Source organism: Pleurodeles waltl, chromosome 1_2, assembly GCF_031143425.1.
Source record: "Pleurodeles waltl isolate 20211129_DDA chromosome 1_2, aPleWal1.hap1.20221129, whole genome shotgun sequence".
NCBI classification, from domain to species: Eukaryota; Metazoa; Chordata; class Amphibia; order Caudata; family Salamandridae; genus Pleurodeles; species Pleurodeles waltl.
In genome coordinates, this window is record NC_090437.1 from 1,299,280,950 (window position 1) to 1,299,569,307 (window position 288,358).

Genomic DNA, 288,358 nt, shown 5'->3' on the forward strand with positions numbered 1-288,358 from the left:
TGCCTATTGTCTTTGACATATTAGACATTACATTTTGTATTCAGCTTAGCTGCCTATTGGCTTTGACATGATATTAGACATTACATTCTGTATTCAGCTTAGCTGTCTATTGGCTTTGACATGATATTAGACATTACATTCTGTATTCAGCTTAGCTGCCTATTGGCTTTGACATGACATTAGACATTACATTTGATATTTAGGTTAGCTGCCTATTGGCTTTAACGTGGAGTTAGACATTGCAGTTGAAACATCGCAGATGTCTGTATTCTTCCAAGCTATGTTTTCCCACAAGATGAACCAAGCTGTTTTCTTCACACCAGACTAGACCTGATAAGAGAGAATACATTTGGTGTTTTCCTTTCTGCTCAGGCTTGGGAAGAGGAGAAGTCTAGGAGATCTGGCCAGTCTCCAAAGGCTTGCGTAGTTTTCCCGAGTCTGAGAGGAGGGGGCACGCTTTTGTAAGGATGACTCTGGGCTTCAGAGATTTAGATTCGAATCTGCTTGACTTCAGGCTGGAACTAGGCGCCAGTTGCCAGTCTCCCGTGTGGGTAAATAATCTCTTTCTCGCAGTTGACCGGAGTCATCAACTTGCAGACCCCAGAAAGATGAAGCTGAAGATAGGTCTCATACAGTGATGAATTTAATTTGTATGCTTTGCCAATATAATATGCTGTGTACATTGCAACTGAGAAGTACTGTGATATATTTTGTTTTCATTGCTGTGACTACTTTTACTCTTTTGAACGTGTGCTTGAAATCTATTAGTTCGTCTCTCCAGAACTTGTGGGTGGGGAAGAATTAACAACAATAAAGGTCTTCTTTGAACTCAGAAGTGCCTTCCAGAGAGGTTCTGTAAGCTCTGATACGAGATAAGTAGGAAGGCAGAACACTATTTCAAACCGATTTCAGAGGCCTCTGGTGGTAAATAACTTTGAACATGCATAATCCTCGCCTCTGGTCCTGCCATAGGATAAAAAACTTCCAAGTTAATGAGAAGGAAAGTTTAAATTCTATTAAGGACAAGGAGGCGAGGACTATCACACCCAGGGACATCAAAACATGCTCTCCTGACCCTCCTTATGAAACTTTGTTTTCAGTAAGTAAAGTCAATAATTTATATCAATATTTAAATAGCTATCTGGTGAATAGAATTGTAATGTTCTCTTGTCTTGATGTAAAGAATCATGTTATGGATTAATTGGCATGACAAAGATTATCAATCAATCAGGGGATTTGTAAAGCGCACTACTCACCCGTGAGAGTCTCAATGTGCTGAGGAGGGAGAAGGTGTTTTGGTGGGGGTGCTGCTACTGCTCGAACAGCCAGGTCTTGAGAAGTTTCCTGAAGGTAAGGAGGTCTTTGGTCTGGCGCAGGTGGGTGGGAAGAGTGTACCACGTTTTGGCGGCGAGGTGCGAGAATGATCTACCGCTGGTTGTAGCTCTGCGGATGCGTTGCGAGGGTGAGGTCGGCGGAGCGGTGATGCCGGGTCGGAGTGTAGATGGAGAGTCATCTGTTGAGGTATTCTGGTCCGGTGTTGTGCGGTGCTTTGTGAGCGTGGGTGAGGAGTTTGAAGGTGATTCTCTTGTTGACTGAGAGCCAGTGCAGGTTTTTCAGGTGGTCTGATGTGGCAGTGGCGGGGATGTCCAGCATGAGGCGTGCGGAGGCGTTCTAGATGCGTTGCTTCTGGAGTTTGGCCGTGGTTCCTGCATAGAGGGCATTGCCATAGTCCACCTTGCTGCTTACGTGGGCTTGGGTGACTGTTGTTCTGGTTTCGCTGGGTATCCATTTGTAGATCTTTCGGATCATGTGGAGGGTGTTGAAGCAGGAGGAGGAGATGGCGTTGACTTGCTGTGTCATGGATAGTGAGGGGTCAAAGATGAATCCTAGGTTGCGTGCGTGCGTGGTCGGTGGGAGTCGGAACGGTTCTGAGAGTGGCAGGCCACCAGGAGTCATCCCATGCAGAGGGGGTGGAGCCGAAGATGAGGACTTCCGTCTTGTCGGAATTGAGTTTGAGGCAGCTGCTCTTCATCCATTTGGCGATGGCCTTCATTCCTTCATGGAGGTAGGTCTTGGTGGAGTACTTGGTGAGAGAGAGGATCATCTGGGTGTCATCGGCATATGAGATGATGTTGAGGTTGTTGGATCTGGCGATGTTAGCAAGGGGGGCCATGTCGACGCTGAAGAGGGTCTGGCTGGGAGACGAACCCTGGGGTATGTCGCAGTGGATTTTGGTGGCCTCCCAGCGGAATGGGGGGGGGGGCGGACTCTCTGGGTTCTGCCGGTGAGGAAGGAGGTGACCAAGTCCAGGGCTCTGTAAATTATCATAAATTGGTTACAAAGTTTTTTATAAACATGCATTACTTCTCTGTTTTGGTAGGTAATGATCAAAGGTTTGAATGGGATAATCATGCAAAACTAGCTTCCTCCTGTGAAGAAGAACAGGAAGGAACGTCATACACTTATATACCACTGACAGTTATGATTGTACTGTAGTTACTATGCACACTTATTCACAATGTTTCATGGGATACGTATTTTTTCATTTCTTCTTTGAAAAATGCTATTTTAGTAAAGTGAAGAAAGAACTGCTTAATCCTCGTGAAGAAAAAAATTCATAATCCTCACTTCCTTGTCCTTAATTAAACTGAAACTTTACTTCTCGTTGGCTAGGACATTTTTCATTTTGCTGTTTCAGGTAGGTAAATATCAAGAATCCGAAATACCAAAAATCTTTGTTTCAATCCGAGAGCGAGACAGAGGGAAAACTGTCACTAACACAGAAAAGGGACTTGGAAAAGCGCTAATGCGGCAGACATCTTCAAATGACGCACTCGTTGGTAAATAACGGTGTCACCGACCAAACACATCTGCCTCATTAGATCAGGTCGCACAAGATTCGTTTTGCGCAAAGCCTGTCGGTTATTTCATACAGCGTGCTCATACGCCGCATTAAATACTCATCACCCTAATTTCCACGGAGTGACCTCATTTACAGATCTAATATGTTGGAAGGGATGTGTTACATTGAATTGGTTAAATGGCATTATAGTATCCTTGACGATTACCTTGCTTTATGTTTGATTTTGTGTTGCTCGGTACTGCTTCTTACAACATTCTACGGACTGAACGGGGAGGACTTCCGGTGGTTAAGAGCTATTTGTCAGTTTACTGCTTAGCTTCCAGAACCTGTCGCTTTGTTTCTGGTCGTGGCATGTCTTTCAGAATAAAACCCTGAAAATGATTTACTCTGCACCCTGTCTCGGTTGCTGCATAGGCACCCCGTTTTTGGTTTAGAATTTATATTTCTAAAAATTTTCAAAACGTTTACTCTCTCTGTGAATGTGATTTTAATGTGTAACCTACTTGTGTCGTTGCGTGGGCTATACTAGTTTTCGGCGTCTTTTCCCCCCCAATAGTCGTGCATGTTTTGGGCCTCTTTTGAAGGGGCATCGTGCGTGTTTTAGCGTACGCTTGCACGGTGGACGGCTCGGCGCTGGACGTTGTAGCGGTCGCGCGAGGGGAGTTAACCGCCATTGTACACGCAGGTAAAGAATAGGAGATCGGCGGTGGCGCGTGACGCCCCGCGCGCTTTCTGCTCGCTCTCTTCATGTTTCTAAAACCGACTGCCAGATTCAACCTCCGGTCCGCGACTAGAAGTGGCCGCTGGTGCCTCCACATGCTTTACCACACAGCAAACCAAACGCTTCTCTTTTCATTTTTTTTTTTTTTTATCGGCCGTGACCTACAACCTTTAGTTCATGACCGGTAAAAAAGGAAAATGAGGAAAAGCTCTATTTGGTAACTATATTTTGTGACATTTTGGTATGATCCTCTAATTTTTTTTCTTTAAAATATACATTAAATTGGAGATTACGACGTGGTTCAGTATGCGGTTTGTTTTGGGTATTTCTGAATGTTTATTGAAGCACACAGAGTTAGGATTGCATAAAGCACAGGACGTTACATTGCTTTTTTGGTCCTGACCTTAACGTAATTTTTATATGTTTCAAGATAATCTGCTTGCACATTTATCATAAAAATATGTAGGCTTACAAGTTACTGGGTGTTCGGGGAAGTATTGACTACTGTCCCCCCAGCCCCTAGAGAACCCACATTTGCGCCCCTAATCCTAAATTTGTTGAATTAATTCCTGAAACAACATTCTGGAACAGTAGATTTTATTTTTGCATTTATATTAGCACAAAGTTGACCCATAGGTATTGGAGCGCCTTACATGAGCACCAGTTATGTTAAACGAGGACATGTTCCTATTTTCTTTTGGCACAGAAAGATTGTGATTTGTCCAGAATCACAGGATGTCTATCTGACATGTGACTCAAACTCTGTTTCCCAGTTCCTAAGTATGCAGTTTTGGCTTTTATGCCACAACCAAAGGAAAGTACTGTTTCTAATGGAAACAACTAACACTGGCAATAAAGTTAAGCTCTATCCCACACCAGGAGACTCCTTCTAGTGGGGCCCTCACACACCCCATAGGGATGTCATGCTTCTTCATTGTGCTGCTCCTTGTAGGGTTGTGCTGCTATGTCCTACGGGCACTTTGACAGGTCCCTTTACCTGAGATATTTTATTTTTATGCTGTATGATGGTCAGTGTGAGGGTGTCCTAACAGTGTGGGATTCAGTGTATTAGATGTGTGAAAGATAGCGAGATAAGTTAAAACTGTCTGAGAGTCCACCCTTGACGTTTAATGATGTGGCACTCTTGGCGGGGTTAAAAATACTATAATCAGGATGGGGCTATGGATTCAATATACCCAGGTAGCTAAAGTAAGCCAGGTCAACATGTTTTGCACCTAGAGACCCAACAACACAGGGTCCGTGGTGCTTCTTCATGCCCAAAAAAAGTGAGATAAAGTGATCCCCATGTAGTAAAGCTTATCTAAGTAATAATGTTTGTGAGGCTACTCCCTCTGGTATGTAAGTATGCTAAAAATGTCCTGATTTGAGGTACTCCTCAGATAGTGGTTCAGGGTGGGGTTTCTTTCCAACCTGTAAGAAAGGAGAGATAGAGAAGATTAAACTCCTGTCGCAGTAAATACCATTTTACTGCAACATTACTTTTTCTTGAATGATAGACATTTATCCAATAGACACTGGATTAAAATTCTGCTGAGGGCACCCAGTCATGGTCGCCAGGATGAATCTTAAGTGAACTCTTCACAAAAATGCATGCATATCCCAAAGACACACATATAGGCATACATGTCTATCTTTGCAAAATGGTCTGATGTGCAAAACTGCACATAAACAAATACACACACGTTATACCATACAGGAAGATAATATTGTCAAAAGCAGGTATTCTCACCCTAAGCAAAGTTTGTGTGGTGCCACATAGGTCGACATCAGAGGTTTGCGTACAGCTGCTCACAAAAAATAAAACAAAAACAAAAAATACCCAGTAAATTGTGAACTGAGGCTTTAACTCACAGATGCCTCTAAATATAGTTAGCTAATGGCATGTAAATCTACTCACAGGTCTGAAGCACAATGAGCGCGGACAACCTACCCTCCTTTGTTTGCCTGTACTGTAACTGAGCAGGAGGAGGCAGTCCCTTTTGTAAAGCCGGCCTGATTGGGGATCGTACTCTGGTGTCGCTCGTATAATGTGAGTAATGCGGTCCCACTCGTTAAAATGGAGCACCCTCCTCAACATAGAAGAGGGGTTGTGTGCATGTCAACGTTGGTGGCCATCTTGAGATGGTGAGGAGGTGTATGCTGAAAGGGAATTACAGCCTTAGAAAAATGGGATGGTTATGTCAGGACGCCTACACTTCTCCTTTCTCTGTTAAACAGCCAAAGGTCTCATGTCCACTTGTTACAAAGACAGGCTACATGACAAACACCATTCTTTTGTTAGTAGAGCACATAATAAACATCAACCCCTGCGGCGTGGGGTCTGGGTAGCCAAGATGGCGGAAGTGGTCTTTTGAGCTCTCGTTGGGCTCCTACGGAGTAGTGATCTCCTGTTTGCTGGTGTGCCCCGCAAGCGGTTTGAGCGGGGATCTAGATGAACCAGTGCCCAGGAGGGACGTAGATTCACCCCTTACAGTGCAGCAGAGGTGGAGATCCCGGGACAACCGAGTTGAAGGGGTGAGTTGGGATCAAGGTGGTGGAGGCTGAGGACTGTGCCCGGAGTGAAGCTTGCATTCTTAGTGGTGTCTGCTGTGTCCCCGGTGGCAGGGTGAGGATCTGTTGGCCAGGGGTTGCTGGAACCAGATTTGGTGACGGTGATCGTTGGCCCTTAGAGTGCATACTTGTTGCATGGCTCTGACAGGGTGGGCCCCCTCATGAGCATGAGGTGTGGGCGGAACTTGAACCCAGCCCTTGACTGGAGACTGGCAGGAGGGAAAGAGGATGGTACGGACCTAGGATCTGCTTTGTGGCTTTCCTCACGGGATGGTGAACAGCCCATTGCCCCTCTGCTGGGTTACTTAGGAAGCTCCTCCCCTGCCAATTAAAAGAAGATCTGGGACAAATGTTGCCAAAGCCAAGCGGGATCTTGTTGTGAACTTCACAAGAAGGTGTGGAGTGCTCCAGGACCTCCCCCGGCCTAGTGGGGGGGGGGAGGGGAGGACCTTGTGTGAACATAATGAGTCCCTTGGCCCCAGGTGCACCTCCTATGTATTTTATATCTGCCCCCTTGGGGGGCACCATCTTGTTTCACCACAGAGGTCTAGGTGGCAATAACAGGACTTTGGAGGACCCAGATGATGCGGGAAGGGCAGAGCGCCGGTGACTCCCCTCCGTCCACTGGATTCTGACTGTTCGTGCTGCCCTTGACCATGGTTCTACGGGGAAGGCTAGTTAGACCCCCCACCCATCAACTGTCTTGTGGGCCGGGTGAGGAGGACTGAGCCCTCTAGGACCACCAGGGCAAGAGCTTGCTAGGATCATGACTTCTCGATTGACACAACCGCAGGCACTATAGGTTGTGACAAGGGTCACAGACAAACCAAAATGGACAAATATGCTTCCTCGTGGTGGGAGCGAGGGGTTACCCGGGAAGAGACTCATACGAATCAAACCCACAGGGCCGAGACAACACCTCAGTAATATTGCAGGCCATTCAGGACTCCAAATCTGCTCTGGAGAGGGAGATTGGAGTAGTCTGGGTCAATGTGGCCCTATTGAGACAACACCTCAGAGTAGCCGTAGACCGAGTGATCGAAGTGGAGGGTAGAATTTCCGAGCCGGAAGACATGGTGCAGGGACTCTCGTCCGTAATAGCTTGCTTATCTCTGTCCACCAAAACTCTTCACAACTGAACAGAGGATGCTGAAAACATACTTGTCGCAACAATCTCTTCCAAAGCGAGGGAGAGGGAAAAATTTAAAGAGCAGCGGATCCAGTCCTGGCTTGCTAATGCTCACCTGCCCTCCTACTTTTTAATCAAAAGATCCAACAGGTCACTGGCTCTGAAACCTCTTTTGGAAGCTTCACCTCGTCATATAATAGCCGGGTTTTTGAACTATAGAGACAGATATGCCATACTCAAAGGGGCGAGGTTTCACTTAATGCATCTATCTGGCTGCATTCTGATCTTGCTGGATTACACCTGTCCTGTTCAGTCGCAGTGAAAATCATATGATCAGATTAAGCGGAAACTACAGAACACAAACCTCTCATATATGCTCCTCTATCCCTCACGGTTTTGAGTGCTTCTTGATTTTAAGTTGAACTTCTTGAGTGGATTTCTAGTTCCGCAAATATCATTGTAAAGACCAAGACGATGGTTAAAAACAGGGGTCACAAAAAGCCACTTTGGTTCTCCTCACAATTGCGTCTTTTAAAAAAGGAGTGTAAAAGACTTGAAAGGAAATGGAGGAAACCCCACAATGATGTTTCCAAATTGGAATACTTAAAATCTGTCAGATTATATCATATGTAAATCAAATCTGTGCAGGCAGCTTATTATGCTTTTAGAATAGAACAATCCTCTAATTCTCTTAAGGAGATCTTCTCTATATTTAAGGAAATGACTCAGGAACCTGTTACCTCCAGTCTTATAGAAGCTTCCAAAGAACACAGCAATAATTTAGCTTGTACCTTTTCTAATGACTCATCTAAAGAGCCTAAAATTTTCTCAGACTGAACACCATCACTCCAGACCCTTTCTCCCTCAGTCATCCAACCGATGACAGGAGATCTACTTGGAAATTATTTGTTAAGAATAAAATCAGGATCTCCTTTGGATCCTGCTCCTCTAGCCCTTTTAGTTCAAGGTTTGAATGTTATATCGCTGATTTTAACTAATATTTTCAACAATTCTTTTATAGTTGGGAGTCTACCCCAAATTTGGAAACACACGATTATTAAACCTCTACTGAAAAAACCCAAAGATGGATGCATCCCTACAAAGCAATTGTAGACCTATTGCTCTCCTTCCTTTAGCATCCAAAATAGCGGAAAAGCATGTTTAAACAAATTTCTGGCTTAGAAGAACATAAGCTTCTACACCCCATTCATATGGGTTTTAGAACTCAACATAGTATGGAAACCGCCCTTGTGGCAGTGACCGAAGAAATTCGACAACGACTAGAAACTGGCGGCTATGCAGCAATTATTTTATTAGACTTAAGTGCAGCATTTGACACAGTCAATCATAAAATCCTTCTTCAAAGAATTACTCAAGTGGGATTTGAAGGTACTATTTTTAACTGGCTTTCTTCCTTCTTAGAATGTAGGTCGTTTCAGGTTTTGGATAGGTCTTTTGTTTTTCTGATATCCATTCCTTTAGCTGTGGGGTTTCTCAGGGCTCCTCTAAAACCACTCTTTGTAACATCCATATGTCTCCCATGGCTAAAATTGTGGAACCCTATGGTCTCTCTCTGATATCTTATGCTGATCATACCCAGCTGGTCTATTTTTTAGCACCAATGTAAACTCTGATCAAGAAGCGCTATCCTCCTGCCTTACAGGCAATGTTAACTGGATGTCATATAGTAAGCTCAAGCTAAATGATGAAAAAACTGAAGTAATGTTGGTTGGCAATTTTTCCCTACGTAAATCTCCCATCTCAATTCCAGAAGAATTGAAAAGACTTCTTCCCCCGCCCTAAAGGAAACCATTAAAAAGCCTAGGAGTATGGCAGGACTCCTGTCTGTCGATGACACAGCATGCAAAAGAATTAGCAGCTTCTTGCTTCAATCTTCTGAGAATGCTTAAAAAAAATTCAAATCTCTCCCCTTTCTTGCAAAAAGACTTATTATTCAAGCCCTCATATTATCCCGCCTAGACTATGGGAACGTGCTGTTCCTGAGTTCTCCCATCTCTGGCAGCCCGCTTTTCATGGCCATCCCCAGAACTGCATCGGCCAAACCAGACTTAGCCTCCCTCCATTGGCTTCTTATCCAGCAAAGGATTAATTTTAAAGCTTTGTGTATGGTACATCAAGCTCTTCATGATAGGGGACCTTCTTTTATCAAGCGCATGATCACACCCTACACCCCCCGGAGATCTCTTAGATCCCCATCTGCTGCTCTAATTAACACCTGCTGTGTTAAAAAAACAAGATGGGGAGGTAGGTTCTTCACATTCAAAGCAGCAAACTTATGGAATTCCCTCCCCCTGTCACTTCGAATGGACAATTCCGAACTATCCTTTCAAGGTAAATTGAAGACTACTCTTTCCAGCATAAATTCTCACTGTGATGCCTTCGTCCTCTTTCAGCGCTGGGAGGTGTTCAGGTAGCCATGCGCTTTATAAATCTATTAAACTTAAACATCTTTGATACTCTAGAGGAGGTATGGGCCTGGCTTACAGAGCATCGACCTATTGCACCAAACCAGCCTCAGCGATGGCAGATGATCATTCCGGGACCGGGTGAAAACCTAATGAGGAGGGTCATAGGAAACAATCTAGATGGGGAATACAGGGCACCTTGGATACTGAGGCCTGCACAGAGTCTGAAGGGGAACATCACAACAGATCCCAGCTGCTGAACCACAGACCCAGGAGACGTCCTACGATTGCGGACCAGGCTGAGGTTCTAATATAGTGGAGGGCTCTGTTGCTGGTCGCTCTGCATAATTAAATATTGTACGCCAGCACCATTGTATCCTATTGATATACATTCGACATCTCACACAGAGACGGAGATGGGGTAATTGTCTTTACCACCTTATTACACTTAACCCAAGTTTGGTCTGCTTTTAGTTCGGGAGTCCTCTTCGGGAAGGGAAGTATAAGATGTGCGGGTTGTTTTGTTAGTCTGGTTATTTTGCCTGTTCTTGCCGTTCAGCTGCTCTCTATACCAAGCTCACACTTCACAGCCACATAACACCCTGTTAGCCTCACTTAGGACTTTGAGATGTAGATCACTGTGGGACTGCCTGCGTCTCCTGAAGAATACACAAATGAAGCACAGTTTTTGTTAATTAATAATTGTGTTGGAAGCAAATACTATAGTGATCAAAACAGTGGTGACGCCGTTTCCACAGATAGTGCTCTGTAAACCTTTAATAGTAAAACTGTATGTCTGTGCAAATGGAACGGTCATTTCAATTGAACAGGTTATGCTGCTCCACTCTGCACCACTCCAATCTACTCTGCACAATTTCACTCTGCAACACTGTACTATACGCCACTGCACTTTATGCCAATACACTCTACACCAATTTATTGTAGTCTGTAACACTCAACTCTATGCCCCTGCACTCTTAAGTCAATCCACTGCATGCCACTCCTATTTACTCTGCTCCATTGCACTCTGCTACCACTTTATTTTATGCAATTTCACACTATGCCACTGCACTCTACCCTGCACTGTTCCACTCTGCGGCACTACATATCACCACTGTGGCCCACACCAACCGACTCTATGCCACTGCACTTGACAACAGTGCCTTTTACGCCACTCAACTCTGCACTTTTGCCACTGAACTCTATGCCACTTTACTCTGCACTATTGCACTCTATGCTAGTGTACTCTTCTATGCATAACTGCACTCTATGCTACTGCACTCTACTATGCAACATTCTAATCTATGCCAATGCATTGTAAGCATCTGAATTATATACTGCTGCCCTCTATGCCACTGCACTTTAAACCAATGCATTTTACGCCAGTCTATTCAGGGATGTGGAATTCCTATCGCCCGACGCCCGGGACATCTGGTTTGGGGTCAAGGGCAACAAGTTTTTATGTTTACTTTGTCCTTGGGGCAAGTAGGCCCAACCCTCTGCAGCACAAACCTTTTGGCTACCTGTTTACAGAGAGTGGAACTCTCTGCAGTTGAGGTAATGTGTTTCCAAAAGATAATGCTGTTGGAACTTGTATTTATGGTTCATTATTTGAAATCCTTCATTATTAGGGTGAGTGCTGTAAATAAATGTTTTAAGGTCACACTTCACTAATGATGTTGGTTCCAGTACAAAAAAGAAAAACGTGTATACACGTTTGAAAAGTTTAGGCTATGAGGCTAAGTATAATGCTCCCAGAATGCTCTCTGATTAGATGCAAATGAAGTGTCATTTAGTAAAATGTGTTGGTGCATGCTAGTATTTCCCAAAAATATTTCTAATGGAAAATCAGTGTAACCATTTTCAACACGATTACGGCAAGCATGAAAATAAACAAACACTGACAAAGCCAACTGATCTGACATATTTTTATAAGTCTTTTGGTTTCATCAATGCGTGTCTTGTTTTGACATGGCTTTTGTAACACTTTATTGTTGTGGGAGCTATCAGGCCCTCAACACTGTAACAAACACTGGCAAAAAAAAAAAAAAAAACGTTTTTGAACTCTAAAAGCACACATTGCCACCAGTGGCATAACAAAGGCCTCGCAGCCGCCCTCCTGGGGGGCCCTTCAGCACAGCACCTGGCCTGAGTGAGTCTGGAGACGGGGCTCCTCCTCCATGTTCTTTGCAAAGGGGCACCCTCCAGTTTCGTTACGTCAATGATTGCCACTGTAGTTCCTGACACTGAACAAAACTACTTTGTGTGCCAATTTGCTCCTTGTGGAAGAGCAGAATACGATCGCTCACAGTAAAGCCAGCCGAAAGAGAGAGAAATAGAAGTTTAATAAAAACAAAATGTTTTGTTAACACCAGACCTAATTAGGGACCAAGACCCACATGTAGGTAGCTTTTTGCATGTCGCAAACAGCGACTTTCGCTGTTTGCGGCGTGCAAAAAGCACATTGCGATGCACAAACCCAGTTTTGCCATTCGGTAACCTGGTTACCGAATCGCAAAACGGGTTTGCGACTCGCAATTAGGAAGGGGTGTTCCCTTCCTAATTGCGACTCGCAGTGCAATGTAGGATTGTTTTGTGACCGCGAACACGGGCGCAAACCAATCGCAGTTTTCACCCATTTCAAATGGGTGCTAACACTTTCGCTAAAGGGAAGGGTTCCCCATGGGACCCCTTCCCCATTGTGAATGTCACTGTAAACATTTTTTCAGAGCAGGCAGTGGTCCTGCGGAACACTGCCTGCTCTGAAAAAATGAAACGAAAACGTTTCATTTTTCGTTTTTGTAATGCATCTCGTTTTCCTTTAAGGAAAACGGACTGCATTACAAAAAAAACAGCTTTATTAAAAAGCAGTCACAGACATGGTGGTCTGCTGTCTCCAGCAGGCCACCATCCCTGTGAGGGCCGCCATTCGCAAGGGGGTCGCAAATTGCGACCCACCTCATGATTATTCATGAGGTGGGCATTTGCGAAGCCCTTGCGAATCACAGATGGTGCCATCCTACATTCGGATTTGCGACTCGCAAATTGCGAGTCTCTCTGACTCGTAATTTGCGGGTCGCAAATCTGAACCTACTGACATGTGGCCCCAAATTCTTAAAGAAAGTCACAAAAGTGCACCCATGGTATATGTCGTACCCCTATAAAATATTTGTGAACTGTATTTTAGCATGGGTAAATACGATGTGTAGATTTGCTTATGTGAAAATCTATTGAGCATTTGCAAGGTCATTTTCCCTCCAGCCATTTTCTTCCCAACCCTGGAAGAAGTTCTAATTCTGCCATTGTCAGGAGTAAATGTCCAACCTTTCTTATTATGGGAAAATATTAGAGAGAAGCTGGTGAAAATCTTTAAAACATGCAGGTTAGTAGGTTTGCAGACTCAAAGGCATTTCAGCCCTGGAACTATTGCTTACTGCTTCCTCCAGCCCCAGTATGCAGATCTGCAGAAAGGTGGAAAAATAAGGAAATTGCTACAGTAGGGATTGAAACTGCAAGTATTCAAGCCCTACTAAGGTAGTAGCCCTGGCATAATCAGAGAGGCTATTATCAGAGCTCTTACATAATGAGATTGCTGCCATAATTTGTCGCCACACTACATGGCACCAAAGGGACAAGTAGATCTTTTTACAGGACAAGTAGATTTGAGAAGCAACCTGTCCCCTGGACAAGTAGATATTTTAATAAATTCCACACCCCTGCTATTCTACTCTGTGCTTCTGCACTCTATTCTGCACCAGTGTACTCAAATCGCCATTGCACAGTACAACACTCTACTCTGCATCACTCCACTCTGTGCTACTGAACTCTATGCCAATGCATTCTGTGCAAGTGCACTCTACAGCATTATATTGTACTCTCTCACTCTACTCTGTGCGTCACTCCACTCTGCACTGTACATCATTGGACTCTTAAGCAGGACTGTACCACTGCATTCTATGATGCTGCATTTTAAGCCACTGTACTCTAAACCAATGCACTTTACACCAGTCCATTCTACTCTGTGCTTCTGCGCTCCACTCTGCGCTGCTGAACTCTACGCCACTGCATTTCATGCAACTGCACTCTACACAGCTATATTCTACTCTGCGCCACTCTGCTCTACGCCACTCTGCTTTGCACCACTCCATCCTACACTACACCATCTAACTCTACTATGCAGGACTATACCACTACATTCTACGATGCTGCATTGTAAGCCACTGAATTCTGTGCCACTGCCCTCTACACCAGTGCACTCTACGCCACTGTAGTCTGCACCCCTCTACGCCAGAACACTTTCCACCAGTCAGCTCTAATCTTAACCACTCCACTGTACGTGACTCCACTAGGTGCTACTACAATATACGATACTCATTAACACAACACTGCAATCCACCCAGTGACGCTCTACGCCACTCTCCTCTACACCACTTACTTTTAGTCAATTCTATGCCACTGCCCTCTACACCAGTGCACTCTACGTCACTGTACTCTGCACCACCATACGCAAGTACACTATACAGGGAGTGCAGAATTATTAGGCAGATGAGTATTTTGACCACATCATCCTCTTTATGCATGTTGTCTTACTCCAAGCTGTATAGGCTCGAAAGCCTACTACCAATTAAGCATATTAGGTGATGTGCATCTCTGTAATGAGAAGGGGTGTGGTCTAATGACATCAACACCCTATATCAGGTGTGCATAATTATTAGGCAACTTCCTTTCCTTTGGCAAAATGGGTCAAAAGAAGGACTTGACAGGCTCCGAAAAGTCAAAAATAGTGAGATATCTTGCAGAGGGATGCAGCACTCTTAAAATTGCAAAGCTTCTGAAGCGTGATCATCGAACAATCAAGCGTTTCATTCAAAATAGTCAACAGGGTCGCAAGAAGCGTGTGGAAAAACCAAGGCGCAAAATAACTGCCCATGAACTGAGAAAAGTCAAGCGTGCAGCTGCCACGATGCCACTTGCCACCAGTTTGGCCATATTTCAGAGCTGCAACATCACTGGAGTGCCCAAAAGCACAAGGTGTGCAATACTCAGAGACATGGCCAAGGTAAGAAAGGCTGAAAGACGACCACCACTGAACAAGACACACAAGCTGAAACGTCAAGACTGGGCCAAGAAATATCTCAAGACTGATTTTTCTAAGGTTTTATGGACTGATGAAATGAGAGTGAGTCTTGATGGGCCAGATGGATGGGCCCGTGGCTGGATTGGTAAAGGGCAGAGAGCTCCAGTCCGACTCAGACGCCAGCAAGGTGGAGGTGGAGTACTGGTTTGGGCTGGTATCATCAAAGATGAGCTTGTGGGGCCTTTTCGGGTTGAGGATGGAGTCAAGCTCAACTCCCAGTCCTACTGCCAGTTCCTGGAAGACACCTTCTTCAAGCAGTGGTACAGGAAGAAGTCTGTATCCTTCAAGAAAAACATGATTTTCATGCAGGACAATGCTCCATCACACGCGTCCAAGTACTCCACAGCGTGGCTGGCAAGAAAGGGTATAAAAGAAGGAAATCTAATGACATGGCCTCCTTGTTCAACTGATCTGAACCCCATTGAGAACCTGTGGTCCATCATCAAATGTGAGATTTACAAGGAGGGAAAACAGTACACCTCTCTGAACAGTGTCTGGGAGGCTGTGGTTGCTGCTGCACGCAATGTTGATGGTGAACAGATCAAAACACTGACAGAATCCATGGATGGCAGGCTTTTGAGTGTCCTTGCAAAGAAAGGTGGCTATATTGGTCACTGATTTGTTTTTGTTTTGTTTTTGAATGTCAGAAATGTATATTTGTGAATGTTGAGATGTTATATTGGTTTCACTGGTAATAATAAATAATTGAAATGGGTATATATTTTTTTTTTTTGTTAAGTTGCCTAATAATTATGCACAGTAATAGTCGCCTGCACACACAGATATCCCCCTAACATAGCTAAAACTAAAAACAAACTAAAAACTACTTCCAAAAATATTCAGCTTTGATATTAATGAGTTTTTTGGGTTCATTGAGAACATGGTTGTTGTTCAATAATAATAAAATTAATCCTCAAAAATACAACTTGCCTAATAATTCTGCACTCCCTGTACACCAGTCAACTCTATTCTTTGCCACTCCACTGTACGTGACTCCACCCTGTGCTACTCTAATATACAGTACTCATTGACAGAACACTGTAATCCACCCTATGACTCTCCACGCCACTCTCTTCTACACCACTAACTTTTAGTCATACTTAACAGCAGCATGCTGGTGTGCGATGTGGCTAAAACACAAAGGCAAAGCCAATAGCTCATTTATATACACTTTCCACACTAAAATCCTCTTGTCTTTGTAAAAGCTGTTAAATTCTGCCCAGTTTGATCTGCTGGAATTTACTGCATGCGATAATTCTTGGGTGTAATAAAGTGTGCTCCACTTATAATTAGTTTCTGAGTAGAACAGATGTTTGCACAGTGATTACAGAATGAGGGGCCACTTGTTATCACACCCTTTAAAAACTGTTCTTAATTTTTCAGAGGACCTTAGTTACCCTATTGGCAAGAGGCTCTGAGTAAAACAGATGTTTGCACAGTGATTACAGCATGCAGGGCCACTTGTTATCACACCCTTTAAAAACTTTTCTTAATTCTTCAGAGGACCTTAGTTATCCTGTTGGCAAGAGGCTATCTTTTCTGCATTTTCTGGAGCTCTAAGCACTCTTGCTTTTTATTACATTGATAGAATAGTAATGAGTTTAGAACATCTTCTTCATATTCGCCTGTCCTGGGTATTTATTGTCCCACCTTCAAACAACCACTTTTCTGAACATAACACTTTATTTGAATCTTTCTTGCCTCGTATTGTGAAAGCTGGTATTTCCAGTTAATGTAGCATTAACTCTGGTTCAGCATTCAATCTTTGTCTAGTTGCACAGTTTAAAAAATCCTCTCTTCTATTGTGGTTCCCCATGTATCTTTATAAACCGAACTATGACCCAGTTGTTATGCCTAGCTATTGCTTCCACAAACTGCAGCTAAAAAACTGGAAACGTGGTAAACGTAGAACCTAGTTTTTCATAAATATTTACTTGTTGGATCAGCCTAAAATAGGTTTTATCGAGCTAATGGTGTGGTGACTGCCTTGCTGGCAGCACAAATTGCTATTTGGATGGTGGCAGTGTCAAGGTTCTGATGGCTTTAAATCTGCTCAGGGCACCTCAAAGAGCAATGTGCCTCAGGGAGCAGCCACCAGTCTTGTGTTTTATACATTTTTTTTTTCTTTTAACCCTTTAACTGCTAAGCCCTTTCCCCTGCGTTTCCTAAGCCCTTTTTTAAGGCCAAAGTCTACCAGAAAGCACAGCTGTCTGGTTGCCAATACCTATTGGGACATGCTGAAAGCTGACATAGGAATGCATTCTTCCCATTGCCTACCATAGGCTTTGTGTTTTGTTACTCACAGCTGCTTGCTGTCTGTTTGTTGGCTTTATTTGTTTGACTGTCCAGCAGGTTTTTGCCCCTTCTGTGGAGCATAGTTTCTCCCACGTCTCTAATAGGCTTCTTCTATTCCTCCACAAGTGCTCTCTTTTCGGGAACTCATTAGGTTGAGCGTGCAAGTATTTTTTGACCTGTTGTAAGTATTGTGGACTTTCAACAATGCCCACCTCATGCCCATCACTTCAACTTGTTTGTGGGCTTGACTTTAAAAAATCCCTTGATGTCATTGGTAATTGCCATACCTTTGTTCCGCCTTGAGGTTGTTTTTGTCACGCCTTGCAGACTGCCCCTGTTATAAGGATTATTGCACGATTGCTGAGAAACTTCAGCGTGGGAGAACTATTTATTTTGTCCCTCCCCTTCGTGCTGCATGGCGGCCATGGTGCTTACAGCACAAAAAGGAACAAAAGCGTGAACTCAGTCAGCGCTATTGGAATGCTGGTTACATTGTTCGGTTACCTAGTCAGTCATATCTTGTGGCTCTCCATTTAAAACACTTGAAATTGGTGAATGCTTTATGTAAAACAGAAATCCTCAAAGTGAAAGCGGCTCTCCTGGAACACCGGGAGAGCCGATATTACAATATTCACTGTACTCGGGAAAACTCTACCTGTAATGCTTTGCAGGGCATTACTTTTACAAAACATTTTTGCTCATAACTCAGCCTGTGGTGGTCCTAGGACAATGGGACCACCACCACCAAAACGTTGACAACAGCATGCTCTTTCTGTCTACATCATCTTTGGGTCCCCACACTGTTAGCAGGGACCCCAAAATAATAACCCCTACCACCATTCAGTGTCTGTTTAAGCTCTGTCATGGCTGAAACGTTTGTTTTTACAGCTGAGAGTGGTTTGTATTTTAAGAGCCTTTGTGATATCAATGCTATAGGGCTGGTATCTATGTATATATGTAATGCAAAATAATACGCTCTCTGGGCTAAATATGTGGTTACACTGCATTTATTGCCATTTTCTTTTTGTGTGTTGTTATGCCCTCTAGGGGCTGACTATATAGTTACATGACCATGTGTGTTTTTTTTAGTTTTTTTTACACGAATGCTTTTCATTGTGGTGTTGTCTAGGGGCTGTTCTACGCATTAGTCATATTAAAATATTCATGGCATGGAAACTTGTCCCATAACATTTTTGCTCATAACTCAGCCTGTGGTGGTCCTGGGACAATGGGGTTATCTTCAAAACATGGGCCACAATGTGGTCTTTCTGTCTACATCATGTTTCTTCCAAATGCTATTTTTATTTTGGTGTCCTCTAGGAGCTGTTCTGAGCATCGGGGTCAACCTACTATAGTATTCATAACTCAGCCTATGGCGGTCCTAGGACAATGGGATCACCTTCAAAATGCTTTTTCTGTCTACATTCTCTCTGGGTCCCCACACTAGGTTAGTGGGGACGCTAAAATAATAACCCTTCCCAACATTCAATGTCTTTTAAGCTTTCTCATGGCTACAACTTTTGTTTTACAGCTGAGAGAAGTTTTGTTTTGAAGGCCTTGTTTGTAATATCCTAAAAACAACCTTTAGGGGCTAAGTATATGGTTACACTGCATTACTTTGTTTTTTTTCATGAGGTCATGCCCTCTAGGGACCAACAATATGGTTAAATGACCATGTCTTTTACTGATTATATTTTTGTTATGGTGCCCTCTAGGGACTAATGCTAAAAGTTTGTTTCTGATAAAGGTTTATATGATTATATATGTTTTAATAATCGCTCCTTATTACAATTATGACCATACTTTAGGCCAACTTAACATTATTATTTCACTATGACTTTAAAGCCTCTTGATATGTTTGGGTGATCCTTCTAGTTTACTTCTCCTCTGTGGCTGGCTTGTGTCTTTTTTTTGAGGAATTATGTTGGCCAGCAACTTTGATGGTGGGGTTGTGAAAGTGGTATTCCATTGGAATTAGCATGGCAGATTTATATCAGGATGCTAAATGGCAACATTTTCATTTTTTGCGGCAGATACAGGAAGAAGATAAATGGAAGTGCTTTAGTTATATGCAGGGCCACTGGAATTATATGGCAGGAAAAGACGAAATTATGTGGCAAGAAAAGGGTTGACCAATTTATGTGGCAAGAAAAGTCCAGTTATGAATTAACAATGCCAATAGCTTGAATGCTAGCCAGTGCTTGCCCTAATGCAGTGCAAGTGCTTTTTTTTTCTTTCTTGTGAAGCGCTCCATGAAAGTGTCGAGCAGTTGCATTTGTATGATAGCATGTGTTTGTCTCCCATTTCTCTTGTTGGTGCTTCTGTTTTTTTTCTCGCCTTCATTCTAATCGGGGAAACAGAGGTTGATACTCATCCTATCCAGATGAGCACTTGAAAGAGCCCCCAGGTCAGTTAACCTGTATCACCTCTTGGTTTACAGCAATTGAGTCATTGCAGGGAATTCTCCTCTTGCTTTTTGTTCAGCTTCTAGTTTCCTTGTCCGCCCTGATTGGTGTCTGTGTGCATTTGCATGTGTATTTGGCAGATCAACGGGTGACTGGCTGACAGTGTGCTTCACAATTAAGTAAATGAATATTAACACAACGTGATTGGGTTCTCCTTTGAGATTTTCTCGACTTCAGTTTCTGGGTCTTATTGATGAAATAAAGTGATTCATGTTGACCTTCCCTTTAGCAAAGAACTGTAGAGAAGTTCACGCTCACTAGTAAACCTCCACCGTACCAGCAAAGTGACCTAAAATGACCCGGGCCGCAAGGAAAGGCAGAGCGTTGTGAGTATTAACGTGTAGATAAAAAAAAAAATATTTCGCAACATATGTGCTTCTTTAACAACACCCATAACTATTGTGCTCTCCCAGCACAGCGCAACCGTTTCCTAGAAGAAAATGATGCCTGTTCTCAATATGCTATTGGCAATAATTAATCAACCTACTCTTCAAAAAATGTAATCAGACTCAAAGTTGGGAGTCATTCTTTGGGAGTTCTGGGTTCAGACCTCTAGAACTCAGTATCTCAGGTTCAAGGGCTGACAGCAGACCTCAGACTGCTTAAGTCCCGGGAGCTTTCAAGAAACGTTCTGCCTGCTGATGTACCACTGCTTTGAGATGCTGTCTCGATGTTTGGCTTTTGCTTCCATTGCCTTCATTCTTTTACTAAACGTTCCCTTCATATCCCTTTCCTGTTGTCAGCAGTTCTTCCTGAAGGTCCGTTTTTAATGTTATTTATATTGAGTTTAGAAATAGGCAGGGCACAACTCGGGGCTGGACAGAGTACCCCTGCTTATTTATAGCGCGGGTGCCCTACTGCTTAGCCACAAGCTGAGGAAGGCACGGGGCAGGGTGTCCCTTTTATTTGGAAACTGCTGAATGGCGGGAACACTTTGATACAAGCATGTGACTTTTCTCATATCTGCCTTTTCAGACACGCTGCTAACAAAGCCAGAAGGGATTGTGATTACTGGCAGTGCTTTGTTCACAACAAGAACCCCTGCAAACCGCCATGGTCCACGAAAAAGGCTTTGTTAAAAAAAAATGATGTTCAAGGAAAGTATTAAGGTGCACCATTATCAGTGAAAAGCCAAGATCTGCCCGTAAAGTGGCATCTCTGCCCTCATCCTTCTTTCTTTAAGCTTATTCTCCTATGGCCACATCCCCACCTAAATCATCTCCATCGTTTTGCTGTCCTCTAATTTAAACTCTTTGGGCTTCACTACGATAAATGTACCTGATTTGGAAAGGCAGAACTAGGCAGAATGACCTACCCGGTGCCAATACCCACATATGTGAAATGCATGCAGCCAGACATGCAGTACTTTGCCAAATACACCCATGTGTAGGTGGGCAGACTTTTCGTGTGCGTACATAATTCACAATTCCAACAGCACAAAGGGCTTCCCTATGCATCAGTTTGTTAAATTTAGTTTGGATATACATGAAATAATTGATTTTATAGGAAGGCTTCATCACTAAATATGCAGTCAAGAGAATTCATCACACTTTGCTTAATCTAATTAGTACCCTACTATGTTGTTTTTGTTTATGCACCTGTTCCCTCCAATTAGCTGTACGTCGACATTTTCGAAACAAATTAGCAACCATAGTGAGAAGAAAATGTGAACAAAGAACTAACCCAGAGGCATGCATTCACATGCAGCACTAAATATGTCTGAAATCCTGTTAATCTTTTAGAGAATAAAAAGTGTAAGCAGGATGCTGCAACGTAAGACACCGCCACAAAGCCGTGCTCTTGTGGTAAGGGCTGCTAGCTCTGTCACTGTTTGCAGGGTTGATAGAAACACCTTCAGACAATATATGCCTATTGGTGACTCTTAACTCTGTGTGGAATGCCACATATCTTTTATGCAAACTGAATAAAAGATCAATGTAGTGTACTTGGGAACGTATGGAAGGTTGTAAATCCATTGTGCTTTGAGAGGCACTTAAAATCGTAACGTTGCTATTGAATGCTGTCAAGTACTCACCCCAGGCTTGTAAATTATCTCGGACCAGTGACAAAATAAATCATGAAAGATACATTTCGTGCCTGGCTAGTGGCTGCTTTTTCTGCTGAATGTTTTTTGTTTTTCTTCAATAGCGCGGTAATTAAAGGGATTTGTCTAATGTGTTTTTTCTGAAGTTACATAGAGACAAATCTCTCCAAAAAGTGGTTCATTTTGAGGGAATTACTGCAAGTGTGCCTATGGGAACGGGAGCTATTAACGAGATTACGTTTTTAAATGTGCTCTGATACTCATGGGGGTGTTGGCATTCAGGAAGTCGAGGGTACAAAATATTGGTTTTATAAAGTTGAAGGAAGTTCAGTAAATTGTGAGCAGAAAAATGTAAAGTGGAATTTGGTTTCTTGAAGTAACAGCTTTGCTCAAGAAAGCTCACTCTTATGCGTGCAGGCCTCTGTTTAGAAACATCAGACCACAAGAACCATGATCAATCTCCATGGTGGGGAGCTAGAGACTTAGGGCCTCCGGGATGAGCTGTCTACCAGTACCATCATATTTCCCACAAAATGCCATCGAGTGTGACTTGATTATTTCACAACAAAATGTTGTAAACATGGAAGAAAATAAAATGGCACCTGAGTGGCTTTTTATGGGGCATACTCTGTTTAGGAACAACCACAATGGACGTGGTGGAAGAACAAAGAGCACGTGTACTTGCATACAGTTTATATCTGGCCCCCACACAAAGATTACCAAGGTGATGTTCCTCTCAGATGGTACAGGTGAATTGAAAATATCCTTTTTTTACTGGACTTTTATAGATATTTGCTAGTTACGAACTTGGGGAAACACAGCAAGGCCATCCTAGTTAATAAGCATCAGAAGTTTGCATGCCCTGCAAAAAGATTGACTTTTCAGCAGAGCTAGAGTTTACAGACTCCGTGATCTTCCTGTTCTCCCTAGATTAAGGAAACATAAGCCTTTTTAAAATGTCTCTAGTAGGAGAAAGCAGTACAGGATGTCTTGTCAACTATTGGGTTAAAAGATAGATGACCGTGGTAGGTAGACAATGAAGTAGGTTTAAGATTGAAATTAAGAGTCCTATGACGACATACACGGATTCCCAATAACAAGAACCCATGTTTTTGTCAGCGTTGAGTACAAGGCTTTTTTGATATCCAGAATGGCACCTCCATCATACAACTGTGAAAAGTCCTGATGCTATGTTCTGATACATTCTATTTATACTAGACAATGCATCACAAGCACAGGCAGCATTGGAAACCAAAGGCCTAATGAAGGCAGTAATAAAACCACATACGTGTTAACCACTCTTTTACTTACTCTGTAATAAAATTGCTGTTCTTCCTTGAAAATGTAGCAGTGGCATATAACAGTGGTGACATTGTTTATTAAATATTTATTTTCCATTTTCTATGTCATGTGGTATGAGATTTTAAACCTGCTACTTCCTGAAGTAATCCTTTCACAATTCAGCTTGGGACATTTTTTTTTTTTTTTAAACCTGCCTAAGAATCAGGTTCTGGCTTTGCCTTAATGTGATTAACTTTAAACTAAACATAATGTTGTCACAGTGCAAAGAAACAAGAACTACAAAACCATGCAAAATAGAAGAACATTTCTAACAGTTCCATAATCAAGGTAACTGACCTCAGTTAATGGAACATTCCCTCCAAGACCTAGACTGAAACTATAACAAGGCGGTCTGTTTAGGGCTTAATGGGGCCTCCATGAAGTTAGAGGTAAAGGGCAGATGACGTTGATGTAGACTCGTTACATTCACAGTGCTGAAATGCTTTCTGTAGGTAATGTTAGGGGTTTGTAAGTTATGTACCTTTTGGCTACATGGGCTGTAAGGGTCTCCAGAGTGATACTTTCATTGAGGTACCCTTCTTACTAGTTAAGTACTATGTGCTTGTTATTTTGTGTTTGTTCTTTTATGGAGGAGCCTGCCTTTCTCCACTACAGGCAGTACAGTTTCTCTTCTTCCTAGGCAAGTGTCAGCAGCAGAGCGTCACCAGTTTATATGTTTTATCTTTTGCAAAGTCTGTCTGTGCTGGTGCACCGTCTCCATCCAAGTTTAGATAAAGTACAACTAAAAGCTCGATGGAAAGGTCCATTACTGCTTGGCAGGCATTAAGGAAAAGCCAGTTCATCCAAAGCCCAAGCTACCTTTTTAGTACTTAAATTTGCCCCAACTTCTTCCCAGTTTTCGAGAGATCACGTTTTTCCAGGCTTTCGTCTTGACCTTTTTAAAAGCATAGTGGAGAGGCTGATATTAGCTCAGTAGGCTATGTGTATAGAGTTATTTGAGTCAATGTATACACTCAGCATGGATCTTGGCTATTGCAACCCCTGGGGTGGGGGAAAAAAAAAAGTCTGGTGTATCTCACTCTAGTCTATGACGAGTTGGACTCCTTTAGAGCCAGAGTGGTACAAGTAGGACAACCCTGCCAGCAGTAATCTTATTCACTACACATAGCTCTCAGGATAGCAGAGTGGAAGTTTCCTGTCTGTTGCATTTCTGTTACTTTTATTAGTGCACCAGATACAAACCTGCTTCTAAAATAATATGGTGCACTTGCTCATTCTGTTGGTTATGATCACCTAAAATTTTTTTCCTGGGCACTGAACCCTGCAAATACACATTTTAACATGTTGGTGCATTCATGTTTGCCGTACATATAGGCCTGTTTCGTATGTAACATGCATGTGTTACCAGAATGTTTTCTTTACTATCGTTTTCAAACCATCTGTACCTTAAATGCTGCTCGGCTGTTAACTGCATTTCTTTTCTCATCTTCTTTGAAGAGCTTCAAGTTATTAATGCAATTTAATCACCTTCCATTTTCTCTGTCTCTTTGGACGTTTACAGAAATGTAAACATTTCGTAAGACCTGTCAGCTTTTGGCATGGTTTCCTTGTCTTTTTGCTTCTGACCTCCTGTTTTTGATCCTGTGCTAATGTTAGTTTTTGCTGGCTTTAAGACTCTGGGCTCTTTACCCCAGCTGACCAGTGCTCAAGTACAAGTGCTCTCTGTCTAAATTGTATTGGTGATTGGCGACATCCTCACCCCAAAGTGTACATCAGCACAAAGCTTCTGCAGCTGGAAAAACACTATCGGACGCTGGAAAAAGAGTGTTTAGCCATTAAATGGGCTATTGAGGCTCTGCAGTGTTATCTACTGGGACGACCCTTTATGTTGATCACGGATAATGCCATGTTAACCTGGTTTGCACGCCATAAGGACACCAACCAACTGGTTTTTAAATGGCTCTTACACCTTCAACCCTTATAGATCCATCATGCCCGAGCGCCACACAGAAAAACATGGATCTCCTTTCAAGATTTCCCACGTCCAATGGTTATTTCAGCCGTTTCCGAGAGGGAGTGACTGTAGCAGGGAGGCCGTACCTGGCACAAGCGATGTAAACTGGGAAGACCCGCGGCCGCCGGATCCATACCCCAGGGGCACAATGAAATGTGTTACGTCGGTGTGCATGGAGGAGCGTGCCGACGTACAGAGGAGCGCAGGAGGAGAAGACTGAGACTGGAGGAGCACAGAAGAGGGAGACGGAAAGTGGAGGAACAGGGAGGAGGAAGACTGAGACTCGCAGGGCGAATGGAGAGCGAGTACGGAGACCTGGGGAGTGTGGAGAGATGTGACAGAGACTGGAGGAGAAGGGTCGCAGGAAGCATGATCGGAGACGTCGGCCGATACAGAATCCCTGGGAGGAACACTGAGGCTCGCCATGTCCCTGGAGGGGTGTGGCTGTTATAGGTACGCAATTGGTTTCACATTTGGGCACGAGAAAAGGGAGAAGTAGGAAACAGATAGGTACTAGAGACACAAGCAGCACTATTTTAATGCGCCGCAAGGATATAGATATGGTCTTGTAGTTAAGAAGTCGGCACCATGGTGATGCCCGAAGTCCTTTGCATGCATCTGTGATACACGACACTCGTGTTTTCCGGAGTCTATTATCCCTATTCAGGCTAACATAATTCTCCCCCTTTTTTCCTTACTATTCCCGCATGCCCATAAAGAAAATATTTCCATAGAAGAAGTAATCCAGAGAACACTTACCTGAAACTGGACCTTTATTTTCTTTTCTTACCCGTGATCCCGGGTGACGAGGACATTGTTACTTCCAGTAATGAAGGAAAGAAACCGCGTATAAGAAAAGGGAACGGAAAATAGACCATACAATAAATATACCCAGAAGAAATTTGGGTTTTTGTCTTGTTAGTTTATTTTTCGTGACTATTCTCTGTGGAACATTGGTATATGTTCCATTTGTTGACAGCCCCAGTAATAAGCGCTAAGGCTATACCCAAGATAACGACCTCTGATATTCCTTGTACAGGCTGTTTGTGAATTCACTCAAGAAAGGGAGCTGAGGTGTGCCCTGCATTTCCGGATGGGTCTTCCTGAGCTAGAGTAGTGGGAGGAGCTGACACTGGCACCCAAATAGGGCTGTACCTGTCCTCACACAAGGCAGTCTTCAACCCCCTGGAGTGTCTGGGGCCAGGGCAGGTAAAGGCAGGGTCTTCTGCACTACAAAGACTTCTCTTTGAAGTTTGCCTACTTCAAAGACAAATGTCTGTAAGTACTGGACCTCTGACACCACATGGTTAGAACACTTTTGGACTGAAATCTTTCTCCCAGGACAAAGAGCTGGATGCTATACGAGGGATGGCCATTCTGCCTTTTACTTTCTTGTGCTGGCCTGCTGCTTCTGTCCTGGGAGCGAAAGGACTGAACTTTGCATCCTGCTTCCCACGGTTCTCCAAGGGCTTGAACTGAGCTTGCCTCCTGTTGAGAAGTCTCCAGGACATCAAAGACTTAATCTGCCAGTGCCTGGGCTTTTCTGCTGAGAGCCCTGACTTGCCAAGTGGTGCTAACTCCGGTCCCTGGGACCATGGAAGTGTAAGCTGGTGACCTGAAGGAGAAAATCCGCACACTGATGTGATGGGGCTGAAAAATGGACACAACGCCTGTCCCGTGAATGGAGAATTGACGAAGCGTCTGTCTCGCGGCTACAGAATAAGTGCAGCACCTGTTCTCTAGTGTTGGATCTTCGGTTGGTACCTTAAAATAGCAATATAGAGAAACGTTCCATAGAAAACAATGTTAAAGAGCTTATTTGCATTATTAGAAAAGACCCAAGTCCAGCCAATCGGGCGACGGCACCCTCCAGAACCCTCAGCACAGAAGCTCCAGTCTCTCATATTTTCTACTGCGCGTGGTTTGAAGGGAGTATCCCTGAGCTCTGCTCATTTTTCCCCCCTTATTTAGCTTATAAAATCATCAAAATGTTGGATAGTACTAAAGAAGAGCTCTTCAGATCTTGCAAAACCTGTGCAAAGAAGAGATTGCATGTGGATGATCCACATAAAAGCTACCTCTACCGCCTCCATTCTGACCACAAGCCTAAGGACTGTAATGTATGCAGAACGTTCTCTACCAGGACCCTTAGAGATATAGAAGTTAGGCTTCTTTTGTGGTTACAGAAATCCAAACCACAGAGTCATCTCTTCAGGTGAAAGTGACACCACCTCTTGAGGTTTTTTTATTTTTATTTAAAGGGGCAAGGTCCTGTTAACAGGGGACCTTAGAAGCAACTAGAAAAGCCCTTAAAACTCACCACCGTGGGCAAGCAGTGTCAAAAAGGAGAAATCTGTTAGTCTCTGCAAAAGTTTCTTCTGAGCCCCCAACTCCATCTGTGAGGCCTCTATCGCATACTTCCATACTGTTGATAAGAATTTCCCTGTTAACTATGCAATCATCGACGAGGCCTTTGACAATGAGTTATGGCGATGACAACTGTGGTCGACACACACTGTCGACAAAGACTCCACTGTTGACAAAGACTTCATTGTTGATGGCACCATTGTCGACGAGACCATCATCACCTTCAATAACATCGGCAGTTGCACCTCCAAAGACCAATTCCATCCCCTCGTCAACTACATTGTCAACAACCCCCATCAGTCTACCTTAAAGTTACCCAAACTTTCCTAAAACCACAGAACACGTCTCTCAGTAAGGTGTCTCCTTATCCCCCCCAAATGATCTGATGGATTTAGACAACTCTGACAATGGTCTGTTTGGTCTATCTCTTAGCCCTTCTCGGCTGCAGGTAAAGTACCAAGATGACGATGAGGAAGGAGATGACTCGTATTATGGGGAATGCTATATGCCTCAACCTACTCATAGTTATCCTCCTTATCACAGATATGAAGAACACCCAAGGGATGATGTGCAGATGCCATTGCAGTTAATCCAAGAATTACAGGTTATGTTGGACTAACGGAGATGTTTTCCTGAAACGACAGACGATGCTCCACCACCACCTCCTTCTCCACAAATTCCGGAAGCACCAAGGCCTATTCCTCCGCCAGACACACCAAGAATGACTCCATCATCTGACTGGGAAGAAGGTGAACTACAGTGATTGGGAAGAAGGTGAACTACATGACACTCATCCGCCTCAAGATGAATGGGATGATTTTCTCCTTCCCTTTCGCCTTCCCCCTCCAGTGCCGCATCCTTTGGACTCTCCGAAGACATTGTGGGTTTCCACAACTTGATAGAGAGAGCAACAGCAAGATTTGACTTGCCTATTACAATAAAGCATTCTGAATGCTTCCTAAAAGACTTAAAAGAGCAAACAAGGAAGTCTATTTGGGCTGTTCCGGTAATAGATTACATCATACTTATGAGAACTCCAGCAACTGTGCCAGCAGTCGTACCATGCGTAGATAAGAAATACAAGACCCCTTGAGAATTCCCCTGCATGCAGTACAGAACACCGTAAGGCTGACTTAGTAGTTTCTCAAGTGGCGCAAAGGCGTTCTAAGAATCCTACACCAGTCACCACTCCACTTGACAAAGAGGGCAGACGCTTGGATAATATCAGTAAGCATTTTTTCCAGTATGTCTGCCATAACAATTTGAGCAGCAAATTCATTAGCCGTCTTGGGCCACTACAACTTACAAATGTGGTCGGATATGGGTGCCCTTCTAGATCTGATTCCTGAAGACAGAAAATCGGAAGCCCGCAAAATATTAAAGGACGGGGAACGCATATCCTAAGAAATAATAGATTGTGCGAAAGATGTCGCCGCCACTGGATTCCGGCAGCTTGCAGGGGCTGCTGTCTTGCGAAGACATGGATGGCTAAAAGCTACATCATTTAGGCAAGAGGTGCAATCCGAAATATTTGACATGCCGTACGAAGGTGAGACGCTTTTTGGAAAGCATACTGATGATGCTTTACTCCATCAAGACTATCATGGACATGGATGAGTCTCTGGGCACGTTACAATTTCGTAGGTTCCCTTGTTTGTGACGCTCGAGGCAGAGGGCTTTCCACATACAGAGGAGGCTATCCGCTCTGTCATCAACCCTTTCAGTCACAATTTAGACCTCCATACCTGCAGCAACAATACAGTGAGCCACCATCAGGGACCTACAACAAGCGGGCAGGAAAAAGAAGACAACCCTCTCAACCTAGGGACACCGTCTGCAAGCAGTGAGTCAAGTCGGGTGCCAGTTACTACCAACTCTGACGCTCGGCGCAAATATTTCCAAACATCTCTCACAATGGCAGTAAATAACAACGGACAAATGGGTAAATGGGTATTAGATCTGATAGCCCATGTTCATACACTGGAATTCATTCACAAACCGTGAAACATTCCACTAAAAGGGGCGCCCTCTCTCCTTTATCTTCACTGTAGGAAGTTGGCTCTGTATGTGCTATTTCAAAGTAAGGAATAGCATGCACAGAGTCCAAGGGTTCCCCTTAGAGGTAAAATAGTGGTAAAAAGAGATAATACTAGTGCTCTATTTTGTGGTAGTGTGGTCGAGCAGTAGGCTTATCCAAGGAGTAGTGTTAAGCATTTGTTGTACATACACATAGGCAATAAATGAGGTACACACACTCAGAGACAAATCCAGCCAATAGGTTTTGTTATAGAAAAATATCTTTTCTTAGTTTATTTTAAGAACCACAGGTTCAAATTTAACATGTAATATCGTGTTTGAAAGGTATTGCAGGTAAGTACATTAGGAACTTTGAATCATTTCAATTGCATGTATACTTTTCAAGTTATTCACAAATAGCTATTTCAAAAGTGGACACAGTGCAATTTTCACAGTTCCTGGGGGAGGTAAGTTTTTGTTAGTTTTACCAGGTAAGTAAGACACTTACAGGGTTCAGTTCTTGGTCCAAGGTAGCCCACCGTTGGGGGTTCAGAGCAACCCCAAAGTTACCACACCAGCAGCACCGGGCCGGTCAGGTGCAGAGTTCAAAGTGGTGCCCAAAACGCATAGGCTATAATGGAGAGAAGGGGGTGCCCCGGTTCCGGTCTGCTTGCAGGTAAGTACCCGCGTCTTCGGAGGGCAGACCAGGGGGGTTTTGTAGGGCACCGGGGGGGACACAAGCCCACACAGAAATTTCACCCTCAGCGGCGCGGGGGCGGCCGGGTGCAGTGTTAGAACAAGCGTCGGGTTCGCAATGGAAGTCAATGAGAGATCAAGGGATCTCTTCAGCGCTGCAGGCAGGCAAGGGGGGGCTTCCTCGGGGAAACCTCCACTTGGGCAAGGGAGAGGGACTCCTGGGGGTCACTTCTGCAGTGAAAGTCCGGTCCTTCAGGTCCTGGGGGCTGCGGGTGCAGGGTCTTTTCCAGGCGTCGGGACTTAGGTTTCAGAGAGTCGCGGTCAGGGGAAGCCTCGGGATTCCCTCTGCAGGCGGCGCTGTGGGGGCTCAGGGGGGACAGGTTTTGGTACTCACAGTCGTAGAGTAGTCCGGGGGTCCTCCCTGAGGTGTTGGTTCTCCACCAGCCGAGTCGGGGTCGCCGGGTGCAGTGTTGCAAGTCTCACGCTTCTTGCGGGGAGATTGCAGGGTTCTTTAAAGCTGCTCCTTTGGATAAAGTTGCAGTCTTTTTGGAGCAGGTCCGCTGTCCTCGGGAGTTTCTTGTCGTCGTCGAAGCAGGGCAGTCCTCAGAGGATTCAGAGGTCGCTGGTCCCTTTGGAAGGCGTCGCTGGAGCAGAGTTCTTTGGAAGGCAGGAGACAGGCCGGTGAGTTTCTGGAGCCAAGGCAGTTGTTGTCTTCTGGTCTTCCTCTGCAGGGGTTTTCAGCTAGGCAGTCCTTCTTCTTGTTGTTGCAGGAATCTGATTTTCTAGGGTTCAGGGTAGCCCTTAAATACTAAATTTAAGGGCGTGTTTAGGTCTGGGGGGGTTAGTAGCCAATGGCTACTAGCCCTGAGGGTGGGTACACCCTCTTTGTGCCTCCTCCCAAGGGGAGGGGGTCACAATCCTAACCCTATTGGGGGAATCCTCCATCTGCAAGATGGAGGATTTCTAAAAGTTAGAGTCACCTCAGCTCAGGACACCTTAGGGGCTGTCCTGACTGGCCAGTGACTCCTCCTTGTTGCTTTCTTTGTTCCCTCCAGCCTTGCCGCCAAAAGTGGGGGCCGTGGCCGGAGGGGGCGGGCAACTCCACTAAGCTGGAGTGCCCTGCTGGTCTGTGACAAAGGGGTGAGCCTTTGAGGCTCACCGCCAGGTGTTACAGCTCCTGCCTGGGGGAGGTGTTAGCATCTCCACCCAGTGCAGGCTTTGTTACTGGCCTCAGAGTGACAAAGGCACTCTCCCCATGGGGCCAGCAACATGTCTCTAGTGTGGCAGGCTGCTGGAACTAGTCAGCCTACACAGACAGTCGGTTAAGTTTCAGGGGGCACCTCTAAGGTGCCCTCTGGGGTGTATTTTGCAATAAAATGCACACTGGCATCAGTGTGCATTTATTGTGCTGAGAAGTTTGATACCAAACTTCCCAGTTTTCAGTGTAGCCATTATGGTGCTGTGGAGTTCGTGTTTGACAAACTCCCAGACCATATACTCTTATGGCTACCCTGCACTTACAATGTCTAAGGTTTTGTTTAGACACTGTAGGGGTACCATGCTCATGCACTGGTACCCTCACCTATGGTATAGTGCACCCTGCCTTAGGGCTGTAAGGCCTGCTAGAGGGGTGACTGACCTATACTTGCATAGGCAGTGAGAGGCTGGCATGGCACCCTGAGGGGAGTGCCATGTCGACTTACTCGTTTTGTTCTCACTAGCACACACAAGCTGGCAAGCAGTGTGTCTGTGCTGAGTGAGAGGTCTCCAGGGTGGCATAAGACATGCTGCAGCCCTTAGAGACCTTCCTTGGCATCAGGGCCCTTGGTACTAGAAGTACCAGTTACAAGGGACTTATCTGGATGCCAGGGTGTGCCAATTGTGGATACAAAAGTACAGGTTAGGGAAAGAACACTGGTGCTGGGGCCTGGTTAGCAGGCCTCAGCACACTTTCAATTGTAAACATAGCATCAGCAAAGGCAAAAAGTCAGGGGGCAACCATGCCAAGGAGGCATTTCCTTACATTCACTTATTGCAAAGAGAAGCTCACATCATGATGAAAGTTAAAGGAGCGATCCAGGAAGTACCACCCAACCAGAGAGGCTCAGGTTTATATTCTTGTTTTTTCCTTGTACAAAAGAAATCCGGAGAATGGAGATCCATTTTGGACGTCCGAAAATTCAACAAATTCCTCAGGAAGCAGTTATTCTGCATGGCCACTCTAGCGAACACCCTGTGTCTCCTAAACCATGGGAATTATATGTCCACTTTTGACCTGCAGGATTCATATTTCCACGCTTCCATGCACCTGAAACATCGCACATTTCTCAGTTTCACTATAGGTGGCAACCAAAGTCCTCCCATTCGGCCTCAAATCAGCACCCCACCTTTTTAGACAATACTTAACCCCAGTAGCAGCAGCTCTCAGAACAAGTGGTCATGAAATATTCCCATACCTAGACGATTGGTTGCTAAAGGCTCAACCACCTGCTCAAGCAGCCAACACCACAAATGATTGACTGTGTCACAACTTGGGACTCCCTTTGAACCTTCAAATATCAAATACTGTTCTTCAACAGAAGGTCACCTTTCTAGGATCCATCCTGAATACCAAACAAGATAAAGATTTTCTCACTATAGAAAGGCTAAAAAAAAAAATGTCAGTTTCAGTGCGTTGATTCAAGTCTTTAATAGGAATGATGTCTTCTACAATAAACCTTGTCCCCTTAGCACACCTGAAAATGCGCCCCTTACAGGAAGAAAGTGTGATTTCAGACAGAAGGCTCCTTTTGAAGACCTCATAAAAATAACTCTAAGGACCCACGCCTTAGAATGGTGGACTCGCATCCCTCACATATTCAAGGGCCTTTCCTTCCAACCCTTGATACAAGACTTCATCAAAACAGATGCCTCTCTGAAAGGTTGGAGTGGGCATCTTCAAGACTTACAATTTCAGGACAAATGGTCCATTTCACAAAGGTCCATGCATATAAAACGTTAGGAGCTCGAAGCCATTTTCCTAACTCTCCAGGCCTTTTTACCTTGCATACAGGGATCTGCAGTGCAGGTACTCACAGAAAACATGACCACCATGCATTATATAAACAAACCGGTAAGTACAAGGTTGCAAGCACTCTCCAAAGAAGCGCAGCACCTATGGCACTGGCTGATAGCACACAACATATCTCTGAAGGCCCAACGTGTGTCAGGGGCAAGCAACACCTTGGTAGACACACTCAGCAGATCCGTGGAGAATTGCCACGCATGGAGTTCGGTCAAGTAGAGCTCTACAAAATTTGCCACCTCTGGGGCATACCAAAATTAGACCTCTTTGCTATGAACGAGAACAACAAATGCTGCTTTTATGCCAGTTCGCACCCACTTCTGGGATCACAGGGGAATGCCACTTTAATAAGATGGTTGGGGAAAATTGCATCCGCTTTCCCCCCCCATACCCATGACAATGAGAGTGCTCAGAAAGACGAAAGCAGAGAAGTGCCATTTTAATTCTAATAGCTCTCAGGTGGCTGAGACAACACTGGTTCACAGAGTTTCTTCTCCTGTCCGAGACCTGAACTGATTCACCTCAGCAACAAACAAGCTCTGCTGACACGGAGCCAGGGCCACGTTCGCCCGGATACAGGCTCTCTTCAGTTATATGCATCGCTTCTGAAATCCATGAATTTGAGAGTATAGACATTCCCCAAGACTGCAAAGATATCCTTGCAAGAGCAGATTCAACCAACAAACCTTAGGTTAAAATGGCCGAGATTTTGTTTATAGTGTCCAAAACAAAACTTGCTCCCGCTGAATGCATCATGGAGCACATATTACCTTATCTCCTCTCCCTTGCTCAGGTTTGATGCTTACCTCGGTGAGAGTACATCTTGCAGCTATATCCAGATACAGATGCTCTTCCCAGAATACATTGCTTTCTTTCCTCCAGTCCGTCCACCACCTCCGGAATGGCATCTAAACATATTCCTTGCTCAATTGATTAACCCGCTATTTGAGCCAATTCACAAAGCGGACTTGAATGTCCTTACCTGGAAATTAGCTGCACTGTTGGCCTTAACATCCGCTAGAAGGGTGAGTGAGATTTAGACATTCACAACTGGAGAGTCTTTCCTCAAATTTACAGGTGTAGGAGTAATATTAAGAGCTAATCCAAAGTTTATTCCAAAGGTACCCTCACAATTTTATCTTAGTTAACCTGTTGTTGTACAACATCCTTCCCAAATCCAGCCACCCTAGCAGAGCAATATCTGCATACTTTGACTTACGATGTCTCAGATTTTATTTATACTGTACCAAACCCTTTTGAAAATCAGAACAGCTGTTTATTGCTTATGCACAGTCACGAAAGGGAGCTGCTGTTAAAAAAGCAACCATTGCAAGCTAGATTACAGCACCAATACAATTTTGCCATTCTACAGCGAGCAAACCTCTTCTCCAAAGCACATGCAACAAGAGCTGTTTCCACTTCACCTGGTTTGTTCGCAGGTGTCTCAGTGGAGAGGATTTGTCGTGCTGCAACGTGGTAGACTGTAGATATGTTTCTATTGTTCAGGGGCACTCATGAGACAGCAGCGATACAGCAGTCGGGCAGGCTGTATTGCAACATCTGTTTCCGTAAGGTGAGCCTCTGTTTTCACTAGTATTTCTCAATTATATATTTGCCATCACACATGACAAACATATTTTGGTGGTGGTTGTTATTTATATTGACATTGTTATTATTCTTAATGTTGTTGTTGTTATTATTACTATTACTTTTATATTGCTATCATTTCACTACCCGGCATGTGTGGCAAGCTTAAGTACATAATATTTTGAAACTGCGTGCTATTATGATTCAAACATGTGAATCTATGAAAGATCCAATACTTGAGACGAAAATGAGTTACTTAACCTGTAACTACAGTTCTCCAATGTTATCTTTCATAGATTCACGTGCAACCCACCCTTCTCCCCATAGCGGCTCCCTTTGTGTCCTTAACGTTTCTTTCACTATTGCTGGAAAATCTAAGAGACTGGAGCTTCTTTGCTAAGGGTGCTGTGCCTGTTTGCCTGGACTTGGGTCTTATCTAATGATGCAAATAAGCTGGAAAAGTGAATGCACTTTAACATTGCTTTCTGTGGAACTTTTTCTCTACACTGCCATTTTATTTTAAGATACCGTTGGACTCCCACTTCGGGGATGATTCAAGTATGTGAATCTATGAAGGATACCAATACTGCACAACTGGAGTTACAGGTAAGTAAATCATTTTCTTTCACAGGGGCTCCATCAACCCAGCATGTTTGGATTTTCCATGCATTGCCCCTGGTGTATCAACTTCTTATCGACCACCACAGTAAGGAACCGAGGCTGCATGTCTGAAAATCACAGCATCGCCTTTCCTGCAAGGAAAGAATTGACTCATCACCTTCCCTGCCAGTAAGGAACCAGTGCATCGCCTCTATTGCGAGGCAAGAATCAACACATTATATCCCCAGCACACTAAGGAACTTCCCCTGCGGCCTGCTTCGTCCCTTTTTTATTCTTTTACGCATTTCCAAGTACTTTGTGCTAAAAAAGATACAGCCATTGATTATTGTGGACTAAGACTCATTTAAACCATTAAAAAGTGATATCTTTACTTGTGTTTGTTGGATTCTTGTCATTTTGGTCTTATTTTACTCTGATATATATTGGCTATTTTTATAAACTTATGTGTGGAGTATGTCTGCGGAGTTTTTACTGTGTGTGTGTGTATACAAAGACATTACACATTTCCTCTGAGATAATCCTGACCGCTTGAGCCAAGTGACCCTGACTAGAGTGAGGGGTCCCTACTTGGACAAGGTGCAAACCACGGCCAACTAGAGACCCCATTTCTAACACATTTGAATTCTCCTGCATGAGTTTGTGGTGGGTTATAGCTTCTTGTGAAAAATCATTCACCCACACTTTATAGAACTCCTTTGTGTTTAAACGAATACATTTAAAAAAAAATTAAAGACCCTGTCATATTCTAGGAAGTGCTCTCAGAGACCGAGCTAGCCTTTGTTTTGGCTCTCCTTTTTAATTTGTTTGTTCATCCATCTATACAGAGGAGAAGGTGGATGAGAAGCAGTAAAGTTGGTTTGCGGAGAATGGATAGAAAACAACTCAGTTAAATGAACTTTTAAGGAACCAGTAACGACTACATCAAGTATTTAAGACACAAAAACGGTTGTGCAGCATTGTGTCACTGCAAATAAAGGTCTTACAAAACACAGAATCATTCTTTGTATCCACTTCAGAAGAATTGGTGTCTGAGCAGCCCAACCGTGTTCAGACCTGTGACCTGAAGATTTAAAGTCTGCAGTAACATTGTTTTCAGCTATTCTACTGCATGTGATTTTAGAGTTATAACTAATCTCCTGGGGATGACCATAGTGAGGTAAATGGTTTGAGGACTAAGCCAGTACATAACTTGTTCTGTTATCTCAGTTATTTAAATGATCTCATTTCTGTGCTGTTCCTGGACTCCTGTTTATATCATGCTACTCTTGTACTCCAGGATCTTTACCTGTCTCTCTCATAGGCATGATGTAGGAAGTTGGCTCTGTATGTGCTATTTCAAAGTAAGGAATAGCATGCACAGAGTCCAAGGGTTCCCCTTAGAGGTAAAATAGTGGTAAAAATAGATAATACTAATGCTCTATTTTGTGGTAGTGTGGTCGAGCAGTAGGCTTATCCAAGGAGTAGTGTTAAGCATTTGTTGTACATACACATAGACAATAAATGAGGTACACACACTCAGAGACAAATCCAGCCAATAGGTTTTTGTATAGAAAAAATATCTTTTCTTAGTTTATTTTAAGAACCACAGGTTCAAATTCTACATGTAATATCTCATTCGAAAGGTATTGCAGGTAAGTACTTTAGGAACTTCAAATCATCAAAATTGCATGTATACTTTTCAAGTTATTCACAAATAGCTGTTTTAAAAGTGGACACTTAGTGCAATTTTCACAGTTCCTAGGGGAGGTAAGTATTTGTTAGGTTAACCAGGTAAGTAAGACACTTACAGGGCTTAGTTCTTGGTCCAAGGTAGCCCACCGTTGGGGGTTCAGAGCAACCCCAAAGTCACCACACCAGCAGCTCAGGGCCGGTCAGGTGCAGAGTTCAAAGTGGTGCCCAAAACACATAGGCTAGAATGGAGAGAAGGGGGTGCCCCGGTTCCGGTCTGCTTGCAGGTAAGTACCCGCGTCTTCGGAGGGCAGACCAGGGGGGTTTTGTAGGGCACCGGGGGGGACACAAGTCCACACAGAAATTTCACCCTCAGCAGCGCGGGGGCGGCCGGGTGCAGTGTAGAAACAAGCGTCGGGTTTGTAATGGAAGTCAATGGGAGATCTAGGGATCTCTTCAGCGCTGCAGGCAGGCAAGGGGGGGATTCCTCGGGGAAACCTCCACTTGGGCAAGGGAGAGGGACTCCTGGGGGTCACTTCTCCAGTGAAAGTCCGGTCCTTCAGGTCCTGGGGGCTGCGGGTGCAGGGTCTCTCCCAGGCGTCGGGACTTTAGGTTCAAAGAGTCGCGGTCAGGGGAAGCCTCGGGATTCCCTCTGCAGGCGGCGCTGTGGGGGCTCAGGGGGGACAGGTTTTGGTACTCACAGTATCAGAGTAGTCCTGGGGTCCCTCCTGAGGTGTCGGATCTCCACCAGCCGAGTCGGGGTCGCCGGGTGCAGTGTTGCAAGTCTCACGCCTTTTGCGGGGAGCTTGCAGGGTTCTTTAAAGCTGCTTCTTGAAACAAAGTTGCAGCTTTTCTTTGGAGCAGGTCCGCTGTCCTCGGGAGTTTCTTGTCTTTTCGAAGCAGGGGCAGTCCTCAGAGGATGTCGAGGTCGCTGGTCCCTTTGGAAGGCGTCGCTGGAGCAGGATCTTTGGAAGGCAGGAGACAGGCCGGTGAGTTTCTGGAGCCAAGGCAGTTGTCGTCTTCTGGTCTTCCTCTGCAGGGGTTTTTCAGCTAGGCAGTCCTTCTTCTTGTAGTTGCAGGAATCTAATTTCTAGGTTCAGGGAGAGCCCTTAAATACTAAATTTAAGGGCGTGTTTAGGTCTGGGGGGTTAGTAGCCAATGGCTACTAGCCCTGAGGGTGGGTACACCCTCTTTGTGCCTCCTCCCGAGGGGAGGGGGTCACATCCCTAATCCTATTGGGGGAATCCTCCATCTGCAAGATGGAGGATTTCTAAAAGTCAGAGTCACCTCAGCTCAGGACACCTTAGGGGCTGTCCTGACTGGCCAGTGACTCCTCCTTGTTTTTCTCATTATTTTCTCCGGCCTTGCCGCCAAAAGTGGGGCCTGGCCGGAGGGGGCGGGCAACTCCACTAGCTGGAGTGTCCTGCTGGGTTGGCACAAAGGAGGTGAGCCTTTGAGGCTCACCGCCAGGTGTGACAATTCCTGCCTGGGGGAGGTGTTAGCATCCCCACCCAGTGCAGGCTTTGTTACTGGCCTCAGAGTGACAAAGGCACTCTCCCCATGGGGCCAGCAACATGTCTCGGTTTGTGGCAGGCTGCTAAAACTAGTCAGCCTACACAGATAGTCGGTTAAGTTTCAGGGGGCACCTCTAAGGTGCCCTCTGGGGTGTATTTTACAATAAAATGTACACTGGCATCAGTGTGCATTTATTGTGCTGAGAAGTTTGATACCAAACTTCCCAGTTTTCAGTGTAGCCATTATGGTGCTGTGGAGTTCGTGTAAAACAGACTCCCAGACCATATACTCTTATGGCTACCCTGCACTTACAATGTCTAAGGTTTTGCTTAGACACAGTAGGGGCACAGTGCTCATGCACTGGTACCCTCACCTATGGTATAGTGCACCCTGCCTTAGGGCTGTAAGGCCTGCTAGAGGGGTGTCTTACCTATACTGCATAGGCAGTGAGAGGCTGGCATGGCACCCTGAGGGGAGTGCCATGTTGACTTACTCATTTTGTTCTCACCAGCACACACAGGCTTGTAAGCAGTGTGTCTGTGCTGAGTGAGGGGTCTCTAGGGTGGCATAAGACATGCTGCAGCCCTTAGAGACCTTTCTTGGCATCAGGGCCCTTGGTACTAGAAGTACCAGTTACAAGGGACTTATCTGAATGCCAGGGTGTGCCAATTGTGGATACAATGGTACATTTTAGGTGAAGGAACACTGGTGCTGGGGCCTGGTTAGCAGGGTCCCAGCACACTTCTCAGTCAAGTCAGCATCAGTATCAGGCAAAAAGTGGGGGGTAACTGCAACAGGGAGCCATTTCTTTACACAAGCCCCCCCCAGCCCACAGGCCAGGAGACTCAGCCAACGCTGGAAGAGTCTTCCTAGTCTGCCAGGCGAGGAAGAGTAGAGGAAATGGCTGGTTTGTTGCAGGGCCTACTCTGCCTTACATCCTCCTGTTCAGGTCATTCCCTCTGGGGAACTGACCCACTTCCACAGTGATAGGACCTAGTCTGAACTGCCTCTTGTCTGTGCTTTTTATGTCTTCACCCATTCTCTCTATTTTTAGGTCAGAGGTATCCACCTCTGCTAATCTTATCTTAGCCAAGGTCACCCCTAGCTTACCCAAAGAGGTTACCCAGAGCTGGAGTAACCCCACCATGACCAACAGGGTCAGGGGGCCTAACTTGTTATTTGGCATGGGGTCAGACCACCATGCCAAGGATAGTGCAGCCATAAAGGCTAACACCCAGCAGAGGCCACTGACAGCTGTCAGTGCCCAGAACCACACCTTTAGCTCTTCACCTAAAAGGGAAGGGGCTAAGTTACAGGCTTCTTTGGGTTCAGGTTGCCTGTCTGCTGTATTGGAGTGGGGGGTTACCACATCTTGTAGTGAACACCCTTCTTCCACTCTTTCTTCTGTTAGCTGAGGAGCCACCCACTCAGGTTTAACAGTTGCCTGACTAGCCAGGACTTCTTGTGGGTCAGGTTGGACTTTATCAGGGCCATTTTTGGAGTTCTCCCCTACTGGAGCAGAATCTCCCTGGCTTGCTGTAACCTTGGCTAAAGGTTGTCCACCCTTCCTACTCTGTTTTCTTTTCTTCTTCTTCTGGGGCCTGCTTGCATTTACTGCAGAGGCAGGACTTCCAGAAACCTTGGGAGAGGACTGGCACTGGACCAGTTCCTCTCTTGAGCTCTGACTAACCTCTGGGTAGTCATTTCCAAGGAGACAATCAAGGGGGAGGTCTGTACTGACTACTACCCTTCTCCAGCTAAGAGTGCCACCCACTTCTATGGGCACTAAAGCCACAGGCCTCTTAGTGACCCTGTCTAGGCTAACTCTTACCCTGGCAGTCTCACCTGGGATGTACTGGTTCGAGAGCACCAGCCTGTCATGCACAATAGTGTGACTGGCACAAGTGTCTCTCAGGGCAGTGGTTGGGATTCCATTCACCAGTAGGTAATGGAAGTGTCTACTTCCCTCTGGAATCTCCAACTCACCTGTTGGGCCCTGTTTCCAGTTGAAGGCTATGAAGACCTCCTCATCTGAGGAGTCATCTCCCATGGCTACACTGGTTACCCCTGGAATTTTGTTCTGGGGTTTGTTTTTGGGACAAGAAGTGTCCTTGGTGTGGTGCCCAGACTGTTTACAGTTGTGGCACCATGCCTTAGTGGCATCCCAGTTCTTACCCTGGTACCCACCTTTGTTTTGGGTTGTGTCTTGGGGCCCACCCACCTGTTCTGGTTTTTGGGGGCCTACAGAGGACTCTTTTTCTTTGTTTCTAGTGTCACCCACTTTCTCCTGGGGAGTTTTTGTAACCCCTTTCTTTTGGTCACCCCCAGTGGAAGTTTTGGTTACCCTAGTCTTGACCCAGTGGTCTGCCTTCTTTCCCAATTCTTGGGGAGAAATTGGACCTAGGTCTACCAGATACTGATGCAACTTTTCATTGAAGCAGTTACTTAAAATGTGTTCTTTCACAAACAAATTATAAAGCCCAACATAGTTACACACTTCATTTCCAGTTAACCAACCATCTAGTGTTTTTACTGAGTAGTCTACAAAATCAACCCAGGTCTGACTCGAGGATTTTTGAGCCCCCCTGAATCTAATTCTATACTCCTCAGTGGAGAATCCAAAGCCCTCAATCAGGGTACCCTTCATGAGGTCATAAGATTCTGCATCTTTTCCAGAGAGTGTGAGGAGTCTATCCCTACACTTTCCAGTGAACATTTCCCAAAGGAGAGCACCCCAGTGAGATCTGTTTACTTTTCTGGTTACACAAGCCCTCTCAAAAGCTGTGAACCATTTGGTGATGTCATCACCATCTTCATATTTTGTTACAATCCCTTTGGGGATTTTTAGGATGTCAGGAGAATCTCTGACCCTATTTAAGTTGCTGCCACCATCGATGGGACCTAGGCCCATCTCTTTTCTTTCCCTTTCTATGGCTAGGATCTGTCTTTCCAAAGCCAATCTTTTGGCCATCCTGGCTAACTGGATGTCCTCTTCACTGGGGCTATCCTCAGTGATTTCAGAGGTGTTGGTCTCTCCTGTGAGGGAACCAGCATCTCTGACTATTATTTTAGGAGTCAGGGTTTGAGGGACCCTGTTCTCCCTAGATAGGACTGGTAGGGGGGAATTGTCCTCCAAGTCACTATCCTCTTCCTCTGAGTTGCCACCCTCAGAGGGGTTGGCCTTTTCAAACTCTGCCAAAAGCTCCTGGAGCTGTATTTTGGTAGGTTTGGGGCCCATTGTTATTTTCTTTAGTTTACAGAGTGACCTTAGCTCTCTCATCTGTAGATGGAGGTAAGGTGTGGTGTCGAGTTCCACCACATTCACATCTGTGCTAGACATTATGCTTCTAAAAGTTGGAATACTTTTTAAGAAACTAAAACTGATTCTAGAATCTAATTCAAACTTTTAACAAACTTTTAAACTCTAAAAGAAATGCTAAACAGGATCTAACACAAGGCCCTAGCAGGTCTTTTAAGAATTTTGAAAACTTTTCAAATTGCAAAAATCAATTTCTAATGACAATTTTGGAATTTGTCGTGTGATCAGGTATTGGCTGAGTAGTCCAGCAAATGCAAAGTCTTGTACCCCACCGCTGATCCACCAATGTAGGAAGTTGGCTCTGTATGTGCTATTTCAAAGTAAGGAATAGCATGCACAGAGTCCAAGGGTTCCCCTTAGAGGTAAAATAGTGGTAAAAATAGATAATACTAATGCTCTATTTTGTGGTAGTGTGGTCGAGCAGTAGGCTTATCCAAGGAGTAGTGTTAAGCATTTGTTGTACATACACATAGACAATAAATGAGGTACACACACTCAGAGACAAATCCAGCCAATAGGTTTTTGTATAGAAAAAATATCTTTTCTTAGTTTATTTTAAGAACCACAGGTTCAAATTCTACATGTAATATCTCATTCGAAAGGTATTGCAGGTAAGTACTTTAGGAACTTCAAATCATCAAAATTGCATGTATACTTTTCAAGTTATTCACAAATAGCTGTTTTAAAAGTGGACACTTAGTGCAATTTTCACAGTTCCTAGGGGAGGTAAGTATTTGTTAGGTTAACCAGGTAAGTAAGACACTTACAGGGCTTAGTTCTTGGTCCAAGGTAGCCCACCGTTGGGGGTTCAGAGCAACCCCAAAGTCACCACACCAGCAGCTCAGGGCCGGTCAGGTGCAGAGTTCAAAGTGGTGCCCAAAACACATAGGCTAGAATGGAGAGAAGGGGGTGCCCCGGTTCCGGTCTGCTTGCAGGTAAGTACCCGCGTCTTCGGAGGGCAGACCAGGGGGGTTTTGTAGGGCACCGGGGGGGACACAAGTCCACACAGAAATTTCACCCTCAGCAGCGCGGGGGCGGCCGGGTGCAGTGTAGAAACAAGCGTCGGGTTTGTAATGGAAGTCAATGGGAGATCTAGGGATCTCTTCAGCGCTGCAGGCAGGCAAGGGGGGGATTCCTCGGGGAAACCTCCACTTGGGCAAGGGAGAGGGACTCCTGGGGGTCACTTCTCCAGTGAAAGTCCGGTCCTTCAGGTCCTGGGGGCTGCGGGTGCAGGGTCTCTCCCAGGCGTCGGGACTTTAGGTTCAAAGAGTCGCGGTCAGGGGAAGCCTCGGGATTCCCTCTGCAGGCGGCGCTGTGGGGGCTCAGGGGGGACAGGTTTTGGTACTCACAGTATCAGAGTAGTCCTGGGGTCCCTCCTGAGGTGTCGGATCTCCACCAGCCGAGTCGGGGTCGCCGGGTGCAGTGTTGCAAGTCTCACGCCTTTTGCGGGGAGCTTGCAGGGTTCTTTAAAGCTGCTTCTTGAAACAAAGTTGCAGCTTTTCTTTGGAGCAGGTCCGTTGTCCTCGGGAGTTTCTTGTCTTTTCGAAGCAGGGGCAGTCCTCAGAGGATGTCGAGGTCGCTGGTCCCTTTGGAAGGCGTCGCTGGAGCAGGATCTTTGGAAGGCAGGAGACAGGCCGGTGAGTTTCTGGAGCCAAGGCAGTTGTCGTCTTCTGGTCTTCCTCTGCAGGGGTTTTTCAGCTAGGCAGTCCTTCTTCTTGTAGTTGCAGGAATCTAATTTCTAGGTTCAGGGAGAGCCCTTAAATACTAAATTTAAGGGCGTGTTTAGGTCTGGGGGGTTAGTAGCCAATGGCTACTAGCCCTGAGGGTGGGTACACCCTCTTTGTGCCTCCTCCCGAGGGGAGGGGGTCACATCCCTAATCCTATTGGGGGAATCCTCCATCTGCAAGATGGAGGATTTCTAAAAGTCAGAGTCACCTCAGCTCAGGACACCTTAGGGGCTGTCCTGACTGGCCAGTGACTCCTCCTTGTTTTTCTCATTATTTTCTCCGGCCTTGCCGCCAAAAGTGGGGCCTGGCCGGAGGGGGCGGGCAACTCCACTAGCTGGAGTGTCCTGCTGGGTTGGCACAAAGGAGGTGAGCCTTTGAGGCTCACCGCCAGGTGTGACAATTCCTGCCTGGGGGAGGTGTTAGCATCCCCACCCAGTGCAGGCTTTGTTACTGGCCTCAGAGTGACAAAGGCACTCTCCCCATGGGGCCAGCAACATGTCTCGGTTTGTGGCAGGCTGCTAAAACTAGTCAGCCTACACAGATAGTCGGTTAAGTTTCAGGGGGCACCTCTAAGGTGCCCTCTGGGGTGTATTTTACAATAAAATGTACACTGGCATCAGTGTGCATTTATTGTGCTGAGAAGTTTGATACCAAACTTCCCAGTTTTCAGTGTAGCCATTATGCTGCTGTGGAGTTCGTGTAAAACAGACTCCCAGACCATATACTCTTATGGCTACCCTGCACTTACAATGTCTAAGGTTTTGCTTAGACACTGTAGGGGCACAGTGCTCATGCACTGGTACTCTCACCTATGGTATAGTGCACCCTGCCTTAGGGCTGTAAGGCCTGCTAGAGGGGTGTCTTACCTATACTGCATAGGCAGTGAGAGGCTGGCATGGCACCCTGAGGGGAGTGCCATGTCGACTTACTCATTTTGTTCTCACCAGCACACACAGGCTTGTAAGCAGTGTGTCTGTGCTGAGTGAGGGGTCTCTAGGGTGGCATAAGACATGCTGCAGCCCTTAGAGACCTTTCTTGGCATCAGGGCCCTTGGTACTAGAAGTACCAGTTACAAGGGACTTATCTGAATGCCAGGGTGTGCCAATTGTGGATACAATGGTACATTTTAGGTGAAGGAACACTGGTGCTGGGGCCTGGTTAGCAGGGTCCCAGCACACTTCTCAGTCAAGTCAGCATCAGTATCAGGCAAAAAGTGGGGGGTAACTGCAACAGGGAGCCATTTCTTTACACATGATCATGGGAGGGCGCCATGTTAACTCGCTGCACTTACGATTAATATCCTACTCGTCACAGCTGGACCTTCCTTCACCCTCAACCCCAAAGTACATCATCGACTATGGACTCCATATTGGTGTCTGTGCCCTCAGCAATGGGCAGGAATGTCTGGGTGCTCGGAGCCCTGAGGCCAGCTCATCCTTCTCTGGAGGAGGGCATCTGCTACCTGTGATGGAACAAGTAAACAGATGCACAAGGAAGCACAGCAGTTTCACTTGGCGTTATTTTCTAACTACACAACTTGAATAGTGTAGTTGGCAACGTTCCTCATGTTCCCTAATAGTTTGCCTACTTCGACTCCCTACTTTTCTGGTGGCCTTTCACATGTGTCCCTCCAAGGTAGCTGCATCTGACCTAAGGTCAGACTCCCACTCTCATTAAAGCTGTGATCCCAGGCAAGAATAGCAAGTCAGAACCCGTGCCATTAGCACCTAAGGTGCAGCTCCTGGCAGCAAGCGGTAACCTAGCTTTGATTACAGTTGAAGGCCCACGTGCAAACGTGAAATACAAACTTAAAACGTGATGATCTAGTCAGTGAAAAGTGCTATGAACTCTGTGCTAACATGAAAGGTCAGGCAGCACGAGTCATTTCAATCTGGCCCCCTGGCTATAGCCAGCCCCTTGTTGCGTTGTTATTTGGATGGCCGAGGCAGGAATATTCATTAACTGTCCGTTTTAATAATGCTCAGTGAAGTTATATATTCCGGTGCAGGTTAAATGCTCCCACTTTTTTAAATAAACACACTTGTTTTCAATTCATTACATTCAACAGCAGTGTTTCTCTCTGCCAGTCCCACAGATCAGAGCAGCAGATGCAGGACTCATTCAGCTTCCGTGGCAGCTGATGTGTTAGAATCCTTGGCATGGCTTAAACATGGGTAAAGCACTTGCCTAGACAGATAATGTTCCAAGGGCAGCCCAACACCTCTACTCAATTCTGTACAGAGGACTAAGGCAGCACAGCAGTGGGCTAGCAAAAGTAGTAAACATGTGCCTTGGGCTGAATAACCCTCCTTGTGATCAGCCAGTGAGATACACACTTTGACAGAGTACAAGTACAAGCCGCCATCTGATTGGCTGATTGCATCTCGGGCTCGGCAGTCTCAGCCTGTGCTGTAATCAGCCAGTCAGAGCCACTGTCACTGGAAACATTTTAGGGGGTGTGGGGTGTCCTGCCATCAATGTTCAATCAGTGAAGTCTTAAAGGTTATAAAAAATCCAAGCACCACCGAAAAGAATAAATGTAGCAATTGACAACGCCCATGCAGTAGGAGAGTGGCATGGGTGTGGTATGTAAGCAGTGGTTAATTTTTAAGCACACTGCACAAATATATTACTGAAGCATGGTGTCATTTATAGACCGCACATTGTCAGTTGAAATGGCCACAAGTTTCCCACTGACATGCAGTTTTACTCATAAAACTACATAGTGTACAAATTATACATGTTGAAAATCATGTTTCTGCAAATAGTTATTGTTTGCTTATCACCAAGCAAAGGGTTCCTTATTAATTGTGATCCTATTAAAATCTTTGTTTCTAAATAATTCAGATATTCAAGGCAATATGATTTCCTAACTGCTGATATATTTTGAAATAATTGCACCGTTAATTTACAAGGCATTTAAGTCTTGTGTTAGGAAAAAACTGATATCCTACAACCTTTTCATTTCTCCCTCCCTGTGCCCTGGCATAATTGTCAGACAGCTCACTTTACAAAATTCTCTAACTTTGCTGTTTAAAGAAAAGTAATCCCAAATCCCACGTGGTAAAATAAGCAGCCGTTTGTCAGAACTAATAACCTGATATTTAACCTCTGACTTTGAACACACAGCAAATAATTGTTCAAAAATACAAAGTAGGCTGGAAAATAACATGAGTAGTAAGGTATGTGGCCCCTAAATCTGCCAGTTTTTCGTTCCCAATACTGATTTCACTGTTAAGTTGTATTCCAAGCTGAATAACCTTAGTATGTTCTTCTCTGAATTCAAAATAGTTTATTACCTTGTGCATACATCTGTTCTCACTGTTGGTGTTGATGTAGTGTTCTGGTTGCATTCAATGGATGTAGATACCAGTCAGCATTTGTGCTGCAGAATATCTACTTGTTATTCTCCACAGTGAGAAGAGGATTATTGTTGTACATTGAAGCATGTGTTTGTTGTTCCAAAATCATATTTTTCAGAGTTTATATGTGCTGGCGAAGGGACTTGTCATCTTAATCAAGGCAAAAAGTGTGTTGAACTTCAACAGTCCTTGCTTGCCACAAAAATGATGACCTAACTCCTCCGAATAAACACTATCTTGCAGCAGCTACTAAGCATGTTTGAGGCACTCCTAGTAAACTCTGTGTACTCCACTTTGATTAATTACCTTAAAGCCTTGCACCCAGATTCTGTACTTCTGGAGCATATTATCTGTGTATGATTATCACAAGCAAAACTAAAACCACCATTAGCGCTTGTTTCCGGTCCAGGGAGGACCTGGCCTGGCGGTTCTTGCTGGACTGCTCCCACGTGGAGCAGGGTCAAGACTGATTCGCCTTTTCCTGAGTCCAGACTGGGGTGGCATAGTGGGCAAAAAAACAAAGGATTGGGGTGTGGAGCTCGACCATTGAGATTTATTCAAGCATTCCATCCATCACCTTGTTGTCTTTAACTCGTGCTACGCTCAACACAAACACAGGAGGGAGAAATAAGGATAGCGGGACTGAAATCAAGCGTGTGCTTCTTACCCTCACATGGCTTCAAGCACGTCGGGCAGCAAACCCTTCTGGGATAAACGGGACAAGTTGTGAACAGAAATCTTCAAAGTGCTTAATAAGTTGATTAGCTTTTATTTGTCCAGAGCTTCTCTTTATTTTTTATTTTTTTGCACTGTGCTGCTGGTTTCTCTGGGTGTTGTTTTGATAATCAGACAATTCCATCAGGCAAAGCAGTCAGTGTGAATGTGCGAAAGACACTGGGCTGTTTAAATTACACAAGGCAAGGGGTTGGGGTCTGCCTTTCTCACATGCAACTGCTCGCATTATTGTTTGGAATCCTGTCTTCAAAGGCGGCATGGCTGGATGAATCATTGTCGTGTTTAAATGAAACGTCCTAGCTCAGTCAGCATGTAGAAGCACAAGGAACCCACAATATGCTGTTAGTATTTGCATATAAATAACCTCCACAAGACAATGTATTTATACAGCCCTAAATATTTTTTTTATTTTTTTTTATAAAAGCTGAATATGTTCTTACTATTACTTGTCATATAAAGGTACTCCATTTTTCAACCTCAGGATGGAAGCCCAAGCTTGCGTTTGGTAAATGCCACTGCTGTTCAGCATAGGGTGACCACCTGGCACTGAGCCAAATTCTGGACAGGACTGTAAAAAATTCAGGACAAAGGGTCAAAATTCAGGACAAAGGGTCAAAATTCAGGACAAAATTTCAAGAACAAACGTCCGTTTTACAGACACACGCAAGAGAGGCCATGCCTCACTATGTTGTCAGTGCATTTATTTACTCTTTTTTAACATAGCACTATTTATTCACTGTGGACCTTTTGTGATTGCCTCCTGGTGTGCTACATTCAGGCATCACATTACGTCCTTGTTCAGTAGTAAATGAATGCCCTTCACGGCAAGGCCATCACCCCTACCCAAATCTACCCGATCTTTCCTGAAGAGAAAGTAAGAGCAAAATTTTGATTGTTTCTGAACATTTCAAAACCCCTGGCAAACAGTTTGGGAAACATTAAGGTAATTAACCTTATGCTAGTTTAAACAAATTGAACAAAAACATCTGGCTTACCCCAACCGCCCATGGACATTCTCCGGTCAACTCCTTACTTACAACCACCTTAAATAATCATTAAGTGCCCTATTTCATGTCTGCTACCTAGCACTAACCCTACAAGAGGTGTGCCAGAACCTCTGTACCATAGGAAATGGTGGCAAACTGATGGAATGGGTGTACAGACCTACCCTGCAACATGGAAACCACTCCAGGTCTTCTTGTCATACTGCCTGGGTGATTGATGTACCAAACCTCTGCAAGATATGGACTAAAATACTGGACTTTCCCCACAAAGTATCCCACAGCTGTCACTTTAAGTAAATTCATAGTGCTTCCTTGTGAATGCATTCTGCCCGTTGCTTGCATTGGCCTTGTGGTTTGTAACTCACAATTTGTTGCTTTCAATTTGCTGGCTTTATTTGTTTTAGGCTATGCAGCTTTAATTCCTCCCTTCCCTTGCCAAAACCTTATTTACAGTATCCTGCTGAGTGCTCCCTTTCTGTAAACAGGCCTGTAAATCTTGTTCTTATCTTATCATATTTGCTGTGCATTCAAAGAACAAAGTCAAATGTCAGGCTCTGTCTTCGGTGGGAACTTAGTGTTTACTTTCCTTTCTCTGACTTCAAAGTGAGAAGATTTATGCGACAATCTTGCTGGATACTGGGGTTAGGAAAGAGTTTTTTCTATCACATGACAACATTTAAATAGACTTCAGAAGATATCAGAATTAGAAGTACAAATCAAGCACATTTTTGTTAATTCTGAACTGTGCTGGAAACAAATACCTTTACATGATTAAAACAAATCATTGCATTAGGTGATGCAATTTCCACACATCATGGTCTCTGCACAATATAGTTTGATTTGAAATACTTTATATCTGTGCAAATGTAATGGTCATTTCAATCAAAAATGTGTTGTCTGTAATGGCAGTGTGTTACCACACCATGCATGCTCCACTCCACTCTGCTCTGCACCACTCCACACCACTGCACCCTACTCTGTATCACTCCACTTTACGCCACTCCATGCCACTGCACTCTTCTCCATTTGGAACCACTCCACATTATACCACTGCTCTCTATGCTACTTCACACTATGCCTCTCTACTCTACTCTGTATTACTCTTCTCTAAGCCACTGCACTTTACGCCTCTCTACACCACTGCGCTCTGCTCGTCTGCACGCCATACCACTCCAGTCTAGGCAACACCAATCTAATCCGCACAACTCCACTCTCTGCCACTCTGCAACGCTGCACTGTACTCCACTGCACTCTAAGCTAATACACTCTATGCTAATGCACTTTACTCTGTAACACTCAACTCTATGCCCCTGCACTCTACATTAATACACTGTACATTATTCTAATCTACTCTGCACCTCTGCACTCTATGCCACGGCTCTCTACACTACTTTACTCTATGCCATCACAATCTATGCCACTTTATGCAACTCCACTCTAACCTGCACTTCTCCACTCTAAACCACCTCACTCTACTGTGAAATAATCTACTTAATGCCACTGCATTCTCTGCCACTGCACTCTACCCTGCACCTCTCCACTCTAAGCAACTGCACTCTACTCTGAAACAATCTATTATACGCCACTGTACTCTATAAAACTCTGACCACTGCACTCTAGTTCAATGCACTCTACACCACTGCAAGCTGACACTCTGCAACACTGCTCTGGCCGCCACTATACTCTACACCACTCTGCTCTGTACTACTGCATTTTGCACCAATATACTCTATTCCACTGCATTCTATGCCACTCTACTCTGCCCAATGTCACTCTATGCAACTGCACAGCCCTTTACTCTGCACCACTGTACTCTATGCCACTGTTCTCTGTACCACTCTACACCACTGCACTGGCACTCTACTCTGCAACTCTGCACTCTACACCACTCTACTCTGTCACTGCACTCTAGGCACTATACTCTACTCTACACCACTCTACAATACTCCACTCTAAACCACTACACTCTATGCCACATGAGTCTACTCTGCACTCTGACACTGCACCACTCTGCATTACTGCACTCTCTGCTACTCTATTGTATGCCACTCTACTCCACTGCACTCTATGTAACTCTACCCCATGCCATTCTATGCCACTGCACTCTGCGCCAATGCACTCTAAACAACTGCACGCCACTGCCCTCTACTCTGTACCACTGTACTCTACGCCACTGCTCTGTGCCACTCTACTCCACAAAACATCACTGCACTGACACTCTACTCTGCAGTGTTGCACTCTCCACCACCGTACTATACACCAATGAACTATGTACTACTGCATTCTATGCCACTCTACTCTGCATCACTCCACTCTACAGCACTTCGCCCTACTCTGCACCACTCTACACTACTGCTCTCTCTGCCACTCTATTGTATGCCACTCTACTCCACTGCACTCTACACCACTCTACTCTATCCCATGCCACTCCATGCCACTGCACTCTAAACCACTGCACTCTACGCTAACGCACTCTAAACAACTGCACTGTACCCCACTGCACTGTACTTTGCACCAATGGGCTCTACGCCACTGCTCCTATGCTACTCTACTCCACTCCACACCACTATGCCACTAGCTTTAAGCCATGCTGAACAGCAGCTACTCTGGTGTATAACATGGCTAATGGCTAAAACACATTAGCAAAGCCAATAATAACTCTTTCGTAGATGAGACCAACTGGCTTTGCAAATGTTTGTTAGTACTATGAGGTACCGAGGTACCTGAAAGAACTGTAAAAAATACAATTACATTATAATAAAGGCTGCTACAAAATGCGCAAATACATTTCGGTTAAATAAAAAAAAAAAAGCGCTTCTCAAATACAGATTTGAATAATATACAGTTTATACCTAGTGCTAAAAAAATGTTATAACACTCCATTAAAACCACACACTCCACAGCTCACCTTGAAAAACCATTACAATGCCTCTCTGAAAGAAATATCTTTGCCACCAGAAAACTTCAAGTGGCTCCTTTTAGTAAAGTCAACACAGGTTTTCAAGCCCCTTTGTATTTGCAGATTTACCAGTGGCCCACATTTGCATGTGTTTAGGGAAGGAGACCCCCTGGCAAGAAGGCCTTTTCTTATCTGTCTGCCCCTCCCTCCCTCAGAGCACAGGAGACCCCCGCCTTCCAGCCCAGCTGGGAAAACTCCTCTGCCCGTAATTTCGCCCTGCCTCCGTTGCCCTTTAGCTGAAAGGCTCAAATTACGGACAAATGCCGTCCGTTAAAACTTTCATCACGGACAACGGACGGCAGGGCGGAATTACGGACAGTCCGTGAAATTTACGGACGGGTGGTCACCCTAGTTCAGCATGGCTAAAATAACTAACATATTAGCAGTGCGTATTTCTCTGATTGATGTGACCTATTGGCTTTGCCAATGCTTGTTTATGATTTCTGTCACCAGTGACCATTTTTGAGACATGACTTTGGTTGTCTTGCATGCAGACCTGTACAAAAAAACCTAGAATGAAACTCGTACATATTTTTTCTCTAGGCAACGTTTCTTTTTCTTTTCCTAATCCGGAGTGCCTGGGTTGTCTTTAGAGGCTGTGGATTGTCTGGCATTGAAAGGATGACATATTGCCCTTTACCTGCTATAGCTGAATCCTTACTCTTTACCCACAGTAGCTCACCCACAAATAGTTCTTCGTTTAATGCTCTTGTTGAAAACAACCTTTTTGTTCACTAAGTTTTCTCACTTCGTCTTGTCTTCTGGCTGATAATTCTGTTCAGCTGTTGTATCTCAGGTGCTTTATTCATGTTCACAATAAGCAATATATATATTTTGTATGCTGGTGAAGGGGTCGCTGTCAGCATAACATTATTTCATATTCTAACATGCATATTGGCAATACTTTGTTAGAACTATATTAGTTTTGTCAGGAAGGGAACTTTAATTTTTACATTCTTTATACATGGGAAGATTCGTTTTAATTGTATGTCACTATATACACTTCAGTCCGCTATGTTTTATTCAGTTACAGTTGTCTGGCTTAAAACTATATACTCATTATTAATTTCAGTTAAATGCCATAAAAAGGAATGTGTTTGTTGTTACTACTGAAAATCGCATACCAATGTTCAAGAGTTTTATTATAGGAAGTATTTTTTTGTCCCCTGGCAGGATCATAGGGTGAGGCTGCAGCGTATGGTGGATTGTGCTCCAAGAAACTTGGCTCTAACATCAGATGAAAAACGAAAGGAAACATTGACTTTATTTTGCAAAGAAAGGATTTCACCAGCACTTTGTGGAAGAGCATTGACAATAGTATTGGAAATTGAGTCTGTGGTATAAAAATGGTTTGCAGCGGTTTGTAAAAGAATGGTAGCAGCAAAGCCTGTATCTGACAAACATCTATAGCTGCCTGACACTGGTGCCCGTCACTGAAACCTGGCACTGGCCTCTTTACTGAGCCCTGATGCTACCAACATCCTACTGAAGTCTAGCACGGTCCAATCCTCACTGATACCTGGCGCTGGGCGCTCTTCTACAATGCTTGGGAACGGCAACTCACTAACAAGTGTTGATCTACCCTGTGCTTTGCCAGAGATCTCACAGGCGGTAAAGCAATTTGTAGAAAAGGCTAATGTTGGGTGTGCATCAGATCATGATTCTGACTCTGAATATGCTTGTGAAGCACCGGACTCTTATGAAGAGCCTTCCTCTTGCAGCACACCTCGTGTAAGCTTTGAACAGGGCAGTGATTTGCAGTCTGTGGACTCTGCCCTATCAGCAGATGATTCATCCCTTCCTGAAGTGACTCTTCTACCAGAATCTGTGAAGTGGGTAAGTTGTTTTGGTTCATGAACTTATCATTGAGATGTAAAGACCTCAGTAAACTCTCTCTCTCTCTCTCTCTCTATATATATATATATATATGTTCGATGGCATCTGTCGCTGTAGATACGCATGTTCTGCAATAGCTCGCCATCTGGTGTTGGGCCGGAGTGTTACAAGTTGTTTTTCTTCGAAGAAGTCTTTCGAGTCACGGGACCGAGTGACTCCTCCTTTTGTCTCCATTGCGCATGGGCGTCGACTCCATCTTCGATTGTTTTTTTTCCGCCATCGGGTTCGGACGTGTTCCTGTCGCTCCGAGTTTCGGAACGGAAAAAATAGTTAATTTCGGAAGATTTTCGTCGGTATTGTTGCGTTCGGGATCGGCGTACTTAGATTCAACACCGCATCGAAGATCGAAGAGCTCCGGTGCCCTTCTGGGTAGTTTTTCGATCCTCCGTCGGGGCCTGGTCGGCCCGACCGCGTGCTGAGGAACGCCGATGGAACGGACCCCGTTCCGTTTCTGCCCCAAATGCCACAATAAATACCCCTACACAGACCAACACTTGGTCTGCAACCTGTGCCTGTCACCTGAGCACAGCGAAGACACCTGCGAGGCCTGTCGTGCGTTCCGGTCCCGAAAAACACTCCGAGACCGTCGAGCCAGAAGACTTCAAATGGCGTCCGCACCGACAGCCCAACGGGAGTTCGAGGAACAGGAAGAAGAAGGTACCTTCTCGATCCAAGACTCAGACTCCGAAGGATTCGACGACACACAAACCGTGAGTAAGACGTCGAAAACCACACAAAGAAACATTTACAAGGCCCAGGGGACGCCACTGCCACCAGGCCATGGCTCCACCCATAAATTCGGTGACCGACCGTCGGCACCGAAAAAGGCCCAAACAGTGCCGAGATCGTCCGACTCCGGTCGAGACACCGGCACGCAGCCTTCTCGGGACCGAGAAAGTGCTGGAGACAAGCCTCGACACCGAGATGCCGGTGTGGACACGGCTCGACGCCGAGACAGCGGCACCGAAACAGATCGACGCCGAGAGGTTTCGGCCCCGAAAAGGAAAAAAGTCACCTCGGAGCCGAAAAAACACGCAGACAAAGTTTCGACGCCGAAACAAACTGCAAGCGACCCAGCTTCAGGCTCTTATACAGAAGAGCACTCGCTAACCTCCCAAATGCAAAAGCATAGGTTTGAGGAAGAGCTACAAGCAACTGATGTGGACCATACGCAAAAGCGTATCTTCATTCAGCAGGGGACAGGAAAAATAAGCACCCTTCCCCCCATTAGGAGAAAGAGAAGGTTGGAGTTCCAGACGGAACAAGCACCACAACCAAAAGTGGTTAAAAGAATTACACCACCACCCTCTCCTCCGCCCGTGATTAACGTTTCACCAGCACAAACTCCATCTCACTCCCCAGCTCACACCACCATGAGCCAGGGTGACCAAGATCAGGACGCATGGGACCTATACGACGCCCCAGTGTCAGATAACAGCCCGGAGGCCTACCCTACAAAGCCATCTCCACCAGAAGACAGCACCGCGTACTCTCAGGTGGTGGCTAGAGCAGCACAATTTCATAACGTAAGCCTCCACTCAGAACAGGTCGAGGATGATTTCTTGTTCAACACACTCTCCTCCACCCACAGCTCCTACCAAAGCCTGCCTATGCTCCCTGGTATGCTCCGGCACGCAAAAGACATATTTAAGGAGCCGGTCAAAAGTAGTGCAATCACACCAAGGGTGGAAAAGAAGTATAAGCCGCCTCCTACGGACCCGGTTTTCATCACTACACAGCTGCCACCAGACTCTGTTGTTGTAGGAGCAGCTAGGAAAAGGGCCAACTCTCACACATCTGGAGATGCACCACCCCCAGATAAAGAAAGCCGCAAGTTCGATGCAGCTGGTGAAAGAGTCGCAGCACAAGCTGCAAACCAGTGGCGCATCGCAAACTCCCAGGCACTACTTGCGCGCTATGACAGAGCCCACTGGGACGAGATGCAACATCTCATTGAACATCTGCCCAAGGACTTCCAAAATAGGGCGAAACAAGTGGTTGAGGAGGGACAGACCATCTCCAACAACCAGATACGTTCCTCCATGGACGCTGCAGATACAGCTGCACGGACAATTAATACATCTGTAACTATCAGACGGCATGCATGGCTCCGAACGTCTGGATTTAAACCAGAGATTCAACAAGCAGTTCTCAATATGCCTTTTAATGAAAAAGAACTGTTCGGTCCAGAAGTGGACACAGCGATTGAGAAACTCAAAAAAGATACGGACACTGCCAAAGCCATGGGCGCACTCTACTCCCCGCAGAGCAGAGGGAATTACAGCACATTCCGTAAAACGCCCTTTCGAGGGGGGTTTCGGGGTCAAAGCACACAAGCCAGCACCTCACAAGCAACACCGTCCACTTACCAGGGACAGTATAGAGGAGGTTTTCGGGGACAATATAGAGGAGGGCAATTCCCTAGAAATAGAGGGAGATTTCAAAGCCCCAAAACCCCTACTACTAAACAATGACTCACATGTCACTCACCCCCTCCACACAACACCAGTGGGGGGAAGAATAGGTCATTATTACAAAGCATGGGAGGAAATCACTACAGACACTTTGGTTCTAGCAATTATCCAACATGGTTATTGCATAGAATTTCTACAATTCCCTCCAAACATACCACCAAAAGCACAAAATTTAACAACACACCATTCCAATCTCCTGGAGATAGAAGTGCAGGCACTATTGCAAAAGAATGCAATCGAATTAGTGCCAAACACACAAATAAACACAGGAGTTTACTCACTGTACTTTCTGATACCAAAGAAGGACAAAACGCTGAGACCAATCCTAGACCTCAGAGTAGTGAACACTTTCATCAAATCAGACCACTTCCACATGGTCACACTACAAGAAGTATTGCCATTGCTAAAACTACACGACTACATGGCAACTTTAGACCTCAAGGATGCTTATTTCCATATACCAATACACCCATCGCACAGGAAATACCTAAGGTTTGTATTCAAAGGAATACATTACCAATTCAAGGTACTGCCTTTCGGATTAACAACCGCACCAAGAGTCTTTACCAAATGTCTAGCGGTAGTCGCTGCACACATAAGAAGGCAGCAAATACATGTGTTCCCATATTTGGACGACTGGCTAATCAAGGCCCATTCGTTCATACAGTGCTCAAATCACACAAATCAGATCATACAAACCCTCTTCAAACTCGGGTTCACCGTCAATTTCACAAAATCCAAAATTCTGCCACGCAAGGTACAACAATACCTGGGAGCCATAATAGACACATCAAAGGGAGTAGCCACTCCAAGTCCACAAAGAATTCAAAATTTCAACACCATCATACAACGCATGTATCCAACACAAAAGATACAGGCAAAGATGGTATTACAACTCCTAGGCATGATGTCATCATGCATAGCCATTGTCCCAAACGCAAGACTGCACATGAGGCCCTTACAACAATGCCTAGCATCACAGTGGTCTCAAGCACAGGGTCACCTTCTAGATCTGGTGTTAATAGACCGCCAAACTTACCTCTCGCTTCTGTGGTGGAACAACATAAATTTAAACAAGGGGCGGCCTTTCCAAGACCCAGTGCCACAATACGTAATAACAACAGATGCTTCCATGACAGGGTGGGGAGCACACCTCGATCAACACAGCATACAAGGACAATGGAACGTACATCAAACAAAACTGCATATCAATCACCTAGAACTTCTAGCAGTTTTTCAAGCACTAAAAGCTTTCCAACCAATAATAGTTCACAAATACATTCTCGTCAAAACAGACAACATGACAACAATGTATTATCTAAACAAGCAGGGAGGGACGCACTCCACGCAGTTAAGCCTGCTAGCATAAAAAATTTGGCATTGGGCAATTCACAACCAAATTCGCCTAATTGCACAGTTTATACCAGGGATACAAAATCAACTCGCAGACAATCTCTCTCGAGATCACCAACAAGTCCACGAATGGGAAATTCACCCCCAAATTCTGAACACTTATTTCAAACTCTGGGGAACACCTCAGATAGACTTGTTTGCGACAAGGGAGAACGCAAAATGCCAAAACTTCGCATCCAGGTACCCACACAAACAATCCCAAGGCAATGCCCTATGGATGAACTGGTCAGGGATATTTGCTTACGCTTTTCCTCCTCTCCCTCTCCTTCCTTACCTGGTAAACAAACTCAGTCAAAGCAAACTCAAACTCATATTGATAGCACCAACTTGGGCAAGGCAACCCTGGTACACAACGCTGCTAGACCTATCAGTGGTACCCTGCATCAAATTGCCCAACAGGCCAGATCTGTTGACACAGCACAACCAAAAGATCAGACACCCAGATCCAGCATCGCTGAATCTAGCAATCTGGCTCCTGAAATCCTAGAATTCGGACACTTACAACTTACCCAAGAATGTATGGAAGTCATAAAACAAGCAAGAAGGCCATCCACCAGGCACTGCTATGCAAGTAAATGGAAGAGGTTTGTTTGCTACTGCCATATTAATCAAATACAACCATTACACACAACTCCAGAACATGTAGTGGGTTACTTGCTTCACTTACAAAAATCTAACCTAGCTTTCTCTTCCATTAAGATTCACCTTGCAGCAATATCTGCATACCTGCAGACTACCTATTCAACTTCCCTATATAGAATACCAGTCATTAAAGCATTCATGGAGGGCCTTAGGAGAATTATACCACCAAGAACACTACCTGTTCCTTCATGGAACCTAAATGTTGTCCTAACTAGACTTATGGGTCCACCTTTTGAACCCATGCACTCCTGCGACATACAGTTCCTAACCTGGAAGGTGGCATTTCTCATCGCCATTACTTCCCTGAGAAGAGTAAGCGAGATTCAGGCGTTTACTATACAGGAACCTTTTATACAACTACACAAAAATAAAGTCGTCCTAAGGACCAATCCTAAATTTTTGCCAAAGGTTATTTCACCGTTCCATCTAAATCAAACAGTGGAACTTCCAGTGTTCTTTCCACAGCCAGATACCGTAGCTGAAAGGGCACTACATACATTAGATGTCAAAAGAGCATTGATGTATTACATTGACAGAACAAAGAACATCAGAAAGACTAAACAACTCTTTATTGCATTTCAAAAACCTCATGCAGGAAACCCAATTTCAAAACAAGGTATAGCCAGATGGATAGTTAAATGCATCCAAATCTGCTACCTTAAAGCTAAACAACAGCTGCCCATTACACCAAGGGCACACTCAACCAGAAAGAAAGGTGCTACCATGGCCTTTCTAGGAAACATCCCAATGCAAGAAATATGTAAGGCAGCCACATGGTCTACGCCTCACACATTCACCAAGCACTACTGTGTAGACGTGTTATCCGCACAACAAGCCACAGTAGGTCAAGCCGTATTAAGGACATTATTTCAAACTACTTCCACTCCTACAGGCTGATCCACCGCTTTTGGGGAAATAACTGCTTACTAGTCTATGCAGAACATGCGTATCTACAGCGACAGATGCCATCGAACTGAAAATGTCACTTACCCAGTGTACATCTGTTCGTGGCATCAGTCGCAGTAGATTCGCATGTGCCCACCCGCCTCCCCGGGAGCCCGTAGCAGTTTGGAAGTTACCTTCAATTATTTATATATGTATCATCTCAACCTTAAATAGGTGCATACTTAGTCACTCCATTGCATGGGCACTATTACTACAATTCAACTCCTACCTCACCCTCTGCGGGGAAAAACAATCGAAGATGGAGTCGACGCCCATGCGCAATGGAGACAAAAGGAGGAGTCACTCGGTCCCGTGACTCGAAAGACTTCTTCGAAGAAAAACAACTTGTAACACTCCGGCCCAACACCAGATGGCGAGCTATTGCAGAACATGCGAATCTACTGCGACTGATGCCACGAACAGATGTACACTGGGTAAGTGACATTTTCAATATCTATCTATATATCTATCTATATATCTATCTATATATCTATATCTATATATATATATATATATATATATATATATATATATATATATCTATATATATATATTTTTTTTTCTTTTTCTTTTTGTTTCCACTCCTAAAGGTAAGACTTTAAAACACTTGCAGGCAGCTCTTCGTGGGAGCTTCTAGATTTATATGTACACTGTATCCCTAAGTTTGATTCCTCACATTAGATACCTGAGTGAAATAACATAACCTCCAAAGATTTTGTCTGTTACTTGGTAGTTTACAGCTTGCAAAATAGCAACCTAATGTATTCGGTGCAGGTACTTGCAAATGGCCAGAGTTGTCTAACTCAAATGATCAGATGGGGGAGAAGCATCAGTGTGCATTTATTATTCTGAGAAGTTTGATACCTGTAAAGAAATGGCTCCCTGTTGGAGTTACCCCCCACTTTTTGCCTGATACTGATGCTGACTTGACTGAGAAGAGTGCTGGGACCCTGCTAACCAGGCCCCAGCACCAGTGTTCCTTCACCTAAAATGTACTTTTGTATCCACAATTGGCAGACCCTGGCATCCAGATAAGTCCCTTGTAACTGGTACTTCTAGTACCAAGGGCCCTGATGCCAAGGAAGGTCTCTAAGGGCTGCAGCATGTCTTATGCCACCCTGGAGACCTCTCACTCAGCACAGACACACTGCTTGCCAGCTTGTGTGTGCTAGTGAGGACAAAACAAGTAAGTCGACATGGCACTCCCCTCAGGGTGCCATGCCAGCCTCTCACTGCCTATGCAGTATAGGTAAGACACCCCTCTAGCAGGCCTTACAGCCCTAAGGCAGGGTGCACTATACCATAGGTGAGGGTACCAGTGCATGAGCATGGTACCCCTACAGTGTCTAAACAAAACCTTAGACATTGTAAGTGCAGGGTAGCCATAAGAGTATATGGTCTGGGAGTCTGTCAAACACGAACTCCACAGCACCATAATGGCTACACTGAAAACTGGGAAGTTTGGTATCAAACTTCTCAGCACAATAAATGCACACTGATGCCAGTGTACATTTTATTGCAAAATACACCCCAGAGGGCACCTTAGAGGTGCCCCCTGAAACTTAACCGACTGTCTGTGTAGGCTGACTAGTTCCAGCAGCCTGCCACACCAGAGACATGTTGCTGGCCCCATGGGGAGAGTGCCTTTGTCACTCTGAGGCCAGTAACAAAGCCTGCACTGGGTGGAGATGCTAACACCTCCCCCAGGCAGGAGCTGTAACACCTGGCGGTGAGCCTCAAAGGCTCACCCCTTTGTCACAGCCCAGCAGGGCACTCCAGCTTAGTGGAGTTGCCCGCCCCCTCCGGCCACGGCCCCCACTTTTGGCGGCAAGGCTGGAGGGAACAAAGAAAGCAACAAGGAGGAGTCACTGGCCAGTCAGGACAGCCCCTAAGGTGTCCTGAGCTGAGGTGACTCTGACTTTTAGAAATCCTCCATCTTGCAGATGGAGGATTCCCCCAATAGGGTTAGGATTGTGACCCCCTCCCCTTGGGAGGAGGCACAAAGAGGGTGTACCCACCCTCAGGGCTAGTAGCCATTGGCTACTAACCCCCCAGACCTAAACACGCCCTTAAATTTAGTATTTAAGGGCTACCCTGAACCCTAGAAAATTAGATTCCTGCAACTACAAGAAGAAGGACTGCCTAGCTGAAAACCCCTGCAGCGGAAGACCAGAAGACGACAACTGCCTTGGCTCCAGAAACTCACCGGCCTGTCTCCTGCCTTCCAAAGATCCTGCTCCAGCGACGCCTTCCAAAGGGACCAGCGACCTCGACATCCTCTGAGGACTGCCCCTGCTTCGAAAAGACAAGAAACTCCCGAGGACAGCGGACCTGCTCCAAGAAAGGCTGCAACTTTGTTTCCAGCAGCCTTGAAAGAACCCTGCAAGCTCCCCGCAAGAAGCGTGAGACTTGCAACACTGCACCCGGCGACCCCGACTCGGCTGGTGGAGATCCAACACCTCAGGAGGGACCCCAGGACTACTCTGATACTGTGAGTACCAAAACCTGTCCCCCCTGAGCCCCCACAGCGCCGCCTGCAGAGGGAATCCCGAGGCTTCCCCTGACCGCGACTCTTTGAATCCAAAGTCCCGACGCCTGGGAGAGACCCTGCACCCGCAGCCCCCAGGACCTGAAGGACCGGACTTTCACTGGAGAAGTGACCCCCAGGAGTCCCTCTCCCTTGCCCAAGTGGAGGTTTCCCCGAGGAACCCCCCCCTTGCCTGCCTGCAGCGCTGAAGAGATCCCGAGATCTCTCATAGACTAACATTGCGAACCCGACGCCTGTTTCTACACTGCACCCGGCCGCCCCCGCGCTGCTGAGGGTGAAATTTCTGTGTGGGCTTGTGTCCCCCCCCCGGTGCCCTACAAAACCCCCCTGGTCTGCCCTCCGAAGACGCGGGTACTTACCTGCAAGCAGACCGGAACCGGGGCACCCCCTTCTCTCCATTCTAGCCTATGTGTTTTGGGCACCACTTTGAACTCTGCACCTGACCGGCCCTGAGCTGCTGGTGTGGTAACTTTGGGGTTGCCCTGAACCCCCAACGGTGGGCTACCTTGGACCAAGAACTGAACCCTGTAAGTGTCTTACTTACCTGGTAAAACTAACAAAAACTTACCTCCCCCAGGAACTGTGAAAATTGCACTGTGTCCACTTTTAAAATAGCTATTTGTGAATAACTTGAAAAGTATACATGCAATTGAAATGATTCAGAGTTCCTAATGTACTTACCTGCAATACCTTTCAAACAAGATATTACATGTTAAATTTGAACCTGTGGTTCTTAAAATAAACTAAGAAAAGATATTTTTCTATACAAAACTTATTGGCTGGATTTGTCTCTGAGTGTGTGTACCTCATTTATTGTCTATGTGTATGTACAACAAATGCTTAACACTACTCCTTGGATAAGCCTACTGCTCGACCACACTACCACAAAATAGAGCATTAGTATTATCTCTTTTTACCACTATTTTACCTCTAAGGGGAACCCTTGGACTCTGTGCATGCTATTCCTTACTTTGAAATAGCACATACAGAGCCAACTTCCTACATTGGTGGATCAGCGGTGGGGTACAAGACTTTGCATTTGCTGGACTACTCAGCCAATACCTGATCACACGACAAATTCCAAAATTGTCATTAGAAATTGATTTTTGCAATTTGAAATTTTTCTAAATTCTTAAAAGTCCTGCTAGGGCCTTGTGTGTTAAGTCCCTGTTTAGCATTGTCTTTTAGAGTTTAAAAGTTTGTTAAAAGTTTGAAATTAGATTCTAGAAACAGTTTTAGATTCTTTAAAAAGTCTCCCAACTTTTAGCAAAATAATGTCTGATACAGAGATGAATGTGGTGGAACTCGACACCACACCTTACCTCCATCTTAAGATGAGGGAGCTAAGGTCTCTCTGTAATATCAAAAAAATAACCATTGGCTCCAGACCTACCAAAATTCAACTCCAGGAGCTGTTGGCAGAGTTTGAAAAAGCCAACCCCTCTGATGATGACATCACAGAGGAAGAAATTAGTGACTTGGAGGCCAATGTCCCTCCTCCAGTCCTAAATAGGGAGAACAGGACCCCTCAAGTCCTGTCTCCAACTGTGTTAGTCAGAAATAGTGAGTCCCTCACAGGAGGGTCCCACATTTCTGAAATCACTGAGGATGCTCTCAGTGAAGATGACCTCCTGTTAGCCAGGATGGCCAAAAGATTGGCTTTAGAGAGACAGCTCCTAGCCATAGAAAGGGAAAGACAAGAGATGGGCCTAGGACCCATCAATGGTGGCAGCAATATAAATAGGGTCAGAGATTCTCCTGACATGTTAAAAATCCCCAGAGGGATTGTGACAAAATATGAAGATGGTGATGACATCACCAAATGGTTCACAGCTTTTGAGAGGGCTTGTGTAACCAGAAAAGTGAACAGATCTCACTGGGGTGCTCTCCTTTGGGAAATGTTCACTGGAAAGTGTAGGGATAGACTCCTCACACTCTCTGGAAAAGATGCAGAATCTTATGACCTCATGAAGGGTACCCTGATTGAGGGCTTTGGATTCTCCACTGAGGAGTACAGGATTAGGTTCAGGGGGGCTCAAAAATCCTCGAGCCAGACCTGGGTTGACTTTGTTGACTACTCAGTGAAAACACTAGATGGTTGGATTCAAGGCAGTGGTGTAAGTAATTATGATGGGCTGTACAATTTATTTGTGAAAGAACACCTGTTAAGTAATTGTTTCAATGATAAACTGCATCAGCATCTGGTAGACCTAGGACCAATTTCTCCCCAAGAATTGGGAAAGAAGGCGGACCATTGGGTCAAGACAAGGGTGTCCAAGACTTCAACAGGGGGTGACCAAAAGAAAGGGGTCACAAAGACTCCCCAGGGGAAGGGTGATGAGACAACCAAAACTAAAAATAGTAAAGAGTCTTCTACAGGCCCCCAAAAACCTGCACAGGAGGGTGGGCCCAGAGCCTCTTCACAAAACAATGGGTACAAGGGTAAAAACTTTGATCCCAAAAAGGCCTGGTGTCATAGCTGTAAACAGCATGGACACCAAACTGGAGACAAGGCCTGTCCCAAGAAAGGTTCCACTCCAAACTCCCATCCAGGTAACACTGGTATGGCTAGTCTCCAAGTGGGATCAACAGTGTGCCCAGAGCAAATCAGGGCCCACACTGAAGCTACTCTAGTTTCTGAGGGTGGGGTGGATTTAGCCACACTAGCTGTCTGGCCGCCTAACATGCAAAAATACAGACAGCAACTCTTAATTAATGGGACTAGAATAGAGGGCCTGAGGGATACAGGTGCCAGTGTCACCATGGTGACAGAGAAACTGGTTTCCCCTGGCCAATACCTGACTGGAAAAACTTACACAGTCACCAACGCTGACAATCAGAGAAAAGTACATCCCATGGCAATGGTTACTTTAGAATGGGGAGGGGTCAATGGCCTGAAACAGGTGGTGGTCTCCTCAAATATCCCAGTGGACTGTCTGCTTGGAAATGACCTGGAGTCCTCAGCATGGGCTGAGGTAGAACTAAAAACCCATGCAGCAATGCTGGGTATCCATGAACTGGTGTGTGTGAAAACAAGAGCACAATGCAAGGCACAGGGTGAACAAGTAGAGCTGGAGTCTGTAAGAATGGCCCAGCCTACCAAGAGAACAGGAAAGTCAGTTGGGAAACCAACTGCAACACAGCAAAAGAAAGGGAACCTCTCTTCTCAGGAAGAAGTTCTGCCCTCTGAGGGAACTGAGCCTTTGGAGCTTGAACCTTATCAGGTTGAGCTCTTAGGCCCAGGGGGACCCTCAAGGGAGGAGCTGTGTAAGGGACAAGAAACCTGTCCCTCTCTTGAAGGCCTTAGGCAGCAAGCTGCTGAAGAGTCCAAAGGCAAGAAAAATGGAACACATAGGGTCTATTGGGAAGATGGACTCCTGTACACTGAGGCCAGAGACCCCAAACCTGGTGCCACTAGGAGAGTGGTAGTGCCTCAGCTGTTCAGGAAGTTCATCCTAACATTGGCCCATGACATTTCCCTTGCTGGGCATTTGGGACAAACCAAGACGTGGGAGAGGTTAGTCAACCACTTCTATTGGCCCAATATGTCCAACATGGTTAAGGAGTTTTGCCTCTCCTGCCCCACCTGTCAAGCCAGTGGTAAGACAGGTGGACATCCAAAGGCCCCCCTCATTCCACTTCCAGTGGTGGGGGTTCCCTTTGAAAGAGTGGGTGTGGACATAGTTGGTCCACTAGAACCTCCCACAGCCTCAGGAAATATGTATATCCTGGTAGTAGTGGATCATGCTACCAGGTATCCTGAAGCTATTCCCCTTAGGTCGACTACTGCCCCTGCAGTAGCCAAGGCCCTCATTGGTATCTTTACCAGAGTGGGTTTCCCTAAGGAGGTGGTGTCTGACAGGGGTACCAACTTCATGTCAGCATACCTAAAGCACATGTGGAATGAGTGTGGAGTGACTTATAAATTCACTACACCATACCATCCACAAACTAATGGCTTGGTTGAGAGATTCAACAAGACATTAAAAGGCATGATCATGGGGCTCCCAGAAAAACTCAAAAGGAGATGGGATGTCCTCTTGCCATGTCTGCTTTTCGCTTACAGAGAGGTGCCACAGAAGGGAGTAGGATTCTCACCCTTTGAACTTCTGTTTGGTCATCCTGTAAGGGGACCACTTGCCCTTGTTAAAGAAGGCTGGGAGAGACCTCTCCATGAGCCTAAACAGGACATAGTGGACTATGTACTTGGCCTTCGCTCTAGAATGGCAGAGTACATGGAAAAGGCAACCAAAAACCTTGAGGCCAGCCAACAGCTCAAGAAGTTTTGGTATGACCAAAAGGCTGCACTGGTTGAGTTCCAACCAGGGCAGAAAGTCTGGGTTCTGGAGCCTGTGGCTCCCAGGGCACTCCAGGACAAATGGAGTGGCCCTTACCCAGTACTAGAGAGGAAGAGTCAGGTCACCTACTTGGTGGACCTGGGCACAAGCAGGAGCCCCAAGAGGGTGATCCATGTGAACCGCCTTAAGCTCTTCCATGACAGGGCTGATGTGAATCTGTTGATGGTAACAGATGAGGATCAGGAGGCAGAGAGTGAACCTCTCCCTGATCTTCTGTCATCAGACCCAAAAGATGGCACAGTAGATGGAGTGATCTACTCAGACACCCTCTCTGGCCAACAGCAAGCTGATTGTAGGAGAGTCCTACAACAGTTTCCTGAACTCTTCTCCTTAACCCCTGGTCAGACACACCTGTGTACCCATGATGTGGACACAGGAGACAGCATGCCTGTCAAGAACAAAATCTTTAGACAATCTGACCATGTTAAGGAAAGCATCAAGGTGGAAGTCCACAAGATGCTGGAATTGGGAGTAATTGAGCGCTCTGACAGCCCCTGGGCTAGCCCAGTGGTCTTAGTCCCCAAACCTCACACCAAAGATGGAAAGAAAGAGATGAGGTTCTGTGTGGACTACAGAGGGCTCAATTCTGTCACCAAGACAGATGCTCATCCAATTCCAAGAGCTGATGAGCTCATAGATAAATTAGGTGCTGCCAAATTCTTAAGTACCTTTGACTTGACAGCAGGGTACTGGCAAATAAAAATGGCACCTGGAGCAAAAGAGAAAACAGCATTCTCCACACCTGATGGGCATTATCAGTTTACGGTTATGCCCTTTGGTTTAAAGAATGCCCCTGCCACCTTCCAAAGGTTGGTGAATCAAGTCCTTGCTGGCTTGGAGTCCTTTAGCACAGCTTATCTTGATGATATTGCTGTCTTTAGCTCCACCTGGCAGGATCACCTGGTCCACCTGAAGAAGGTTTTGAAGGCTCTGCAATCTGCAGGCCTCTCTATCAAGGCATCCAAATGCCAGATAGGGCAGGGAACTGTGGTTTACTTGGGCCACCTTGTAGGTGGAGGCCAAGTTCAGCCACTCCAACCCAAGATCCAGACTATTCTGGACTGGGTAGCTCCAAAAACCCAGACTCAAGTCAGGGCATTCCTTGGCTTGACTGGGTATTACAGGAGGTTTGTGAAGGGATATGGATCCATTGTGACAGCCCTCACTGAACTCACCTCCAAGAAAATGCCCAAGAAAGTGAACTGGACTGTGGAATGCCAACAGGCCTTTGACACCCTGAAACAAGCAATGTGCTCAACACCAGTTCTAAAAGCTCCAGATTATTCTAAGCAGTTCATTGTGCAGACTGATGCCTCTGAACATGGGATAGGGGCAGTTTTGTCCCAAACAAATGATGATGGCCTTGACCAGCCTGTTGCTTTCATTAGCAGGAGGTTACTCCCCAGGGAGCAGCGTTGGAGTGCCATTGAGAGGGAGGCCTTTGCTGTGGTTTGGTCCCTGAAGAAGCTGAGACCATACCTCTTTGGGACTCACTTCCTAGTTCAAACTGACCACAGACCTCTCAAATGGCTGATGCAAATGAAAGGTGAAAATCCTAAACTGTTGAGGTGGTCCATCTCCCTACAGGGAATGGACTTTATAGTGGAACACAGACCTGGGACTGCCCATGCCAATGCAGATGGCCTTTCCAGGTTCTTCCACTTAGAAAATGAAGACTCTCTTGGGAAAGGTTAGTCTCATCCTCTTTCGTTTGGGGGGGGGGTTGTGTAAGGAAATGCCTCCTTGGCATGGTTGCCCCCTGACTTTTTGCCTTTGCTGATGCTATGTTTACAATTGAAAGTGTGCTGAGGCCTGCTAACCAGGCCCCAGCACCAGTGTTCTTTCCCTAACCTGTACTTTTGTATCCACAATTGGCAGACCCTGGCATCCAGATAAGTCCCTTGTAACTGGTACTTCTAGTACCAAGGGCCCTGATGCCAAGGAAGGTCTCTAAGGGCTGCAGCATGTCTTATGCCACCCTGGAGACCTCTCACTCAGCACAGACACACTGCTTGCCAGCTTGTGTGTGCTAGTGAGGACAAAACGAGTAAGTCGACATGGCACTCCCCTCAGGGTGCCATGCCAGCCTCTCACTGCCTATGCAGTATAGGTAAGACACCCCTCTAGCAGGCCTTACAGCCCTAAGGCAGGGTGCACTATACCATAGGTGAGGGTACCAGTGCATGAGCATGGTACCCCTACAGTGTCTAAACAAAACCTTAGACATTGTAAGTGCAGGGTAGCCATAAGAGTATATGGTCTGGGAGTCTGTCAAACACGAACTCCACAGCACCATAATGGCTACACTGAAAACTGGGAAGTTTGGTATCAAACTTCTCAGCACAATAAATGCACACTGATGCCAGTGTACATTTTATTGTAAAATACACCACAGAGGGCACCTTAGAGGTGCCCCCTGAAACTTAACCGACTGTCTGTGTAGGCTGACTAGTTCCAGCAGCCTGCCACACCAGAGACATGTTGCTGGCCCCATGGGGAGAGTGCCTTTGTCACTCTGAGGCCAGTAACAAAGCCTGCACTGGGTGGAGATGCTAACACCTCCCCCAGGCAGGAGCTGTGACACCTGGCGGTGAGCCTCAAAGGCTCACCCCTTTGTCACAGCCCAGCAGGGCACTCCAGCTTAGTGGAGTTGCCCGCCCCCTCCGGCCACGGCCCCCACTTTTGGCGGCAAGGCTGGAGGGAACAAAGAAAGCAACAAGGAGGAGTCACTGGCCAGTCAGGACAGCCCCTAAGGTGTCCTGAGCTGAGGTGACTCTGACTTTTAGAAATCCTCCATCTTGCAGATGGAGGATTCCCCCAATAGGGTTAGGATTGTGACCCCCTCCCCTTGGGAGGAGGCACAAAGAGGGTGTACCCACCCTCAGGGCTAGTAGCCATTGGCTACTAACCCCCCAGACCTAAACACGCCCTTAAATTTAGTATTTAAGGGCTACCCTGAACCCTAGAAGATTAGATTCCTGCAACTACAAGAAGAAGGACTGCCTAGCTGAAAACCCCTGCAGAGGAAGACCAGAAGACGACAACTGCCTTGGCTCCAGAAACTCACCGGCCTGTCTCCTGCCTTCCAAAGATCCTGCTCCAGCGACGCCTTCCAAAGGGACCAGCGACCTCGACATCCTCTGAGGACTGCCCCTGCTTCGAAAAGACAAGAAACTCCCGAGGACAGCGGACCTGCTCCAAGGAAAGCTGCCACTTTGTTTCCAGCAGCTTTGAAGAACCCTGCAAGCTCCCCGCAAGAAGCGTGAGACTTGCAACACTGCACCCGGCGACCCCGACTCGGCTGGTGGCGATCCAACACCTCAGGAGGGACCCCAGGACTACTCTAAGACTGTGAGTACAAAAACCTGTCCCCCCTGAGCCCCCACAGCGCCGCCTGCAGAGGGAATCCCGAGGCTTCCCCTGACCGCGACTCTTTGAATCCAAAGTCCCGACGCCTGGGAGAGACCCTGCACCCGCAGCCCCCAGGACCTGAAGGACCGGACTTTCACTGGAGAAGTGACCCCCAGGAGTCCCTCTCCCTTGCCCAAGTGGAGGTTTCCCCGAGGAACCCCCCCCTTGCCTGCCTGCAGCGCTGAAGGGACCCCGAGATCTCTCATAGACTAACATTGCGAACCCGACGCTTGTTTCTACACTGCACCCGGCCGCCTCCGCGCTGCTGAGGGTGAAATTTCTGTGTGGGCTTGTGTCCCCCCCGGTGCCCTACAAAACCCCCCTGGTCTGCCCTCCGAAGACGCGGGTACTTACCTGCAAGCAGACCGGAACCGGGGCACCCCCTTCTCTCCATGCTAGCCTATGTGTTTTGGGCACCACTTTGAACTCTGCACCTGACCGGCCCTGAGCTGCTGGTGTGGTGAATTTGGGGTTGCTCTGAACCCCCAACGGTGGGCTACCTTGGACCAAGAACTGAACCCTGTAAGTGTCTTACTTACCTGGTAAAACTAACAAAAACTTACCTCCCCCAGGAACTGTGAAAATTGCACTGTGTCCACTTTTAAAATAGCTATTTGTGAATAACTTGAAAAGTATACATGCAATTGAAATGATTCAGAGTTCCTAATGTACTTACCTGCAATACCTTTCAAACAAGATATTACATGTTAAATTTGAACCTGTGGTTCTTAAAATAAACTAAGAAAAGATATTTTTCTATACAAAACTTATTGGCTGGATTTGTCTCTGAGTGTGTGTACCTCATTTATTGTCTGTGTATGTACAACAAATGCTTAACACTACTCCTTGGATAAGCCTACTGCTCGACCACACTACCACAAAATAGAGCATTAGTATTATCTCTTTTTACCACTATTTTACCTCTAAGGGGAACCCTTGGACTCTGTGCATGCTATTCCTTACTTTGAAATAGCACATACAGAGCCAACTTCCTACAATCTCACAATGGCATCAGTGTGGGTTTATTCTTCTGAGAAGTTTGATACCAAACTTCCCAGTATTCAGTGTAGCCATTATGGAGCTGTGGAGTTCGTTTTTGACAGACTCCCAGACCATATACTCTTTATGGCTACTCTGCACTTACAATGTCTAAGAATTGACTTAGACACTGTAGGGGCATAGTGTTCATGCAGCCATGCCCTCACCTGTGGTATAGTGCACCCTGCATGAGGACTGTAAGGCCTGCTTGAGGGGTGACTTACCTATGCCACAGGCAGTGAGTTGTGGGCATGGCATTCTGAGGGGCATGCCATGTTGACTTAGTCTTTTTCTCCTGTGAGGCAGTGTGCCTGTGCTGAATGAGGGGTCCCCAGGGTGACCTAAAATATGCAGCCGTTAGAGACCTTCCCTGGCCAGAGGGCCCTTGGTACCAGTGGTTCCTTTTACGAGGGTCTCATCTGTGTGCCAGGGCTGTGCCAATTATGGAGCCAAAGGTACAATTTTAGGGAAAGAACACTGGTGCTGGGGACTGGTTAGCAGGGGCCCAGCACACTTTCAATCAAAGCTGGCATCAACAAAAGGCAAAAAGTCAGGGGTTAACCATGCCAATAGTGGCATTTTCCTACAGAGGCCTTTAAGGAAGTCCTTTGTGGACAGGCTCAGGCACTGATGGGGACTAAGAAAGAGGAGAAAAGGCTACAAATCAAGGCACTAAAGAAGGAAGTAGGAGTGCTAGAGGCTCAACTGTCTCGGAATAGGTTGGAGGAGCTCCGCCGGCAATTACTAGCGAAGCAGGCAGAGCTACGTGATCTGGCTAGAGACGAGGTCAGGAAATATGCCCAGGTGAGACAGAGAAGGCTATACGATATTGGAGATCAAGTGAGCAAACTGCTAGCATGATTAGACAAAACAGACCAAAAACAAAAGGGAGTAAGTGAGATAGTGGACGAGATGGGAAGGTCCAGATGGTCGAGCCCAGAAATAGCGGAGGCCTTTGCCTACTACTGGTAAACGCTATATGCTACGAATACCCTTAACCCCTTCGCTGCCAGGCCTTTTCCCCCTCCTGTGCCAGGCCTTTTTTTGCCTATTTGGGGCAGTTCGTGCTTAGGCCCTCATAACTTTTTGTCCACATAAGCTAACCAAGCCAAATTTGCGTCCTTTTTTTCCAACATCCTAGGGATTCTAGAGGTACCCAGACTTTGTGGGTTCCCTTGAAGGAGGCCAAGAAATTGGCCAAAATACAGTGAAAATTTAGTTTTTTTTTAAAAAAAAAATGGAAAAAGTGGCTGCAGAAGAAGGCTTGTGGATTTCCCCCTGAAAATGGCATCAACAAAGGGTTTGTAGTGCTAAACTCAGCAGCTTCCTAGCTTTCAGGAACAGGCAGACTTGAATCAGAAAACCCAATTTTTCAACACAATTTTGGCATTTTACTGGGGCATACCCCATTTTTGCAATTTTTTGTGCTTTCAGCCTCCTTCCAGTCAGTGACAGGAATGGGCATGAAACCAATGCTGGATCCCAGAAACCTAACCATTTCTGAAAAGTAGAGAAAATTCTGAATTCAGCAAGGGGTCATTTGTGTAGATCCTACAAGGGTTTCCTACAGAAAATAACAGCTGAAAGAGAAAAATATTGAAATTGAGGTGAAAAAAACATCAATTTTTCTCTACGTTTTACTCTGTAACTTTTCCCTGCAATGTCAGATTATGGAAAGCAATATACCGTTACGTCTGGTAGACTCCTCTGGTTGCGGGGATATATAGGGCTTGTAGGTTCATCAAGAACCCGAGGAACCCAGAGCCAATAAATGAGCTGCACCCTGCAGTGCGTTTTCATTCTATACCGGGTATACAGCAATTCATTTGCTGAAATATAAAGAGTAAAAAATTGCTATCAAGAAAACCTTTGCATTTCCAAAAAGGGCACAAGATAAGGTGCTGAGGAGCAGTGGTTATTTGCACATCTCTGAATTCCGGGGTGACCATACAAGCATGTGAATTATAGGGAATTTCTCAAATAGATGTCTTTTTTACACACTCTCCTATATTTGGAAGGAAAAAATGTAGAGAAAGACAAGGGGCAATAGCACTTGTTTTGCTAATCTATGTTCCCCCAAGTCTACTGATAAAAATGATACCTCACTTGTGTGGGTAGGCCTAGCGCCGGTGACAGGAAACACCCCAAAGCGCAACGTGGACACATCCTAAATTTTGGAAAAAAACGGAGGTGTTTTTTGCGAAGAGCCTACCTGTAGATTTTGGCCTCTAGCTCAGCCGGCACCTAGGGAAACCTACCAAACCTGTGCATTTCTGAAAACTAGAGACCTAGGGGAATCCAAGGAGGGGTGACTTGCGGGGCTCGGACCAGGTTCTGTTACCCAGAATCCTTTGCAAACCTCAAAATTTGGCTAAAAAAACACATGTTCCTCACATTTCTGTGGCAGAAAGTTCTGGAATCTGAGAGGAGCTACAAATTTCCTTCCACCCAGCGTTCCCCCAAGTCTCCCGATAAAAATGATACCTCACTTGCGTGGGTAGGCCTAGCGCCGGCGACAGGAAACACCCCAAAGCGCAACGTGGACACATCCTAAATTTTGGAAAAAAACAGAGGTGTTTTTTGCGAAGTGCCTACCTGTAGATTTTGACCTCTAGCTCAGCCGGCACCTAGGGAAACCTACCAAACCTGTGCATTTCTGAAAACTAGAGACCTAGGGGAATCCAAGGAGGGGTGACTTGCGGGGCTCAGACCAGGTTCTGTTACCCAGAATCCTTTGCAAACCTCAAAATTTGGCTAAAAAAACACATGTTCCTCACATTTCTGTGGCAGAAAGTTCTGGAATCTGAGAGGAGCTACAAATTTCCTTCCACCCAGCGTTCCCCCAAGTCTCCCGATTAAAAAGGATACCTCACTTGCGTGGGTAGGCCTAGCGCCGGCGACAGGAAACACCCCAAAGCGCAACGTGGACACATCCTAAATTTTGGAAAAAAACAGAGGTGTTTTTTGCGAAGTGCCTACCTGTAGATTTTGGCCTCTAGCTCAGCCGGCACCTAGGGAAACCTACCAAACCTGTGCATTTCTGAAAACTAGAGACCTAGGGGAATCCAAGGAGGGGTGACTTGCGGGGCTCGGACCAGGTTCTGTTACCCAGAATCCTTTGCAAACCTCAAAATTTGGCTAAAAAAACACATGTTCCTCACATTCCTGTGGCAGAAAGTTCTGGAATCTGAGAGGAGCCACAAATTTCCTTCCACCCAGCGTTCCCCCAAGTCTCCCGATAAAAATGATACCTCACTTGTGTGGGTGGGCCAGGTGCCTGCAACAGAATAAGGCCCAAAACCTGAAGGGATAGAAGGGATAGCACAGCAAGTTTATAAGGGCATATTCTTTTATACATCTTTAGACAGACTCTGCTTTGGGGACCCACATAAGTGAGGTGTCATTTTACTTGGGAGACTGAGGGGAAAACTGGGGAGTAGGAATTTTGTGCTGGAGCGGTGATCCTACTAAGAAAAATCAGGAAAATATGCTTTTTTATGCAAATTTTGAGGTTTACAGAGGAGTCTGGGTAAGAAAATGTTGGGGGAGCCACACAAGCCACACCTCCCTAGACTCCTTCGGGTGCCTAGTTTTAAAAAGTTTCTGGGTTTTGTAGGTTTCCCTACATGACGGCCGCACCCAGGACCAAAAACATAGGTGGGCCCTCCCCCCCCCAAACACAGGTATTTTTGGAATATATCACTTTGATGTGTGCACATACGTCCGTGATGTGCCAAACACTAAAATTGTGAAAAGAAACACACTTAGGTTATGTGAAGAAGACCCCTCACCCACCAACCAAGTTGGTGGCATGCTTCATCATCGGGGTCCCACCCGAGGCACCTAGCGTGTCTCAAGTGTGCTGCGACGCCTGATTACAGCGGAGCAGGTTTTGTCATTTGTACCACACATACTGGTTGGATTTGGCACGAGGGTGAGTGATGGTTCAGTAGATCAAATTTTATTAACAAGAGATTTCACAAAAGTGAAATGCACTGGTAATAACTGAAAGGCCAAAAAACTGAACCAATGACTCACAGCTCGTGAGCTGTAAAGCCACGACAAGGCACCAACCGCTTTACAGTCCATTCACACACCTTTCATACATGACATGCACTAGACCATTCACGCCGCCAGCCACGGGCCCAGCACATTACAAGACTCTCATCCACAGACAGCGCCAGTCAAGGGCCCATCACTTTCATACGCCCACATGCCTGATACAGCAATCACACCAGCTGATGAGTGTGTGGACTGGCGTTTGGCCGGCACTGCCAGCCAAGCGCCACCCCACCAGCCAAGCGCCACCCCACCCACACCACCAGCCAAGCGCCACCCCACACACACCGCCAGCCCAGCGCCACCCCACACACACCGCCAGCCCAGCGCCACCCACACACACCGCCAGCCCAGCGCCACCCCACACACACCGCCAGCCCAGCGCCACCCCACACACACCGCCAGCCCAGCGCCACCCCACACACACCGCCAGCCCAGCGCCACCCCACACACACCGCCAGCCAAGCGCCACCCCCCACACACCGCCAGCCAAGCGCCACCACACCCACGCCGCCAGCCAAGCGCCACTCTACACATGCGATCCCCTTTTTTTTGTTTTTAAACAACAAAGAAACCACTAATCATAAATTAGTACAAAACTACAAACACAAAAGCTCTAACTGAATACATGACTAATGCCAACCGTGAAACCGAACATATAAAAATATAAAACACCAGTTTACGCTCACGGAATTTCCCAATAATTCTTCTGTGTGTGGTAGCTCCTGAAACAGCCACCCACACACAGCCCAGGCTTTGAAGGACAATCAGGGCAGTACATCCTAGTCTCCTTCCTGATACCTCTTCGAGCACAGACTCTACATCTCTTAGCAGGAAAGTTTTTTTTGGCCGTGGGAGGAATGTGCTCAGCAAAGTGACGATCTTTCAATCTAGCCACATCCTCCACCACTGCTTCTCTAGGAACTCTTGCCTGTTCCAGCACAACAAGGCTAGCTATGATAGACTCCTGAAATTTCACAAATGTCATCCTTGACTCTGGAGAACTATCCTTAAACACAACAAAAGCATTAAAAGTTGCCAAGTGGAACAAGTGAAGCGCTAATTTCTTATACCACACATAAGACTTACGAGCAGCAGTGTAAGGTTCTAACCTCTGATCTACTCTATCAACACCACCCATGTGCTTATTATAGTCTAAGATGCACACAGGTTTGCGCACTTCGGCAACCTGACCCCAAACAGCCACAGGTGAAGTACTCTCATCATGGATGGTGCTTAGCATGTATACATCCCTCTTGTCTACAAATTTCAGAGCTAGCAGCTCATCATTCCGCAAGGCACTGCACTGTCCCTTCTCAAGTTTTTTACAGACAAGCTCTTTTGGATAGCCTTTCCGATTAGAGCGGATTGTGCCACAAGCAACAGTGTCCACTCTGAACAACTCCTTGAACAACCGAACTCCAGTGTAGAAGTTATCTACATATAAATGGTGACCTTTGTTAAACAGTCGTCTACCAAGTTCCCACACAATTTTCTCACTAACTCCAAAAGTGGGAGGACAACCAGGGGGGTCAATATTGGAATCCCTACCAGTGTAGACCCGGAAATTATAAACATATCCTGTACTACTTTCTGACAGCATATACAATTTAATTCCATACCGTGCCCTCTTGCTAGGAATGTACTGCCTAAAAACCAAACGACCCTTGAACAGGACCAAAGACTCATCTACAGATATTTCTTTCCCTGGAACATAGATCTCTGAAAACCGATCTACCAAATGATCAAGGACAGGTCTAATCTTAAAAAGACGGTCAGAATCAGGATGATCTCGTGGCAAGGCTAAAGCATTATCTACAAAATGCAACATCCGAAGAAGAAGCTCATACCGGTTACGACTCATGATGGCAGGAAATATAGCAGTTGCCATCAAGGGACTAGTAGACCAATATGAAGACAGCGACGGCTTCCTTATCAGCCCCATCAAAAAAGTTAAACCCAAGAACTTTTTCAACTCTTCCAGATTTGTGGGAATCCACCGGCTAGCTCTAGAGTGTGGCCTAAGTCTGGCAGCGTTGTCCCTCAAAAACTGCTCTGCATACAAATTAGTCTGCTCAACAATCTCTTCCAAAAATATATCGTCCATAAACAACTCAAAAAAGTTGACGGGCAAAAAGTTTTCCGTATTAACTCGACACCCTGGAAAACCAGTAAACGCAGGCAACTGTGGCTGCTCCATGTTTGGTGCAACCCATGCGTCCGGTCTTCCAATGGGAAGCCTTTCAGCCGCTGGCTCCTGCACCATTGGCATCTCACTGTCCTCCTCTAAAACAGGCCCTTCATCAGCACTGAGAGTGGCTTCATCATCAGATGATTCATCTCTGACAGAAAATTCACTTCCAGAATCCTGCACTTCCTCCTCTGCCTCAGATGCAGAGTCAGTCTCATATTCATGGTCAGAAAATGACTCAAAAAGCACACTAACAACCTGCTGAGCGGTCATCCTACGGCTGGCCATGATCCTTCCTACAAAAATTAACTGGACAAATACACCACCAACAACCAGCACTGTGTAAGATAAGTAACAAAGTATAGGTTTATCACTAAGAATTATAAACTCAAAAACTATACTGCTCACTTGCCTGAAAAAGCTTGACTCACCAGTAACTACTCTGCACAGCCACAGCAATCACCAACGATATCCCACTAAAAAGAGAAAAAAAAAAAGCAAATTAGACATAAGACAACACAATAATCATTGTGCATAACTCTAAGGACAATTTCACACACAATCCTGCATTCAGTACACCACCTACAAACATGTCATTCATGCATTGCAACAATACTCACTTGGAGTAAATTTATTTACTTACCTAAAACATGCAACTATGCAAACCGCAGGACAACTACTGCCAAAACTGCAACAAGCCACAGCAAAGTCAGCAAAAGCTTTGAACTAAAACAAAAAGGAGAAAAACTGTTATTATCATAAAAGCAAATACTTCGCCAGTTGACAAACACTCCGCCACTAACCATTTTTTCATTTTCCCTTGTGTCTAGTCTTCTCTGCTTGGGGGAAGATGGGCCTAAAAAAAAATAGGCCAATTTACCCCCAAGGGGAGGGGGCAGAAATCGCCCAGATTACATTGCACCCTTTGGGGGGGGGGTGACCCTTGCCCAAGGGGCCACACCCCCACACAAAGCACACACACACACACATAGTATCCCTGGCGCTATGGGGATTCTGCCCCCCTTGGGGACAGAAAGGCCTAAAAAATAGGCATATCTGCCCCCAAGGGGGGCAGAACTGCCCAAAAATACATGTGGGCCCCTGGGGGCGACCCTTGCCCAAGGGGCCGCCCCCCAACACAAAAAAAAAAAACCAACAATAAAATCCCTGGTGTCTAGTGGCTTTCTGCCCCCCTTGGGGGCAGATCGGTGTAAAAATAGGGCCAATCTGCCCCCAAGGGGGGCAGAAACGACGATAAATACATTGCGCCCCCGGGGGGAGCGACCCTTGCCCAAGGGGCCACCCCCCAACACAAAGCACACATACAAACATATCTTTCTGGCGCTATTGGGATTCTGCCCCCCTTGGGGGCAGAAAGGCCTAAAAAAAATAGGCCTCTCTGCCCCCAAGGGGGGCAGAACTGCCCAAAAATACATGTGGGCCCCTGGGGGCGACCCTTGCCCAAGGGGCCACCCCCCAACACAAAAAATAAAAATCAACAATAAAATCCCTGGTGTCTAGTGGCTTTCTGCCCCCCTTGGGGGCAGATCGGCCTAAAAATAGGGCCAATCTGCCCCCAAGGGGGGCAGAAACGACAATAAATACATTGCGCCCTTGGGGGGAGCGACCCTTGCCCAAGGGGCCACCCCCCAACACAAAGCACACATACATACATACTATTTCTGGCGCTATTGGGATTCTGCCCCCCTTGGGGGCAGAAAGGCCTAAAAAAAATAGGCCTCTCTGCCCCCAAGGGGGGCAGAACTGCCCAAAAATACATGAGGGCCCCTGGGGGCGACCCTTGCCCAAGGGGCCGCCCCCAACACAAAAAATACAAATCAACAATAAAATCCCTGGTGTCTAGTGGCTTTCTGCCCCCCTTGGGGGCAGATCGGCCTAAAAATAGGGCCAATCTGCCCCCAGGGGGGGCAGAAACGACGTAAAATACATGTGCCCCCAAAGGGAAGCGACCCTTGCCCAAGGGGTCGCTCCCCTACACTAGTATGCATTCAAAAGACAAATCCCTGGTGTCTAGTGGGCATTCCTGCTGCCCGATCGCATCGCGATCGGGCAGCAGGAATGCTCAAAGAGACATCGAGGGAAAGGAAAACCCTTTCCTTTCCCTCGATGCCTCTCTCGGAGCACCCCCACACCGCACGAAGGTGAAAAACTCACCTTCTCCCTTAGACGCGCTGGAAGCAAATGGCTTCCAGCGCGTCTTTCCCCCTTTCCATGAAATCAGCGCGCAATCGCGCGCTGACGTCATGGGGGGTGGGCGTGAAAGGGGAAGGGATTCCCCTTTCAGCCCTGGCCTGGGGGTGTTGGGGGGCGGCCCTCGGGGGAAGCGCTAGCGCTTCCCCCGACTGCCAGTCCCAGGACGTAATGGTTACGTCCATGGCGCCACACGGGCGCTGCCATGGACGTAACCATTACGTCCCTGGTGGGGAAGGGGTTAAAGACGAAGACACTGACGATTTGCTTAAAGACGTGACCCTGGTGTTCCTCACTGAAGAAGAAAGGGAGTCACTGGAAGGGGATCTGACTGCAATCGGATCATTACAATCCGGAAAGGTAGCTGGCCCAAACGTGCTCCCAGTCGAGCTGTATAAAGGGCTGAAAAGTAGGGTGGACCCACATTTTACCGAAATGTATCACGAGGCACTTAATACCCAGCAACTGCCGGAAGATCAGAGGACAGCAACTATAGTGGTCATACCTAAGGAAGGGAAGCTGGCCACACAATGATCATTGTATAGGCCTATATCCTTCTTGAACTTGGAGGCAAAGGTACTAGCCAAGGTGTTGTGCCCCTGGTTGCAAACGGTGATCACCGCCATAGTCCATCCTGATCAATCAGGTTTTATGCCCTGTAGAAGCACCTGGCTTAACATTAGTCGACTGTACGGACTGATCCATATGACAGTCGCAGGGGGGCACCCAGGCAACCCTGTTAGCTCTAGATGCCAAAAAGGCATTTGACAGCCTGGAGTTGGGGATACATGTGTGCAACACTTCACAGGCTGGGATTTGGCCTGCAGTTTTTTGCATGGGTCAAGCTGCTCTACCAGAAACCACTGGTGAGGGTGAGAGTAAATAGGGAAATTTCCTGCACCTTTGAACTGCAGAGGGGAACAAGACAAGGATGCCCACTTTCCCCTTTACTATTTGCGCTGGCCCTAGAATCGCTTGCAGCTTGAATCCAACAGCACCCACTGGTTCGGGGAATACCGGGTGGGGGAGGGTGGGAAGAACGTATTTCACTATGTCACGCACACAGTTCTCTCCGTAGACAGGCTACCACAAATCTTCTGTGTCTTCAGAGAACACTCCGGGTATAGTACTAACTGGGATAAGTCCCTGCTATACCTTTTAGTGGGGGGGATACCTACTCTGCTTCCCCACGCCCAAATTCCAGTGGCGCCCAATGGTTTTAAATACCTGGAGATATACATGGCCAGAGACCCGCAAGAATTCTACCGGAAAAACTTGTCCCCGCAGGTGGAAAGATTAGAGAGAGATGTAGAACACTGGCGACAAATACGTTTGACTTTAATGGGCAGGGCAGCTCTATACAAGATGATGACCCTGCCCCGGCTAAACATCCCTGTGGTGATTCCAAAAGGGGTCTTTCAGAAAATCGATCAGACCCGTAGATCTGTTATGTGCGGGCGGGATCCTTCCGAATAGCGCTGAGGATGCTTCAGAGGGAGACTTATGAGGGAGGGCTGACCATTCCAGATGCACAAATGTACTACTGGGCGACCCAGCTAGTGGTGATCAATGAGTGGGCCTTTGTGGAACCCGCGGAGCCAGCCTACAGGGTGGATAGGGAAGCAATGGGTACTTCGGGCTATTAGAAAGCCCTGTACAGCCGGTGGGGGGTCCCTGGACTTACCGACCCATACCATGACTGTAGTGCGAACATGGTGAGAAGCGAATTATTACCTGGGGAGGGGGAGGTGTTGTTTTCACCTGCCCCACTCTGGACCGGAGTCTACTTGAAGGAAGTGAGTGTAATGAAGGGGTTCTCTAGATGGGCCTTGATTGGGATAGAACGCATGGGAGACGTACGGAGGAATAACGTGTTGATAGCCTTTGAGGATCTGCAGACTGAGTTTGCCTTGCAAGACGCGGAAAGATATAGATATTTGTGACTACGTCGTGCTTATTAGCCACATAGACATGGGGGAGCAGATCAGACATGACACTACTGGACGATAGGGTCTTCACAGAATCACTGCCAGAGCAGGCAATCTCGACAATTTATAGGAAACTGACCAACAACTCCCCTAATCCAAATGAGCGGCTGAGGGTGGCATGGGAAGAGGACGTAGGTCCCATGGATAAGAATGAATGGGTTGACGTCTTGAAAAGCGCTAGAGAAATTGCAATTTGGACCTGCTTCTGACTGGTGCAGCTTTGGATACTGCACAGGTCTGATCTTTCCCAGGTGCAATTGCAGCGGATGGGACCCACCCTGTCGGATCTATGCGTGAGAGGGTGCGAGATGCCGGGGACACTTTACCACATACTGTGGTCCTGTCCACAGATACAGTTGTTGTGGAGGGAAGTGGTGGATGAGATGTCAGGTGTGAAAGGAGGCACGGTCCCGATGGACCCCAGATGGCTGATCCTATCGATTCCTGGGGAAAATGTGGGGAAAAAAAACCAACTCATGTGGCAGAGGTTAGCAGCAAGAGTGTCAGAGTTGTGGCTAGGTCATGGGGATCATCCCTTAGACCGAAGGTGGGGGTTTGGGGGGTGGATTGGGACTGGTGCTGTAGGTCCAAAAGTATGGTCTACCAAAGTAGGGGTTGGCCAGCGAAATGTGACAAGATATGGGGACAATGGAACGCTGCCCTGGGCATGTGAGGAGGAGGTGGTCTAAGGAGAAGAGGGAGGCTGCAAGAGATATAGAGACAAGATCTCTTAACCTCGGAGGGAGGGTGGAAAGTGGAATTGTGCTAAGTTGGATCCGTTGGCCAACACTCCTGAAAAGGCTTAATACTCAGTTGCACCCGTTCACCAACTTTAATGTCAAGTCTCTGATGCTTATATGTACTGTATGGGAAGCCCCAAGGCCCCTGCTGTCTTCAAAACCAACACCCACCCTGGGTGTGGTGGGAGCTGGCTCTGTTGCTTTTTTTTTTATCTGCTTCCCGAGTCAGAGTAAAGCTGTGTTACCTGCCCAGAAGTGTGCTGGGAAGGAATTGAATTTGATGGCAGAGAATGCCATCGTGCCCCAGGGAATGGGGTTCGTGGAGCCATACGATGACTTGTGGAGGGGGCTCAACACCCCCTCTAGGCAATACGATATCTTAGGGATGGAGGGTATTGTGGCTTGGGAGAGTGGTTGCATGGTTTCCCCCCTTGAAAAGAAAATCGGACTCAGGTAGTTTCCCTACCCAAAATAAAATGCTTGCCCAGGAACCCTGCAAGAGCCTGCTGTTTGTTATATTTATATATTTTTATATATGTGTGTGTGTGTGTGTGTGTGTGTGTGTGTGTGTGTGTGTGTGTGTGTGTGTGTGTATGTATGTATGTATATATATATATATATATATATATATATATATATGTATATATATATATATAATTTTTTTGGGACCGCACCACGGATCTGTGGTACTGTATAAAAACGAAAGTTTTTTTACATTAGCAATTGGGGGGGGAAGAGGGATGTTCAGGGGGGTTTGGAGTGATACTTTGTAGGAAGTTGGCTCTGTATGCACTATTTCAAAGTAAGGAATAGTATGCACAGAGTCCAAGGGTTCCCCTTAGAGGTAAGATAGTGGCAAAAAGAGATCATACTAATGCTCTATTTTGTGGTAGTGTGGTCGAGCAGTAGGCTTATCAGAGGAGTAGTGTTAAGCATTTGTTGTACACACACAGGCAATAAATGAGGAACACACACACAGACAATTCCAGGCCAATAGGTTTTTGTATAGAAAAATATATTTTCTTAGTTTATTTTAAGAACCACAGGTTAAAAGTTTACATGTAATACTTCAAATGAAAGGTATTGCAGGTAAGTAATTTAGGAACTTTGAATAATCACAATAGCATATATACTTTTCAAATTAATCACATATAGCTATTTTAAAACTAGACATTGCAATTTTCACAGTTCCTAGGGGGAGTAAGAGTTTGTTAGTTCTTGCAGGTAAGCAAACCACCTACGGGGTTCAAGTTTGGGTCCAAAGTAGCCCACCGTTGGGGGTTCAGAGTAACCCCAAAGTTACCACACCAGCAGCTCGGGGCCGGTCAGGTGCAGAGGTCAAAGTGGTGCCCAAACGCATAGGATTCAATGGAGAAGGGGGTACCCGGGTTCCAGTCTGCCAGCAGGTAAGTACCCGCGTCTTCGGAGGGCAGACCATGGGGGTTTTGTAGGGCACAGGGGGGGGGGACACAAGTTAGCACAGAAAGTACACCCTCAGCAGCACGGGGGCGGCCGGGTGCAGTGTGCAAACACACGTCGGGTTTCCAATGTAAATCAATGGGAGACCAAGGGTTCTCTTCAGCGATGCAGGCAAGGGGGGGGCTCCTCGGGGTAGCCAACACCTGGGCAAGGGAGAGGGCCTCCTGGGGGTCACTCCTGCACTGGAGTTCCAATCTTTCAGGCCCTGGGGGCTGCGGGTGCAGAGTCTTTACCAGGCGTCGGGATCTGGGAGTCAGGCAGTCGCGGTCAGGGGGAGCCTCGGGATTCCCTCTGCAGGTGTCGCTGTGGGGGCTCAGGGGGGGCAACTCTGGCTACTCACGGTCTCGCAGTCGCCGGGGAGTCCTCCCTGATGTGTTGTTTCTCCACAAGTCGAGCCGGGGGCGTCGGGTGCAGAGTTCAAAGTCTCACGCTTCCGGCGGGAAACGTGTGTTGTTTCAAAGTTGCCTCTTTGTTGCAAAGTTGCAGTCTTTGGTGAACAAAGCCGCTGTCCTCTGGAGTTCTTGGTCCTTCTAGATGCAGAGTAGTCCTCTGAGGCTTCAGAGGTTGCTGGACCCTGGGAACGCGTCGCTGGAGCAGTGTCTTTAGAAGTGGGGGTGACAGGCCGGTAGAGTTGGGGCCAAAGCAGTTGGTGTCTCCGTCTTCTCTGCAGGTTTTCAGTTCAGCAGTCCTCTTCTTCTTAGGTTGCAGGAATCTGAGTTCCTAGGTTCTGGAGAGCCCCTAAATACAGAATTTAGGGAAGTGTTTAGGTCTGGGGGGTTAGTAGCCAATGGCTACTAGCCCTGAGGGTGGCTACACCCTCTTTGTGCCTCCTCCCTGAGGGGAGGGGGCACATTCCTATCCCTATTGGGGGAATCCTCCATCTGCAAGATGGAGGATTTCTAAAAGTCCGTGTCACCTCAGCTCAGGACACCTTAGGGGCTGTCCTGACTGGCCAGTGACTCCTCCTTGTTTTTCTCATTATCTCCTCCGGCCTTGCTGCCAAAAGTGTGGCCACTGGGGTGCTGTAACAAAGGGGGTGAGCCTTTGAGGCTCACCGCCAGGTGTTAAAGTTCCTGCAGGGGGAGGTGTGAAGCACCTCCACCCAGTACAGGCTTTGTTACTAGCCACAGAGTGACAAAGGCACTCTCCCCATGTGGCCAGCAACATGTCTGATGTGTGGCAGGCTGCTAAAACCAGTCAGCCTACACGGGTAGTCGATTAAGGTTTCAGGGGGCACCTCGAAGGTGCCCTCTGGGGTGTATGTTACAATAAAATGTACACTGGCATCAGTGTGCATTTATTGTGCTGAGAAGTTTGATACCAAACTTCACAGTTTTCAGTGTAGCCATTATGGTGCTGTGGAGTTCGTGTAAAACAGACTCCCAGCCCATATACTCTTATGGCTACCCTGCACTTACAATGTCTAAGGTTTTGCTTAGACACTGTAGGGGCATAGTGCTCATGCACTTATGCCCTCACCTATGGTATAGTGCACCCTGCCTTAGGGCTGTAAGGCCTGCTAGAGGGGTGACTTATCTATACCTGTAGGCAGTGTGAGGTTGACATGGCACCCTGAGGGGGGTGCCATGTCGACTTAGTCTTTTTATCCCCACTAGCACACACAAGCTGGCAAGCTGTTTCTGTGCTGAGTGAGGGGTCCCCAGGGTGGCATAAGCTATGCTGCAGCCCTTAGAGACCTTCCCTGGCATCAGGGCCCTTGGTACCAGGGGTACCAGTTACAAGGGACGTACCTGGATGCCAGGGTGTGCCAATTGTGAGAACAAAGGTACAGGTTAGGGAAAGAACACTGGTGCTGGGGCCTGGTTAGCAGGCCTCAGCACACTTTCAAATCAAAACTTAGCATCAGCAAAGGCAAAAAGTCAGGGGGTAACCATGCCAAGGAGGCATTTCCTTACACACTTCCATCATCACCTGGGGAGACGTCTTGACTTCACAAGCTGCACAGTGTTGACTGTTCATCACGTTTGAAATCACTATTAAAATAATATAAGCAAATAGTACTTATCTTTAATTAAAACATTTTAATGCCTTTTTTGCAGTTAATTAACATTTGTTACAATAATTTTTATATAAATAATACATAATAACTTTTTTAAACTTCGGGACTTCAGAAACCATAAGTTTCATTATTTTTTTTATCGTACATGTAGTTCAAAATTAAGTTAATGGTGCTTTACCATTTTAAAAAAAAAAATGTTTTTTTTATACTCCATTTAAAATAAATATATGAAATTAATTTACACTTTTCTTTTGCATACAAATATATAAAGTTTAAAAAGTTTCTCTATCCTTTACCATAAGGAGATCTCGGGCCCAACTGCACAGTCTCCCACATTCACTACTAAAACATATAGCTACTTTTGCTGAGATGCCACATTCGAGGCAGAGACGTCAATATGCAACTTTAGGAGAGGTGGAGGCGTAAACTCTGCACATAAGCTTGTGACTAGTATTTGTAATACTTTTTGTAGTACTACAAAGCTTACTACAAAATGCAGTTTGTGAATATCCCTCTATGTCAAGGTACTCATGTTGAAAGTACTTGAGAGCTGAAATGTCGTTTGGTGTTGCGCAGAAATGTAAACAAAGCAAAAGGCATTTTCAGGTACTTTTCAATCTTCTGTTGCTTTCCGCATCTTTATTCACATCGTATAGTGTGTTATCTCCTCAGCAGATGCTTGTCTAAAAAGTGAATTGATATATATATATATATATTTTTTTTTCCTATGCTTTTAGAACATAGTGCTGTTTAATCAATATACACTGGATTTAATTATACTGGTTTTACTTTGCCGCATCTAAAAATAATTTTTTTTTTTTTTTTTTAATGGTGGATTCACAAAAAATAACTCAGTTTTCATTCCTTCCTACAGTTAAAAAGCAAAACAAATCTTAAAAAAATCATTCATATGTTTGGATTGCCAAATAGTCGATACTCTGGTCAGGATGTACACGAAGTTTGTGGCCAATTTGGCAGAGTTACTGACATGCTGATTTTGTTCCGTACAAATGAGGTAAGTTGACTTTATTACTAAATATTGGTTTATTTTGCCCTTGAAATTGTGAGCTATGTGCTGTTTTGTTTTCAGATTTTGTCCTGCTCTGTGTAAAACCATGAGGGAAAATTGGGTACCGTAACAGGTGTTCCTTGTTAAACTTTCAACAAGGCTTACACAGGCATACAAATGGAACTAATTTTAACAATTTTTGAATAAAAACAGCAAAATGACTGGTACTTATTCAGGAAAGAGCCAGTATGCTCCAAATATTACAAATTGTGCCAGTATTTTTTGCATATTGAACCACATATGATTTTAGGTAAGAAAAACAAGACGCAGTGAAAGGTGCACATTACCCCAAATGAAATACCATAACCAAAAACTTGAAAACAGTAAGTATGATACAGGAATATTGGTTTAATAGACATCCATTCCATAAATAATATCTTTATCATAGAGTCCAGGACTACCAAGTAAAAATGACAGTGTTTTGACTGTCATAGTGTAAAAGTGTTACCAGCTTTTCGACCCTCGCGAGGATAGGAGGGTCTCTTCAGGATTTATCATGACATGGGGACTAATAGCAAAAATTTTGAAATAATTGAGTCAATTTGAATAATGAAGTATACTTATAATTATGGAATGAAGAATGATGGGGAGCAAATATACTGATTTCTCAGAACAAAACTGGAAAGCCCAAGAGGACAAGGTCCCTATTTGTAATTTCAAAAGTACTACCAAATTGTGCGCCAAGAAATAAGCTTTATACTCATGGGGCAATGCCTGGGTGAACAGATAAGAATACTGATTGGTTGCAGAAGTCTAAACTGTAAATAGTAAATTGAAAAGGGCTCCCACTCGATCGCTTACACATGTATTGTGATGGTGCACTTTAGGTTATGCAGTACTTTGCTATGGGAGCGTGCTCGTCAGGGCAGCAAAGCTCAAAATGGGATTGTTTTAAGCAGAGCGGCCCGATCAGCTGTTACGGTCTTCTTTCTAGAAGTACTCTCTGAGTTAATTGTGGAACTACTAGAGATTGCCCCCGCCCCCACCACCAACTATTTCCTTTATGGGACGGATTGCTGCCAGCCGTGCTCCAGGATATCAGTGGGTGCCATTTTTGCTCACAACCGGTCTTGAGACTCAGTTTGTCTTTACTAAACACAGTCCTTTTTCTGGCAACATACTTTGTTGGAAAATATATATAAATTACATTTTCATGATCTGGTCAGGCTCTGATACTATGCTAGGGCCCTCTGTGCAATATCTGAACACTGTTCAACCAAATCTCAAATTTATTTACACCAGCGACTGCCACAGTATACCATTCTTGGACTTTCTAATCAAACAGGATAGCAAACTGATTGTTACATTGTATAGGAAACTCTCAGAGCATAATAAACTCCTGCTATATAAAAGTTTTCATCTCACAGATGGCCTTCCCTTTGGACAGTTTCTGAGACTCTGTAGAAATTGTGATTATTATTATTATATATTTTTTTTTAAAGGACGCAGCTATTCTAAGTGGGAAATTAAAGAAAGAGAGTACCCTAGATGTCTTGTGCAAAGACCTATGAAACAAGCTTGGTACAGTCCAAGAGATGTAATTCTACAAAGCAAAGAAAATCCATCTTTGGCCGAACTTGTTTGTGTGACCACTTTTGTTCCCTGACACTAACAAAATTGTGAACATCATCAGAAAATACTGTCCTGTTATCAGAAACATAGATGGGTGTTTCTGAACTTCCACTATTTTCATACTGAAAATAAAAGAATATTAAAGCTCATTTAGTACGTTTTGTTTCAAGCATACACAAACCTCAGGGTGACATTCTAGCTGATTGGGGTCTAAATATCATTAAGGGCCTCTTTCAGTGCAGAAACTGTGTAGTTTGTCTATTCACAGTGTTTTCAAACATAGGAACTTACAATTCTCCTTCAACATCACACAAATTGTTTGTCTTGCAATGCGATATATCGTATACGGTGCCCATCCAATCTAATCTATATTGGACAAATGTCTCCGCAAGTGAAGATCAGAATTGGGCAACATAGGAGCCGCATTGGATGCTGCACAGAAACTGCACCGTTTATGTTGCACCGCAGATAACATTAAATGGCAGGTGAATAAGAAGGTCCAGCAGTCAACAAGATGCAGAGACGTCTCCTACACCTCATGGAATGCAAGTGATTGATAAGTGTGACTGTCAAGTTTGAACTCATCTCCATGGAGGAGTGGCATAATTTCACTGCGTTCATGAATTAATGTACTGACTGGCAGTATAACACTGGCATCTGCTAACATATTGCTGTTTTTAGGTTAAGCATTGCAGCGCGCAAGTGCTGCTTTTCCAACGTGTTATCTATTTGGGCTTTTAGCCACGCCCACCTCACACCCATCACTATCGCTCATTCATTGGATTGCCCTTCAGAAATGTCTGTTATTGGTAAACGATTTGTTTGTCCCTCCTTGGGCGGCTTGGTTACCACCTTGGATATCGACCCTATTACATGGCTAATTGTACTTTTGCCGATATGTTTGACTGAGAGCAAACTTATTTTTCCTTTTGTGTGTCTCCTTCACGCTGGTGCTCATGGTGGCTGTGGCGCTTTGAATCGGCTCGCTTATGTAAAACTGTTTAACTTTTCATTTTCAATTTGTGGCAAGAAAAATCCGGTTAGGCGTTTACAACGCTAATAGCTCTAACTTGAGCAAATGCGAGATCCATTGCATTGCAAATGCTTGTTTTTGTGTGTTTCTAAACCGTGATCTGTTGGTTCTTTATTTTTATTTTCTTGCTTTTGGTAAACCTACTGTGGGTGTAGTTCACATCTGCAATACGATCATTTAGCAGACCTTTGAGCCCCTTGGTACCTGTCAGACCAGGCCTCTTTCGCAGTGTCCTGGTTAATTAGACATAATTTTAGTTTGCTTTATTAAGCCATTTTTGCTATGAGCCTTTTACTTTGAGTTTTTTCCTGTGAGACGAGTAATGTATTGTTATAAAGTCCCCTTAGCTGGCTGTTTTCTAATTTCTCTTGTTTTTATTCTTGGAGATTGCTGTTTCTCCATGATCTCTGCCCTCTTGCCGGGCCCCTTAGTGAGGACACTGCACGTTCTGCACTTCTGTCCGTTATAATTGTAGTCCGCGTTGGAGCAGGCCACTTAGTTTAAGCGTTCCTATTCCTCACCTTTTGAATATCCCAGTGCGCAAGCATTCCACAAGACTTTTCTTCGTACCTCTCCATGTTGATGAGGAGGTCATAAAGCCATGGCTCCGCACGCGACTCATTCTGATATCATTGGAGCCATAAGAAGCCCTCATAGGTGTGCTGATGTCGATTCCCTTTTTTCCACGCCTTCGACATGTAATAGTTTTCTGGTAGTTGCAGGTTTACATTGTAGACTTTCTTTCACAGTTTATTCTCCAAAGTAGCTACTCTATTGTAGATAAAATGTCTCCTTCAAGAAAGTCAGACTTTAAGCCGTGCAGGGAAAGCGAAGGTCCGATGGCATTTACTGACCCACTCAACGATTGCCTTTGGTGCTTGAGTTTAGATCATGACGTTGAGACCTATTTGTCATGTCCAAAGATGAACTCAAAGGCGTTAAAGAAGCATGAGGCTAAGCTGTTTATGTCCAAGGCCAAACATGAAGAAAGAAGTAATGGGAAGTCTCAGCCTCTGTTGAAGTCGCCAGCGCCCCACTCTTCGAAGTCATCAAAGAGAAAACACAAGAAGGAGTAACGTGCTCATTGAAGGATGATTCTCCAACATCAGGAATCTCCAAAACGACTAGAAAGATGTGAGGTGTCTCCTCGATCTCAGGAGCCCTCTCCGACATCTCTCTTGAAGTGCGGATTTGGCTCAGACTTCACCACCTGGATCTGGAGCCAGAAGTACCTGTGCCTTCTGTGATGCCTACTCCTCCTTCACAGGTGCAGAGTTATCCAGCATTTTCAGCTCCAGGGATGGATCCCTCAAGTTCCTTACATGTATGTATAGTATCTTTGTAAGGGCATTGACTCCATCTGGTGTGCCTGAGGGCCCCATGGGTCTGCTGTCTTAAATGTTGTGTGGATTCCTGGCATTGTACCAGTAAGGTCCATTCTTGTTGTTGTTTGTACCAATGTCTAGGTGTCCTGGCCTCATTCAGCGCCAAGGCGGTTGATTTCGCTGATTGAACAGTTTCCCAGCACCGGCTAGGCCCTGTTTGGCGTCGGCTTAACTCCATCATGTAATTTAACTCCAACACCATCTGTTTATTCAGCACCATCTGTTCATTTGTTCAAGTCTCCTGTGCTGAAATTGGAGTTTCTGGCACCATTGCCTGTGTTGAAGTCAAAATAGAGATATAGGAAAAAAGTACAGAAACTTTTAGGGGATGATCAGTATGCCTTTGATAGAGGCGATCTGGAAGAGGGGAAGATAATTCAATTGGACCCTGATTTTGAGGGGCTGGACCCATTGCTTTTAACTTCACATCCCATGCCTGAGAGTTTGGTTGTGGAGGCCTTGTGTTCTTCAAGGTTGACTCCTGGGTCGTTTCCTACTTCCACTGCTGATGGTAAAAAAGGATTGAACATTCAGCAAAGAAGGTGTTCTCTTCATGCAGTATGGCCTTAAAATGTACAAATGCAATGTCAGCGAGCTTTGATGGACCCTGCTAAACTGATGGTTCCAAGATTGCCAGATGATTTCCAAGGCCATTTTGCTGTACTTTTGAATGATGGGAATGCTGCTGCGGGTCAGGTCATTCTTCAGGTCTGGATACTGCTGACTCTTTACCTTGAGCAATGGGGTCCTCACTTGTTTACCAGAAGCATGCTTGGTTAAGAGGGTCTTGTTTTTCTCCTGCTGTGCAAACAACCTTGTTGGACCTTCCATTTGATGTGTCAAAATTGTTTGGTGCTAAAGCGGACTCTGCTTTGGGAAGGTGCAAAGAGTAAGGCAACAGCAAGATCTTTGCGCCTGCGATTGCAGCCGAAAGATGATAGACAGTTTTGAAAGTTCAGAGAATTCAGAAGATCCTTTTCCTTTAGAGGAAGGCAACAATATCAGCAACAGCAGCAGTTGAATCCCATCTATAGAAGCTACAGAAGGCGGACAATGTCTCAGGAAAGCAGCCCTAGTTCTGCCATCTTCGAACATGCTATGCCCGTGGGAGGGAGGTTGGTTCATTTTTTGTAAAAGCAAAGGTCCATTACATCACACTATTGGGTATTGTAGAAAATGGATATGCCCTATTCTTTAAAGGGTTCCCCTTCCTTTTCCTCCTCAACGTTTGTTTTGAAGAACATTTTCTGTTAGTCCAACAGAAATTCTAAACCCTGCTTTTAAAAGGCTCAGCGGAGTTGGTTCCGGAGCAGGAACGGGGTGTAGGATGTTACTCACGATATTTCCTGATCCCACAAAAGGATGGTCGTTTACGTCTAATCCTAGACCTCAGAGTTTTGAATTGGTTCCTCAAGCAGGAAAAATTCAGAATGCTTACCGTAGCACAGATGCTTATGCTCTGGACAAAGAAGACTGGATGGTTTCAATCGATTTGCAGGATGCGCATTTTCACATCCCCATTTTGCAGTCGCACAGGAAGTATGCTGTTCTTCTGTTTTGGTCTTACTTCTGCTCCTTGAGTCTTCACGAAGGAGATGGCCGTGGTTGCAGCACATCTCAGACAGTGGGGAATACCAGTATTCCCGTACCTGGATGATTGGCTGCTCAGAGCCAAGTCTCCAGAGTTGGTGTTGCATCACTTGCAATTGACAACTCAGTTGTTGTACAACCTGGGCTTTTCCATAAATGTGCCACGTCTCACCTGGAGCCCCGTCAGCTCACCCTGTTTATAGGGCAGTACTGGACACTGCAGTGAATTGTGCCTATCCTCCTCTGCAGAGGATTCAAGACATTCAAGCTATCATCCTGATGTTTCAGAATGGAGCGATGGTTCCAGCCAAGAAGGTCTTATGTCTCCTTGGTCTGATTGCTTCCTGCATTCTATTGGTCACCCATGCACAATGACACATGAGCACCCTTCAGGGGTGCCTCCACAGGCAGTGGTTTCAGCACAACGGCAATCTTGGAAAATCATTCAGTCTTTAGAAACACTGCATTTGGTTAACCGCATCCTCCTATCTTGTGTCCTACTATTCTACAACAATATTTGGGTAATGGTAATCTATCAGTCGCTGCTGGTATGGGAGCCCTAGGATGGATCCGTGAGGCTCATGAGCCTCCAACATATCTGAGTGTTAAATATAATAGGGTCCTACCCCTGACCTCCTTCGGCGCAAGACTCTGTATGTGTGTCATCAGGGAGGTCAATTGCCTCCAACTCTTCCATGATCTTTGCCCAGAGATGTGCTATGTTTTGGTGTTGAAGCCCCTTTGATTCTCTCCTTAAAGTCCTCTCTTCCATCCCAGCCCAGTGTGTGACTTCGTGTACCCATGTGGTAAGTTGAGGGAGCACCAGCAACCAACCCCGCTCAGAGGGATCGTATTGCTTTGCACAGAGTGCCCTCCCGTAGATTAACTAGGTCGTGGTATATCCAAGATATTTGAATGTGTGAGAAGCCTGGGTGAAAGGCACAACTACTGCGCCCGAATCCGTCGGGTGTGGGGGACTATATAATACTGTGTACAATCTGCGGAGATTTGGGGAGGTGTTTCTGTAAGGTATAAACCTGCATTTATCATCCTGGATCAGGTTCTGCATGTACGACAAGTCTGGTAGCTAGCACCTTACTCAGAATTTGAAAATCTGTATTGAGCATGGAGAGAGGCCAGAAGTCTTTTACCCCCGAATGCGGGTCCTTTAGTCTTAGGGAGGGGTACCACCAACGCCTCCCTCAGTGTCACAGGGAGAAGGCCACGCTCATAGGCTTCCGCATATACCGCTACTAACCTGGGGTAGAAGGTATTTGCTGTCAATTTTTAAAACTCTGGGGAAAGGCCATCTGTCCCAGGGGGCTAGGTCCGAAATAGCCAATTTTACCGTATCTTCCGTCACATCTGTACCCAGCAGTGCAGTGTTTTCCTCACTGAGGGTCATCACCTGCAGGTTAGCCAATAAGTCACCCAGTGTGTCCGGTAGCGGAGTCTCCGTGTGGGCATACAGAGCTAAGTAATAATCACAGAACACTGCATTTATACTGGGGGGGATCATGGATTAAAGAGCCGTCAGACAGTGTAATCCCAGTAATTGGGGTCCCTGCCGTGTGGGGACGAACCAACCAGGCTAGCAGCCGCTGCCGCCCCCCCCCCCTCTCCCCCCTCCTCCATGTACCCTGAGAATATCCCACATGGTCATGGCATCTAAGCTTCTCGAGAGCTACTGGGTCTTCCTCCCTGGCCTCCAGCAGCTGGCAGTGAGCCTCAGGGCGGCGGCCCTGTTCATTATCCCAGGCGTGTAATCGGTCTTCAAGGTGCAAGAGGTCCCTCTCTAATGCTCGCCTAATGCCTGCCGTCTGGTCCATACAGTGGCCCGCACCCCCACCTTGGGGGCCTCCCATTCCACCCCCCTCTGTGTTGCTGTGCCTTTTGCTCCTGCAATGAACTCCACCACCATCGTAGACAGTGCCTCCTTAAAACTGGTATCCTCCAGCGCAGACATCTGTAGGCGCCACATCGGGATAGGGGGTCGTGCCTCTGCCACCTGTATATGTAACAGTAGTGGGCTGTGGTCAGAGAATGTGCGGCCTAAGTACTCTGAATGGCTTATCTGTCCACTAATCGGTCCACTGCATACAAACCTATCAATTCTAGTATGCACCTGATGTATACGGGAATAATACGAATATTCCCGGAGTTCTGGGTGTTGTGTGCACCACACATCTTCCAAGGTCCAATTAGACAACCAAGCGCACAGTCCGCAGCATCCCTAATCAACATGGCCCCTTGCACTGGTGGGGAAGAGTCCCCCCCCCCCCCACCCACCACCAAATGAGGTATGCTCCCCCCTTGAAAATTAGCCATGTATGCGGATAGGGTATGGAGATAGGTCACCTGGTCGGATTTAGGGGCATAGATCGATCCCAACACGAGTGGTCTACCATACAAATGCCCTCCCACCAAAACAAACCGCCCTCCGTCATCTATGACCACCTTTGTTGCTACTAGGGGTACCCCCGCCCTGTTCCAGATCATCGCACCCCAGGGGTAGGACGAATAGATGGTGCTAAATAGCAGCCCCCTCCAACGCCAGCAGAGGCGTTCATCCTCTGTGTGAGATGCGTTTCTTGCAACATAGCAATATGGACTCTGCGACGTTTCAGATATGACAAGATTTTGTGCCGCTCAGGCATTGAACCCAATCCCCGCACGTTCCAGGTAATCACATTAAGTGCATTTAATGGTACCAGTATTGTGTGGTGCTATGCCATCCTCCTCAAGGATTCTGTCCCTCAGCAGCTCCTTTACCCCTACAGTTTTCTGCATATCGATAAAGATAGATTCACTGTAGATCACTAAGGACATAATCATTAAACAAGGTCCCAACTCCCCTCCCAAGGACAGTCCAGAACCGTCTGGCTGCCCAAACAAAACACAATAACCATGATGAGTGTCATACAATACCGCTTCTACCAGAACGAAGAGGCAGGAAGAAGTGTGTGTGTGTGGGGGGGGTGGTAGGGGTGCGGCATCTATTGGGGCATCATTGCTCAGTCCGGCCCATCTTCCTATAACTATACTCTGTGAGATCAGCAGCAGCCCGGTGTAGGTCCATGTAATCAATATAAATGAGATCATCGGATGTCTGTGGTGTCACTCGGGGAAGATCCTCTGGTGCACTTGCTTGGGAATCCATCTGAGTCATGATCTCGTCTGTTCCGGCCCCCTTCCCATCTGAAAGGTCAGGGTCTGTCAAGGAGGCTGCAGCTTGAAGCGCTAGTTTCTTCCCCTCTTCGGATTGGGTGGCTGAGGGTCTGGTGAGCCGGTGCCATGAAGCCTGGCTCCGGGATCTCCTCTGTCGTTTTCGGCACTGGACAGTGTAGGAGGCTGGCCAGGCTTGTAGTGGGTACCAGAGGTACTTACACCTTGTGCCAGGTCCAGTTATCCCTTATTAGTGTAGAAGAGGTGTTTCTAGCAGCTTAGGCTGATAGAAGGTAGCTATAGCAGAGCAGCTTAGGCTGAATTAGGAGACATGCAAAGCTCCTACTATACCACTGGTGTCATATGCACAATATCATAAGAAAACACAATACACAGATATACTAAAAATAAAGGTACTTTATTTTTATGACAATATGCCAAAAGTATCTCAGTGAGTACCCTCAGTATGAGGATGCCAAATATACACAAGATATATGTACACAATACCAAAAATATGCAGTAATAGCAAAAGGAAGTAATGCAAGCAGTGTAAAGTTACAATAGATTGCAATAGGAGCACACAGGTATAGGGGCAACACAAACCATATACTCCAAAAGTGGAATGTGAACCACGAATGGACCCCAAACCTGTGTGAGCTTGTAGAGGGTCGCTGGGACTGTAAGAAAACAGTGAGGGTTAGAAAAATAGCCCACCCCAAGACCCTGTAAGGTAGGTGTAAAGTGCACCTACAACCCCCAGAGAGCACAGAGGTCGTGATAGGGGGATTCTGCAAGGAAAACCAACACCAGCAATGCAACAACAGTGGATTTCCGTACCTGTAAGACAAGGGGACCAAGTCCAAGAGTCGCAACAGTGTCGAGAGTGGGCAGGAGCCCAGGAAATGCCAGCTGAGGGTGTAAAGAAGCTGCCACCGGATGGAAGAAGCTTGGTGTTTTGCAAGAACGAAGAGGTCTAGGAACTTCCCCTTTGGAGGATGGATGTCCCACGTCGTGAAGAAGCTTGCAGAGGTGTTCCCACGCGGAAAGACCGCGAACAAGCCTTGCTAGCTGCAAGGGTCGCAGTTAGGGTTTTTGGATGCTGCTGCTGCCCAGGAGGGACCAGGATGTTGCCACTTGGATGAGGAGAGAGAGGGGGCGCCCAGCAAGTCACGGAGCCCTCAAAGAAGCAGGCAACACCCGCAGAAGTACCGGAACAGGCACTTAGAAGAGGAGTGAACCGAAGTCCACCCGAAAAGGGAGTCCCACGACGCCGGAGGACAACTCAGAAGGTTGTGCACTGCAGGTTAGTGTCAGGGACCCAGGCTTGGCTGTGCACGAAGGAAATCCTGGAAGAGTGCACAGGAGCCGGAGCAGCTGCAAATCACACGGTACCCAGCAATGCAGTCTAGCGTGGGGAGGCAAGGAATTACCTCCACCAAACTTGGACTGAACAGTCACTGGACTGTGGGAGTCACTTGGACAGAGTTACTGAGTTCCAGGGACCACGCTCATCGTGCTGAGAGGGGACCCAGAGGACCGGTGATGCAGTTCTTTTGGTGCCTGCGGTTGCAGGGGGAAGATTCCGTCGACCCACGGGAGATTTCTTCAGAGCTCCTGGTGCAGAAAGGAGGCAGGCTACCCCCAGAGCATGCACCACCAGGAAAGAGTCGAGAAAGCCGGCAGGATGAAGCGATACAAGGTTGCAGTAGTCGTCTTTGCTACTTTGTTGCGGTTTTGCAGGCGTCCTGAGCAGTCAGCGGTCGATTCTTTGGCAGAAGGTGAAGAGGGAGATGCAGAGGAACTCTGGTGAGCTCTTGCATTCGGTATCTGAAGAATTCCCCAAAGCAGAGACCCTAAATAGCCAGAAAAGGAGGTTTGGCTACCTAGGAAGGAGGATAGGCTAGTAAGAAAGGTAAGAGCCTATCAGAAGGAGTGTGGGACGTCACCTGCTGGTCCTGGCCACTCAGAGCAGTCCAGTGTGCCAGCACACCTCTGAATCCAAGATGGCAGAGGTCTGGGACACACTGGAGGAGCTCTGGGCACCTCCCCTGGGAGGTGCAGGTCAGGGTAGTGGTCACTCCCCTTTCCTTTGTCCAGTTTCACGCCAGAGCAGGGCTGGGGGATCCCTGAACCGGTGTAGACTGGCTTATGCAGAGATGGGCACCATCTGTGCCCATCAAAGCATTTCCAGAGGCTGGGGAGGCTACTCCTCCCCAGCCCTGACACCTATTTCCAAAGGGAGAGGGTGTAACACCCTCTCTCAGAGGAAGTCCTTTGTTCTGCCTTCCTGGGCCAGGCCTGGCTGGACCCCAGGAGGGCAGAAACCTGTCTGAGGGGTTGACAGCAGCTGCAGTGGAGACCCCAGAAAGGCAGTTTGGCAGTACCCGGTTCTGTGCTGGAGACCCGGGGGATCATGGAATTGTCTTCCCAATGCCAGAATGGCATTGGGGTGACAATTTCATGATCTTAGACATGTTACATGGCCATGTTCGGAGTTACCATTGTGAGGCTATACATAGGTAGTGACCTATGTATAGTGCACGTGTGTAATGGTGTCCCCGCACTCCAAAAGTCCGGGGAATTTGCCCTGAACGATGTGGGGGCACCTTGGCTAGTGCCAGGGTGCCCTCACACTAAGTAACTTTGCACCCAACCATCACCAGGTGAAGGTTAGACATATAGGTGACTTATAAGTTACTTAAGTGCAGTGGTAAATGGCTGTGAAATAACGTGGCCGTTATTTCACTCAGGCTGCACAGGCAGGCCTGTGTAAGAATAGTCAGATCTCCCTATGGGTGGCAAAAGAAATGCTGCAGCCCATAGGGATCTCCTGGAACCCCAATACCCTGGGTACCTCAGTACGATATACTAGGGAATTATAAGGGTGTTCCAGTATGCCAATGTAAATTGGTAAAATTGCTCACTAGCCTGTTAGTGACTGTAGGAAGTTGGCTCTGTATGCACTATTTCAAAGTAAGGAATAGTATGCACAGAGTCCAAGGGTTCCCCTTAGAGTAAGATAGTGGCAAAAAGAGATAATACTAATGCTCTATTTTGTGGTAGTGTGGTCGAGCAGTAGGCTTATCAAAGGAGTAGTGTTAAGCATTTGTTGTACATACACACAGGCAATAAATGAGGAACACACACTCAGAGACAATTCCAGCCAATAGGTTTTTGTTATAGAAAAATATATTTTCTTATTTTATTTTAAGAACCACAGGTTCAAATTCTACATGTAATATCTCATTTGAAAGGTATTGTAGGTAAGTACTTTAGGAACTTTGAATAATCACAATAGCATATATACTTTTTACATAAAACACATTTAGCTGTTTTAAAAGTGGACACTTAGTGCAATTTTCACAGTTCTTGGGGGAGGTGAAGTAATGTTAGTTCTTGCAGGTAAGTAAACCACCTACGGGGTTCAAATTGGGGTCCAAGGTAGCCCACCGTTGGGGGTTCAGAGCAACCCCAAAGTCACCACACCAGCAGCTCAGGGCCGGTCAGGTGCAGAGTTCAAAGTGGTGCCCAAAACGCATAGCCTTCAATGGAAAGAAGGGGGTGCCCCGGTTCCAGTCTGCCAGCAGGTAAGTACCCGCGTCTTCGGGGGGCAGACCAGGGGGGTTTTGTAGGGCACCGGGGCGGGGGGGGGGGGACACAAGCTCACACAAAAAGTACACCCTCAGCGGCACTGGGGCGGCCGGGTGCAGTGTGCAAACAAGCGTCGGGTTCGCAATTTAAATCAATGGGAGACCAAGGGGTCTCTTCAGCGGTGCCGGCAGGCAAGGGGGGGGGCTCCTTGACGTAGCCACCACCTGGGCAAGGGAGAGGGCCTCCTGGGGGTCACTCCTGCACTGAAGTTCCGATCCTTCAGGTGCTGGGGGCTGCGGGTGCAGGGTCTTTTCGACGTGTCGGGATTTCAGAGTCAGGCAGTCGCCGTCAGGGGGAGCCTCGAGATTCCCTCTGCAGGCGTCGCTGTGGAGGTTCATGGGGGACAACTTTGGTTACTCACGGTCTTGGAGTCGCCGGAGGGTCCTCCCTGAGGTGTTGGTTCTCCACCAGTCGAGTCGGGGTCGCCAGGTGCATTGTTGCAAGTCTCACGCTTCTTGCGGGGATTGCAGGGGTCTTTAAATCTGCTCCTCTGGATACAAAGTTGCAGTCTTTGTTGAACAGGGCCGCTGTTCTCTGGAGTTTCTTGGTCTCTTGGAAGCAGGGCAGTCCTCTGAGGATTCGGAGGTCGCTGGTCTTGGAGAAAGCGTCGCTGGAGCAGGTTTCTTTAGAAGGCAGGAGACAGGCCGGTAGGACTGGGGCCAAAGCAGTTGGTGTCTTCTTTCTTCTTCTGCAGGGGTTTTCAGCTCGGCAGTCTTCTTCTTCGGTAAGTTGCAGGAATCTAAATTCTTAGGTTCAGGGGAGCCCTTAAATACTAAATTTAAGGGCGTGTTTAGGTCTGGGGGGTTAGTAGCCAATGGCTACTAGCCCTGAGGGTGGGTACACCCTCTTTGTGCCTCCTCCCAAGGGGAGGGGGTCACAATCCTATCCCTATTGGGGGAATCCTCCATCTGCAAGATGGAGGATTTCTAAAAGTTAGTCACTTCAGCTCAGGACACCTTAGGGGCTGTCCTGACTGGTCAGTGACTCCTTGTTATTCTCATTATTTCCTCCGGCCTTGCCGCCAAAAGTGGGGCCGTGGCCGGAGGGGGCGGAAAACTCCACTAGCTGGAGTGGCCTGCGGTGCTGGAACAAAGGGGGTGAGCCTTTGAGGCTCACCGCCAGGTGTTACAGCTCCTGCCTGGGGGAGGTGTTAGCATCTCCACCCAGTGCAGGCTTTGTTACTGGCCTCAGTGACAAAGGCACTCTCCCCATGGGGCCAGCAACATGTCTCGAGTGTGGCAGGCTGCTAGAACCAGTCAGCCTACACAGGTAGTTGGTTAAGGTTTCAGGGGGCACCTCTAAGGTGCCCTCTGGGGTGTATTTTACAATAAAATGTACACTGGCATCAGTGTGCATTTATTGTGCTGAGAAGTTTGATACCAAACTTCCCAGTTTTCAGTGTAGCCATTATGGTGCTGTGGAGTTCGTGTTTGACAGACTCCCAGACCATATACTCTTATGGCTACCCTGCACTTACAATGTCGAAGGTTTGGCTTAGACACTGTAGGGGCACAGTGCTCATGCACTGGTGCCCTCACCTATGGTATAGTGCACCCTGCCTTAGGGCTGTAAGGCCTGCTAGAGGGGTGACTTATCTATACTGCATAGGCAGTGTGAGGTTGGCATGGCACCCTGAGGGGAGTGCCATGTCGACTTACTCGTTTTGTTCTCACCAGCACACACAAGCTGGCAAGCAGTGTGTCTGTGCTGAGTGAGGGGTCCCCAGGGTGGCATAAGCTATGCTGCAGCCCTTAGAGACCTCCCCTGGCATCAGGGCCCTTGGTACCAGGGGTACCAGTTACAAGGGACTTACCTGGATGCCAGGGTGTGCCAATTGTGTAAAACAAAAGTACAGGTTAGGGAAAGAACACTGGTGCTGGGGCCTGGTTAGCAGGCCTCAGCACACTTTCAAATCAAAACATAGCATCAGCAAAGGCAAAAAGTCAGGGGGTAACCATGCCAAGGAGGCATTTCCTTACAGTGACCATTTGGAAATCAGAGAGAGCATAACCACTGAGGTTCTGGTTAGCAGAGCCTCAGTGAGACAGTTAGTCATCACACAGGGAACACATACAGGGCACACTTATGAGCACTGGGGCCCTGCCTGGCAGGGTCCCAATGACACATAGACTAAAACAACATATATACAGTGAAATGTGGGGGTAACATGCCAGGCAAGATGGTACTTTCCTACAGACAGTCGCAGCCATATTCTTTTCTTTGTTTTCCGTTTTGGGGACCCAGTCGTGCCTGATGGATAGTGTTTCAGCCAGGCCCATGCTTCTTCAGGATCCTGACAAAAGGGCGTAGTCCCGTCCACCATAAGTTTCAGCCAGTAGGGGAAGAGTAGTGCATATGTTATCCCTTCCTCTCTTAGCGCTCTCTTTACCGCTGCGTAGGTGCCTCTTTTGGCCAGCATAGCTGCTTTAAAGCCTGGGAAGAGACTTGTTTGTCCCTCCCTCCACCATGAAAGGCCAAGCCACACGGGCCCTCTGCAACAGCAGGTCTCTAATAAAGAAGCTTGGCCACAACGGGTCAAGGCGGCCTACCGGGTTGCGTCTTTGCGCCAGTATGTGGTGCACCCTCTCCAGAGCAAAGAAGGGCATAAGGTCATGGCCGTCCATTAGATTACACAGCCATAGTTCAAGGAATTGCACCATATTACTCCCCTGTATTCCCTCTGGCAGTCCAACAATGCGGATGTTGTTGCAGCCTTCCGCATCTTCTGCTTGTCGTTCCAATCCATCCTCTCTGTCTGCTACATGTGACACTTGGAACTGCAGTGCTTAGTGGGGTGGCTGGAAGGTCGTCACTGCACATTCCACTTCCCGGACTTTATCGGTCAATTTCTGGTGGTCCGCACGCAGTAACCCTAACTCGGCTGCTACCTTGCCAATATCTCGCTGCATGGTGAGCTTGGGGTCTTCGATGGCCCCCAGTATTTTGTTTAGGGTGTCACTCATCTCTTCTGTTTCAGCGTGTGCAGTCACCTCTGGTATCTGATCAGGCAAGGTCTGGGACATTTGTCCCACAGGGCCCTGTGATTTAGGCTTCGTTTTCCGCCTGGTGAGCCCTTTCAGAGCTAAGCTAGGATGTGCGACGTGCCTCTGTCACTAGTGCTATAGAAGGGCTGCTCTGGGCCCCGCACTCAAATCCCACGGGTCACCTTTAGTCGGTTCTGCGGCCAGAGTGTCTACACAGTTCTGCTTCTACCCTTTTGCGAAGGCTGGGCCAGTCTCCAGCTTTCTTGTGGTGGGATTCCCACCATGAATCTCCTTGTGCTGTGGGCAGGCAAGGAGCCAGGCCCCTCCGTCTCACCCCCCTCCGCCACTCCAACAACCCCGCTGGGTCAGGCATCGTGCCCCCGCACCCTAGGGGGAAAACCACAATATTCGTGGGAGTCTAGTGCCGGACGGCTCCTAACATCAGGTTCAGCGCCGCATGCCGGACTGCCAGTAACCCATCACTGACTGGGCTGCGCCTCCTTCCTCTAGTTCCTCCTTTTGCCAAAGTCAATATACGATGCTTCTGGTCGGCGACCCCGGGTCTCGCTGTTAGCACCACGCGCCTCTATTGGGTATATACTAATCCCCTCAGTTTAGACTTGGGCATCTAATTGTTTTTTTTTTTTTTTATCCTTTCACCCAGGCATTGCCTCATGATTATAAATTTTGTTTCTTGTCACACAAATTGGTGGCACTTTTGAAATTACAAACAAGGACTTTGTCCCCTTGAGCTTTCCAGTTTTCTTCTGAGAAACCAGTATGTTCCCTCCTTATCTTACTTCATTACTTAAGTCCTGAAGAGACTCTCATATCTTTGAGGTACGAAAAACCATTGACATTTTTACAGAAATACAATTGAATGTTAAAACACTGATTTTAACTTTGTGTTCTTGGACTCTCTGATAAAGATATCATATATGGATGTCTGTTAAACCAATATACATGTATCATGTTCACTGTTATCACGTTTTTTGGTTATGTTGGGTCACTTGGGGTAATGTGCACCTTTCACTGCGCCTTGTTTCTCTTTATTCTTGCATAAATAAATTATATTGGCTCTATGTAATATTTAGAGCAGTGGTTCCCAACCTGTGGGCCGGGGACCCCTGGGGGTCCGCGAAGCCTCCTTAGGGGGTCCGCAACTGCTTTGAAAATTTAATAATATTAGGTTCCAACTATCAGTAATGGCTCAGTGGGGGTCCACGGAGTCCAATAATGAGTCAGTGGGGGTCCCCGGGCTCCAGTATTGATAAAATGGGGGTCCACAGAAGTAAAAAGGTTGGGAACCACTGATTTAGAGCATTATAGCAGTTTATTGAAGAAGTCACAAGCCATTTCGCTATTTTTATTCAAAATTTGATTAAACGAGTTCCATGTCTGCATGCCTGTGTAAACCTTATTCAGATACTCAAGTTCACATGGACATTTGGGTGGCTCTTTTGTTTTAAACAATATACTGCTAAACTTTAAGACATCTGATTGCGGCATAAGGTGTTCCAAAATTGGATGCTTTGCTCTCTTCTGCCATTTACTGTATTGCTTTTGAAATATTAAATATTTCGTTCATAAAGTTGCTTTTGAATATGCTGCAGGAAACCCATGTCACACAGACACCAACGCCACCAAAGATTTATTTGATGTGTTTTCTTAATGTTCGGTTGGAAAAACGTTTAACAAAAGATATTTCTGGAGATTGAAGAATAATTCGACACTGGAGGCACAGACAGCAACCAAAGTAGTCCAGGAATGACTCCAAATGCTTGGTTGAATTTTGGTATTGTTCTTTCTTTGAAGACCCTGGGCCAGGTTGTCGCTGGATGGCTCGCTTGTTGGTGGGTGGGAAACTACCACTGTAAATCATGTCCCATTTACAATGGAACGGTTCCTTAAACATGCTAGCACTCATTGTACAACCCCTGCCTACAGGAGGATCACATCAAGGCTAATTGTGTGTAGAAGGTGTTACACTGCAAAGAGACTGTTATGCACCAAAGGCACATTAACCATAAGATCTTGGAGTCCACACCAAGGAATACAACGAGTGTTAGAAGATATGAGGCACAGGATGCATTTTGCCATTGTTGATGTTGATGCACAGCAGAGCATGTCCCCGCTTTCTCAAAGGCTCCCACACTGTAGAGCAATATTTTCCAGAATCCACAAAGAAATTTACATGCTGTTGCAAAGACTGCGCCTAAGAGAGCCAGGAATCTGCTAAAGACTGTGGGATCAGCCTTGAGAGGACTTACCTCACAACAAAGTCTAGGAGATTGAGCACAGGCAGGATTTTGGCTTCAAGAGTCATGATCTTATTAAAGTTCTATAGAAGAATGCATTGAGGGCTAAGGATACCCGTCCTGAAATGAGGGCAAGGAAGCTGATGCATCAAAGTCTAGGGATTGCGTTGCAGCATTCTGAACAACTTAATATCAAACGTAGTAGTGTATCGACAGAAGGCAGTGATGTCATACAAAGAAGCATACGTATTGGCATGAACATTGATGCCAAATCACCAGACAGACGACCACCACAAGCTAACATGTCAAGGCACATTTTGAAGGCCTAACCATCCTGGATTTAGGACCTTGCCGATACCTAAGGAAACTATGGCAGTGTATGAGATTGCACATTACTTAAATCTCCACATATGCACACCCAGATTCAGAATGGAATGTGGATCCAGATCTCACATACCAGGGGTGTGATGCATTCACAAATACCGCATTGATTCTGCTGAAGCTTCCCTGTCCAATGAGATGTCCTCTTAGTATGTCGTCATTCAAAGATGGGGAACGTCTTCTTTAATCAAAAATGGCGGCACCATGAAGAAATAAAGATGCCAACAGCAAAACTTGTTAGTGCTTTGTAGCATCACCATTCATTCAGTGTAGACACCAAACAGGCAGGCCAAGTTTTAGCGGTAGATAATCGTTGCACAAATGCTGCCAATTGGATTATGCACACAGCCTAACCCACTGAAGATCAATTATTTATGCACTGTAATGAGCAGTCTCTCCTGGTGCTTTGTGATTATTTCTGGGATATTCCAACACCTATGCTTTATGGTAGGATAGTGCACAGCATCTGAAGCTACAGCCCTACACGCTGCAAACTGAGTCTCACAGGTATGTAACTTTTCCTTTCTGCAGCTGTGAAAAAGGTCACAAGATTTTTAAAGAAACCAAGGACATTCATCCCCTTTTTTTTATGCTAATCCTGTGTGTAGTGAGCCCTTAATGATTAACTGAAATCACCTTTTGTTAGTTCAAGACTTTACGTGAAACTGGAGAGAATTCCACGGTTGCCTCCTTAGTATGTTTACCAACGTTTATGAACCAAACTGAGTTTAATCTGCCTGTTCCAAGATCTGGGGTAGGTAAATGGCATTAAAAGTTTTGCAGCATTACGTTGTTGTGGATGGTCATAGGATGTATATCCTGCCACCTAGTGGTTTGTCCGGAATCGTTGAATTTGCTCATTCAGGCCAACCATGGGAGTGTGCTGATCCTTAACACCTCACACATTGGCAACATTTTCACATTTCTTTTCTTCCTCTTGTCTGCAGACATGATCTGGCCTCATAGCAAGTCCTGTGCAGAATGTGTAGTTTACATGTAAGTCACTGAATTGTTGGGGCTGGCTTGACCGCTTCATTACCATTATACTTTGTAAGCCACAGAAAATGGGTTCCGTCCAAATGTTGATTATCTTGAGTGCAGGTTCTGATTGGGCAGTCGTTGCATTCTTCTGCTGAAAAATGAAGATGCAGTTTGCCCCTTGGGAACTTTTGTGATCAACACAAGAAGAATTATTTGGTTATGGTGATATCCTTTTCACAATGAACATGATCAATGGAATGCGCTAATGGCTGATGGATTATAATTATGTTGTGTAGACCAGTATTTTGTTAGAGGGAATCTTGCGGATTCTTAAGTTCTTTAATATATTTATGCTAAAATCACTCGCCATCGTCAATCTGGGATTCTTTTGTAATTTTAAATAGTGGTAAACAGTGTGAAAATGTCTGAGCCCCAACAATAGTGTGGGTTAAGTATCACATCCACCATATTTGAAGCCACCAAACTTCAGCCAGTGAGGTGAAAGTGCTGAGCTCTCCTACTCCCCCTAGAGTCTATAATTGCTTAGATTTCTACTGTGTGTGAGGGGGTCCCCGAGAAAAGCTCTGTTCTAGCCTCTCTGTGACCTTACCCTGCTAAATTCCTGGTCTGCCCCTGTCTTGAACCAGTCCCATCTTTAGCTTTCAGACAACTGTAAGGTTTGGGGGTAATTATGTGGAACAGTTTCCACTTTCTGAGCTAATGAGAGTTTTCCTTGTAACAGAAATACTCTCTTCAAATCCTACTCTACCTGTGGATAGAAGCTCATCTACTTTGACGATCTGCATGAGCAGTGCGCGCAGTTTCATGCTGAGACATCTTTAAAACCTTCCCTTCCAAGATCGAAGGATAGGGAGAGGAAGTTGGCACTAGAATCGGTAAATAACCCACTTCCAAGGGGATAAAATGAAACAAAATGAAAGCGTAGCTATACCCTAAGGTGTAAACGTACTACATCATCGGGAGATACCAGCATAAAGAGGGAAATTGGAATAATCGCTTCCGAAGGATAAGGTGAAAGAAATCATGTTTTCATATGTTTACGAAAAGGCAAAAGATTTTCAGATCCAGCAACGTTGATGGGTAAGGTGTTAGAATGTTTTGTCACTGCATAAACAAATGCCCTCTTCTGGGGATGATTCTGTGAAAAGTACTCCACCAAACACTAATAGGAAGGTGGCACTGAAAAATAAACAGAGTTAACAAAACATGACTTACTTCCTAAAGTGCTTGCAGCACCCCCTTAAAGATTAAGACTAGAGTTTCCTTCGAGAAATACAAAAGCATGAATAACCAGCCTAATAATAAACTTTCATGACCAAAACTCCCCACTTAGACTTGCTAGAGGTAAACCTGTACAGAACATTTTGAGCTACAATGGGAGTTTTGGGGGCAGTCGACCAAAAGGAGGTGGTCTGCCAGTCGAGATAATTATGAAGGTGGTTCAGTCTGGGTGATTTCCATCTTGTTTTGGACTTCTCCCCCTAGGGAGATAGCCAAAGGGTTTTTTATCTTGGAATGTGTTGGATTCACTACCACCATTTTGATTACAGTTGGCCTGGTGGCAGGGAGAGCCGGCAGCACAATTTTTGGCGTTCTGAGGTGGTGGTGGTGGTGGTGGTGGTGTTGTCGTGATATAAGGCATGGCTGATAAAGTAGCACAGGCTTTGCACCTTCTGAGGGAGGCTGGGTGTCTTGATCTGGTGGTGGCTGGCGCAGAGGTAGTAGTGTCAGCCTTCCCGGCTTGGAGGGAGTCAGAGTGCATGTTGGCTGCTGTATTGGCTTGTCACCACGTAGGGTGAGGGCAACAGCAAGCAAAGATAAACCAGTCAGTGTACGGGGCAGTTCAAAGACTCATTGAGTGGCCCGCAAGGAGGCCCTTGAGTCTGGGGCCAGCGAGAAAAGTAGGGCAGTGCACCAGTTATGAGGACAGGAGGCGGGTGGGTGGGAGGATGCCATGGAAGTCCATTTTGCTTGAGGAGCAGGGCTGGTTGTACAGGGCCACGCAGGGGACCAGTACATAGGGTAGGGTAGGGTAGGGTAGGGTAGGGTGGGGCTGGGGGCGCAGGTGCGCGGGGGACATTGTCAGCATTGGTGGCAGTGCTCATAGAATGGGGCAATGAGGACGACAAGGGGGTTCACACGAAGGACAGTGTGTGGGGGGGGTGGAGTCCAAACTTTACGAGGGGGGAGCTGCATGGGGGTATAGGCAGCGGGGGAGCGAGGTAGGAGGGCTGTCAGGAGAGACAGGTGTCCATGGGAAACATATTAGGGGCAGTAGGTAGTGTACGGAGGTTTGTGTAACTGGAAGTGCGGAACAGGGCAGATGGTTTGGAGATACAGATTCAGGTTTGTGCCAGGCTTTAGGGGTGCAGGGAGCCAATACACCAGTTCTGTCTTCTTCTTTACAGGTCACAAAGAGCACCAGAGTAGAAGACTCCGCAGAGTCCGGTGCAACTCATATGGCCCAAGGGGAAGCGATCGCAGGACCCAGTGTGGTCCGCTGGATTAAGTCAGAGGACCAAGCAACAACTAGCAGAAGAAGTTCTGACAAGGCCTCGTCCGTGTTACCAGCAGGAAGGTTTAGAGCAGCCTCCGGCACCACCGGTGAACAGTTCGGACGGACCGCATCGGCAGAGCGGTATGGAGGGGTTTTAACGGCCCCCCAGGACATCGACTTTCAGGCCCAGGCGCAGCGGATGTCAGTGGTAAAACAGCATGGGGAAACCGCTGGCCCTAGTTGGGCAGGGGTAGATGATGCTGCTGGCGATATTCAACTGGCTTATGATGTGGACAGTCAGGAGAAAGACAAGGTAATGGATGAGGATGCTCCTGAGGATGTAGAGGGGCTTTGGTGGAATAAAGGTGAAAAATGGGCGGGTGGGCGCATTAATGTGTCTGTGTCTGGTGTGTTACAGGCAGCAGGTGATTCACAGCAGGGAGCGGTGCTGGAGAAATGGAGTCAACTGACTAGGCGGCAAGCCTCTGCACGGGCACTGACATTGATTCCAGGTAAGAAAAACAGGGAAGTGGTATCGGGTCCAGTGATGGTATCCACAGATGTGGGTGCTTTGGTGGTGGGGGGGGAGGGATTTCCTCAGGAGGAGATGATGTACAGCTGTGGGCAGGATGAGCCCAGGGATGAAAGTACTGGTACTGGCAAGGGGGAAGAGGTGGACTGTGCTGGGACCACAGTCGGCAGTAAAGGTCAGAAAGTTACCATACATAGGAATAATGAAGCCTTTGGGTGCACCATGGGTGCTGGCCACAAAAGAGAAAATATGGAAAAGGGAATATGTGGAGATGCGCTCATTAGTGCACAGGAGGGTGCACTCCAACGAGGGGTCGAAGGAGGAAGTGTATGAGCTCTCCAAGAGGCCACAGGTGCCTCCGACAATTGAGAAATGGACCACAGCATTTCTTATATACGCCAGTGTTAATTTCTTGCAATATCAAGAGTGCTGCATAGCACTGTTAAAATGCATGGATGTCATTTGTAAAGCACAGATCACACATTTCTAGGGCGCAGTATGACCATGAGTTCAGTGAGAACGTACGGCATTGGACTCAGAAGCAAAGTGTGGGAAGGTTAACTCTGACTTGTGCCAACACACCATGGGCCCTCCAGATTCAGGAAATCAATTTTCACTCATCTTATATCTGCTGTTTCAGGGATGCCCCACCCGAGGAGCGGCGGGGTCAGCTACGAAGGGACAAGGTGGATCATGGGGAGTGTGTTGGTACTGTAACAAGGGCTTGTGCACACAGGAGTATTGCCAGTTTCGACATGAGTGTTTGAAATGTTCTGGGAAGCCCCCGCTCATACACTGCTTCAGTGCTGCAGGAGGACACCAAGGGCAGACATCAGGGCAGAGGCAGCAACATCCAGGGAGCTCTGGTCCTTACTAGCCACAGCAGTTGTTTGGTCACAGGGAGTGTTATTTCTGGGGATTGAGATTGGCCATAGCGCTTACATCGCCTGTGAGTTGAACAACAAGAAACAAAAAATACAGAGCTTGCTGCTCGTCATGATTGGAAAAGAAAAAGTGAGGATGAAGGAGGTGCAGGTTCTACTAGGGCATTTTAATTTTGCATGCAGATTGCTCAGAGCTTGGCGTACATTTTGCAGAAGGCTTGGCCTGACACTGTCCCATCAATACATACACTTGTTGGTAGGGGTTAAAAAGAGATTTCAGCTTGTGGGGTTTCTTTCTGAATTCCTTCAACTGAATTCCATTGTGCAGCCCGGTCGAAACTGAGCGGGACATACAGATCTCTTTGGATGCAGCAGGGGGCATGGGGTTTGACCTATATTGACAAGGGTATTGCTGTGCGGAAGAATTGGCCAGCAGGGTGAAAGTTGGATGGCCAGGTGCATTGTATTCCTGGAATTCTTACCACTGGTGGTAGCCATCACATTGTAGGGCTCTGAATTGGCAGATCAAAGGAAAATGTTCAGTATGGATAACATGGCAGTGGTCCAGATCGTAAATGGTCAGTCAACCAGGAAAGCGCAAAGTGTTGAAGTTGCTGCAAGTATCTATGCTTGGATGCCTGAGACATGACATTTTGTTCAAAACAAGACAAGTGCTTTGAGTGAATGACATTGCGGATTGTCTTGTTCACAGTGGGAGAGATTCCATGGGCTAGCCACAGAGGTGGACAGACACAAGATGCTTATGCTGATAGAACTGTGGACAGTGGGAAACAAAGGGTGGTGCAACTGGTGGTGGGATTGTTGGTCGATTTCACTAGGAGAGCAAACGGACAGGCTTGGTCAGAATTTGTGGAAGCTAGGGCACAGACTGGCGAGGTGAAGGACAGAAGATGTGGTACAATTTAGACTGAAAGGGTATTGTCAGGGGTGATCCTAGCTAGGAAGTTATCAGGCATGACCTTCATGGGAAAATTAGCATGGGGTTACACGCCGTCCGCAGTGGAACTGGGGAAGAGAATGCTTGAAGGTTTGGTGAGGGAGCAGGGTCGAGAAGGGCAGCCTTTGTCATGTTATTTTGTAAAGGTATCACGTCTTGGCAATGGTATAATACAGGGCTGAGTCATGTTTGTTCACCATACTTATTGGTGAGGGAGATAGAAGGGGTTGTGCTGGAAGGATAGTACAAGGCAGGAGGATAGGATGGAAATATGGCTGCATAACTCTTAAGACTGACCAGTCGTCGAAGGGCAGGAGAGTGGCTTTTTAGACTTACCTGGTAACTACCCTCTGCCCAGTATACTTAGGTGACAAGGGGCGAGTAGTTTCAGGAGCTTCCTACGTTTAGCTTTTTAGGCGTGTGTGGGAGGGGTGTCCCATTATAGTGTTCCAACTGCTGTCCGTTCTGCACAAGGCCCTGAAGAGTTTGGGGGTTTCTGTGGCAGCGCATGGAATGCATTCCTTTCGCATTGGGGCAGCAACTGAGGCTGGCAGGAGAGCATGGACACTGGAGGACATTGTGCTTTTGAGGGAGATGGTCTTCGGATTGCTGAAGAAAATATGTGCTGTTGGAAGGGTTGGATTGTTAAGAACGTGGGTAGGTTATTGTTTAAACATGTATTGCTGTTATCTCTTACAGGTTCCGTTCCAGGCCCAGCAGCTGCGGATAAATCCATTTGGGTGGTGGGCCACTCTTCCATAAAGTGGGCCGAGAAGCAAGCGGCAAAGAGTGAGCATGGAGTGAATCTGGGTTTTGACCATCATCTGTTCCCGATTACCTGGCGGGGTAAAGAGAATATGCGATGGAAAGAGTTACTGAAGTGTTTGAACAGCATGTTGTCTGGCAGAAGATGCCCAGATGTTTTGGTGATTCACCTTGGAGAAAACGATTTCGTGGCAGAAACTGGACTGGATCTGATGCGTGCAATGAAGCAGGATTTATTGGAGATTAAGAGACAGTGGATAGGATGCTCTGTGATATGGACAGAGCTTATTCCTAGACGGACCTGGGAAGGGGCCAACAAGCCAGCAGCGATTGACAGAGCTCGTAGAAAAGTTAACCGGGAGATGAGTGTTTTTTGCAGACACGAGGATTTTGGGCGAATTTGGCATTCGGAAATCAAATATAACGATGCAAAATGTTTTCGAGGAGATGGGGTGCATCTCTCCAAGTTTGGTATGAATTTGTACATGCTGGAATTGAGAGAGGTGCTGGCCAGGACTCTGAATATTCGTCTGTGATTTGGGTCAAGATAGTCAGTTAAGGTGATTGGAGTGGGGCAGAAAAACCATCAAACAGGCCTTCTCTCTGGGTGGTGGTGGCGGCCTAGAAAGTTTTGCCAAAGTTTTATTGGTGTTGCCAATGGCGAACCACCCTGAAAGGGCGGGGATAAACAACCTCTCGCCTGGACTAGCTTTGTAAGTTAAAGGTTACATACAGAAAGTTAAGTTGGTTAGGAAGTAGATAGTTGCACGGTTAGGTATGTGGGGGGGGGCATTAGGGTGGTGGTAAGAGAATAGATAATGTTTTTGTATAGTTAGTTTTTAGATTTGTAAGGCAGAATGCCCAGGGAAATTGCCATGTGCACCTGTTTTAATAAAGTTCCCTTTTTCATACTAAATGAAGTGGTAAGTGCTCTGAGCTGCGCTCCTCTCTCCCAATTTATCACTCTTTCTGGACTTTACAGTTGCGGTTCAGAAGATGAGAAGAAAGTTTGCCCCAGTTAAACAGCTACTCAAGGCAGATATCCAGTTTACGTTGTGTCCTGCTGGCGTTAAGGTCACCTGCGAGGGGAAGCAATCTATTTTCCAAACACCACACCAAGCTTTTGTAACCAAACTGTAATAGGAATCTTGGCGTGGGCATACGGCACAAATCTATTTGCTGTTCCACCAGACTCACTCCTTTAAACACTTGTGTATCTTAATACATTTATCTGATGTTTGCTTAACCTGACATTTTAATATTTTTTTTAATATATTTTTTTATTGATCTTTTTGTTTCTTTTCCCTCAGTTTTTATAACATACAATAAATAACCACCCCTCCCCCTCCAACCATCCTACCCTACCTGGTCACGCATCACAAGACCAGAGGTGTGGAATTTATTAAAATATCTACTTGTCCAGGGGACAGGTTGTTTCTCAAATCTACTTGTCCTGTAAAAAGATCTACTTGTCCCTTTGGTGCCATGTAGTGTGGCGACAAATTATGGCAGCAATCTCATTATGTAAGAGCTCTGATAATAGCCTCTCTGATTATGCCAGGGCTACTACCTTAGTAGGGCTTGAATACTTGCAGTTTCAATCCCTTCTGTAGCAATTTCCTTATTTTGCCACCTTTCTGCAGATCTGCATACTGGGGCTGGAGGAAGCAGTAAGCAATAGTTCCAGGGCTGGAATGCCTTTGAGTCTGCAAACCTACTAACCTGCATGTTTGAAAGATTTTCACCAGCTTCTCTCTAATATTTTCCCATAATAAGAAAGGTTGGACATTTACTCCTGACAATGGCAGAATTAGAACTTCTTCCAGGGTTGGGAAGAAAGTGGCTGGAGGGAAAATGAACTTGCAAATGCTCAATAGATTTTCACATGAGCAAATCTACACATCGTATTTACCCATGCTAAAATACAGTTCACAAATATTTTATAGGGGTACGACATATACCATGGGTGCACTTTTGTGACTTTCTTTAAGAATTTGGGGCCACATGTCGGTAGGTTCAGATTTGCGACCCGCAAATTGCGAATGTAGGATGGTGTTCCTGACACCATCTGTGATTCGCAAGGGCTTTGCAAATGCCCACCTCATGAATAATCATGAGGTGGGTCGCAATTTGCGACCCCCTTGCGAATGGCGGCCCTCACAGGGATGGTGGCCTGCTGGAGACAGCAGACCACCATGTCTGTGACTGCTTTTCAATAAAGCAGTTTTTTTTGTTTTGTAATGCAGTCAGTCTTCCTTAAAGGAAAACGAGATGCATTACAAAAATGAAACGTTTTCGTTTCATTTTTTTACAGTGACATTCACAATGGGGAATGGGTCCCATGGGGACCCCTTCCCTTTAGCGAAAGTGTTAGCACCCATTCGAAATGGGTGCAAACTGCGATTGGTTTGCGCCCGCGGTCACAAAACAATCCTACATTGCACTGCAAGTCGCAATTAGGAAGGGAACACCCATTCCTAATTGCGAGTCGCAAATCCGTTTTGCGATTCGGTAACCAGGTTACTGAATCATAAAACTGGGTTTGTGCATCGCAATGTGCTTTTTGCACGCCGCAAACAGCGAAAGTCGCTCTTTGCGACATGCAAAAAGCTACCTACATGTGGGTCTTGGTCCCTAATTAGGTCTGGTGTTAACAAAGACCTTTTGTTTTTATTAAACTTCTATGTTCGATGGCATCTGTCGCTGTAGATACGCATGTTCTGCAATGGCTCGCCATCTGGTGTTGGGCCGGAGTGTTACAAGTTGTTTTTCTTCGAAGAAGTCTTTCGAGTCACGGGACCGAGTGACTCCTCCTTTTGTCTCCATTGCGCATGGGCGTCGACTCCATCTTCGATTGTTTTTTTTCCGCCATCGGGTTCGGACGTGTTCCTGTCGCTCCGAGTTTCGGAACGGAAAATTAGCTAATTTCGGAAGATTTTCGTCGGTATTGTTGCGTTCGGGATCGGCGTACTTAGATTCCACACCGCATCGAAGATCGAAGAGCTCCGGTGCCCTTCGGGGTAGTTTTTCAATCCTCCGTCGGGGCCTGGTCGGCCCGACCGCGTGCTGAAGAACGCCGATGGAACGGACCCCGTTCCGTTTCTGCCCCAAATGCCACAATAAATACCCCTACACAGACCAACACTTGGTCTGCAACCTGTGCCTGTCACCTGAGCACAGCGAAGACACCTGCGAGGCCTGTCGTGCGTTCCGATCCCGAAAAACACTCCGAGACCGTCGAGCCAGAAGACTTCAGATGGCGTCCGCACCGACAGCCCAACGGGAGTTCGAGGAACAGGAAGAGGAAGGTACCTTCTCGATCCAAGACTCAGACTCCGAAGGATTCGACGATACACAAACCGTGAGTAAGACGTCGAAATCCACTCAGAGGAACATTTACAAGGCCCAGGGGACGCCACTGCCACCAGGCCATGGCTCGACCCATAAATTCGGTGACCGACCGTCGGCACCGAAAAAGGCCCAAACAGTGCCGAGATCGTCCGACTCCGGTCGAGACACCGGCACGCAGCCTTCTCGGGACCGAGAAAGTGCTGGAGACAAGCCTCGACACCGAGATGCCGGTGTGGACACGGCTCGACGCCGAGACAGCGGCACCGAAACAGATCGACGCCGAGAGGTTTCGGCCCCGAAAAGGAAAAAAGTCACCTCGGAGCCGAAAAAACACGCAGACAAAGTTTCGATGCCGAAACAAACTGCAAGCGACCCAGCTTCAGGCTCTTATACAGAAGAGCACTCGCTAACCTCCCAAATGCAGAAGCATAGGTTTGAGGAAGAGCTACAAGCAACTGATGTGGACCATACGCAAAAGCGTATCTTCATTCAGCAGGGGACAGGAAAAATAAGCACCCTTCCCCCCATTAGGAGAAAGAGAAGGTTGGAGTTCCAGACGGAACAAACACCACAACCAAAAGTGGTGAAAAGAGTTACACCACCACCCTCTCCTCCGCCCGTGATTAACGTTTCACCAGCACAAACTCCATCACACTCCCCAGCTCACACCACCATGAGCCAGGGTGACCAAGATCAGGACGCATGGGACCTATACGACGCCCCAGTGTCAGATAACAGTCCGGAGGCATACCCTACAAAGCCATCTCCACCAGAAGACAGCACCGCGTACTCTCAAGTGGTGGCTAGAGCAGCACAATTTCACAACGTAAGCCTCCACTCAGAACAGGTCGAGGATGATTTCTTATTCAACACACTCTCCTCCACCCACAGCTCATACCAAAGCCTGCCTATGCTCCCTGGTATGCTCCGGCACGCAAAAGACATCTTTAAGGAGCCGGTCAAAAGTAGGGCAATCACACCAAGGGTGGAAAAAAAGTATAAGGCGCCTCCTACGGACCCGGTTTTCATCACTACACAGCTGCCACCAGACTCTGTCGTTGTAGGAGCAGCTAGGAAAAGGGCCAACTCTCACACATCTGGAGATGCACCACCCCCAGATAAAGAAAGCCGCAAGTTCGATGCAGCTGGTAAAAGAGTCGCAGCACAAGCTGCAAACCAGTGGCGCATCGCGAACTCCCAGGCACTACTTGCGCGCTATGACAGAGCCCACTGGGACGAGATGCAACATCTCATTGAACATCTGCCCAAGGACTTACAAAATAGGGCAAAACAAGTGGTTGAGGAGGGACAGACCATCTCCAACAACCAGATACGCTCCTCCATGGACGCTGCAGATACAGCTGCACGGACAATTAATACATCTGTAACTATCAGAAGGCATGCATGGCTCCGAACGTCTGGATTTAAACCAGAGATTCAACAAGCAGTTCTCAATATGCCTTTTAATGAAAAAGAACTGTTCGGTCCAGAAGTGGACACAGCGATTGAGAAACTCAAAAAAGATACGGACACTGCCAAAGCCATGGGCGCACTCTACTCCCCGCAGAGCAGAGGGAATTACAGCACATTCCGTAAAACGCCCTTTCGAGGGGGGTTTCGGGGTCAAAGCACACAAGCCAGCACCTCACAAGCCACACCGTCCAGTTACCAGGGACAGTATAGAGGAGGTTTTCGGGGACAATATAGAGGAGGGCAATTCCCTAGAAATAGAGGAAGATTTCAAAGCCCCAAAACCCCTACTACTAAACAGTGACTCACATGTCACTCACCCCCTCCACACAACACCAGTGGGGGGAAGAATAGGTCATTATTACAAAGCATGGGAGAAAATCACTACAGACACTTGGGTTCTAGCAATTATCCAACATGGTTATTGCATAGAATTTCTACAATTCCCTCCAAACATACCACCAAAAGCACAAAATTTAACAACACACCATTCCAATCTCCTGGAGATAGAAGTGCAGGCACTATTGCAAAAGAATGCAATCGAATTAGTGCCAAACACACAAATAAACACAGGAGTTTACTCACTGTACTTTCTGATACCAAAGAAGGACAAAACACTGAGACCAATCCTAGACCTCAGAGTAGTGAACACTTTCATCAAATCAGACCACTTCCACATGGTCACACTACAAGAAGTATTGCCATTGCTAAAACTACACGACTACATGGCAACTTTAGACCTCAAGGATGCTTATTTCCATATACCAATACACCCATCGCACAGGAAATACCTAAGGTTTGTATTCAAAGGAATACATTACCAATTCAAGGTACTGCCTTTCGGATTAACAACCGCACCAAGAGTCTTTACCAAATGTCTAGCGGTAGTCGCTGCACACATAAGAAGGCAGCAAATACATGTGTTCCCATATTTGGACGACTGGCTAATCAAGGCCCATTCGTTCATACAGTGCTCAAATCACACAAATCAGATCATACAAACCCTCTTCAAACTCGGGTTCACCGTCAACTTTACAAAATCCAACATTCTGCCGCGCAAGGTACAACAATACCTAGGAGCCATAATAGACACATCAAAGGGAGTAGCCACTCCAAGTCCACAAAGAATTCTAAATTTCAACACCATCATACAACGCATGTATCCAACACAAAAGATACAGGCAAAGATGGTATTACAACTCCTAGGCATGATGTCTTCATGCATAGCCATTGTCCCAAACGCAAGACTGCACATGAGGCCCTTACAACAATGCCTAGCATCACAGTGGTCTCAAGCACAGGGTCACCTTCTAGATCTGGTGTTAATAGACCGCCAAACTTACCTCTCGCTTCTGTGGTGGAACAACATAAATTTAAACAAGGGGCGGCCTTTCCAAGACCCAGTGCCACAATACGTAATAACAACAGATGCTTCCATGACAGGGTGGGGAGCACACCTCGATCAACACAGCATACAAGGACAATGGAACGTACATCAAACAAAACTGCATATCAATCACCTAGAACTTCTAGCAGTTTTTCAAGCACTAAAAGCTTTCCAACCAATAATAGTTCACAAATACATTCTCGTCAAAACAGACAACATGACAACAATGTATTATCTAAACAAGCAGGGGGGGACGCACTCCACGCAGTTAAGCCTGCTAGCACAAAAAATTTGGCATTGGGCAATTCACAACCAAATTCGCCTAATAGCACAGTTTATACCAGGGATCCAAAATCAACTCGCAGACAATCTCTCTCGAGATCATCAACAGGTCCACGAATGGGAAATTCACCCCCAAATTCTGAACACTTATTTCAAACTCTGGGGAACACCTCAGATAGACTTGTTTGCGACAAGGGAGAACGCAAAATGCCAAAACTTCGCATCCAGATACCCACACAAACAATCCCAAGGCAATGCCCTATGGATGAACTGGTCAGGGATATTTGCTTACGCTTTTCCTCCTCTCCCTCTCCTTCCTTACCTGGTAAACAAACTCAGTCAAAGCAAACTCAAACTCATATTGATAGCACCAACTTGGGCAAGGCAACCCTGGTACACAACGCTGCTAGACCTATCAGTGGTACCCTGCATCAAATTGCCCAACAGGCCAGATCTGTTGACACAGCACAACCAAAAGATCAGACACCCAGATCCAGCATCGCTGAATCTAGCAATCTGGCTCCTGAAATCCTAGAATTCGGGCACTTACAACTTACCCAAGAATGTATGGAAGTCATAAAACAAGCCAGAAGGCCATCCACCAGGCACTGTTATGCAAGTAAATGGAAGAGGTTTGTTTGCTACTGCCATATTAATCAAATACAACCATTACACACAACTCCAGAACATGTAGTGGGTTACTTGCTTCAGTTACAAAAATCTAACCTAGCTTTCTCTTCCATTAAAATACACCTTGCAGCAATATCTGCATACCTGCAGACTACCTATTCAACTTCCCTATATAAGATACCAGTCATTAAAGCATTCATGGAGGGCCTTAGGAGAATTATACCACCAAGAACACTACCTGTTCCTTCATGGAACCTAAATGTTGTCCTAACTAGACTTATGGGTCCACCTTTTGAACCCATGCACTCCTGCGACATACAGTTCCTAACCTGGAAGGTGGCATTTCTCATCGCCATTACTTCCCTAAGAAGAGTAAGCGAGATTCAGGCGTTTACAATACAGGAACCTTTTATACAACTACACAAAAATAAAGTCGTCCTAAGGACCAATCCTAAATTTTTGCCAAAGGTTATTTCACCGTTCCATCTAAATCAAACAGTGGAACTTCCAGTGTTCTTTCCACAGCCAGATACCGTAGCTGAAAGGGCACTACATACATTAGATGTCAAAAGAGCATTGATGTATTACATTGACAGAACAAAAAACATCAGAAAGACTAAACAACTCTTTATTGCATTTCAAAAACCTCATGCAGGAAACCCAATTTCAAAACAAGGTATAGCCAGATGGATAGTTAAATGCATCCAAATCTGCTACCTTAAAGCTAAACGACAGCTGCCCATTACACCAAGGGCTCACTCAACCAGAAAGAAAGGTGCTACCATGGCCTTTCTAGGAAACATCCCAATGCAAGAAATATGTAAGGCAGCCACATGGTCTACGCCTCACACATTCACCAAGCACTACTGTGTAGACGTGTTATCCGCACAACAAGCCACAGTAGGTCAAGCTGTATTAAGAACATTATTTCAGACTACTTCCACTCCTACAGGCTGATCCACCGCTTTTGGGGAAATAACTGCTTACTAGTCTATGCAGAACATGCGTATCTACAGCGACAGATGCCATCGAACTGAAAATGTCACTTACCCAGTGTACATCTGTTCGTGGCATCAGTCGCAGTAGATTCGCATGTGCCCACCCGCCTCCCCGGGAGCCTGTAGCAGTTTGGAAGTTACCTTCAATTATTTATATATGTGTCATCTCAACCTTAAATAGGTGCATACTTAGTCACTCCATTGCATGGGCACTATTACTACAATTCAACTCCTACCTCACCCTCTGCGGGGAAAAACAATCGAAGATGGAGTCGACGCCCATGCGCAATGGAGACAAAAGGAGGAGTCACTCGGTCCCGTGACTCGAAAGACTTCTTCGAAGAAAAACAACTTGTAACACTCCGGCCCAACACCAGATGGCGAGCTATTGCAGAACATGCGAATCTACTGCGACTGATGCCACGAACAGATGTACACTGGGTAAGTGACATTTTCATTCTCTCTCTTTCGGCTGGCTTTACTGTGAGCGATCGCATTCTGCTCTTCCACAAGGAGCATATTGGCACACAAAGTAGTTTTGTTCAGTGTCAGGAACTACAGTGGCAATCAGTGACGTAACGAAACTGGAAGGTGCCCCTTTGCAAAGAACATGGAGGAGCCCCCTCTCCAGACTCACTCAGGCCAGGTGCTGTGCTGAAGGGGCCCCCTGGAGGGCAGCTGCGGGGCCTTTTGTTATGCCACTGGTGGCAACGTGTGCTTTTAGAGTTCAAAAACTTTTTTTTTTTTTTTGCCAGTGTTTGTTACAGTGTTGAGGGCCTGATAGCTCCCACAACAATAAAGTGTTACAAAAGCCATGTCAAAACAAGACCCGCATTGATGAAACTAAAAGACTTATAAAAATATGTCAGATCATTTGGCTTTGTCAGTGTTTGTTTATTTTCATGCTTCCCATAATCGTGTTGAAAATGGTTACACTGATTTTCCATTAGAAATATTTTTGGGAAATACTAGCATGCACCAACACATTTTACTAAATGACACTTCATTTGCATCTAATCAGAGGGCATTCTGGGAGCATTATACTTCACCTCATAGCCTAAACTTTTCAAACATGTGTATACACGTTTTTTTTTTTTGTACTGGAACCAACGTCAGTAGTGAAGTGTGACCTTAAAACATTTATTTACAGCACTCACCCTAATAATGAAGGCTTTCAAATAATGAACCATAAATACAAGTTCAAACAGTATTATCTTTTGGAAACACATTACCTCAACTGCAGAGAGTTCCACTCTCTTTAAACAGACAAAGGGTTTGTGCTGCAGAGGGTTGGGCCTACTTGTCCCAAGGACAAAATAAACATAAAAACTTGTTGCCCTTGACCCCAAACAAGATGTCCCGGGTGTCGGGCGATAGGAATTCCACATCCCTGCAAGACCATGCCTTCCAAACTTTTCTTTGGACAGCCTCGTCCTCATATATTGCTTTTTCTTGTGTACAGCACAAATCCATCTCTCTGTCCCATTCTCTAATCTCTGTGGGTCCTGACGAGCCCCATCTGTGTGCTATTTCCCGTTTGGCAAGAACAAACCCCAGATTAATCAACGTCCATTGGTAGGAGGTGGGGTCTGAATAGTTCTGTACTCCCAATAAAACCAAGGGAGCTGTCATCTCGATCTTCAATCCAGTAACCACCTCTAATCTCTGCACTTTCTCCCAAAACTTTCAATACTGGACAGCCCCAGATTGCATGTAGGAAAGTTCCTAATTGTCCACCTTTTCGAAGACGGAAGTCATTAAAGATCTTTCAATTAACTTTGAGATGTGTTGTGTAAAACTTTTTTGTAAACTTTTGAGTTGTATCAAGCGACATTGGGCCTTATTGCTACTTATCTGGGAAATTGTACATTTTCTACCCATTCGTCATCATCTTTATCACCATTATCAAACTGCCATTACGTAAGCAAAATCGTTTTTGTAAGGGTCCATCAAGTAATCTATACTCCAGTGGGGAGGGTTCTATAATTTCTTTCCCCATTGTATTCCGTGCCTTTAGTGTATGTCGTAGGTATAAATATCGAAATATGTGGGAGGAAGCCACCTTAAACTCTGCCTGAAAGTGGGAGAACAATGCCATTCCATTGGTGTTCCAAACGTCCACCAAAGAACTGATCCCTATTAGATCCAACTGTCGGAAGCCTTCAAGTTTCGTAACTTCTTTCAGTCTTGTACCCACCCAGAGTGTGGTCCATGGGGCAAGCCTTCCTTTCCATCCCATCATTCTATGGAGCTAGTTTGACAGCTTCACTGGTGGCCTTGTGGCAGGCGGAGCCTCTTTATTTTTTCCAGCCTCCCCTCCCCCCACCACCAAGTATTGCACATGTAGGTACCTTTTCTCTCCCATCATCTCCCTAACCATGCAAAATTTAAGGTGAGTTAGCGGTGTATAGACTTAATTATAGACAATTTGTAGTAATGTCTTACATTAGAAAGGGCAAAACTTCCTTCTTAAGTAGAGTGTAGTAACGTTGCAAGTGCTATTCTAGGGGTACCTCACTGCCATATCAAGTTCTGCAGAATCATATCTACGGCTTGGAAGAATTGTTTCAGGATCCTGTAGAGGGTGTTTTGCAATATGTAAGTAAAGCAGGGGAGGGCTACCATCTTACACAACTCTGCCTTCCCCCAACAACGAAAGGGGGAGTCCTCCCCAGTATTACATCTCTACTGCAAAATTTAGAGAAGGATGTGAAAGATTCTTCATAATGCAAAATGGGAGTCTTGGATGAATGTATGTCGGAACAACGCATGCCTGAACAACGAGGTCGGAACGACGACTGCGTTGTTACCACTAATGCCTTTACCACGAATGCCTTAACAATGATTTTTCGTTGTAAATGCATTCATGGTAAAGGCATTAGTGATAGGTATGCATGGTTCCAGCATGCGTCCCCCCTGGCCCTCCACCCCCACCCCTAAAAAATACCGCGACCCCCCACCCTTCCTCTAAAACCCCCCACCCTTGCCCCTAAAACTACCCCAACCCTCCACCTCGTCCCTAAAATTACCGCAACCCCCACCCTGCCCCTAAAACAACCCCAACCCCGCCCCATCCCTGAAACCTAAAGTACCCCACCCCTAAAACCACCCGCCCCTAAAATTACCCGATCCCCAAACCCACCCCAACCCCCACCCATCCCTAAAACCTAAACTACCCCCACCCAAAAACCTAAAATCCCCCCAACCCCATCCCTAAAATTAGCCGACCCCCAACCCACCCCTAAAACCACCGCAACCCTCACCCTTAAAACCTAAACCACCCCAATCCCCACCCCTAAAAAACCTAAACCACCCGACCAGCCCCTAAAACAAAAAATACCACTCCCCCAAACCTAAACCGCTCGACCCTCGCCCCTAAAACTAAAAATACCCCTCCCTCCCCGCCCTAAACTTAAACCGCCCTGACACCCCTCCCCTAAAACCACAACCCCCACCCTGCCCCTAAAACAAAAAATACCCCGACCACCCCCCACCACCCCGCCCCCAAAACTAAAACCTCAACCCCCCGCCCCTAAAACTAAAAATACCCTGACTCATCGCGTCGTCCTCCTCAGCAGACTCCTTTGTTTTGTGCCTTAACCACGCATTTGCGTTGTTCAGCACATGCGTGGTTAAGGCACAAAACAACAAAGTCGTGGTTAACGAAAGCGTTGTTCTGCTTTTGTTGCTCACAACTTCGTTGTTCCGGAGTCTGCATTCAGGGCATTTCCCGTCTTGGATATCCCAATGCCTAAATATTTAAAATGTGTCTGTTCTACTCACAACGGGAGAGGAAGAGGAGTATTCGCTAGCCATGAGCCTATCGGGAAGATCAAGGATTATTCTCAATTAACATAGAGTCCTGAGTATTCGCCAAATAATGTGAATATCTGTTTTTATTCTACCTAGGGATCTATCAGGGTTGGACATATACAACAGCACATATCCTTCATATGGATATACGATCATCCCATGGGGGTTTCCACGTCCATCCCTCAAACACTGCATCTCTCCTTACTCATTTCGCCAGCAGTTCTATTGTTAAGGCAGATAGTAATGCCAATAGGGGGGGAATCCCTGTCTCTTCCCTCTTCTACCTGGAATTGCATTGACAGTACTCCGTTGACTTTAAATCTTGCTTGTGGTGAGGTATAAAGCAGTCTAATCCATTTCAGAAACTTTGGACCAAACTCTATTTACCCAATATTGCAAACATAAATGGCCAAGCCACCAAATCAAATGCCTTATTGGGTATCCAGTGAGACCACAGCCAGTGGTACTTGTATTTCCGCTGCTGCCATTGTTGTTATGCAGTTTTCTAAGGTTGAGTCGTGTATCTATGTGGCATAAATCTGTTCTGGTGCGGGAGTATCAAATCTAATATAACAGTCCTGAATCTATTTGTCAGGGCTTTTGTAAGTGTTTTAACATCTACAGTCAGTAGGGAGATGGGCCTATAAGAGTCCCATCTATCTGCAGGTGTCACTGGTTTTATAATGGGGGCCACCATGGCAGACCTCAAATCACTAGCCGGTTCACTCTTTTCATACGCCTTAATGAACATTTTATGTAGTGGAGAGGTACCACCTACGGTGATAAATGCTGTAGTTATTCAACCTGTAAGCCATTGAGGCCAGGAGTCTTGGCAGTTTGTAGTTGTGAGAGTACTAACTCAATTCTCCTTTTCTGTTAGATCAGTCTCCAAGTCAAAGAGCTTGTGTAGGAAAATGGCTCCCTGTTGCAGTTACCCCCCACTTTTTGCCTCATATTGATGCTGACTTGACTGAGAAGTGTGCTGGGACCCTGCTAACCAGACCCCAACACCAGTGTTCTTTCACTAAAAATGGACCATTGTTTCCACATTTGGCACACCTCTGGCACACAGCTAAGTCCCTTGTAAAAGGTACCAGTGGTACCACAGGCCCTGTGACCAGAGAAGGTCTCGAAGGGCTGCAGCATGTGTTGTGCCACCCTAAGGGACATCTCACCTAACACATGCACACTGCCATTGTAGATTGTGTGTGTTGGTGGGGAGAAAAAGGCAAAGTCGACATGGCATCCCCCTCAGGGTGCCATGCCCACAAAATACTGCCTGTGGCATAGGTAAGTCACCCCTCTAGCAGGCTTTATAGCCCTAAGGCAGGGTGCACTATACCACAAGTGAGGGCATAGCTGCATGAGCAATATGCCCCTACCGTGTCTGTCTATTCTTAGACATTCTAAGTACAGTGTAGCTGTTTTAAGTATATGGGCAGGGAGTTTGTCAAAACGAGCTCCACAACCCCATAATGGCTACACTGAATAATGGGAAGTTTGGTATCAAACTTCTCAGAATAATAAACCCACACTGATGCCAGTGTTGGATTTATTAAAAAATGCACACAGAGGGCATCCTAGAGATGCCCCCTGTATTTAACCCAATCCTTCAGTGCAGGACTGACTGGTCTGTGCCAGCCTGCTGCTGAGAGACTGGTTTCCGACCCCATGGGGTGAGGTCCTTTGTGCGCTCTGAGGCCAGAAACAAAGCCTGCTCTGGGTGGAGGTGCTTCACACCTCCCCCCTGCAGGAACTGTAACACCTAGCAGTGAGCCTCAAAGGCTCAGGCTTCGTGTTACAATGCCCCAGGGCACTCCAGCTAGTGGAGATGCCCGCCCCCTGGACACAGCCCCCACTTTTGGCATCAAGTCCAGGGGAGATAATGAGGAAGAACAAGGAGGAGTCACCCACCAGTCAGGACAACCCCTAAGGCAGTGGTCTCCAAACTTTTTAATGCCGCGCCCCCCCAAGTTGCAAAAACAAAAATCATTGGGCCCCCCTCAGAATTTTTCACAATTATTTGATAAAGATGGCAATGTTTAAATACGTCTAGACTTATTTAAACATTGTAGTTCAGTACTGTTACCTTTTAAAAAATGCAATAACATGCTTCTGCTTAAAACAAAGGCCTGTTATCATCTGTATAATGCTGCCCCCTAGGATCACTTGAGGCCACCCTAGGGGGGCCCGCCCCCCAGTTTGAAGACCTCTCCCTGCCTTTAGAAATCCTCCATCTTGATTTTGGAAGATTCCCCCAGTAGAATTAGGGATGTGCCCCCCTCCCCTCAGGGAGGAGGCACAAAGAGGGTGTAGCCACCCTCCAGGACAGTAGCCATTGGCTACTGCCCTCCTGACCTAAACACCCCCCTAAATTCAGTATTTAGGGGCGACCCAGAACCCAGGAAATCAGATTCCTGCAACCTGAACTAAGAAAAAGGACTGCTGACCTTCAAACCCTGCAGAGACGACGGAAGACGACAACTGCTGTGGCCCCAGCCCTACCGGCCTGTCTCTTGACTCGAAAACCTGCAACAGTGACGCATCCAACAGGGACCAGCGACCTCTGAAGCCTCAGAGGACTGCCCTGAACCCCAGGACCAAGAAACTCTTGTGAGCAGCGGCTCTGCTCAACAAACGGCAACAATATTGCAACTTTTCTGCAACTTTCAAAGACCTCACTCTTCCCCGCAGGAAGCGTGAGACTTCACACTCTGCACCTGACGCCCCTGGCTCGAGATCCAGAGAACCAACACCACAGGGAGGACTCCCCGGCGACTGCGACCCCATGAGCAGCCCGATACAGCCCCCCTTGACCCCCACAGCGACGCATGCAGAGAGAATCCAGAGGCTCCCCCTGACCGCGACTGCCTGTAACAAGGGACCCGACGCCTGGACCAAGCACTGCATCCGCAGCCCCCAGGACCAGAAGGCACCGAACCTCAGTGCAGGAGTGACCCCCAGACGACCCTCTGCCTAGCCCAGTTGGTGGCTGGCCCGAGAAGCCCCCCTGTGCCGTGCCGTGCCTGCACTGCTAGAGTGACCCCCGGGTCCCTCTATTGTTTCCTGTACAAAACCCGATGCCTGCTTTGCACACTGCACCCGGCCGCCCCTGTGCTACTTGTGTCCCCGCCCCCCGTGCTCTACAAAAAACCCCTGGTCTGCCCCCAGAGAGGATGCGGGTACTTACCTGCTGGCAGACCGGAACCGGAGCACCCCGGTTCTCCATAGGCGCCTATGTGTTTTAGGCATCTCTTTGACCTCTGCACCTGACCGGCCCTGAGCTGCTGGTGTGGTAACTTTGCGGTTGCCTTGAACCCCCAACGGTGGCCTGCTTATTCCCAGGAACTGAGACTTGTAGGTGTCTTACTTACCTCACAACCTAACCAATACTTACCTCCCCCAGGAACTGTTGATTTTTGCACTGTCTACTTTTAAAATAGCTTATTGCCATTTTAACAAAAACTGTATATTTTATTGCTCTAATTCAAAGTTCCTAACTTAACTGTGTGAAGTACCTTGCATTTTATGTATTTACTTCAAATCTTGAACTTGTGGTTCTAAAAATAAAGTAAAATATATTTTTCTATATGAAAACCTATTGGCATGGAGTAAGTCTTTGAGTGTGTGTTCCTCATTTATTGCCTGTGTGTGTACAACAAATGCTTAACACTACTCCTTTGATAAGCCTACTGCTTGACCACACTACCACAAAATAGAGCATTAGAATTATCTAATTTGCCACTATCTTACCTCTAAGGGGAACCCTTGGACTCTGTGCACACTATCTCTTACTTTGAGATAGTATATACAGAGCCAACTTCCTACACCTTGACTTTACTAAACGTTCTACAAGGGCAATCTCTCCATCTCTTGGAAAAGCTTCCAACTCTGTACTGTTATCACTGGAGCTTTTCCTATAGAACTCCTACAGATATTCCGCTATACTCTCTGATGTGGGCCCACTGCCCTGCAGCTTATTTCTTTGGTAATCTATCATCTCAAGAATATGTGATTTAGCCACCTCTTTTATTTGCTAACCATGGCTAGGGTTTCCCTGATCTTTAATTCCATTTTCGGAGTTATATCATCTGTTGGGGCATGAGCCTCTCCATCTTATAGCAGTCTTATTTGTTCTACAGCTTTACAGCCCTTATTCCTTTTCTCCGCCACTTTTCCTGCTGATTTCCTATTTTATTGTTACCTTATAAGCCGCCCATAGTACAATCTTGTCGGTAGCTGTTCCCTTATTATCCTTAAAGTAGTGTTCTGTTAATTTGCTTAGTCTCTTTACCTCTGCCGGCGAGGTTAATCGCCATGAATCCATCCGCTGTTCACCAGAACATCTCATATTATATGTTTGTATTTTGACTTCCATGGGAAGTGATCTGCTATGCAGTGTGCTCTGAATTATGCATTTGTGGAGTGTCCACATGGGTGTGAATCCCAGAGTAATAAAAGTAGGCTTCATCTTAAGGATGCATAGAGCCACACATCCACCATATCTAGTGCCTGTATCAACCCACCAAACCTCTCTTTATGGGCTACTTTAACCTGTTTTGTATATGCCCTATCCCTAACAGGGTCCATAAGCATATTAAAGTCTCCTAGTATTGTTATGGCCTGCAGGATCTCCATTATCATTCGATTAACAATATATAGTGTCTCAATTTGTAGACCCAGGGGGGCGTATACATGAACCAACAAAACTTGTTCTCCATCCCAATGCCCGCGATCACTATATAGAGCCCTAGTGTGTCCCTCCATGTCTTAATAATTTTAAAAGAGAAACATTCCCGTATTAGGATCACCACCATCCCTGGATCCTCTAGTGTAGCAAGCATGTCCCACTAGCTTATATATCCCCCTACTCAGTGTTGGGGTAAGCATGCTGCTGATATGATTATCCTAAAAGAGAACCATATCTGCAGCATAACATTAAAGAGCTTTAGTAACCAAACCTCGCTTAATTCTATGACCTATTCCATTGACATGCCATGTCAGCACTTCTGTCATAGGAGCCGACATGTTAAAATGTCTCGATTCCTCTGTCCCATCGCATCTCTTTGTATATGCTTAGTGACCTTCCCAAAACCTATCTTACCGTGCCACTGTGGACCTAAACTTAGAGGCCGCCCCCATTTACAGTACCCCATTTGTTGGATTACAGAAGTCCAAAAAAAAGAAGGAAAATTTTTATCATCCTAACCAATACCATCAACAGAGTTCCCGTTCTATCTCAGTCATCATGGTGGAGCCTGCAAGAGGTATAGGTTATGCCCCCTGGCCTATGCCGCCCCACCCCCCAAAAAACCTTCCTTCTCAAAGTCCTCCCTTCCTTGTAGAACTTCCCACCTCATGGATCCAGAGCCCGCCTGGTGCTGATGCTGGGCCTCCACCACTTTCGCCTTTTCTGTTTCTACTTGGGCTGGAGAGGGTTTTTGCCTTAGTCTCTTAAGTGACTTACATCGTCTTCTTGTCTCCTTCCGTTCATTTGGGACTCTTTCCTCTTGTACACTCTGTGGAGGGTGATAACCTTACATTTTAAACAATTCTCATACTTCTGTTGGAGTCAAGATAAAACATGTCTGTCCTTCCGCTAATAAATAGAGTCTTGCTAGAAGAAACAATTCATATTGAATATTTAGTGTTCTTAAATGTGGTTTTACTGCTATAAAGGTCACCCACTATTTTGCTTTTTGCACTGACATGGTGTAGTGTGGTACAATGCTACCATGCCACCTTCCACTTGCCAGGGCCCATGTGTTCTGGATCTCTGCAATATTACATCCCTATAGTTTAGGAGTTGAACTACTGTAACCCTTAGCAGTGCACCTGATTTTGGTTCCCTTGCAGGCACGCAGTGTGATCTCTCCACTGTGAACCATTTTGAGGTCTTCCCCTCTATCACCACATTGGCCAGCCAGTCTTCCATTTATAATCCATTGATGGGCCTTCAACCTTGTGCAGAAGGCATACCACTCTAATGGGACTAACCGTAAACTTTTTATATCCACACAGTGAAGCGCAGCGTGCGTCTACTGGGTGCGGAGTCTCCGCTCTCCGGCTGCACAAGGCCTCCAACAAAACCCCAGGGCCCGGTCTGAGTGCTGGTCCTTCAAGTGTCGGTGTTCCCAACTTGTAATATACCCCCAAGTCTGTACTTATTATCAGGCTTTCCACCCCATACATATCATTTTATTCAGTGTTGAAGTGTACAGGGAGATCAGCTACCCCCCAACTCCCCCATGCCTCAGCTGGACTCCAGAATCCAACAGATAGGGTATAGTAATGCTAGATGGTAGCACAATCTTAACATTTCCTTTTGTCTCTAGGCTTGAGCATCAGCGATCTTACCGCACTTCCCTGGGGGCCCGACCCAGCAAGCTCTCTGCCAATCCAAGGTGTCTCCCTCGTATCAGGTGAGCACTCAGGCCCTCCTCGGACCGAGCACAGTCCTCCATGTATGCCACAATCACCAGATTAGCAGCTATGAGCAGTTTTCATGAAAGCTTTAAGCCTCACTGTCCTCTCCCGCATGGCGGAAGTCCTTCCCTTCTCCTGGGAACATCCACAATCACCTCGGGATCGACCGCAAAGTCTCACTGTGCTTCCCAGCGGTTCTATTCCTTTGTCTCTTGGCTCCCAACGACAGGCTTGGAAAATATTCTCTTGTTTCATTGCTCCGACACGATTGCCCGCTAGGTTATTATAGTCTCCGCTTTAACTGCGCCATTTTAATTCTTCGGGTCGCAGCACTCAAAGGCTTCTGACTCAGCAGAAACAGCTTGCCGTCGTTCTTCTTGCTAGGCCGTAGGGAGGGGGACACTTGGCAATATTATAGTAAGAGAGGATGGGAAGCTGCACTTGTCACTCATTTCTCTGAAGCCAATAATTTATTTTCTTTATAATGACCCTTATCACCTCTAGTCATGGCATGCTTCATCATGGGGTCACTCCAGCCCCTAAAAGTCAGGGTGGGCTCTACTGAAATTTTGGGAGCAGTTGAATATAGCTTAAAGGGGGTCTAAAGATTAAACATGCCACACTATTCAGCAGGCTGTCCCTTTTACTGATGCCAGTGTGGGATTTATTGAAAAATGCACACAGAGGGCATCTTAGAGATGCCCCCTGTATGTTAGCCAAACTACTAGTGTAGGACTGACCGGTCTGTGCCAGCCTGCCACTTTAAGACAAGTTTCTGACCACATGGGGTGAGAGCCTTTGTGCTCTCGTGGTCAGAAACAAAGCCTGTCCTGGGGGGAGGTGCTTCACACCTCCCCCCTACAGGAACTGTAACACCTGGCGGTGAGCCTCAAAGGCTCAAGCATTGGAATACAGTGCCCCAGGGCACACCAGCTATTGGAGTTGCCTGCCCACCCGGACAACGCCCCACTTTTGGCGACAAGTCCAGCTGGAAAATTAGGGAAACCGGAGGAGTGACCACCCCCAAGGTGTCTAGAGCTGACCCCCCCCTTCCTGCAGAATCCTCCATCTTGGTTTGGAGGACGGACCAATAGGATTAGGTTTGTGCCCCCCTCCCCAAAGGGAGTGGGCACAAGGAGGATGTAGCCACCCTCATTACAGTAGCCATTGACCCCTAAATCTAGGACTTAAGTGCCTCCCTGAACCAAGCTCACCAGATTCCTGGCGACCTGACAAGAAGAAGAAAGACTGCTTAGCTGAAACCCCCAGAAGAGAAGGAAGTCTGCTGCTTTGGTCCCAGCCCTACTGGCCTGTCTCCTGCTTCAAAGAACCTCCAAAAGAACAGCAAAGCGTCCAGCGCAACCATCGACCTCTGCCAAGCTCCAGAGGACTGCTCTGCACCCAAAAGGACCAAGAACTCCAGAGGACAGCTGACCCTGTCCAAGAAAAACCAATAACTCCCACCTCACTCCGAAGGCGTGAGTCCTGACCACTCTGCACCCTACACCCACCGCCCGTGTCCAGGTGGTCCACCCAGCTAAAGAGGATCCCCAAGCGACTGAGCAAGTGCCCACCCTGGGGTGACCTCTCCACCCACCACGATGCTACTTGCAGATGGAATCCCAAGGACCCCCCTGACCGCAAAGCTCCGGACGAAGATATCTGACGTCTAAAAAGACACTGCACCTGCAGTCCCCAGGCCTCAGAGAACCCAATCTACGGGGCAGCAACGTTCCTTGTCCAGCCTGTGGTCTGCGTCCCCCTGGACCTCGCCTGCAGCCTCTTAATGACCCCTGGGGTCCCCTCATAGACCAGCAGCGGAAGCCCAACGCCCTGTTTGCACCCTGCACCTGGCCACCCCCGAGCCGCTGTGTTTGGTGCCTACTTGAGGCCCCTCCAATGCTCCTCTAATCCACCCTGGTCTTCCCTCCGAGCCGCGGGTACTTCCCTGCAGGCATGCCTGATTCCGAGTACCCCCTGTCTCCATAGAGGCCACGTTAAATTTGCTCATCTTTGACATCTGCACCCTCCCGCCCCGTGTTGCTGGTGGTGGGTATCCAACCTGTGGATTTCCTAAAACCCAGAGAATGAAACTGTAGGTGTTTTACTTACCTGCAAACCTATCTAACTTTTCTTCCCCCCATGAACTGTTTCCACAAGATGCTGGAGGTAGGGGTAATAGAGCACTCGGACAGTCCCTGGGCTAGCCCAGTGGTCTTGGTCCCCAAACTTCATATCAAGGATGGCAAGAGAGAAATGTGGTTCTGTGTGCACTACAGAGGGCTCAACTCTGTCACCAAGGCAGATGCACACCCTATACCCAGAGCAGACGAGCTAATTGACACATTGGGTGCAGCCACATTTCTAAGTACCTTTAACATAACTGTAGGGTACTGGCAAATTAAGATGGCACCTGGAGCAAAAGAATACAGCTGATGGACATTATCAGTTTACCGTTATGTCCTTTGGCTTAATGAATGCCCCTGCCACCTTCCAAAGGTTGGTGAATCAAGTCCTTGCTGGCTTGGAGTCCTTTAGTGCAGCATATCTAGATGATACTGCAGTCTTTAGCACCTGCTGGCAGGATCACCGGGTGCACCTGGGGAAGGTGTTGCAGGCCTTGCAATCAGCAGGCCTTATTATTAAAGCATCAAAGTGGCAAATAGGGCAGGGCACAGTTGTATACTTGGGCCACCTTGTAGGTGGAGGCCAAGTGCAACCTTTACAACCCAAGATCCAGACAATTCTGGAATGGGAAGCTCCAAAAACCCAGACTCAAGTCACGGCATTCCTTGGCTTAACTGGGTTCTACAGGAGGTTTGTGAAGGGGTATGGATCCGTTGTGACACTCGTCACTAAACTTGACTCTTGGCTGTCAAAAGGACTTTGACACCCTGAAAGAAGCAATGAGCTCAGCACCAGTTCTTAAAGCTCCAGATTATTCTAGGCAGTTCATTGTGCAGTCCCAAACCAATGATGATGGCCTTGACCAGCCGGTTTCTTTCATTAGCAGGAGGTTACTCGCCAGGGAGCAGCTTTGAAGTTCCATTGAGAGGGAGGCTTTTGCTGTGGTTTGGTGCTTGAAAAAGTTGAGACCATACTTGTTTGATACTCATTTTACTGTTCAAACCGACCACAGACCTCCCACATGGCTAATGCAAATGAAAGGAGAGAACCCTAAACTTTTGAGGTGATCCATATCCCTACAGGGAATGGACTTTGTAGTGGAATTCAGACCTGGGACTGCCCATGCCAATGCAGATGGCCTTTCCATGTTCTTCCACTTAGATAATGAAGACTCTCTTGGGAAAGGTTAGTCTCATCCTTATTCTTTTGGGGAGGAGTGGTGTAGGAAAGTGCCACTGTTGGTATGGTTGACCGACCCTCTCCCCCACTTTTTGCCTAGTGTTGATGCCAACTTTGATTGAAAGTGTGCTGGGATCCTGCTAACCAGGCCCCAGAACCAGTGTTCTTTGCCAAAATCTGTACAAATTGGCACAACCCTGGGACACAGTTGAGTCACTTGTAAAAGGTACCCATGGTACCAAGGGCCCTGTGGCCAGGGAAGGTTCCCAAGGGCCGCAGCATGTATTATGCCACACTGGGGGACCCCTCACTAAGCACATGTACATTGCCTATGCAGCCTGTGTGCGCTGGTGGGGAGAAAAAGGCAAAGCCCACAAACCACTGCATGTGACATACGTAAGTCACTCCTCTAAGAGGCCTTAAAGCCCTAATGCAGGGTACACTATACCACAGGTGAGGGCATAGCTGCATGAGCAGTATGCCCCTACAGTGTCTAAGTCAATGATTAGACATTGTAAGTGCAGTATAGCCATATTGAGTATATGACCTGGGAGTGTGTCATTACGAACTCCACAGTTCCATAATGGCTTCACTGAATACTGGGAAGTTTGATATCAAACTTCACAGCACAATAAACCCCCACTGATGCCAGTGTGGGATTTATTGAAAAGTGCAACCAGAGGGCATCTTAGAGATGCCCCCTGTATGTTCGTCATACTACTAGTGTAGGACTGACTGGTCTGTAGCAGCCTGCGACTTTCAGACAAGTTTCTGACAACATGGGGTGAGAGCCTTTGTGCTCTCGGTGGTCAGAAACAAAGCCCGTCCTGGATGGAGGTGCTTCACACCTCCCACCTACAGGAACTGTAACACCTAGTGGTGAGCCTCAAAGGCTCAAGCCTCGGATTACAGTGCCCCAGGGCACTTCAGCTAGTAGAGTTGCCCGACCCCCGGACAGAGCCCCACTTTTGACGGCAAGTCCGGCGGGAAAATTAGGGAAAAGAGGGAGGAGTGACCACTCCAGCCAGGACCACACCTAAGGTGTCCAGAGCTGAGGTGACCCCCTCCCTGCAGAAACCTCCATCTTGGTTTGGTGGACAGGGACTAATAGGATTAGGTTTGTGCCCCCCTCCCCAAAGGGAGTGGTACAAGGAGGGTGTAGCCACCCTCATGACAGTAGCCATTGGCTACTGCCCTCTGACCCCTAAAACGCCCCTAAATCTAGGATTGAAGGGCCTCCCTGAACCCAGCTCACCAGATTCCTGGCGACCTGACAAGAACGACGACTGCTTAGCTGAAACCCCCAGCAGAGAAGAAGGAAGATGACAACTGCTTTGGCCCCAGCCCTACTGGCCGGTCTCCTGCTTCAAAGAACCTGGAAAAAAACAGCAACACGTCCAGTGGGACCAGTGACGTCGCAAAGCTCCAGAGGACTGCCCTGCCCCCAAAAGGACCAACAACTCTTGAGGATAATGGACCTGTCCAAGAAAATTCAACAACCAAGGACTCCCACCTCACTCTGAATGTGTGCTTCCTGACTGCACTGCAGCTGACGCCCACGGCCTGTGTCCAGGTTGTCCACCCAGCTATAGAGGATCCCCAGGCGAGTGCGAGCAAGTACCCACCCTGGGTTGACCTCGCCACCCCTCCACGACAAGACCTGCAGAGGGAATCCCGAGGACACCCCTGACCGCGAAGCTCTGGATGAAGATATCCGGCACCTAAAGACACACTGCACCTGCAGCTCCCTGGCCTTGGCGAACCCGACCTCCGGTGCAGCAACATTCAGCAGGCAGCCCTCCTCCCTGTCCAACGTGTGGTCTGCCCGAGACGAGACTGCAGCCTCTGATTGAACCCCGGTGTTCCCTCATAGACAGCATTAGAAGCCCGACGTCCGGTTTGCACCCTGCACCTGTCCGCCCCTATGCCGCTTAGGGTGTGTGTTTGGTGCCTGCTTGTGACCCCTCCAGTGCTCCTCTAATTCCTCTGGTCTGCCCTCTGATCCACGGGTACTTACCTGCAGGCAGGCCTGATTCCAAGTACCTCCCTGTCTCCATAGGAGCCCACCTTAAATTTGCTCATCTTTGACCTCTGCACCACGTGTTGCTGGTGATGGGTGTTTGGGGTTAACTTTAACCCCAACCTGTGGATTTCCTAAAACCCAGAGATTGAAACTGTAGGCGTTGTACTTACCTGCAGACCGAACTAACATTTCTTATGGTTTTTGAAAATTGCCCTGTTCCCATTTTTAAAACACATTTTATTAATAATAATTCAAAAACTGTATAACTTATCGATTTCAAACAAAGTACTGTTGATACATGCGTGAAATATGAATCTATTGAAGTACTTACCTGCAACTTGACTCTTGTGGTTCTAAAAATAAATTAAGAAAATTGCTATATAAAAACCATTGGTCTGGAGTTAAGCAATTGAGTGTGTGCTTCTTCTGCTGTCTGTCTGTGTGTGTGTGTGTGTGTGTGTGTGTGTGTGTGTGTGTACAACAAATGCTTTGCACTACCCTGTGATAAGCCTAACCGCTCGACCACACTACCTGAAAAGAGAGCATTAGTATTATCTACTTTATCCTCTGTTAAGCCTCTGGGGGAACCCCTTGGCTCTGTGCACACTAACTCATTTTGATATATGTAGCTTCCTACAGCAGGTCACTGATATATTGAACTTACATACAGCGCCTTGAGATCCTACGGGTGATTAGCAGCGCTTCAAAAATCACTGATTGATTTGATTTAGTGTAAGTTGTTTACTTCTACAGTTGAATGACACATTGTCCATAGTGGTGGACATACACATACATGCAGGAGGCATCCCCTGTTTTTGGCAGAACATTAAGTATATGTAGTTAAAGGTCCTGAAGAAATGCCACTTGATCATGTGTTGGCATGCCAGGCATGAAACATGTCAACTGAGAACCAGCGTCAATGTCAATACATTTGATAATACTGAACTCGATATACCATAATCTGGCACTTTTACATAGAAATTAAGATCATCATGTCCGCAAGTTTCTTGTATTGTTTTTAACTTGACTTACATCTGGATCTCTGTTAAAACCAATTTGTTTTTATAAAAGCTATAGTCAGATTTAATTAACATCTTTCCAATCTTCTCACTAACCGACTAGGACAAATCGCTTTCCCAGCTTACTCAAGGCATTCCTTAAAAAAGATCTCCGGCAAAGTGCCACCTGGTGGTGCCTGTTGGGCATTGAAGTGCCAGCATGCCACCTTTGGTGGGTGATGGCACTTGCTTCTAAGAGCAGATGCTCCCAGTGACCACTACCAGGTATATAGTGGAGAATCTGGATAGGTGTAACAGAACAGTATATTCCAGTTTAAGTTGTATTAAGACCGAGGAGACTGTATACGGACAGAAATGTTCCTTGTCCTTTTACATTAACAAGACGTATTGCTGTGCACACACAGTTGTGCTTTCCACTAGCCGTAAACTGCACATTATAAATTCTTGCAAAGGGCCTACTTTTCTCCTGTTAAACTACGGATAATCTGCCTTTGTGAAGACTCGGTCGAACTGCAGTAGATGTTGGTAGTCCGAGACCAATTTTTTATATTTGGCTTTAAGAGTATACAGGCATATTGCAGCAAGTACTGACTGCCATGTGTAGGAAGTTGGCTCTGTATATACTATCTCAAAGTAAGAGATAGTGTGCACAGAGTCCAAGGGTTCCCCTTAGAGGTAAGATAGTGGCAAAATTAGATAATTCTAATACTCTATTTTGTGATAGTGTGTGTAGGAAGTTGGCTCTGTATGTGTTATTTCAAAGTAAGAAATAACATGCACAGAGTCCAAGGGTTCCCCTTAGAGGTAAGATAGTGGCAAAGAGAGATAATACTAATGCTCTATTTTGTGGTAGTGTGGTCGAGCAGTAGGCTTACCAAAGGAGTAGTGTTAAGCATTTGTTGTACATACACATAGGCAATAAATGAGGAACACACACTCAAAGACAATTCCAGGCCAATAGGTTTTTGTATAGAAAAATATATTTTCTTAGTTTATTTTAAGAACCACAGGTTCAATTTCTACATGTAATATCTCATTTGAAAGGTATTGCAGGTAAGTACTTTAGGAACTTTGAATAATCACAATAGCATATATACTTTTTACATAAAACACATATAGTTATTTTAAAAGTGGACACAGTTCAATTTTCACAGTTCCTGGGGGAGGTAAGTTATTGTTAGTTCTTGCAGGTAAGTAAACCACCTACGGTGTTCAAATTGGGGTCCAAGGTAGCCCACCGTTGGGGGTTCAGAGCAACCCCAAAGTCACCACACCAGCAGCTCAGGGCCGGTCAGGTGCAGAGGTCAAAGAGGTGCCCAAAACACATAGGCTTCAATGGAGAAGGGGGTGCCCCGGTTCCAGTCTGCCAGCAGGTAAGTACCCGCGTCTTCGGAGGGCAGACCAGGGGGGTTTTGTAGGGCACCGGGGGGGACACAAGTCCACACAAAAAGTACACCCTCAGCAGCGCGGGGGCGGCCGGGTGCAGTGTGTAAACCAGCGTCGGGTTTGTAATAGGAATCAATGGGAGACCAAGGGGTCTCTTCAGCGTTGCAGGCAGACAAGGGGGGGGCTCCTCGGGGTAGCCACCACCTGGGCAAGGGAGAGGGCCTCCTGGGGGTCACTCGTGCACTGGAGTTCCGATCCTTCAGGTCCTGGGGGCTGCGGGTGCAGGGTCTTTTCCAGGCGTCGGGATTTCAGAGTCAGGCAGTCGCGGTCAGGGGGAGCCTCGGGACTCCCTCTGCAGGCGTCGCTGTGGGGGCTCAGGGGGACAACTTTGGTTACTCACAGTCTTGGAGTCGCCTGGGGGTCCTTCCTGTAGCGTTGTTTCTTCACCAGTCGAGTCGGGGTCGCCGGGTGCAGTGTTGCAAGTCTCACGCTTCTTGCGGGGATTGCAGGGGTCTTTAAATCTGCTCCCCTGGAAACAAAGTTGCAGTCTTTGTTGAACAGGGCTGTTGTTCTCTGGAGTTTCTTGGTCTTTTGGAAGCAGGGCAGTCCTCTGAGGATTCAGGGGTTGCTGGTCCTGGGGAAAGCGTCGCTGGAGCAGTTTTCTTCTGAAGGAGGGACAAAGGCCGGTAGGGCTGGGGCCAAAGCAGTTGGTGTCTTCGTCTTCTCTGCAGGGGTTTTCAGCTCAGCAGTCCTCTTCTTCGTAAGTTGCAGGAATCTACATTCTTAGGTTCAGGGAAGCCCTTAAATACTAAATTTAAGGGCGTGTTTAGGTCTGGGGGGTAAGTAGCCAATGACTACTAGCCCTGAGGGTGGGTACACCCTCTTTGTGCCTCCTCCCAAGGGGAGGGGGTCACATTCCTATCCCTATTAGGGGAATCCTCCATCTGCAAGATGGAGGATTTCTAAAAGTTAGAGTCCCTTCAGCTCAGGACACCTTAGGGGCTGTCCTGACTGGCCAGTGCCTCCTCCTTGTTATTCTCATTATTTCCTCCGGCCTTGCCGCCAAAAGTGGGGCCGTGGCCGGAGGGGGCGGGCAACTCCACTATCTGGAGTGCCCTGTGGTGTTGGAACAAAGGGGGTGAGCCTTTGAGGCTCACCGCCAGGTGTTACAGCTCCTGCCTGGGGGAGGTGATAGCATCTCCACCCAGTGCAGGCTTTGTTACTGGCCACAGAGTGACAAAGGCACTCTCCCCATGTGGCCAGCAACATGTCTCGAGTGTGGCAGGCTGCTAAAACCAGTCAGCCTACACAGGTAGTTGGTTAAGGTTTCAGGGGGCTCCTCTAAGGTGCCCTCTGGGGTGTATTTTATAATAAAATGTACACTGGCATCAGTGTGCATTTATTGTGCTGAGAAGTTGGATACCAAACTTCCCAGTTTTCAGTGTAGCCATTATGGTGCTGTGGAGTTCGTGTTTGACAGACTCCCAGACCATATACTCTTATGGCTACCCTGCACTTACAATGTCTAAGGTTTGGTTTAGACACTGTAGGGGCACAGTGCTCATGCACTGGTGCCCTCACCTATGGTATAGTGCACCCTGCCTTAGGGCTGTAAGGCCTGCTAGAGGGGTGACTTAACTATGCCACAGGCAGTGTGAGGTTGGCATGGCACTCTGAGGGGAGTGCCATGTTGACTTAGTCATTTTCTCCCCACCAGCACACACAAGCTGTGAGCCAGTATGCATGTGCTGAGTGAGGTGTCCCCAGGGTGGCATAAGACATGCTGCAGCCCTTAGAGACCTTCCCTGGCATCAGGGCCCTTGGTACTAGGGGTACCAGTTACAAGGGACATATCTGTGTGCCAGGGTTGTGCCAGTTGTGGAAATAAAGGTACAGATTAGGGAAAGAACACTGGTGTTGGGGCCTGGTTAGCAGGGTCCCAGCACACTTTCAATCAAAACTTAGCATCAGCAAAGGCAAAAAGTCATGGGGTAACCATGCCAAGGAGGCATTTCCTTACAGCCAATATTTATCTGAGTGATACAAGACCAAAATGACAAATCCGACATACACAAGTAAAGATATGAATTGTCAAAAATTAAATCTTAGTATAGTGCTTAGAAACACAATAGCTCTAACTGGAGCTATCACGGTGTCTTGACGGAATCATTCCCAACAGTCCGATGCCATTTGCAAGGGAGTGCGGTCTCAGACCCCAGGAACAACACCTTGGAAAACAATGAGGAAACAACGATGTTGCATGGAGTCAGGAGGTGAGGTGTAGCTGGAGCCAGTGCGATGTATGTTCCTTACTCCTACCAGGGAGGTGAGGTGCCTGTTACTGCTAAGTAGGGGAGGTGAGACGCTGGTTCCTTATGGTTGCAGGGTGGGTGACGTGGCATCGGTGGTGAGGTGTTGTTTCCTTATGACCCGAAGGGGTCGATGAATCAAGCAGGTCAAGATGCGAGGCATTGACTTTGTGGTGTCGCGATCACAGCACAGTGCCACAGGTGCTGCGGTAGAGGCAGGTGGTACAAACGTCTGTGAAACGGCTCTCAGGACTTCTGTGGTGGGACTTTAAAGGTGCGGCTCCCGTTCAGAAGCGGCTCTGGAGTCCATGTGCTTAGTTTCTTAGTTGCACCAGAGCTCACGTCTAGGGGCCCAGGAGCTGGACTTGGACTCTACTCAAGAGAGCACAGCTCTTGGGAAGTGAAGTCTTTGATGGCCCTGAGACTTCTTAACAGGAGGCAAACTCAGCTCCAGCCCTTGGAGAACCTTGGAAAGTAGGATGTAGAAAGCAAAGTTCAGTCCTTTCACTCCCAGGACAGACTCCGCAGCCCAACACACCAAAGTAACAAGCAGAATGGTAGTCCCTCTTACAGCATCCAGCTCTTCTTCCCGGCAGAATGTCCTCATTCCAGAAGCATTCTAATTAGTGGTGTAAGAGGTCCCGTACTTAACATTTCTGTCTTTGAAGTAGGCAAACTTCAAAGAGAACTCTTTGTGGGTCACAAGACCCTGCCTTTCCCTGCCCTGGCCCCAGACACACTCCAAGGGGGGTTTGAGACTGCTTTGTGTGAGGACAGACACAGCCCTATTCAGGGACGGGTGTCAGCTGTTCGCACCACTCTAACTCAGGAAGACCCATCAGCCTGGTGATGGCTCATCAGGATATACAGGGCACACCCCAGCACCCTTTGTGTGACTGTCTAAAGTGAATACACAAACAGCCCAACTGTCATCGTGACCCAGGCGTGTATTCAGCAGACAGGAAGAGGCACAGAATGGATAAGCAAGAAAATGCCCACTTTCTAAAATTTTGTTAGAAAAGGGGTCTGGGCTATTAGACAGGGAGGCTAGGCCAATATAAATAAACGAAGACCACAAAAGCCAACACTGTTAGTACTTTGAAAATCTCAAATTGTATCAAATATACTTGTCATACACAAAAAGACAAAGCAATATACAAATGCTTACTGTGATGAATTGCCACTGCGAAAACATTTGTAACATAAAAATACATCTGTAACATAAAACTTACAAACATTAAGTGACACACATGAATAAAAAGTGAAAATCCAGGTTCCTAACCAATTTTGAAAAAGAACAGGAAGCGTAGCTTATTCACAGCTCCACATTAGAAACCCAAAAGTATATGGAGGCGCTGATTATAAGTCTTTTTAGTGGCTCACAAAGGGGTGATGTATGTTAAAGGACATTGCGTTTAATTCTCCCTGCAGGCCCTATCCTCTTCAATAGCGCTCTCCAACTGCTCTATATTTTTTACGTATTTCGATCCCACACAAATCGAGGGTTCTCTTTAGGAAACAACACCTGGATATGACTGGTGAGTAGGGACAGCCTTCCTTAGAGGTGACTTTCTGCTTGAGTGGTAATGTCCCCATATCTTAGTGCGGGCTGGCAAAGTTGATACCATCCTGAGTGAAGCTGGGCATTACACAGGGGTGCACAGGACAACATACTGGCTAGCACCTCCATATGATCTGGGGACTTCCGTGGGCCCTGCTGACAGCTGGACTGCTGCTTGCCTGGTTTCCACCACCCGCAGTGGCCTATTAGCATCCCCACAGACTGAAGATCTGTCCACCTATGCGGACAAAGAAATCTGCACACATCGCTCTCCCCTCAACATGACAGCAGCTAAAAAATAAACATGATTAATCATTGAGAGGAATGCTCACATGCTCAATGGCCGCAGCCACCAAAGACTATCTCAGCCTCGCAGCACCTGACTTCCGCTGAAACATATGGAGTGTCTGACCCCGACCAGGCCCCTGTGACCCGGGCCTTTCTGGCTTCCTTCATCAACTCTGTAAAATCACACATCCACGACCTCAAAAAGGATCTCTCCCAGGACATACAGGTTAATGCGACAGGATCAAACCTCAGTGGGGGAGAAGGTCTCCATGCTGGAAGAAAATAGGGCCACAAGGAGCGAAGAAGTCAGACTGCTGCACCAGGAAATTATCCACCTTCGTAAGCAACGCAAAGACCTAAGCACCCAGACGGCCAACCTCCGAAACGGATCTTGATGCAATATCTGCCTTAGAGGGATTCCCACAGGCACAGAAGGCACAGATATCCATGGATACACTCGGGCGTTCTTCCGTTTCATCCTAGACTTGGAAGAATGAGCTGATCTCCGTCTGGACAGGGTGCACCGAGTTGGCAGACTTGCAGGCTCTAATGCCAAACCGCCAGAGTTTTTAGCCTCTATACATAACCTTCAAACCAAGCAGGAAATTTTGAAGAAGGCCAGAGCCAAACAACCAATCCACTTTCGCAGATACACAGTCTACCTCTTCCAGTATATTTCCCTCCTTTCCCTCCAGCGCTGCAAAGAATTTGTCAGTCACTGACTTTCTGTGCTCCAAAGAAGTATCCTACGGCTGGGACAAGGGACAAGGATGCCCATTGCATCCTCAACATGTCGGATGTTTCGCCTCCTCGCTCCACACCCGGCTCCCCTTGTAGCTCCCCGCTCCGGGTTCCAACTTGCCAGAAAAGTGGCAAGTGCTCAAAGCACCCCTGCTCTAAGAAGCACGCACAGGAACACCGAGCGGTTCTTGGACGTCTGGCCACTGGTACTGGTAGAGCTCCTCCGTGACTTCTGACACTATTTGCCTGCTACATCTCATTAACCCATGCTGGACCAGTTCACCTCCGTATCTTGTAACCTGAGTTGGCGGGGGTCTATTAGCTGGACACATTTCCCACCTGACCCCACCCGCCGGTCCACGCCCGTCTTGTCACCCTGCATGAATAATGGACTCCAAAGGTTTAATGTTATTCTGTTGTTTTTTGGGGATTGTTTCCATTCCTCTATTCCTCAAGGTCTACAGTAGTCGTCACATATTAATTCACGTGGCTTTCGCCTAACAAGGACACTATCTCCCCTCACCCACTGTTTCAGACCCAGATCAATCCAGCATAAGCCCCTACTCTTCTTACATTCTGGAAGTTAGTTATGAGCTTCAATGTGCAAGGCCTCAAGAACCCTACCAAATGAGCAGCAGTCCTGTCACTGCTAGAATGTACGAGTAGCAACATGTGTCTCTTGCAGGATACGCACCTGCTTTCTCATGATACATATAGGATGCAGTCCCAATGGTTCCCACGCCAGTTCTGGTCCTCAACCCCATATGAAACAAGGGAGGTAGCGATTCTTTTGTCTGAGACTTTTGAGGGTGAAGTTCTTTCCAAAGTAGCAGAGCTGAAAGGCCTCCTCCTGGACTATAGATTCCGATTGGGGTCTTTCCACTTCACATTGGCCAGTAATTAAGCACCCAACAAACATCAAGAGGCTTTCATTACAGGTCCTCTCACACCTGTCTCCCGCTCCCCGGTTGCTGCTATTTTGATCAGCGGGGACCTAAATCTTGTTATGGACAATGACTGAGCTGCTCTGGCCATTGTTTTGATCAAACTTGGACCTTTTTCTGCTCATATTCTCAGATGGTTGTCTTATCGCGGACTAAAGGATGTCTCAGGTGGGGTTTCTTCTGCCACTGGAAAATGTGTTTTTTTTTTTGCCAGTTCACTTTTAATCCTGAATTCTCGCCGAAGCTTTCTATCATTGCTCTGGTCCCGGACAAGTCTCCCCATGTGTTACTAAGGAAGAGCAGGAGGTCATCAGCGTAGATCGCGATCTCTGGGTGGTGGGGCCCATCCTGAGGCCTCCATAAGCTGCACCAAATCGAGCCATCTGCGCAAGGGGATCCATAGCAATCACAAACAGTAGAGGCGAGAGCGGACACCCTTGTCTGGTGCCCCTCTCAACTGCTTAGCGGAGATTAGTCACCCTGTATGGACCCTCTCCACTGCTTCAGTGTAGAGGATCTGAGTCCAGTCAGTGAAGGATCTACTTAACCCCATGTTGAGCTTGATGGTGTATAGATAATCCCTTTCAAAGTTATCGAAGGCCTTCTCAATATCATAGGTGGTGGCCTCAAGAATCATCAGCAACCGCCATGTGTTAATTGCTGTGTTCCGTCCTGGTACAAAGCACACTTGATCCGTAAGAATTAGCTTGGGCATAAGTGGGAGTAATCTATTTGGAAATATTTTACTTAGAAGTTTGTAATCAATATTTAGCATTGACAGCGGGCGGTAGGCTTTAAATTCCGTAGCTGACTTCCCTGGTCTTAGGAGGGGTACGACCCAGTGCCTCTTCGATGGGTTGTGACAATCTCCCTGTCTCTTTGGCTGTCTTGTATCGATCGACCAGCATGGACGCAAGTTCTGTTGCATAGAATTCTGTCCGCAGCCCGTCAGAACCTGGTACCTTGCCCCTCACCAGGCCTTTAATCGCCCCTAGCAATTCTTGTAATGTGATGCCCCATTCCCAGTTCCTCTGCTTCTTCGTTGGATAGATGAGGGAAATCTATTCCTGAAATATAGTTGCGGAGTCCTGAGATGTGGTGCGCTTTTGCAAGGTGTAGATAGTAGTGGGAAAAGCAATCATTAATATCAAGCTGAGAGTACAGTAGAGCTCTCTTATTAAAGATGAGCTCTACTGTGGACAAGCCTCTCTTGGTAGGGTTGGTGTGCCATGTTAGCAGGCGGCCAGAGTGGTCACGCTCTGCATGTGACCTATCAATGTATGCTCAGTAGTCATATGAGAGGAGTATCTCGGCGTGTGCTGCCACCCTCTCTTTGGCTTCGAGTAGCACTAAGTGGGATTCTGGGTGCTCAGGGCAGGCTAGTTCTGCCTCCCTAAGTACTTGCTCCCCGTTTGTAAGTTGGCGGAGCAGATTTCCCCAGATACCAATCAACTCCGCCATAGAATACCCTTGGATCATCGTCTTGAACACATCCCACTCTGCCTGTGAGGAGGAGGCAGTTCCAGGATTTGTGGCAAAATAATCCTGTATTCACGCACGAATGACCGTTAGGAATTGTGGGTCTTCAAGAGCTTCAGGTTTGTTGCCAAGTGGGAATCTTGGGGGACAGTATATCTCAGTTTAGGCGTAAAAGGATCGGATTATGATTGGATATCGTATGTGTAGGAAGCTGACTCTGTATATACTATCTCAAAGTGAGAGATAGTGTGCACAGAGTCCAGGGGGTCCCCTTAGAAGTTCACAGTGCAATTGTCAGAAACAGTTCCTGAAGGGAAGAAAAGTTAGTATGATTTACAGGTAAGTAATTGACTTACAGTTCCAGTCTCTGGAGGTTAGGATGTCCACAGGTCGGGGTTCAAGTTAACCCCAAAAACCCTCTACCAGCAACACGGGCCGGCCTGTCTCAGAGGTCAAAGTGTAGGCAGAATTAACATGGGCTTCTATGGAGACTGGGGGCACTTGGAAACAGACCCGCCTGCAGATAAGTACTTGCAACTTCGGAGGGCAGACCTGGGGGGTTTAGAGGAGCACGGGGTGTTACGGATGCAAACAAGGGGATCTGGTTTCCAATGATTCTCTATGAGGGGACCCCCGGGCTCACCACTCAGATGCTGCAGGCGAAGTCAAGGGGGCCGATTTGGGCAAACCACAGGCTTGACAGGGAGGAGGGCTGCTTACTGAACTCAGAATCGCCTGGGGCTCCTCTCTAGTTGGTTGGGTCACCTGGACACGGGCCGTGGGCATCGGGTGCAGAGTGGTCAGGACTCGCGCATTCTGAGTGAGGCTGGAGTCCTTTTTTGTTGTTTCTTCTTGGACATGGGCCGCTGTCCACATGAGTTCATGGTCCTTTTGGGTGCAGGGCAGTCTTCTTGAGCTTGGCAAAGGTCGCTGGTCCCACTGGCTACATTGCTGGTCTTGTGCAGGTACTTTGAAGCAGGAGACAGGCCGGCAAGGATGGGGCCAAATCAGTTGCCGTCGTCCTTCTCTGCTGGGGGTTCAGCTTAGCAGTCCTTCTTATCAGATCACCAAGAAGCTGATGAGCTGGAGGGGGGTGGTCACGACTCCCTGTTTTCCCTAATTTTCCTGCCAGACTTGCTGCCAAAAGTGGGACTTTGTCCGGGGGCGGGCAGCTCCACTAGCTGGAGTGCCCTGGGGCACTGTAACCCGAGGCTTGAGCCTTTGAGGCTCACCACCAGGTGTTGCACATCCTGCAGAGGGGATGTGTGAAGCACCTCCACCCAGACAGGTCAATCCTGCACCAGCAGTTTGGCTAACATACAGTGGGCATCTCTAAGATGCTACCCAGGCCCTAGCACCAGTGTTCTTTCCCTAAACTGTACAATTGTTTCCACAGTTGGCATACCCCTGGTGCACAGCTACGTTGCTTGTAAAAGGTACCAAGGGCTCTGTGGCCAGGGAAGGTTCCTAAGAGCTGCAGCATGTATTGTGCCACCCTGAGGGACTCCTCACCAAACACATGCACACTGCCATTGCAGATTGTGTGTGTTGGTGAGAAGAAAAAGGTGACCTGTGCCTGTGGCATAGGTAAGTCACGCCATCAGGCCTTACAGCCCTAAGGAGGCAGGGTACACTATACCACAGGTGAGGGCATGGCTGCATGAGCAATATGCCACTGCAGTGTTTAAGTCCATTCTTAGATATTGTAAGCACAGTGTGGCCATAGTGAGTACATGTGCTAGGAGTTGGTCATTAAAAACTCCACAGCTCACTGATGGCTTCACTGAAGACTGAGAAGTTTGGTATCAAACCCACACTGATACTAGTGTTGCGATTTATTGAAAAATGCACACTGCGGGCATCTTAGAGATGTCCCCTGTATTTTACCCAACCCTCTAGTGTAGGACTAATCTGTTTGTGCCAGCCTACCATTAACAAGCAAGTTTCTGACCCTGTGGGGTGAGAGTCTTTGTACTCTCTGGGGTCAGGAACAAAGCCTGCTCTGGGTGGAGGTGCTTCACACCCCACTGCAGGTACTGTAGTACTTGGCGGTGAACCTCAAAGGTTCCTACCTTGGCAGGTCTGGCGGAAAACTTAGTGAAAACCAGGAGGCGTGCCCATCCTAGCTAGGACCACTCCTATAGTGCCCAGAGCTCTGTTGAACCCCTCCTGGCAGAATCCTCCATCTTGTTTTGGAGGATATTAGCCAATAGGGTTAAGAATGTACCCCCCTCTCCAATGGGAGCGGGCACAGGAAGCCATTGGCCACTGCCCTCTGTCCCCTGTAATGCTCCTAAATCTAGAATTTAGGGGCACCCCTGAACCTTGCTCTTCAGATTCCTGACGACCTTGAGAAGAACTGAAGAGCCCACCCCAGCAGTGAAGGCTCAAGATGACAACTGGCCCCAGCCATACCGGCCTGTCTGCAGCTTCAAGACTTCTGCTACCAAAAGGTGACACATCCTACAGGACCAGTGACCTCTACAATCCCCCAGAGGAATGCCTGCCTACCAGAGGACCAAGAACTCCGGAGGACAGTGGCTCTGTCCACAAAAGAAACTTCCAAAAAGGACTCCAGACCTGCCCCTGATCCGCAAGCCCTATCCACTCTGCACCCATCGCCCGTTTCCAGGTGGCCCACTGGTCCAGAGGAGGGCCCCAGGCAATTCCGCCCTTGAGTCCACCCTGGGTTGACTCCTCCTGGCCAACATGACAACACCTGCAGCCTGAATCCGGAGGACCCCCCTGACCGCAACCCTATCTGGACCCTATCCGATGAAGATGCCAGACGCCTAAAAGTAACCCTGCACTTGCAGCCCCCTGGCCTTGGGGAATCCGACCGACGGTCCAGCGGTGTCTAGTGGGCTCCTCTCCTACCCGTCCAGCCTTTGGTTTTCTGCAACCAGTTTTCTGGACCCAGCTTGCAGCATCTTTGTGACCCACTGAAGTCGCGGGTACTTGTAACCTGGTTCTTTACCAGTGGCCCCACTCTTCATTGGATTCCATTAAAAACCCGACACCAACTTCGACTTTTGTACCTGTCCGTCCCTGTGTTGCTGGTGGTGAGCTATTGGGGGGTCAGCTTGAACCTTGACCTGTGTACGTTCCAACTCCCGAAGATTGGGATCGTAAGTCGAGTACAAAACTGGGCTAACACTTTTGCTCCTCTAGTACTGCATTGCTTCCTATGAGAAATTGTACTGTCCACTTTCGAAATTGAAAACTGTTACTTTTAAACTTTTTTTATATGCAAAACCAAGTACATTTCATACAAACTTACAACTGTACTTACTTGCAACAAAGATCCTTTTGGTTCTAGAAAAAAGGTAACAAAGTATATTTTTGCTATATAAAAACAATTGGCCTGGAGTTAGTCATTGAGTGTGTGCCTCATTCCTTGACTGTGTGTGTACAACAAATGCTTTGCTCTACCCTCTGATAAGCCTACTGCTCGACCACACTACCACAAAAGAGAGCATTAGTATTATCTACTTTAGCCTCTGTTAAGCCTCTGGGGATCCACTGAACTCTGTGAACACTATACCTCATTTTGGGAAAATATATACAGAGACCGCTTCCTACACCATGGTTTCTTGTTAAAAGAAGTGGAGGATTTGGAACCATCCCCAGAAGAAGTTTGTGGACCTGAGGAAGCCTTTCTTTTTGTCTTTAGGTTCCTCCCCATCCTTCCTTGAGGACCTAGAAGTATTACCCTGGTGCGGATCCATTTGACTGCCTTCTTTCCCAATTCTTGGGGAGATGTTTGCTTAGGTATTGGTGCAGTTTTTCAGACATACAGTTAAGGATTTGCTCCCTCATGATAAAATTGTGCAGCCCTTCATATTCATGTATATTACTATTTTGTAACCAACCTTCCAGAGCCTTAACTGTGCAGTCTACAAAATCATCCCATTCTTAAGAGGACTCCTGAGTATCGCTGAACTTTTGTATTCCTCAGTAGTAAGCCCAACCCCGTCAATCGGTGCCTCTTTCAAAACCTGTTGCATGCATCCTCTTCTCTGACTGGCAAGGGTTTGTCTCTACCTTTGTCTGCAAAGGAGTGATACAGAATAGCTGCCCACTACTTCTGGGGGACCTTTTGGACTTTAGAGGCCCTCTCCAGTGCAGTTACCCATTTCTAAGGGAGAACTATCCTGCTGAGATTCCTAGAATCAAAGGGAGTGATGTGCCCCTTCACATTTAGTGGGGGAGGTTGCCATCTTTTCAAGCCTGCCTTCACTTTACGGAGAAGTAGCATGAAGTTGAAGTTCAAGTGAGATCAGGGAGGAGTGCCACTTTAATACCCAGATATTGAAAGCTCACCCTCTGTATTGGTATAGTATTGTGCCAGGCAACACAGTTGCAAGTAGGATGGAGAGGAACCAAGAGTTACTTGTTATGGTTCATATCGAGACTGGAAGCTTCTAAGAAGGTGAAGACAACTGCGGGACCGTCTCTTCAGGTCTGGAGAGGAATAAGAGGACATCATCTGCATAGAGTGCAATATGACCTTTGTAACGCGTGTCCCCATCCGCACCTCTGCATCACTGCATATAAGTTGTGCAAGGGGCTTGATGACGAACAAACATAAGAAAAGACAGGGGGCAGCCCTGTTGGGCGCCTTGGCACATTGGGGTAGCCTACATTGTTAACATAGCTGGAGCAACATTAAAGTCTATTAAAATATTTACAAGAAAGTTTTTTTTTTTTTGTACAGTGCAAATATTGTTCGAAAGTATTTCAGCGTGCTCTGAAATGTGATAAGGCGGCATAGTGAAATGAGGCAGGTCCCAAGAATAACACAATTTGGTCAAGCGGGGAAGAAGGGATTTATGTCAGGGTTTGGGGCTTCACATTGTGCAATTTAGCAATTAGAAGGCTTTCTCAGTTTCCTTTTCATTTTATACTAAAGGTGGTGATCCCTCCACTCTGGTGTCCATATCCTTGCGCATGTCAGGCACGATTGATAAACCAGAAATAGTTCAAAGTATTTTATGAATTTCCCTTTAAAAACGACGTAAGAACTGCCTTTCTAGTAATTTAGAAATTATACTTTAAATTGCACCATTTCACATTAACATATATAAATATTCTTAGGACGAGAATCTTCCAGCCCCCACCCTCCTAAAACTTCAGTGGAACAGCCCATCTTGCTTGCTACACTCACTCACCAGATGTCATCTATTCTTACATCCCACCACCTCTCTACCAGCTGCCATTGCTATTTTGGCTGCCCGGCATTGATGGTGCTTTTAAGCAGTGCTGTTTGCTTGACTCGACCAGTCAACAGTGTCTTCCAGACTGGAGTAGAAAGTGGAACACCTCTTTCCCCCATTGCACCGCAGGGGACCACATTTGTGCCCCATTTTATTGACTTCAACATCGACAAGATGGCCACGTGAATGCTCTCCCCTGTGCCGGTAAACATCCTGAGCTGCTCCGCCAGTGTCGGTGTCCAGGGGCCTGACCAGCGCAGTGCCACTTAGCTGAGCGTGGCATACAGTAAGGACAAAATAATTGAGGAACCCTGGAGCTGCAACCCAGACCACAATGATCTGCAGCCGTGTGCCCAGGAAACAGAAGGCCCCGGATCCTCTTCGGGCTGGACATGGTGCTTGCTATGTGTGCTGTTTAAGTCCAGAACAGAACCGTCAGATCCAAACGTGTGTCTGCTAGAGGGAGAAGCTGCCACATCACAGATTTATTTTTGTTGCATGTAAACATTGTATGAACATATAACACTCAAGAAGAGTCTCCATCACCATAGCATTGAGTGATCCTAGGCCAGTTGCTGGCCTGTGGCAGGCTAAACAGCTAGTAAAAATTGCATGGGGCAGGCCAACCAGCACTGCACAAGCACCAAAGCGTGCACAGACTACTTTATTAATGAACCCCACAGTGCAGAATTGTAGGAAAGTACCATCTTGCCTGGCATGTTACCCCCATTTTTCACTGTATATATGTTGTTTTAGTTGTATGTGGCACTGGGACCCTGGTAACCCAGGGCCCCAGTGCTCATAAGTGTGCCTGAATGTGTTACCTGTGTAGTGACTAACTGTCTCACTGAGGCTCTGCTAATCAGAACCTCAGTGGTTATGCTCTCTCATTTCTTTCCAAATTGTCACTAACAGGCTAGTGACTAATTTTACCAATTTACATTGGCTTACTGGAACACCCTTATAATTCCCTAGTATATGGTACTGAGGTACCCAGGGTATTGGGGTTCCAAGAGATCCCTATGGGCTGTAGCATTTCTTTTGCCACCCATAGGGAGCTCTGACAATTCTTACACAGGCCTGCCACTGCAGCCTGAGTGAAATAACGTCCACGTTATTTCACAGCCATTTTACACTGCACTTAAGTAACTTATAAGTCACCTATATGTCTAACCTTTACCTGGTAAAGGTTAGGTGCAAAGTTACTTAGTGTGAGGGCACCCTGGCACTAGCCAAGGTGCCCCCACATTGTTCAGAGCCAATTCCCTGAACTTTGTGAGTGCGGGGACACCATTACACGCGTGTACTACATATAGGGAACTACCTATATGTGGCTTCACAATGGTAACTCCGAATATGGCCATGTAACATGTCTATGATCATGGAATTGCCCCCTCTATGCCATCCTGGCATAGTTGGCACAATCCCATGATCCCAGTGGTCTGTAGCACAGACCCTGGTACTGCCAAACTGCCCTTCCTGGGGTTTCACTGCAGCTGCTGCTGCTGCCAACCCCTCAGACAGGCATCTGCCCTCCTGGGGTCCAGCCAGGCCTGGCCCAGGATGGCAGAACAAAGAACTTCCTCTGAGAGAGGGTGTTACACCCTCTCCCTTTGGAAAATGGTGTGAAGGCAGGGGAGGAGTAGCCTCCCCCAGCCTCTGGAAATGCTTTGTTGGGCACAGATGTGCCCAATTCTGCATAAGCAAGTCTACACCGGTTCAGGGGACCCCTTAGCCCTGCTCTGGCGCGAAACTGGACATAGGAAAGGGGAGTGACCACTCCCCTGACCTGCACCTCCCCTGGGAGGTGTCCAGAGCTCCTCCAGTGTGCTCCAGACCTCTGCCATCTTGGAAACAGAGGTGCTGCTGGCACACTGGACTGCTCTGAGTGGCCAGTGCCACCAGGTGACGTCAGAGACTCCTTCTGATAGGCTCCTTCAGGTGTTGCTAGCCTATCCTCTCTCCTAGGTAGCCAAACCCTCTTTTCTGGCTATTTAGGGTCTCTGTCTCTGGGGAAACTTTAGATAACGAATGCAAGAGCTCATCCGAGTTCCTCTGCATCTCTCTCTTCACCTTCTGCCAAGGAATCGACTGCTGACCGCGCTGGAAGCCTGCAAAACTGCAACATAGTAGCAAAGACGACTACTGCAACTCTGTAACGCTGATCCTGCCGCCTTCTCGACTGTTTTCCTGCTTGTGCATGCTGTGGGGGTAGTCTGCCTCCTCTCTGCACCAGAAGCTCCGAAGAAATCTCCCGTGGGTCGACGGAATCTTCCCCCTGCAACCGCAGGCACCAAAAAGCTGCATTACCGGTCCCTTGGGTCTCCTCTCAGCACGACGAGCGAGGTCCCTCGAATCCAGCGACTCTGTCCAAGTGACCCCCACAGTCCAGTGACTCTTCAGTCCAAGTTTGGTGGAGGTAAGTCCTTGCCTCACCTCGCTGGGCTGCATTGCTGGGAACCGCGACTTTTGCAGCTACTCCGGCCCCTGTGCACTTCCGGCGGAAATCCTTTGTGCACAGCCAAGCCTGGGTCCACTGTACTCTAACCTGCATTGCACGACTTTCTAAGTTGGTCTCCGGCGACGTGGGACTCCTTTGTGCGACTTCGGGTGAGCACCGTTTCACGCATCCTCGTAGTGCCTGTTTCTGGCACTTCTCCGGGTGCTACCTGCTGCTGAGAGGCCTCCTTGTCTTGCTCGAAGTCCCCTCTCTCTCCTGGTCCAATTTGCGACCTCCTGGTCCCTCCAGGGCCACAGCAGCGTCCAAAAACGCTAACCGCACGATTTGCAGCTAGCAAGGCTTGTTGGCGTTCTTTCGGCGGGAAAACACTTCTGCACGACTCTCCACGGCGAGAGGGATCCGTCCACCAAAGGGGAAGTCTCTAGCCCTTTTCGTTCCTGCAGAAACCGCAGCTTCTTCTGTCCAGTTGAAGCTTCTTTGCACCCGCAGCTGGCATTTCCTGGGCATCTGCCCATCTCCGACTTGCTTGTGACTTTTGGACTTGGTCCCCTTGTTCCACAGGTACCCCAGATTGGAAATCCAGCGTTGTTGCATTGTTGGTTTGTGTCTTTCCTGCATTATTCCTCTAACACGACTTCTTTGTCCTTAGGGGAACTTTAGTGCACTTTGCACTCACTTTTCAGGGTCTTGGGGAGGGTTATTTTTCTAACTCTCACTATTTTCTAATAGTCCCAGCGACCCTCTACAAGGTCACATAGGTTTGGGGTCCATTTGTGGTTCGCATTCCACTTTTGGAGTATATGGTTTGTGTTGCCCCTATCCCTATGTTTCCCCATTGCATCCTATTGTAACTATACATTGTTTGCACTGTTTTCTAAGACTATACTGCATATTTTTGCTATTGTGTATATATATCTTGTGTATATTTCCTATCCTCTCACTGAGGGTACACTCTAAGATACTTTGGCATATTGTCATAAAAATAAAGTACCTTTATTTTTAGTATAACTGTGTATTGTGTTTTCTTATGATATTGTGCAAGTGACACTTGTGGTACTGTAGTAGCTTCACACGTCTCCTAGTTCAGCCTAAGCTGCTCTGCTAAGCTACCATTATCTATCAGCCTAAGCTGCTAGACACCCTATACACTAATAAGGGATAACTGGGCCTGGTGCAAGGTGCAAGTACCCCTTGGTACTCACTACAAGCCAGTCCAGCCTCCTACAAGAATAACTCTGTAAATGTGTGACTATTATATTTTAATGGATTCACCAGCACTAAAACACGTTAATCTAAACCCTGATGCATTGTATTTGGAAGTAAGCCAGCTGTATGTGTATGGTAAAATCTGCACCTGATAGTGAAGAACATTTGATAAAATGCTTAAATATTCACGATTGTATTTATTTTTGTAATATCTTTTTATATTGACTTGCATATGATTTTAAATTGGATTTTGTAATGAAATTGGTTCTACTCATGTAATCCGCCTGGATCTTTCACTTTTTGAGAACCTGGTTAGTGGCCTTTTTTACAGTGGGTATTCCTCATAACTCATGACTCAACCAGGGAAAACACACATTAAATGGACCCAGCGTGGTTGTCACCAGTGTCGGCCTTTTCAGATAAGAACACTGCAATGTGGCAAGGGACAGTTGGCTGGGTACATATGACCACGAGTGCACGCATGTGAGGGTTGTGAGACTACTGTCATACGCAGTCCCCTAACTGCCCATAGGTAGCCTAGCACAGATTGGACTTTGATTTGATGTTTCCCTAAGGTAGACCTTATGATGTCCCCACACAAACGGAGGAAATAGTAGCGCTTCATTCAGCTCCTGAGGAGGAAAGAAGTGGGGGGAAAAGGATCTGCGTTCATCAATCAGCTGTCACAATGTACCAGAGATGAGCCAGCCCAAGCCCACTGAGCAAAAGAGGGAGCCAAGACCTGTGGGGCCAACACAGGAGTGGACTCCTCTTTGAATTCTTGGTGGGGGAAAGCCCTGGCAATGATGTCAGCAAGGGGCGCAGCTGAGGCCCAGCAGTGAGGTGACTAATGAGTTCAGGGTGTTGCCATTGTGAATTACCCAGCATGCTGTGGGAGGTGATGTGGCACAAGGGTGCCTCGCATGCAGAACTTTCTGTCCACATTTAAACCTTGCACAAGGGGGAGAACGTTTTTTTGGGTGCTTTTTGTTTGAGCTGGACACTGGGACCGGACTTGGCTGCCATGGGACAATTAGGAGGAACCCCATGATGCCCACCTGGACTAAGGACAGTGATTACAGTTGACGCCAGGACCAGTTGGCCCTCACCAGGGAAGCTAGTTCCCTTAAAACCCCTCAGGACAACAAGAGGGGAAAACTAGGCTTGTGCACCAAGGAGGAGAGAGAGGCCAGAGGAGAGAGGCTGGAGCTCCAGGTGGCTAGGGCTCACTACAAGTGCAAAATGATCCAGTAAGGCTCAAGACATGAGGAGAAAAAGGGTTTGAAACCTTGTAGCCCTCAGGCCGGTTCATGGATCTTGGTGTCTAGGACCCCAGTTTCTGGCTCCAAACGCTGCATAGAATAGTGGACTGTTGTCGCCCTCCCCCTAGGAGGGTGGTGGAGGAGGGGCACGGGATCCCCAAGTCGGTGGCCCCGCAGAGAGAACAGGGTAGCACCGCTGTGGTCTCTTCAGGTTTGGTGAGCCTGCAACATTCCCCATGCCCGAGCGGCCATCCGCCACCTGAAGCGCCCTGCTGCTGATCCGCCGGCTCCCGCTTCAGCACAGGAAGCACACTGCTCCAGGCCAGTGCTGGGGTGGAATGATGTTGAATTGCAGTGTTCTGTTGTTGTTTGTGATTGATCAGAGCGATGCTCGTGTTCTTTAATTGTAAAGAAAGGATATGTAGTGGATAGAATGCTTCAGCTTCAAATTATTATAATATTCTTTGTTTGAAGAGTGTGGGTCATGGGTGTGGTCAGTATTGGATGTATTTTGTTGTTAGGTATTCCCAGTAGTGAAATGCAGTTCTCGTGACCTGCATAAGCTGTAAAAAAAAAAAAAAAAATGAGTATCATTGTGTACAGTAAATATCTAAAAAGCATACTTTTCTCTACATTTATTCTAGGCGTTTGTTGAATTGGACTCTGCGGATGCTGCCTTCGCCGTTGTGCAAAGCAGCAAAACAAATCCGGCCCGAGTAAAGGAAGCGGTGGTAGTGCTACGGCCTGTCGAAGAAATATACAAATCTGTTCCGGGGTAAGTGGGCTAAGTGTCATGCAATTGAACTGTATATTACAATTGGTGTTTCTAAAGAAGGATAACAATTATATGAACAGGGAAATCAAGGTATACGAGTAGTGCAGCCGTTTTCCACATCATTGCGTCAGACTCATCAGAGACAACCTAAAATCCTCACCATGGCGTGGCCTTGGCTGAGGTCATCGCCTTCTAGACATAGCTGCAAGACTAACTCAATTTTCAGCAGAACACCACTCTACATGTATTTGTCGTTGTTTGTTCGTGGACATCCTCATAGACAACCCCTCCGTGGGTAGACTCCCATCCACAAGCCTATGGCTGTAATAAACAAGCATTGGCAAATCCAGTAGGCCTTGCATTTGGCACCTTTAGGTTTTGCCAATACCTTTTGACTGTGCTGTACAGCATTAGCACTGTGCTGTACAACTTGTCCATTGTCCATCTCATTGATACAAAGTGGTATTAACCACCTTAATGACGTCAGCAATGGCCTGCCTTTTTTCTGGTGTTCCCCCATCTCTGAGACCTATGAGAATTGGAGGAGAAAAAGGAGAAAGGAGGGGTGAAGGATTAAGTGTAGTTTCGGGCAGAGAGATTACATCTGAAGTTACAGCCATCTAAATATGGAGAGCCCATCTCCCATGTTAGAGAACAGCCTAATCACCATGGTGTTCTTGTGTGTGCTGAGTAACCACACTGTACATTTGAATAATTGTTACATTCCCATGGTACAAATTTGCAGAAGCCCACCTTCCTTATGCTGGATTTGTATTACGTTTATAGGCAGTAATATTTTGTTTGATTGCATGTGTGGCTACAGATGCACATGCTTTGTATACTCCTGCATCTAGTCCCGGATTTCGATATTGCAAATAACGGTCCGCCATCGACTAGAAACTAGCCTGCCGTATTTAGATGTTGGCAGTTCCATAGATGAAAAACTGCATTCAAACTGCTGTCTCCGCCAAGAAACAATGCCCGCGTCGATGGTAGGAGAGGGAAAGGGGGATGCTGGTGGGACCACTGCCAGCCTTCCCGCTGTGAGATTTGGACGTGCCTTAAAGCCAAGGAAAAATTGCCGATCTGACCTACACTCCTTACTTTGCGGATTGGGTAGGGGTAGGGGGTGAAAACTCACACTTTTTCCCCCGCCATTATTTTAATCACTGACATACATATGTCGCGGACACAAGTTGAATAGACATGGATGGGAACACACTGGTATACATCACCTATTGCACACATACACAACTGTAATAATGATGCCAGTATTCATTGGCGAATGAATGCTGGCGCCACAATGACGGTACATTCATAACTTCCAGCTGTGTCCATGTGTGTACATTGCCAGGGGACCTGTATCTGTCAGGTTGAGCTGCGAGTTGTGTGTGTCAGTACGTGTATGTGTGTATGCTATGCGATTGGCTAGTTAAGGTGGGGGAGCAGGTGTGTGTTTCTGTAGATGATTGTGTAGTTGTGTGTGAGTGCAGTGGCAATGGTGTGTGTATGTTGTGTAATGATGTATGTCAAAGTGTGTTTTCGGCATGTACGGGTTGTGTTCTGTCGGAGTGGCAAAGGATAGTTGTGTACATGTGTTGTGTAGTGCAGAGGCACACCTATGGCTAAGGGACTGTGTGTCACTTAACTCTCTTCCATAGCCCTGCCATTGTACAAAGTCCATAGAGTCCTGCCATCAACGAAACACCGCCATTCAGACCACCAGCAGAACTGTAACATCTAAATACGGCAGGCTTAAGACCATCGCCGTGATGGCATTTTCTGGTCTATGCCTGACACAGCTTGCCCGTGCGACCACCAGCATCTAAATCAGGCCCTTAGTGTTGGGGCCAGAGTGGTACAAGTTGTTTTTCTTCGAAAAATTGTGTTTGGCGTCACAAGATACAGTGACTACTCCGCTCGGTGACATTGCGCTTGGGCATTGACTCCTTTGTTAGATTGTTTTCTCTCCGCCATTGGGTCCTGGCATGTGCCTCCGCTCCGTCGTTCGACTTCTTTCGGTTTGGTTTTTTCAGTCTCTTTTCTGTTTCCGTTGATGTTGTATTTAATCGTGCTTATCCTATCTCTGCACTCTAACCGCTTTCGCAGGTTCACGCTTCGACCGACAGCCCTTTGGTGCGCCAGCGCCTGTCCCAGGCCTACCTTTCACATGGCTCTGGCAACAAGAGGATTGGTTCCCTAATGGAACAAATTCCATTTTGCTTCTTTCCTCTGTGCCACCACAAACTTCTCTTCCAGGGGATCCTCATCAATAGTCATAAACACTGAATATTCCCGCCATTGTGCCAGGACTCAGGAGCATATACAAACACACATGTATATGTATGAAATGTAACATTTTAGTAGAGAATTTCAATTCAAATATAATATATACATGTGTAAAATGCAGTCTATGTTGAGAAACAGGCAAAATGCTTTATTGTTTGCAGTTTTTACTTTTTTTAAACTTAAATCAAAAACTTCAATTAAAGTTAAAGAACCTTTCTGTAGTCAAAGTAGAAGGCATAGAAAGTATAAGCAATCCATTTTAAAAGAGAAAAACTTCATTGAAAATAAAGGAGCATTATTAGCCAATAGGCTGCATGCAGGTTAATACAGCAGAACCAAACAAATGGGCACCGTGCCTTTAAGACCCTGAGCACCTCCAGTATCCCACCATGCCTCAGGGGTGAGAGTGAGGTGACAGTTGGTTCACAGTTAGGTCAGTTCTTTTTTCTGGCTTCTTCTGTGAGGATGCTGGAGCATTGAGCTCTCATTTTTCTGGTTATTTGACCAGAAAAATTACCTAGACTTTGTTTTTCTCTGTTTTACTCGACGATTATACATTTGAGTGAGAGACAAGTTTTTTTTCTCACAGATATGCCTTCATTGTTTGTGAAATGTCACTCTTGTGGGAAGAAGAAGGCCCAGTCAGACCCACACTCTGTGTGCATAGTCTGTTTGCCTCAGAGTCACTCTCCTGAAACCTGCAGACATTGCAAGAATCTGTCTAAAAGGACTCTCAAGGACAGAGAGAGGATTTGTAAGGAAATGCCTCCTTGGCATGGTTACCCCCTGACTTTTTGCCTTTGCTGATGCCAAGTTATGATTGAAAGTGTGCTGGGACCCTGCTAACCAGGCCCCAGCACCAGTGTTCTTTCCCTGAACTGTACCTATGTTTCCACAATTGGCACAACCCTGGCACTCAGATAAGTCCCTTGTAGATGGTACCCCTGGTACCAAGGGCCCTGATGCCAGGGAAGGTCTCTAAGAGCTACAACATGTCATGCCACCCTGGGGACCCCTCACTCAGCACATGCACACTGCCTCACAGCTTGTGTGTGCTGGTGGGGAGAAAAAGACTAAGTCAACATGGCACTCCCCTCAGAGTGACGTGCCAACCTCACACTGCCTGATGCATAGGTAAGTCACTTCTCTAGCAGGCCTCACAGCCCTAAGGCAGGGTGCACTATACCACAGGTGAGGGCATATGTGCATGAGCACTATGCCCCTACAGTGCCTAAGCAAAACCTTAGACACTGTAAGTGCAGGATAGCCATAAGAGTATATGGTCTGTGAGTTTGTCAATCACGAACTCCACAGGTCCATAATGGCTACACTGAGTATGGAATTTATTGTAAAATGCACCTAGACGGCATCTTAGAGATGTCCCCTGAATACCAATCCGACTTCTAGTGTTAGGCTGACCAGTTTCTGCCAGCCTGCCACAACCAGACGAGTTGCTGTCCACATGGGGAGAGTGCCTTTGTCACTCTGTGGCCAGGAACAAAGCCTATACTGGGTGGAGGTGCTTCTCACCTCCCCCTGCATGAGGCTCACCCCTTTTGTTACAGCTCCACAGGGCGTCCCAGCTAGTGGAGATGCCCGCCCCTCCGGCCACTGCCCCCACTTTTGGCAGCAAGGCTGGAGGAGATAATGAGAAAAACAAGGAGGAGTCACCAACCAGTCAGGATAGCCCCTAAGGTGTCCTGAGCTGAGGTAACCCCTGCCTTTAGAAATCCTCCATCTTGAGTTTGGAGGATTCCCCCAATAGGATTAGGGATGTGCCCCCCTCCCCTGGGGGAGGAGGCACAAAGAGGGTGTAGCCACCCTCCAGGACAGTAGCCATTGGCTACTGCCCTCCCAGACCTAAACACACCCCTAAATTTAGTATTTAGGGGCACCCAAGAACCCAGGAAATCAGATTCCTGCAACCTGAACAAAGAAGAAGAACTGCTGACCTACAAGCCCTGCAGAGAAGACAGAAGATGACAACTGCTTTGGCCCCAGCCGGACCGGCCAGTCTCCAGACTTGAAAACCTGCAACCAGCGACACATCCGACAGGGACCAGCGACCTCTGAAACCTCAGAGGACTGTCCTGGACCAAAGGACCAAGAAACACAGTGAGCAACGGCTCTGCTCAACTTCAACAACAACTTTGCAACTTAAACTTCACTCTTCCCGCCGGAAGCGTTAGACTTCACCCTCTGCACCCGACGCCCCCGGCTCGAGATCCAGAGAACCAACCTCGTGTGTAGCCTGAGATGACCCCCAGGACCCCCACAGCGATGCATGCAGAGAGAATCTAGAGGCTCCACCTGACCGCGACTGCCTGTAACAAGGGACCCGATGCCTGGGCCAAGCACTGCACCCGCAGCCCCTAGGACCAGAAGGAACCGACAGTGCAGGAGTGACCCCCAGGCGACCCTCTGCCTAGCCCAGGTGGTGGCTTGCCTGAGAAGCCGCCCTGTTCCCTGCCTGCACCGTTAGTGACCCCCTGGTCCCTCCATTGAAACCAATACAAAACCCGACGCCTGCTTTGCACACTGCACCCAGCCGCCCCTGTGCCGCCGAGGGTTTGTTTTGTGTGCCTACTTGTGTACAAAAACCCCCCTGGTCTGCCCCCGAGGACGCAGGTACTTACTTGCTGGCAGACCGGAACCGGAGCACCCCTGTTCTCATAGGTTCCTATGTGTTTTTGACACCTCTTTGACCTCTGCACCTGACCGGCCCTGAGCTGCTGGTGTGGTAACTTTGCGGTTGCCTTGAACCTCCAACGGTGGGCAGCCTATGCCCAGGAACTGAGACTTGTAAGTGTCTTACTTACCTCACAATCTAAGCAATACTTACCTCCCCCAGGAACTGTTGATTTTTGCACTGTCTACTTTTAAAATAGCTTATTGCCATTTTAACAAAAACTGTACATGATATTGCTTTAATTCAAAGTTCCTAACTTACCTGTGTGGAGTACCTTGCATTTTATGTATTTACTTCAAATCTTGAACTTGTGGTTCTAAAAATAAATTAAGAAAATCTATTTTTCTGTATAAAAACTATTGGCCTGGAGTTAAGTCTTTGAGTGTGTGTTCCTCATTTATTGTCTGTGTGTTAACACTACCCTCTGATAAGCCTACTTCTCGACCACACTACCACAAAATGGAGCATTAGAATTATCTAATTTAGCCACTATCTTACCTCTACGGGGAACCCTTGGACTTTGTGCACACTATCTCTTACTTTGAGATAATATATACAGAGCCAACTTCCTACAGGATTCGACTACATGGTCTTCATGAAAGGGAGAACGTTTCCGAGGAATCTACACAACGGCGAGCCAGATAGACATTGGCAGGTAGGAAGGTTTCTGTCTGTTCACTGTCGACGTCATCCCTGCCATCGTCGCATCACCGGGTGTCAAAGAGCACACCGCCGTCAACTGCAATGCAAGCGACGTCGAAAGAAAAGATGTCAAAGCCTTTACCTCCTCATCGGGGTAGTACTCCGTTGACGGTTGTACACCGATCGACGTCGAGCAGGTACATCAGTACTTATACGCCGTCAAAGACTACTCATCATCCGGCGACGTCGGGGCATCCTCCATCGAAGCCGACCTCAAAAACTAGGTCAAGGTCTCCGCATCGTACGACTCCGAGGCATTTGTCTCCGTCTGCACACCGCTTGACGTCGAGGCATTCAACGTCAAGACACATTCCTGCTGCGGATCACCGCTCGTCGTCGAAGTCTGAAGCATCAACGTCAAGTCTTGAGAAAACGGGAAGGCCTCGCTCAATGGCAGAAACCTATGGATCTCTGTCGACTGCAACACAACAGCGATCTACGTCGAGACAACCTTCTCCTGTAACATCTTTCTTGCAAAGGTTTTCTCTGCATACCAGCCCCCATTAAAGGTCCCCTACAATTCCAGAGACTGGCCTTCTCCACCGAAACCCATCAGTCACAGTTCAGAGTGACTCTTTAGGGGCGTCTAGAGCTTCATCACATTTATCGCCTATAAATGTGTCTCTAAGGTGGCTAGAAAGCCTGAATAAAACACCGGCTTCTCCAGATTCTCAATATTCGAGACTCTACTCCCCATCAGCTTCTTTACCTCGTACGCCCTCCCCAACAACAGTATCTGAACGAGCAAGACCTGCTGCTGACCAGCCCACTCCTCAACGTCATCGCAGCCAGACAAGGGCATCCTCAAGAAGTAGATCACGTTCCAGGAGAAGGTCTAGATCCTCTAGATCACTGCAAAGGCGGCGAAGATCTCCCTCATGGTCTACTGCATCCGAGTCCTCTGTGAGAGACTGCTCACCTACCTTGACTAACTACCCTCTAGCAAGAGTATCGTCAATTGACAACATTACTACCTTCAATGAGGTTTTGGTCAGAGGGGCCCAAAAACTGAACATAGAAATTCCAGAGCTGACTACATCATCAGTGATCTTTGAGACCCTGCATCAAAGTGCCTCTTCCAGACAGTTACTGCCTCCGGTTCCTGATCCCGGCTTGGATACTAAACCAATATAAAGCCCCAGACCAGGATCTTTTGTTCCTTAGAGTTGATCCTCCTCTGGACTCTGTGATTTTGGCTGCTGCCTGGAAAACTCATTCTGCGGCGTCATCATCTACGGTCCCTCCAGATAAGGAGAGTAAACATTCGGACTCATTGGGCAGGAAAATGTGTGGCACTTCCTCAGCATGCATGAAGGTCTCCAGTGCTTCTGCGCTTCTCGGAAGGTATGACCATTCCTTGTGGGACTCCTTGAACAGATTTGGTAACAAATTGCCTAGAGAAGATAGGTAAGATTTTCAGGAGATCCTGCAAGAGGGGAGTTCGGTTTCCAACCAAGTGATTAGTGCTGCTGCAGACAGCGCAGATTTGACAGCTCATGGCTATGCACATGGCATTTGTGCAAGGAGATCCTCATGGCTGCACCTCACAGGATTGAGGCAGGAGGCACAGCACTGAATCTTGAACCTTCCTTCCGTTCAATGAAACCTCATTATTTGGATCTCACACTGATGATGAGATGGCAAGGATGAATCGGAGGTAGACACTATGAAGGCGGTGGGCCTGGATAGGCGAAAAGAATATAGAAGGATGTACAGGCTTTATGACTAGCGCCCCTTTCAGCAGAGGGTTTAAGCCCCTCACTGGTCCCAGAGGCCTCAACAGAAGCAGGGGAGACTTTTCTTTCAGCAATGCAAAACTGCGAGAGACCGTGGTCCGAGTAGACCACATCAGTCTACTCCTAAGGCAGTGGGAAAACAATGAGTACTCGCTTCCCCTAACCCTGTCCACCACTCCAGTGTGGGGAAGTATTACCATTTACGCTCACGAGTGGCACGCCGTTACAAAAGACAAATGGGTGCTAAACATTGTAGAGAATGGTTACTCTCTTTGGTTCAAATCTCTTCTCTACCACCAACGAGGTCAGCGCCTGCTCATTACTCCATACTGTGAAAAGAAGTTTGCATCCTGTTGCAGAAAAGAGCTATAGAAAACGTTCAGTTCGCTCAGCGAAGGAAAAGGAGTGTATTGCTGCTATTTTCTGTGGAAGAAGAAAAGCCAAGAAGGGTCCTTCAGACCCATTCTGGATCTGAGACATTTGAACAAATACATCCGAAAACCAAAATTCAGAATGCTGGCTCTTCATCAGATTTTCCCTCAGCTACATCAAAGAGACTGGATGTGCTCCATAGATCTACAGGATGCGTACTTTAATGTTCCAATCGTACCCAAACATCGGAAATTTCTTCGGTTCGTAGTCTCATCTCAACACTTCCAGTTCAAAGTGCTGCCCTTCAGCCTAAAATCAGCCCCTCGGACATTCTCCAAATCTGTGGCAACGATAGCGGCGCACTTGAGAAAACAGAAAATCTTTATCCATACCTAGATGACTGGCTGCTCAAAGCTACCACCACATAACAGGCTGTAAACCATCTCAACCTGGTACTGGACATTTTCAGCTCTCTGGGTTTGCAGGTCAATTTCCAGAAGTCCACTCTCATACCAACTCAGACCCTCCATTATCTGGGGGCAATACTAGACACCAAACTAGAAAGAGTGTGTCCTTCGGAGGAACAACTATCGTCAATAACAAAGAAGTGTCTCACTCTTCTCCGCAGGTAGCTTCTCTGTTGGGCTCCATTGCCTCCAGCATTTTCTTTGTCCCGAATGCCAGGCTACTTATGAGGCCTCTTCAAGAGGCTCTAGATGATCAGTGGAATCAACACAGAGCCCAATGGGAGGACAGAATAGCTGTTTCAACCAAGGCTCTGGCATCATTACAATGGTGGATGCACAGACATCACCTGTTGGTGGGAGCTCCTTTTCACCAGTCCACTCCTTCCGACACCCTGGTAACTGATGCATCACTACAGGGCTTGAAGCTCACCTGGGCCCCCTCCAAGCTCAGGGCTTATGGTCCAGCAAGGAACAGAGTTACCAAATCAACCGACTGGAACTGAGAGCGGTTCCCCTTGCTCTCAAATAGTTTGCCCCTTCAATCAAAGGAAAATCACTTCTCGTCCAGACGGACAATACAACTTTGATGTATTATCTAAACAAGCAAGGGGGCACGAGATCTCGTTCCTTGTCTCTGTAATCTCAAACCACCTGGCACTGGCTGATAGCAAGGGGAATGTCCCTCACAGCGGTCCACCTCCCGGGACAGAAGAACTCAGAAGCAGATTTCCTAAGCCGAAGTCTCGTAGACTCCCACGATTGGGTTCTTCACGACGAGGTTGTAGCAGACCTCTTCCAGTGGCGGGGTCAAGCTCAATTAGATCTATTTGCAGACTTCAACAAAAAAATGCCCAGACTTCGCGTCCAAGTTCTACCGTCCGGGAATTCCCTGTTGATAGACTGGTCAGGGATATTTCTCTACCCTTTTCCACTGATTCCCCTAATACTGGCTGTAATCAACAAGTTTTACAGATCTGAAGCCAGGATGATACTCCATAGCCCCACAATGGCCTTGACCATACTGGTACACAGATCTCCTCCAGTTGTCAGTGCAACCACATAGGAGGCTGCCGTGCAGACCAGATCCCCTCTACAGATTAGGGGGGGAAATTCTACATCCCAACCTTCCCTCGCTGAGCTTGACAGCATGGCTCCTGAATTCCTGCAATATGGACATCTAAGGCTCTCGCAAGAATGTATGAACATTTTAAAGGAGTCTTAAAGACCGTCTACACGGCGCTCCTACATGTTCAAGTGGAAGAGGTTCTACTTGTGGTGCCGTCAGCACGATCACAATCCTATTTTAACCCAGGAGGAGGTTATCTTGCCTTACCTGTTACATCTGGCGAGGTCAGGACTGCAGTTCTCCTCTATTAAGGTACATTTATCTGCCATTACAGCTTATCGTTAATCGCCCTCTCAGACATCCTCCTTTGCTATGCCAGTAGTTAAGGATTTCTTAGACAGCTTAAAGAAAGTTTCCACCAATTCGGAAAACGTCACCCCTATGGGAATTGAATGTGGTCTTATCTAGACTAATGGCCTCCCCATTCGAACCCATCCACAAAGCTTCTTTGCAACATCTTACGTGAAAGACTGCTTTTCTGGTAGCCATTACCTCGGTTAGAAGGGTCAGTGAAATTCAGGTTCTACGTTCTAGGGAACCCTTCACGGTTTTCCATGATTATAGAGTGATTCGGATAACACATCCATCGTTCTTGCCTAAGGTGGTGTCAGACTTCCACATTAATCAGACAATATCGTTTCTAACATTTTTCCCTAATCCTGTTACTCCGGCGGAGAAAGCTTTGCACTCCCTGCACCTTAAGAGGGTGCTCAAATTTTACTTTGATAAAACTAGGTCAATTAGACAATCTGATCGTCTGTTAACTATGGACATATGAGGACAGGGGAAGCTGCTTCAAAACAAACTATTTACAGATGGATAGTTTCATGTATTTTGACTACTTAACAATTGGCTAACAAACAATCATCAGCTAGGCCTAAGGCTCACTCAACGAAAGGGAAGGCGGCGACTGCAGCCCTTCTTAAGAATGTACCCATCTCCGAGATTTGCAAAGCTGCCACATGGAGATCTGGACATACTTTTACCGGGCACTACTGTATAGATTCAGATGCCAAAGCAGACACTCAAGTGGGTCAAGCTTCTCTAAGAAATTTATTTGCATAGCATATGGGTTTTTCCTGCACTTCTATCATTCCGTCTGCAGAGGTTGGGGCTGGGATTGCTAATCTATTCAGTGTTTGACTATTGATGAGGATCCCCTGGAAGAGAAGGATAAGTTACTTACCTGTAAATCCTAGTTCTCTTCCAGTGGTATCCTCATCAAAGTCATAAACAACCCACCCTTCTCCCCGGACACGATTTTTAGAAGTGCAACGATACTCATGTGTCTAGTCTATTGCTCATTATCACCGAAAAAAGTACTGACCTAACTGTGAACCAACTGTCACCTCACTCTCAGCCCTGAGGAATGGTGGGATACTGGAGGTGCTCAGGGTCTTAAAGGCACAGTGCCATTTTTTTGGGTTCTGCTGTATTAATCTGCATGCAGCCTATTGGCTAATAATGCTCCTTTATTTTCAGTGAAGTTTTTCTCTTTTAAAATGGATTGCTTATACTTTCTATGCCTTCTACTTTGACTACAGAAAGGTTCTTTAACTTTAATTGAAGTTTTTGATTTATGTTTTAAAAAAAAAAAAAAAAAAAAGCATTTTTAGTCTGTTTCTCAACATAGACTGCATTGCTGTTTACACATGTATATATTATATTTGAATTGAAATTCTCTACTAAAATGTTATTTTCCTTAGACATTTCATACATTTAGATGTGTGTTTGTATACGCTCCGGGGTCCCCGCACGAGGGCGGGAATATTCAGTGTTTAGGACTTTGATGAGGATAACCCCTGGAAGAGAACTAGGATTTACAGGTAAGTAACTTATCCTTCCTGCACACTGATCAACACTTGTGTGCAACTTCTGCTTTCCTCAGGCCACCATGAGGCACCTGCAATGTCTGCAAGTCTTTTCGTTCAAAAAAGACCCTTCGGGTTCGACGAGCTTATCAGCTTGAAATGGTACAGAAGATGTTGAATGACACCCTGGACCTCTTCGGAGAAGAGCTCGCCCTGGAGGGACCAACATCGCAGGAGGAGGATACATTTTCGATCCATCACAGCTCTGAGTTGGATGTGGAGTTTGACATCGAAAGCCAAGAACTTTCCTCTGCCCAGCATGTAACTACTGTGGCCCGTGCAGTCCAGCAGAAGACTTCCAAAAAGGTCTTACAATCTATTACAGAGGTCACTGGTCCACCACTGCCATTCAGCCACAGTTGGTACCGAAAAACTGTTTTGGTTCCCCTGCTTTACGGTTCGGCGCTGAAAATGGCCGCAAAGGCTAAGCCACAACATTGGCTTTGACCTTGACAGCCTTGGACTGAGAGATTGTTTCGGTGTCTGTAAGAAAACACTTTTTGGCATGGTTAGCCCCTACTTTTTGCCTGGTTTCTGATGTGATTTTGACTGAAAGTGCACTGGTCCCTACTAACCAGGTCCCCAGTGCCAGAGCTCTTTCCCAAAACAGCACAGTTGTTCTCCACAATTGGCACTCTCTTTAGCCCTCACTGTAAGTCCCTAATAAATGGTACTCCTGGTGCCTAGGGCCTGTGTGAGAAGGTAGCCTCTTTCTAGCCTTGTTACCCCCACTTTTGGCCTGTTTGTGAGTGTATGTCAGGGTGTTTGTCACTGTTTTCACTGTCTCACTGGGATCCTGATAGCCAGGCCTCAGTGCTCATAGTGAAAACACCATGTTTTCAGTATGGTTGTTATGTGTCACTGGGATCCTGCTGGTCAGGACCCCAGTGCTCATAGGTTTGTGGCCTATATGTATGTGTCACTGGGACCCTGTCACACAGGGCCCCAGTGCTCATAGGTGTGCATGTATATGTTCCCTGTGTGGTGCCTAACTGTCTCACTGAGGCTCTGCTAACCAGAACCTCGGTGGTTATGCTCTCTCATTACTTTCAAATTGTCACTGACAGGCTAGTGACCATTTTTACCAATTTACATTGGCTTACTGGAACACCCTTATAATTCCCTAGTATATGGTACTGAGGTACCCAGGGTATTGGGGTTCCAGGAGATCCCTATGGGCTGCAGCATTTCTTTTGCCACCCATAGGGAGCTCTGACAATTCTTACACAGGCCTGCCACTGCAGCCTGAGTGAAATAACGTCCACGTTATTTCACAGCCATTTTACACTGCACTTAAGTAACTTATAAGTCACCTATATGTCTAACCTTTACCTGGTAAAGGTTGGGTGCAAAGTTACTTAGTGTGAGGGCACCCTGGAACTAGCCAAGGTGCCCCCACATTGTTCAGAGCCAATTCACTGAACTTTGTGAGTGCGGGGACACCATTACACGCGTGCCCTACATATAGGTCACTACCTATATGTAGCTTCACCATGGTAACTCCGAATATGGCCATGTAACATGTCTATGATCATGGAATTGCCCCCTCTATGCCATCCTGGCATTGTTGGTACAATTCCATGATCCCAGTGGTCTGTAGCACAGACCCTGGTACTGCCAGACTGCCCTTCCTGGGGTTTCACTGCAGCTGCTGCTGCTGCCAACCCCTCAGACAGGCAGCTGCCCTCCTGGGGTCCAGCCAGGCCTGGCCCAGGATGGCAGAACAAAGAACTTCCTCTGAGAGAGGGTGTGACACCCTCTCCCTTTGGAAAATGGTGTGAAGGCAGGGGAGGAGTAGCCTCCCCCAGCCTCTGGAAATGCTTTGTTGGGCACAGATGTGCCCAATTCTGCATAAGCCAGTCTACACCGGTTCAGGGACCCCTTAGCCCCTGCTCTGGCGCGAAACTGGACAAAGGAAAGGGGAGTGACCACTCCCCTGACCTGCACCTCCCCTGGGAGGTGTCCAGAGCTCCTCCAGTGTGCTCCAGACCTCTGCCATCTTGGAAACAGAGGTGCTGCTGGCACACTGGACTGCTCTGAGTGGCCAGTGCCACCAGGTGACGTCAGAGACTCCTGCTGATAGGCTCCTTCAGGTGTTAGTAGCCTTTCCTCTCTCCTAGGTAGCCAAACCCTCTTTTCTAGCTATTTAGGGTCTCTGTCTCTGGGGAAACTTTAGATAACGAATGCATGAGCTCAGCCGAGTTCCTCTGCATCTCCCTCTTCACCTTCTGATAAGGAATCGACCGCTGACCGCGCTGGAAGCCTGCAAACCTGCAACATAGTAGCAAAGACGACTACTGCAACTCTGTAACGCTGATCCTGCCGCCTTCTCGACTGTTTTCCTGCTTGTGCATGCTGTGGGGGTAGTCTGCCTCCTCTCTGCACCAGAAGCTCCGAAGAAATCTCCCGTGGGTCGACGGAATCTTCCCCCTGCAACCGCAGGCACCAAAAAGCTGCATCTCCGGTCCCTTGGGTCTCCTCTCAGCACGACGAGCGAGGTCCCTCGAATCCAGCGACACCGTCCAAGTGACCCCCACAGTCCAGTGACTCTTCAGCCCAAGTTTGGTGGAGGTAAGTCCTTGCCTCACCTCGCTGGGCTGCATTGCTGGGAACCGCGACTTTGCAAGCTACTCCGGCCCCTGTGCACTTCCGGCGGAAATCCTTCGTGCACAGCCAAGCCTGGGTCCACGGCACTCTAACCTGCATTGCACGACTTTCTAAGTTGGTCTCCGGCGACGTGGGACTCCTTTGTGCAACTTCGGCGAGCACCGTTTCACGCATCCTCGTAGTGCCTGTTTCTGGCACTTCTCCGGGTGCTACCTGCTTCAGTGAGGGCTCTTTGTCTTGCTCGACGTCCCCTCTCTCTGCAGGTCCAATTTGCGACCTCCTGGTCCCTCCTGGGCCCCAGCAGCGTCCAAAAACGCCAAACGCACGATTTGCGTGTAGCAAGGCTTGTTGGCGTCCATCCGGCGGGAAAACACTTCTGCACGACTCTCCAAGGCGTGGGGGATCCATCCTCCAAAGGGGAAGTCTCTAGCCCTTGTCGTTCCTGCAGTATTCACAGTTCTTCAGCCTAGTAAGAGCTTCTTTGCACCAACCGCTGGCATTTCTTGGGCATCTGCCCATCTCCGAGCTGCTTGTGACTTTTGGACTTGGTCCCCTTGTTCCACAGGTACCCTCAGACAGGAATCCATCGTTGTTGCATTGCTGATTTGTGTTTTCCTTGCATTCTCCCTCTAACACGACTATTTTGTCCTTAGGGGAACTTTGGTGCACTTTGCACTCACTTTTCAGGGTCTTGGGGAGGGTTATTTTTCTAACTCTCACTATTTTCTAATAGTCCCAGCGACCCTCTACAAGGTCACATAGGTTTGGGGTCCATTCGTGGTTCACATTCCACTTTTGGAGTATATGGTTTGTGTTGCCCCTATCCCTATGTTTCCCCATTGCATCCTATTGTAACTATACATTGTTTGCACTGTTTTCTAAGACTATACTGCATATTTTTGCTATTGTGTATATATATCTTGTGTATATTTCCTATCCTCTCACTGAGGGTACACTCTAAGATACTTTGGCATATTGTCATAAAAATAAAGTACCTTTATTTTTAGTATAACTGTGTATTGTGTTTTCTTATGATATTGTGCATATGACACTAAGTGGTACTGTAGTAGCTTCACACGTCTCCTAGTTCAGCCTAAGCTGCTCTGCTAAGCTACCATTATCTATCAGCCTAAGCTGCTAGACACCCTATACACTAATAAGGGATAACTGGGCCTGGTGCAAGGTGCAAGTACCCCTTGGTACTCACTACAAGCCAGTCCAGCCTCCTACATTGGTTGTGCAGCGGTGGGATAAGTGCTTTGAGACTACTTACCACTCTTGTCATTGTACTTTTCATGAGAGAAAAATATACAAAACAAGGTCAGTGTATATACACATAGCCAAAAAGTTTTGCATTTCCTCTTTTCACTCTTTTCTAAGTGCTGAAAAGTACTTCTAAACTTTCAAAAAGTTCTTAAAAAGTTTAAAAAGTTTTTTCTGTCTTTCCAAAAAGTTCTGAAAACTTTTTTCTCTTTGTCTATCACTTTAACTCTCTCTAAAAATGTCTGGCACAGGCCAAAAAGTTGAACTGTCCAAACTTGCATATGATCACCTTAGCTGGAAAGGAGCAAGGAGTCTCTGCATAGAGAGAGGTTTGAGTGTAGGGAAGAATCCTTCCTTAGAACTGTTAATTAATATGCTTAGAGTACAGGATAAGGCCATAAGTGCCCAATCTGTAGAAAAAGTAGCTAATGGTTCTCAATCTGATCCAGGGACTCCCCCAGGAAAAGGTTCAGGAAAGAAACTTCTCAGCCTGCCCATTACTAGACAGTCTAGCATAGTTGGTACAGAGGTTGAATCACATCATACTGATGATGTGCTCTCACATTATACTGGTAGCCAAGCTGTTAGGGTGCCCTCTGTAAGGGACAGGTCTCCTTCTGTTCATTCCCATCATACCTCTGTATCTAGAAATGTCCCTCCCTCCCACCCTGATGACAGATTGTTGGAAAGGGAGCTCAATAGATTGAGAGTGGAGCAAACCAGACTGAAGCTCAAGAAGCAACAGCTGGATTTGGATAGACAGTCTTTAGAATTATTGAAGGAAAGACAGAAGTTGGGTTTAGATACCCATGGTGGCAGCAGCAGTATTCCCCATAGTCATCCTGCAAAAGAGCTTGATTCCAGGAATCTGCACAAGATAGTTCCCCCTTATAAGGAGGGGGATGACATTAACAAGTGGTTTGCTGCACTTGAGAGGGCCTGTGCTGTACAGGATGTCCCTCAAAAGCAGTGGGCTGCTATCCTATGGCTATCATTTAGTGGAAAGGGTAGGGATAGACTCCTTACTGTGAAAGAAAGTGATGCCAATAATTTTACAGTTCTTAAGAATGCACTCCTGGATGGTTATGGCTTAACCACTGAACAGTACAGGATAAAGTTCAGAGAGACCAAAAAGGAGTCTTCACAAGACTGGGTTGATTTCATTGACCATTCAGTGAAGGCCTTGGAGGGGTGGTTACATGGCAGTAAAGTTACTGATTATGAAAGCCTGTATAACACAATCCTGAGAGAGCATATACTTAATAATTGTGTGTCTGATTTGTTGCACCAGTACCTGGTAGACTCTGATCTGACCTCTCCCCAAGAATTGGGAAAGAAGGCAGACAAATGGGTCAGAACAAGGGTGAACAGAAAAGTTCATACAGGGGGTGACAAAGATGGCAATAAGAAGAAAGATGGTGAAAAATCTCAAGATAAGCATGGGGATAAGGGTAAAACCAAAGATCCCACTTCAAATCTTAAACACTCTTCAGAGGGTGGGGATAAAACAAATTCTTCCTCTTCTTCCCAACCTGCACACATTAAAAAGCCTTGGTGCTTTGTGTGTAAAAATAGAGGCCATAGGCCAGGGGATAAGTCCTGTCCAGGTAAACCCCCTGAGCCTACCACCACTAATACATCAAGCTCTAGTGCCCCTAGCAGTAGTGGTACTAGTGGTGGGACTGCTGGCAACAGTCAAGCAAAGGGTGTAGTTGGGTTCACTTATGGGTCCATAGTGGAAACTGATGTAATCAGTCCCAAGACAGTTTCTGTCACACCTAGTGGCATTGGCCTTGCCACACTGGCTGCTTGTCCCCTTACAATGGATAAGTACAGGCAGACAGTTTCAATAAATGGTGTTGAGGCCTTGGCCTACAGGGACACAGGTGCCAGTTTCACTTTGGTGACTGAAAACCTAGTGCCTCCTGAACAACACATCATTGGACAACAATATAAGATTATTGATGTCCATAACTCCACTAAGTTTCTTCCCTTAGCTATAATTCAGTTTAGTTGGGGTGGAGTTACTGGCCCTAAGCAGGTGGTGGTATCACCTAGCTTACCTGTAGACTGTCTCTTAGGTAATGACCTAGAGGCCGCAGGTTGGGCTCATGTAGAGTTTTATGCCCATGCAGCCATGCTGGGCATCCCTGAGGAATTGTTCCCTCTCATTTCAAGTGAAATGAAAAAGCAAAGGAGAGAAGGCCTGAAAACTCAGGATCCCTCTTCATCAACAGGTAAAAAGGGTATCACAGTATCCCCTAACCACCCTACCATTCAGGATACTATTCCTGTGGTGGGAGAAACCTCTCCTGGGGTGGCACCTGTTCCAAGGGAATCATCAGCTGGAAAAGCTGGACTCCCTGAGGTGGAAGTACCTCTCTGTGGGATAACTAACATTGGTGAGAAAAACAGCACCATTTTAGTTAACATGGAGCATCCCTCCAACCCTCCCAGAGAAACTTTAGTGCAGAAACCCTGCACTACCTCACAACACTTAGGACAGCATCCCTGCCCTAGTGTGGAGCTCATAGGACAGCATCCCTGCCCTGCTCCAACTCAAGAGAAACAGCATCCCTGTTCTCTCTTCCAGCCAGATGGACAAAGTTTTTGCCCAGCTATGGCTTTTCTGAGACAGCATCCCTGTCTGGCATTTCCATCACTACAAATAGGTTCAGTGGACAATTCCCACTGCTCTAAACTAAAACTTACTGATAGAAACTCTGAAAATACATCTTCACATTGTTGCTTAGCTAAAAAACTTCAAACAGGGTGGTTTACATCCCCACAGGGAAGTAACCATATAGTGGATGATAAAGGGAGTAACCAGTCTATTGCAGAGCTACTCTCTACTTATCACCACTTAGACAATAAAGTCTCAACTGGCCAAGGTTAGCCTTATTGTCCTTCGTTTGGGGGGGGGTTGTGTGAGAAGGTAGCCTCTTTCTAGCCTTGTTACCCCCACTTTTGGCCTGTTTGTGAGTGTATGTCAGGGTGTTTGTCACTGTTTTCACTGTCTCACTGGGATCCTGATAGCCAGGCCTCAGTGCTCATAGTGAAAACACCATGTTTTCAGTATGGTTGTTATGTGTCACTGGGATCCTGCTGGTCAGGACCCCAGTGCTCATAGGTTTGTGGCCTATATGTATGTGTCACTGGGACCCTGTCACACAGGGCCCCAGTGCTCATAGGTGTGCATGTATATGTTCCCTGTGTGGTGCCTGTAGGAAGTTGGCTCTGTATGTGCTATTTCAAAGTAAGGAATAGCATGCACAGAGTCCAAGGGTTCCCCTTAGAGGTAAAATAGTGGTAAAAATAGATAATACTAATGCTCTATTTTGTGGTAGTGTGGTCGAGCAGTAGGCTTATCCAAGGAGTAGTGTTAAGCATTTGTTGTACATACACATAGACAATAAATGAGGTACACACACTCAGAGACAAATCCAGCCAATAGGTTTTGTATAGAAAAATATCTTTTCTTAGTTTATTTTAAGAACCACAGGTTCAAATTCTACATGTAATATCTTATTCGAAAGGTATTGCAGGTAAGTACTTTAGGAACTTCAAATCATAAAAATTGCATGTATACTTTTCAAGTTATTCACAAATAGCTGTTTTAAAAGTGGACACTTAGTGCAATTTTCACAGTTCCTAGGGGAGGTAAGTATTTGTTAGTTTTACCAGGTAAGTAAGACACTTACAGGGTTCAGTTCTTGGTCCAAGGTAGCCCACCGTTGGGGGTTCAGAGCAACCCCAAAGTCACCACACCAGCAGCTCAGGGCCGGTCAGGTGCAGAGTTCAAAGTGGTGCCCAAAACACATAGGCTAGAATGGAGAGAAGGGGGTGCCCCGGTTCCGGTCTGCTTGCAGGTAAGTACCCGCGTCTTCGGAGGGCAGACCAGGGGGGTTTTGTAGGGCACCGGGGGGGACACAAGTCCACACAGAAATTTCACCCTCAGCGGCGCGGGGGCGGCCGGGTGCAGTGTAGAAACAAGCGTCGGGTTTTCAATGTTAGTCTATGAGAGATCTCGGGATCTCTTCAGCGCTGCAGGCAGGCAAGGGGGGGATTCCTCGGGGAAACCTCCACTTGGGCAAGGGAGAGGGACTCCTGGGGGTCACTTCTCCAGTGAAAGTCCGGTCCTTCAGGTCCTGGGGGCTGCGGGTGCAGGGTCTCTCCCAGGCGTCGGGACTTGGGATTCCAAGAGTCGCGGTCAGGGGAAGCCTCGGGATTCCCTCTGCAGGCGGCGCTGTGGGGGCTCAGGGGGGACAGGTTTTGGTACTCACAGTATCAGAGTAGTCCTGGGGTCCCTCCTGAGGTGTTGGCTCGCCACCAGCCGAGTCGGGGTCGCCGGGTGCAGGGTTGCAAGTCTCACGCTTCTTGCGGGGAGCTTGCAGGGTTCTTTAAAGCTGCTGGAAACAAAGTTGCAGCTTTTCTTGGAGCAGGTCCGCTGTCCTCGGGAGTTTCTTGTCTTTTCGAAGCAGGGGCAGTCCTCAGAGGATGTCGAGGTCGCTGGTCCCTTCGGAAGGCGTCGCTGGAGCAGGGTCTTTGGAAGGCAGGAGACAGGCCGGTGAGTTTCTGGAGCCAAGGCAGTTGTCGTCTTCTGGTCTTCCGCTGCAGGGGTTTTCAGCTGGGCAGTCCTTCTTCTTGTTGCAGGAATCTAATTTTCTAGGGTTCAGGGTAGCCCTTAAATACTAAATTTAAGGGCGTGTTTAGGTCTGGGGGGTTAGTAGCCAATGGCTACTAGCCCTGAGGGTGGGTACACCCTCTTTGTGCCTCCTCCCAAGGGGAGGGGGTCACAATCCTAACCCTATTGGGGGAATCCTCCATCTGCAAGATGGAGGATTTCTAAAAGTTAGAGTCACTTCAGCTCAGGACACCTTAGGGGCTGTCCTGACTGGCCAGTGACTCCTCCTTGTTGCTTTCTTTGTTCCCTCCAGCCTTGCCGCCAAAAGTGGGGGCCGTGGCCGGAGGGGGCGGGCAACTCCACTAAGCTGGAGTGCCCTGCTGGGCTGTGACAAAGGGGTGAGCCTTTGAGGCTCACCGCCAGGTGTCACAGCTCCTGCCTGGGGGAGGTGTTAGCATCTCCACCCAGTGCAGGCTTTGTTACTGGCCTCAGAGTGACAAAGGCACTCTCCCCATGGGGCCAGCAACATGTCTCTAGTGTGGCAGGCTGCTGGAACCAGTCAGCCTACACAGATAGTTGGTTAAGTTTCAGGGGGCACCTCTAAGGTGCCCTCTGTGGTGTATTTTACAATAAAATGTACACTGGTTTCAGTGTGCATTTATTGTGCTGAGAAGTTTGATACCAAACTTCCCAGTTTTCAGTGTAGCCATTATGGTGCTGTGGAGTTCGAGTAAAACAGACTCCCAGACCATATACTCTTATGGCTACCCTGCACTTACAATGTCTAAGGTTTTGTTTAGACACTGTAGGGGCACAGTGCTCATGCACTGGTACCCTCACCTATGGTATAGTGCACCCTGCCTTAGGGCTGTAAGGCCTGCTAGAGGGGTGTCTTACCTATACTGCATAGGCAGTGAGAGGCTGGCATGGCACCCTGAGGGGAGTGCCATGTCGACTTACTCATTTTGTTCTCACTAGCACACACAGGCTTGTAAGCAGTGTGTCTGTGCCGAGTGAGGGGTCTCTAGGGTGGCATAAGACATGCTGCAGCCCTTAGAGACCTTTCTTGGCATCAGGGCCCTTGGTACTAGAAGTACCAGTTACAAGGGACTTATCTGAATGCCAGGGTGTGCCAATTGTGGATACACTGGTACATTTTAGGTGAAGGAACACTGGTGCTGGGGCCTGGTTAGCAGGGTCCCAGCACACTTCTCAGTCAAGTCAGCATCAGTATCAGGCAAAAAGTGGGGGGATAACTGCAACAGGGAGCCATTTCTTTACACAAGCCCCCCCCAGCCCACAGGCCAGGAGACTCAGCCCAAGCTGGGAGAGTCTTCCTAGTCTGTCAGGCGAGGAAGAGTAGGAGAAATAGGCTGGTTAGTTGCAGGGCCTACTCTGCCTTACATCCTTCTGTTCAGGTCATTCCCTTTGGGGAACTGACCCACTTCCACAGTGATAGGACCTAGTCTGAATTGCCTCTTGTCTGCCTCTTCAATGTCTCCACCCATTCTTTTTATTTTGGGTTTAGAGGTATCCACCTCTGCTAATCTTATCTTAGCCAGGGTCATCCCTAGCTTACCCAAAGAGGTTACCCAGAGCTGGAGTAACCCCACCATGACCAACAGGGTCAGGGGGCCTAACTTGCTATTTGGCATGGGGTCTGACCACCATGCCAAGGATAGTGCAGCCATAAAGGCTAACACCCAGCAGAGGCCACTGACAGCTGTCAGTGCCCAGAACCACACCTTTAGCTCTTCACCTAAAAGGGAAGGGGCTAAGTTACAGGCCTCTTTGGGTTCAGGCTGCCTGTCTGCTGTATTAGAGTGGGGGGTTACCACATCTTGTAGTAAACACCCTTCTTCCACTCTTTCTTCTGTTAGCTGAGGAGCCACCCACTCAGGTTTAACAGTTGCCTGACTAGCCAGGACTTCTTGTGGGTCAGGTTGGACTTTATCAGGGCCATTTTTGGAGTTCTCCCCTACTGGAGCAGAATCTCCTTGGCTTGCTGTAACCTTGGCTAAAGGTTGTCCACCCTTCCTACTCTGTTTTCTTTTCTTCTTCTTCTGGGGCCTGCTTGCATTTACTGCAGAGGCAGGACTTCCAGAATCCTTGGGAGAGGACTGGCACTGGACCAGTTCCTCTCTTGGGCTCTGACTAACCTCTGGGTAGTCATTTCCAAGGAGACAATCAAGGGGGAGGTCTGTACTGACTACTACCCTTCTCCAGCTAAGAGTGCCACCCACTTCTATGGGTACTAAAGCCACAGGCCTCTTAGTGACCCTGTCTAGGCTAACTCTTACCCTGGCAGTCTCACCTGGGATGTACTGGTTTGAGAGCACCAGCCTGTCATGCACAATAGTGTGACTGGCACAAGTGTCTCTCAGGGCAGTGGTTGGGATTCCATTCACCAGTAGGTGGTGGAAGTGTCTACTTCCCTCTGGAATCTCCAACTCACCTGTTGGGCCCTGTTTCCAGTTGAAGGCTATGAAGACCTCCTCATCTGAGGAGTCATCTCCCATGGCTACACTGGTTACCCCTGGAATTTTGTTCTGGGGTTTGTTTTTGGGACAAGAAGTGTCCTTGGTGTGGTGCCCAGACTGTTTACAGTTGTGGCACCATGCCTTAGTGGCATCCCAGTTCTTACCCTGGTACCCACCTTTGTTTTGGGTTGTGTCTTGGGGCCCACCCACCTGTTCTGGTTTTTGGGGGCCTACAGAGGACTCTTTTTCTTTGTTTCTAGTGTCACCCACTTTCTCCTGGGGAGTTTTTGTAACCCCTTTCTTTCGGTCACCCCCAGTGGAAGTTTTGGTTACCCTAGTCTTGACCCAGTGGTCTGCCTTCTTTCCCAATTCTTGGGGAGAAATTGGACCTAGGTCTACCAGATACTGATGCAACTTTTCATTGAAGCAGTTACTTAAAATGTGTTCTTTCATAAACAAATTATAAAGCCCAACATAGTCACACACTTCATTTCCAGTTAACCAACCATCTAGTGTTTTTACTGAGTAGTCTACAAAATCAACCCAGGTCTGGCTCGAGGATTTTTGAGCCCCCCTGAATCTAATTCTATACTCCTCAGTGGAGAATCCAAAGCCCTCAATCAGGGTACCCTTCATGAGGTCATAAGATTCTGCATCTTTTCCAGAGAGTGTGAGGAGTCTATCCCTACACTTTCCAGTGAACATTTCCCAAAGGAGAGCACCCCAGTGAGATCTGTTTACTTTTCTGGTTACACAAGCCCTCTCAAAAGCTGTGAACCATTTGGTGATGTCATCACCATCTTCATATTTTGTTACAATCCCTTTGGGGATTTTTAGGATGTCAGGAGAATCTCTGACCCTATTTAAGTTGCTGCCACCATCGATGGGACCTAGGCCCATCTCTTTTCTTTCCCTTTCTATGGCTAGGAGCTGCTTTTCCAAAGCCAATCTTTTGACCATCCTGGCTAACAGGGGGTCATCTTCACTGGAGTTATCCTCAGTGATTTCAGAGGTGTTGGTCTCTCCTGTGAGGGAACCAGCATCTCTGACTATTATTTTTGGAGTCAGGGTTTGAGGGACCCTGTTCTCCCTAGATAGGACTGGTAGGGGGGAATTTTCCTCCAAGTCACTATCCTCTTCCTCTGAGTTGCCACCCTCAGAGGGGTTGGCCTTTTCAAACTCTGCCAAAAGCTCCTGGAGCTGTATTTTGGTAGGTTTGGGGCCCATTGTTATTTTCTTTATTTTACAGAGTGACCTTAGCTCCCTCATCTTAAGATGGAGGTAAGGTGTGGTGTCGAGTTCCACCACAGTCACATCTGTGCTAGACATTTTGCTTCTAAAAGTTGGAATACTTTTTAAGAATCTACAACTGGTTCTAGAATCTAATTCAAACTTTTAAAAACTTTTAAACTCTAAAAGAAATGCTAAACAGGATCTAACACAAGGCCCTAGCAGGTCTTTTAAGAATTTAGAAAACTTTTCAAATTGCAAAAATCAATTTCTAATGACAATTTTGGAATTTGTCGTGTGATCAGGTATTGGCTGAGTAGTCCAGCAAATGCAAAGTCTTGTACCCCACCGCTGATCCACCAATGTAGGAAGTTGGCTCTGTATGTGCTATTTCAAAGTAAGGAATAGCATGCACAGAGTCCAAGGGTTCCCCTTAGAGGTAAAATAGTGGTAAAAATAGATAATACTAATGCTCTATTTTGTGGTAGTGTGGTCGAGCAGTAGGCTTATCCAAGGAGTAGTGTTAAGCATTTGTTGTACATACACATAGACAATAAATGAGGTACACACACTCAGAGACAAATCCAGCCAATAGGTTTTGTATAGAAAAATATCTTTTCTTAGTTTATTTTAAGAACCACAGGTTCAAATTCTACATGTAATATCTTATTCGAAAGGTATTGCAGGTAAGTACTTTAGGAACTTCAAATCATAAAAATTGCATGTATACTTTTCAAGTTATTCACAAATAGCTGTTTTAAAAGTGGACACTTAGTGCAATTTTCACAGTTCCTAGGGGAGGTAAGTATTTGTTAGTTTTACCAGGTAAGTAAGACACTTACAGGGTTCAGTTCTTGGTCCAAGGTAGCCCACCGTTGGGGGTTCAGAGCAACCCCAAAGTCACCACACCAGCAGCTCAGGGCCGGTCAGGTGCAGAGTTCAAAGTGGTGCCCAAAACACATAGGCTAGAATGGAGAGAAGGGGGTGCCCCGGTTCCGGTCTGCTTGCAGGTAAGTACCCGCGTCTTCGGAGGGCAGACCAGGGGGGTTTTGTAGGGCACCGGGGGGGACACAAGTCCACACAGAAATTTCACCCTCAGCGGCGCGGGGGCGGCCGGGTGCAGTGTAGAAACAAGCGTCGGGTTTTCAATGTTAGTCTATGAGAGATCTCGGGATCTCTTCAGCGCTGCAGGCAGGCAAGGGGGGGATTCCTCGGGGAAACCTCCACTTGGGCAAGGGAGAGGGACTCCTGGGGGTCACTTCTCCAGTGAAAGTCCGGTCCTTCAGGTCCTGGGGGCTGCGGGTGCAGGGTCTCTCCCAGGCGTCGGGACTTGGGATTCCAAGAGTCGCGGTCAGGGGAAGCCTCGGGATTCCCTCTGCAGGCGGCGCTGTGGGGGCTCAGGGGGGACAGGTTTTGGTACTCACAGTATCAGAGTAGTCCTGGGGTCCCTCCTGAGGTGTTGGCTCGCCACCAGCCGAGTCGGGGTCGCCGGGTGCAGGGTTGCAAGTCTCACGCTTCTTGCGGGGAGCTTGCAGGGTTCTTTAAAGCTGCTGGAAACAAAGTTGCAGCTTTTCTTGGAGCAGGTCCGCTGTCCTCGGGAGTTTCTTGTCTTTTCGAAGCAGGGGCAGTCCTCAGAGGATGTCGAGGTCGCTGGTCCCTTCGGAAGGCGTCGCTGGAGCAGGGTCTTTGGAAGGCAGGAGACAGGCCGGTGAGTTTCTGGAGCCAAGGCAGTTGTCGTCTTCTGGTCTTCCGCTGCAGGGGTTTTCAGCTGGGCAGTCCTTCTTCTTGTTGCAGGAATCTAATTTTCTAGGGTTCAGGGTAGCCCTTAAATACTAAATTTAAGGGCGTGTTTAGGTCTGGGGGGTTAGTAGCCAATGGCTACTAGCCCTGAGGGTGGGTACACCCTCTTTGTGCCTCCTCCCAAGGGGAGGGGGTCACAATCCTAACCCTATTGGGGGAATCCTCCATCTGCAAGATGGAGGATTTCTAAAAGTTAGAGTCACTTCAGCTCAGGACACCTTAGGGGCTGTCCTGACTGGCCAGTGACTCCTCCTTGTTGCTTTCTTTGTTCCCTCCAGCCTTGCCGCCAAAAGTGGGGGCCGTGGCCGGAGGGGGCGGGCAACTCCACTAAGCTGGAGTGCCCTGCTGGGCTGTGACAAAGGGGTGAGCCTTTGAGGCTCACCGCCAGGTGTCACAGCTCCTGCCTGGGGGAGGTGTTAGCATCTCCACCCAGTGCAGGCTTTGTTACTGGCCTCAGAGTGACAAAGGCACTCTCCCCATGGGGCCAGCAACATGTCTCTAGTGTGGCAGGCTGCTGGAACCAGTCAGCCTACACAGATAGTTGGTTAAGTTTCAGGGGGCACCTCTAAGGTGCCCTCTGTGGTGTATTTTACAATAAAATGTACACTGGTTTCAGTGTGCATTTATTGTGCTGAGAAGTTTGATACCAAACTTCCCAGTTTTCAGTGTAGCCATTATGGTGCTGTGGAGTTCGAGTAAAACAGACTCCCAGACCATATACTCTTATGGCTACCCTGCACTTACAATGTCTAAGGTTTTGTTTAGACACTGTAGGGGCACAGTGCTCATGCACTGGTACCCTCACCTATGGTATAGTGCACCCTGCCTTAGGGCTGTAAGGCCTGCTAGAGGGGTGTCTTACCTATACTGCATAGGCAGTGAGAGGCTGGCATGGCACCCTGAGGGGAGTGCCATGTCGACTTACTCATTTTGTTCTCACTAGCACACACAGGCTTGTAAGCAGTGTGTCTGTGCCGAGTGAGGGGTCTCTAGGGTGGCATAAGACATGCTGCAGCCCTTAGAGACCTTTCTTGGCATCAGGGCCCTTGGTACTAGAAGTACCAGTTACAAGGGACTTATCTGAATGCCAGGGTGTGCCAATTGTGGATACACTGGTACATTTTAGGTGAAGGAACACTGGTGCTGGGGCCTGGTTAGCAGGGTCCCAGCACACTTCTCAGTCAAGTCAGCATCAGTATCAGGCAAAAAGTGGGGGGATAACTGCAACAGGGAGCCATTTCTTTACAGTGCCTAACTGTCTCACTGAGGCTCTGCTAACCAGAACCTCGGTGGTTATGCTCTCTCATTACTTTCAAATTGTCACTGACAGGCTAGTGACCATTTTTACCAATTTACATTGGCTTACTGGAACACCCTTATAATTCCCTAGTATATGGTACTGAGGTACCCAGGGTATTGGGGTTCCAGGAGATCCCTATGGGCTGCAGCATTTCTTTTGCCACCCATAGGGAGCTCTGACAATTCTTACACAGGCCTGCCACTGCAGCCTGAGTGAAATAACGTCCACGTTATTTCACAGCCATTTTACACTGCACTTAAGTAACTTATAAGTCACCTATATGTCTAACCTTTACCTGGTAAAGGTTGGGTGCAAAGTTACTTAGTGTGAGGGCACCCTGGAACTAGCCAAGGTGCCCCCACATTGTTCAGAGCCAATTCACTGAACTTTGTGAGTGCGGGGACACCATTACACGCGTGCCCTACATATAGGTCACTACCTATATGTAGCTTCACCATGGTAACTCCGAATATGGCCATGTAACATGTCTATGATCATGGAATTGCCCCCTCTATGCCATCCTGGCATTGTTGGTACAATTCCATGATCCCAGTGGTCTGTAGCACAGACCCTGGTACTGCCAGACTGCCCTTCCTGGGGTTTCACTGCAGCTGCTGCTGCTGCCAACCCCTCAGACAGGCAGCTGCCCTCCTGGGGTCCAGCCAGGCCTGGCCCAGGATGGCAGAACAAAGAACTTCCTCTGAGAGAGGGTGTGACACCCTCTCCCTTTGGAAAATGGTGTGAAGGCAGGGGAGGAGTAGCCTCCCCCAGCCTCTGGAAATGCTTTGTTGGGCACAGATGTGCCCAATTCTGCATAAGCCAGTCTACACCGGTTCAGGGACCCCTTAGCCCCTGCTCTGGCGCGAAACTGGACAAAGGAAAGGGGAGTGACCACTCCCCTGACCTGCACCTCCCCTGGGAGGTGTCCAGAGCTCCTCCAGTGTGCTCCAGACCTCTGCCATCTTGGAAACAGAGGTGCTGCTGGCACACTGGACTGCTCTGAGTGGCCAGTGCCACCAGGTGACGTCAGAGACTCCTGCTGATAGGCTCCTTCAGGTGTTAGTAGCCTTTCCTCTCTCCTAGGTAGCCAAACCCTCTTTTCTAGCTATTTAGGGTCTCTGTCTCTGGGGAAACTTTAGATAACGAATGCATGAGCTCAGCCGAGTTCCTCTGCATCTCCCTCTTCACCTTCTGATAAGGAATCGACCGCTGACCGCGCTGGAAGCCTGCAAACCTGCAACATAGTAGCAAAGACGACTACTGCAACTCTGTAACGCTGATCCTGCCGCCTTCTCGACTGTTTTCCTGCTTGTGCATGCTGTGGGGGTAGTCTGCCTCCTCTCTGCACCAGAAGCTCCGAAGAAATCTCCCGTGGGTCGACGGAATCTTCCCCCTGCAACCGCAGGCACCAAAAAGCTGCATCTCCGGTCCCTTGGGTCTCCTCTCAGCACGACGAGCGAGGTCCCTCGAATCCAGCGACACCGTCCAAGTGACCCCCACAGTCCAGTGACTCTTCAGCCCAAGTTTGGTGGAGGTAAGTCCTTGCCTCACCTCGCTGGGCTGCATTGCTGGGAACCGCGACTTTGCAAGCTACTCCGGCCCCTGTGCACTTCCGGCGGAAATCCTTCGTGCACAGCCAAGCCTGGGTCCACGGCACTCTAACCTGCATTGCACGACTTTCTAAGTTGGTCTCCGGCGACGTGGGACTCCTTTGTGCAACTTCGGCGAGCACCGTTTCACGCATCCTCGTAGTGCCTGTTTCTGGCACTTCTCCGGGTGCTACCTGCTTCAGTGAGGGCTCTTTGTCTTGCTCGACGTCCCCTCTCTCTGCAGGTCCAATTTGCGACCTCCTGGTCCCTCCTGGGCCCCAGCAGCGTCCAAAAACGCCAAACGCACGATTTGCGTGTAGCAAGGCTTGTTGGCGTCCATCCGGCGGGAAAACACTTCTGCACGACTCTCCAAGGCGTGGGGGATCCATCCTCCAAAGGGGAAGTCTCTAGCCCTTGTCGTTCCTGCAGTATTCACAGTTCTTCAGCCTAGTAAGAGCTTCTTTGCACCAACCGCTGGCATTTCTTGGGCATCTGCCCATCTCCGAGCTGCTTGTGACTTTTGGACTTGGTCCCCTTGTTCCACAGGTACCCTCAGACAGGAATCCATCGTTGTTGCATTGCTGATTTGTGTTTTCCTTGCATTCTCCCTCTAACACGACTATTTTGTCCTTAGGGGAACTTTGGTGCACTTTGCACTCACTTTTCAGGGTCTTGGGGAGGGTTATTTTTCTAACTCTCACTATTTTCTAATAGTCCCAGCGACCCTCTACAAGGTCACATAGGTTTGGGGTCCATTCGTGGTTCACATTCCACTTTTGGAGTATATGGTTTGTGTTGCCCCTATCCCTATGTTTCCCCATTGCATCCTATTGTAACTATACATTGTTTGCACTGTTTTCTAAGACTATACTGCATATTTTTGCTATTGTGTATATATATCTTGTGTATATTTCCTATCCTCTCACTGAGGGTACACTCTAAGATACTTTGGCATATTGTCATAAAAATAAAGTACCTTTATTTTTAGTATAACTGTGTATTGTGTTTTCTTATGATATTGTGCATATGACACTAAGTGGTACTGTAGTAGCTTCACACGTCTCCTAGTTCAGCCTAAGCTGCTCTGCTAAGCTACCATTATCTATCAGCCTAAGCTGCTAGACACCCTATACACTAATAAGGGATAACTGGGCCTGGTGCAAGGTGCAAGTACCCCTTGGTACTCACTACAAGCCAGTCCAGCCTCCTACAGCCTGTGGTACTAAGGAAGATCCCCGAGGGCTACTGCACCAGTTGTGCTACCTTCACCAAACCCACACAGTGCTGCCATTGCAGACTCCATGTGTTGGTGAAGGTAAAATTGAAAACATGACCTGTCACACACCCCTCTGTGCCAGGTCCCCTATCATTTCATGTCCCAATGTGTAAGTCACCCCTAAGTCACAGTGTATCAGGACACATGTGAGGGCATATATGCATGACAAATCTGCCCCTACCATGTCTCTGTCGATTCTGAGACATAGTAAGTTAATAGGGAAGCCATTTTAAACATGTGCTGGACACTGGTTACTACGAGGTCCCCAGCTACATGATGTCTTCTCTGAACCCTGGGATGTTTGGTATCAAACATCCCAGCTTAATAAACCCTCAATGATTCCAGTGACAGATATATTAGTAAATGTATCCAGAGGGCACCTTATAAGTGCCCTCTGAAAATCTGCCAGCTTCTAGTGTGTTGACTGACTGGTCCTGATTAGTACAGCCATCATGGACACGTTTCACACTGAGGTTTGAGACCCCAAACCTGGTGCCACTAGGAGAGTGGTAGTTCCTCAGCAGTTGAGAGAGTTTCTCCTCAATTTAGCCCATTATATCCCCCTAGGTGGGTATCCTGGCCAGGCCCACACTTTGAGTCGATTGGTAAACCGCTTCTACTCGTCAGGTATGTCCCAGAAGATGGAGTTTGTAACTCATGTGCCACCTGGCAAGCCAGGCGGCCACCCAAAGGCCCCCTTAATGGTTGGGGTTCCATTTGAAAGGGTAGGGATTGACATTGCTGGTCCCCTTGACCCTCTAACAGCATCAGGAAACAGATTTAAACTGATTGTAGTGGATCATGAAACCAGGTACCTTGAAGCAGTTCCCCTAAGGACTACTACTGACCCTACAGTAGGTGGGGCCTCATTGTTGCATTTACCAGGGTGGGCTTTCCAAAGGAGATGGTGTCAGACAGAAGTATAAATTTCATGTCTGGCTACCTAAAACACGTGGGCTGAATGTGGTGTGACCTATACGTTCACTACCACATAACACCTGCTAACCATTGGCCTTGTTGAGAGATTCATCAAGACATTGAAAGGTATGATTGTGGACTCCCTGAAAAACTCGGAAGGAGATTAAGTGCCTTACTGCCATGCCTGTGTTTTTTTGCTTACAGAGAAGTGCCACAGAAGGGAGTGGGTTTTCCCCCCTTTGAGATTCTGTCTGGGCATCATGTAAGGGAACCATTTGGCCTTGTGAAGGAGGGATGGGAGAGACCTCTCAGAGAACCTAAGCAGGATATTCAGGAACAGCCGGAACGCTATGGTTTCAGGAACGCAGATGTCAGTACTATATAATACAATAGATGGCATGGCTTCTGCCTTTTTTAGGAACCTGTAGCATTCAAGTTCCTTTTGATCAAGCAAAAGAGATGATGTGTAACGTAAGACAGTGCACAGCCTCTGTGTGTCTAACAAGGCTGAACTACAGATTTAAGGGGTCTACTTATGGCACAGGCAGTAAAAAGCTGCACTTCCTATCATCCTGAGCGGCAGGCATCAGGAGATGATGCAATGAAGTGGGGCGCGGAGGCACCGGTAAACACAGATAAAAGTGCCGGACTGATTTAGGGAGTGCGAGCAGCAGCAGTCCTACAGAGGATTCCCTTTCACGAAGTAAGGTGCTACGGGTGGAACAGAAGGCACTTATGTTCCACAACGAGTGTGACCACAGTGCTAGGACAGCTAGGTCTCGGCGTGGTGGTTGATGAGAGTATATGGGAAGAACTCCTTTCTGATGAACGTCAGTTGGAGGGTGTGTGAGGACAAGTGCAAAAAGGCCATGTTATAGAACCCGAATCGGGGCCATTCAACTTGAGCACGGCATATGGGGCCATAACAAGAAGGCCAGGTGAATGAGGCAAATGTATGCGGGGACACTATTTGAAAATGTCCTGGTCGACGTGAAATGGTGAGTGAGAAGTGGCCTGGACAGCACCTGAATCGGGGGTATACAAATTGGGCACCCAAGCATGGAGGCCATATAAATTAAGGCAGTGGATGTGGGGACAGTCCTTGCAAAGGTCCTGTGCGATGTGGTGAGGTTTGGTCTATGCAGTACCTGAATCAGAGGCATATAAATGTGGCACCACCAACAATTGCAGTCCTCTCTAGATCTGAGTTGGAGAGCATTTTTAGAAATGTTCTGCGCTTGGATGCAGAATCCATGAAACATCTCATGTTGTGGAGACAAGTAAGTACACACTGCAACATGGTAACCTATGATAATCACGGACCATGCTGTGACTGATTACCAGTACAACCATAAACTTGACAGAGTGAGGACACATCAGACAGGGACACAAGATAACAAGAGTTTTAAGAAACGCCATTGTGTAAGACTATCCTGGGTAAGCAAGCAATGCAATTACGTATTGGGGCACACTATGCCCCCCAGCATGATGGGCCTTGTAGGAGGCTGTCCTGGTGTGTTGGCACTGTATACCAGGTCCGGGCACCCCTTTAGTGTTAATGTCTAGGAAACCAGGGCTCTCTAGTGGTAACTGTGGTGAGCAACCAAGACTTATCTAGGATTAGTGTGAAGCACTTGCAATACCACTGTAGTTACACAGTAACTTACCACACATAAAAGGAACCACACAGTATTGCAAAACTAAAGGTACTTTATTACAGGAAAACCAAACTAGATTATTATAGTCAATCCCCCTTTCTGGAGGGAAGAACACACACAATATGCATAGGTAAGTACTTGGAATTAGCATAAAAGGAATAATGCAAGAACAGGACCAGGCCGGTGGAACCCAATGGTGGATTCTGGATGAAGAGGACCTGCAAAAGAAGGGGACAGAGTCCAGTCCATGCAGGATTGTCCAGGTAGGGCAGGAGGCAATGCCCACTCTTCTGTGGGTGAAGATCTGGGTCTACGGTGGTGGATGAAGTCAAGCTGCGGAATCCAGGCGGTGCAGGGTAGTCCCTGAAGACACCTAGGAGCTGTCCCTCGATGGTCGCCGGATTTCAGAAGAGTCAGTGGTGAGGAGGACTTCCAACAAGCACAAGTAAAAACTGGAGCTGTTGGAGACTTCCAGAGCTAAAGAGGACCAGCAAGATCTTGGGGACTCGACCCTTGGAGGGGAGTCCAGGCTGACCCTAAGAAGACAGGAGAGCCAGCAGAAGCAGTCGAAGCCCCCATGAGCAACCCACTGGCAGCAGGCATAGTAAGTCGCAGTGAGGCCCAGACAGCATGCCTGAAGGAGTCTCATGTCACTGGAGCAACAGAGAGGAGCCTGTCCTTGCAGAGTTAGGGTGCTAGGGGATGAGGCTTCTTGGAGCCTGAAGATCCCTTGGAGCAGGAGTCCACACGCCTTGGTTGCTGAAACAGTCACGGTGCACAGGGATTTCGTCCTGGAGGAAGAGGCAAGGATTCACCATCTCCCACGTTGGACAGAAATCAGAGAGGACCCCTTGGATCCACCACCTGTGTTGGAGAATCTTTGCAGGTCCAGAGGACAGCAGATCTCACCAGCCGGATGTTGTTGCCTTATATGCCTGCAGATTCAGAGGAGCAACTCCTTCACGCTATTTTTGATACCAAAGGTGCCTAGGTCCAGAGTAACCAAATGGCTTCCCCACACTTTCCAAGTCCAAGGAATTGGAACTGGAGTTCGTAGAGGCACCTTTGCTCATGCAGGGGTGCCCCCACATACCCACACACACAGGGACCTACACCCTGCCCTTTGGGTTCGATGGGCCTACCATAGGGGTGACTTACAGTGACCTGGTGTAGTGACCAGCAATGAAAGGGTGCATGCACCTTTTCACGTAGGCTGCGAATGGCAGGCCTGCAGACACAGTTTGCTTGGGCTCCCAGGGGGTGGCATAATACATGATGCAGCCCATGGGAGAATCCTGGTGTACCAAAGCCCCGGGGACCTAAGTACCATATACTAGGGACTTAACACTAGTATGCCAATTGTGGGGTGTAAAAAGTACCAAGACAACCAAATTTAGAAGAGAAAGCACAAATCACTGGTGTCCTGGTTAGCAGGATCCCAGTGAAAACAGTCTAAGCACACTGGGCAAAACATGGGGGTAACCATGCCAAAAACAGTGACTTTTCCTACAGTCCTCTACCTAAATATACTTGGTAGATTAACCTTAGCGCATTAAGAAAATGTGTCCAGCATCATCCCTAATAAAGGAAAATCTTTGGTTTGATGTTGAGGTAGTTTTATCTTCGCACACTGGTAACCTAGTGACCAGTAGACACTTTATATGGATTTTCCTGCCCAAGGAGGAGCCAGTTCTCTCCTGGGACTACAGTCAAGACCGGCATGTTAGGACTATCTCAGTCTGGTGGGCTGGACTTGCCGATAGTGAAGCATGCCACTATTAAGTGGGTGAGGCTTTTCCATCCTTAAAGGGGAGACCCTCCGAGTAGGGTAGAAACACATGGTAATGAGTGGGAATCAAAAGGGACTTTTAAGAGTGGATGAAAGCTGCTGCCCCATTTTTGGTTATTTTTGTGTAAGAGATTAGGAGTGAATGGGGTCTGGTAGATTAGTTCTCCTACCTCTCTAAAGTGATTTTATTTTTCATAGGAGCAGTCCTGTCCTAAATCGGTGATGATGGCCATGACCCACTCCTGAGAGCCAGGTGACCCCGGCCTACACCTCCAAAGTTAACTTAGCACATTCCATACAACACCACCAGATAGGAATCCAAGAGGCTGGACACTTTGGGAAGAGGATTTTTCTTCCATTAGCTTTGCACTGTGGTCTTTGAACACCGAATATTGATTTGGGTGATACTCCCATGCAGTATGAGATTCGGTTGCGCAGTTGCTGCTCGTGATCTTGGAGGAGGCCCGAACCATGCTCTCCCAGGCAATTGCTGATGGGAGAAATGTAGCATTGTTAATCACCCCCTAAGCAGAGCTATTGCTTCTTCGTGGCGCTTAGACTACACACCTAGCTAAGATAGACTGGCTTTTTGAGATATGTGCAAACATCTCTTATGGACATGTCCTTTGATGGCATTTTCCTGATTGGTGACAAGGCAGATTCAGTGCTTGAGTGTTTCAAGGACAGCAGACCACCACTTGGTCGTAGGGGCTTAACGTGGTCCTGCAACAGCAGCGTTCAGCCTTTTTCTCCTTCCGTGGCAATGGTAGGGGGCTATTTGTCGCATCTTTCCACCCCAGACCCCTCAGTACTTTTACGGCAGACATGGCACCCACAGACCTGGTGGGACCCATGACCAGAGGTCTGCTCAGTATCACCCCGATTGTCCCCTCCCCCAAGTCCTTAAGCAGCTGCAGCCTCAAAGCTCTTAGACATGTTATTTTAGCAAACTAGGCCTGCCGTTGTGCAATTTAGCCCAGTTACATTTTATTCAGCATCACTTTATTTTTCTAGCAATAGCTACATTTGCGATGTTATTTTATTTCTCTCTGTCTAATTGTTTTTCGCCTAGGAACGCATTACGTTCTCAGTAGGACATTCATTTCACTTTGTGCTTTCTTCAAGGCTGCAGTCAGATTGGGTTGCCGGCAAAGTGGTACGCTGGGTCTCCAGCATTCACAGAAACACACACTCATACGTGGGGGACCATTTCTTAGAATGTCAACTGTTTTATTATAAAAACACTCCTATGTCCCATACACATTAGAGGGAGATTCCAGCCAGATGACTACGACTGCATGCTGATTGCCTCTCTACAGCTGCTTGCTTAGACTGCCGAACCCCTGGCCTACATGGCAATGGTGTCTTTCTAGACTACAGGCCCCCTTACTCGGGTATGAGGGATGATGTTTTCCCAGGGGTAAACCTGAAGGGCGGATTAGGCTTATGCTGTGCTTGAACATATAGCGTAGGTTGGAGAATCATATATCACTCCTAGTCACAGTATGGTGGGACTGTTTTTGTGTTTCACTCTCCTTGTCACACTCTTGTTTTTATTGTTTTATCATCCTAGTTATTACAATATATGCCATTTTATCTAAGATGCAGTTACTTCAATAAACCCTTATTGAACTATATTCTGCCTCTGTTGCCTTTGCCTTTCTTAGACTAGCTTAACTGAGAGAAAGGGACAAGATTTGATTGACCACGATTCCCCTAAGGAGCCTTTCTTGTCATGCACCCGGTTGTCACAATCATCCCTGCTTGTGGGTGGAGATGAGGTGCTGTTAATTAGCCGGAAAACCGGATTAGGCCGGCAGGGGTCAAATGGTGTGGAATTGTACTAAATACCCCACAATCTGTGCGATTCTGCCGCTGGAATCGAGTAGCCTCATTAGCATAATGAGAACCTACGTGACAGTAACATCTGGCAACTGGGTGCTTCAGATTGTTCAGCAGGGTTATGCCTTTCTGTAAGGAAATGGACTATTAATTGTGAGGCCTTCAGAAGTAATAGGTCCCCAATTACCCCCTCACTGGAAACCAGATACCCCATTGTAGTGCGTACAAGGTAGCAAAGCAGAATAGTCCAAGGGCGGCTCAGGGAAGGCGGTGTGGGCCAATAATTACAATTCAGTGGCACACAGTAATAACACTAGGTAAATGACTGTCCTGTGCCTTTACTTTATAAAAGGAAAAGTACATTTATTACACAAACACTACTTAATACTATGCAGTCATTTACAAATGTAGATAAGGCTGGTGGCAATACTTTTGAGGACAGTACATTTTCCCCCTAAACGGTTATGACCCCAAAATCACAGTATCCCCCTCTTGTACAACATAGCACATAACCATATAGGAGTGTGTCACAGAGCACTATAGGGCGCTTCTTTTGCTGCCGCACTGCCTCGCACTCCATGGTTTCTTATTGTCTTTCTTTTTTCCTCTTTACTGTGCATCGCGTTCTTAGGTTGTGGACAGCTCTGGATGCCCACCCCTGGCTGCCCCTGCCCGGTTAGCACCCAACTTAGGCACACTTACGAAGTCCAGTGCATTGGAATTGGAGCCTGTAGGGGCACCTCTGCTCATGTAGGGGTGCCATCACACACAGGAACCTCCACCCTGCCCTCCGGGCTAGGAGGGCCTACCATAGGGGTGACTTATAGTGACCTGGTGCAGTGGCCAGCAGTGAAAGGGATCATGCACATTTTCATGTAGGCTGCAAATGGCAGGCCTGCAGACACAGTTTGCATGGGCTCCTTTGGGTGGCATAATACATGCTGCAGCCTTTAGGGACTCCTGTGTACCAATGCCCTGGGTGCCTAAGTACCATATACTAGGGACTTACAGGGGGTACACCAGTATGCCAATTGTGAGGTGAACCACTGCGCCTCGTTCCATACCCCCACCAGAGCCCTCCGCCCCACCCAGATGGCTCTGGCCACCATCCCTTGCATCCACAAAACCACTGCCGGAGGACAATCTCTTACCTACACTGCAGCGAAGAGTTGGAACAACCTCACCCTGCACCTCAGACAAAGTCTGTCGCTCACTATTTTCAGGAAGAACCTCAAGATGTGGCTTGTCAGATGAGGCCCTTCTCTCCCCCACCCCCCCCCCCCCCCCCAAATACCTTGAGACCTTGTTAGTATCAGATTGATTGAGGTGTAAAGGGTACCCAAAGCAACCAAATTTAGAAGAGCAAGCACAGTCACTAGGGTCCTCGTTAGCAGGATCCCAGTGAAAACAGTCTAAACACTTTGATAAACAGGGCAGGGAAAAGTGGCGGTCCATACCAAAAAGAGTAACTTTCCTACAAACGGACCAGAAAAGGAGGAAGAAAGCAAAAAGTTTGGGGATAATCCTGCTTAAAGGGCCAGCTCCAACAATAATGCTTAGAGGGTATGTCAAAATGGGCACAAACAGTATCTTCCTCTGTAGATGTGGCTTTGCAGGGTATTCCATTTAGGTTTCAGAGAGTTCATTAGTCTATTCTTATAGCAGAGCTGACCAAATCAGACCGTCTGCGCAGATGTCAGTATCCGGTTCAATAGTTTGACAGAATTGGTCCTTGCTTTCGGCTTATGATCTTTCAACACTACTAAACGATATTCAAGCAACTCCTTCCCAACACAGCACTCTGCAAACCCATTATTCTTGGGGACATCTGATAAAGACCTCTAGCCGCAGATTCCTTACCTTAGAATATTTCCCAGATGTCAAACTTGATCTGAAGGTTTTCGAGCAGTATCCCTGTGCTCTTGTAAATGGAGTCATTTGTCAGTGCATTGGTGCTGGCAGTGTCGGCCCATTCTTTCCTTTGTGCCAAACAGCACTAAAGCATGAAGAGCTACCCTCCGTTGTTTTTTGACTAGCTTTTTTTTCAGAAACTTTCCTTCCTGGTGTGACAGGTCGTGCCCAAAGAAACCAGCTGTTTTTAAACCATGTGGTACCTGTCACAGGCAGAAGAATGTGACAGACCCACACTTGGTTTGTCTGTGGTGCTTGGAGTGGGATAGTGAATCCAAGACCTGTGAGAACTGCCATGCCCTGCACCCGAAGGAGCTTGGGGAATGTGCCCTCATACTTTTTGCCAAATGACATTGGATGACTGCAACACTCAAGAGCTGTGTCACACGAAGGTCCCGGGACCGTTGGCTGAGCCGCACCTGGCAATTGCCATCCTGTTTAAAGTCATTTGGTGAATCCTACAAGCAAAGTCTTCTGTTGAGGTGCAGGAGTATCAGCATTCAAGACCTCGCACTTCAGAAAAGTCTTGAGTTATAGTCCCCTCCACGCTTCCCTGACTTTTCCATATTCAGAGATATTCCCGCCCAGCTGAAATATTTTTTTTAGGCCAAGCACCTCTTATTTGGGCTGCCTGGCCATTCTGTAGCACCTTCGGGTGCCACGAGCTCAGGAGAAGCCCCCACTGGATTGCCGTTGGCAGGTTTGCCTTCGGCACAAGTCAGGCTCCATGGATCTAGTGTTGGATCTGGAGCAGAGCTGGCGACGAGACAGACCTTCCTCAGCACCCCCCACCCCTGTTCTGGCAACGTCCGGCACCATGCCGCCCGGTTGCAGACGAGGGACCTCTTTAGTTGTTGGTGGTGCGTAGGGCGCTGAGCCCATGTTATTCTCTTCCAGGGGATCCTCATCAATAGTCATAAACATTGAATATTCCCGCCCTCGTGCGGGGACCCCGGAGTAAACATCAAATACACACATATAAAGTATGAAATATGCACGAAAAATATATATCTAGCATTTTTAGTAGACATATCTTTCATACTAAACTCATACAGGGAGTGCAGAATTATTAGGCAAGTTGTATTTTTGAGGATTAATTTTATTATTGAACAACAACCATGTTCTCAATGAACCCAAAAAACTCATTAATATCAAAGCTGAATATTTTTGGAAGTAGTTTTTAGTTTGTTTTTAGTTTTAGCTATGTTAGGGGGATATCTGTGTGTGCAGGTGACTATTACTGTGCATAATTATTAGGCAACTTAACAAAAAAAAATATATACCCATTTCAATTATTTATTATTACCAGTGAAACCAATATAACATCTCAACATTCACAAATATACATTTCTGACATTCAAAAACAAAACAAAAACAAATCAGTGACCAATATAGCCACCTTTCTTTGCAAGGACACTCAAAAGCCTGCCATCCATGGATTCTGTCAGTGTTTTGATCTGTTCACCATCAACATTGCGTGCAGCAGCAACCACAGCCTCCCAGACACTGTTCAGAGAGGTGTACTGTTTTCCCTCCTTGTAAATCTCACATTTGATGATGGACCACAGGTTCTCAACGGGGTTTAGATCAGGTGAACAAGGAGGCCATGTCATTAGATTTCCTTCTTTTATACCCTTTCTTGCCAGCCACGCTGTGGAGTACTTGGACGCGTGTGATGGAGCATTGTCCTGCATGAAAATCATGTTTTTCTTGAAGGATGCAGACTTCTTCCTGTACCACTGCTTGAAGAAGGTGTCTTCCAGGAACTGGCAGTAGGACTGGGAGTTGAGCTTGACTTCATCCTCAACCCGAAAAGGCCCCACAAGCTCATCTTTGATGATACCAGCCCAAACCAGTACTCCACCTCCACCTTGCTGGCGTCTGAGTCGGACTGGAGCTCTCTGCCCTTTACCAATCCAGCCACGGGCCCATCCATCTGGCCCATCAAGACTCACTCTCATTTCATCAGTCCATAAAACCTTAGAAAAATCAGTCTTGAGATATTTCTTGGCCCAGTCTTGACGTTTCAGCTTGTGTGTCTTGTTCAGTGGTGGTCGTCTTTCAGCCTTTCTTACCTTGGCCATGTCTCTGAGTATTGCACACCTTGTGCTTTTGGGCACTCCAGTGATGTTGCAGCTCTGAAATATGGCCAAACTGGTGGCAAGTGGCATCGTGGCAGCTGCACGCTTGACTTTTCTCAGTTCATGGGCAGTTATTTTGCGCCTTGGTTTTTCCACACGCTTCTTGCGACCCTGTTGACTATTTTGAATGAAACGCTTGATTGTTCGATGATCACGCTTCAGAAGCTTTGCAATTTTAAGAGTGCTGCATCCCTCTGCAAGATATCTCACTATTTTGGACTTTTCTGAGCCTGTCAAGTCCTTCTTTTGACCCATTTTGCCAAAGGAAAGGAAGTTGCCTAATAATTATGCACACCTGATATAGGGTGTTGATGTCATTAGACCACACCCCTTCTCATTACAGAGATGCACATCACCTAATATGCTTAATTGGTAGTAGGCTTTCGAGCCTATACAGCTTGGAGTAAGACAACATGCATAAAGAGGATGATGTGGTCAAAATACTCATTTGCCTAATAATTCTGCACTCCCTGTATATACATGTGTAAAACGGCAATGCAGGCTATAATCATAAACAGGCTAAAATGCTTTATTTCTATGAAGTTTTTTTTATTTTATTTTTTTATCGTAATAAAAATTACAATAGAGAATAAATATCTACCCAAGCCCCCAAAACTGGGCTTAGGGGAATAAGCAGCAGTAATAACTAGAGAAAAAAGAGAAAAAACTACATTGAAAAACAATGGAGCATTCTTAGCCAATAGGCTGCATGCAGGTTAACACAGGAGAACCATAAAAACTTTGGCCCCGTGCCTTTAAGACCCTGAGCACCTCCAGTATCTCACCATGCCTCAGGGGTGAAGGAGAGGTGACAGTTGGTTCACAGTTAGGTCAGTTCTTTTTTCCGGCTTCTTCTGAGAGGATCCTGGAGCATTGAGCTCTCAGTTTTTCTGAGTTTTTCTCAGAAAAATAAAACAGCGTTTTTTCCTGTTTTACTCGACATCTAACATCATTGTCTGAGTTTGGCAGTTTTTTTCTGACAGAAAAATGCCTTCCCTTTTTGTCAAATGCCCTTCTTGTGGGAAGAAGAAGGCCCAGTCAGACCCACACACTCTTTGTATTGTGTGCCTGCCTCAGAGTCACTGCCCTGACACTTGCAAACACTGCAAGAATATGTCAAAGAGGACTCTGAAGGACAGAGAAAAGATCAGACTTCATGGGCTTCACGAGAGGCAAAAAACATCATCCTCTTCGCTTCCCAGGCAGCCAACAGGCCACTCTCAGGAGAGAATGGCTAGGTCGACTTCAGCAGGTAGGAAAGTGCCTGTTTGTTCCCTGTCGACGTCGTCGCTGCCACCATCTCACCGCCATAGATCGCCGGCGACCCGCCCGACGTCGAAGGATATGGCGTTGAGGGAACATGGCCATCGCAGGGGCATATCTCCGTCGACGGCAGCCCGCCGATCGACGTCGAGCCATCGCCGGCGTGCCCGTTCACCGCCGAAGACCTCACGCCCCCGACGTCAAGAGACACGGCGTCGAGATCACCACGACGGCAAGAGCGACATCTGCCGTCGGCCTCCCACCGCTCCACGTCGAGGCACACGACGGCGAGTAGGTCGAGGTCCAAAGATCGCCGTTCGACGTCAAGACACTCTACGTCGAGGCACTCAACGTCGAGACACTCAACGTCGAGACAAGAACAACCGGTGGGGCGCCCTTCGACGTCGACACAGCCGTCGACGTCGACACAGGTTTTACCTGTCCCGCAGGGAGTAGAACAACGCCTCTCTCCCAACAGACAAGGCCGCACCATCTCCAGTGGTCTCCATAAGGAGCGATTCATCTCGTTCGAGAGCGGCATCATCGGGGCATGTTTCACCCATCAACTTATCTCCAAGATGGTTAGAGAGCCTTAATAGACCAGCAGTATTCACGAATGTACTCGCCTACTGCCTCCCTTCCAAGAACACCATCACCGACAGCGCGGGCAGGACGAGCTAGTTCTGCTCCGCGTCAACCGACCACGAGGCCTGGGCGCTCTGTTACAGCGTCTCGCAGCAGGTCACGTTCCCAACGACGATCTAGGTCAAGATCACGACACAGCTTTTAAGGGGAGCGCAGAAGTTAAATATAGAGGTTACAGAACCATCTACCTCCTCGTCAGTCATTTTTGAGACTCTGCAACATAGAACAGCTTCAAAAAAGCTACTGCCGCTAGTGCCTGGTCTGTTGCAGCCGACCATGGACACTTTTTTGATGCCAGCCACCCTCAAATCTGCTCTGGCGAGGATTTTGAAAAAATATAAAGCGCCTGAACAGGACCCTTTGTTTCTAAGAACGGATCCGCCACCGGACTCGGTCATATTGGCCGCAGCACGGAAAACCCACTCGGTGGCATCATCCTCCACGGTCCCACCGGACAAAGAGAGCAGGCATCTTGACTCTCTGGGGAGAAAAATGTGCGGCACGGCGGCATCCATAATCAAGGTCTCCAGCGCTTCTGCACTCCTGGGCAGGTATGACCGTTCTCTGTGGGACTCCCTCAACAGGTTCACAGAAAAGTTGCCCAGGGAAGACAGACAGGACATCCAAGAAATCCTGCAAGAGGGATGTCTGGTATCCAACCAAGTCATCAGCGCAGCGGCGGATGGAGCAGACTTGGCTGCGCATGGGTACGCACATGGCATCTGTGCAAGGAGGTCTTCCTGGCTCAGGCTGACTGGTTTGAAACAGGAAGCTCAACAGCGCATCTTAAATCTCCCTTTCAACGGGAACTCGCTGTTTGGTGCCCATACGGATGACGAAATGGCACGAATGAAGACCGAAGTGGACACCATGAGGGCAGTAGGCCTGGAGAGGAAGAAGGACTTCAGGCGGAGGTATAGGCCTTATGACAGGCGCCCTTTCCAGCAGAGGGTTCAAACCCCTCACTGGTCCCAGAGGTCACAGCAAAGGCAGGGACGCCCTCTTTTTCAGGCTCGTAAGGCCACAAGGGAACGAGGGTCAAGTAGACCTCAGCAGTCCACACCGAAAGCGCCGGCCAAACAATGAGATCTCGCTTCCCTCGACACTGTACTCCACTCAGGTGGGGGGAAGTATCACAGATTTTCTTCACGAGTGGCACTCTATCACAAAAGACAAATGGGTGCTCAACATTGTCGAAAATGGCTACTCTCTTCTTTTCAGACAACCTCCACCGCACTTGCCACCAGCCAAATGCAATCCATCTCATCTCAACCTGCTGCGCAAAGAGGCTCTCGCCCTCTTACGAAAGAAGGCAATAGAAAAGGTTCCACTTGCACACAGAGGAAAGGGGGTTTACTTCCGTTATTTTCTAGTGGCGAAAAAAGGCCGAGACGGCGTTTTCAGACCAATTCTGGACTTACGGCTGCTGAACAAGTACATAAGAAAACAGAAGTTCAGAATGCTGGCTCTTCACCAAATTTTCCCTCAACTACGTCAGGGAGACTGGATGTGCTCCATCGACCTGCAGGATGCATATTTTCACATCCCAATAGCTCCCAAGCATCGGAAATGCTTGCGCTTCCAGATAGCCTCACAACACTATCAGTTCAGAGTGCTACCATTCGGCCTGAAGTCTACCCCCCGCGTCTTCTCGAAATGTGTGGCAGTGGTAGCGGCACATCTTTGAAAACAAAAAATCTTCGTCTACCCATACCTAGACGACTGGTTACTGAAAGCTTCCTCTCCGGATCAGGCGAGAAGCCATCGGGAAATTGTGCTCAAGGTTTTCGAGTCTCTAGGTCTTCAAGTCAACTACCAAAAGTCCACCTTGATTCCAACACAGAACCTCCACTACCTGGGAGCTATACTAAACACAGAGCTCCAAAGAGTGTATCCTTCGGAGGAACAACTATTATCAATAAAGAGGAAGTGCCAAGACCTGTTAAAATCCGACGCACCGACGGCCCGTCAGGTGACATCTCTGCTGGGCTCCATGGCATCATGCATTTTCATTGTCCCAAATGCCAGGCTGCGCATGAGGCCCCTCCAAGAGGCGTTGGAGAACAACTGGAGCCAAAGGACAGGTCGCTGGGAGGACAGAGTGCGGCTACCAATAGCGGCACGTCAGTCATTGCAATGGTAGATGCACAGACCTCACCTGTCAGTAGTTGCTCCATTTCACCAGGTAATTCCATCCGACATTCTGGTAACGGATGCGTCTCTTCAGGGATGGGGGGCTCATCTGGGTCCCCTTCAAGCTCAGGGCCTGTGGTCCGACAACGAAAAGAACTACCACATCAATCTATTGGAGCTCAGAGCGGTCCATCTGGCTCTCAAGTCTTTTGCCCCATCGATTCAGGGGAAGTCTCTCCTAATACAAACGGACAATACAACAACAATGTATTATCTGAACAGACAGGGGGGAACGAGATCCCTACCCCTATCGCGAGAGTCCCAAACAATATGGCATTGGCTCCTGGCCAGAGGAATGTCGCTTACAGCGGTTCACCTGCCAGGTCAACAAAACGTGGAAGCAGATTTCCTGAGCAGACACCTAGAGGACGCCCACGATTGGGTCCTACACGACGAAGTCGTCGAAGACATCTTCGCTCTATGGGGTTGGCCTCAATTGGATCTCTTCGCGGACGAAGTAAACAAGAAATGCCCAGACTTCGCATCCAGGTTCTACCGTCCGGGATCTCAAGGGAATGCCCTGTTGATCGACTGGTCAGGGATATTTCTCTATGCCTTTCCACCGATTCCCCTCATACCGGTAGTGATCAACAAACTTTACAGATCCAGCACCAGAATGATTCTCATAGCACCGCAATGGCCCCGTCAATTCTGGTACACAGATCTCCTCAACCTATCGGAACAACCTCACAGGAGGCTGCCGTGCAGACCGGATCTTCTGAGCAGGATGGAGGGCAGGGTTCTGCATCCCAACCTACCCTCTCTGAGCTTGACAGCATGGCTCCTGAATTCCTGCAATATGGGCACCTAAGGCTCTCGCAGTAGTGCATGAATATCTTGAAAGAGTCCAGACGACCTTCCACGCGGCGTTCTTACGCTTTTAAGTGGAAGAGGTTCTACATATGGTGCTGTCAACAAGGTCAGAATCCCATATGGGCTCAGGAGGATGTCATATTATCGTACTTACTTCATCTGGCAAAGTCCGGTCTGCAGGTATCATCTATTAAGGTACATTTGTCTGCCATTACAGCCTATCGTAAGTCACCTTCTCAGGAATCCTTCTTTACGAAACCAGTAGTCAAGGATTTCTTAGAAGGTTTGAAAAAAGTTTTTCCGCCCATTAGGTGACCCTCTCCTCCATGGGAGCTGAACATAGTATTGTCAAAACTTATGGGCCCTCCTTTCGAACCTATACACAAAGCCTCTTTGCAACACCTTACGTGGAAGACGGCTTTTTTGGTATCCATTACTTCCGCGAGGAGGGTCAGTGAAATTCAGGCTTTGTCTTCCAAAGAACCGTACACTGTTTTTCACGACAATAGAGTGGTTCTGCTAACTCACCCATCATTCCTACCGAAGGTGGTGTCAGAATTCCACATCAATCAGACTATCTCTTTACCGACTTTCTTCCCCAATCCGGAGACTCCGGCGGAGAAGGCGTTGCACTCCCTAGATTTGAAAAGAGTGTTGAAATTTTATTTGGATAAAACAAAACTGATTAGACATTCCAACAACTTGTTTGTAAATTATGGTCATTTGAGGACAGGAGAGGCAGCATCTAAACGAACAATATCAAGATGGATAGTTTCTTGTATTGTTAATGCTTACCAGTTGGCTAACAAACAACTACTAGGTAGACCTAAAGCGCATATCACAAGGGGAAAAGCGGCTACTGCTGCCCTCCTTAACAATGTTCCAATATCTGAGATTTGTAAGGCTGCTACATGGAAGTCTGTACATACATTTACTAGACATTAATGTTTGGACTTGGATGCGAGAGCAGATGCCCAAGTGGGGCAGGCCTCTTTGAGAAATGTATTTGCATGATACATATCTTTTTATGCACTTCTATTAGACAGTCCGCAGAGTTTAGGGATGGGCTTGCTAATCTATTCAATGTTTATGACTATTGATGAGGATCCCCTGGAAGAGAAGGATAAGTTACTTACCTGTAAATCCTAGTTCTCTTCCAGGGGTATCCTCATCAAAGTCATAAACAACCCACCCTCCTCCCCGGACGCACGTCTCCTAGAAGTGCAGGACAGACGGTCTTTCGAATCCGTTACATGGATTATCACCGTAAAAAAGTACTGACCTAACTGTGAACCAACTGTCACCTCTCCTTCACCCCTGAGGCATGGTGGGATACTGGAGGTGCTCAGGGTCTTAAAGGCACAGTGCCAAAGTTTTTATGGTTCTCCTGTGTTAACCTTCATGCAGCCTATTGGCTAAGAATGCTCCATTGTTTTTCAATGTAGTTTTTTCTCTTTTTTCTCTAGTTATTACTGCTGCTTATTCCCCTAAGCCCAGTTTTGGGGGCTTGGGTAGATATTTATTCTCTATTGTAATTTTTATTATGATAAAAAAAATATTAAAAAAACTTCATAGAAATAAAGCATTTTAGCCTGTTTATGATTATAGCCTGCATTGCTGTTTTACACATGTATATATGAGTTTAGCATGAAAGATATGTCTACTAAAAATGCTATATATATTTTTTTCATGCATATTTCATACTTTATATGTGTGTATTTGATGTATACTCCGGGGTCCCCGCACGAGGGCAGGAATACTCAATGTTTATGACTTTGATGAGGATACCCCTGGAAGAGAACTAGGATTTACAGGTAAGTAACTTATCCTTATTGTGGCTCCAGATTGAGCATGGAGAGTCTGGTATCCTGAGCTGTTGATGGAGTATCGGTCCCCTGATCAGGCTGTCCCTTCAGTAGGATCTTCTGTCGCAGCAACACAGGGAAGGTCCAGCACCTGAACCTACACACCATTCACCTTTATGCATGGCTATTGGGCAGCGACAGTTGACAGCTTTGACTTTTTTCCTGAAGTCTGTGATGTTATTCTGGCAGGAAGGCGCCCCATCACCAAGTTGGTATGCACCTGCTGCTGAAATAAATTTGTGGTATGGTGTGCTTCTAGAAACATCAGTCCTCTTTCTGCTAAGGTTCTTCTGCTTCTCTGTATTTGGCCCAGCAGGTTTCAGCTCGGGGGACAGTTAAAAATTAGCTGTCAGGCCAGCCTTCTTTATTTAAGTCACCTGTTGTGGCTAGGTTTCTCAAAGGCCATTAACATGTTTCTTTCTCAGGCCATTCATCTTGCCCCACTGGGTTTTAAATCTTGTTACTGACTTTAATGCGTGTGCCCTTTGAGCTTCTGCACAGTTGCCATCTTCAGCTATTGACTATCAAGACTGCCTTTCTAGTGCCCATTGCATGGGCCAGGAGGGTCAGCGAATTGCAGGCAATCTTGGCACACCCACCCTGCACCACCTTCTATCCATCCAAGCTGATACTCAAGACACGTCCTTCCTTCTGAAGCTTGTGACTCCTTTTCATGTAAGCCAGAACAACACCTTGCCTACCTTCTTTTCGCTGCCTCACCCCCTCCAAAGAGGAGGAGAGACCGCCTGGACCAAAAAAGAGCGTTTTCATTCTACCTTGATAGCACAAACGTTTTTAGGGTTGACAATCAACTCTTTATGGGGTACGCAGGAGCCATGAAAGTAAAGTCAGTGCAGAAACGGATCATATCAAAATGGATAGTACTCTGCATCCCGATCTGCTATGCATTGTCTGGGTATTCAGAATTATTGTCCCCTCATTGAGCCCTCATTGGCAGCAATAATGGGCAGACCCCCTGACATTACACCCAGAATGGCTCTCCTAGGCTTGCTTGAGGAGTAGGGGGGGTTCTAGAAGAAGACTTTTTCCTGGGTCTGAGCTGTGTGATAGCCAAGAGGGCCATAGCCCTCAGATGGAGGCCTTGAGAAGACACCATGTCTTCAGGAGTGGCAGTGGGTATAGATGGCTGCTTTCTGATCGATAAGGAGGTTTATAGGGCCAAGGGTTGCCCCCAATTATATGATCAATATACGGAGCATGGTGGGAATACTCCCAAATGCTAAACCTTTGGCTTTCATGAACACCTTTTCTGTTGGATCTTGCTAGGCATGGCTCCCCCACCCCTGGCCTCCTTCCCCCACCCGCTCTGACCAAATGCCTCCTTAACTCCCAGAGGTATGCCGCTCTTTAGGGTAGACAAACTCTAGACAGTGTAAGTCATAAATCTGACTTGGATAAGACTGTTCATACACAGATACATGGTGAAAGTGTACTCTAAATCGTACTTCTGTGGGTAGGCTTTATCATTGGTTCCTGAACCTACGGTGATCACCCTGTAACCATTTGTCATTGACGTAAGTAATGATTGTTCTGCGCTGTTATTGTTGAAAATCAAATAAAGTTTATGGAAATAAATTTGATGAAGAGCCCGGTTGAGCCAATTAAGTAGAATTAAGATACCTTTCTTGTAAGATGGTTCTACTATTTGCGCTAACTTCTGCTAGAAGGGTGAATGAAATTCCTTTAGGATCAAACAGACATGTATGCTGTTCATAACAAAGTTATTCTGAGGAAAAATCCTCACTCTATTCTAAAAGTATCATCAGATTTTCATTGGAATGCTGCGCAAGTTGTGCTAAAGAATATTTGAAAATCTAAGTAATGCAGTAGAGAGACCTCTTCATATGTTTGATGGAAGAAGATTGTAGGAAACTGTCCCTTGTTGCAGCTACTCCCCACCCCCACACTTTTTGCTTAATATTGAGGGCAGGAATAAAGCCTGCTCTTGGTGGAGGTGCTACACACCTCCCCCCTGCAGGAACTGTCACATTTAGTGGTGAGTCTAAAAGGCTCAGTCCTCCAGTCACAGTGCCCCAGAGCACTACAGCTAGTGGAGTTTATTCCCTCGTACCCCCAGGCAAAGCCCCACTTTTGGCAGCAACTCCGGCAGAAAAATTTGACAAAACAAGGAGGAGTGACCACTTCAGCTGTGACCACTCCTAAAGTGTCCAGAGCTGAAGTGACCCCCCCTCCTTGCAAAATCCTCCATCTTGGTTTGGAGGACAGGGACCAATAGGGTTAGGTCTTTTTCTCCCTCCCCAAAGGGAGTGGACACCGAAAGAGTAGTCGACCTCAAGGACAGTAGCCATTGTCCCCCAATGGTTGGACATCGTAACCCCCGGAGATTGGAACTGTAAGTCTTGTACTTACCTTGAAACTGTGCTAATTTTGTTTACCCCCTAGAACTGTTTCTGAAAATTGCACTGCTTCAACTTTTAAATCAGATTATTGCTATTCATTCGAAAACTGTATAACTTGCCAAATCAAAACAAAGTGTTGCAAAATATTTGCTATATTAAAACAATTGGCCTGCAGTTAGTCATTGAGTGTGTGCTTCATTTATTGCCTGTGTGTACAATAAATGCTTTGCACTACTCTCTGATAAGCCTACTGCTCAACCTCACTACCACAAAAGAGCATTAGTATTTCTACTTTAGCCTCTGTTATGCCTCTGGGGAACCCCTGGACTCCCTGCGCACACTATCTCATTTTGATACAGTGTATACAGAGCCACCTTGCTACAAAGATGTCGCAAATTCTACAACGAACGTATCAAATGTTTTTCTAAGTCACGTCAACTGTTAATGACACATGGTCCTTCCAAAAAAGTAGAGTCCCTTTCAAAACACATTAATTTGAGTGTCTGCAGCCATTCCGTTCTGTCACAACAAAGGAAGCTTGCCTCGCCAGAGATTTGTTACAGGACATTCTACTAGAAGTGTGTCCACATCCACTGCCTTGTGAGCTGGAGCAGAGCAGCGACTTGGAAAAAATAAACGGACATCTGTGCAGCATACTTGCCTGGATTTGAGCAAAGGAGAAGTTGCAGCAGTGAGGCAGACAGTTTTGCCTTACCTTTTCTAATAAGGTGAACATTTTACTTTATTATCCACCATCTGCAATAAAATGTCTAGTATGTGTTGACTGCTTGTTTCTATGATTCAAGTGTGTGAATCCATGAAAGAGCCAATGCTGGAACTGTAGTTCTCTTGTGCTAATACCTTTCGTTAGTTCACATATAACCACCCATCTCCCCTAAAAAGGCTCACTTGTCAAAAATGTTCTTTCCTCCACACTAGTGCTGTGAAATCCAGGGTATGGTGGTCTCTGATGGGAGTGGTGTTCACTTTGCTCTCATCCAATTGGTAGACGTTTCCGTTTTTTTTATAGGTTACTGATGTACCTCCCTTATGTTTATCATTGATATTCCCTTCCTTAACTACAGTGAGACTCCCAGCTCGATGACTGGTCTAATTTAGGCGTGGGAGTCTATGAAAGATACTAATACTGCAGGGCCACAGTTACAGGTAAATAATTAGTGTCTTCTAATGCAAAAAGAACAGTTGTTTAATGCATTTGAGTGTCACCATGAATACAAAATGTAAAACAATCGCAAAATGACAGGTGGACATCCTAATTTATAAGGGCAGCCAGAAAAATGAATCCATTTCAACCTTGGCACAAACATTACACACTATAATTCCAATGCGTATATTGCTGTACAGCAATTCATTTCAACAAAAACCTTTCAACATTTTTAATGCATTCCCCATTCTCAAGTATATCAGCTGATCTTCATAGCAGTCACTATAAGTGTTTGTCGCTGTCTAATGTTGCTCTAATTTGTTTTCTACTGAATTCCTTTTTCTAGGCTTGAAGCGCCTGCAGAACATGTTAAACAAGCTGTGTTGAAATTATCAACAGGTGAGTAACGCTGATGGTTTTATTTAATGGCCATTCATACTGAGAAATCTGGAAACATTTGGAGATAAATGTAAAGATCGTCACCTTTTCCATTTTCACTTCTTATTCACAATAATGTTACAGTATGAATTCTATTTTAGCAAAAGGTTGACAGTGTGAACAATTGTTTGCATTCATCCGCACCCAGCTTTGTGCCTTATCCTCCTGCTGCTCTGGACATCTGAAAGCAAAGGATAACTGGCTTACCATGGATGGTGATAGCTTGGAATTGCGGCGTCGGTCTTGTCTTGCTGGGTTTGCTTTCGGCCTCTTGGGCAGGGCACTTGTGGCTCTTTCCCCAGGCCCCGCACTTCTGTTATATCCCGGAATATCAATAATCAAAAAGCAAACATGCCTTATTTATTCTTGCCGGAGGGATCCTGGCAACATCATTAGGTGACGCCAAACACTGTTTTTCTCTTCACTCATCGTGCTGGTGTTCTTACTCAGAAGATGCTCCTTGGATCTGAAACTAATGGAAAAATCCACAGGAGCTTTTGACGTGCCTGCTCCTGGGGGCATGTTTGTTCACTCCCCCTTTGTCGTTTACTGAACCATTATTTTGCTGCATACCTGTTCTTTTGGCCTGTGGACAGCTATATCAGTTAAGTGGGAGTGTGTTACTTTTTATCTGGCTTGTGAAGAGTGTAACCAGCTGCCACAGAGGTCCTTCTGTGTCTGCCACTCAGGGCTGGAGGTCCTCCATAAATGGGTGCTTGAACAACCTGCACCCCACATGTAGTCGCTACAAACTAAAATCGGTATACACAGAAGGTCTTTTGAGTCAGCCTGCTTCAGATATTGCTAATGTAGAGTGTCAGACACTGGATTAGCCTGCAGAACAGCATACATAGACTATGGCAATGGTCAGCCCCCATCAGCAATTGCTTTGTTGGCAGCGCCATTCAGATTTTAGATACACCCATAGGCCAGTCATTAATTGGAGTGTTTGACAAGTTGAGTGACATTTTGCCTCAGCACATCACATTGGATGGGAGAGCACTGATAGGTGAAAAATTGCCCATTTCTTCAACAGCCTGTCTGCCCTCAACAGCCTTCTGGTACACACTTGCTCTCTTCGCGTGCAACAGTTTTCTTTAAGTGACAAATGCATATTTCTAAGATCTTTTTCTGGGAGTATTAGAGACTCATTCATGCTATTTGGGGTCAGCTGTGAGTGATGAGTGCTACTACTAGCATTGTATACATGCGCAGACAAATTATATAGGTTGATAGGTTCATGAAGTCTCCCTGTATCAAACTGAGGACTATTACCAGATTCTGTCTTTAAGCTGTACTATATTAAAATACGTATGAGATGAAACCCGTTTATATTTTTAGAATCAGCAAGGATGGTGGTATTTGAAGAATGATGAAGTGTGGAGATAATCCTGCCACAAGTAGATGGAGTATATAACAGTAGCTGAGGAGCAAAAGAGCATGTGTAGCAGACGTAGAACTCTCCAGAGCAATCAATAGTGTATTCTCTCCAGGGCTAGCAATCTCCTTAACTGCCCCTCTTACGAAACCAGTGTCCTTGACAATCAAGGTTCCTTTCACTTTCCATTGCATATAGAGGGTTCTATGCACTACACATCCCCTTCCCTTAACAATCGAATGCTTACGAAGGTGAATATTTGGAGCATGTGGCTGTAAATGCACTAGCTCTGCATACTCCTGCCAGGTGGTGTTGGGCTCAGGTGTTTGTAACTTGTATTTCTTCAAAGAAGTCTTTCGAGTCGCAAGTTCTCGATGATTCATCTATGGTCGTGAATTCACATGGACATTGACCTCATTGTCGATTGTTTTACGGGTTCAGATGTGTATCAGCATTGCTTCTGTTCTCAGTGTGTTTCGACATTTCCTTTTGTGACCCTGGAGCCCATTGCTGAGAAGAATTTTCATTGCTTTTACATTTCTTACAACGGCCGCTTCACTCCTTGAGTCAGTCGTTAGGCGACTAGACCACTCGGCTCTGAAAGTCCTTTAGGACGGTGTGCCTTCTTGACCTGCTTTGGAGAATGAGGATGGGCATGGGCATGAAGTAATTGAATGGATGCCCGTCAGAAGATACCCGCAGTGCCATTCCAAATACCCCTGGGCCAATCTCCACGTCATGTGTAACTTGTGCCTATTGTGGAATCACAACGAATGCAGGCACAAATCTTGATTGGTGTTCAAAAGCAAGAAAATCCTCCATCAGCGAAGAGATGGATGGTGGCCCCTGCAGAATGTACAACTTATCTTAGCAGACACCAGACGTTTTCAACGAGACTGATACGCTCAATTCCAAAGAGGAGAAATCTGGTGAGTCACCTGACCTTCCAGCCCGCTGACCCAGCCCCAAAATCATCTTCTCCAACATCTCATAGCCTGAAGAGGAAGACCTCCTGGAGGAGGAATAGGTGCCCGAGGAAGTTCCATATACCTGTATCGACCCTGGACCTCATCCAAATAACACACCACACATGAGTACAGTAGAAAAATATAGCCTCTTGCAAAATACAGAAACAGACGTTGAAATCAAGAACCTCATCAAAACTGCTATCGGCAAAAGCACCATCTGCTCGGCAGCAGTTGACAGCTGCCTCTGAGGAAAGGACTATCCTCAAAGGGCTGGACCTGGATGAAATGCAGCAATGTATTATCATCCATCTGAAAGACCTATAGCTGCAGATTCCTTACCTTTGAATTACAAAGGCGTCAGGCTGGATCTGTAAGATTTTCGCAAGCAATCCCCCTGCGGGCCGGTAGGTATAATCAGTACAATCAGTACATCTCCGCTTCAGAAAAGAGACTGCTTAAGAACGCAGACTTGTCTTTGAAGAAGATCCACCTGTGGACACGTCAGCGCCTCCGTTGCACTCCATTACCCCCACTCCTCCACCTGTACCTCCACCACGTCTTTCCTCACGTTCAATGACATCACCTGAGGAGCAACCAGTACTTTGACAAGCAACCCTCGCCCGTGCTCTATAGCCAAGGACTTTGCCCCAGTTTACCCAGATCCCAAGGATGATCTTTAGGAGGTATACAATTATATAATGTAGATTTGCAGGGGGTCCCAGATCTTGACCACGTCTCTGTCAGAGCCTCCTCTCTACATGACACCGCGGCATAGCACAGTGTTTTCCAATACAAGGAAGACTTTTTTTGTCGAGATGCTCTCTAAAACAGAGCGTGCTCACCAGTACCTCCCTATGCTGAAGTGGAGGATAAAATCTGCCCCAAACCGGGACACTCTGACCCTCTGTACTTCAAGAGTCATGTCCTACCAACCACTGCAAGGAAAACGGCAGCAGCCAAGGCCACAGGTGACACTCCTGACAAGGAGATCAATCGTATTGATGATGCTAGTAAGAGAGTAGCAATGGATGGGACTGCACACAGATGCGTCATCAGTTCAGTAGGCTTCCTCCCCTGTATGAGAGGGCTCATTGGAAGGAGATGGCGGGCCTCCTCCAGCTTCTCCATTACCAATACCACAAGAGAAGAGAGGAATAGAGATGGAGAAAGCTATCTCCAATGCTAAACATCTCACTTTACTACGAGAGGAAGTTTAGGCACACTTACTGAAGGTAGCCATAGAGCTAGTGCCCCTTCTACACCTGGACAAAGGCATCTACTTCTTATGCTACCTCATTTGCAAAAGGAACAGCTCGCTCAGGCCAATCCTTGACTGCCAGCCTCTCAAAATATCCTTTAGGAACTGTTTCACATGTTCACTCCATAGGATGCCGTCCGCCTGCTGCAGCAAGGCGACTTCGAAGGCACGCTAAACCTGAAAGATGCCTACTTCAGCATCCTAATTCATCTTGCTCATGGGAGCTACTAATTCAAAATTCTACCCTTTGGAGTCACCACGGTCAGAGTGTTTAGCAGTGGTAGCCGGCCACTTGAAGCGGTGGGGAACTTGTGTCTTCCCGTGCCTAGATGACTGACTGATTAAGAGCTGTAGCAGACACGACTTTCAAGCTCATATCCAGGCTGCATTTTCACTCCTGCACAGCTTGCGGTTTGCAATAAATGCCATCAAGTCACTGTTGGAGCCATTTCAAGTCCCACCTTTGCTAGGCTCAGGCATAAACCCAGTTGTGGGCAGAGCTTACTGTAGGTCCCAAAGAATAGAGGCATTTCAACAGCACCTGTCTCATTTGCAGCTACTCTGTCCTCTTGCACTTCCTCCTTGGGATAATGGCTCCATACATTTTCATGGTTCTCCACACTCCGCTCCCAATACACCTATTTCACTAGAGCCTGTCAGGTCAGTGCCCATAAGCGGAGGGTCATTGGTAAGATCTACTGTTTATAAGGGTCAGTACCTATTACTCACTGCAGTGGTGGAACAGCAGCATTCTGTTGCGAGGCAGGTCCTTTGCAGGCCCAGTATTCGAAGCTGACCATCGCCACAGACATATCTAGCTGGCTGGGGAGCATATGTTAACAAAATGACAGTCTAGTGCCTCCACATCAAACACTTGGAACTGTTAGCCATTCATCTAGCCCTCAAAGCCTTTCTTCAACAGATTTGGGGCATGGTGTGACTGGTGCACACAAACATGATCTCAATGTTCAACCTGCAAAAGCAAAGAGACCTACACTCAACTCGGCTGTCGGCCCTAGCACAGAGAATTAGTTGCTTGGCGATCCATCACCAGGTATATCTCCTAGCTGCATATCTTTTGGGAATGGACAATAACTTTGCAAACCTGCCTAGTGGGTCGCAGCAATAAGTACACAAATGGGAACGCCACCCACAATTCATAGTCCCTCACCTTCAGACATGCGGCAGTCCAAACAGAGCTTTTCACCACAATCTTAAAATGACCTAACTTTGCTGTAAGGTTTAAAAACCCCCAATACATGGGCAGTGACGTACAGGTGAATTGGTCAGGGAACTTTGCAAATGCTTTTCCTCCTATCCCACTTCTTCAGTACATGGGCAAGAAGCTGAGGCAAACCTCCCTCACTCTCACCTGGGTGAATCCAAACTCGGCCAGACAACCATGGTTCTAAACCCTTCTGGAGATGTCCGTCACAAGAAGCACAGATAAGCCAGGTATCCTGTCCTCGGGAAGCTCAACATGGCAATTTGAAGTCCTAGAGTTTGGTTTTCTTAACATACCACAAGAATGGATGCACATACTTGGGGAAGCCTCCAGGCTCTCTACACATTCCTTCCATGCTGCTGGAAGCAACTTGTCCACTATTTTCCTCCAAACCACATAAACCTTCTTATGCCTAAAGTACAAAACATTATCTGCTACATCCTAGATTTACACAAGTCAGGGTAAGCTCACACATCAATTTGTCTGCGCCTAGCTGCCAACGCTGCATACATGCAGAACACTCCTCACTTATTAAAATTTGTGTTAATAAAACTTTTGTGGAGTACCTTAAACATATAATTCCACAAAGGGTGTCTCATTGCGCAGGTATGGAATCTCAATATTGTTCTCAAACTACTGATGGGTCCCACTTTCGAACCACAGCATTCCTTTGAAGTTCCTTTAGTGGAATTTGCCTTCCGTGTAGCAATATCGTCTCTTAGATGCATGGGACTTACAGGTCCTCACACTGCAGGAACCACTTTTTTCAGGTTCACAATTACGAAGTAGTTATTAAAATCAATCCTAATTTCTTTCCGAAGGCGGCCTCCCCATTCTACTTTAACCAAACAATCAAGCTTACAGTCTTTTTCCTATGACCCGACACAGAGAGCACTTCACACACGTCACATTAACCATATGTTTATGTATTATATAGATAGGACCAAGTCCTGGTGCAAAACACAAAGATTTTTGTTACCTTTTAGCAGCCTCATAAAGCTCATCCAATATCTTAGGCAGAAATCACCAGGTGGGTTGTTAAATGCATCCAGTCCTGTTACTTTAAACCTAAAAGGATCCCTACCTTCCCACACCTGGCCACTCTCCACCTTTAAACAGGTCACCACTCTAGCGTTTCTGGAAATATACCCACAGCAGATACATGCAGAGTGCATCTTGGACACTTCCACATGTTCACAAAGCATTACTGTGCGGACATTCTTGCAAAGCAGCACGCTAAATCTGGTGTAACTTTCTCCAGGACTCTTTCAGACCTCAGTCCCATCCAGTGGCTAGCCATCGCTTGGGGGAGTACTGCTTGTCAGTGGAAGCAGAGCATGTGTATCTGCAGTGACCCATGCCACGACTGCATGATATCACTTGCCCTGTAAGCACCTGTATGTAGCGTTGCAGATTCACATGCGTCCCTGGGAGTGTTCGAAAGTGACACCTTGCACCTACATGTTTTTTTGTGATGCCCATCTGGCCACTGTTCTTGCCTATTTACTACTCCATACCTACTCTCACCCTCTGCGTGGAAAACAAGCTAACAAGGGAGTCAGTGCCGGTGTGCATTCACGACCAGAGGAGGAACCACCAAGGATACCTCGTGGCTCTAAAGACGTATCAGAAGAAAAACAAGTACTAGATGGCAGGACAATGCGGAGCCTGTGGATGTGAAGCACAGCATGCAAGGAGCAGAGAAAGTAGCCTAATGATTTAATTTTTTAAACACCCAGGTAAGCAGCAGAAAGGTGCAATCCTATATAGATTTTTTACAATGTACTTATTATTTACATGTATAGGTTGTTTAAGATAATATTCTCTTTTAATGGACGCAAGCATGAATACAATTTGCAATCCGAAGAGGTACATTTATCTTTTTTTTTTTTTATTTGGCTTGGCCGACTTTTCTACTCCCAATTCACGTTTGATTACCAGTTTTATTGGGTGATGTGTTTGAACGCTACATGGCAGAACCTTTGTTTATACCATTTGGATATCTCTGCAGACGTTTTGCAAAACGCCCTCTGAGTCACATAATAGCACGAGAAACCTCAAATTCAGAGGTGTGCAAATAGCTACTGTTCCTGAACACAGTATCTTGTGCATATTTCATTGCCGTATAGTTGGTACACATCTCATTGTTGGATAGTTGGTACACAGTGAAATATTATTATAAGCTTGTGGGATATCACCTTCCCCGTTCCCACACTTACCTAAGGGCAGGATCGTCTGTTCCTCCTCGCGGTCTCTGGGACGCCGTTGAAACCAAGCATTTGCAATGCAATTGGTCTCACAGTTTCTTGAGTTAGTTACTGGCATTGTAAATTCATAACCGGACTTACTTGCCATATAAATTGGTCAACCCTGCCTCATAATTTCGTCTTTTCCTGCCATATAATTCCATTGGCCCTGCACAAAACGAAAGCACTTCCATGTACCTTCTTCCCCTGCCTGCAGCAAAAAATGAAAATGTTGCTATTTAGCAGCCTTTAATTGGGCGAAGCTTAATTGAAGTGCGCTAACGTGTTTACTGCAGGCAAATATGCGCTTACAAAATACACGATTTCCACTTAAAAACTTTAGTCTAACCACGGAACACATTGTCCACACAGAAAATACATATTTTTTATAAGCTAATGCCTGCATATTAATACAATTGTCTCCTTTAATATTTATGTTTACGTGTTGTTTTACTGGTGTGTCCCATATGGTGTTTGGCTGCAATTTACACTGTTTAAGTGTGATTCACTTTACAAAGTTTTATAGCATCTGATAACATCGCTGCTGTCTACAAAGCAAGCCAGCCAGTCATTTACACTCCTTCATCTGGGTGATGCTGCCCTTTCACAAACACATGCCAATGTTTCTACTCTGTGTTTTTATTTTTTAAGTTAAACTTACGTCTCCGCAGCAGTCTTGTTTACTTTAATTTGCTGTATTTCACACTGTTTACAAGTAAAGAGTGATTCATGTCCTTGTGTTCAGAATGTTTTTTACAGCATGATGACATCTTGCTGTTTAAACTTCCAGCCTGGCAGCTTGTTTATAGTTTGTAGCGGAAAGACATTTTCACTTGTTAGAGTTTGCATTTCTAATAAATTATTCTTCATTTCCCCCACTGTAAATCAGTGAGGCAGAAAAATAACTGATGGCCCTTTAACAAAAATTGTTTGTGCCCTCCATCAGAACACACCGGCTCAAATTAAGCATTGTGAATATGTGTGCCTTCTTTAGATCCAGCTGTTATTCTAAACAGAAGGCTGATTTATTTTTCCTTGATTGCGAAGGCATAAGCTTTGTTTCTAGCTTACGAGACCCACAATTGCCTTTTTAGCGTACACAAAAAGTATGTTTTTTCTTGGTTCAGCTGTCACCATACCACGCACGCTAATAACTGCTGCATATACTTTTACAAGTACTGAATAGTAAAGCAGGCTAATTTTCTGTTTGTGTTGCACTTACGTTTTGGTTTTGTTATGACTTTCCTAAGTGTCTAGTTTGGTCATACTAAATGCAGCGCTGTAAGCAAGAAATGAAGCTTGGAATTATTATAAGGCAGTGGAGAAAGTTAATGTGGCTGCTGCAAAGAACGTGTTGTAGGCAGATCACACTGCATTCAATTTTCAAATGTTAAAATAACTCTGGTGCTTAATATTATTTCTGGAGAGAGAACATACTTTTCTCAAGTGGATGCTTGGACTAATTATAAGATAGTGCAGAAGGTTAATGTGCCTGCTGCGAGGAACATGCACTAGGCAGATCAAAAGTAGCAACTAATGTAACAAGCTCACACAAAAGGCGATATTTACGGGCTGCTGGCAAGCAGCGGAAGCTTCACTGGAAGGACAGATGGGGATTGTTTTTGTTAAAGCTTTCTTCTCCTGGTGTTTTAGAAAACGATTGAAACCAGGGCTGGCTCAGTCCTTTCACTCTTGATAGCCTTGGAGGATTTTGGTTTGTGCACCGTTTCTAAGCAGTACCGTAGTACCCCCATTGTGAAAAACAAAACAATGAGCTGCTCAGAATTAAATGTTCCAAAAACACAGGCTGAGCGGCCTGTGCCCTTAAAACAGAGGCTGTTGTGAGAGGAAGAAAGGGCATAAAAGAGAAATAAGTACAACACACATCAAAGACATGATACAGCAAACAACTAATGAAAAAATGAAAGTAATACAGTTTCACATAAGCGAGCGGAAGGCCACCATGAGCATCAGCGTGAAGAGACTCAAAAGAAAAAAGAAGTTCGCTTGCAGTGAAACATATTGGTAAAAGTGCAATTAGCCATGTAACAGGGGCGATGGCCAAGGCGGTAACAAAACCGCCCTAAGGAGGGACAAACGTAAAGCATTTACCAAAGAAAAGAAAGGATTTTTGAAAGGCAAGTCCATGAACAAGTGATAGTGATAGGCGTATGTACATACATACCAACACTTTGGAAAAGCTTGTGCGCTACTATGCTCAACCTAAAAAAGACATTCCAGGGCAGGGATCTTCAAAGGCCTCGCCACCTTTGAAATGCAGTAAAGGCCTCTCCAAATGGTAGAGCAAGCCCGACCCCCAGTTCTTGATCTCAAGTTTTGCGGCAGGACTAGAAGGTAAATTAGGAGGAGTGCCCACTTCATGCCAGTCCCACTCCTAGGGTGTACGAGCTAAAGTGGACCCTAATTTCTTAATTCCTCCATCTTGTGTGGAAGGAATTAGGCCAATAGGGTTAGAGGCCACTTCCAGAAGGTTGTAGTCACCCTAAAGGTGAGTAGCCTATTAGCTACCACCTGGCAAACCCTGTAACTCCCCTAAATTCAGTATTTAGGTGCCACCCCTGATCCCTAGAACTCGAGAGTCCTGTCGACCTAAGACTGTAGGAAAGTACCATCTTGCCTGGCATGTTACCCCCATATTTCACTGTATATATGTTGTTTTAGTTGTATGTGTCACTGGGACCCTGCCAGCCAGGGCCCCAGTGCTCATAAGTGTGCCCTGTATGTGTTCCCTGTGTGGTGCCTAACTGTCTCACTGAGGCTCTGCTAACCAGAACCTCAGTGGTTATGCTCTCTCTTTGCTTTCCAAATTGTCACTAACAGGCTAGTGACCAATTTCACCAATTCACATTGGCATACTGGAACACCCCTATAATTCCCTAGTATATGGTACTGAGGTACCCAGGGTATTGGGGTTCCAGGGGATCCCTATGGGCTGCAGCATTTCTTTTGCCACCCATAGGGAGCTCTGACAATTCTTACACAGGCCTGCCACTGCAGCCTGAGTGAAATAACGTCCACGTTATTTCACAGCCATTTACCACTGCACTTAAGTAACTTATAAGTCACCTATATGTCTAACCTTTACCTAGTAAAGGTTGGGTGCTAAGTTACTTAGTGTGTGGGCACCCTGGCACTAGCCAAGGTGCCCCCACATCGTTCAGGGCAAATTCCCCGGACTTTGTGAGTGCGGGGACACCATTACACGCGTGCACTATACATAGGTCACTACCTATGTATAGCTTCACAATGGTAACTCCGAACATGGCCATGTAACATGTCTAAGATCATGGAATTGTCACCCCAATGCCATTCTGGCATTGGGGAGACAATTCCATGATCCCAGTGTCTCTAGCACAGAGCCTGGTACTGCCAAACTACCTTTCCCGGGGTTTCACTGCAGCTGCTGCTGCTGCCAACCCCTCAGACAGGTTTCTGCCCTCCTGGGGTCCAGCCAGGCTTGGCCCAGGAAGGCAGAACAAAGGACTTCCTCAGAGAGAGGGTGTTACACCCTCTCCCTTTGGAAAAAGGTGTCAGGGCTGGGGAGGAGTAGCCTCCCCCAGCCTCTGGAAATGCTTTGATGGGCACAGATGGTGCCCATCTCTGCATAAGCCAGTCTACACCGGTTCAGGGATCCCCCAGCCCTGCTCTGGCGCGAAACTGGACAAAGGAAAGGGGAGTGACCACTCCCCTGACCTGCATCTTCCCTGGGAGGTGCCCAGAGCTCCTTCAGTGTGCTCCAGACCTCTGCCATCTTGGAAACAGAGGTGCTGCTGGCACACTGGACTGTTCTGAGTGGCCAGTGCCAGCAGGTGACGTCAGAGACTCCTTCTGATAGGCTCTTACCTGTGTTGCTAGCCTATCCTCCTTCCTAAGTAGCCAAACCTTATTTTCTGGCTATTTAGGGTCTCTGCTTTGGGGAATTCTTTAGATAACGAATGCAAGAGCTCATCAGAGTTCCTCTGCATCTCTCTCTTCACCTTCTGCCAAGGAATCGACCGCTGACTTCTCTGGACGGCTGCAAAACTGCAACAAAGTAGCAAAGACGACTACTGCAACCTTGTATCACTTCATCCTGCTGGCTTTCTTGCCTGTTTCCTGGTGGTGCATGCCCTGGGGGTAGCCTGCCTCCTTCTTTCACCAGGAGCTCTGAAGAAATCTCCAGTGGGTCGACGGAATCTTCCCCCTGCAACCGCAGGCAACAAAAGACTGCATCACCGGTCCTCTGGGTCCCCTCTCAGCACGACGAGCGTGGTCCCTGGAACTCAGCAACTCTGTCCAAGCGACTCCCACAGTCCAGTGACTCTTCAGTCCAAGTTTGGTGGAGGTAAGTCCTTGCCTCCCCACGCTAGACTGCATTGCTGGGTACCGCGTGATTTGCAGCTACTCCGGCTCCTGTGCACTCTTCCAGGATTTCCTTTGTGCACAGCCAAGCCTGGGTCCCGACACTCTAACCTGCAGTGCACAACCTTCTGAGTTGTCCTCCGGCGTCGTGGGACTCCCTTTTCTGACTTCGGGTGGACTCCGGTTCACTCCTTCTAAGTGCCTAATCCGGTACTTCTGTGGGAGCTGCCTGCTTCTGTGAGGGCTCCCTGACTTGCTGGGCGCCCCCTCTGTCTCCTCATCCAAGTGGCGACATCCTGGTCCCTCCTGGGCCACAGCAGCATCCGAAAACCCTAACCGCGACCCTTGCAGCTAGCAAGGCATGTTTGCAATCTTTCTGCGTGGGAACACCTCTGCAAGTTTCTTCATAACGTGGGACATCCATCCTCCAAAGGGGAAGTTCCTAGTCCTCTCCGTTCTTGCAGAATCCACAGCTTCTACCATCCGGTGGCAGCTTCTTTGCATCCTCAGTTGGCGTTTCCTGGGCATCTGCCCAATCTCGACTTTGTCGCGACTCTTGGACTTGGTTCCCTTGTTCCACAGGTACTCTCGTCCAGAAATCCATGGTTGTTGCATTGCTGGTGTTGGTCTTCCTTGCAGAATTCCCCTATTACGACCTCTGTGCTCTTTGGGGAACTTAGGTGCACTTTACACCTACTTTTCAGGGTCTTGGGGTGGGCTATTTTTCTAACCCTCACTGTTTTCTTACAGTCCCAGCGACCCTCTACAAGCTCACATAGGTTTGGGGTCCATTCGTGGTTCGCATTCCACTTCTAGAGTATATGGTTTGTGTTGCCCTTATACCTATGTGCTCTCATTGCAACCTATTGTGACTGTACATTGCGTTCATTGCTTTCTATTGCTATTACTGCATATTTTTGGTATTGTGTAATATATCTTGTGTATATTTGCTATCCTCATACTGAGGGTACTCACTGAGATACTTTTGGCATATTGTCATAAAAATAAAGTACCTTTATTTTAGTATATCTGTGTATTGTGTTTTCTTATGATATTGTGCATATGACACCAGTGGTATAGTGGGAGCTTTGCATGTCTCCTAGTTCAGCCTAAGCTGCTCTGCTAAGCTACCTTTTCTATCAGCCTAAGCTGCTAGACACCTCTTCTACACTAATAAGGGATACCTGGACCTGGTGCAGAGTGTAAGTATCCCTTGGTACCCACTACAAACCAGGCCAGCCTCCTACAAATACAAGCTGGACAAAACAGAAGTTGCCCAGCAGAGAAGACTGAAGACACCAACTGACTTGGTCCCAGCCCTACCAGCCTGTCTGCAGTCTTCAAAGAACCTGCTTCCAGAAGACGACTGTCCTGCAATCCAGCGACCTCCAAAACCTTGGGAGGGCTGCCTGCCTTGGATAAAGACCAGTAACCGCTGTGGACTGCAGACCTGTCCTCAAGAAACCATCTCTGAAGAAGAACTCTTTCTGAGGAACCGCCACCTGAACCACCTCTGCATCCAACGCCCCTGGACCGAGTCCAAGTGGCCCACCAGTCCAGTGTAGATTCCCCAGCGCTTCTGACCAAGAGTCCTCCGTGGGCAGACCGCTCCTGGACTCCACAGCAACACCTGTAGCCTAAATACAAAGACTTCCCCTGACCGCGACCTGCCTGGTAAGCTATTTCCGACTCCAAAAGGCTCCCCTGGGCCGTGGAGAGCTGGACCGTCTGTGTCCCTATGACTACTGGCGTTTCAACTTACCTGGACAGCTGTGGGTTGATCTTTCCCCACCTCCTGACCAGAGCCTGCAGCCTGGATCTGAAAGTGATCTCTTCCATGGAATAACATTGGGTGCCCGACACTATGTTGGCATTCTGCACCCGGCCGCCCCTGTGCCACTGAGGGTGTAAGTTTGGTACTGCTTTGTGGGCTTCCCCTTCACCCCCTCCCAGTGCTTGCCTCTACCCCCAGGAGCAGCCCTCTGCATTGATTAACATTGGGCACCCACTTTGACCTCTGCACCATCGTTGGAGGTGCACTCATTGTACCAACCTGAACTTTGCTTGGTGCTAGTCAAAAACCCTAAAGACTGGGATTGTAACTTGTGTACTTCTTTGTGAAAATGCATTCCTGTTTTCCTCTCAGAGGTTAACATTGGAGACTGAAATTTGCATTGTTGATTTTTGAGACAAAGTATTTTTAATTTAAAAATTGCTTACCTTATAACGAAGTTCTTTGGTTCAAAGCATATATAAAAGCAACTGTTATTTTTCTGAATTGGTCTTGGATTTTTTCTTTGAGTGTGTGATGCATTTATTGCATCTGTGAGTACAACAATTGCTTAACACGATTCCTTGAAAAGCCTAACTGCTTGCCCACACTGCCACAAATAGAGACCTATTTCTGCCTCAGCAAGCCCGTGGGGATCCACTGGACTCTGCACAAGGTACTTCATTTTAGTTCCCTATATAAAGAGCCAGCTTCCTACACCTTTCTCTTTTACTTTCCTCTTTTTGCATGAAAATAGCTTGATACTTCACTTCTTTTTTTTTACAATGTATCTTTACAAGTTGTGCAGAGAAATAAATCTGATAATGGAGTTGATGACCATGCGCATTTCAGCAAGAGGAGGAGTCAGACTACCTACGTGACTCAAAAGAAAAACAACTTGGATACACCCTGGTCCAACACTAGATGGCAGGAGTGTGCACAGCATGTAAATCTACAGTACTACATGCTACGAACAAATGTGTTGGAAAGTAGCCTCTTTCTAGCTTGGTTACCCCCACTTTTTGCCTGTTTGTCAGTGTGTTCACTGAGATCCTGCTGACCAGGTTCCCAGTGACTGTGCTCTCTCCTCTAAATTTGGTTGTTGGTAACTTTTTCTTACCGCAGTTGGCATACTGGTCTCCCCATATAAGTCTCTAGTATATGTTACATTAGTACCCACAGCATTGGGCTTCCAGGGGATCCCTATGGACTGCAGCTGTTATTCTGCCATCAATAGGGAGCTGATGGAAAGGGTTATGCAGACCTCCCATTGCAGCCTGTGTGAAACAGGTGCATGCACCCATTTTCACTACAGGTCACTCCACCAGGTCACTATAAGTCACCCCCTATGGTAAACCCTTTCAACCCAGAGGGTAGGGTGCAGGTACCTGTGTGTGAAGGCACCCCTGCACTAGCAGAGGTGCCCCCACAAACTCCAGATCCATTTTCCTGGACAATGTGAGTGCGAAGACGCCATTTTACGCTTGTACTGGACATAGGGCACTACCTATGTCCAGCTACATAATGGTAGCTCGGAACCTAGGCATTTTTCTTATCAAACAGGTCGGAATCATAACCCAGTACTGTTGCAAGTATGATTCCATGCACTCTGGGGGCTCCCTGGTGGACCTCCAGCATTCCTACTACCAGTCTTACAGGTTTTTCCAGGCAGCCAAGCTGCTGCCACCCCTCAGACAGGGTTCTGCCCTCCTGCTACTTGATCCGATCAAGCCCAGAAAGGCAGAACAAAGGATTTCCTTTGGGAGAGGGAGGGCACATTTGTTGCCCTCTGTGCATAAACCAGCCCACACCGGTTCAGGGACTCCCAGTTCCTGCTCTGGTGCAAAACTGTATAGTGGAAAGGGGAGTGACCAGTCTCTTGTCTATCACCACCCCAGGGGTGGTGCCCAGAGCTCTTCCAGAGGGTCCCTGGGTTCTGCCATCTTGTTTCCAAAATTGGCAGGGAACTCTGGGAGCATCTGAGTGGCCAGACAGGTGACATCAGAGTCCCCTCATGATAGGTGCTTACCTGGTTAGGTGACCAATCCCGCTTTCCGTCTCTCTCTTGGGTGGGTCCTCAGATTCGGCTTGCAAGATTCCAGCTGGACTTCTCTGCAACTTCTGCTTCGACTTCCGGCCATTGGAACCGCAACTGGACCCTCCAGGAACCGACAAATGAAGAAGACTCTTCTGCAACTTTGTTTCCACGTCTCCTGCCAGCTTTGCAACATTTCCCCTTCTGTGCATCCTCAGAAGATTGCAACTCTTCAGAATGCACAAGAAGAAGGAATCTCCCTTGGAGGAAAGGAGTCACTCCCCTGCAACCACAGGCGCCTACAACAAGTGACGATCGGCTACGTGGAACCCATCTCCTGCCGAGCTCCGTGGATCCTGCATCTCGGATGGCGGTCCGGAGTAGTCCTCTTGGTCCTCTCTGCCAGCTGTCCTACTTTCGTGGGGGTAAGCCTTTGCTTTCCCACCCAGGACAGTACCCCCTGCACAGCGTCTCTTGCAGCTGCCAAGGCTTGTTTGCATTTCCTCTAAGCAATCTTCAGGCAACATGTAGCTCCAGCCCCCAGCACTCCATCCTGTAAAGTACAGCCTCCTGCGTGGTTCTCCTATGGTGTGGGATCCTCTTTTGTAGTGCTGCGTGGGCTTCTTCTGCGACTCCTGTGTCACCGTACTGTGGGACTCCTGTGCTGCCTCTGCTCCTGTGGACTCTGCAACGCTGAAGGTCCCCTGTGACTCCCCCTCTTGGGTTGAGTCCTCCTGAGTCTTGCTGGTCCCCAGCAGCACCTCTTTTCTACTAACCATGAGTTTGCCTTTGCCAACTCTTGTTGGTGGAATTCCTGCACCGACACCTGCCTGCAATCTTCCTTCCAGCGTAGGACTTCATCTGCATCCATCAGGAACTCTTCAGCTCCAGGGCTGCAGTGCTGACCTCTTCGTCATCACAGTCGACCAAATCCTGCAAGTGCAGCTGGATGGGTAGTAGCCTCTACTCCTCCTGGACTCCACTGTGACCCTTGGACTTGGTCCCCTCTCTCCACAGGTCTTCTTTCTAGAGGAATCCACTGCTGGTTTTCTTGTATGGGTGTCGTCTTTTTCTTCTTTTCCTCCTTTTGGGTGGTTTGGAGAACATTCAGTGTTTTACTCCTGCATTCCTGGTTGCTGGGGGGGTACTGTGTTACTTGCCTCTGAGGATTTCTAGTAATCCCAGCTACCCTTATTATTATTTTTATTTTTATTTATTTTTAGTATATAGTTTGTGCTCCCCCTAGGCTCACTAGTGGTTATTGCCATTTGCACTGTTTTCTAAACTTTTCTGTGCCTGTTTCTGATTGCTAGTGTGTATATTTAGTGTATTACTTACCTCCTACTGGTGGGTCACCTTTTCAAGTATTTTGTGGTGATTTGGTCCAAAAATAAAGTACCTTTTTTTTTTTTTTCTTTTAACACTGTGTGGTTCTTTCATGTGTGTAAGTGCTGTGTGACTACAGTGGTATTGCATGAGCTTTGCATGTCTCCTAGATCAACCCGGGCTGCTAATCCACAGCTACCTCTAGTAAGCCTGGCTTGTAGACACTGCCTACACTTCACTAAGAGGGGATACTTAAACATGGACTTGGTATGAAGTGTAAGTATCATAGGTACCAACCACACATCAGGGCTGCTTCCTACAAAATGTCTGCTGGATAAGTAAGATTTTTCTTCCTTAGACTACTGAAGAGCTGGGAATGGGCAGGGTTATGCTAGATAATGCAGTGGAAATCATAGTACCCTAGTTGAAGCTCAGATCACTTCTCAGTACACAGGAGATTAATGATATATGTTCTGACAGATATTTTTAACCTCAGAGCCCTCACTTTGTGATTATACTCAATGCTGTGCGAGTCAGTGTCAATGATGTTTCACTCTAGAAGTGATGAGCTGACTTAAAAGCACCACCTATGCGTGCTGACATCAGTTCCTTTCTTTTCCTGCCATCAGACCGATATCTGGAGCACCACTTTGCTTTTTTCCCCTTACTTGAGAAGAATTCTTTTCCCTCAAAAAACTTCCAGGTTCTAGGCCACGTGAGTACTGTCACAAACAGATGTCTGTGAGAGATCCTCAGGAGGTGCTCATTTGGTGCTTGGGCTTGTTGCATGGTTCCAAGGCCTATGCCCAGATAAACCTGAATATTGTCTGAGATGGCGAGGTGAACCACTAAATGGCAAAGCACTGGAAGGCTTCACAGAGGTTCCCGTTCCAAGTTGAGCATGTGGACCCATTTCCGGTCTCGCTCTTCATCCTCGCTGTCAGTTTCAAAGTAATTATTTTTTAAGTCCAAGCTTCTTTACTCACCACACTCTGGAGAAGTTGCAAGGAGAGTGAGTCACCATACTTCGGTCTCACTCCTGTTCCACAGAGGAGCAGATGATGGCAAACTTCTTGACATGATATACGGTTGTAGATCAATGTGCCAAAGTCACACTTAACTCGGCCAAAGAGGCTCCCTTCAGATGAGCCATTCTGGTTGCGATGTGCTTCAGACGTTTGATCGAAACTTCTAGCCACAGATTCTTTACCATGAAATTTTCCCCAGGTGTCACACTGGGTCCAGAAATTGTTTTTTGTGAGCAGTACCCCTGCACGCTGGTAGGTATCGTCATTCAGATCCATGTGGCATTGACTGCTCCGGTAGGGATGTGTGGGATACTTACATAGGCAGCAGCCCAGCTTGCTGACATCTGTACTTTTCTTTCTGCGCAGATGTGGAAAGAGCCTTTTTGACTTGTAGTATTTTTTTTTTTTCAGACCCTGACTCCTGGTGCATCAGGATGTCCACTAGGAAATCTGGGGTTAAACTATGGGATGCCTGTCACCGACAGATCGGTGACAGACCTGCATTTTGTGTCTCTCTGGTGCTTGGAGGGCAACCAAAACCTGCGTCAAGAGAAAAGTCCTGAAGATAGTCCGCAGAGCCACTGCAGGTGGTTGTCGTCAGGGAAATTGGGTAAGTCCCACCGGCACAAAGAAGAGCGAGAAGTCTGAGAAATCTTCGACTTCACCACATCCATTGAAGTCATCTAACAAGACGTGGGAGCATCAGCATTCGAGGCCTAGCTCTGTGTGGAGCCTAGGCCGTCTATGTGCCTTCCAGAGTTTCCGGGGGCCGAGCAACCCCCACCTAGTAATGAGAATTCTATGAGGCCATGCGTCCCATGTTTGGGACCACAGGCTCGGTTCGGCCCCTACTGGTCTTCCACTGCCAGGTTCACCCCTGGTGCAGTCAAGACCCTTGGATCTGTTTATGGATCTGATGTGGCGCCAGTAGAGCCACCTCAAGCTTCCCCAGCACCCACTCCAGCTATCTCCATCATCATCCCAGACTCTGGCACAAAGCAGAACGGGCATTGTCTGATGCCAGCTCTGGCGCAAACTGTGGGCAGATTCCCCATATTGGAGCCAGTGCCTTTTGCATATACAGGGAGTGCAGAATTATTAGGCAAGTTGTATTTTTGAGGATTAATTTTATTATTGAACAACAACCATGTTCTCAATGAACCCAAAAAACTCATTAATATCAAAGCTGAATATTTTTGGAAGTAGTTTTTAGTTTGTTTTTAGTTTTAGCTATGTTAGGGGGATATCTGGGTGTGCAGGTGACTATTACTGTGCATAACTATTAGGCAACTTAACAAAAAAAAATATATACCCATTTCAATTATTTATTATTACCAGTGAAACCAATATAACATCTCAACATTCACAAATATACATTTCTGACATTCAAAAACAAAACAAAAACAAATCAGTGACCAATATAGCCACCTTTCTTTGCAAGGACACTCAAAAGCCTGCCATCCATGGATTCTGTCAGTGTTTTGATCTGTTCACCATCAACATTGCGTGCAGCAGCAACCACAGCCTCCCAGACACTGTTCAGAGAGGTGTACTGTTTTCCCTCCTTGTAAATCTCACATTTGATGATGGACCACAGGTTCTCAATGGGGTTCAGATCAGGTGAACAAGGAGGCCATGTCATTAGATTTCCTTCTTTTATACCCTTTCTTGCCAGCCACGCTGTGGAGTACTTGGACGCGTGTGATGGAGCACTGTCCTGCATGAAAACCATGTTTTTCTTGAAGGATGCAGACTTCTTCCTGTACCACTGCTTGAAGAAGGTGTCTTCCAGGAACTGGCAGTAGGACTGGGAGTTGAGCTTGACTCCATCCTCAACCCGAAAAGGCCCCACAAGCTCATCTTTGATGATACCAGCCCAAACCAGTACTCCACCTCCACCTTGCTGGCGTCTGAGTCGGACTGGAGCTCTCTGCCCTTTACCAATCCAGCCACGGGCCCATCCATCTGGCCCATCAAGACTCACTCTCATTTCATCAGTCCATAAAACCTTAGAAAAATCAGTCTTGAGATATTTCTTGGCCCAGTCTTGACGTTTCAGCTTGTGTGTCTTGTTCAGTGGTGGTCGTCTTTCAGCCTTTCTTACCTTGGCCATGTCTCTGAGTATTGCACACCTTGTGCTTTTGGGCACTCCAGTGATGTTGCAGCTCTGAAATATGGCCAAACTGGTGGCAAGTGGCATCGTGGCAGCTGCACGCTTGACTTTTCTCAGTTCATGGGCAGTTATTTTGCGCCTTGGTTTTTCCACACGCTTCTTGCGACCCTGTTGACTATTTTGAATGAAACGCTTGATTGTTCGATGATCACGCTTCAGAAGCTTTGCAATTTTAAGAGTGCTGCATCCCTCTGCAAGATATCTCACTATTTTTGACTTTTCTGAGCCTGTCAAGTCCTTCTTTTGACCCATTTTGCCAAAGGAAAGGAAGTTGCCTAATAATTATGCACACCTGATATAGGGTGTTGATGTCATTAGACCACACCCCTTCTCATTACAGAGATGCACATCACCTAATATGCTTAATTGGTAGTAGGCTTTCGAGCCTATACAGCTTGGAGTAAGACAACATGCATAAAGAGGATGATGTGGTCAAAATACTAATTTGCCTAATAATTCTGCACTCCCTGTATATGACAAGCCCGGATTGGGTGATGATTAGTAGGGGTCTGCAGACCCTTATGAATAGCAGCCCTTAGAAGATCCCGAGGGCAACTGGTATGAGGATCTTGCGAATGCCGGTAGACTGGACACCACCCCCAGACACTGAACTTGCCTGTCCCCCCTACCTTCCCTGAGGAGGAGGGTGCCTGATTCGCCATTGTGGTGCGAAGGGCAGCTGAGGTCCTAGACCTTACACTACCCTTAGTGGCAGTCAAGACAAAAGTCTTGATAGAGGTGCTTCAGCCAGGAGTTGCACCACCAAACCAGTACTCCATTCCATGAAGCCTTTATCAACGTCCTACTCTGGGCCTGGTCCAAGCCCTGCTCAGGGGCTCCTGTGCATGGGGCAGTTTCCTGCCGCTGTCGCCCTGCTCCATGGAATCCCAGTTTCCTCACTCTGTACTCCACCCCAGAGAGCTTGGTGGTCCAGGTCTCCACCACCAAAATTAATTCTAGTGCATTGCATACCACTCCACCGGATAGGGAATCCAAAAAACTAGATACCTTCTGGGAAGAGGATGTTCTCTTTCAGTAGCCTGGCACTGGTCCATGAGTACTTTTTGCTTCTTGGGCTGATACTCCTGTACCATTTGGGACTTGGTGCTGCCCATCGTCTCTTGAGCAGTTGCTGATGAGAAGGATGCAGCCAAGTTCAGTCTCTGAAGTGGGCTGGACATGACTGACAAGCTGGGCAGAGCAATTTTGTCATCAGTGGCCCTTAGATGCCACGCCTGGCTGAGAACTACTCACTACTCGGGGAATGTCTTCCCTCATGGACATACCCTTTGATGGTTCTCAGTTGTTTGGAGACAAGGGGAACTCTGTGCTTGAGGGCTTCAAGGACAGCAGAACTAAGGCCATGTCTTTGCCTTTTCATGGCATCTGGCCAACCTCAGTATGCCCTCCGCCCCTTTCCTGACCTTCAAAAGGGCTCTCAACCTTGTCTTTACATGCTCAGCCATCTGGCCAGTAAACCACATGATCTTTTCATAGCATATAACGCAGTTCCCACAGACCACGTGGGACAGGCAAATAGAGAACAAGCCAGTCCACCCCCACCAGTTGCCACAGCCTCTATCATGGGCATCCAATGAAGAAAAGGATATGCCATCACCTGCAACACTGGAGGTCAATAACATCAGACCATTGGGTTTTGCAGCATGTCCAAAGGACTTACTTCCTCTCCTTTGTGCCCCCAACCCCTCACCCATGCCATCTATGATTGACAGGTGGACCACCTAGCCTTGGTCCATCTGGATGTGTTCACTCTCTCTGCCAACTGAGCTGTAGAGAAGGTACCAGCATGAAAAGTAAGTTATGGTTGCTATTCCCACTACTTTATGGTGCCCAATAAAGATAGATGCCTTTGTCCTATTTTAGATCTGTGCCTTCTCACTCTCTTCCTGAAAAAGGAGAAATTCGAAATGCTCATGCTTGGCAAGGACTGTCACCCCTCGATCCAGGAGACTGGTTGGTATCTCTGAACAGGACACATATTTGTACATCCCTGTCCTGCCTGTCCAAAGGCGTTACCTGCGGTCACAGTAGGCCAAGAGCTCTTAGTTTGCTGTGCTCTTCTTTCGCCTTACCAGCATCCCTCAGGTGTTCACAAAAGTGTTGGCAATGGTCGCAGATCATCTGCTGAGGTCAGGAAATCTGGTCTTTCCCTATCTGGATGATTGACTACTGTAGGCGAGCTTGTCCCAGGCAGTCATCTCCCATCTTCAGATTAAAGCAAACCTTCTGCACTTGGTGGGGTGTACTGTCAAAGTGTGGAAAAAAAACTGACTCTTTTCTCAAACGCTAACTTTCATCTGAGCTGTTGTGGACACAGTGTAGTTTCAAGCTTATCCTCCAAAGTGGCGAGTCCAGGATATTCAGGCAATGATACCTATGTTTCAGCCTCTATCCTGGATTTCAGTGAGGCTGACTGAGGCTGTTGGGCCTCATGGCCTCTTGCATCCTTCTTGTAACACAGGCACATTGAAATTTGAGGGCTCTGCAGTAGGACCTAATGTTCCAGTGGGCACAGCATTAGGGGAATCTCTCCGACTTGGTCCAGATCTCGAAGTGAACTGCAAATGACCTGCAGAAGTGGCTAGTGAACCGGGATTGGGTCAATGGCAATTCCCTCTCCATTCCACAACCAGAGCTGACTGTGATGACAAATGCATCACATCTAGGCTAGGGTGACGATCTGGGAAAGGTGGAGATTTCAGGACTCTGGTTTCCAAGCGAATCTGGACACCACATCAGCGGAGGTCTTTATTTCAGCATGTTTGGCATAACAGCACATCTAAAACTTCATGATATAGGATCCAGCATAACACACACGGTCAAGACATTAAAATTCCCTCAAAATCTATACAAAATCAGCATTTAAAACCAATGTATTCAAAATTCATACAAAACAAAGCTCCTCCTAATTCTCATATAGGCCGGGCAGAAAAACATAACATGCTTAATGGTTTCTTTAGGGTCGCCACAGAAACATCAACGCCAGTCCTCTGCCTAGGGTGCACTTGCCCATTTTGCAGTAACATAATGGAGGGGCAGGGTCCCATACTGAAACTGTAGATAAAGACGGCTGGCTAATGGTGGCTTTATCCCATCCGGGAAGTCCTCCTTTAGGAAGGAATCCTTTACTGTAAGAAATGCGTCAGAGAGCTGAATTTTGTGTGTAAAAGGCGCTCTTTTTTTTGCCAGTAAGTAGATTTAATTTGTATCATGGGGGTCGCCCCAGCCTCCTCTGGAACGTTCCACAATCTTTATTTCCCAATCACTATCAGGGTGGCTTTTATGTTTATTAGCCAAGGTATATTACATGAGTCAGTTATCCGTAATATTTTCTCTAAGCCTGTGCAGTCGAAACACAACTCTGGGGTAGCCCAAATTCTCCTAAAGTACAGTATGGTATGCAATACTTTTTTGTCAGATATTGTTCTAAGCCCAATATCCAGCCTGAGTGGGAGCAGCGGGGTACTTGTGGGAAGCCTGCCAACTGGCGCATGAATAGATTTTCTGTTGTAACTAGGGTAGACACATCCATGTGCGCCCCTCCACACCCAAATAGTTGAGCGCCACATGAAGCTTTCCCTAGGACCTGGTGTTTATAGATTTGTATAGCAGGCAAAATGAGTTGGAACTTTGATGTTTGCAACAGCTTGGTTATTCCTCAGACTACCTGTTCCATTTTTAATCTAAGCTGAGTTATATGGGTATACCACCCAATTTGTTCCATTAGCATAATGCTCAAATACTCAGATGCGCACACACTGTAGTTGGGTCACTGCTAGCATAGGGTTTGGCCTATTTGAGCACCCAGTGCTTGGTTTTACCCACATTAATTGCTGAGTCCCATTGGTTATTTAGAGAGGAGTAGTGTCGTCAACAAACATGAGGGCAGGAACCCTCATGTTTGCCAGACTGGGTAGTTGCCAGAAGGTAGATCTTGGCACTAAATCCAAAGCAGAACACAGATCCACAAAGACATCATAGAGAAGACCACCGCCCAAGGTGACCCCACTTCATCCTGTTTAAGCTTCAAGCAATCCAGCTGGCATTGAAGGCCTTTCTTCCATCAGTCAGGGGAAGGCTGGTACAGGTGTTCACTGGCAACAACACCACAATGTGGTATTGCAACAACTGAATGGGGTGGGGTGGGGTGGGGTGGTAGCCCCTTTGTCAAGAGGCACTGCACCTCTGGATATGGCTGAAATGTCATGGCATTTCCCTGGGGATTCAACACCTGGTGGGCACAGAGTGTTTGGTATCCTGAGCAGTTGAATATGAGCACAGGTCTTCTATTCAGGTTGCCTCTTTGGGAGGAATTTCTGTTGCAGCAACAGGGCAGGGTCTTGCACCTAAACCTGAAAACGCTTTGCCTTCATGTGTGGAGATTGAACAGTGACAGTTGACAGCTTTTGAACTTCTGTCCAAAGTCTGCAGTGTTTTTTTGGCAGCCAGCCCTCCACCAAGACGATATTCGCCTGCCATTGAAGAAAGTTTGTGGCATGAAGTACAGATAAACAAATTGACCCCCTATCTACACCGCTTTCCCAAGTTCTTTTGTTTATTCTTACCACAGTCCAGCAGGGCTCTGGTTTACATTGTAAGGTTATTTGTATCCCATATCCGCATTTCTGCAGTTGCCAGATCAGCCATCTCTTTTCAAATCCTCTGTTGTAAATAGGTTTCTCAAAGGTCTTCAATATATGTTTCCACCAGTTCCTTTCATTCATTGAATTTTTAAATATGTGCTCATTTTGAACCGCTACACAACTCCCTTCTCAGGTTCCTTACCATAACAATTGCCTTCCTAGTGCCGATAATATCTGCCTGGAGGGTCGGAGAGCTACAGGCACTTTTACCACAGCCTCCATAACTTACCATTTACCCAGATAATCTGGTTGTTCCTACCGAAGGTGGTAACTCCCTCTCATGTAGGATAGCCTGTCACTTTGGCTACATTTTCTGCTCTGGCTCGCCCCTGTAAAGGAGAGATTCCATTGGCTGGACCTAAATAGAGTGGGGGTGTTCTGCTTGACTGCACAAAGGAGTTCCTAGTGGATGATTAACTCCCCATAAGGTACGTCACTGCCAAAAAAGAGAGTGAAAAAACTGACCATCTCACGATGTATAGGGCTATGCATTGGCATGAAGCAACCAGCTAAAGATTTGCAAGCTCATTCTACCAGAGCCAAGGCTGCCACCACTGCATTAGCTTGTGGAGTCCCTGTCCTGGACATTTGTCAGGCAGTAATGTGGGCTTCCCTGCATACATTCACAAAGCACTACTGCCTGGACAAGCAGGTCCGGCACTTTGCCCATTCCATCCTACAGGATCTTCTAGTCTAATCCGTGTTGCAGTCCCACCTTCGGGGAGGTATTGCTTGGGTATCTATTCTAAAGTAAGAAATATGAGGCTAGAGGTCTCTTACCTTTGGTGACGCCTTAACTGGTAGACAGTCTATCTAGCAGCAGATTCCTTACCAACCCACCTACCCTCTCTGCTTTGAGAACAGATTTCAGAGTAAAGGGTTGCTTTCCTTTTACAGGACCTAGTTTCATGCACCAGTGGTCAGTGTTCCTCCTGGCATGAAAAGAAACTGACATCAGAACACGAGGGTGTTGTCTCTATAGCTGCCGCGCATGTCACTTCCAGCACGGATGATGGTGACGGTGCCACACAGAGCTGAAGGATGCCACCTGCAGGGGGTACGGCTCACAAAAGCAAATGCCTGGAAAAAATTGTAAGATAAGGAATCTGCGGCTAGTCTCTACTGGATAAGAGACTATCAAAGGTAAGTAACTTGTTCATTTCCTCTGGACCAGTGAGTCCAGGACTTTAAGCTATTATCTCGAAGTTTCAACCTCTGTCCTGAGTCTCAGTGAGTATGACTGAGAGGCGCCTGGGACTATTTAAGCTTCCTGTGTCCTGCTCATGGTGCCTACCAACTATTAAAGAGGGCATGTGCAGTTTCCCATGGATAACTCTCCCATGTGGTACTTGAAAAAATAAGGTAGGATAGTGTCTAGGGTCCAGTGTGAGGAGACTTGGTGCCTCTGGAGCTGACTGGATCACCAGGGAATTTCCTGATGGGATATTTGAACATCACAGCGGCAAATTTAGTCAGTGACCTCTAGTGGATCACAAATAGCAACTGCATTTGGACATGGCATGGCGCGTTTTCAAAATGTGAGGAGAACCCTGGTTAGATCTGTTTGCCACAGCTTAGAACATGCAATAACAGCACTTATGCATGCTAGAGCTCCCCAGAAAGCTCTCTCTCTCTCTCTGAGACAGAATCTGCGTAGAGTGGAGCCCAGGACCCCTACATGCCTTCCCTCCCCTACCTCTCCTGCCCAGAGTCCTGAATATGGCAGGGTTAGGCCTTGCCTGACAAAATTTGGCTTTTGAGCTGTGAAGCATGCATTGGCTGTTTTTATCCTATTGATTTGTCTGTAAACTGGCTGATATCAATCTTCTATAATATGCTTATACTGTATATAGTTGCTATGCTTTGAAAAATGTCAGTGAGCCTAAATAAAACATTTTATATATTCAACTACTAAATCAGTGTTTAAAGAAGCTACATATCATCTCATTAGTTTACTGATAGGGTGCTTCACATTTTCTATTTTGTTCAGTTTATTAATACTGGGGGGGTGAGGATGGTACTGGTGCTTGAGAGTGCAGAAGGTGCTGACACTAGCTCCCTTACCACCTCAATAGATTTACTGTAGACAAAAATACCAAATAGTGACAACGCCATTGATGAGGCAACCTACAAGTTCGTCCGGAATTACCTTGAGTCTGATATTCTGTTCGTACAACTGCACAAACACAGCTTACCAATTAATGTAATTTCGACCCCCATAAAAACTGCTATACATAGAGGTATCTTAGTACAAAAGCCTTTTAGATCTTCCTTAGAGTCCAACCAATTTAAATGTAAAATTTCAAGATCCTGAAAAGAAGGAACATGATATGCCAGGTGATGCTGAGCATCAGGGCTGCATTAGATGCACCGTTAACCCCGATTAGAAATGAGAAAACACCACCAACATGGTAATGTCCTTAGCTTGACCTGGAAATAACTGGATTTTATTCCACTTGTGCTGCTCTTGTGCGACTTGGTGTCAAATCAGTGTAGGCCCTTTGTGTGATATTTGTAACTTTTTTTCATGGAAAAGTAAAGCTGGCTTAACTCGAGCTGATGCTTCCGAAAGAGCTCATGAAAATTACATATCTATCTGTTGAGTGTTATACCATAAGGAAGGAACCTACTGTAGTTAATCACCACTCGTACTTAAGCATGCCATAGGTCCAAACTGACTCGAGAAATAGATGTCTATCATGAACAATAGCTTCCAAACCCTTCATTTGAAGAGATAAACATTTAAGCTCTTGATTTTGTTGTCATTTCTTTGGAAGCTTTGAATAATATGTACAGTTCAGTTCAGAAAGGACTGTGCCTGCAGAAAACATGGCACCCGAGACTTCAAGAACTTTGTCAGATCACAGTTGCCTTTATTCTGGTGAGTTAGGTTATGTGAGGCTTGGGCAAATTGTGTGGGTCCTTCTTTACACGTCCTTGGCAGTTCCATCAGAACTTCTCTCCTTGTGCCACCCTCTCTTAAGCCTCCTTGACTGTGTTTCCTCTGCTTGTTACTCTAGTGCTTGGTTCCCCCCTTTCCTAATGCCTGTGACTTTTCTGACTCTTTCTTCAACTACAATCATCCTCCTTTTCATGGGGAACAGGGGGCAGTGTCCTGGTACAGTGCACTGACTACTGGCAGGAGGACATAAAGAGCTGAGAGAGTTGAGAGCACCTGCTCTCCTTTAGCTTCCCTTCATCAGAATGAAATGAAAACTGCTTCAATGTGCTGTGCTTCACAGTGAATTTGTGTTTCCATTGCAGATAAGATCTGGGAGTGAGGAGTGCCCCAACACCTCTGCCTTCTGATGGGGGAACTTTATTGTTGAGTAATGTGGCTTGGCAGGGAGTGGGAAGCACAAGAATAGCAGCAGGCATCTAGATTATATTGGCTTGCCTCTTGTGTTTACACCAGAAACTGCCTCAACTCTCCTCCTCAGTTGTGCACGGAGCCTTCAGAGTCAGTGGGTTGTACCACCTCCCTTGGCTACAAAGCCATAGAAAAACAAGGCCGGTTTTCCTTTCTTTGGTTGTCCACGACTCATTAAGCGAGGGGGTATTCATTTGTGTATGTTGAACAATGACTTTTAGCTGGAAGTCTAGTACTGCTTTCTAACCCGTGCAGCTTGTCATTTGGCCCTGGCTAGGTGCACCTTTCCCTCCCCAGCTGTGCTCATCTTATTTCTATCAAGAGATTGAATCCTCTACGCTTCTGTGGCCTCCATTCACTCCCTTTCCCATGGTATGTTCCCCTATTGATAAGTCTCCTACCCCTCCTCACTGTTCCCCTCTCCTTTCTTTCCAGGTGCTCTTCTCCTCTCATTTCTATTCTGGGAATAATCTGGAATGATAGTAAAAAATGCATTAAATGGTCAGTAACTTCACTAGTGCCTCTTCACACTTGTGTTAACTTTACTGAGCTAGTGCTGTTCAGCCCTCATAAAAGATGAGTAGATTCTGGTTAAGAATATCCAGAAGCTGACTGAGTTGTGGCAGTATGCGTTCTCTGATATTGCTAGAAGCATGTGAGCATTAGCCAAACATGGACAATTTCCTAACCATAAATGCTTACTGGCAGGTTAAAAAGAAGTATTGAAACCATGAGAAGTTAGAACAGGCTAGAAGAAGAGACCCTTATGCGCTCTAGTTAAGTTGGCTCAGCTGAGGAAATCTTATGTCACAAGAAGAGATAATATGAACTTTTATCCAGTTCTCCTACTCCACATTTTCCCTCATAGAAGATCTGTTAAACAAGATGATAAAAGCAAAATTCTCTAAGTACTGGAAAAACGCGGTCACCTCAATTATTGACTGTGTAAAAACAGATAATCGCTGATTCCTACAAAATTGTAAAACAGTTTTCACTGAAAAAAGCTCAGCAGAATTCATAATAAGTTGAAACTGGGAATATGAAACTAAGTATATTTTATCCCCTAACTAGTCATATTGTCAACACCCATACAAAGGGTGGCGGTATTACTTGTGGCAATCCGTCATAAGATGAAGAGGAATTTCATGATCAACCCACGGTGCAAGTTCTTACAGCTTTGGTAAGGGACCTTCAACATATGATAGTGGACTATTACTAAAGGGGTCCAGACCAACCAAAGAGTCTGGCTGTGCCATAGTTGTCTCCCCTTCAATAAGAACCACTTCTAGAACCATGGTTACCTCAATGATCTTTTCCAATAGAAGTGCCTCTGCTACAGCCGTGACCTTGACAGTTGGATCCATCCCAGGCTCTTCTTTCCCAACCTCTTCCATCCCAAGCTATGATACCAAGAGCATACATCCCCGCTTTACATTACGCTTATACTCTAGATAATGATCAACAAGATGGGGAGCTTCCTGAAACTGTTCTGCTTATAGTACATGTGGAATGGGATGACTAGATTGAGCCAACAACCAACCGTCTAGCCCCCTCCTGCTGACTCACTCGCTCAATGACATTGTAGGCTTTAATTTTATTTTTTAGAGGTTGTTGAAGCGATTTGAACTCCTGTTTTCCAGTAGGAAAACGGATTGTTTCCCGTAAGATTTTGGCGAACTGCAAGCCAGGACTGTCAGATCAATTCATGTTGTCAGTTTTATTTGGAATTAGAACCTCTGTTATTCCAACTCTAGCTACAGTAGCCCCACATCTGGAGCAGAAATGTAGGACCCTAGAAATCATACCTGCTTGCCACATACAACACCCTCAGGTGGACTCTTTATTTGTGCCAGTGGCACAGAGAAAGTCCCGGAGCACTATCACACTTCGATGCTAACTTGACTGAGTGTGTGCAGGGGTCCTGCTAACCAGGCTCCAGCACCAGTGTTTTTTTTCTCTAAAACTGTACCATTGTCTCCATAGTTGGCACGCCTCTGTCACACAAGTCCATTGTAAAAGGTACCAGTGGTATCAAGGGCCCTGTGGCCAGGTAGGGACCATAAGGGCTGCAGCATGGGTTGTGCCACCCTGAGGGACCCCTCACCAAACACATGCACTCTGCCATTGCAGATTGTGTGTGTTGGTGGGGAGGAGAAGGAAAAGTCTACATGGCATCCCTCTTTGGTTGCCATGCCCACAAAACACTGCCTGTAGCATAGGTAAGTCACCCCGCTAGCAGGCCTTACAGCCCTATGGCAGGGTACACTATACCACACGTGCATGAGCAATATGCCCCTACAGTGTCTAAGTCCTTTCTTGGACATTGTAAGTGCAGTGTAGCCATATTAAGTGCATGGGCTGGGAGTTTGTCTTTCCGAACTCCACAGCTCCATGATGGCTTCACTGAAGGCTGGGAAGTTTGGTATCAAACATCTCAGCACAATAAATCCACACTGTGTGGGATTTATTGTAAAAAAAAATCTTAAAGATGCCTCCTGTATTTTAACCAACCCTTTACTGCTAGGCTGACCAGTCTGTGCCAGCCTGCTACTAACAGATGAGTTTCTGACCCCCTGGGGTGAGGGCCTTTGTGCTCTCTGGGGTCAGAAGCAAAGCGTGCTCTGGAACTGCAGCACTTGCCGGTGAGCCTCAAAGGCTCAGGCCTCCTGTTACAGTGCCCTGTGGCACTCCAGCTAGCTAGTGGAGATGCCCACCTCCCCCCTAGGGAGTGGGCACAGGAAGGGTGTAGCCACCCTCAGGGAAAGTAGCCATTGGCTACTGCCCTCTGACCCCTGTAATGCCCCTAAATCTAGGATTTAAGGGCACCCCTGAACCTAGCTCACCAGATTCCTGCCAACCTCAAGAATAAGAAAGAAGGACTGCTAAGCTGACCCCCAGCAGAGAAGACTGAAGAGACTAATTGACCTGGCCCCAGCCCTACAGGCCTGTCTGCAGCTTCTGAAGCCCTGTTACAAAAAGGGGACACCTATCTTGCAGGACCAGCAACCACTTAAACCTCTTAAAAGCCTCAAGATGACTGCCTGCACCCCAGAGGACCAAGATCTCCCATGGCCAGCTGCCCTGTCCAGAAGGAAACACCAACAGGGGACTCCAGAACCTCCCCAGATCCAAGACCTGCCCACTCTGCACCTGATCCCCACGGCCCGTGTCCAGTTGGTCCACCGGTCCAGAGCAGGTCCCTAGGCGATTCTGACCTTGTATCCACCCTGAGTTGACTCCACCTGGCCAACACGCAGCCCCCTGTCCTTAGGGAATTCGACCACTGGTCCTACAGCGTGCAGCAGGCGGCCCTCCTCCTTGTCCAGCCTGAGGTTTTCCTGAACCGACCCCCTCGACCCAGCCTGCAGCATCTTTGTGACCCTCTATTGAAAAGCATTGGGACCCGATGCTGTGTTTGCACCCTGCACCTGGCTGCCCCAGTTCTGCTGAGGGTGTGTTTGGTGCTGACCTGTCTCCCCCCCCCCCCCCCCCTCCCCCCCACAGGTCTGCCCTCCAAAGTTGCGGGTAATTAACTGTCAGAAGGTCTGTTTCCGAGTGCCCCCATTCTCCATAGGATCCCATTCTAAGTCCGGCACCAGCTTTGACCTCTGCACCCGACCAGCCCCGTGTTGCTGGCAGTGTATGTTTGGGATCATCTTGAATCCTGACTATTGGATGTCCTAACCCCCGGAGATTGGAACTGTTAGTCAAGTACTTACCTCAAAACTGCACTAACACTTCTTCCCCTCCCCACAGACTGTTCTGAAAGATGCACTGTCAACTTTTGAAAGTGAAAAGTGTTAATTGCCTGCAAACGGTTTTATTTGCCAAATATAAAAGTGCTTTTGATAGATATGCTTGATACTTTCAGATGGACTTACCTGCAATAAGATCCTTTTGGTTGTAGAAATAAAGTAACAAATATATGTTTTCAATATAAATACATTTGGCTGGAGTTAGTCTTTGAATTTGTGCCTCAGTTATTGCTTGTGTGTACAACAAATACTTAGCACTACCCTTTGGTAAGCCTAACTGCTCGACCACACTACCACAAAAGAAAGCATTAGTATTATCTACTTAAGACTCTGTTACACCTCTGGGGAACCCCTATACTCTGTGCACACTATCTCATTTTGATATAGTATATACAGACATGCTTCCTACAGTTAAAATTCTTTCTCACAGTTGATGGCACTGAAACGGCTACTCTCGACATCGCGCACAATGTCTACCCAGTGCTTTATAAAAGTGAAGCCTGCCTACCTATTCTTGCTAGAAATAGCCACAGCATTAGATGCGGCTCAATATGATCTGCTGTCAAACACGATCCAGGTGTTTTTACATTGTGAACAGCTGTGTAAATGATAGCTGCCCGACTGCTTCGTGTAATTGACTTCTCAACCCTGTAAAAATTCGTATCACAAAAATCTGTAGTTGCTCACTTCTACCATAAGCTGTATGCTGCGCCTCTTGCAGAGATCTTTGACACTTGTCTTATCTTATCCTTTAACTTACCATTTCTCGCAGCTTTTTGATCACATGGAAATCTGACTCTCTCACATGCACTAATAGAACCCAAATGTCTCCCTCTTCAAGCAGTTGAGATCTTTCTGCATTATAATCGAAGCTGTGAAACGAAACTCCAACCACTCGAACAGACACAAAACTCTCAGGCAGCACAACTCCTGGCATGACCCCTTTCTGACCTCCTCAAACACTGCCTTGAAAAAAATACCTTTGGATTGACTCTAGTAAAAGTTACCACCATGATTACACACAGTGCCCAGTAGCTGGGAGACCCTTCGGATGCCTAGCCAGGGGCCTCCAGCCTTTTCTGTAACACGTGCTGAATCTGTTAAATGACAATAGTTATTATTGATGTTCCAATAGCTTGTTACCACGTCCGACAGAACTACCCCAGTAGCCACCCCGTGCACGTTTATCAGTAGTGATCTCTTAAAAGCATCAGGCGGGATTGCTAGCAGCTTAATCAATTTGGAATGCCTCAACATGGGTCATATATAACATCACCGCTGCAGTGCCCCGGCACCAAACTAATATACGCAGTAAGCATCCCCCACACAGCATCATTTATCTCACAAAGGTCAGCTTTAAGTATATTTTGGGTGTTGCTGTTTTCTGGCATTTAAGATGGGGATAAATTGAATTCTGTTGTCAACGTAGTTCTGTCAAACACGTTTTTACATTTTGTATATTTCTTTTTCAGGGGCGTCTATAAAATGTGGGTCGCCGTGTGTGGTTTGGGTGTATGGCCATTCAATCGTTGCTCAGGCAGCCGAACGCTTCAAGCAGCAGTTGTGGGGGAATTCTGCATCTTCTAAAAGGATTTCCGTGTTTTGGATCGGCTTCGAGGACCTGCGGCTGTATCAACTACAAGAGAAAGTTTCTGAGACTCGAGAGTCTGGACTCTATCCTCTCCCAGACGTCTTCGTTCTGCACTTGGGTGATAATGATGTGCCCCACATGAGCTGGCAGGAGGTACGAGACGCTGTGATCGAGCAGTACAAGTGGCTCTGTGATTTCTTCCCCAGCTCTTTGATCGTGTGGTCCGAGATACTCCCCAAGCTCTTTTGGGGCGATGGAATAGAAGTGAAGTCGTTGAGCCAAGTCACTCAGAGGATTAACAATGAGTTGATCAACCTCCCTATAAAAAAACGTTTCAGAAGCATTCTTCGCCATAAAAAGTTGAAAGGATACGCCGGAAATTTCTTTCAGCCCGAAACCAATCTTCTGCCAGTTTTGGCAATAGACATTTTTATTCAGGATGTGATTAGTTTTGTGAATTCAATGCTTGTGGAAAGTTAGTGTGTTGTGGTGTTAAGGGAATTAAGCAGCACAACTTTCATTCAAGTGTTTTCTAATCTAATTTCAAATGTTTGTTTCTCCAGGTGGGTTACTCTACAGGAGTACAGGAACAATGTGACGCTCTTTAATCCCAGTTGTAGAAGAATGTATGCAATCAGATCCTTACTCGGTTTATAACCCCAGTTTATGGAATCTGTTGTGCAATAAAAACATGTTTTCTAGTTATTCGCGTCTTGGTCTGTGTGCAATTGTCATTTTGCTTGAATGGGATGAAACAAAGAATACATTTATGTTGTAACTATAATAAAGATCGTGTTATCCAATTCGAAGGTGGAATCTGATAACAGCACAGCATGAATGAATGTGCTGACAGCATCTTAGTAACATGCCTATTGCACTGCTATAAGGGGGTATTGCTTCATGGACGCACTGGTACCTTCACTATTCACTAATCATTAAGAGGGACTTTAGCTTTGAAATGTTTGCCTTTTTTTTTCTTAACTGATCTATAAAAGCTCTAGATGAAGAATATTTTGATTTAGATCCAATTCTGGGAGTTTGCAGGCAGTTGCTGTTTGGTGACATTCAACAGATCCCTCTTCCAGTTAAAGAAATATTTGGATGTCATCCCTGTACATTTAATGAGTGGAACCGTGAACTTAATGTAGGGTAGTGTGGCCATGCAGGTGTTCGAAGAATCAGTCAGTGCAGTGATAGGTCGTATCCTGATGGGACTCAGCAGCTGATGATGATAATTACATAGAGAATAATCCTAGGTCATCATATGAACGGTATATTATCTCCACAGAGGTGATTGAGTGACTCCTCCTCTCGATCATAGTGTGCATGGGCATCAACTCTTTTTCTAGATTGTTTTCTTTCCGATGTCTGGTTTGGATGTGTGTCTTTGCTCCATCTTTCACCTTGCTCTGGTTGAAATCTTTCTTTCCGTCTTCTCTTCTTAGGCTGTTTTCTTTTTCGCTCAGGCATTCGTATCCAAGCGTTCAACTCAAATAGTCGATCTAGGCCCTGACCTCACGCACTCTGGGGGCATCTTCGCCCATCTCTGGCCTACCTCACCACATGGCACCAAACACAATGCCACGGTGATTGACCCAATGCAGTTTGTGTCTGTCCTCGGTGCCACGCTAAATTTCCACACACCGACCAACATTTGATGCGTAACCTGTGCCTCTCCCCCGATCACCAGAACGCTACATGTGATGCCTGCAGATCATTCCGGTTGAAGAAAACGCTTAGGGACCAAAGAGCGCATCTACTCGAAATGGCACACAAGACTCGGGCTGATACCCAGGACATCTTTGGGGAAGAACAGGCCCAGGAGGAACCAGAACAGCCGGAAGACACCTTCTCTATTTAGGAGTACTCTGACGTGCAGTCGGACATCGAGGTAACATCTGCACAACCCATGAGTACCATGGCTCCTCCTACCCCACCCAAGACTCTGAAAAAGCCCCTTCTAATGTTCGCCTATCCGCCACTGCCACCAGGCCGTTGCCAGATCAGAAAATCCATTTTGGCTGCCCCGCCTTCTGGCTCGTCTCCAAAAACAACCAAGACAAAGCCATCGTCTTCAGCTTTGACCTCCAGCACCTAGGCTAGGCCCGAGACATTGTTTCCATCTTGTTCAGAACATTGGCTCCGAGCCAACCACCTCCACGTTGGTGCCGACGAAATCGCACCGACTGAAGCATTCAATGCCAAAATCCACAGACTCAAAAACCTCAGCAGAGAGACTCCAGTCAGTCTTCAGTTACACCTTCTCCCATGGAGCCTATCTTAGAGACTATGGACGCGCATCAGCACCGCCTCTGTATTTAGGAGGGTGCAGGACGCATTGTTGCTTCTCCTTCTATACTGCTAAAGAGGAAGCTGTCTTTTTAAGAAGCTCTGGACATCTCTCCACCTCCAAATAAAAGAAGCAAGGAAAAGGGCATCAGCCCATCTCGCAGGCCTTCTCCACCTCCTTCTCCTGGTCCACTTCCTTCTGGTCCACCCCCTTCTTCTCCTCCACCTACCTCCCCTCCTCATTCTCCTGCTTCACCTACTCCAGGAGGATGTTGGGGAAGATTTGGGTGGGACACAGCATGACCAGGATCCCTGGGACACTTATGACCCTGACCCAATCTTGTCCAATGATTCTGACTTATATCCCGCACACCCCTCACCACCAGAGAACACTACTTCCTACCAGCAAGTAGTGGCAATAGCAGCTGCATTTCACAATGTGGAAGTACTCATGGACCCTATCGAACAGGGGCTTCCTGATTCACATACTCTCATCTACTCAGAGAGATATGCAGTTTCTCCCAGTGCTCCCTGGCATGCTTCGTCATGCTGACAAAATCTTTAAGAAGCCTGTCCACTCTAGTGTTTTGACCCCTAGAGTAGACAAAAAAATATAAGCCTGCTCCCTCAGACTCATTCTATATTAGATCCCAGGACCATCCTGAGTCCATCATAGCCACAGTGTATGAAAACGTGCTAATAGCCAGGCCACATGTGACTCTCCTCGTCCCAAGGACGACAGCAAGAAAATAGGTGCTGCCAGCAAAAGCGTATTGCCAGGTCCCAGGTGTTACTGGCTAGGTATGACCAGGCTCACTGGGATGAAATGGAGGATCTCCTTCAGTTTCTCCCAGATGAGCACCACAAAAGAGGGCAACACGTTGTTGCTGAAGGGCAAATAATCTCAGATAATTCTATCTGTTGTGCCCTGGACGCGACGGATACAGCTGCACGTGGCATCAATACAAGTGTCCTACTTAGAAGGCATGCATTGCTCCGCTGCTCTGGTTTCAATCCAGAAGTACAGCGAGCAGTCCGTAACATGTCCTTTGATAAGGAGCATCTTTGTGGCCCTCAAGTGGATACTCCCTTGAGAAGCTAAAAAAGAACAGATCCAGCACAGGCAATGAGTGCCCTCCAATCTCCATCTTCCCCCTGTGCGCTCCACACCTGTCGGAGGACACCACTAAAACATTAATTTAGAATAGGTCAGTATCACCACAGACCAGTGGGTCCTTCCCCTTATCCAACATGGTTATTGTCTGAAACTCATAATCACCCCTCCACATATCCGCAACCCCCCTCTCTCAGACTCACATGAACGCTTCACCCTCCTCAAACAAGAGGTTCACTCCCTTCTCTCAAAGGGGCCATAGAGCCCATTCCCTTACAACACCAGGAACTAGGGTTATTTTCCCTATACTTCCTTATTCCCAAAAAGGATGACTTTCTCAGACCCATTCTTTACCTGAGACCACTAAACCAATACATCTTGTCGGAACACTTTCACTTAGTTACTCTTCAAGATGTTATTCCGCTTCTGCAACAAGGTGACTTTATCACAGCTTTAGACCTAAAGGATTCCTACTTTAATATTCGCATCCACCCTGTGCACAGAAAATTCCAAAGGTTGGTTACTGCAGGCAAACGTTATCAGTTCGAAGTCCTGCTTTTTGGGGTCACTATCGCTCCCATAGTCTTCACAAAGTGTTTAGCAGTAATTGCTGCACACCTCAAAAGAATATACATGTGTTCCCTTACCTAGACAACTGACTCATCAAAGCCAGTACCTTACGACATTGCTAATATCACACCCAGTTGACAGTGGATCTCCTTCACACTCAACTTTTCCAAATCCCACCTCCAGCCCATTCAGACACCGCCTTATTTGGAGCTATTATCAATGCAGAGTTGGGCCTAACATACTCTAACCCGGCATGCATTCAAGGTTTTCAGTCTCTTCTCCCCCAGTTTCAGGAGAATCGCATGTACGAAGCTGGCCTGGTGTGTGGTGATCACCTATGGTGTTCTCACCTTATACCAGGTCCAGGTATCCCCTGTTAGTGAAGTGCCTAGGAAGCCAGGACTCTCTAGACGTAGCTGTGGATGAGCAACCAAGACTTATCTAGGAGATATGCAAATCTAATGCAATACCACTATAGTCACACAGCACTTATACACATGAAGGAACCACACAGTGTTACAAAAATAAAGGTACTTTATTATAGTAGCACAAATACTAAAATACTGAATAGGCAATACTCCAAGAGGAGGTAAGTAAACAATTATAAACACATCAGAAGTCAGTGATTATCCTAGAAAGCAATAGCAAATAGTAAAAACAATAGTAAATAGTGAGGGCCCTAGGCGGAGACCTTACCATATACTAAGTAAGTGGAATGTGAAAGCCAGTCCCCCACCCAAGGAAGTGAAATCAGTAGGAGGGAGCTGGAGGAACTAGGAACCCCAAAATGTAAGTACCAGGATGCCACCAGTGACCAGGAGAAGATGGAAGTACCTGTTTTTTTTTCTCAAACCCACAGGATAACTCTGGAAAAGGACCATGCAAGACCCAGACAAGACTGGAAGAAATCAAAGGTGGATCCTGATAGAAGAGGACCTGCAAAAGAAGAGGACCAAGTCCAGTGTCCAGCTGTGGCAGAAGCCACTACCCATCGTTGTGTGGATGCAGGACCAGGTCGACAGTGGCTGAAGAAAGTCAGCACAGGAGCAGTAGAGGAGTTACAAATGTGATGCATGTGCTTTTCCACGTCAGTCGTCGTGATGCTGTCAGTCAGTGGTGTTGGTAAACCTCAACAAGCCTTGACAGCCGGTCGTCATCGCAGTTGGTGCCTGCGGATGCAGGGGAGTGACTCCTTCACTCCAATGGAGATTCTTTCTTGCTTGTTGTGCAAGCTAAAGAGTCATCACCCTGAGAGAATGCACAGCCAGGGAAATGTTGTAGTTCCTGGGAGGAGCCGGAGAAACAATGTTGCACAGCGGAGTCATCCTGGAGGGTCCAGTTGCAGTCCCGGTGACCAGAAGATGAAATACACGATGCAGAGGAGTCTGGATAAATAGCCCAGGAAGAGGGATTGGTCACCTAGCAGGGTGACCACCTATCAGGAGGGGGCTGTGACGTCACCTACCTGACCTGGCCACTCAGATGCTCCCAGGGGACTCTGCCCACCTTAAATTCAAGATGGCAGATTCAAGTGGCCACCTGGAGGAGCTCTGGGCACCACCCCTGGGGTGGTGATGGACAGGGGAGTGGTCACTCACCTTTCCATTGTCCAGATTCATGTCAGAGCAGGGTTTGGGGGTCCCTGGACTGGTGCAAACCGGTTTATGCACAGAGGGCACCAAATTTGCCCTTCAAAGCATACCAGTGGCTTAGGGGAAGCTACCCCTCCCAAGCCATGTAAACCTATTTCCAGTGGAGAGGGTGTTACCTCCCTTTCCCACAGGGAATCCTTTGTTCTGACTTCCTCTGCCTGAGCTAGTCAAGCCGCAAGAGGGCAGAAACCTGTCTGAGGGGTGGCAGCAGCACAGGCTGCCCGGAAAACACCAGAAGACTAGCAGGAGGAATGCTGGTCTTCCTCTAAGGATTCCTCCAGGGGTGCATGGAATCATACAAACAATACTGGCAACAGTATTAGAGTATGATTCTGACATGTTTGATACTCAACATGCCTAGGTTCGGAGTAAGCATTATGTAGCTGGACATACGTAGTGACCTATGTAAAATGGCATCCCCGCACTCACGAAGTCCAGGAAAATGGAGCTGGAGTTCGAGGGGGCACCTATGCTAGTGCAAGGGTGCCCTCACACACAGGTACTTGCACTCTGCTCTGGGCCAGTTGGGCCTGCCACAGGGGTGACTTACAGTGACCAGGTGCAGTGACCTATAGTAAAAAGGGATGCATGCACACTTTCACGCAGGCTGCAATGGCAGGCCTGCAGAACACTTTGCATGGGTACCCCAATGCCCTTGGTACCATATACTAGGGACTTACATGGGGGCACCAGTATGCCAAATGTGGGGTGAAGGTAACTAACTTACACGTTAGAAGGGAGAGAGCATAATCACTGGGGTCCTGGTTAGCAGGATCCCAGTGAACACAAACACACTGACAGCAGGTAGAAAATGGGATATAACCGTGCCAAGAAAGAGGGTACTTTCCAACTCCCCCTGACCCCCCCCTCCCCCCCCCCCCCCCCCCCCACCAGACTGGAAATATGTGACATTACTGTCCTTCACCAAAACATCCAGTGCTCTGCAAAAATAATCCACACATTCTAAGTTCTGTGAATCCGTTTTTTTTACTCCCTCTAAACCGATCCCTGTACTTGTCAGGAGTGAGACCATACCTGGTGAGAAGGGCTTCCTTCATGTCAGAATAGGTGAGGTTGTACCCCTTACCCAAAGCTAACAAAGTGTCCGTCCCCTCCTCTGTGAGGTGGTTCCACAATCCTGCTCCCCAATTCTTCTCAGGTACCCTATTCATGTGGATCGATGCCTTGTATCCCTGAAACCACCTCTGGATATCATCTCCCTTGTACTTCCTCCTTACATTCTTGTGAATGTGGACTACCCTGTCAGAGTGCACTGAGGTATTGCTGCCACCATCACTACTGGATCTGCTCCTCTGATCCAGCTCCTTCACGCTGAGCCCATGGTCTAAAAGCATCTTCCTTTTCTCCATGGCTCGCTTCTCCCTTTCGTCCTCCATTTTTAGCCTCTCTATCTCTGTCTGATGTCTTCTAGTTTCCCTCCTGTCCTCCAGCTCTTCTGGGGTCAGACCCTTGGAAACACTAATGCGTGACCCAGAGGATACCTACCCCCAGCACCTCCTGCACCGTCAGCACATTTTCCTGTGGATTTGGCCTCACAGTCTCCCCAATTGGATCCTCAGAATGCTCATTGGCCGTTCTGACTGCTACCCAGGCCCTCAGCGCCTCCTTCTTGATGAGGCCTCTAACTTGGACTTTGAGGCTTTTACAAACTGACTTCAGTTCCTTCACGGTATAGATGTCCAACCTATCCTCCTCAAAAACCAAATCCAGGGATGTAACTGATGATGCTGTTGACTGAGACATGATGTAGTAGGAAGTTCAGCTTTAACTCAAAACCAAAAATAGATCAAAGGCACAAATCCCAAAACAACAACCTGTACGTGGTACGTAGTGGTCTGCAAAATGGTAGTAGTGTACATCAATCACTGTAGGTCAAGTGCAAATGCATCTCCTATCCTTACCGCTTGTAAAGCACATTTTAAAGATACTTACAAATGCATTATCAAAGGAGTTTTGACACGGAGAGCCGGGGTGAAAAATCAATGACCAAAGGTATATTTATTTTTGCTGCAGCAAAGAAGACAGATTTACAACTGGCATCCCTGGCCCGAAGTAAAGTGTGCTGGCATGGAGCGTTTAACAGTGATATTTATACTCATACATCAAAGGATACATAAAGTAAATAATGATATACGTCATACAGATATTTTAAGGAGGGAATCAGTTTACACACACCGGTTCCATTCCCTGCTTTGTCCTCGACTCCCTTCTGCAGCTGCCTGACTTCACACATTCTTGAGACCCTTCAAAGGATTGGGTGGTTCAAAGGTATAGATATCAGCCTTTCCCTCCCCAAAATACAACAGCCGCAGTTGGTTAGTTATTTTTACCACATGATTATAATGAGTAACGTTCCCCAGCTAGGAAAGAGACCAGCTGTGAGCCCATGGTGTGGCACCAGGCTTATTTTACTTAAACAAATATACATAAGATAAAATATGCGAAAGGCAGTGCGTTCAGAGAGAGAACTCAAACTACATGTGTTAAAGGAAATAGAGCAATACAAAATGGATTCTTACACGCTGACAACCAGTGTTAGAAATGGGGTCTCTAGTTGGCAGTCGGTTTGGACCCTGTCCATGTAGGGACCCTCACTCTAGTCAGGACAAGGGAGATACCCAGCTCAGATAACACCTGCTCACCCCCTTGGTAATGTGTAAAACATTTGTACAGTAATAAAGTGAAAACTCTAAAAAGAACACCACACTAGTATTAGAAAAATAGCCAATATTTATCTGTGTAAAACAAGACCAAAAACAAGAAAAATCCAACATACAGTAATAAAGATAAGAATTTTCCAAAAATTACTTACAAATACAGTTCCTTGAAGTCAATAGCTCCGACTGGACATCACAGCGTCATGAACAACAAATCCAACAGTGCAGACTGGCCGCGGTGTCGCAGGCTAGCTACCGTGTCGGGAAGACCCGCCAACAGTACCTTGGAAATGTAGGGCATCGTGATCCTTGCGAAATATACATAAGATAACATATGCGATAGGCAGTGCGTTCAGAGAGAGAACTCAAACTACATGTGTTAAAGGAAAAAGAGCAATACAAAATGGATTCTTACAATCAACCCTTTTTGAGTTTTTCTCCCTGAACATATCCAACGTTTTTGAAAGGCGTTCTAAATTTCCTCATATATGTTGAATTTTACTCCTACTTCCTTGGAATTGACATTCATGGGGACATAAACAACCGATGGGTATCAGCAACCAGTATCTGTAGTGAGGATAGTGGGATCAATAGCCATTAGGGAATTTATTTCTTCTCTCTGCATCATAGTTCGATTTGTTTCTAGTATTTTAACTGGAACACAAAGCAGGTAAGCACTGTACTAACAGACAGCTTAATATATTAGCTATTGTTATAAAAAGTATGTCTTTAAACAACCAGCCCCCCCCGCCTAGCCAAGACCATAACCATGATAGGCTTAAATTGCCTCCTTCATATTGGCCCCCCTTTTCAAATACCTGTACTGCTTCTTTTATTTTCCCAATATCCATTTCTATCTCTGATGATTTGTTGTCAAAGTAGCAGCATTTTTGCTGGTACTGATGTTGGATTAAAACACATACTCGTCCTTGTTGTACCGTAATCAAATCTAGAGCAAGCCGATTTTGTATCGTCAATTGGGCTGCAGAGTTTATTTCTAGCTGTACACTTCCTATGCCCTCCCTGGTGGCATTAAATGCAATGGCTAACTCAGCAGACATGTTCATCATTGCCAGCTGTAAGTCGAAAATTCCAAATCCTGGAATGAGAACATGTAGTACTTGAAATACCCAGTTCTTTTGTTCCGCCAGTATGGCCGTCCCTCGTTTGTACCTATGAGCAAAACTCCCCATGTTAAGGGGCTGGGAAGATGATATATTTGATATCACGGTAATGTTGGGTGCCAAGTATGCCAGTAAACATATCCCTTCCCAGTTTAGAGGGAGTACTTTATATGCAGTTCTTCCACATACAAAATACATGCCTCCCTGGATTTGTGAATTTATAATGCTGTATTTTATTTGGGGCAAACCTACACCCTCAGGTGTGTCATGCTCAGAACTATTACAATACTTGTAATCCGCCCAAATTTCATTTAGTAATGACACATTTGCCCAGGGTGCAACATAAGAACATCTAGTCGTCCAGAGGGGGCCTAGGAAAACCTGTGACAATATTACAGGTGAATTCTTCCCATTTCTATCTTGTTCCCTTGAGGGATCATATAACAATCCTTCTGGATCTATTTGAACCTCATTTCCTCCCACTGTCAGGTTCCAATAATTTTCAGTGTAATTTTGCTGAGTCCCATTAATTAATGAAGTCCAAATTCTGTCTATTTTCTCCTCTCCTTCAAGATCCCAGTTCCCCGTTTTAATATCAAATAACAAAGTGTAAACACATTGTTCAGGTGGGACCTTCTCCATGTATTTTGCCTCTGGGTTTTGCCCGTAAAAATAAGTACCAAAACATATGGGAAACATTTTAAGTGTGACATTCTCTCCAGGAATCGGGGAAAGCTTGTATTCTGCCTGGGTATTAGGGAGCAAAGCACACCTAGGGTACCACTGATATTCTTGTTGGTCACATCTCCAAGTGGTATCGGGTACAAGACACACTTCCCCTCTTTCATATTCGCCTGGTGATACTGGTACTTCATAAAGGCCTATAGGGTCCTCAGGGTGTCTAGACAGGTGTCAGCAAATCCAGCAGTCAGTGAGACTTAGTGTTTCACCCAACTTTCCATGAACCTTTATCAATGGATGTAAGGTGGGATTTTGCGACAATGATGCAACACCACTGGACATTATACATATTAACATGAGGGTCACTAGGTACTTCATTGTTGTTTTGTAGAAATAGTTATAAGACCACTCTTCTCTATTCTCTCGAGGGATATTTGTCCTGCCAAACGGATATATTTTCATAATTTTATTCTACTCTCCTTGTTCCTACTACCTTTCTATGGTGCCGTTTTACTCGTCTCCACCACCTATGTGTGTTCAAAAATATACCCTCACAATTACCAAATATGCAAATACAAAATATTGAGACCACTATACCAATAATCATATATGTATATATATAAATAAGTGAGTTTCCTTCAATGTTCACAACCCACTAGAGTTCAGCAACGCCGTGCTTCCCACTCTAACAGTTCAGCTGCACTAGTTGGTCCATAAACTAGTTTTCAAATACTGGACAATAGGTGTTAGCTCGATCCTGGGTCCCTTGATCACTTCTTGTCGCGTTTTTTACTCTTGATGAGAACTCAACTCTCAGTGAGTAGGTTGCGATACTTCAAAGCTCTTCTTCGGTATAGTTCGTCAGTTTGTTCAGTGTTTCAGCAAAATGAGGGCAGAGGCCAGGAATTGAAATCAGATCGGTGGTGTGCTGGGTACTTAACAGAAAAGGCACCTTGTTTTTCCGCTGGGACTACAAGCTGCACCAACTCTGACTGGCCGCTTCTGTAGAACTGGTACTTGGTTTTTCCCGACAGTCACAGAACTGTTAACCCCACTTACACACTTTCTTATCACAGTTAATGTTCTTGTGCAGTTGCACAGGCTAGTCACCCGTGTTCATGTTCGTGCTGAGGTTTCAGTCATCACAATCATTTACAACCTCATCGCCCAAGGTGTGTGTAACAGTAAGGATAGCTCGTTTTAATGCTGGTACATCAGGGGCATCGGAAATGCCTGTGGCGGTGAAAGCGGGGAACTGTATTCCATGAAGGCAAGCATGCCGTATTCTGCTGAGCAAAGGATTCCTCGGCCATTCAGAGAAGACCTCAGTTTGCAGTTCCAAGCTGGGAGCTATCAAGGTGATGTAAATGTAGTTTTCGTAGGGGTCACCACTTTACGCACCTTCAGAATTCTGTTCATTTGGGTGTGCGAGGACGTAGGTTGTATCGATGAGTTTGTTGATCTTCAAATAGCAAACCTTTGTCACTGGGCTGCTGTGTCACCTCAGGAGCAGAAATGGTAGTACTTGAATCATGTGGAGGTGTTTCCTGTCTCCCTACTTCTCTGTAATCAGGAGACAACGGTAATTCTGCTGCTGGAGTAGATTGCAGTGGAATTGGTGCACGCTTACAATGGCTAGCATGTATCCAGTTTTTCCTTCCTTCCACTTTCACTGCCGTCTGTGTTGCAAGCAGTACCTGGCCTGGCCCCCGCCACCTGGGCTGAAGACTGTTGGTTCTTTGAAAGTTCTTTGTCATAAGCCAATCCCCCGGCTTGAAAGGGTGACCAGGGCCTTCAAGAGGAGTCAGTAGGCTGGCCTTGACCTGTTGGTGGATCAAACGTAAATCTTTTGTCAATTGTTTACAATAGTCTACAAACAAAGGATATTGTACTTCAGAAAGCTTCTTTGGTCGTGGTACCCCCTGATATTGGCTGACCTTCCCATGACTATTTCGTAGGGGGATAATCGTGACTTGCTACTGGCAGTCATCCTAATGGACATCAATGCTAGGGGCAAAGCATCTGGCCATTTTAAATTGGTCTCCGCACAAATCTTACCTATTTTGCTCTTCAAAGTGTAATTATGCCTTTCTACAAGGCCCGGTGATTTGCAGCATGAAATCACTGTTTGATGTTAGGGGCGATACAGACTTACCTTATTAGCAAAATGACAGCCATTGTCACTCCAGTCTAATCTTGGTAATCCGTATCTAGGAAAGTACTCTTTGAGTAATATCTTGGCGGTAGAGAGGGCACCATTGTCTTTTAATGGGTAGGCCTCTATCCATTTTGAAAACATACATACTACCACTAACATGTATTTCAATTTGTTACATGGTTCCATGTGGATAAAATCCATCTGTATAGCCTCAAAGGGGAGGGCAGGAGGGGTAAAATGGCCAGGGGGCGTAGGGGTCCCTTTTCCTGCATTGTGCACTGCACACACCATGCAACTTTTGACCAGGTTATTAGCAGCTTTGGATATCATGGGATTACTCCAAACGTGGTCCAAAGTTGCCATGATGCCTTGGGCACTGATGTACTGATGTGTGCTGGACTGTGGGCCATAGTGACCATAGCCTGAACATAACAATTAGGGAACATCCATTCTTCTGTCTGTGTCATCTGTGTAACAAACCTCACTGTCTAGTCTACCCTTCTTCTCCTACTGTTCCCTTTCCTCTGCTGTGGCTTCTGCTTGAATATCTCTCACACACTGCAAGGCATTTTCTAGTACTTCGTTCTTGGGCTCCCCACTGATAGTATTCTCAACGTATGCATTGTCAAATGGTGCTTGTGCTGTTGCTTTCGCAGTAGAATCTGCAAAAGCATTACCTCGTCCTATATCATCAGTAATTTTCTTGTGGGCACTACAATTAATGATTGCGACCTGACGGGGCAAGCCGAGAGCATTCAAAAGTGCCACAATCAAGCTGCCATGCTGAATGGTAGTGCCATGTGACGTGATAAAGCCTCTGTTCGCCCAGAGTCGCCCAAAATTATGAGCTACTCCAAACGCATACTGGCTATCAGTGTAGATATTAACATTAAGATGTTCACTTATTTCACAAGCTCTGGTGAGGGCAATTAATTCTGCAGCCTGTGCCGAATTTCGCATGATTCTATGAGATTGAACCACTGTTTTTAATGTGGTGACGGCATAGGCTGCAGTGGTTGTACCGGCTGGTAACTTGAAGCAAGACCCATCTACAAACAGATAGGGGAGTATCTGTTAAGTCTACCCGTCCCTTGGTTTCTTCCTCAGTGGCAAAAATGCAATTATGATCGAATTCAACATTGTCCTGAGGGAAGGGTAGTAACGTAGCTAGGTTCGAGACATTGCACCGCTTCAAAGTAATATTTGGACTGAACAATGTTAATTCATAACCGGTTAGACGAGCACTGGTGAGGTGCTGCGTCTGTGTCTTGTTTAACAAAATATCAACTGCATGAGGAACCATCACGGTGAGCGGATTGCCACCAACAAACTCTTCACTTTGTTTCACCGCAGCAGCTGCAGAAGCCACTCCTCTAAGACAAATAGGCAAAGCTTGCGCCACAGTGTCCAAGGTGGAAGAGAAGTATGCACAAGGGCGTTGTCTCCCACCTTGATCCTGTGTCAAAACAGACAATGTACAGCCATGCTTTTCATGCACAAATAAAACAAATGGTTTGCTGTAATCCGGATTACCCAATACAGGAGCAGAGCACATCACCTTTTTTAGTTCCTGAAAAGCCTCCTCACATCTGTCAGTCCAAGGTACAGGAGGGGGCACATCTGAAAGTGCCAGAGCAATCAATGGTTTCGCTATAAGTGAAAAATTTGGAATCCACTGTCTGCAAAAGTGTGTAAATCCCAAAAATGCTCTGACTTCAGAAGGGGTGCGTGGTGCAGTCATTGTATGAACCAGTTTTATTCTGTCTGGATGTCATTTCCTTCCCTCCTTAGAGAGGAGGTGTCCTAGATAGGTGACCTCCTCTCTACAATACTGCAATTTGGGGAGGGACACCTTATGGCCGAGGGATGCTAAATTATGTAATAATGCAACAGTATCAGTCTTACATTGTGTCATGGAATCTGAGGCAATTAAAATATCGTCAATGTACTGCAGCAGTGCAGAGCCTGAAGGTGGATTGAATTGATCTAGTTGACGTTTAAGACATTGACTATATATACTGGGACTCTCCACAAACCCTTGAGGAGCTCTTGTCAGTGAGAATGATCTACCAAACATTGCGAAACTGAACAAATATTGGCTTTCATCGGCGATTGGAGTACTGATGAACGCATTCTTCACATCGATGACAGAGAAGTAACATGCAGTGGGTGGGACCATGGTGAAAAGACTATTCATGTCTGGGACTACAGGAAACTGGGGAATGACTATTTTATTTATTTCTCGGAGATCAATAACTAATCGATATACCGTGTTATCAGTAACTGATTTGTTCAACATCTGAACTATTAGCATCACTTTGTTTCTTGACAACAGGGAGAATTGGGCTGTTACAGGTCTGCTCGCTATTTCCTTTATTACACCTGCATGCACAAGGTCAGAAATGACTGCCTTGAGCCCTTTTTCGCTTGCTTTAGGTAATTTGTATTGAGGAACACGAAGTAACTGGGCACCTGGTTTAATTTTTATTACAATAGGGTCGATATCCATAATGCCTACATCATTTTTGCCTTTGGCCCATAAGCGAGGGTCTATTTCCGCTAGCTCTGGGGGTAAGTCGTATTCCTGTAAAAACATGCACCGGGTAGGGGCAATACTATCCATAGTTACATAGACACCATCCATTGAACAGTGAATAACTGCATTTAATTTCTTTAACATATCTAATGCAAACAAGTTTTCATTGCAACCTTAGGTTAAAGAGAGTGGCGTGTGTACTGTAAAGGGTCCTACAGTTACTCTCATAGGTGCTGAGAAGGGGCTTACCACGGGGATCCCAATAATCCCAATTGATGTGGTATGAAGCCCAGACAGGGGAGCCCCGGGGACTGCAGAATGTGCAATAGATGTTCTGGTGGCACCAGTATCTAGGAGAAACTTATGGCCCTCTCCTTCTGTTTTTACATCGAAATAGGGACCACTCTGATCTACAGGAATACTTACGCGCCTCTGGCCCTGTCTATGGGTGTCCTAATAATTGTATAATTCAGAAAAGGAATCATCAGCATAATATTGTCGTTCAAATGCATTGTCAAAAATATTAGTGTTATGCGGGACCTGGTTTCCATTCTGCAAATTCTGACCATTTCTACCTCTTCCTCGCCCTCGTGTATTACTTGACGCGTTCCCTCTATCAAGTGACATACTTTGCCTTCCTTCCAGTAATGGGCAAGTATCACGCCAATGGCCATCTTGTTTACAGTAGGCACATTGGTTGATATTCAATCGGCGGTCTTGGGGTGGTGCAGATGCACCTCGCCCTCGACCCCATCCCCTTGGTGGGCCACCCCTTTGCTGAGGGGTTGTGTCCCGCTGGGGATATACCTGCTGTAATAGTATCTTTTTCTTCAATTCCTTTACTGACTTTTCATTCTTTTCTAATTCTTCCTTATACCTGCTCTCATAATAATGTGCCATCTGTAAAATCTCTGCCTGTTCCTTCGTCATCCACGAACTCTCTGTTGCTTTTAATTTTTGTGATATTTCAGGTAGAAGGCCATTAACAAACCGTTCCACAAATAGCGTGACACCTGTTACTGTGGCGAGGTCTTGACCGCTAAAATCTATGAACGCTTGTTCAATTCTAATAAAATAATCTGGGACATCTTCACCTGTTTTCTGTTTATAAGTGGCAAGTTTTCCCCAGTCCACAGTTTGAAGGGGAATAACAGTTTCTAATTTAGTCAATATTCGGTTAGGTACATTTAAAATATCCTGATGAGGCAAGGCTCCTGCTGCCCTGCGTGCTTCATGTTCTTCTAAAAGAAAAAACATGTAGCTCCCAAAGTAGGCGCATCTTCTACTCTTCTAATTTTATGCCAGACTTCAGGGCCCAATAAGACCCCAAAAAAATAATCAAGGTCTTTGAGGGTCATGGTGGTGGTGGAAATTGCAGTTCTAAGGTCACGATAGAACCCAGCTGGATTCTTTCGAGGACCCGGCAAATCCTTTTTTATAGCCATCACCTCTTCCCTTTTCCAGGGGACATGGACAAACTGAGCCATAGATACCAGAGGCGGTTGGTTGGCTGCAGCTGCGAGTGCAGCAGCAGTTGGAGGACCAGGATGTACTTCCCTCATTGGGAATCCCTTTTCATACATTTTTAGGACTTGTTCTCTAGCTAAAACGCAAATGCGTACTCCCTCTATTAGGTCCTCACCATCAAGTCTACAGGCTGCGCTATCACGCCAAAGTTGGTATAATTATTTTTGATAAGGGACGGGGGTAGAGTCCCTATTACCACAGCACCAATCTTCTTCCAATTTTTCAATCATGTACTTAATTGCTGTTCAAAATGTGGCATATCTTGTACTGTGTGCATAATATCGGTTTGAGTGTAAATAGGATTTGCCATCCAAGTCCCTGACTGATTTTTGATAACCCGTTTTTCATCCTCACCAATAGTGGAGCGTGTACTAGGGGCCGAAATCGTCTTCATAGGTGTGCTCCACATGGGCGATAGTGTATAAATGTTTGTATCTTGTCGGCGTTGTCTATTTCAGTTATTAGAGGCAGAGGACCTTATTGGTAAACTTGCAGTGCTGGATGGTAATGGTGGGGCAGAGGGCGGAGAAATTTGGACTTGGACTGGGGTCTGTGATTGCTGTGGCATGTGCTGATGTGGTGGTGTACCTGGATTTCCCAAATTGTGCCCTTGCCCTTGCTGCTGTTGCTGTGCCCCCATGATATGTTGGGCTACAACAGGGGGGTGTAAGGTGGAGGTGCAGTGGGGCTGTTATCTAACATCTGTAGCAATACCTCATCTTCCTCTAATGCATGTTTGGATTCTGTCTGCTTTGATACATAACTTCCCTCCACCTGGGCTCTATGAACTCTATCTTCAGACTCAATTCTTTTCTCGGTTTGGGAATGGTGGTATTGTGCTGCTTTTTGCATTATGGTTTTCCTTTGTTCTTTCTGTACCAATTTATCTGTCTTAATTTTTCTTTTGGTGGCCTCAGTTTCCCATTTTCTGTATACCTCAAACATGTATTGTCTAGCCTTTTTATGAAACAAACATTCCTGTAAGTAGGTTAGTTTCTTTAAATCAAAAGAACCATCCTCCGGCCACTGGAGGTCAGGACAATGTCTAGTATATCTGCGCCATATACTGTTATACAAATTATTCTCTAAACCATAATCCTTTAACATGTCCCACCCTGGTGTTCCCTCTTTTGGGATCGGTTGTTTTTAATCTAAACGTGGAACATGATTTCGGCGAAAACAACGACATAGCCCTTGCCAGCATTTTTTATTTCCCCATATCTAACCCTTTAAATTTCAAAATGTAACATGCAACAAATTAACTTTTTCAAACCCCGTTTATCAAATGTTTACCAACTTACAAATTGGTCCAGGCCTGGACAAAATATTCAAAATCAACAAAACACGTGTAATACAAATTGTCAAATGGTACCTTGTACAAATGCAAATTTACCAAGAACTAATCATTCCCAAAATTGATAATAGTTATCTAAAACAATTATTCTCTCAAATGCAAGTTAAAGCAGACAAACAGCCAGCGAGGAACAGTCTCACCTGATTATCTGCTTTTCCTGGATTTCTCTCCGGCCGCCCGCGTCAGACTAATCAGTCAAGTTAAAAGCCGATGTTCATGGTCTTCCCCGCAACGTTGTGAAAAGCGGGGAGAGGCCTTCCCGGTGGATAAGATGCAGCTGCTTTGAAACTAAGTCTTTGTGCAGGAGCCCCTGGAATCTACACCTCCGGAATGGCGTCCCCCCACTGGCAGCACGTCTCGTGACAGCGCTACTGAAGACATCCACTGGAAGGTCCCTGTGCGGGCGCCAAATTGTAAAGCACGTTTTAAAGATACTTACAAATGCATTTACAAAGGAGTTTTGACACGGAGAGCCGGAGTGAAAAATCAATGACTAAAGGTATATTTATTTTTGCTGCAGCAAAGAGGACAGATTTACAACTGGCATCCCTGGCCCGAAGTAAAGTGTGCTGGCATGGAGCGTTTAACAGTGATATTTATACTCATACATCAAAGGATACATAAAGTAAGTAAATAATGATATACGTCATACAGATATTTTAAGGAGGGAATCAGTTTCCACACACCGGTTCCATTCCCTGCTTTGTCCTCGACTCCCTTCTGCAGCTGCCTGACTTCCCACATTCTTGAGACCCTTCAAAGGATTGCGTGGTTCAAAGGTATAGATATCAGCCTTTCCCTCCCCAAAATACAACAGCCGAGGTCGGTTAGTTATTTTTACCACATGATTATAATGAGTAAAGTGCCCCAGCTAGGGAAAGAGACCAGCTGCAAGCCTGTGGGGTGTAACCAGGCTTATTATACTTAAACAAATATACATACGATAACATATGCGATAGGCAGTGCGTTCAGAGAGAGAACTCAAACTACATGTGTTAAAGGAGAAAGAGCAATACAAAATGGATTCTTACACGCTGACAACCAGTGTTAGAAATGGGGTCTCTATTTGGCAGTCGGTTTGGACCCTGTCCATGTAGGGACCCTCACTCTAGTCAGGACAAGGGAGATACCCAGCTCAGATAACACCTGCTCACCCCCTTGGTAATGTGTAAAACATTTGTACAGTGATACAGTGAAAACTCTAAAAAGAACACCACCCTAGTATTAGAAAAATAGCCAATATTTATCTGTGTAAACAAGACCAAAAACAAGAAAAATCCAACATAAAGTAATAAAGATATTAATTTTCCAAAAATTACTTAAAAATACAGTTCCTTGAAGTCAATAGCTCCGACTGGGGCTATCACAGCGTCATTAACAACAAATCCAACAGTGCAGACTGGCTGCGGTGTCGCAGGCTAACTACCGTGTCGGGAAGACCCGCCAACAGTACCTTGGAAATGTAGGGCATCATGATCCTTGCGTGTGTGGCGTCTGTTCCAGAGGTCGGTGTGGGGGTCGTCGGGCCCTTGAAGTCACATGTGTTGCAGATCGAACTCCGGACTGATGATAAAGTCAGGAGCACTAACGTGGGTGGCGTCAGGGCTGCAGTGCGAAGAGGGACAATGCAACGTGCGGTGCACGCAGGTCACGGTGCAGGCAGCGGCTCAGTGACAGTGGCGTCTGTGAGACCAGGGCTGCATTGCAACGTGCGGTGTCTCCAGGTCAGGGTGCAGGCAGCGGCGTTGTTGCTGAAGCGCTTTCGTTGGTAGGCCCAAGGCGGCAGCGCGGGGCAGGCTCTGTGTGGCGCCCACGGATCACGATGCAGACTGGGGCATCTATTGAGGACACCGAAGTCGCTGGATGGGATGGTGCTTCGTGTAGCTCACGAGCGGTGTCCACAGTGCAAGTTGCAGTATCAGCGTGGAGCGTCGTCGCTGGGGATGCTGATGCCCACAGGTCACAGTGCAAGCAGTTGTTCGATGGTGGCGGTGAGACCAGGGTTGTGGTGTGATGTGGGGTACGGCTCAGTGTGGCCTTTGGCAGATCACAGTGCAGGCAGTGGCGTCGTTGATGGTGTCGCAGTGATTTTTCTTGTGTTGTAGCACAAAACACAGTTCCTAGTGCTATAGGCAGATGAAGCTGAAGCCGTTGATATCCTTAGACTTCCAACAGGAGGCAAGCCCTACTCCAAGTCCTTGGAGAAACCTCATAAGCAGGATACATAGCAAAGTCCAGTATTTGCCCTCTCTAAGGCAGAAGTAACAAATGCAAGCCAACCCAGCAAACCATACACAGCAGAGGGGCAGTACTCTTCCAACTGTTCAGCTCTTCTCCTTGGCAGATGCTCCTCTTGATCCAGAAGTGTTCTTGAGGTGATCTAAAGTCTGGGGTTTTGGGTCCAGTACTTATACCCCTTTCTGCCTTTGAAGTTGCCCAACTTAAAAAAGACATCTCTGTTGTTTACAGTATCCTGCCTTGCTCGGGCCAGGCCCCATACACACACCAGGGAGTTGGAGACTGCATTTTGTGGGGGCAGACAGCCCAGTCAGGTGTAAGTGACCACTTCTCCCTCTACTCTAGCCCAGATGGCTCATCAGGATATGCAGACTACACCCCAGCTCCCTTTGTGTCACTGTCTAGGGGAGATTCACAAACAGCCCAACTATCAGTCTGACCCAGACAGGGAATCCACAAACAGGCAGAGTCACAGAATGGTTTAAGCAAGAAAATGCCCACGTTCTAAAAATGGCATTTTCAAACTAACAATCTAAAAAACAACTTCACTAAAAGATGTATTTTTAAATTGTGAGTTCAGAGTCCCCATACTCCATATTTCTGCTTTCAAAGGGAAATTGCATTTAAGGATATTTAAAGGCATCCCCCTTGTTAACCTATGAGAGAGGTATGCCTTGCAACAGTGAAAACCGGATTTGGCAGTATTTCACTGTTAGGACATGTAAAACACATCAGTACATGTCCTACCTTTAACATGCACTGCACCCTGCTCATGGGGCCACCTATGGCCTACCTTAGGGGTACCTTACATGTATAAAAAGGGAAGGTTTGGGCCTGGCAAGTGGGTACACTTGCCAGGTCAAATTGGCAGTGCAAGACCACACACAGACACTGCAGAGGCAGGTCTGAGACATGTTTACAGGGCTACTCGTGGGTGGCACAATCAGTGCCGCAGGCCTACAGTAGCATTCGATTTACAGGCCCTGGGCACACATGTTGCACTTTACTAGGGACATGTTAGTAAATCATATATGTCAAGCATGGCTAAACTAATCACCAGTACAATTTACATAGGGATCACTTGCACTTTAGCACTGATCTGCAGTGGTAAAGTGTACAGAGACAATAAATCAGCAAAAATAGAGTCCAGTATACCATTAAAAAAAAAAAGTCAGAAGGCAAAAAGACAGGGGAAACATGCCAAAAGATGCCAGGTCTAACAATAGTTCTTTGTTCAGAATCCCAGTCATTAAACCTGGAAGACCTTAAAAGGGTCATTCCACCCCAGGTGCCTCCTGCACCATCCTGGAACCTCAATATTGTGCTTACCAGGCTTATGGGCCCTCCTATTGAGCCACTTTATTCATGTCCTCTTCAGTACATTTCTTGGAAGGTAGCTTTCTTAGTTGCCATTACATCACTCAAGTTTGTCAGTGAGCTCCAGGCCCTAAGCTTGAAAGAACCTTTTTTCCACTTTCATGAAGACAAGGTGGTCCTTCACACAAACCCAAAGTTCCTTCCTAAAGTGGTTTCACAATTCAATATAAACCAATCCATTGAGCTACAAGTCTACTTTCCGCATCCTGACTCTGTTGCGGAAAGAGCTCACCACACCCTTGATATTAAGAGCACTCATGTTTTACACTGACAGAACCAGAGAGTTTTGGAAAACTAAACAGCTCTTTATAGCCTTTTCACTACCTCACAAAGGCAGTGCAGTATCCAAAAATGGCATAGCTCAATGGATAGTTATGTGTATATAAACTTGCTATGCTAAAGCAAAGAGACCATTAACTGTTACTCCTAGAGCACATTCTACTAAGAAAAAAGTGCCACTATGGCTTTCCTTGGAAAAACCGTATAGCTGACATTTGTAAGGCAGCTACAAGGCCTACATCACACACATTCACAAAACATTACTATGTGCACGTACTAGCACATCAGCAAGCCCAGATAGGTCATGCTGTGCTACGAACACTTTTCCAGTCAATTGCAACTCCCACAGGCTAGCCAATGCTTTTATGAAGAGACTGCTTTACAGTCTATACAGAGCAGGTGTATCTACAGCCACAGATGCAATCAAACAGAAAATGTTACTTATCCAGTAAGCACCTGTTTGCGCATTTAGTGCTGTAGAGCCACTTGTGCCCTCCCTCCTCCCCGGACGCCTGTGGCCATTCCAGTTACATTGTATTTGTATATATTTGTTCATATGTAGTTACATTTGCTTGGATATCTTTCTCTATACTTCTACACTCCTTTTCTTTCCCACCTGCGGAAAAACAATCTGACAAAGGAGTCCATGCCTATGTGCACTACCACGCAGAGGAGGAGTCTCAATCCCATGACTCGAAAAGCTTCTTTGAAGAAAAACAACTTGCACCATTCCAGACCCAACTCTAGATGGCAAGAGTATGAAAAGCTTGTGAAGCTACAGCACTACATGCCAAGAACAGATGCTTACTGGGTAAGTAATATTTTCCTTTTGATATGATACATATTCAAATTGAACGTAATTTAACTGGGGAAGAATGAATATGAGGTAGCAATGTGTAAAGTATTTACGCAGCACACAAACAGTAATAAAGTAAAACACAACACAAGAAAAATTTCAAACCAATTTAGAAATATAGAGTAAACCTTAATAACTTATTTACCAAAACAACAAACATCCAATCAGTAGAACCTGTGTTATGAATTGGTATATTTTGTAGATTAACATGCTTGAATTATTCCCCATCGCCAAAGTGGGCGGCCTACTATATTATAGAAAGCAGTAGTCAATGACTTTCAAAATAGTTAATGTTAAAGAAAAAAATCACTTTAATTCCTTATACTCATCACTAAACAAGAACAAAAGTCCAGCCAATCAGGTGATAGCACGCTCTAGAACACTCAAGACAGATGCTTCATTCCCCCAGATCATAAGGGGAGCCTCTATGGGGAGGAGGGTGGGTTGCATGTAAATCTGTGAAAGATAACACTACTGGAGAACTCCAGTTACATATAAGTAACTTATTTTCTTTTCCAGTATTGGATCTTTTTAGTCACAGGCTTGAATCAGAATAGTTAGCAGTTAAATCACTTGCAATTAATAACAATCAGAATATTACGGATGGTGGAAAATACATTTATAAATGGCTCACCTCATTGAAACAGATGGTGCAACACTCCCTGTCCCACAGCCACCTCACTCTTGTCATGAATCCAGGCAATAATGCTGTGTGAATGTGTGTCAGCTGGTCCATGTCACTGCTGGCCATATTTGTTTGATAGGCACACCTGCGAGGAGAGCAGTGGTAGTGGAGACAGCCTTGGTAGAATGAGCTATGCTTTGTTTGGAAACTGGGTGTTCTGTGTAAGTAGAATTTGATACATCTCTTGATGCCCAATTCATGTAAGGCTCTTGCTGCCATAGTTTCTGGATTGCCAAATTATGTCCTTGGTACTATGGGTTCATTCAAATGAAAATCCGAAGGAACCTTTGGTATAAACTTAGGATTGGTCCTCAGCACTACACTGTCTTGCTTGGATTGTAGGAATGGATCTTTAATTGTGTATGCTTGAATATCACTTACCCTTCTTGCTGATGTGAGTTATATGAGAAGTGCGGTCTTCCAAGTCAGGTATTTTAGGTCTGTTTTGTGATTGGGCTCAAAGGTGGCCTTCATCAATTGTCACAGCTCTATACTAAGGTGCCAAGAAGGAGATGTTGTTTTGACATGAGGAAACACTCTGAAAAGGATCTTGGGGAATTGTTTGATTACTCTGCTACAACATAGTGAATGAAAAGACTCTTGGGGAATTATTCGAATACTCTGCTACACGATAGTGAATGTGATGTTTCAGATCTTGTAAACCTGGAGTTCGCTGCCAGGTGAACTTTAATAGAAGAGGGGGCGTGGCCAGGCAAGATGGCCAGCCGGACGTGCTCCTATTGAGCTCCCGACATCCCGGCGAATCCTTAACTGATCCTGGGGTTCCCTTGACATTGACATAGCCCACCCCCCCAGCAACGTGAACTGAAGCCTTGGGGGTCATGGGCTGCTGCTACCTGCTGAAATCGGCCTGTTCCGGGGCGCAGAGGTGCTCCTGGAGCCATGCGCGGGCTGAAGATGCTGGGCCGCAGTGACAGTCTCTCACACTGGCTGGATCTGGAAAGTGGATCCCTCTCCCCTGTGCAATTTTTGATTGCCGGCGGCCAGCTGGGGGCTTGTTGTGGACTCCTGGGGTCCCCGTTTAGGGGCCAAACAGCAGGGTCCTGGATCGGGCTGGTCTGGCCGGGCTTGTGCGGAGCCTGGAGGCCTGGAGGTGGCGTGGCCCATGCGCTCGACGGGGAGGGGCCCTTGGCCCACGAGTGAGACTGGGAGATGGCAGGGAGACAGCGGCTGCAGGTTTGGACCGGTACCTGCTCGGGAGCTCCTTTCTGACCCCTGTGATATTTGAGGGAGCGCCTGATTGCGAGTGAACCGGTTGGAGCGCAGTTTGAAAGGGGGAGCCCCCCTGGACTCGCTAAGGACAAAGGAGATATCAGGTCACCTGCCTGGGGCCTGGTGGTGGGCCTGTGGAGGTGCCTGCGTGGGTGATTAACTTTTCCTGGTCTGGACTGCCTAACTGGTGCTGGGGTGTTTGGGTGCTGTGAGACTGCGGAGGTGACACTCGGGCCTTGGATCCAGTGATCTGTGGGTGTCTTTTTGCTATCCAGGGCTTAAACGCAGAAGATACGGACTACTCCGCGGCTGCCTAGGGATGGGGCGACATCGGAGGACTGATGTATTGCAGGGAAACACTATGGAACAATATACCACTCCGGTGCCCCCGCCGCAGTGCACTGTCTGGCTGGGAGGGGCTGACGATGGCCAGAGTGGGATGACGACTGCTGAAGAACCGTCGCAAGCCGAGACTCTTGCCGCTATTCAGGGCTCGAGAGTGGCTCTTGAAGGCAAGATAGAAACAGTGGCGGTGGAGGTGAACCTCCTTAGGGCTGATCTCAGAAAGGTATCCGTCAAGGTGGCGGAGGGCTCTGTCGTGGAGCTACAGACGGAGGTGGGGGTTTTGCGTAAGCAGATGGTGCAGGCTACCTCCACAGTCGGAAGGCTGGAGGCACAACTGGAGGATGCTGAAGGACGTTCTCAGAGAAAAAATATAAGACTGTTGGGATTCCTGGAACGTGTGGAGGGGTCAGTGGCCGAAACCTTTGTGGAAAATTGGATCAAGGATGTGCTGCAACCGGTGGGCCTCTCCCGAGTGTTTGTGGTGGAGAGGGCTCATAGGGCGCTTGTGGCGCCTTCGCGACCTGGTGCATCCCTGAGGGATATCATCGCCCGTCTCCTAAACTACACAGATAGGGACTGTGTTCTACAGGCAGCCCGTGACTCGGACAAGGCTGTGTTTGAGAATGAGAAAATTTCCATTCATCCTGATTACAGGTATGTTCTAAATGTTTATAAATAAAACAGACGAAATATCTGTACATGTCAAGACCACTGTACATGAATACAACAGCAATGGTGCTTCCAAATTACAAAAATAAACTGAAGTCATAAAACTCGATAGAGACATATATACATGAATACATGGTTAACTCATTTAGAACGAAGCAAAAAAAACCAAATATAGGGAACACAGTAATGTCAATGTACTAGGTGTTGGAGTTCCACCTATCGAAGTGTACATAAGTGAATGGGATGCAACGTCAGATACAGAGACAGATTAAAGTGTTTATGCCAAAAAGGAGTGCAATTCATGGTCAGTGTTGAGGCCTAGTTCAACAGCACGGAGTTTTATGATCCATTTAGCCTCGCATTTTCGCAGGTCCCTGGTTCTATCTCCCCCTCTTGGTGAGTTGGGGACCTGAGTTATGCCATGGAATCTAACCCTTGGGAGGTCGTTTTCTCCATGCACGGGGTTGAAGTGAACAGCAAGGGGATAGTTAGTATTGACATTTCTGATAGCCCTGATATGCTCCTGGATACGTTCCTTTAGTGGGCGTATGGAGCTCCCAATGTAGATCAAACCACACACGCATATCAGGCAGTAAACAGTATATCTCGTGTTGCAATTGATGAAAGTCCTGATGTGATATGTTCTTCCAGTGTTGAAGGAAAAGGAAGTAGTTTTGTTGAGGGCTAGCTGGCAAGATATGCAGCAGCCACATTTGTAGAAACCATGTGGTTTCTCTGGCAACCAACCCAAAGGTCGTATGGGAGTGGAAGGACAGAGAAAACTGGGGCACAGGATGTTCCTGAGTGTACGGCCCCTGCTGTGCACAATGGTGGGTGAGTCACCAATAGAGTCTTTGAGACCCGTGTCCAACATTAGCAAGTGCCAATGTTTTCTGAGAATGCGCAGTATAGTCTTGCTCGCAGGGCTGTATTGGGTAATGAAAGAAACCGGTCTTTTGTTAGAGGGCTTCTTTGTGCCAGGATTAGGAGGGCTTTTTATTAGTAAATCGTGTTGGTTTTTGTTAGAAATGCGATTGCTAGCTCTCGAGATAAGTTTGGTAGGGTAGCCTCTAGCTCGAAAACGATTGGTAAGATTCTTGAGTTCCTGCTTAAAGACACCAGTATCGGTGCAGTTGCGTCGAATTCTGACCATTTCTCCATATGGGATGGCCCTGATTTGTGTAAGGGGATGAGCGCTCTGTGCATGCAGAATTGAATTGCAGGCAGTGGGTTTCCTGTAGAGTCTGGACATGATCTTATTGCCGGTAGTGTACAGTAAAAGATCCAAGAACTCAATTTGAGTGGTGTCAATCTTGTGAGTGAATGTTAAGTTAAACTCATTAGTATTGAGGTGTTCAATGAGTAGGTGAAGATCAGGGATGTTGCCAGTCCAAATGGCAAGAATATCATCAATGTATCTCCCCCAGTAGAGGATGTGTTGGGTGAACAGTGTTGGACAGTTGGTCCAGAGATGTACTTTTTCAAATTGGCCCATGTATAGATTGGCATATGATGGGGAGAACTTAGCTCCCATGGCTACACCTTGACATTGTCGAAACCACCTGCCATCATGTAGAAATACATTGTTTTCTAGCACTAGTCGTGTGAGGTCAAGTAGCATGTTCGTATGTTCAAACAATGTGGCATCACGGGCACTAAGTGTAGATTGGAGCATTTCTAGACCCTTTTCTAGGGGAATGGATGTATAGAGAGAGCTAACGTCAAGGCAGACAAACGTACAGTCATTTGTCCATTCAATGTCTTCCAGTTGACACAACAGATCCCTGGTGTCCTGTATGTACGAGGGTAGGTTACGTACCAAGGGTTGGAGGAAAGAGTCAATGTACTCAGAGATATGTTCAGTGGGTGAACCAATCCCAGAGATAATCGGTCTCCCTGGAGGAAAGCCCCCTGATTTGTGGATCTTAGGTAGGATGTATATGCAGGGTGCACGTGGAGCCTCAGTATACAAAAACCTGTATTCTAAGTCCGTGAGAAGGCAAAGGTTCTTCCAAGCCGTAAGTTTGGTTTTAATCAATTTGGTGATATCCGGGAGAGGGTTGGTTGGAACCAAAGTGTATGCCTGTGTGTCAAGGAGTTGTCTATTGATTTCAGCAATGTAGTCAGTCTTGTCCATAATGACAACGTTACCCCCTTTGTCAGCCTCCCTGATGACTATATCTGTGTAGGAGGAGAGTTTCTGCAGTGCTCGAAGTTCATTAGGGATGAGATTTTTGTTTGGTCTATGGGAACTCGTGTACGTCTTGTCCTCTAAGGAGAAAAGTTCAGTGCTGACAGCTTTATAAAAGACGTCGATGTTATTATCTGGAGGTAAGGTGGGGACAAACATGGATCTGGGTTTAAGCCCACTGTCAACTTCCAAGTTAGGTGTGATGTTGAGTTCTGTCAGTAGTTCATCGAAGCTTAGTAATGCCGAGGATGTATTGTCAAGGGAGAGAACCGTATGGATGTCTTGCAAGTCCCTAATAGATTGATTGCAGGTAGGTAACGAGGTACGAACAGTTTTGTAAATGTCAGGTTTGTTTTGAAAAAATTTCTTCAGTTTGAGATTGCGTATAAACTTAAAGAGATCTATATGTATAGTAGTATAGTCAGGTAGAGAAGTGGGACAGAAGCCCAGACCTTTTTTCAAAACATTTATTTCATGTACAGATAGTTGTAAGCTGGAAAGATTCATAACCTGTACAGTTTCTTCTGCAAGATTAGAGGTAAGTTGTTGGGAGTGATCTCTCAGGATCTCTGGGTTTTTGCAGTTGAGCGAGTTGTCATGCCCTCCCTGGTGTTTGGTATTGTGTTTCCTGCCCCCCCTACGTGTGGGTTTGCGTTTATGCCTGACCTGTTGTAATTCTGTTGTAATCCCTTTCTGTACCGGCCAAGTTCCTCTAAAAAAGAACTCGACTGTTGGGTTGTATTTTGTGGAAGTGTGCTAGCAGAGGACCCTTCCGCAGGTGATTCCCCGCAGTCACTGGATAGGTTGGAGATGTCAGATAAGCTACCCAAGGTGGAACCAGCAGGCGTGTTGGATTTGGTGTGTTTATTGCCAGATTCTCTATTAACCTGATCAAATTTTCGTGCGAAAGTATATATCCTGCCATTGGTGTAGTCATTGTCATCTCTGACCAGTTTACGCATTTTTTTGTCTTTTATGTATAGTTGATACCCCGTGAGTATCTCCCTCATTATAGCGTAGTTCTTGTCAGTGGCTTCAGGGAGGTTGAGATTCTTAATCTCCTCCTCCAGGGATGTAATGTCCTGTAGTAGTTTGTTACGTTTTCTATCAGCATGTTTGATCAGAATGTTAATCATGCTAAAGGAAGTGGAGGAAATAAGGTGTTCCCATTCCCCAAGTAAGTCGGGGTCTAGGTCCTCAAAGGATGGAAATATAATCACACGTAGTCCTCTAGGGACTTGCTTTAGTTCTAAGTAGCGTTTAAGAGTGGTGATGTCCCACCAGCGGGCTAGCTCCTGTTTTCTCAATCTTTCTAGTTTGATAAATTTCTGTCTCAGTCCCTCTTTTAGAGATGCAGGGTTTGTGGTGTGCGGTGCTGAAGGTTTTCTGGAGAATAACTCTGCAGCTAAAGTGTCACGGTTATCGTCAAATGAGGCCATGTTGTGAACTCTAAGGATGTGGTGTGTATGCTGATCAGGGAAAATACAAATAGTACAATTCAGTTAGTTTATGTTGACTAGACTGCGGCTCACCCAATTCAGACAGAATAAGAACTATAAAGGAGCACACGGGTAGTAGGGGTGACTCGTGTCGCACTTCTAGGTAATACAACAAAAGTAATTACACAGGTAAGTAAACTAGAGCAAATTCTGGTGCAGCATGGACCCGTGCCTTACTACCCAAACGGCACACAGATGGGTATCAGAGTACCCAAGGATAAAATTAGAACAAATAGGCCACAGCACACAGACTATATTGTCCAATCATATGGTGGGGATGATAGATCCCTGGTAGTGCGTTTGAAGGTTTAGAAGAAGTAAACGGTAAAGAGAAATCTTGAGTCTTGTCAGTAGACGGTGTCCTTTATTTGTAGACGTTAGAAATCAAAGTGTCATCATGAAAAAACAGCCAACACGTGTTTCGTCACACAAGTGACTTCATCAAGGCTGCAAGGAAATGGTAAATGAGAGCAAACATTGGTATATATATGCATGTGAAATCCAATAATGTGTTACTTGGTGACCAAGTCAATAAGGGTCCAAACACGATGCAGTGACTGGTGATTAGTGTCAGCATTTGCTTAAATGTGGCTATACATGGCCGAAGGGTTGTGAGAGGGACCGTTACTACAAAAATACATATTAAATATAGTGACTCAGTGTGAAGGTATGAATAAAATTGAAGGAAAAAGCTTATATGGATGGTGAGTATTTAAGTGTGAATAGGTGTGACTAGTGGAGTGGGACTAGAATAGATCAGGCATGAATATAGGTATATATAATAAACAAGAAAGATATAAACCAGGACATAGTCCGAAAGTCAAAGAGAAAAAGCCCCAATGAGGTAGGGGTATGTAATTCATACCTGGGCCGTGCGGCCAGAGTAGTAGAGAATAATCAGCTAAGTAGGCTGAAAATAAAGAAAAGAATATCTGGGAGAAAAGAGAAAGGGATTAGATACGCAAAAGGCCTTCTAAGCGTGGGAAAAAGAGAATAAATAGTGTACATACCTTGTTAGGAAATTGTAACTAAGGGTAATGACACTGCCCGAGCAGCAACGGGTAGGTTGAGTGTTGATAACGTAGGTTGATCACGTAGATTGATAAAAGTATGAGAAGCCCTGATAAGCCTATGGTCAGACATATAAAGGTATTAAAACCAACATGAGAAACCATGGAAGCTAGAGTCATGTAACGGAAGTTATTATAACTGGAGCCATACGTGTAAGAGGTTAGGATACCAGTGTTAAAGTGGCTCTCAGGGAAACGAAAGGCAAGTCCGAGAAACAATGGAGAAACTCCTAAAGGTATCTAAAATTCACAAATAGTCAAAAGTAGCAGGGAGCCGGAGTCCAGAAAGGGCGCGCATTAAAGCAGCCAGAAATAGTGAGTAAGGTGAAGCTAGAGTGACTAAGAGACAGACAGAAGTTAAGCCTTGGAAATAGGGTTGTAAATGGTGTGGGTTCCCGAGCAATAAATGCCAATAGTAGTGTTCATGACATGAAAGAGAGTGAATAGGTTCAAACGAGCGTGGCAGTAAATAATACGGTGTACAAACCTTAATGAGATTATAAAACTTAAGGAAAAAATGGGGGGCTGCAAGAGCAGTAACGGGTAGATTGGGTGTTGATCACGTAGGTAGATACAGGTATGTGAGGCCCTGATAAGCCAAAAGTAAAGCCTATAGGGGTATAAAACACACATGAGAAAATTGGAAGCTAACGTGCATGTACAGAACGCAGCATTAATCTACCTAGAAACCTATGTGTGAGAGGTGGGGAAGCTAGGTTAATGATATAGCTCCCAGAGAGGAGCATGGCAAGTCTGAGAATCAATAGGTAAAACCCTAGAATTAGCTGAAGTCGCAAAATGACAGAAATCACAAAGAGCCGGAATCTCATAGAAACGCGTACCCAAGTTGCCAAAGGCGCGTAATAAAAGCCGGTAATGGCGGTTAGGCAGGAAATGGTATAAAAAATTGACGTGATCGTGGTAGTTGTATCTTATGAGAAAGCACAAGTAATGGAGATGAGATGGCCAGAAGGGAGAAGAGGCCGAAGTTGAAGTGAAATACCTGGTAAGCGTCTGTACGGGAAGTAGTTAAGGAGCGACTGATGGTCGTGAGGATCAGCGCTCTTGTACTGTGAAGGCTGGGGATGTTAGAAATAGAAAAGGGACCAAAGAATATCGCCCGTGGACAATAATGGCGGCCATATTGAGTGTAAGGAAGGAAAGAATTGGCTAGATGGTAAAGAAAATTTAAAGGAACCTCAATGTTAGTGAAATGGGGGTCAATAGTGTTCAAACACTAAGGGGACAATAACAAGAGCTTAATAAGATTAATAGTAGAAAGCGGAGGGGAGGAAACACTAGAAAAGAATAAGGAAGAAGGGAAAGTTTAGTAGGAGCGTGGAGATTATATCAGGTATATGTGCAACGGTGGTTCAAGTGATATAATAGAACAACAGTTTAAATGGTGGAGGTAATATCAAAGATAAAAGTAAATGGTGCATGTGACAGATTGTGCACCTAATTGATCATCAATGTTTATAAATAAAACAGACGAAATATCTGTACATGTCAAGACCACTGTACATGAATACAACAGCAATGGTGCTTCCAAATTACAAAAATAAACTGAAGTCATAAAACTCGATAGAGACATATATACATGAATACATGGTTAACTCATTTAGAACGAAGCAAAAAAAAACAAATATAGGGAACACAGTAATGTCAATGTACTAGGTGTTGGAGTTCCACCTATCGAAGTGTACATAAGTGAATGGGATGCAACGTCAGATACAGAGACAGATTAAAGTGTTTATGCCAAAAAGGAGTGCAATTCATGGTCAGTGTTGAGGCCTAGTTCAACAGCACGGAGTTTTATGATCCATTTAGCCTCGCATTTTCGCAGGTCCCTGGTTCTATCTCCCCCTCTTGGTGAGTTGGGGACCTGAGTTATGCCATGGAATCTAACCCTTGGGAGGTCGTTTTCTCCATGCACGGTGTTGAAGTGAACAGCAAGGGGATAGTTAGTATTGACATTTCTGATAGCCCTGATATGCTCCTGGATACGTTCCTTTAGTGGGCGTATGGAGCTCCCAATGTAGATCAAACCACACACGCATATCAGGCAGTAAACAGTATATCTCGTGTTGCAATTGATGAAAGTCCTGATGTGATATGTTCTTCCAGTGTTGAAGGAAAAGGAAGTAGTTTTGTTGAGGGCTAGCTGGCAAGATATGCAGCAGCCACATTTGTAGAAACCATGTGGTTTCTCTGGCAACCAACCCAAAGGTCGTATGGGAGTGGAAGGACAGAGAAAACTGGGGCACAGGATGTTCCTGAGTGTACGGCCCCTGCTGTGCACAATGGTGGGTGAGTCACCAATAGAGTCTTTGAGACCCGTGTCCAACATTAGCAAGTGCCAATGTTTTCTGAGAATGCGCAGTATAGTCTTGCTCGCAGGGCTGTATTGGGTAATGAAAGAAACCGGTCTTTTGTTAGAGGGCTTCTTTGTGCCAGGATTAGGATTGCACATATACCTGATATAATCTCCACGCTCCTACTAAACTTTCCCTTCTTCCTTATTCTTTTCTAGTGTTTCCTCCCCTCCGCTTTCTACTATTAATCTTATTAAGCTCTTGTTATTGTCCCCTTAGTGTTTGAACACTATTGACCCCCATTTCACTAACATTGAGGTTCCTTTAAATTTTCTTTACCATCTAGCCAATTCTTTCCTTCCTTACACTCAATATGGCCACCATTATTGTCCACGGGCGATATTCTTTGGTCCCTTTTCTATTTCTAACATCCCCAGCCTTCACAGTACAAGAGCGCTGATCCTCACGACCATCAGTCGCTCCTTAACTACTTCCCGTACAGACGCTTACCAGGTATTTCACTTCAACTTCGGCCTCTTCTCCCTTCTGGCCATCTCATCTCCATTACTTGTGCTTTCTCATAAGATACAACTACCACGATCACGTCAATTTTTTATACCATTTCCTGCCTAACCGCCATTACCGGCTTTTATTACGCGCCTTTGGCAACTTGGGTACGCGTTTCTATGAGATTCCGGCTCTTTGTGATTTCTGTCATTTTGCGACTTCAGCTAATTCTAGGGTTTTACCTATTGATTCTCAGACTTGCCATGCTCCTCTCTGGGAGCTATATCATTAACCTAGCTTCCCCACCTCTCACACATAGGTTTCTAGGTAGATTAATGCTGCGTTCTGTACATGCACGTTAGCTTCCAATTTTCTCATGTGTGTTTTATACCCCTATAGGCTTTACTTTTGGCTTATCAGGGCCTCACATACCTGTATCTACCTACGTGATCAACACCCAATCTACCCGTTACTGCTCTTGCAGCCCCCCATTTTTTCCTTAAGTTTTATAATCTCATTAAGGTTTGTACACCGTATTATTTACTGCCACGCTCGTTTGAACCTATTCACTCTCTTTCATGTCATGAACACTACTATTGGCATTTATTGCTCGGGAACCCACACCATTTACAACCCTATTTCCAAGGTTTAACTTCTGTCTGTCTCTTAGTCACTCTAGCTTCACCTTACTCACTATTTCTGGCTGCTTTAATGCGCGCCCTTTCTGGACTCCGGCTCCCTGCTACTTTTGACTATTTGTGAATTTTAGATACCTTTAGGAGTTTCTCCATTGTTTCTCGGACTTGCCTTTCGTTTCCCTGAGAGCCACTTTAACACTGGTATCCTAACCTCTTACACGTATGGCTCCAGTTATAATAACTTCCGTTACATGACTCTAGCTTCTATGGTTTCTCATGTTGGTTTTAATACCTTTATATGTCTGACCATAGGCTTATCAGGGCTTCTCATACTTTTATCAATCTACGTGATCAACCTACGTTATCAACACTCAACCTACCCGTTGCTGCTCGGGCAGTGTCATTACCCTTAGTTACAATTTCCTAACAAGGTATGTACACTATTTATTCTCTTTTTCCCACGCTTAGAAGGCCTTTTGCGTATCTAATCCCTTTCTCTTTTCTCCCAGATATTCTTTTCTTTATTTTCAGCCTACTTAGCTGATTATTCTCTACTACTCTGGCCGCACGGCCCAGGTATGAATTACATACCCCTACCTCATTGGGGCTTTTTCTCTTTGACTTTCGGACTATGTCCTGGTTTATATCTTTCTTGTTTATTATATATACCTATATTCATGCCTGATCTATTCTAGTCCCACTCCACTAGTCACACCTATTCACACTTAAATACTCACCATCCATATAAGCTTTTTCCTTCAATTTTATTCATACCTTCACACTGAGTCACTATATTTAATATGTATTTTTGTAGTAACGGTCCCTCTCACAACCCTTCGGCCATGTATAGCCACATTTAAGCAAATGCTGACACTAATCACCAGTCACTGCATCGTGTTTGGACCCTTATTGACTTGGTCACCAAGTAACACATTATTGGATTTCACATGCATATATATACCAATGTTTGCTCTCATTTACCATTTCCTTGCAGCCTTGATGAAGTCACTTGTGTGACGAAACACGTGTTGGCTGTTTTTTCATGATGACACTTTGATTTCTAACGTCTACAAATAAAGGACACCGTCTACTGACAAGACTCAAGATTTCTCTTTACCGTTTACTTCTTCTAAACCTTCAAACGCACTACCAGGGATCTATCATCCCCACCATATGATTGGACAATATAGTCTGTGTGCTGTGGCCTATTTGTTCTAATTTTATCCTTGGGTACTCTGATACCCATCTGTGTGCCGTTTGGGTAGTAAGGCACGGGTCCATGCTGCACCAGAATTTGCTCTAGTTTACTTACCTGTGTAATTACTTTTGTTGTATTACCTAGAAGTGCGACACGAGTCACCCCTACTACCCGTGTAAACCTATCATTTGGGCAGGGGTTTACAACTACATACTGAATGGGGAGTTGGATCGCTTCCCGCCGAAGCTGGGGACCAAGCCCCTGATGGTGAGATCACTTACGGAAGTGATGAGTCAGTTAGGGTTATGGGATAGTTGGAAGGAGTTACACCCAGAGGGTAAAGAATTCACCCGTCACTCTAGAACCCATAATACTTACACTCGTTTGGATAGGTTTCTTCTGGCCGGTCTTCACTTTTCTCAGGTATTGGAGATCTCACATATGGGTCGGTTTCTGTCTGATCACACACCTGTCTTGATGCAACTACAATGGGGGGCAGTGGGCACCAGTGCTGCACGTAGTTGACACTTACCAGCAGACTTTATTATGGATGTGGGGTGCAGAGATGGGGTGGGGGAGGCCATTACTGGTTACATGAACTTGAATTGGAATACAACGGCTTCTAGGGGATTGGAGTGGGAGGCTATGAAGGCTGTGGTGTTGAGGGGGGGGGGTTGCATTGGTACGGCATGCGGGGTGCACAGGCAAATGGAGCGTGAGCTCACGGGGTTAGAGGCGAGACTAGGGGCTCTGCAGCGGAAGCTTCCAGCAACAAGAGCAGCTGAAAGGGAGGAACTTAGATTATACAAGGAAATTAATGATTGCTGGGATACCTTGAGTCGGGTCACCCTTAAAGCATACAGGCAGCGCCTGCATCAGGAGAGGGATAAGGCTGGCAAGCTCCTGATGTGGATTCTGAGGAGGGAGGTGAAATCTCTTCCTATACTACACATTCTGAATGTGGAGGGTGAGACATTTACAAAGCGTACGGATATTTTGAGGGTCTTGGTAGAACACCTGCAGAAGGTGTCGAGGGCTGGTCCGGTACCCTTGGGTGAGGGCGTAGGGGGATTTCTGAAGCTAAGTGTCTTCCGCAGTTGGGTGTGGAGAGTACGGAGGTCTTGGAAGCGGCGATTACTGTTGAGGAGGTGAGCGAAGCGATGGCTGCGATGTCTTAGTCTAAGTCTCCGGGTGGTGACGGGTTTCCTATCGAGTTGTATCAGACGTTCTCTTTGTCTCTGTGGGAGAAGCTTCTGGAAGTGTTTGAGGAAGCCTGTGAGTTTGGCAGGTTGCCAGACTCGATGCAACAGGGCATAGTGAGTTTGTTGCTTAAGCCGAGAGGGGGACCCTAGTGATCCTTGATCTTATCACCCGCTCACTATGTTAAATAGTGATGTTAAGATCCTTTGCAAGATCATGGCCTCTCGACTTCGTGGGGTGATTTAGGGTCTGGTACACGAGGATCAGTGTGGGTTTATCCCTGGTCGCAGCACATCTTACAATCTGCGTCGTCTGGCACATGTTCTACATGAGATGGAGGGTGAGAAAAATGAGTTGGCGCTGGCGTCCTTGGACCTTGAGAAGGCTTTCGATATGGTTGAGTGGGGTTATCTGCTGGAGGTGTTGCGTGGTATGGGGTTTGGTCCTGGTTTCTGTGCCTGGGTGCGACTGTTATACACTGCTCCTACTGCGCAGGTTCGGGTGGAGGGGGAACTATCCGACTCCTGGGTGATTGGTAGGGGAACAAGGCAGGGTTGTCCGCTTTTGCCTCTCCTCTTTGCTCTCGCTGTGGAGCCGCTGGCGACATGGCTTTGTGAGGTCATGGCTCTGTGGGGGATCCGGGTGGGGCAGGTCACTCGTGGTTTCTCTATATGCAAATGATGCGCTAGTTTATCTCTGGGAACCTAGTGTCTCGGTTCCAATGTTGTTACAGAGGATGGAGATGTTTGGAGTTGTTTCTGGCCTCAGGGTCAATCCGAAAAAATTGCTCCTGTTCCCATTGGGATCCCTTTGCGGTGTCCCCCAGGCTAACTTACCTGAGGCTGGCCTCAGGTGGGAGATTGAGAGTTTCCGTTACTTGGGCATTTGGGTCACAAACACTGTGGCTGCACACAATACACATAATGTTGAACGGGTGGTTGCTGGTTTGGATCGCTCGTTCTCTTTTTTGAATAGATTACCTCTTTCTGTAATGGGTAGGGCTGCAGTGGCAAATATGGTCTTCCTTCCACAGTGCCTCTACTTGGTTCAGAATTTCATGTATCCATTGACTGCTCGGTTCTTCCGTAGGCTGGACAGCCTTTTAATTTCTTTGGTGTGGGCTGGATGACGTAGTAGGGTGGCTCTATCGGTCCTGCAGGGGGATCTTGAGGGAGGACGACTACCGATTCTCAGTCTCAGGCATTATTATTATTATGCAGCACACCTGCAATTCGCTGCTAAATGGATGATAGACACCGATAATTGGGAAAAGAGACTCTGTTTACTGGAGTGTTTGACAGGCAGGCATTGGTGTATCTTTTGATGGTGGAGGGGTAGGTCTACCACTGTTGCTCCCTATTTGGCAAGGTCCACTGCAGGGATCTGGGAGAAGGCAGTTAAATGCGTGCTCCGATGAGCTCCTTTCGACCGGGAACTGAAAATATGGGATCTAGCGCCCTTTCGGAAAATGGAACAGTTAATGTCTGTGGAAGCCTGGAGACTGGGTGGTTGCAAGGTAGCTGGGGATCTTTACCCTAATGGGGAGTTCATTTCTTTCACTGAGGCCAGGGACTTGTTCAGTGTGGGATCTGGTCAATTCCTGCAATACGCTAAGCTTGAAAGCGTGGCACGTGAGATCTGAAGTGGTTTCCCGGTGGCCCCTGGGGCTTCCTCAGTGCTACATGGCCTGCTTAACTGGGGCGAGGGGTTGCACTTGATCACCCGGTTTTATAAAGCACTTCGGGAGGACCAGCCGACTGTAATGGGTGTGAGTCGCAGGGCTTGGGAGAGGGACCTGGGGGCACCCATATCGGATACCGATTGGGATTTAGCCCTATCCATGGTTCGTAAGGTGTCATGTAATAACAGATTTAAGCTACTGCAATTTAACTTTGTACACAGTCGTTTAAATAAGATTGACCCGGGGCGCATAGCGGGGTGTTCCAGATGTGGTGTGCTGGGTGCTTCCTTCCTGCATCTGGCTTGGACTTGCAGACTGGTAAATAATTTTTGGCACAAAGTAGTGGCGAAAGTAGAGGAGGTGACAGGCTTGGGGATAGAGGTGCCACCAAAGGCCTGCCTATTGGGAGTGGTGCAGAAGCCACGGTGTCGGGGTATTACATATAAATTAGCACAGCTGGCTTTGGTGCTGGCCAGGCGCAGGGTAGCGATCGGATGGATGAGCACCCAGCATCCATTACTCCCCGATTGGATACAGGACTTAATGGAGTGGGTTTTGGCTGAGGAACAACATATTCGGTTCGCACGTAGGGATGACAAGGCACTTACTGACTGTGGAGGATGCAAGCTCTGTAGATAGTACGGAGGATGAGGGGGGGGGGATATCACACAATGAGCCTTTTGATCAGGTGACAACCAACTATGGTATTGACATTTATACATTTCTTACAGGTTACATATCATGTTTGGTTTCATGTGGATTTTTTGTGGTTTCTGGGGGTGGATGGGCCTCAATTATTTAGTGGACGCGAATGGCCCCTGGTTGGTATTTGCTCAATAATAATTTTGGTATTGTAATCCAATATGAATATTCTGTCTAGCGTGGCCTGCACTGCACTGTATGTTCACAGTTTATAAAACTCAATAAAAACAGTATTTAAAAAAAAAAACTTTAATAGAAGATTGGGCTATGCCAGATTTTGCCAACTGAAGCAGATACAGAAGTTGTTCTGGTGGTGATTAGATAGGAAGTACGTCAGCTTCTTGACACCACAAACAGAAGTGCTTCCATTTGTTTGTATGTTTTACTGGTGGTATCGGCTCTGGCTTTGCTAGAATTTTGTCACGTTGTAGGTACTCCTCAGACTCGGTGTGATGCAAATAAGGTCCACCTCCCGACACCACCAAGTCACCGATAAAAACCACGGTGTATTGGAGTCATCAGGTGAGGGAAGGAAGGGGAAAGGAACAGCAGGGACGGGATAACTGTAAAGAAAAAATACACAGTGTTAAATATCACATTGCCTATCTACTCTCATAAAGTCTCACTAAAATACCCACGACCGTCCCTGCCCATAACTCATGCGGGCAGAACTAGTCCAACGCCTGTCTATTCTCCACCTAAATCATCGATGGATGCCCAGGCCGACTACGAACACCCCTAGTCACTTAAGGGTTTTTCAAAACCTGATGTTTATGCAAATTAATCCTGTAGCTAGGTTGCAACAAAAAAAGAAAAAAAAATATAATAAGGAAAAGAACTTGTCCCGCACTTCTTCTTTTGATTCAATTAAAACATTGAACCTCTAAGTAATGTCACGAACTTGAAGAAGTCACCCCTTCCTAATTCATAGAATAAGATAAACGGACAAATGTTCCCGGCTGTTTGACTTCTGCAAACAGTACGTCTTGATCCTGAGTTGCCACGAAGAAAACAAAAGGTTCTGTCCTGAACTACCACCATTCATGTTTCACGAGGATCTCTAATTTTTGTGCACCATCTCTGAAGTCCACCAAATGTCTGATCACTAGATCCAAAACCATACCGGAAGGCGAAAGCCTCCGGCAAGAAACCGGCTCGCCTCTTACCACCGGTTCCAAATCTCGAAGGGAGGCAGCTCGTATCTCCTGCTGCCTTAAAATGCTGATCTCCGTGAGGGTTCCGGATGCCTTCAGTTCGTCGTTGTGGACGTGGTGACTTCCCCCATGGGAACGCCGTCCACCCTGCCCTCGTTGTGCCTCCGACGGGGAATGAGGAAAGAATAACGCGCAACCGCTTCCGGGAAGTGCCGGAAGTTATGCGGTCTTCCCGCGCGAAGCGTCATGGGATATGTAGTCCCTAAGGACTACAAAATCCCGATCGGCCAGGTAGGCGCCTGTTACCCCCTGACAGTACGCCCCCCTCCAACGCGCCTCCTAGGGCCAGGTTTAGTGGGATGGCGAGCATGAAACCGTTGCACCGCCCTAGGGGCATGGATATTGCCCTCCGGCTCCCATGAATCCTCCTCGGCAGTGTACCCTTTCCATGAAACCAAGTACCATAACTTACCCCCTCTCCGCTTGGAATCTAACACACTGCGCACCTCATACTCCAGCTGCCCATCTCTAACCACCGGAGGTACCGCCCGTTGGGCCGTTGAAAGAGCTGGTTTCAAAAGGCTGCAGTGAAACACCGGATGGATCCTTAAGGAAGCAGGTAAGTTAAGACGGTAAGCCACAGGGTTTACCTGGCGTGATACCACATAGGGACCAATGTAACGAGGATGAAAGACGCTACGTATCTTGAAGCGTATATACTTGGTGGAAAGCCACACTCGATCCCCTGGTTGATACACCGGCGCCTCACGCCGGTGCTCATCACCCCATTTCTTATACTGTTCCTTGGCCTTCTCCAGATTGAATCGTATCTTTTTGTGCATGGATTGGAGGTTCTTAATCATAGCATGGACCGTAGGTTGATCCGTGACATTCCGAGGTATGATTAAAGGTAACATCTCCGCGTGGAATCCCGTGTTAGCACGGAAAGGAGACTCCTTTATCGAGCTATGCCAAGCATTGTTGTATGATAGTTCGGCCAGCCACAGCAACGCTACCCAAGATTCCTGGGCGTCCTTTGCATAACATCTCAGATATTTCTTCAGGGTTTGGTTGAGGCGCTCCGTCTGGCCATCGGTTTGTGGGTGGAAACTGGTGGATAGGGCGGATTCAATGCGCAGAACCTTGCACCACATGCGCCAAAACCTAGCGACGAACTGGGGGCCTCTGTCCGAAATAATGGTTCTTGGTAGGCCATGTAACCGCACCACTTGCGACAGAATTAGATGGGCGGTTTGGCTTGCTGTAGGTAGGTTTCTGCAAGGGAGAAAGTGACCCATCTTGGTAAGACTATCGATTACCACCATGATAGCGTTGTACCCCTGATCCATTGGTAATCCCACCACAAAATCCACGCTGATGGTTTGCCATGGTTTCTCCGGAGTGGGCAAAGGCATCAACTTGCCCTGGCTCTTTGCGTTTTCTCCCTTGGCTCGAGCACATATCTCACACCGAGCCACCCATGTCGCAACGTCTTTAGCCCAACCTTCCCACCGGAAATGTCGTTGAACTATTTGCGCGGTTTTGGTGTATCCTGGATGACCAGCCGTTACTGCATCATGACACCACTTGAGGGCTTGTACTCGGAGTTCATGTGTTGGTAAATATAAACGATTACCTTGCAACGGTATTCCATGCTTAAGGGTACGGTCCTGACTTACTTCGGCCCATTTCTTCCATTGAGCAGCAGACTTATGCTTCGAAACCTTTTCTAGGAAATGGGAGATATGAAGGGCACAAATCACTCTTTCAGGTTGGATGATTGCTTCATCAGGTCTTGAAGCTATTTCTTTCACATCCTCTTGTCGAGACAGTGAATCTGCCTTGCGATTATCAACCCCAGGACGGAAGGTGACTACAAACTCATATTCTGAAAAAAACAGCATCCACCTCATTTGTCGCTGGGTAAGCTGCCTAGCCTCCTTCATATACTGAAGGTTTCGGTGATCAGTATATACCGTGACCGGGTGTTGGGCCCCCCACAGATAGTGTCGCCATTCCTGAAAAGCCTTTTTTATGGCTAGCAGTTCCTTTTCTGCTACCGTATAGTTGAGTTCCGCAGCGGATAGCTTCCTAGATAGAAATGCAACAGGATGAAGCTGTCCGGTGGTTTTGTTTCTTTGGGATAACACAGCCCCAATCGCTATGTCCGAGGCATCTGCTTCGACTATAAAAGGTACGTCTGGCTGTGGATGTTGAAGTATAGGTGCTGAGCAAAAGGCCTGTTTTAAAAAGCAAAAGGCCTTCTCTGCCTCCTCTGACCAAACAAAAGACACACCCTTTCTTAGCAACCTTGTTATAGGTGACACAATGTGGGAAAAACGACAAATGAATCTCCTGTAATAATTGGAGAACCCAAGGAAGCATTGCACGTCTCTCACACTAGTGGGTACTGGCCACCCTTGAACGGCCTGTATTTTTCTTGTCGACATGCCGAACCCTTCAGGGCTTAAATCCACTCCCAAGAACTCAACCTTCTGGACATGGAACTCGCATTTGCTCAGTTTGCAATAAAGACTGTGATGTCGCAATGCTTGAAGTACTAAGGAAACATGTTCAAGGTGGCGCTCCAAGGATGTAGAATACACCAGAATGTCATCTATATAAACGATCACGAAATGGTCTATGTATTCTTTGAGAACATCGTTCAGAAAATACTGGAAAGCCGCCGGGGCGTTACACAACCCGAACGGCATTACCAAGTACTCAAACAGGCCATAGCGAGTTTTGAACGCTGTCTTCCACTCATCCCCTTCGCGGATTCTGACCAGATGGTAAGCTCCCTTCAGGTCCAACCTTGTATATATTACTGCCTCTTTCACCTGTTCCAATAGCACAGGAATGAGGGGAAGAGGGTATCTATTCCTTATCGTGTTCTTGTTCAACATTCGATAATCGATGCAGGTTCTCAACTCTTTATTAGCCTTAGCTATGAAAAAGAGTGGGGAGGCTGCCGGAGAACAAGAGGGTCTAATGAACCCGATTTCCAGGAAGTGGTCCAAATAATTTCTCAAATGCTTGGTTTCTGGGTTGGATAGAGCATATACCCTACAAGAAGGAAGGAGTGCTCCAGGAATCAGATCTATCTTGCAGTCATATATACGATGGGGTGGCAACGTCTCAGCCTGACCTTCGTCAAACAAATCCTTGAACTCGGCATACACAGAGGGTAATATCACTGCTTTCTCCACCACTGTGGCCAACTGTAGCCCTTGAGCCAATGCTAACGTGGGGGGATTGTCGCCCAAGAAACAGACGCTCTCACACCTCAAGGACTGAAAACTAACCGTCTTGGTTTGCCAATTGATAACAGGATTGTGTATTCTTAACCAAGGCATCCCCAAAATTATTTCATACTGAGGAGCCTCTATTATATCTAGCCTGATCCTTTCTTTATGGGCAGGAGATACCCCTTTAAAAACCAATTCAACGTCCTCAGTTTGTTCTGTAAGGGGTCCAGATTTCAGTGGTGTACCATCAACTGCCAGTACTATTTCAGGTTCCTTCCTGGGAATGCTAGGAAGTCCCAGTCTCTTAACCAAACCTGCATCTATGAAATTTCCCGTGGCTCCGGAGTCTATCATTGCCCTTACTGGGTAGTTTCGATCTCGGGACCCCAGCTCTACTGCTAACAAGAGATGTGACGCCTTTTCCTCTTGTGGAGCAAGGGTTAAAGAAGTTAACCGTAACCCCGGTTGGAAATCTATAAGAGACAAATCCTCTTTCTCTGAAGTCTTCCCTGAAGTAACCGCTGCCTTTTGAGTGGGGAAGTAGGATAACCTTTTTTTTGGTTTTTGGGGACACTCTCTCACATAATGACCCTTCCTGCCACAGTACATGCACAACCCCTGTACCCTCCTGGTCTCCTTCTCGGTCTTTGACAGGGGTGCCCTAACGGCTCCCACTTCCATAGGTTCCCCACTCAAATCATTGGGATTAGAAACTGGTTGCCCCTCCTTTTCTGGAATGACAGGTCGCCGATCACCTGCTCTACGCTCAACTCTTCGTTCTGCTATTCTGTGATTCAATCTTAGAGTAAGATTCACAAGATCAGTACAAGTGGAAGGCTGCGGATCTATTTGAGCTAGTATGTCTTTCATGTCGTCTCGTAAGCCTTGATAATAGAGAGACATTCGCTTCTTCTCTGGCCACCCTGATTCCGCCACCAGTCTATTGAAGGTCGTAAGATAAGTGACCAGGTCAGATCTCCCCTGTCTCAGCTCCAATAATTCCCTATCAGCGCTAAAGGTGGTTGTTCTATGATCAAACACCCTCTCGAAGGCCGCCCGAAAGGCATTCCAATCCGCTAATAAGGGGTCATCGTTTCTGACTAACGGCACTGCCCAGTTAGCTGCGTCTCCCGAGAGATAAGAAATAGCGAACATTACCCGGGAAAGGTTAGAGGGAAAAGACGCAGGCTTACAAGAGAATTGAAGAGACAACTGGGTTAAAAAGGCCTGAACTCTCCTGGGGTCCCCTGAAAACCGTTCCGGACTGGCCAAAGGGATTGGAGGGGAGACGTTCACGGTTACCTGCGGTGTAGATGTTGAGGCATCGAAGGGATTCCTAGTAAGCCTTTCTACTTTTTCCCTTAGGGTCGCCGTCTCGGCCCTAGAATTAGCTAACTCTTGTTGCACCACCACCAACGCCTGTAATACGTCATCCATAGATGCCATTTTGCATTACACCGAGCGGGAGGAGTATTATTCGTGGGCGCGTTATTCTGTCACGTTGTAGGTACTCCTCAGACTCGGTGTGATGCAAATAAGGTCCACCTCCCGACACCACCAAGTCACCGATAAAAACCACGGTGTATTGGAGTCATCAGGTGAGGGAAGGAAGGGGAAAGGAACAGCAGGGACGGGATAACTGTAAAGAAAAAATACACAGTGTTAAATATCACATTGCCTATCTACTCTCATAAAGTCTCACTAAAACACCCACGACCGTCCCTGCCCATAACTCATGCGGGCAGAACTAGTCCAACGCCTGTCTATTCTCCACCTAAATCCTCGATGGATGCCCAGGCCGACTACGAACACCCCTAGTCACTTAAGGGTTTTTCAAAACCCGATGTTTATGCAAATTAATCCTGTAGCTAGGTTGCAACAAAAAAAGAAAAAAAAATATAATAAGGAAAAGAACTTGTCCCGCACTTCTTCTTTTGATTCAATTAAAACATTGAACCTCTAAGTAATGTCACGAACTTGAAGAAGTCACCCCTTCCTAATTCATAGAATAAGATAAACGGACAAATGTTCCCGGCTGTTTGACTTCTGCAAACAGTACGTCTTGATCCTGAGTTGCCACGAAGAAAACAAAAGGTTCTGTCCTGAACTACCACCATTCATGTTTCACGAGGATCTCTAATTTTTGTGCACCATCTCTGAAGTACACCAAATGTCTGATCACTAGATCCAAAACCATACCGGAAGGCGAAAGCCTCCGGCAAGAAACCGGCTCGCCTCTTACCACCGGTTTCAAATCTCGAAGGGAGGCAGCTCGTATCTCCTGCTGCCTTAAAATGCTGATCTCTGTGAGGGTTCCGGATGCCTTCAGTTCGTCGTTGTGGACGTGGTGACTTCCCCCATGGGAACGCCGTCCACCCTGCCCTCGTTGTGCCTCCGACGGGGAATGAGGAAAGAATAACGCGCAACCGCTTCCGGGAAGTGCCGGAAGTTATGCGGTCTTCCCGCGCGAAGCGTCATGGGATATGTAGTCCCTAAGGACTACAAAATTCCGATCGGCCAGGTAGGCGCCTGTTACCCCCTGACAAATTTCTGTGCAGTTTGTAGGAATATTCAGCATTGCAAATTCATTGAATTCTGGAGTCAGGCCAACAACTACAATAATGTTGGATTCAAATGAAGTACCTGGCCATGATTCATCGTTATCAACATTAGCATATGCTTCAATTGAATGTGGGTCTGCTCTGAAAGTAGCAGGAGTTCCCTGAACTAGAATTTTTTGGGACATCCGTGAACAATCAGGATTACTCTGCAGGGTTCCCTGCCCGGTTTCTTGAGGATCCTCAGGATTAACAGGACTGGGGTAAAAGCATATGCAAAGATCCCTGACCATCAGGGACCGTTCAACTGCAAGAAATAGATATCCACCCTCACGGGACAAGTGTCAGGATTACAAATGCCTGACACTTGTCCCGTGAGGGTGGATGTCTCTTTCTCACAGTTGAACGGGGTCGTCTTCTTGCTAGCATGAGAAAGATGAAGAGCTTGGGATATCTCTTTCTTGTACTTTAACGGGGTCATCTTCTTGCTGGCATGAGAAAGATGAAGAGCTTGGCAGGCTCTACGGTGATGAATTTTTACTTCATTCTTTGCTTTGCATAATCATAACTACATATATTTGCTGTGTACATTGCAGTTGAGAATCATTTTGGTATATTTTCCTTTCATTGCTGTGACTATTTTTTAAACGTGTGCTTTCAATCTACTAAACTCCTTTTTTAGGAACCTCGTGGTGAAATAATAATGAATGTCTTTAAACTGAGAAGTGCATTCCAGAGATTTTTGTCAGCTCAGTCATTAGTGAAAGCAAAATAGATGCCTGCTAGGATATTGGTTGCTCAGGGCACATGCTCCACCCTGAATGTTATTTGGTGTTGTAGAGCCCACTGCCAAATTTCCTGCACTTATTGTGACAGAGCTGATGACCTTGTAAATCCGTTTGTTTATATAATGCATGCTGGTGGTGTTTGTGCGGATTGGCACTGATGATTTTGCTATTGTAGGAAGGAAGAGATTAGGGCTAGTGCTATGACTCTGAGTTGAATTTATGTGCATTTTCCTCTGCAGGTGGTTCCACTTCCCGTTGATTGTCAAATCCTGGAGATGAGCGCCCCATTCCTCTAAGGAGGCGTCTTGTTACTACAAAGCCAGAGATCTGTGTAACAAGTGTTAGCCCTTTGGATAGGTTTACACTCTGAGACCATCATTGCATGGGTGTTATCATTGTTTGAGTAATTCAAAGGATGTCGTTGAATGACCCTTGGATCTTTACCCATTGTTTGTCTAACTCGTCTTTTAATGTTTGCATGCGAAGGTGGCAATTTGGAATTAGTGGAATACAAGATGATAACATTCTGAGGATTGATTTGTATGGTCAAACTGAAACAGACCCTTTTCTGGATATATGTCTTGCTAACTGCTGAATCCTCATTTGTCTTGAGAGGAATGCCTATTCCTGGTTCGTATCCAGAACAACTCCCAAGAAAGTCCCAAGTTGTGGACGGTGTGAGAGAGGGAGAGATGGTGTGACAAAGGACCATGAGGCCCAGGTCGTTGAGCCTGAGACAGGTTGTTTTATCTTTTGTCACTTGTCGAGACCTGGCTGCCTTTATGAACCAGTAATCCAGGTATGGGAATACCTGCACCCCTTTTTGCCTCAAGTGAGCTGCCACCGGAGCCAGACATTTGGGGAAGAGACTGTGTGCTGATTTGAGTCCAAAAGGGGAATGTGACAAGTACATAATATGCCAGGATATCTCCTCCCTTTAAAATCTGAATTTTGAATAATATTTGGCACTGGTGCGGTAAGTTTCTGTGATATATGGATTTTATTTCTTCCTCTCTGCTCTTATCCTATTTATCCAATAAATGTTTACAATGTTGATGAATTAATAGTCTTTGATTGTCCTCTAGTTAATTCTCTTCTCCTCTTTCTTTAAAAAATAATAATATTTTTATTGTTTTTAAAACTTGCCAGTGATATTGATATAGTGAATTCCCCAACAACATTCACAGTACCCGCCTCCCCCCATTCATGCACTTATGTCGACGTGTAATGGTCCTGAGTTGATAATTCTCTATTGAGACAAACAGTATATCACCCATTTGCAAAGTTCTATGTTATAGGCGTGGAGGCAGGTTCTGATTCGGAGTCCGAGGTGGTTGAGGCATCCTCCGGGGCAGGGACGTCAGGGGTCCTCATGCTCTCCAGTATTGAGTCCCATTGTGTGGCATTGTCTCTAGATCTCCGCCCCTGTAGTGCCTCTTGTAATAACACAGCTCCCTCAATTTCCACCCATTTTTCTAAGGTGTTTTGCCATCTAATTTATTGTGGGCCCGCTGAGTCTTTCCAGTGTGAGGTGATTTCTCTTTTGGCGAGGACAAGAGCCAAGTTGATGAACCTGTTAGATGTTTTGAGAGCTGAGGGGCGTGGAAAGTCCCCCAGTAGGGCCACCATAGGGGACAAGGACAGCACCCTGTCAGTACAGGTTGAGATTTTCCCAAATATTTCTACCCAGAATGAACTGAGCTGGGGGCAACTCCATAGCATGTGTACAAGTCCTGCCGCTGGTTCGGCACATCGGGGACAGACTATGTCGTTTGTACTGTATATTTTGGTTATCATTTGCGGGGTTAAATAGGCCCTGTGGTAAATATATAAATGTATTCACTTGAATCTGGCGTTTCTGGACACTGAGTAGATATGGGAGGTGGTCCTAGCCCACTGTGATTCTTCAATGGTGGTATCTAACTCTGTCTGCCACTTGATTTTGAGTTTGTTTAGAGGTAAGCATATGCTATCTTGTAGGGATTTATATATTCATGATATGACTCCCTTCTGTCCCCCTATTGAGCAGAGAAGGTTACAAACTCCATGAGTCGGCGGCTCAAGTGTCCCCGTTCCCCATGCCTTTTGTGTGATTCTGGTGATAGCGCTTTAGTTTTAGCTTTTAGCTTTAGGTTCAGTGGTGCTCTCAGTCATTGAAAAAATGGTGGATTTCCTCCAATTGATTTGGAGTCCGGAAGCTACTATGTAGTTCTCCAGCATAGTCATGGCTCCTGGCAAATCTACCTCCAGGCTTCGGAGGAAAAGCAGCATGTCATCTGCATAGAGAGCGATGTGATGAGTCCAGTTGTTAATTGGGATCCCCCTAAAGTACTGTCCAGTTCTGGCCATTTGAGCTAGGGGCTCCACTGCTACTGCAAAGAGAAGGGGTGACAATGGACAACCCTGTCTGGTGCCCCTACAAACCTGGAAAGGGTCAGATATGGTATTGCCTGTTCGCACCCTCGCAGTGGGATTAGTGTACAGAAGTTTTGTCCATTTTACAAATCCCTTACCTAGTCCCAACTTTAGCATGGCCTGCTCTAAATAGTCCCGTCTCAGGCTGTCGAAGGCCTTCTCGATGTCCACTGATATAATCGGCACTTGTGACATTGTCAGGGGTATGGAGTGGAGAACTGATACTAAGCGCCTAATATTTTGAGCCGTACTACGCTGTGGGATGAAGCCCGATTGGTCTTGGTGAATCAATGAAGGCATATGAGTAAGGAGTCTATTAGCCAGTATCCACCTTAATATTTTGTAATCTATGTTAAGCATGGATAATGGGCGGTAAGAGCGGACATCAGTAGGAGGCCTATCAGGTTTCAGTAGGGGTATCATAATGGCTTCGTTAGTGGATTGAGGTAGGTTATTGTTGTTCCATGTTTCTGCGTATAGTGTGCAAAGATGTGGGGCTAATAGATAGGTGATAGAACTCCAAAGGGAGTCCATTCGCTCCCGGGACCTTGCCCTTTGCAATGCTTTGGATCGCGGTTTTGATTTCTGCGATCGATATTGGTGCTGCTAGGGCCGAACTCTCCTCAGTATCCAGGTTGGGGAGGGCGAGTTCCTCTAACTCCCGCATCTGGGAGATATTCAGTATTTCGGTGGGAGGCTCATATAATATTGCATAGTATTTAGTAAAGCTAGCATTTATCTCTTTTTGGTTATAAACGCTTTTACCTGGGGTTTCTTCAGTTTCAACTATGACTGTTTGTTGTTTTGGGGGTTTAACAAGCCAGGCTAGCAGGGTGCCTGCTTTATCATCCTCTGAGTGTTGTTAGATTAAGTACTGCTTATAGTCAAAGCGTGTTAATCTAGTGTTTGCCTCAATTATTTTGGTTTTGGTTTCGTTTAAAAGGGGGGCCAAGTCAGGTTGTGTAGGGCGCCTACGCTCAATGTCTTTAAGGGAGTCTTCCAGTCGCCGGAGCTCGGTTTCTATTGATTTCTGAACTTCTATATTCTCATTGATACAAGTGCCCCGGATTACTATTTTGAGTGTTTCCCATTCAATGGATCTGGAGGACGCTGTCCTGTGTTTTGTTTAAAATAATCGACAATGGCTGCGTGTAAAG

The 288,358-nt window shown here is 46.6% G+C and overlaps 1 protein-coding gene and 1 long non-coding RNA gene across 4 annotated transcripts; one reads left to right on the forward strand and one right to left on the reverse strand.

The window, feature by feature from the left end:
- Nucleotides 1–3,420: 3,420 nt before the first annotated feature.
- LOC138250551 (uncharacterized) lies at nucleotides 3,421–239,377 on the forward strand. Of its 2 annotated transcripts, none has more exons than XM_069205551.1 (6): nucleotides 3,421–3,548; nucleotides 52,781–53,443; nucleotides 85,895–86,035; nucleotides 154,949–155,079; nucleotides 205,431–205,483; nucleotides 238,554–239,377. In XM_069205551.1, exons 2-6 carry the CDS (start codon nucleotides 53,150–53,152, stop codon nucleotides 239,150–239,152), a joined length of 1,218 nt encoding a protein of 405 aa, XP_069061652.1. In that variant the 5' UTR covers nucleotides 3,421–3,548; nucleotides 52,781–53,149; the 3' UTR covers nucleotides 239,153–239,377. The 2 variants fall into 2 exon arrangements, with proteins under 2 accessions (XP_069061652.1, XP_069061642.1); XM_069205541.1 differs by lacking the exons at nucleotides 154,949–155,079; nucleotides 205,431–205,483; nucleotides 238,554–239,377 and adding exons at nucleotides 107,519–107,920; nucleotides 108,026–108,119; nucleotides 110,681–112,150.
- On the reverse strand, nucleotides 4,855–205,802 carry LOC138250561 (uncharacterized). 2 transcript variants are annotated; one of them, XR_011194986.1, is made up of 3 exons: nucleotides 205,730–205,802; nucleotides 48,085–48,212; nucleotides 4,855–5,015 (listed from the first exon to the last, which is right to left on the reverse strand). It is a non-coding gene; the product is annotated as an uncharacterized lncRNA (long non-coding RNA). The 2 variants fall into 2 exon arrangements; XR_011194985.1 differs by lacking the exons at nucleotides 48,085–48,212; nucleotides 205,730–205,802 and adding exons at nucleotides 5,335–5,389; nucleotides 5,503–5,532.
- Nucleotides 239,378–288,358: the final 48,981 nt, after the last annotated feature.

Bases quoted from the DNA above. Each gene is read 5' to 3' on its own strand.
- LOC138250551 (XM_069205541.1), top strand. From the start codon at position 53,150: ATGCTTGGGAACGGCAACTCACTAACAAGTGTTGATCTACCCTGTGCT. The intron at 86,036-107,518 runs GTAAGTTGACTT...TCTTCTTTACAG, and splicing joins TTTTGTTCCGTACAAATGAG to GTCACAAAGAGCACCAGAGT. The intron at 107,921-108,025 runs GTAATGGATGAG...GGTGTGTTACAG, and splicing joins ACAGTCAGGAGAAAGACAAG to GCAGCAGGTGATTCACAGCA.